Raw genomic sequence first — 261123 nt, forward strand, 5'->3', positions numbered from 1 at the left:
TTTTTTTCAAAGAGAAAATAACCATGAAATTAAGTGAGAACACTAACCATTGCAAATAATTAATACAAGCTCAGTAAGACCATGTACAAAACTATTGTTTTCTTGTACACAGTGTAGTGAGGGGTTCTTTGATATGGTAATAAAGACAGCAACAAAATCAAGTGTCAAAATAATACGTGCAATAAAATGTTTTCCAGAAAATGTAAAATAAAATATACTTTTCAACTATCTGATGAATATATATAAGACAAATTATAAGACAAATTTTCTAGAACATGATTATTACCATGAAAATTAGAAGATTCTGCCCCCACATCCCTTTGCAGTAGGACAAATAACTAACATGCCGAAACTCCTATTCAGGGATCAAATGTGTGCAGAAAAGTAGTGTTTGGATTTATTTATATGGGTTGCTCTGCCTCCTATTTATTTCCATGGAAACTACAACAGATAGAAAGAGTACAGTAACACCTGTTGATAGAGTAAATTCACAGCTACAAAATGCTGTTTTTCAGCCACCATTAGCTATCCATTTTTGACAGCAGTGAACAAAAGCCTGCATGCCTCACTTGTAAAAATCGGCACAGCAGAGGTAACCCACTGTTTCACAGCTGCTATGACAGTATCATTCAGAAGGCACCAAATCTGGAGTATAAAGTAGATGCAGTAGGATAGTCCAGCCAAGATTGACAATGTGTTCCATGGCCTTCAAACTGGATGGGACCTGATGTTATTGTGCTGTGAGAGAAAGGCTGTCTTCTACTCCTGCCTGACTCAGAAGGCTCAACTCTTCAGCTTAGTCAGCACTGTGATATAGTGCTCAGAGTTGATGATTTTTCCAGGTTCCAGGAAGCATGTGATTAAAAACCTCATGCCAGCTTCAATTCTCACATGCAGGTGCTTCAAGCTCAAAGCTCCTTTCCTGTTAAATGCGAGGGTTTTTCACCTGGCACATTATCCCAAATTCACTTATTCACTGCTTTCCTAAATCAAACTGTAGTGTCTGATCTGGAAATAGGTGCCTAATTCCCTAAGGAAGTTGTACTGTCCCTTCCTATGAAACACGCTATAGTAATGTTGTTTATACCACCACCAAACCTGGCAGAGGTCTCAGACCACTGCGTTTCTGCTAATATTGTCAATACACAAATTTAGGTTAAGGAGAGTGCTCCTGTAACATCTGTTAAACATTAGGGAAGCCATAAACAAAGCTTCAGCTCTACAGAAACCCATAAGGAAATAGGGTTAGTCCAGTGACTTCAAAGCTTATTCCCAAAGAACTTCAGTGTTAGTGAGTACAAACTTACTTGACAATAAAATGTCTTCCAGCTAACCTTAATCATAGAATCACGGAATGGCCCCCTTAACATTTAGAAGTAGAGCTGACCTAGCTGTGATTTGAATTCAAATTAAAATAATTGTGGAATGGTTAGGAATGAAAAACAGGTTGAAAAGAAAAAAATGGAAAAGATTAAAAAGCAATCAACATTTCCCAAATTATTCAATATTAAAAACAAAAATAAAAAGAAGAAAGAAAATTCTTTGGAGACTAAACTAAAATTGTTTGGCTCAGAATGAAGTGTTTCTGGCTGTGCATATGCTTTACTGTTTTATGGAAAGGAATAGGACAAAAATTTACTTTTTTTTTTAATTTATCCATATTTTGCTGGAAGATGCTATTTAAAAAGTAAACAAAAACCCGAGTTCAAAAGGATGAAAGTAAGGGTTTTCTTACTGAAGAAAAACATCAGCACTCTTGAAATGAAACATTTAGGTCATTTTTGTGCAGGGAAGTGAGAGGTTAACTTTGGTTTACTTTCATTCATCTGACCCTGGTCAAATGAATAACCATTCCCTCCAACTTCACCTCTAATTGCTAAAAAAAGTTCAGAAGTGTTATTCAACTCATTTTGGAGCGAAACCATTTTCTCTCTGTCTTTATGATTCTACAGAACAAGCCAACAATGCTGTAATGTAGCTGAACAAATCAAAGAAATCTTCTTAGGAGATTGAATTTTCACTTAATATCTCTTTTCTCTACCCACTGCATACTCACTAAGCAGTCGAGGTCAAAGAATATAATGTCTGTGTTTAGCTTCTTTTCCTCTGCTTTAAGCTTCACTTCCCTTGCTCCCTTGGCAGTACATCTGCCTTCTGTTTTCGTGAAGACATTACCATTTGGAAAGGACATAAGAAAGCCATTTGTCATCCCAGAGGGGGCTGTATCCAGTTTCTAGCACTGTTCTCTCACTGCTATTAGATCCTAGATCAAATGCAAGCTCCCAGCTGCCATGGATGGTTCTTCTTCACAGCCTGTGTCTTCCTGGAGCACTGCAAGAGGACAGGATTTCTTCCACAGTCCATTGGTCTCAGGAGCTGTACAAGGACTTGACATCAGGATGCTCAGAAGCCTTTGTGATTGGAGGCTTCTTCAGACCTGCAAAGCTGTACATGTTTTTACCCTCAGATTTTTACAGCATCTCCTTATTCCGTGCTTTTCTGTCAGTACTGCTCAGCTTGTTGTTCTCTGGGAAGAGGGGAATACAAACACTTTCTACTACTTTTCAAAGATTGCCTGCTGGGTGAAAGATCCTTTTGTCTTCCTGTGACGTTTCAATAGCATGAGTTGAGTCTGGAAAGCCGCTGAAAAATCAATTCATTACACTTAGTTGCCCAAAAGTTTGGACACTTTGAAGATTATGCCAAGCCACAAGTTCTAGCTTTTTCTCCTGTCCCTGAGATTTTTTCCCCTGAAACAAATCTTCCCTTCAACCTCATCTGTTTTCTTTCATCAGAGCTCTGCAGTGAAGACAAGCATCCAGCTTCCTCCATTCCTGTTTCATAACAAAATTTCACGTGTTCTACCTTGGAGAGATGAAATACTGGTAACATCTCAAAGTAGACATGATTCAATTTTCCAGCCACACCCAACAAAAGCCTGACCAAAACAATTACCAGTAGCAAGAATGCAAGTCAAAGAGGTTGAATTAAATGTTTACCTGCTGGGAAGGATTGCTGCCAGCAGATACCTGTATTAATACACGTGACCACAAAAGCAGCATCATAATATATTAGTTGTACTAACTCACAAGGAAGTAAAAGTCTTCTAGCTTGCATTTAACACCTTTGGAATGCTTTCTGTGGTGCCAACTGGGGATTTCTAAAAATCATAGAATGGCTTGGATTGGAAGGGACCTGGCCTAAATCATCTCTAGGGACAAGGCATCCACAGCTTCTCTGGTTAACCTATTCCAGCACCTCACCACTCTCTCAGTAAAAAAAAAAAAACAAAACCAAAAACAACCTCCCCCTGACATCTAATCTAAATGTTCCTTCCTTTTGGTTTAAAACCATTCCCCTTGTTCAGCACCTTGTCTGTGGATGGAGCTCACCAGAACAGGGATTACTTGGGTGAAGAGCTGGGTTTTTTCTGCTCAGCAGTGTTCTCCTAAATGGATCCTCTCAGATGCTCACAGCACCACAGGAAGACCTTGCGCACCATTCTGGTGGGCAAGGAAAGCTAATGTTATATAGCAAAACATTACTAATTTCTTTTACCTGTGTAGACGTCCACTGAAAGGCAAATCTACCCAATGGCTATTGATAATTTCTTTCAAAACAATTGGAAACAAACCTACATCATCATCCCCTTCAGTCTACAATAAAGAATGATTATCTTCTAACAATCCAAACGGTTCAAGGCCTAATTGAATTATCAATTTTCCTTAGCTGACCTTTATTTTAGAGTCCTGAAAGAGCTGCTAAAGGAAATACCTTGTCAGCCTGCCAGAAGGTCATACTGCTCAGCATGTCCTAATACAAATCTTTAATCAAGAGTGATGGCTGTTATGTCCTCTTTACAAGATAGTATTGGACTACCTCAGATCTGTGCCTTAGTCTCACCACAGTGTGATGCCAAATGTGGCCACATACAGTAAAAATAAAAAGGGGAATGAGGAGAAATAGATTAAATTTAAATCTAATACCTGCCCAGGGTTTTTGCCTTATTCACCCCACTGATCTCCAGAGGGGTGGGCACCACACAGAATAGGATGGAATTTGCTATGTAAAGACCACTCCTACACAATTTAAAAAGAGCTATGATCAGGTGTGATCCATGTTAAACTACAAAGTTTTATATTCTATTTCACATGCACATGGTTTAGCAGAATCTTTCTTTTGCACTCTTATCTACTACATGTTTACACTAGCAAAGAACAGGTAGGGCTAATGACCAAAAACAAAAAAGGTTTTCTATAAGTATTTCCAAGATTTTGAGCTGTACCAAGAACATGAACTTCCCCATAGTGTAAAGATTTCAAAAGCTTTCAATAATCTCTGTTTAAAAGGAAAAGAAGCAGAAGAGAGGAAGAACACGATCTGGAGATGTTATTCAGGGCAGAAACATAAATCTATTTTCCTCAGAGCTCAGTTTGAGTACCCCACGCTGTAAGTAATGAGTGGTCTGAGTTCTTCCTCCTGTTAGATGATAAGTTTCCATTTTTTTGGATGAATTTACCAAGGAGACTGTTCTGCTGAGAATACCCATCCCATGTTTGCATACATCTCCATGGTAATTCACATATTTCTAGTTTTCATGCTGGCTTTATTTTGTGTATCTACCACTGGTACCGACCACTACAGAAAAGATTCCATCCGATCCAGTTGCTATTGTCCCAACTTAACCATTTTTACTTCACAAGCTGGAGCTCTTCCTAGCAGAAGACTCTGACAAGATCTGACAGTTATCTCCCCTTTCAAGAGGACTGTTCTGAGGTTGTACTTGGTTGTGTTTTCCTGCTTGGATCTTTTACCGAAACACTCTGACATCTCTAGAAACTGAAAAGTGCGAATGGCCAATGAGTGGACTGAGGAGGCTGAATTATGAATCATGGAATGGGAAATAATATTATTTCACCACCTGAATGTCCATTCAAGACTGAAAACATAGCTCCAAGAAATAGGTAAAGCATATACACTGTCTAAAAAGGTTTCAAATGAAGTGAGAAAGTGCTAGAAAGTGTCTACAGAAACTGAACACAGCAAAGAGCACCAGGCTGTCCCTTCAGCTCTGAGTGCTGAGTTAAAAGTTCCCTTTCAGGCTAATTATATACTCTACACAAACTTGTATTTGGAAGTTTTGAAGTGGATATTAATCAACATGGCAGCTACCAATCTTGAATCACTGACTTCTAATAAAAAAAAAGTGCTGTCATCAGCACTTCCAAAGCATGTTTCCAAGAACCTTAGTGATAAAAAAAGCTGGAATAGTCTTAACTGTTGTTATATTTTTACTGTTGCAAACTAAACTCTCAAATTTTTGATGATATAGTAGGAAATTAAGATGATAAAGTTCAAGAAATAATAATAAAAAAAAAAAAAAAGTAACTGTCCAAAGTTTCTGTGAAGATAAACTACAAAGCCCCAAAATTCCACTAAGAAAGCTCCTTGCAACTAATGTAAGAAAATAACGTATCCACACATGAATTATCAATTTAATAGACAACAGGAGATTTTCTTCTCTAAACTTCATACCAGGCTGGGCAAAGTTTTGACATGACTGGCAAGAAGCTGCACTTTGCTTTCAGCAGCCTTCTCTCCCTCCCTCTAGATGTTCCTCTTCTAAGCAAGCTCAGACCACTTCTCACCGACAGAGCGCACATCACAGCAAGTCAACAGAAACTGCTTATTTTCCTTTGTTATTTTTCCTTCTACAAAGCACAGTGCAAGGCTGCTAAATCGGGTTATAAAAATAAATGCATCTCTTTTTAATGTGTGACTAAAGCATAAAGAAGTTTAATACCAGACACCAGCAAAAATATACAGTAGGGGTTTAGTCATGCACCTTGATACACATGAATCAAGGAGGTTCTTTCTACAGGCTATTAAAACAAGCTGTGTGGTTATCGCTTGTCAAGCCTTAAAACACAGAATCAAGGCCCTCAGAAAGAACACAGAGATTATATGAATGGAGAAAAAAGAGAAGATGTGAGATATATGCAGCAGGATCAAACATTAGTTGCACTGTGTTAGGAGCCTCTTTGCTTCACAACATTTTATGAAACAATACTCAAAGGAACAGAAAAAGAAAGGTCTGGATTTTCTCCAGGTCCTTTTATTTATTTATTTGTTATTGTCTTTCCCCTCTTCCCCTTCTAGAGAGTCAGTTACACAATTCACGTTAAGAGAGTTTTCTAATTTCCAGTATCCAAGTGAAGGTAAAGTGACAGATCTTTAGATTCTGGTACACACTAGTGAAAGACAAGAGACTATTTTGAGCCATCATGATGACAGCTGCTACACTAATACTCATCTCAATTTTTGACACACTAAAACCTTTCAAGGAGAGTATAAATGCTGTTCAGTACTACGCTGAAGGCATTCACTTATCTCTTTTTAATGTTTTTCTTTGCTTCTACCAGACAAAAATATCAATTTTGGGGGCACAACAGACTTGTATGTTCATAGCTGAGCAAAGATGCAGCATCATTTTTTCCCACTGGTTTTGGGAAGTGCAAACAAAGAATCTGTAAAGTGCTTATAGTGCTTCTCTTCACAGAGCTCCATGCATTGCCTGAACAGGAGCCAACAGAAAGGTGGACTGCATTCCCTTCACCCTCCTTTTGGTGCAAAGGATGAGTTACAACTGCGTTTAACCCTATGTTTTTGTAGGGTAAAGGATAGGACTCTCTAAATTTCATTCAGTCATTCTTTCCTTTGACTCTGGAATATATACCTCACATGTTAGACAATATTTTTTTTTTTTTTTTTGAGGGGGGGAGGGGTGGAAAACAACAAGAACTCCTGAATTCCCATGTCCCATCCATTTATAGTCCAGGTTTCTGCAAATCTAGACCAAATCTAGAGATGTCACTTGAATTTTGACTTTTGCATTCCAAAACTTTTTTGGAATCAGCACAGATTTTCCTCATCACATTGTGCTTCAGGCCTTAACTTCATTCTCAGCAATACTCACAGATTCTGTTAAACATCACAACGTGGCCATTCTGTAAAATAAACAAATCTCCAAACTTTTATGATATCTATTCTGGCTAAGCCCAACATTAGTGGTAGGACTACTTTGAGCTAATGAGCAACCTACAAACTGAAGCACTATTGCTTTTAATACAGAGAAGTGTACCTGAGGGGATACAAGCTGCTAGGTTAAATAACGAAATGGCATTCCCCTTCTCTAGCTTACAGTGTAGTGATGACTAGATGCCGCATTTTTTATTTAAATTATATACAACTTGCGTCTGTAAGCGATTTTGAAAGTAGGCCAGTTACAAACATTAAAGCATTAGGCTTACTTTATTATACTGATAGCTGAACTGTCAGTAAGCAGTACAGATGATTAAAGGCATACATGTTACAGGAGCATCGGGGAGATACTGAGATCACATTCCAGTTTTATTAAAACTTTGCAAACATCAGCTTTATCAATGGGACCAATTGTATGCTTTTCTTATAGTATATGTCTGCACCAGATAAGGAGGCAAACACTATAACCAGAGCAAATCCAGTGTAGATTTTGTGAGATGTCCTGAAAATACATGGTCTTCCAAACGGCATAGAGAAATAGATAGCAGTTCTCATTTGCAGCCTGAAGAGAGATGCAGGTGTCAGCAAAGTCATGGGACAGCAAAAGCACCTGTGTGTGTAGGCAGCCACATCCCTTCACGGCCATCAGCAATATATAGAGGTAAGATACGCTTATTCTCTACATGCTTAGAAATACAAGCAGTCCTAATGAAATATTTTCATCTCTCTGTCCTTTCCAAAAGCATGTAACTGTTGGCCATTATAAATAGCAGCAAGCTTTTCATCTCTACGTGCCTGCTAACTGAAAGACTCAAGGCAGAAATGCAGTGTTCAGGGCAACAGCAAGGCACCAAGGCACTGGGGTGCCTGACATGTTAATTCAGCAAGCTCACTATTTCTACTGAACACACAAAAATCCATCAGAGGGAAAATAACTGTTCAAACGAAGATGACACAGAACTGCTCATGTCCCACTGAGCTAATAAAAATCAGGTTAGTGGTTCTGGGGCCGTATTTACTTCATTCTACCTATTCCACACCCTGTGGCAAAATGCTGTAACAAAAAAAAAAAAAAAAAAAAAAAAAAAAAGGCAGTGATAAGAAATTAAGTGACACACTCAAAACTCCATAAAGCACCAACTACCAGAAGCCAATAAAGAATGCATAATACTTACTTCATATAGTCCCACGCACTGCCTATCCCCCTTACCCTACACTCCTCACTTCAAAGAAGCCTAAAATACCTCCTGACTGAAAATAATTTCCAGACTTTGCACAGAAATTATTTCATCCATCAGTAAAAGGCAGTCACTTCTGAAGTAGCATTTAACAGAGCACGGCAGCCTGGAACAAAAGGTGAAGAATAACTTATTTAAATGAAATGTAGGAGGAGATCTAGAATAGCAGAACTTTCCCTTCAAAATTAGCTCAGGATATTGGGTTAAAAAAAATTCAGCACGTTGTGAAAATTACAACAAGCTGCTGAAAGAACACCTCAGCTGTTTCACTAGTTGATCAGTTCATCTTCCCCCACCATCCTGATATAGTCACTGCACATTAACTCCACCGCAGAGAGGCTTTAGCTGGAAAGTCACCAACTGCTGCTCAGAAGCGTTCCTTGGTGCTCCCTCATCCAACACTAAGCTGATCCAAATAGCCAGGGGAAATCAGGCAACAGGCAACACAGAGAATAACAAGGCTGTCCTTTTGCTGGAAGTTCTTTCTACTGACAGATTAAATGCTCATCTAACAGATTTCCCCATCCAGCCACGATTTTGATGACCTGAAGCAAAATCCCAGTTTCTTTTTGAGAAGCTATTTATCATGCTGAAATGCGCTCTGGATTCATTCTAACATGTCCCTCTCAGTGTAGGTGTGGGAGCGTGCTGTGGACAGCTGTCTGGCCTGGGAATCCTTCCATTAATAAACACACTTAGGGCACACAAGCAGTACTTCAGCAGCCTAGAGTCATTCCCATCTGTCTGGATGGCAGTTTTCCCTGCACCCTTATTAACGGATTTTTGCTAAGAGATGCAGCTACTGTGGTATTGAAGGGCTCTGTTAGCATTTTCATTGCATGCAAAATAAGACATTTCTGTTAATGGCAGCCCCTCCACCAGCATCCCAGCGTTGGCATCACATCTTTGGAGACATTCTCACACCTGTTATCTAACACTAAAAACACAATAACCCAGCAGAGAACAGGAAGGTACAGAGTTCATGGCCACATGAGCTGCCAAGAAGACAGCTTGCATTGCCTCACATGACCAGGAAAGCAGTGAAATTTACAGCATCCAACTGCTTGAAGACCAGTGAGAGGAAGGGACACGACAGAAAAGGTTCTAATATAAAATTTAATCTCATAGCATCATAAAAAACACACAAGTTTAGGACATTAGAGATAACTGAATAGATCTGATCCCACACAGAAAGAAAACAAAAGTTGCATCAAAAGGACAATCAAAATGATGCACTATTCCCCAACTCCCCTAACAAATCTTGTTTTTTAAAAGGTAAAGCCAAAGAGAGGAATGCTTTTCCTTACAATGGTAGTTTCTATGGTACCCAGAGAATTGTCCACACTTATTTTAGGAATTCTCTGCTGGTTTTGTTGCAATAGAATTTTGTGAAGTGCTCTCAAGCAATTGGGAGTTGTGGGGTGCAAAGCTTCCAATGGGAGCTGTTCAGCACTCCCCCAAACTTCAGGGCTATGTGCACGTGGCCTGTTAATGATTTCAGCTTCCACAGCTTCACTCAGCTTGCAGGGGATCGCTGGGATTTGTGCCACGAAAGCTGGAGCTGCTGCAGGGGCAAGTCTAGGGCAAAGAGAATGACAGATGAAGTTATCGCCCTGTATTAACAAGGACAGGTGTCTATTGTAAAGACACTCACAGCCATCTAATGCTAGAAATCTGTTTACGTTAAAAAAAAAAACAACAAAAAACAAGCCCACCACCATGAAAAAACACTCAATTGTTTACTCAATAATTCTTTGCTTACCCTGGATATTCTCAAAGATAACTATTCTTGGGAAAGCAAAAGTATTTTATTGATTTTTTTTTTCCTTCCCAGCTAAGTTATCCTGACTACTCTGGCTATTAAAGTATTTAAAGTAATCTATTGCCTGAAACTCACTACCAGAAATCTACACGATAATTTTGCATGGAGTAAAGAGTAGTAGATAGACAGAGAAGTCTCTGGGATACAATTATCTTTCATAGCTAAAGAAACCCCATGATGCAAGAAATCACATAATATAAATGGTTAAACATTGTAACATTAAAAATCAGCTTTAAAAAAAAAAAAAAAACAAAAAAAAAAAACAACCCACAATTGAATGGAGCATACCAGGCAGCACATGGCTCACCCTACACATCCAACCTGCTGGGAACATGCAGTGTGGAGACTTCAGTGCATTGAGCACTGCTCACACCAGCAGCTACAGCCATAGCAACTTTGGAGCTGTCAAGGAGGGAACGTGCTGGTCCTGCTAGAGTTATGGTCATAGATGCTCAAAAATGGCTTAGGTCTACAGAGTAATTTCTACAGTAAAGGATTTCCCTGCCCCTGAGGTGGAAGAGATCCCCTGGAAAGCCCTGAGCTCCCCAAAGCATATAGAGTTTGGTGCTGAGAAGCTTTACCAAATGGAAGTTCACCTGATATTTTTCTCAGATGTGCTCTATTTGGCCACATTCATCATGCACCTCTGTAGTGAACCAATCATATGGCTGTTATATCACAGCAACTACATATATTCCTTCGGTTAACTGTGTTTGTACATATGTCCATACAGACAGAAAGCTGGGGAGGGACTTTTCATAAGGGCACGTAGGGACAGGTCAAGGGGAAATAGTTTTCAACTGTAAGAGAACAGATTTAGACTAGATATCAGGAAGAAATTCTTTACGGTGAGGCTGATAAGACACTGGAACAGGTTGCCCAGTGAGGTTGTGGATGCCCCTTCCTTGGAAGCATTCAAGGCCAGGCTGGATGAAACTGTGAGATAGTTGTAAGTGGATGACCTTAAAGGTCCCTTCCAACTAAAACCATTCTATGATTCCATGATATGGGTTGATGAGGGTTGGTATAGGCCAAAGGAAACAAGTAAAGTAGAGAAGGTGGGAAAACTTTCCATTTTGGACCAGGACAAAATAGGAGTAGTGGTAGTGATGATGAGATCAATAGGGGAGTGGAAAGTACTGATAAGAGTACAAGACACTGGTGGGAAGAGAAGCATGTATTGGTGCAGAGAAAGGGAGAAGAGCAAGTAGAGCTAGAAATAACTAAGGAAATCATACTGCAGAAGGAGTAATTTCCTTTGAAGTCTCTCCAAGGGTGGAAGCAGGATGTCTTCCTGTGCTTTCACCTTATTAATCTTTCTTTTAAGATCTACAGCTACTCCCAGAGGGTAGAAACTCAGGTCCCACAGATTTATAAAATCAAAAAATATTTGCTCTGCTTTGACAAACTGCACTCTGAAAGCTGCTTGCTGAACCAAAAAGCAGTCTCAGCATGCTTTGAAACTGTGTCAATGATAATCAGGAATCCTGCATTTCAAGAGCTGAAAGATTTGTTGTATTACACAATGCAATTGAACTTTCTGAAAACATTATAGAACTTCACAGTTAAAAACACTGCAAGTCAAATAACATGAGAAAAACTTACTGAATGTTTACCTTATTCTTCTACAAAATCATACCGAAGATGGCATGTAGCAAGGGAAAGCATATTTTAAATTGTTGTTATTCACTTCTTTTCTTGCAGTGAAGGAAAAAAAAAAATCTTTTATTTAGCAGCAGACACGTGCAGAAGTTTAAGATGATTCCTTCACTGTTACTGGGGAGTTCAAGACAGTTTTGAAAATGAAGCCTCTGCATCCATTTAAGTTGAAATATACCATCAGAAGTGGTTCAATACCGAAATTGTAAAAACCCATTTGAGAACTGATGAAGTGAAAATAATTGCAGTCACAACATTTAGAATGTGCAAATTGGCTTATTAAAGCCTCAGAGAAGTGTGTGGCAATTCAGAGAACATGAATCTTCTCAGAGAGAGACAGAAAAATAAAACATAGCCTTACATTAAAAGCACCAGGTGGAAAGTCCAGAACTGTGGTTCTTGATGCTTGCAAAGTAAAAGAAAGGTAGAAAACAGACAATAGAGCTGCAAATTTTAATGAAAAAAAATCAAGTTGATTTTAAGTTCAGATTTAAAAACCCACAAGATTAGTGTTATAAAACATTATCTTCATTCACATTAAAACAATATCTGGTAGAGAAACTGTTGACAGAAAACAGTACCGCGTTAAAGCAGGTATCTCATACCCATAGGTATGCAGAGATGATGAATAATGAAGCATGTCTAGGTTTTTGGATATTTCTTTAGCGCATGAGAAAATGTATACATTAAATCACAGAATTGTAGGGGTTGGAAGGGACCTCCAGAGATCATTGAGTCCAACTCCCCTGCCAAAGCAGGTTCCCTACAGCAGGTCACACAGGCCGGCATCCAGGCAGGTCTTGAACATCTCCAGAGAAGGAGACTCCACCACTTCCCTGGGCAGCCTGTTCCAGTGCTCCGTCACCTCCCTGTAAAGAAGTTCTTGCACATGTTTGTGCAGAACTTCCTATGCTGCAGATATTCAAATGCAAATATTCACTCATAGCAAGTGCAAATAGGTTTTGTTTGCTTACTTGAAAGACTCATATTTCTCTTTCAGACTGAAAAGGTGTTACATAAACTGTAAGGAGATCATGAGCATCTTTCGGAGCTTCATGGAAGCCAGTTAGTTTTGTTATATGTTAGTATAGGAACTGTCTCAGTGAAGTTGGTACCAACTTTAGCTCTAGCTTCAACAGTGCGCATCTGCAGATACTCTGCATTGCTCTGCACTGTCCTCTGCTTTCAGAAGCATTTTTTTTTCCTAAGCCATTAAGGCAATTATTTCCTCATATCCAGAAGCATTTAAATGTCTATGCTGTGTGTGGTTTTATTTCTTTAATGTAACAGTAGGTGCATCTACTGAAACGTTCTCAAGTAGTGCAGTGACATCGGGTAATGGTTTTAAAGTAAAGGAAAAAAAAAAGGTAGATTTAGATTCTACATAAGGAAGAAATTCTTCACTGCGACAGTGGTTGAGGTGCTGGCACAGGCTGCCCAGAGAAGCTGTGGATGCCCCAACATCATCATAATTCAGGATTTACATATCTCTCTGCTTTAGGTGTTAACTGTTCTAAGTGAAGCTGAAAACATGTCTGTCTCAGAGTGATGACAAGAAGACAGATCACACCATTTGCAGCCTCAGGAAAAAAATACACATTTGAATCGTCATTTCACAAATCTCATGGCTTCCATGGATGAAATATAACAATATTATTTAAAGGTTTTTTTCCTCACCATGGTGAAAAACAGTGATATTTAATTCCAGCTGTCAAAATATAATAAACCACAAACACAGCCAAATTGTTCTAACATCCTTACTTCAAATGAGAAGAAAAAAATGAAAAATCATAATTCCGTTTTTTAAAATAATTACCTGTGTTCAAAATTAACCCTCAATAATAGGTCTTCCCTGTCCTTATCTTTGTCTAGATAATTCTCTTGCTCTCTGACAGAGAATCTTTTTACTTAGTTTTAATATGTCATAAGAAAGCTCAAAAAGTAGGTATTAAACAGTGATTCACATGAGTAGATTTACTGCATGTTTTATGTTGACATCAACCAGCATCTTCACATAACCCAACCTACACAGTTACAGTATTAGTACAAATGACATTAATATCACAATTTCAGAATCACAGAGAAAATAAGTTTGAAAGAATTTCTTGAGGTCTACAGTCCTTGCAGAAAAAGATCTATCAGACTGGGATGGGGAAATCCCATGTGTTAGAACTCACCAAGTTCTGTTCTGGTCAGCTGGGAAAGAAGAATCCATTGGGACCAAAAGCCCAACAAATTCAGACATCTCTAACATTGACAAAACCAGGAAAAAAGAAAAATTAAGAGATGCTTCTACTACAGAAATTCATCTACAAGCAGGGATCTTACTAAAAATCACAGTGGCTATGATTCAGGTGTAGTTAGTTTACTGTAGTACTCAAGGCACACCGCTGGCTTCTCCAAAGGGAACACGGGTCTTCCTATCTCCTGTTTCATGTGTCCCAGCTCCACCTGGATGAATTGGCTATTATACAAAATTTAAGATGCCACTTCTGTATTCATTCCTCTGCCTCACTAAATCTTGAATACACATAATCTTTGGATAGCAACTTGCTTCCTGCTTGAACTTACGAGACAAGCTCATCTAGTGACCCACTCTGAATATTTAGAGTTTACATTCACTTCAAAATGTGAATTTCTGCCAAAATATATGCGTTTCATGGGCTGACAGTGTTTTAATTAATAGTAATTAGGCAACAAAATATTAAGTACATCTTGTGTGTAGGCTTCATGATCCAATGTTTTACAGATATTTACTGCAGAGTACCCTGTCAGTATCTCTTGCAGTCTACATACTCACTACTGAAGACGCTGAAGAAGTAGGCACTGAAGAGCCTTCAGTTCTTTATTCCCTCAGTTTTTTTAAATATTTGTTTACAAGAGGCAAGTAGTAGATCCTTCTCTAAAAATGCTTCTTAAAATAATATTTCTAAAATCACCTTTGGTAGACTGCTGAGGTTAGGAGAGAAATAAATTTGGCAACGTGAAAACTCAAGTAAATAGTAGTAAAATCACTTCTATGTCTTTCTGTCATGGTTCAGCCTGGTTCCTGTGACCTTAAATGCAGACCTGCTCAAAGTAATACTGCACTGTACTGTTTGTACATAAGTAAAAAAAAAAAACAAGCAGCAATGAGCTTGAGCCTGTCTCCACCAGCTGCACAGAGCCCTTAGCATTTTCACTTGATTTTTATTTCCACTGCATATTCTGGCCCTCAGCTCATTATGCATCTAATCCTCCAATTCCTCAGCAGCTCTCTCACCCTTCTTCCATCTTCTTGGGGCTTCGCTCAAAGGCATGTGCAACCATCAGCCAGGGTTTCATAGTTACATGAACCAGATGGAACCTCTTGTTATGTTCATGCTAGTGTCACGCATGATTCAACTCAAAGCCCAGTAATTAGACAGTCTCCAGCTTCTGCTCACATTTCTCACTGTTAGAGATACACAGGCATCTTACATAACATTCAGGCAACCTCCCTAGAGGATGTCCCTGGAGGAAAACAGAGCATCCAGCGTGTACACATATAAAGATAGTATCTTAATGTTCAGCACAACAGTGCAAATTTATACTAGCAAAGGAATTGGTGCAATGACTTAAATCAGATCATCTCTGCTTTAAATGCAGAAGTGAATTTAGTAACAAATTAACCCTATGAACTTCCTTAGCCTTTGGCCCCTTCTAGCTATCACTCACTTCTTTGCAAGAGCACTTACTGCGATGATTGCTTAGCGTGGATTAATATTACTTGAAGACTGAAAATAATCTTGAAAAACCTTACTTCAAAAATAATTTCTCTTCTCCTGGTAAAAATACTGCTAAATATAAGCAATGCTGTGTTTGAAAACCTACAGCAAGCTAGGAAATGAGACACGATTCTTTAAATATAGCTTCTTATTTCTGAAGCGTACCTTTACCTAATATGTCCATAATGGCTAGAAAAGAATAGGATTGTGTAGGCACTTGAGTGGTGCTAGAAATGGGGAGGAGGAGGTGGTGTTGGTTGCCTAGATTATTTCTAATAACGAAAAGGGTTTCGTAAAGCCTTTAACCAACTAGAAATTGTATAATATGTATTAAATCTCCTTTTTTCCTTTTTTTCCCCCCCTTTTCAGATTATCATAATCCATCTAATAACAGTGATTTTATTACCAGCTTTCACTGGAAAGTTATGATGAATGCTATGATTTCTTGAATATTTTTTAAAACATTCATCATGAGGGTGATCATTACTTCCTTCCAACACCATTTCTATTAATTTCTCCTTTAATCTGTAGAGCTGTCACGTGTGTAGAGTTTAGTTCTGCTGGCCATGCCCTACAATCTCAGAAATCCATCTCACTGAATTTAGATTAACACAGGAATTAGCTAAAAACAGTTCCACAGAAAAAAACAAAATGCTTTCTATAAGCAAATGGTTTTTTTTGTTTGTTTGTTTGTTTTAAGATTCCTGTTTGGAAATATTTTCATAATAGATCCCTACAGGCAGTGTTTTAATTTAGGTTAATTCTATCTAAATCGTGCTTTGCTATTTTGCTGTATTGCCTCACGGTAAGTTTAGTTTGCTTAATGCTTCACTGCTGAGATTTAACGTGCCTGCAAAAACATACCTTCCATACATAATCCACTCTAAGCAAATGTGAGATATACCACATGAAACGTCACACAGCCAGCAAATATCACAGTACGAGATTTCAAGCTAGTTGGCCTCAGTGTAGAAGGGCAATGCTAGCTCCATAAGAAAGCTAGCATGGGTTAGTTTAATGCCAATCAGGATTGAAAGAAAATATTTCACCTTCCTTGCATTAATTCTATGTTGCTACTCTATGAAAATAAAGTAATGGATGTGCTATTTTCTCAGCTTGGGAAGCAAATGGTGAACAACTGAAATTTCTTTCAAGACAGAAATTCTTATCAGCTACAGCAGCTCTTGGTACACACAGGCACCAGTAGAAACTCCCTGATCTTTGGTCTGTTACTTAATGGGCAGCTTCAGCTCTCTGCATCCCCAGGATAACATCTTTGAAGGTAACTCTTGTCTGCTTCTCATCTTCTCCCAAGAAAGAAAATATATATTTCCTTAATAAAATATTTTCTTAAGAAAATATATTTTCTTAAGAAAGCTATGAACTACTTAATAATATATCCTGAGAACTTGCCAGGACAATTTCTTGCACTGGATGAAACAATGAAACAAAATGAGTGTTTAATCATTAGTACTGAATGCAGAATTAGAATTATTTCTGCTGATTTCATTGTTCGATCAGCAGGTTTGGTATTAGAAAGTTGGGAGTCTAAAAGAGCTTATAATGGTCACTATTAGCTGAATAAATATTTCAGGCTATAAAATAGAAGCAAAAATGTTTTCTAATGACTGCTTCTGTCTCAATGATTTTTTTTTTTTCCTGAACAGATGGGAAACAAAAACATTAAGCATGGGAATTAAAGCATTAAATACAAGAATAGAAGAGCTGTGTTTTCCACCCTTTTACACTGTTATTTGATCATTTTCTTGAGGATGGAGTTCCGTTTACTCTGAAAAGCTTTAGAGACTGGCTGTTATCAAGACCTTACTGATTAGATGGGTACATATTTACCCCCAGCCAGGCTTTAGTACCTTACCAATTGTTTTTACCATCACAAATGTCCAATTCACCACCACTATCTACTACAGTTCACAGCAGACAGACTTCACAAATAGTTTTTCAAGACCACGGATGTCATTTGTACACAGAGCACAAACAGCAGCTTCTGTTTCAGACAGCCTGTGTCAGCTCATGTCCACCAGGAATAAGGAGGGGGAAGGAGCAAGGTGATGACACAGGGAACCTACTCTAAGCACACAAAACTTTAAGAAATAAATAGTTGCCAGTTCCAAAAAGTCAGAAATTTCATTTTGCTTTTGTATGTGTTGGCTACATCTGGACTATAAAAATAGCAATCCTGATCTAAGGATCCTTGTCAATATGCTAATCCAAAAAAGTTTATGACAAATAAATGAATAGTAACCTGGGAATGCTGTCCAGCTTGCTTAATTCAACACAAAGAGACTAAGTGCAGCAGAGTAAAATGGCAAGCACATTTTAATGCAAATATATAGATTCCTTTTCTGCTATTTCAAGTAATACCAAATTTACTATTCAATATTTCCCAGTAATGAGGTTAAATAAAAACTTATTTTCTGCATAGAAATTATATATCTGACAGTGGAAAACATGCAGTATAGTGCTTCCATCAATGGACATGAGAAACAGAAGCACAGCATGGGAATTTGTTATTTCCCAAAGCAAATCATTTTGATGCTGTGCTATGCTGACCATGTCTTCGGTCATCACTTGGCATTATTCATTCCAACAATTAAACAGATAAAGAGTAAAATCTGATGTGACCACAACCTACAAGAGAAAATTAACAGAGAAGAGAGAAAGTGTGCTGCTGCTCACAAAGGATATTCTAAATAACCAGTATAAAACAGGATTGCACTGCTGGAAGTAAAAACTGGGGAAAATACCAGAAGAGGAAGATACACTGTCAGCTGCTTACTGATTGATATAGAAGGTGGCCCATTTCTGGAAGCTTTTCACTTGAGAGCAGATATCTTTTCAGGAGAGACACTAATTTTGGTAAGAATGACCAGGTGGAACTCCACAGACTGTGCAGTGCAGAGTTGTCTGGGATGATCACAAGGGTTCCTTCTGTCATTCACATCTGACTCACCATTGGTTTATCACCGTATCCCATTTGTGTAATAAACTGCCTGCACCTTGAAGACAGCTTGACTCATCACATCCAAAGTCACCTGTCAGCTCCTGCCTGCATTTCTCTATTCAAAAGGGCATGGCAGAGATGAGTATTTCCCTAAAGCAAAGGCTCTTATCGCTCGCTCTACCCTTCCCTCCTGATCTTAAATCTTGTTGCCTTCAGCACAGTGATATTTACCTGAATTGCTATCACATACTATTATTTATCTTTTTCCAGTTCTCTTTTTTCAGTACCTTTTTTTTTTTTTTTTTAATCTCTCCTCATCTGGCCTTGCAGCAGAGGACAAATAGGAGACATGACAAGCACTGCCACACATCTACAACTATAACAACTTCATGGGAAAGTGACAGACAGTATTTTATACTTTTTAGCAGCTTTCACCTAAAAATTACAAGCATGCAAAATTTGACTGCAGCCTGAGTTCCACAAGTGAATTCTGCAGATTGTGCTAAAGCTTTTCCTCTCCTGCCCAAGTCAAACATCTAAGGCTTTTGAAACGTCACTGTGATTGCTTACAAATGTCTTATTAGCATATACTGAAGTGCATTTCATTGTCTATGTAGTGTGTATTCCACATACGCGTATGTAAAGCATATAAAAAAAAAAGCAGCCATTGTCTCCTCTCTTTAGATATACAGGCAAATTCATGTGCTGTTCCCTATTACCAATGAAGTTTGTAGCAATAAAGAAAGAAAAAAGCTATGTCTCATTACCATGGAGATAATGTGGTTAACATGATTAGAATCTCAGCCTCTACAGACATCCCATGGCTTTTGGAGAAGGAAGAAAATTAATAGAAATTGAACAGCCTAACCACAACCAGCAACAAGTACCAGATGAAAAACAGTAAGTAGGGTTTCTCTTCCTTTCAGTGAATGATACAACAGTGAAGCTTGCTGCACTGCTCTATGATGTTTTACCACAGGCAATATACTCAGGCCAGCAGGTGACTTCTGCACAGAAAAGTCACCCCAGACTCACAGACTTCTGGTTTGAGGATTACACAGGATTGACAAGTGTTTGACTGTGACTTTTTGCAGTGCCAGCCCCAGAGGCCAGACTCCACCTGAGCAGGAGAACCCAGACTCCAGGATGCATTTGGTTAGCACACACCACACACCTCTTCTGTTTTTAAGGGGATTTTTTCCCTCTTCAATTAACAGTCAATGAATGCAGTATCTCTAAGGAAACAGGAAGCTGAATTTGCATTCTGTACCCAGGAGAACACAGTGCAAAGGGTGAAAATATAGATCAATACATCTGAACTGAAATACAACGTTCTATAGGCCCTTCCAGTCAGAGCTAACCTACAATTCCAAAATCACAAACTAAATGCAAAAATCCACAGGAGGAAAAAGCTTCCTTGATTTTAACTCACAGGTACTTCTCCTGGGAACGGTACAGAAATGGCACTGACTCCAGGACTGCCACTGAGTTGCTTTCCACAGCTGCCGCACAAAGGCAGTTCAGTCATACATATTCCACAGCACAAAGCTTCAAGCCTCTCCATTTTGCTCTGACACTCTTGTATATGAAAAGCAGGAGTACATCAATCACACATAGGTAAGTTTTAAACCATTCAGTAAAGCACCTTGGTACTAGACCCTGCTCCACCTGCATGATAAACTGTCTAACAGGGACAATGTTTCTAAAAGCTATTTTGTTTTTATGTGTTTCCTCAGTTTCTTTATGTGTTTTCATAGATCCTTCCTGATGAAAGATGAGTAGCACATATATTTTTCCCATTTTGTTATAAAAAAATTTATTAATATGGGTGTGTATATAACAATAATATAGGTATATAATAGAAGTTGTCTGATTTACTTATTAGCATTTGCCAAGGCTTTAAGAATCCATTTTCAGAATGTGATTACAGGTGGATTGTTTTCCTCATCATCTGCAATAAGATTGACTCCATATCCCAGTTAACTCTGATTTACGGTGTATCAGTTTATAGAAGAGCACTTCATGCAGTTAAAAATGCCCCCAAAACAAAAATTGGTTGTGGGCAGAAAATCACAAGAGAAACAGCATCAAAAAAAGGCAAAAAACAGGCAAAGGGGGAAAAATAATCCTAATCAGCATTCCCATATTGATTCATAGTCTATTATAATGATTGTTTCCTTCTGTTTTGTAGTAGTAACTAGTATGTAGGCTTCTCCTTTGAAGACGACTTATCTCACCCTGGACATGAAGAATGGTCTGAACATGAATCCACATTTCTGAAGAGCTCCATCCTAGATGCTCACATTGAAATCCCTGACATCCATATTTCTATCCAAGTATTCAATTCAGAAAATGAATGCTGGACTTCAGACATTAACAACGTGACACAAAGATTCCACTATATTCTATGGGACTTGGGAACATGCATTGATCCACACTCCTTCCAATCAAGCCCTATTTTAACAGTGACAAAGAAAACACAGGTCTTCATATGTCACATCTAGATTCCAATAGCCTCTTTTCTTTCCCCTCCTCATTTTTCACTTTTTTATTCTGCCCATGGTTAGACTTTGAGGTAATTTTATTTCCTCCATCTCTGAAACAGAGAGGGTACTCTTTACTGAGTTTTCACAGTAATTATTTTACAGCACCTGGGAGGAAAAAAAAAAAATAAAGTCATGTTCTTGTGATAATATTAGCTCAATTTCTTGATGTTGGTACGTGACTGAAAGTTCACCCACATTACATTGAACAAAAAATCACCACTAATGTTCCCCCTTGTAAAATAAAGAGCCCAAGTTTCTTCCAGTTGACATAGTTTTGTCAAAATCAATATGAAATTCCTGAACAAAAGAAATCATATACATCATACAATATTTTATAAATTTCATTTCAGCAAGACAAAAGAGATTGATAACAGATCCATAAATCAGAATTTACACATGGCCAAGCAATTTTGATAGCTTTTGAGTTGCAGTTCCAATTGAGTATTTGAAACTGTGTTGACTTTACATATCCAGGCCAATCCTTATTGACAAGTTAATGATTGTATTGTGCCAGAAACATCCCAAACTAGTGCATGCATAGTCAATATCAGCCTGTGTAATGAAAAAGCCACTGCACGGTTTTCAGATAACATTCATAAACATACTTAAATATTTCAGAAGTATAGAGCTTATAGTCTTACTACCTTTGTCTTCCTTGGTCTAGGTTTGCCCCTGAAAAGCCAAGAGATGAGGATTGTGGTTGTTTTTTTTTTTTTTTTTTTTTTTTTAAATACATTATACAAACATATACTATATGATCTGCTACAAATTTTTTCTTCATTTCCTCCATTAAAGTCAGGATTACTCTCTACTTTTTCATGAGCCTACCTCAGCTAGCAATTTTTTATTTCTCTATTTTTAAATAAGGGCATGTTAACACTGCTGAGACCACACTGCTGCCACAAAAATATTCAACAAGAAAAATGAATCATAAATCAATTTTAAATGATTCAGCCACACTTGCTAGAAAGAAAACAATTATAAGGGCTGCACTGAAAGTAATGCCTATTTTATTATTGTTAACAGATAGCAGCAGAGAGGCAGTCTGACAAAGTGACGTCTGACACAGCAATGTGGATGAAGCAAAGTTGTTTAACTGACTTCTTCCATGCGGAAAAAAAACAGCACCCATTAACACTCATTGCTACTTCCTGAACATTTCTGGAGGTGAAACAGTGGATGTGAGCACAGCGAGGTTGTGAGTGATGCATTTCAGCTGTGGCAAAAACAATGTGAAAGTCAAGTCAAATTCTGGACAGCCATGCTGCCACAAAACAAAGTGCATCTCAGCTCATCCACATGAATCAGCACACTACGGCCCAGGAACTGTGTAAAAAGCTGAGTAACTGCTTAATGTGCTGGGAGCGATGGTGGCAACACTGGAATATCGCAAATTCTATGCCAAGTGTGTCCCATGAATGCTCATACAGGAATAGAAGAAACACCAAATGCAAGTTTATCCGGACTTACTGAACCAATACAAGGGTTAAGGTAACAGTTTTCTAGATTATATCATTACCAGTGGCAAGATGTGCAGTCACCACTATGAGCTGGGCTTATTTCCATGGAAACTACAACAGATACATAAGATGCGTTACTTTCAGAGCAACCTACATGTTTCCTAAAACAATGAAATATTGACATGTATTTGTGTTATCAGAGTTCACTTTCTTACTGTTGTGAGCCAAACATAAACAGAAGAATTTAGTTATAAAAGCCCATTTCTTCCGCTGTTTTGTCCTTCTTAGGAGCTTGTTGACAATATAACACAAAGCAATTCCTCTGAAGAACATAATTTTGCAAGATGAAAACTGCTGAGTACATATGGTCTTATTCAAATCCTTCCTTTATTTAAATACTAAAGCACTATTCTCCACTGATCCATGCAACTGTTCACAGGATCTGAACAGCAAATACTCAAATAAGAGTGATTTACTTAATAATATCCATTAAATCTATTAAGTGAAATTGGTTTGCCGTCAAATCAGTGTGATTAATGAATGTGCCAAAGTTTATCAGCAGGCAGTTTGGGTGCAAAGTCATAAAAACTGTTAATGGCAAGTAATGTGCTCCATTTCTCCACTCTAGAAATTCTATCATGTTAATAGCAGAAATTAAACAGCTACTGAGATTCTCTCACAAGGATTAGCTGCTATAGCCATTTTAAAACACAAAGGTCAAATCTCCCTTAGAGCCAAACCTTTAGAAACTAATTGGAGGCTTTTTTTCCCCTCCAACTATAGCAAATTAACATAAGCTACCTCTATTTTTCCCCTGTCTGTCAGAGGTACAGTTCTTGGATTTTTGCTTCTAGTTAATGTTATGAATTGTAATGATGATTTTTCTTAATTTTTTTTTTTTTTTTTTTTTTTAGGGAATGGAAAATGGAAGCTGTGCTAGCTGAGAAGCAGACAATAGCAAAAAAAAAAAAAAAAGTGCTATAGAGTAACAGACTAGAGATTTTTTTTTTTTTTTTTTTAAATATCCAGGAGGTATAATTTCATGATGTTGCATTATCAGGTGAAGACCTAGCTTTGCTAAAAGAAAGCTCAGCTGCTTCCTGGCAGTGTTGAACTACTCCACCTCAGGATGGCTATAGCCCAACGCACACAAGTTTTAGCATGAAACACCTGGCCTTCCATCATCCTACCAGCCAGCAGGTAGGGAATGAAAACACCACACACAACACCTGCTCACCTTGAGGCTACGGGTATTTTTAGCATAGAAAGTTAACAGCTACAGATTAAAAACCAATGCATAAAACAATAAGCAGAGCTGTGCTCCTGTAAAATAGTGGATCTTTGTGCTAAATCTGAACCACGGATCTAGAACTGGGGGACAGAGGAGTGTCCAGGTAAGATCTTCAAAACAAAAGAGCACATACACATTTCTTACATGCCAAGTAGCAGATACTCTTGAAAGCACCCAATACAACACTAGATTTTCTGACAACATAGGAATACCTGAGCAGGTATTCTCTACTCTGGAATTCCACACACTCTAGATAATTGTTCACTCTAAAAAAGGGTATATATATGATTCATCTTGACACATTAATCCATTATTGGCAATGCAGCTTCAGTGGCATGGACAAATAACCCACATAAAGTAATGTATTTTTGCAATGGCATGAGCAATTTTCACAAACTAATTTCATCAAGAGATACAGAAAATGCATGCAGGCATCTCTGAACATTCAGGACACTTTATGAACAGACTTCCACATATTAATGTCCATGTATCATCTCATTACTTCTTTTCAGAAGCACTACTGTTCTCTTGACATGGACAAATATTGTTCCTTCAACAGATGTAAACAAAGATTTGACCAAGAACAAGTAGGCTACTGCGGCTAGCTGAGAAAATCCTATTCTGACTTACCACCCATTGTTAATTATACCTTACATATTAAATTCTGCTGACCTTTAAAAAAAGAAAAAGACCAGAATCTTACTGTTATGTTAGTAATTATGTTTCCTTCTCCATTAAAGGCTCACACAGGATGGCAGAAGAGCTACAAGGGCTACAAACAAAGCAGAGATGATCTCTTGAGATGCATCAGAATAGCCTTCTGAGATTTGCAGCTACATCACAAGTCCTGTAGCCATCTTGTCATCTTTATGACTGACATCCTTTCCTGGAGAAATCCTTGAAGAGCTTAAACTATTGATTCCTAAAATGTCTACTAGGGTAGTGATAGCTTCAAATTTCATGATATTGCATTATTTTATTCAGTCACAAAAAAAAAAAAAAAAACACAAAAAAAACCCACAAACATACAGAACTTTCTTGATTTCCAGTATTTCTTAAAAGGTTCTTACTTTTATTTGCCCTTCCTTGGTTACAGGAAAAAGCAGAAAATAATTCAAAAGCGGCTCAAGGGAGAAGATTAGGAAATTAAGAATCATTAAAGAGATTTTGGGTTTCTTGTTAATAACCTTAATCCTTGCCATGCTGATTGAGTTCTTCCCACATTCTTATTGAAAAGAGAAGTTTTGCATCAGCTTTTCCACATCTACTTGCAGTAATGCTCAAGTTCTCTGGTGCCTTGAGAAGGTAGCAGGAGCTAGGAAATGCTTCCCCAGAATGTGGAATCAAATTAGAGCCAGGAAGTTGGGGCAAGGCTCTTCAGTATGAGAAGCTGTTAGGTAAACAGTGCTCATTCTTCAACCCCAGATCACATTTAAGGACAGAAGTCGCACACCTCTGCAGGGAGGGAAACTACCTCTTTCATTAGAAGTGACAGCCTACTGTAGGCCTTCTTCAGGCATTGCTGCAATAGTTTGGAAACAGAAAATTGTGTGAAGTTTCTTAAATGTGCCAATATTGGCCCCAATGCAGTGTCAAAGGCTACAGAAGGACACTACATAGAAATGAAAAGATTCTATTAAAATGCAGTTCTGTAGATGCTGTTTCTGCCACCAGCATCGCTACACAATGCAGAGAAGTCATGAAACGCACGTACCGTGCCTCTACTTCAACTTAATGCCTTACAACTTATACTGATATTGCCTTGCACAAGAGATACAGGTGCACACAACAGCCTTATTTAATAGTTCATGCCTTCATCTACTACAGAAAAAAAATCTTTGCATTTCTGCTGGTATTTGTCCTGCTACCAGAACTATGTCAAAAACTTCAATAAAACTATGAATAATACTAATAAAAAATAAATACCTGTTTAACTGCATGTTGTACATATTCTCTACCTTAGATTTCTCAAAGACTTGAGTTAGTTCTCATGAACATGGCTTGGAAAAGATTAGAAGAGAGTATACTAATGAGTCTTCCTTTCTAGAGACAAAAATAGAGAACCTGAAAGAACCGAGAATAAAAAATTCTGAATATGTAATGGACAAAATATTTTATGCCAAGGCCAAGGTTCATTCATTTTCATTTGAATTTATTTATGCAGCATCACTTTGGGGTATGGTGCAACAGTCTTCTGAAATTGTCAAATTTGTCATGTCAACAGATGGGCTGTAAGAACAGAAGCACTGAACTGGGATTACGATGATTTGGTGTTGAACGAATCCACCTAACTGCTAGTTACAGCTAGAAGAGCTAGATACAAACTTAGATCATTATCCATCTATTATGAGTCATGCTGTTCATGCTGTTGCTTGTTCAGAAACATTACATCTCTGTGAGCTTTCCCTCACTGTTGTGATTTCTTGACAAAATTATGCTGGACATTAGGTAGGAAAATTAATACTGGCTGACCAGAAAAATAGATGCTCTCCCCTTTCGACATTTCAGCTATCACATTGAGTTACATTGCTTAAACCTAATCACAGCATGCTACCTTGTACCATGCTGTTACATCTGATGCAATAAATCACTAAATCATGTTAGATCAATCTACACACAGTAGCAGTAGTGCGACCTTCCTCCACTGGTTTGTGTTGCATTTAATTGATCCAGCATCAAACTAAGGCTGTAGCAGACTCCTCCAGTTCAAGTGTGCTGGAATTGTATTAATTTAGGGACATGGATCCATATCATCAAGACTTCATTAATTTGCCTTGGAACCAAGATTCTTAATCACTCCAGGAAAAGTAGGATGTAATTAGGTGTAATGGGCAACCTTGGGACTCTTTCTGGCTCTCATGTTAATTACATCTGTATTAGGTTTGGCTTGAAGCTAAACTTAGCAAATGTATTCATATACATGCATTCATCCAAATACCAGCTCACCCATAGAAAAGCATTCTTTTGCTGTGTGAACCCATTCATGGCTTCTTGCAGATAGACACGAATAGAAAGTTTTCCATACACCATGTTGTTAATCTGTACTGCCAGCTCCTTCATCCACACAAACCCTAGTTCCCATACTTATATGAAGCATATGCTCATGCCCACAAAGCACTTCATTAGCTACTCTTTCCCTGTAAGGTTTGGGGAGGGTTTATGTTAGATGTAAAATGGTCACATTTATGTTTAAGTCTAGAAATCACCAATTATTAAGTGATCTAGAAAAGTGGTTACTTCACAGCAGGCTTAACCACTTATCACCTCACTACTTTGGACTGAAGCATCAACAAAAACCCCAACAACTCCATCAGACTGTGACAACAGCTTGCATAAGTAAACCTACAAAAACAGACAAAGTAATAAAATCATTATAGATGGCATTTAGGATTACTAATAAGGAAAATGACTCAAATGCTAATCTGTTACAGTAGTTCATTAATTAGATCTTCATCTTGTAGAGCACATTTTGCAAAAAATTCTGTACAGTTACATACAGTAATTTACACAAAGACTGCCTGTCACAACCCATTTGTTTGGCTCATAATTTTCTTCTCTGCTCTATCTTATTCACCTGTTAACTGTTGTAATAATTTCCAAGACAGAATCTCCTGCAGCTTTCACACATATATGCCTTGAGGTACACAGGAACTTCAAACTCTGGTCAATACAAATCTACTTCATTATATACAAAGCAAGGCAGTAAAATCTAATTACAGTCTTCCTGAAATCTGCTATTGTAAATCCCCCCTCCCAAATTACAAGCTAAATAAAAACCACGGTGCTCTCCATCCTGTTTAAGAGATAAGACAGATTCTAAGCTTTGGCTTCCTTGAAGAGCATGCCTGCCCTCAAACAGGAATAGGACAATTCAAACTGTCACATATCAATAGAATTCCTTACACTCACTTTCCCAGAGCTAACTTGAATTGTTATTTTTATTTTTTCTTAACTCTCATAAGGTAAGGAACATGCTAGCCTCATCCACCACCAAGTTAGCATATCCATATCTCTGAACAGCCTTAAACCCAATTTTTGATCACACTCATCGATCTATGAGCTGAAGCTATCAGTCAGGCATGCACTGTATCCACTTCCATCCTTCAGTTGTCTTCTGTGCCCAAAGATGTAAAAAAAATAATAAATATACAGCTTCCTCCTCCAGCAATTGCCAGTGGCAACAAACAATACTTGTTATTTTAGACTGTGTTTCTGTCTAAAAATGCAAGCTGTAACTATTCTTTGACAGTATTGGGAACTAACTTCAGACACTTTTAAGAAACTTTTGGTGAAAAAAAGTAATTTAATAACTGTATAGTTTTCAGAGCACTTTCGTGGCAGGTCTAGTAGTAAAATTTGAAATACATTTTAAACATGAGTGAGACTACTGGTAACTGTTCAAACTTCACTGGAAGAATGCCTCCATGGTTTGCACAACGCTGTGCTCTACTGCTTCCTTTTCAAGAGTTACTTAATTGCAGACTGAAGAAGGATTTTGGTTCTCATTTGAGTTTGCCCAGTTCTGAATCCTACAAAGAAGGGAGAACCAAGTGGTAGGATTCAAATACTCCTTCTCCCTAAAGCACAGGTGCAGCCAACTTAAAGCATTCCTCTGTCACATTTACACCAAAAATGCTGCACCTTACATTTGCACAGTAGAATGTCTGCAATGTATGCAACCATTCTTCTCTAAAATTATTTCTTAATCACATGCAGGTGGCAGGATCAGGAGGGGCAAGGGGAGGTAGTACTGCAGAAGTGACCTGTTACTCCAGTAACTCTGATTTTTCAAAGTACGACCATCTGCTTGTCTCCTCAGTCCTAACAAATCTATAACAATCTTGCAATTAAAATAATTCACAGTAAAAGTTGCAGTTTTATAATTGTTACTGAGAAAATTCAATTGGTTTTAATTCTATAGTCTCGAATAAAATACAGTTTTTCTCATCTCACCACTGAAGCACACTCATGTAAAATTGAGCACAGTTTAAGCATACTAATACATACATAAACATTTTGGACCAAGACAACTCAAATTCATTTGCTGTGCTAGATTATATGAGACTGAGTCATGCAGTCCAGCATCCAGTTTCCTGCAAGGTCCAGCACCAGATGCTTCAGAGAAGATGGAGAAAGCCTCATAGCCATATGGGTAAGAGAATAAGCCAAACACAGGACTGAAGCAAAAGATTCAATTAGTTCTATCATTCTCCATCTTACATAACTGAAGTTTTCATTAGCAAAAGCAACTCCTGACCAGCATTCACAGGCTGGGTCTTCGTTGGTTGCACATCTAGCTGGATATGCTGGAAACTTAAATCATGTTGTCTGGCTGTTCACCAGACTGTATTCCTCTTTCATAAACAATGACTCAAGTGGCTTTCCCAGAAGAGTGCTTTGCCTACACACACCACTTTTCCAACTCACAATGTTATCATCCATGTAATGTCACTGACATCTACAATTCTCATTTTGATGGCACAGGAACCCCCAAACGGTATTACAAGTGTCACTAGAGAGAGTTGAGTGTATTCCCAATTAAATCTTAAGATTGACAAAGATGCATGCACTACTTGTTACAAAAATACATTAATCATCTAAATCTGTCATAGAATGATTCACGAGCAACTCATTTGCAGGCTATGCAAAAAGTGTCCCCATTCAGAGTTCCCTTCTAAATTTAGATTCCACAGTAGTTAAATTTAAAAGAAATATTAAGTTGGAGATAGGATGTGGTACATTATTCTTTTAGATAAAAATGAAAGGTTGTCTGGGGATTCTAATTAGTTCAATAAGCTATGAATGACTATTGCCAACTTTAAATACCAAGAATAATTTTGTGTCTCTGTTCCACTAATTAAGAAATACTTTCAGTTGTAGATTAGCTGAAGAGTCCTGTTAGCTGTAACTAATAAGCCTAAGCTAGTTTTGATGACAATTGGGTCTAGATAAACACATTAGAATTCAATTTCTGCCTTGGAAATGGTAAAGATTTGGCTTCACAGTCTTGCCTCCAGCAATGCTTTACATAACTGTTTTATGAAATGTCATCAGCTCATTCAGTGCCTGGGGTCCTACAGTGAGGGAAAGCCACAGTTCTATATATGTCACACATATTCTGACTATCTACCAAAATAATAGGAACATCATTAATTTGATTGACTGGATATGGATCAAGAAGTGTTAAAATGTTCTTCGTTTCAGGACTTGACCCTAACAAAAAAGTTTAAAGAACAACCTCAGAGTAAAGTTTTCAGATGGACTTCCATTTTGCCATTGGACTGTGCTGCAATTTTTGCATAATCTTGCATTTACAACTGAATGCCAAAGAATTTGATAGCCCCTACAAAATCAGTGTATAGGGAAACTTTTTTCCCCTCTTGCATACATGGACAAATTAAACATACCCATTCAACAAGGAAATTGCTTATAAAAGCAAAATTTTACTTAGAAATGGGTTGAGTGTGTGTGAGGGGGAAAATAGGTAATGATTAATTAACTGCATTCTGATAACACCGTGAAGCTACATAGAAATGTCCTGATTACATATTGCCAACAGAGCACAGAATAAAAAAGAATAGGGAAATTGTATCTGAGGACAGAGCCAGAGAAGCCTGGCCTTTCATCTTCAGCAGAAAACTCTGTGATCTGAGAGTTCACCTTAGCAATCTTATTATCAGCTTACAGGCTAAAATGCACAGTGAAGTGGGGAGTGAGGGGAAGGAAAACAAGAACAAGAATGCATAAACCCTGCAGAACAAAACACCTTGTTCCACTAAGTTCTGTGGTATTACAGGACAGTGACATTAAAAAAAACAAATAGCAAGATGACCAGCAGCAGTCCCTGCAGCAATTTGGTTGTGACAGCTTGAAGGCATGTGAGCAGTAAAGAAATTCTGCAAGTCACATCTGTTCCTTTGATTTTATATTAGGCATTTTCTAGTAGTAAGTGAAGTGAATATGAAAGCCAATGCAAGTCGTATCAATCCCACGTTTGTTGTCTTGGAAAAATAAACTTTATACCAGGTCAGATGTCTCCATCAATTGGGAACAGAATTGAGAACTATATCATGGAATGAAAAAAATAACTTCTCTGAATAGTCCTTTCCAAATGCAGTTAATAAAACACAGTGGATAAAGCACATCTACACTCTCCTATCCAAACCATTTTTGAAGGCAAGGTGCCTCATCAATCCAACAGAAAAATGCATGCAAACATCTGCTTATTTTCACTTTTTTTCCTTCCCTTTTCCACCATGAGGTAGTAGAAATAAGCATATCGGTACAAAGGAGGAAGGGGCAAACATTAATTTCTTCAAACTTCCTATCTGTGAAGCCACGTAACTCATAAATCCAAGTGCTAAAAACACCAACTCTTACATTTTTCCTCCACTACTCTAACTGTGTGCTGCTACCACCACTCAGGAGTTTAAGCCAGAGTTCAACTTCTTCCCATCTCACAGCATGCAGGTCAAATCCTTTCCTGCTTCATGCTTTACCGAGCACTACCCCACCTGGACAGAAGGCCACACAAGACCCAATACACTGGAAAATCATGTACTGGTGGCACAGTAATTAAATACTATAAGCTATTCTTAAGACCAGAAAGAAGAAAAGCTGATCAGTGAGTATGCTATTATTATGCCTTTCCCAAGGTTGAAAGACATGGAAGATGATTAGAGAGAAGAATCAGTGGTGGAAACTGCATGGTATCAACAAGGCAGAGGTTTACAGAAGCACTAAATGGCCTTCAGCCCCCAGTTCAGCTGCACACTCCTGCCTATATCATCTGGTTTCAAAATGATAGAACTATATTTTAATATATGTACGTAAGATTTTAAAGGAGTGAACAGAAAACCCAGCTTCACAGGCAAACTGCCAGACTCCTATGCAATTAAGCTGCAACAAATATGAAAAACAAAGTAAAATAAAAATTAAACTAAGTGAGCTAAATTAACTAAAATTAGCACTGGGTCAGAGAAAAGTATCTCCATTGCCTAAGAGAATTGATGGATGATGCAATTACAGGAGCCAAAAGAGAAATCTGTATTCCCCACTCCAAATCTTGCTAACAAATAAATCACTCATGTTATCAAAAGCAGAGATACCTGTGCTTCCTTATTGGCTGATTTACAGGAGTGAGAGCAGATGGTGTTACATGGAACTGAGCAGGATTCAAAATGTCACGTCATGTAGAATCATCAGGAAACTGAAGCGCTACTATTTCTGCCCCCACAGTACTTTTAGTGCTGTAAAACTCTCAGCATTCACTATTATTGCCTCCTGTCTGTTTTTGCAATGAGTCCCGAGCAATTTTCAGTCCTGAACTATGCATTCAATATTCTCCTTTTAAATATCTCTTTTGCTAGTCTGAGTGTCACAAGACAGGACTAAAACCTTCTCAAATTTGTCTCCTTTCTAGATCCTATATGCTAAACATAGCTACTCAACAATCACTAGATGAAACTTTAGGCTATTGCTTAAAGTTCTAGCCTCTTCTACAGAAATACACTCCTCAAAAGTAGCTCAGCTGCCTTTAAATTGCAGCCTTTTTCATGTAAATCTGGGATTATACATTTCTAGTACTGGATTGCCCTTCTTGATGCCAAGAGGTCTGCAACCAAGCTTGGTACATGTAAAAGCCCAAAGGCAAAGATTAATTAATTGGAAGCTGGTATCAAAATCTCCATTAATTTAAGGAAAGAAGCCCTCCAGCTGACTTGCTCAATTCATCCTTCAATGCCCACCTCATTCCAGTGTTCTTTGCTTGCAGGAGATCTTTGCAGGTTGGCTACTCCGTCACTTTCAATAATGTAGTGGAACGTGTGATATACTGTCTTATCCAACAGGAAGATTTGCTTAATCTGAAATTTATTCCTCCACACAACATTATCCAAAGGAAAGCTTATTATCTTAATTGAAAAAAGATAAAAGAACATAGGTGCTATTCTAATGTCTTCTATGCACCCCAAAAGTGGTGTTCAGTGGGTTATAGCGTCGAGCCTCCATTTATCTAATGCACTATTGAAGATAATTCCCAGTTATGTGAATTGTTTTGCAGGAATATAAATCCAGTTCTCATGAAAATTCACTCTGAATGCTAAAGCCATTCAAACCCACTCTAATATCAATACTGCTGAACACATTTCCTGTGCATGTCCCCTCTTCGCTTTTCTTCTTAAAACCCTGAGGTGCTTCTATATCAATATTAAATGAATTTGTTTGCTGCCTAGAGACCAAATTAAATGTATTTTTATACTCAGCACTCACATAACAGAGAAATAAGAATAAATGAGAACCATTAATTAAATCTCAGAGGGAATTACATTGCTGCAAACAGAAGAGTCATTTTTCCCCTTAACTCGTATTTTATGCTAAATGCATCATACTTGCTATTCAAGACCAGGTTTGTTTTTCCAGCTCACACTTAATTTGTGATCAGACTGCACACTAAGTCTGACTCTCTCCATTCAAATCTAAATACGAGTTCTTTGAGTCATGTGTATGCCCATACTGTGTGTTCACAGCCTGTGCTTTAGGGCATGTGGCTTCATAAAGGTCAATAGTTCCAACATTGAAGTCATCTTCAGGTCTCATCCTAAAAAGACCATTTCCTTGCTAGCTTGCCTTCACATTTCAAGGTGGCTGTAATGAGCAAGGCTTCCCAAGTTTAAGATGTTAGGAAGGTGAATTTTGCTGAAATATAAAAAAAAATTTTGCTTTTTGTCTCCATTTAGGTATCTCTCCCTACCTAGTTTCCCCACCCACTCACTCCAAAAGCAGATCAGAGAGAGCATCCTAAACCTGTAAAAACTACATCTTGTATGAAACAGTCTTTTTTTCCACCCCCAAATAGAGATACATCCATGAAATCTTCCAAGCACATCTACTCCCCTTATTTTATTACGTTATACATATGATAGCCTTTCTAATCATGCAACACTTCTACAACTAATGAATTAGGACAGGCTATTTGAAACCAGAAATCAGATACCCTGAAAAGCACAGAAAAAAGCCAACACAAATTCTGAAGCTTCCCTTGCCAGTTAACCCTTTATAATCAACCCTCTCCTCACCCCAGAAGCTTGGCATTGCTGTGACCTCTCCAACCATCTGAGAGAATTACAGCTCTCTACAATCTTTGCATCCTCGCTTTGCATCATGCAGGGATTACTCATAGACAGCAGTTAAAGACAATCATTCCCCCATGGGCATACTCAGCCCGTTTAATACTCCTAATCCCTGAAAGTCTCAAGTCTGGCTCAAATCAAATAAGAAAGGATCTTTAATAAAGAGAGGATCCAAGATCTCTATACTCAAATTTAAGTGCAAGAAACCAGCAGAGAGAATACAATCCTCGCATGTTTTTAATCCCAAAGAAGGCCTGGCAGTTCTTGTGAGTGCCCCAACAGCTGCACAGATGTTATTTCTGGGTTGTACTTCCATCCAGGCAAGTAGTTAAACAGTACAATTCTATCCTCCAAAGCAAAGAAGTTTCAAAGCCAAGATCCAACAGCTGACAGCCCAAACAGGATGAAAGAAAATCTTACATGAATACACAGCAGAAAGAGACTTCATAGTTTTACAGAGTCAAGAACTGACAGTTATAAAACAGTCTCTATCCACTGGAAAATAGTAAGCTGAACGTGTGACCAGCAAAACAAAGAAACTAAATGCATGTATGCTCCCAGCTAAACCTAGAGATAGAGCTCTTTCTGTATACACACACACCAAAGTTAGAAAATTCTATTGTCTGGTGTAACATTTTATGTATGTGTGTACATACATGTATGTTATGGCTAATCTCAGAAGCTTAGTTTGTCATCTTGCAAGCATAAATCTTTTTCTGCTTTCTACTGCTTCAGGAACTCCAATATGTGAATTTACACATTTGTCTTCACCACTCCTTACACCGAGCAGTTCTGTAATTCGCACTTCAATTTGCATGAAAAAAATACTTCCTTAGCTTTAAGCATTTTGCTACCTGGTTCTTAAGTTCTAGTTACCATCTGCGCTTTCAGAGGCAACTATAGCTTATACACATGCAATCCATAACTCCAGTAGGAATACCTTTAATCACGTATGGAAGACACTCCTCTTTTCCATCTCAGATGTTCCTTTCCTCTTTTCTAGCTTTGTCTTGAGAAGCAGAACAAGGTGCTGTATGTTGCACTTGAACGTATGTGTATCAGATGAGTGATTCATGAAGAGGCTTTTTTGTTATTCATGTTTTCCTAATGAATGTATAAGACTGAATTTAGTTTTGACTACCAAGAAAATAAAGAATGAAGTTTTCAGAGAATTACCAGGAATTCAAATCTTTCACCCTGTGTATAAATTTCATCATTACATGGGGATTAATGGGGCTTTTTTCCCCCCTGCAGTGCATTAGGTCTACATTTACCCCTAGGTTCTACAGTGAAGTCATTCAATACTGTGAGATCTGCCTTGCAAATGATTTCTATAACTTGTATTTCAGTGGAGGACAAAGGGCCATTGATTGTCGTAAATAAGCTTTTCTTCTTACAATTACTCTACTGTAATGAAAGAATAAGTCATAGCACACAAGGACAAATAACCTTCCATAGTAGTGTCCATATCACAACCTTTGAAGTCTGATGAAAACATTATTTCACACAATGACATCAGTTCTGTCAATACTTCATTGGACAAAAAGAAAATGATGTTTGCCAATCACAGCTTGAAAAAAAATAAATATATTCCCTGAGTCCTCTTTCAGTAGATTATACCAATAATACATACTGTCTATTGTTGACACTTGAAGGGCTGTACAATTTAAGAAAAAAAGAGCAGCCAATAAATAGGCTGATCTATTAATTTCTAATAACACAAAGAGGGAATACCATCTCCACCAAGTAACCACGTAGAATGGTCACTTACTTTTTCAAGAGTACAGAAAGCACACAGTTACACAAAAGTCAAATTAATTCCTAGTAACTTATTTACTTCAAAGTTATTCCTGTAGACTCCGGTTGGTTTTATACTTACTAACGTGATTCCACAGGATTTTTCAACATGGATGCTGTTTTACATCAGCTCCAATAACAGTGCACAAGAATTGCCTTTGTCAGACAGCAATCCACACTTTCTCACTAAGAGATCATAGAAAACGGTATTGAAATCTTTTGGTGAGATTGCACTGCAGGCAGCAGTTATACTTTCAGTTGCAGTGCAGCCTGTCAGTCAGTGGCATTATCAGTTACTGCGCCATAGATCAAAGGTGGGTTTTCAAGAGTTCACCCCTGCCCTAAGCCCAAAGCAGTTTTACAGTCATTGTAAATGGAACTTGGCATTACTTCACTGTCGGTTTGAATGAGAGTAGCATTAGGCCAGTGGTAAAAATATGAGCTGGCTGCAATTGAGCACAGTACAGAAAAAAGTAGATACAGAGGCACGGAGTCTAATTAAAGACTAGAGTACTTAAGTCTCATTTGCTTTCCTACAATTATTTCATTCTCTTAGAAGTCACTGTATTTTTTATTTTTATTGCATTTATTTAAATTTCAGATATTTTTTCCAAGCCAAGAAAGCTGCCACTTGCATGTTGAAAACGTTGAAATGAGATGCAGTTGAAATCTGTTTCTTAAAGCTTCTTTCAGAGAAAAAAAATGGATCAAGTCAGCCCTTTCCCACACAGTTCCAGTTTTGACAAATTGGCACTTATAGCTGAAGTATGTTCTCCCAAAACATCCTGTTCAGCTCTATTTAAATACACAGCAAATGTGAACAGTGAAGCTATGTGCTGCAGCATATTTCATCTGGGGCCCAAATCACCAAATACTGAACATGGTTACAGGAACCCTATTCAATAAAGACCCCAAAGAAAAGCAGAGAGCAAATTCTTTTTCAGACTTGAAGAAAGTACCTGTGTTGCAAACAGAATCATTTTCACATCATTACTTCTCACACAGAGGTGTTTAGAATACCCCAGTGCTATTTCAAGTAGAAGTAGAGAGAAAAATGATGTGTTTTAAAACTTGATAGTGTGAAGCTCTCTGGAGCCCAAATGCAGTCAGTTTAGAATGGTGCTACACAGCAGATGGGACAACAATTACGTTCACTTTTTACAGCCAATCTAGACGTCACTACATGTTGCACAAAATACTCATTTTTAACACAGGACTGGCTACTATAACTTAAATTTTTGGATGCAAGTTCTTTTCCAGCATCCAATATGGCAGATTGTTACAAACTAATTATATCCAGAAGACTTCACTAGCCTAATTAATGAATATTGAATAGACTGGAATTTTAATAATAATAATAATGTTAATGCTTGAAAATTAAAAAAGTATTAGAGAACCTCATTCAGTTTTGTACATCTTCACTAGTTTGCTACACATCATTTAGTTTAATAATCATTTTATAAAGGAGATCATTCATTTTATAAATCTATTTAATCGCTATACCAAATGATATGATCAAAGTACTGTAACAGGCATTTTGCATTGATGAAAAGATCTAGAATTAAATCAAGGAGACAATAAGAAATGCAGAGCTTAAGTGTACAATTTAAACATTAATTTTTTTTAATATTACAGGTGACCAATTATGTGGCTAACAATGGGAAATAGTTACCTGTTCTTCATTTGTTGCTAAAACTTTTATCTAAGATTCTCAGACACACCTCAGAATTAAAAAAAACAATAGGCAGCCCTCATCACAGTCATTACAGTAATCAATTACAAAGAAAGGCCAGGTAAAATCTAAGCTGTAGATGTAGCTGACCACGGACAGGTTTGCACCACTTTAAAATCTGGCATTTTTTTTTGTTTTTTCCTTAGAGAAACAGGAAAAAGCAATCAACAGAAAAATTCAAGTCACACACTTCAGCCACAGAGATATGATGTCAGGCTATAATCAACTGAACAAATATGCAAATTGAGAAGATGGCCTTCTTTTATATTAATACTGAATAACAAGCTTCACTGAACATGTATGCTAATTGCTCAGCTCCTGTACAATGGTTAGGTGTCAAATCAATACATGTTCAAGTCAGATCTTTATGTCCAACTGAGATCAATTCAGAGACCCCATCTTTATGTCTAGAATTTAGATTGCCCAGAAAGAAGGAGGAATAGGAAATCAACAATGTAAGAAGAATGGGCACAGAAATAGCCTCAGAGAAATTGTAAAACATCATTGCAGTAAGACTTAAACAGTCACTTTACTTCTTATTCACCTCTAGACTGCTTCTCAGAGCCCTCCCACTGCTCTGCCCTGCTCTCTCTCAGATTACCATTTCCCCATTTTTCTTAGAGTTTAAACAACAGGATGACAACCCAGACACGTGCAGAACTTCTCCATATCTGAAAAGCACTATTAATCTACAACTGCAAGCAATTGATTCATGACTTATCACAAAGGCCAAAGAAAGAAAATGAGATGAGAAGCAACGATATACTGTGCTGACCTCTAGTTCAAAGGATGAGTTCACAATTCAGATACTATCAGGTGATTGTGTTGATAGAACTCAAGTAACCTAGTCGGCTGGTAACAATGACAGCAATGAGAATGTATGACAGTACTTGTGGAGAGAAAGAGAAAGTTATCCGACTTCATAATTATTATGAAAATCCCCCCCCCCCCAAAACACTTTTTCACCAGGTTTAGGGTCTATAATCACTATGAGATTTCCCAGAAACTCAACCACGTGAGCCAAGATACACTACTGCCATGTCTTCCTTTGGGTATCTTTCCAGGGCAGCCAATTACAGGCCTGCCAAGTCTCAATTTCCAGAAGACACATGCCTTGTTTTGTGATTGTTATGATCCCAGAACCAACTCAAGAAGGATTTTGGAAAATGGCACACTAACAGAAGTACAGTACTGCCACCAGTGAAACCCAGTGGCATAACTCACTGATAAGAACAGACTAGACAAAACACTACTAGATACAGTATAGGGAAAAGTAAAATGTTTTTAAAACATATTTAGCAACTGGACAAATGTTTTGGGAGGAAGAGCAAAAGCACTGGTAGCTGGTACTTCCAACTAGCTGGCCGAGTCATTTATTTGTCAATGCCTCTGCTATCACTTCAGAAATAAAACTTAGTTCAGCTATGCTAGAACTCAAAAACACCAATGGACTGCTGGCATACTTGTGTCTGCACAGAGTTATTTAAAGCATTGTGATCCAGTAAGGGCAGATCAGACAAACCAGAGTTTCTCAGTTCCAACAGTCAATGTCAGCACCTTATTAGATCCCTTCATGCCCTGGCATAACTTCCATAAGTGCAGGTGCTCTCTTCACCCCTGTGTACAATTGTATTATTCCAGCATGTGCAAAGCAGGACCCAGGCGAAAAGGAGCCAAACAGATAGTGTCTCCAATAATCTGAATGTTGGGAAGCAATCTGCATTGCCATTTAACCTGACACAAAGCTCATGACACTCATTTTCATATTTGCTGTTCTTTGCACATGTTTGCCAATTTTGAATAGTGCAATGAATTCTTCACTTTAGTGTTGTCTGCATGATTGGTCAGGCAAGCTGCATAACATCCTTTCAATCCACTGCAGCACTGAATTGTTCTCCTGATTCACAGGTGCTAGGAATTCAGACACAATTATTAGTAGGAATGATAATACATGCAGTGTTGAAATTAACATTTAAATTATTTATACCACAACTGGTTGGGAAATTTACCAGATAGACTATTCATTATTATTATGTTGGCTCTAATTTTTTATTTTTTTTTCTGTGACTTATGTACACCTGAGAACAGCTTGTATGTCACTGGGACAGAGAACACCAAACCAGCACTATATATATTTCATGTGTCAAGATACTGCAAGAGAGGTTTACACCATTTCTTCCATGATATAGGAGCGTATACCTAAAAAACAGTCTGGGTTTAATATCACCATTAATAAATGCTTTTTTACATAGCTTACAAACCAGAATGAATTAATGCACATTGCAGACTCTCTTTCAATAGAGTCAAAGGTACCAAAGAGGCTATAAAACATAACAATGTAAACAGTGATATTCATGAGAGGAAATATCTGCCTGAATGTGTAATTCACCCATTTTATTAGTTTCCATATGCCTGTAAAGTAAGTTTGACCTTGTTTTAGCCCTCACATTATGGTAAGCTTGTATTTGATCAATCATCCCTTTTATATGAATAATTTAGTTCCAGTAATAGCACATTACTCTGAAAAATATGACAGTAGGGATGTCTCTCTATACTTTAGTATCACAATAATGTTATAAGAGTGAGGTTATTTCCACCTGACAACATTTTCAGAAGTAGCAAAAGAAAGCAATATATCAAAATTCTTTTTTGTTCCTCCCCCCAAAATGCATTCATTTTGAAGAAAAAAATATACAAGCTTTAAGAATTTCTCTTCCCCTTCCCCCTCTCCACCCCCCCCCCCCCTTAATGAACAGAAGAAATGGGTGAACCAGCAGTATTCTAGTTTCCTGGACAACTAGAAAACAATGAAACAAGAAGAAATAGTTTTGGATCTACCTGACTCAAACAGCACTCAATCCAGATTAAAATACTACAAATCCCTTCTCATCAATTTGGACTGGATGACCTTTAAAGGTCCCTTTCAACTCAAACAATTACATTTTAAAATAAGCCAAGATATTTAGAAGATACTTTTCATTAAAAGGAAAATGAATAAGGCAAGGGATATGATCTTCTTGTTATGATTCTCTAAAGAATAAAATTTTTCAGTTCACTCGCACGTCCACTCAACACTCATGAATACTGCCCAAGATCAGCAAACAGGATGACATTTCAGTGGCCATTACATTAATTTCTTTTTCACCCACAGGGTTTCCATTCCAAACAAACTGCCTCATCAATTGCTTTGAAAAAGTCATGCTGTCATTCAGCAAGCTCATTTGGCCTCACTTCATCCAGTCTGTACTAGAATTCACAAAGGTGCCTGGAAGATGTAGCTCTGGCTCAGCATCAACAAAGCATCCTGCCCTTCACAGCTTTGGTGCAACAGTATACAGCACTATTTAGCATAGCACACAAAGATTCATATCTACCTATGGCACATCCCCTTAAATTGCAGACACAGAAACGTCAATATAACTTAGACTTAGTTGAGGATGCTTAGTAACTTCAAAGCATAGTTTAGAATCATTTCTTGAGCTCAGATTGCAACAGCAGATAGGAAAGTTGAAAAAGAATATGAATATGTGTTTCAAGAAAAGCAAGACAAGAAAAATGGAATTAAACAAATAGCAGTATAGTAAACACATAAAGCCTGAAGTAGTTAACCTAGCCTTCGGAAATAACAGGCTCTTCCAGTGAATAATTGTATTTCATCAAGGACAGGAAGCAGGTACTGCAGGAACACACAAAAAAAAACTTCTAAATACATTCACCACTGATCACACTAGGGAAAAAAATATGAGAATCAGCCAAGCAAGGTGTTCATACACAGATCTGTTCTTCCACAATAAATGCCTAGACTACCTAATGTATTGCTAGCACTGCATTACCAATAATCTCACATAAAAACCGGAGGATTCCTTTTACCTGTGACTCTAGAAGCACAAACACAGAACTGCCTGGAGACTAAACTGACAATCCACAAGGCTTCTTTTTCAGTGCTGCCAGACAGGCCTTCTACCAGCCTGGCACAGCTGGTGTACCTTCCAGATGCCCCTTCACATCTCCTCCACCCACCTCCCCTGCCTGCTTTTCCTTAAGACTTTATACTCATGCACTGCAGCACTCCAGGTGCATGAATAGGCCCAATAACTCCGCTATTCCAGTGATGCAAGTTCATCACTTGCTTGGTTTTGTACAGTCATGTATGCACGCTTAAGCCAAGCTGTTTTCCACCCAGTTTTATTTTTTCTGGGGTCTTTCCCATTCCCATAAACCCCTGCACCATTCATTTTCTATTTCTGTCCACTAACTACTTTAGCAGTGATGCAACACAATGGAAAGTGCAACAAGACAACTGAGCAGCAAGATCACAGAATGCAGCAAATAAGGACCTGCAGCAGATAACACAGCAATGGACATAAAAATAAGAGAAAGAAGCTACTTACCTTTGGAAGGCTCATAAAGTTCACAGGTTGGCAGAAATCTCTAGAAGAAAAACCCCCACGTCCTCTGCCAACTCTTAAATGGGGTCTGGGAAGGGGTTGATCCTGGCTCCACACCCTTCATTACTCCGATGCATTGCTTGCACCTGAGCTCGCCTGGTTGGCCCCGCCTTCCTACCAGGTGTTCAATTACTGTTCCAAGCTGTGACTCAGTATTTCCACCACAGGTGGTCTTCAATCTCCCTATCATCCCTCCTAGTTGCAAGCTCCCTTCACTAGGCTGGCAGTCAGCTAACATAGGTGTTCTTGTTTCTCCTTTTCCAAGTAGATCCCATCTGTCCTTAGCAGCCTTTGGTTCTCAGGGAAGGCTGTAAAACAGCTGTAAAAGCCAAATCCCAATCAGCAACACAGCCAGCACAGCTCAGTACTGAGCAGTGTAACCCACCAGCTCCTCTCCAAGCCTTTCTCCCTCATGAAGAAATCAAAGATCGCCCTCACAGCTCCAGGCTTACCAGGCCCTTCTGCTGACTGACAGGGATAAATGGAAGGGGTTAGAGCCCCAGATCTGGGCAAATCCCAGCAATATCTTTACAGCACTCTGGCCTTGGGCTCCAGCAAGCACCTGGGGAGTAGGCTGGGACTTCTGTGCCTTATGGTGGACTGCCCTCCCTTCTCTGTGCCCAGCCAATGCAGATGTGCTGGGGCAACTCCCTCTGCTGCCTTCCAGATAGCTTTCACCCCTCAGCAGCTACCAGGCAGACCTGGCTCTCATCTGCAGCTCTGCAAGAAAACGAGCCGTGTCTCACAAGGCCTGTCACAAGCCTGCAGCCTCCTCCATCTTGGGCGTCTCCGTCCCAAACACACACATCAGCTGAATGCTCAGGCACCTGCCTCCAGAAAAATCCTCCCTCAGTGTCCCTCTGCCTCCCACAGCCACGCAGTCAGGTCACTGACATCTTACCCAGGGCATGGAAGTCATGGCCTCAACCTGCCCCAACCCAGGGCAGAGTGCCCGCATCCTGACCTAGGTTAGATGGTTAGATATTTACATTTAAATTTAGATATTTACTACATTCAGTTAGATATTTATTGAGTTTTGCAAAACCAACACTGAACTGGTCCAGACATTTATATTGATACAGATATTTCTCATTTATCTAGATCAAACCTTGCTATGTCGATTTGTAAACTTAATTAACTGTAGTCTCAATAAGAGCCAAGATTAGGAGCATCATGATTAATTAGATCCTTTTAGGTAATGCAATGGTTGAATTAGCTAAATAAAAATATGGTGGGGAAGCTGGCAAGATAATGCTTCACTGATGGATGTAGGTTCATCCTGCAAAAGCAGATGCAAGAAGCATTATGCATTAGCACAATAGAAATAGCCACAGCATTTGTCATTGCAAGTATTTAAGGTATATGCAACTCTTTTCTACAGAAAGGCATAATTAGTCTAATGATACCTCATTCTAGAAAAAAAGGAAGCTCCATATTATGTCAGAATTTTAAAGTAATCTTTAACCTCAGATAAGGGTTCAGGGACCAGTCCTATTAGCCTATATTTGTGAGATGAGTTATTACACAGGTGAAGAGAATTCACTATCTTTTGCTCTTGTGTTTTTGAATTATGCCTTTCATTATAGTGTTTAACCAGTATTGCCCAGTAATTATTGTTATGTGATTGAAGGTTTTTACCATTTTGATCACTGGAAAGAACTCTGGGAGTAACACAGTAACCATAACAGCAGAAGCCCTACCAGATCCCTCCTTTCAGTTCAGAAATGTACCAGTGCAGATTTATGTGACATGATGACTGATATGCCAGGTTCTACAATGTGTCTTTTCAAGTTAAAGTCTCCATCTTTTGCAAGCTTTTACTGTAATAGAATTTGACTCTGCTTGGAAGGCATTTTAAAAGCACAGAATATTACATGTTTACAAGAAATGTTGCAACACAAAGATCCAAATTGTTTTGACGTTTTAGAACTCTGGTTTACCCAAGTCAAGAATAAACTTCTAAAGCTGAAGTAGTTCAGAAGGATTTAATCAAGCTATTGTACATGTTAACATTTAGGAACAATATTTTATTGGCAAATTGGATGGAGAAAATTTCTTTAGGTCAGCAAGTAATTGATAAGAGCCTAATAGATTTAACATTGCTCTCAGTCTATCCTAGTTCCACAAAGACCTTGCAGGCATCATCTTTCATTTGTCCACATTTTCCTTTCCACTCTTTCTTTTCCAATAGTTAACCGGGGCCAAAAGTCTGTTTGATATGGGCACAATTAAACTGTTTATCTTCTAAGAAAATAAGCCTTCCATCTAACTCAAGTTTTTGGGATAGTAAATATAATATAAAGCAAAAAGTTGATTGCTTTCCAGAAAAATAAGGTAAGTTTTATCTCCTGCATTATTTCCCTGGTTTCCATCACAGCTCTTTAGATAAGACAATTGTGCAGATGGATATTTCTCATCAGGTTCATTCACTACGGTAACTTGTCACTTCATTAAAGAAAATCATAGCACACATTTTTGCTCTTATTCAATAACATTATCATATGAGTTACACGATGATAAGATGATGAGATGACAAGATCCAGATGCTGGGGCTCCTCCTTGTCCCAGGCATTGTTCTTTTTACTAAGAAGAAGTGAAAGTTTCTGACATTGTTGATGTAGCATGACTAATCCTGGTAATTTAGCAGTGTTTATTTGTTCCCTACAAGCATTTAAATCTGTAATAAATGCTAACAACATCTGCAACATGACTGTATAGGTATATTCTAAAATTAGTGGGCTTAAAAACTAGCAAAATGGATAGGGAAAAAAATGAAGACAATTTCAAACTTTTAAGTATTCAAAGTTGCATGGCTTTTCTAGGAAAAAAAAATAAAAATAAAAACATATATATGCTGCCTATTTTATTCTTACTACAAAAACACAACTGCAACTGAGGAATTGAAAAGCTCAGTCATTTGCAATAAGTCACAGCTAAATGAAGGCTGCCAGATTCAATTAACATATCTGTTTAGTGCAGACATTGCTCTGTCAAACTGCAGGGAGAACACTTTTTTGTTTTTAATTTATTTCTTGAACAGGTCCTGTGAATATATTGTTTCTGACTTGTGAAAAAGGTAAAATAACTAAGATTTGTGATGCATTTCCAGAAGCCTCAAAATTATAGCTGATTAGAAATTAAAAAAAACATTGAGTTGGCGTATTTTGCACAGGCACACAAGTGTTTTATTATTCCAGCTTTGGTAAATGTGTTTTATTTTATTTTATAAAGTTGTTACTTTCGATCTAAGGGTGGTGGGGAAGAGTGGGGAAAGGGTTTAAAAAAAAAATAAAGAAAGAAAAATGCGTCTGTGGTTAAAAAAAAAATAATTATGGTGTCTTGAAATACAAGACTAGCTCTTAAAGGTGACCATTTGAGTCATCCAAAATCTGCTGTTCTCATATACCAACTTAATATCTACAGGCAGTTTGAACATACGGGGTGGGGGGAGAGGAATGAGGAAGGAAACACCCAGACACTCACTTTCCTAGCCCTTTTTGTATTAAGTTTTACAGAACCTTAAGAATACCACATAAAGAGAATAGAAATTGCCAAACAAGCCCCAGCTTACTGAAAAAGACAGCGTGCACACAGCTCACTCCATCAAGCATTTGGTTCTATATTCAGTTATGCATCAACAAGATAAAAATGAGTAAGAGAACAATAAATCCTCCTTCACAAAGGAATGTGGAAGAACTCTAAAGCGACAACAAACCCAGCAGCTCCTCATACTTTTATTTCTTTCAATGGAGGCTGAACTCCTAAGGCAGGCACACACCTATCCTAATGAGAATAGCTGATAGTCATTGAGCACAATTTCAGAAAACTTGGCACAACCCCTGTTCCTGAAGCACAACCTCCCTCACCAAATGGCTACAGTCTCTATTTGTTGTTCTTTGTTTATTTGCAACTGAAGGCATAGTAAGAGCTGTACCTGACAGCATTATTCTGTTTCCACCCTTTAGCAAGGAAGATGATAGCATTTCAGTAACACTCTGTCACATCCCCTTCCCCACAGATTCCACTGCTTTCTACTTGCCCTGCAAATAAGCATTCTGACTCACCGTAAATAAGCATTGTGTCTCCCAGCTAATGGTCAGACTCCAAAGCTGACAGCCAATTAACCATTTTTGGCTGCTCATGGAGAACGTGTCTTCTGCCAACATCTGAGCCCAGTCCATGAAAATCAGTTCTAGCTAAGCACAGATGTTTTCCTGATTGCTTTCTGCAATGAACATAGTTGCCTCTGTGCATTTCCCAAATGTGACCTGGCGTTTCTATGTGAAAATGCATTTCATAAGAAGGGAACCACCATGAGTTGCAAAACTTCAATGTGTATGTATTGACTATCCAAAGAGAATATGGAAAAAAAAATCATCAAGAAATAAAAATTTTTAAAAACTTTAAGATCATCCTACAATGCTGGTTGATAATTTGTTAAACATTACAAACTTTTGGTACATGGACCTCAAATACATTAGCCCTAAGGAATCTGTTAATATTTATAATACCCTTTCTCATTAAGAAACATAAACAATTCTGAACATTCCGATATTACCCTGTCACAGTTGGGAAGATATTTTCACATTAACTATTCAAATTTTACGGCACTATCTGCACTATTTTCTGCTTTGCAACAACAGAATTAAAGGACCAAAGGAAAAATTATTCTCTCCCATAGAGCTGAATTCCTGACTTAACTTAAGGGCTCTGGTGTTACACATTCATGGAAGAATGATAAAAATCTTTAATAAGTCCATGGAAGTACGCCCTGAAGGAATGAAACTTAGAAGACATGAATAGGTCATCTGAGGGAATTTGCATTTGAAATTGAAGAAATGTTGATAGCTGCAAAGGATTAGTGACTACACATATTATCCAGTGATGTATTCACACAAAATACTTGGCCTTGGGAACCAAGCAGCCTCAGGAAGCACTTTATTATTTTCCAAATCTTTCTTTAGCAATTTAACCACACAGTCTTAGCTGTGTGGACTGAAATGTCCCCCCCCCAATCCCCCATCCCACTCACCTTTCACATGGGGCTAGCAGACTGCTCTCAGAAAAAGGTATAGTACTGGGTTTTAGTTTCCAAGTTCAACCTAAGCTGTATAATATTTTCAAAAAAATTAGATGCTGGTTGCATCTGGCTCAGATAATATGCCTATACTGATATACGCTCACATGCATTTTTTAACGTTCAGTTTATTTTCTGTTGTCTGAGAAAACACCACCAGTAATTTCACCATTTTTGGAAAAACGTTTAGAAAATGAGAAAGCAAAATTTCTCCTATTAAAAAAAAAAAAAAAGAAAACTTAGTATTAACTATTAGTAAAGGATGGTGCTAAGACCCTGAATTCACTATCTTCACACAACATATGAATATATAAGTGGGTACACATGAAGGCGTGACAAAAATGACTGGAAATTTGAACAGTCCTTCATTTTTTAATCCTGCTGTGCCTAGTCACATGCAGTGATGCACTGCTGTGTTATTACATAATGACTAACCAAAATCAATAAGCTTTCCACTTTTTATTTTAATCTGTAACCGCTGGGATAACCACGAGGCAACACCACCACTAACCAAACACGCTACACGTGCTTCACACACATTAGAGCCATTTTCAGGCTTACAGATATCTAGCAAATGGCTCCACATGATGCTACCAACTTCCTGATGAACAGCAAGCTATTTAGGTACATTGTGCATTCAGAAAGTAAGAGGCATGTAAGGATGTGGCACTCACCTCTGTCATGAGCCCATTTAGCTCCACCTCTGGTCTGCTCCAGTGGCTGTATACACATATATTGATTCACTTGCAGCATCAAGTGCTTCATTCACAGTGTCTGGTATATATTGAAGTAAATCTATGACAAACTCGTCAGTTTATAAGAATTCAGCCTGTTTTCTGAGCCTGACCACAGCATGGAGGATGCTTCATATAAACTGAATGTGCAGCTGTTGGTAGGAGATCCATCAACTTCCATCATATTTGATCTCTCCTTGGCCTTGGCATGTATACAGGAGCCATAAATATCTCATATGCAGCTCAGGTGTAGTATAGGAAATTCCTTCTCTTATTGCAGGTTTCAGCAATCAGAAGCGCTGGTGCCAAAGAAACCCACTCCATTTAATTTAATTTGCGAGAAACAAATGCTATTTATGAGAAATGTCTCTTCCTAGAATAAAGTAAATTTATGACAGGAATGGAGGCCAAGTCTACTAAGGCCTTGCTATCCAGATCTGCCATCATAGTTCAGTGTACCATGGAGTAGTCAGAAGCATTTCCATTTTGCAGGATTTTATATTTGAGCTGATTAAAGGTTTTACTTCATGCCAGACAGCAAAAATACATATCAGTATGAGAAATTATTCAAAGAAAATTTAAACTTTAAACGATATCTGTTTTATCACTGAGTCTTTTGTTGGGGAATGTTGATAGATATAAGTAATTGTCACACAGAGAATTCAAAATCAAGTTTATAGTTGGTAATTATATTGCCTGGCACTTACAAGTAACAGAGAATTCAACAGAAATCTAGTTAAAACATAATTAAAGTAATACTCACATTTAAACACCATTACTGTTAGTTTTTAATGCAAATATCAGCAGATATCAGTGAATGACTGACTGCTGCAGAGAAGTTAATAGTGCAACATGAAGAACATAAAGAACAGGTGCAGTGACCAAAAATTATTTTCACAGTGCAAAAAACAAAAGCTTCAACTGAGAAAAAAAAAAGAAAAGCACATTTTGACATGCAGAACACTACTGTAGGAGCCAAGTGAACAGATACAACTCATGGGATCAAGGGAGTTCATTAGTGAAATTGTCAGAGTGTATTCTCATATACTATTCAAAGGTATTTGTGAATGTATTCAACATAGCAAAAAGTTATTTGTGTTTGCTCTGATTTTCAGATTTGTCTTGCCACATTTGACAAACAATGACATTCAAACCATGATCTGTCTTTGACTAACATACTCATCCACGTTCCCCTTTTGCTGGAGTGACAAAAATCTCCTGAGCATTTAGAATGATCATCAATTTATCATTATATATATTTCAATTTTAATTTGAAACTTGTTCTATTCTTCAGTAGCAAACTGCATTTTTGTGTATGTGTTTAATTGGAAGCACTTCAAAGTAATTTTTTTTTCTAATATATTAGCATAGCACATAACCACATCTGTATTCTTATTCAGTTCAGAACAGGATATTTCAGAACATTTGGGTTCAATAGTTAGTTTTGGGGTCAAAGGTATGACCACCATTTGTGAAATGATAAAAGCCTGGCTTAGATGTAAGAAAATGAGTGCCAAGCCTTACTGAGATGTGGATCCATGCTTTCTACAATGTATGATAAAAAACAGCCCCTCTTTGAGCCAGTAGATTGATCAAAGTTACAAAGGAAAAATTTAGATTCAGGGAGAAAAGTACACTAGAGATATGGTATACTTGGTAAACTGCTGATTTGTGCAGCTAGTACCCAGGGAAGCCAGAGAATGTGAATGGATGCAACAAGTTTGGAAAGGAAAAGGCATAGACCAATGTAGGTAGAGACTCTATGAAAGCATTAGACGTGCAGGAGTCAATAGTTTAAAAGTATTTCTGCAATAAATAAATCCGAATTTACATGCAAGATTCGTTTTTGTAAATAAACTGTAATAGTAAAATTAGATATTTCCCTTGAATGTCTTCTTTTTTTCTGTTTCTTCCCAGCATCTGTATAGTCACCTATCAGATAAAGTCACTTTTCCCCTAATCTCTTCTACATGGCCACATCAAAGAGTATGAACACTTAAAGACATTTGCATGGTATTAATTCACACACAATTCACACTATCTTTTGATCAGGATTACTTTGATTATTTCAAACAGGATTGGCTATATTACATTTTTCACACCCCCGACATCATATTAATTGTTTGCTCACCACTGCCATGAAAAATCACATAAGCTGGAAATAATAGCACTGGCATAAACATCTTGAGTCTGATTATTAAATGTAAATATTTTAATCTGATTTTTAAAAATCTCTCTTTTTACAGATTAAAAATAAACAGATAAATGAAATATATTCATAAATAATTCCAGCGATCACACTGAGGAGGCAAATTACTGCGGGCTTCTCTGGGCATGTGCCAAGCCATTAGATCACAGTGAATGTTCTAGAACTCTACAACTTCCTATAACACTATTCTTATAACCTAGTGCTTTACCATATTTTTAGGATATCAGCCGTGCTTTGTGTGCAGGTGAAGTGCTGTAGCCTTGCAAGCACATCATAGGACCAGGTATTAAAATAAGAGGTCTCATTTATGATCTTTCATGTACTTGATAGGTGGCTCTAAGAAAAGTCTTTATAATCAATTGCAGTGTTGGGATTGCCCACGTTGTAATTGCAGTTGCAGTAATACTGCCTCTATTATAAGTGACTTTGAGATCAGCTGACTGGGAAATGAAAAAGGCGAGGGGTTTGGTGGGGTTGTCCAGAACAACTGCAAAATCTTTACAAGTTGAACCTCTGTGTTGCAAGTCAGCCTCATGGATTTCAAGCCTAACTTCAATAGGAAGCATCTGGGCAACTGCTCAGCTGTACAATCACAAATCCATTTTCACATGCCCACATTAAAAGCACCCAGCAGCCTCACAAGATACAGTTCATCAAGGAATGGAAAACATGCAGCTGATGGTCCACCTCTAGGTCTTGCTCAGAATCAGAGATACTGAGCACATACTGACACTGTATAATCAAGAACTGACTTGTTTTGCAGTGACAAGAACACCACTACAGAACAACCCAAACAATTGTATTTAAATTACCAACAAACAATCCCATTAGAACAGATTGAGAAATGCTCATGCACATCTCTCAGAGAATGGAGAGTTGGAGCACACAGCATTCCATAACAAAGGGAACCCCTGTCCTGTCGCTTCCCAGCTCCACAAATAAAGCAGACAAATAAAACTCCTGTCTCAGGAGTCTGACATAGCCTGTGGAAGATCCCCAGAGGCAGAAAGGATGCGCTGTTGTCACTAAACAAATTGAGGAACAGCAGTGTTGAAGATTCTTTTCAACATTTTCCTCTAAAAAAAACATAGTAAACTAGCAAAAGATTAAGATTTTGTGATTAGCAGCTGAATAAAAACAAGTAATTATTTTTGAGCCAAACAAGAATGGAGTATCCTGAGTAATTTACACTGAGTAATTAAAGTAATGAATACTTGAGACTCTATCAAATAAAAAGTCCCTAGAAGCATCATTTTAAGTGAGGCATGATTATAGACAGAACAAAAGATGTACAGCATACCTGTTTCAAACACATAATTAAAAAAAGGCACAAATCTCAACAGCTGAGCCTCTAAATTCCTCACTGAATATGATCTGTTCCTCAAACATTGTTTACATGGGCGAATCTCCCATCAATTAACTGGTACAACTGTACAGGTATCACTACCTACATGAACACAATTACTTTAGATTCCTTCAACTCTGAGCTGTGAGGCCTGCACCCCACCCTAGGCATCACTCAGTTGCCACAGTTGCCAACCTTTATCCGAGTGTCAAACTGCTTATCTCCAATCTGCCAGATGGTAAAGTGACATGAAAAGACTGCGAGGGTTAATGTTTTCAATACAACACCTCAGCACGGTAATAAAACAGATAAAGGCTGCTTTCATAAAACAGGGAAAAGTGTGTTCTGCCATATAGCTGTCGTGTATTAAACTTGGCACTAAATCAACACAATTGTACTTTCTTTGTCCTCCAGATTAGAAGAACTGCCTAAGTAGCACTTTTGCAATGTTGTAATAGCCAGTGTGGTGAGACACTCTTCTGAATCCATTTGGGTGCCTTCACCAGAGAAATGAAGCTCCAAAAGTGAAGAGTTGTTGCTGATTATCTCAGCAAGCTCCAACCTTCATCTGTTTTATACCTCTCATCACAAAAATTATGGCTACTTCTTAGAAAACCTTGAAAAGTATTTCACTCTTAACACAGAATGGAGAGAGAATACTGCTACAGAAGACTGAAGAGTTGATTTGCATGGCCTGCAACCATTCTTGCATTGGGTCAAAGGTAAGCATGTCCCCAAGTCATTTTGGCCTGGGTAGAGCATAGATTACATCACCTACTTCAGTGAAATAATACTCAGCAATTTGGGCTTTGCAAAGATTCAGGATGTTTGGATGTCTCCTGTGGTATGACTGCATTTATAAGTTTGAGAGGGGATAATATTTGGGGGTGGCAAGTTCAATTTCATATGTTCCTCCTGGCAAAGTATAATATATAGTTGAAAGAACAGACTACTCTGAAATTTCCTTAATGAAAAGCTAATTGCTCATAATGTGACCTGTTTCACCAAGAGATTCTTATGTTCTGATTAAGAAGAAATCTCAGGTGGTTTTCACAAGATGAATCTTTTATATATAACGAAATATCTAACAAACATTGGAAAAAACTTCCAGGAGGCCATAGAACAGCCTTTTTCAGTTCTGACTGATGTTAGCTATAGACCAGCTCATCAGCTTGTATCGGCTGCCCCTTGCTAGAAGCAGCTTCACTGAACGGGAGGAAAATAATTTACATGAAGCCAAACTTTGGGTTAACTATTATTATTAACTATTGCATTAGCACCCCTTAGCATTCATAGATGCTTATGAACATTTATGGAGACCCACCAGTGAATGTCAGTGCAATGAGGCAGTTGCATTTCAGCAGAGGTGACAGCAACTCTGCTTGCGTAGATTATTACAAGTACAGCATTACAAGCACAGCTCTTGTTCATCACTGGTGAAAATGCACCAGTGACTAACTAGCTAATGATGGTGAATGTGTTGAAAAAGAGTGTTTTGTAGCTGAGAATTTGATCAAACAGTGTTATTGTTCTCTTTCTAGCTAGTAGTTGTAGTTTCCATGGAAATAAATAGGAGGCATTACTTCCAGAGCAGCCAGATGTTTGATGATTTGGTAACATGACTGTAATTTTGGGAAGAAAAAAAAAAAAAGATAAACTGAACAATAGTTGAGAGCTCCACATAACTTAAATGACTTGAATTCAATAGGAGTAATTAAAAACAAACAATTTGGATTTGGAAAAAAAAGCATGAGGATTCATTTGTGATATTTTGTAGTGATATTTCAACAGCTTAACCATGAATTTTCCCAGTGTTAAATATTGGCTGTTCTGCAGAATTTTTTTTTAATGTTTGTTTCTTTGTTTAATAATAAATCAGGAGAAAGGCTTTGTTTTTTATCAGCACAACAATTTAGATCACTGTTTTAATGGAAGTAAGAGCAGTAGGCATTTTCTTCACGCCAGCACCAGCATGTGTGAGCTGAATTGTCTCTGAACTACAAGCAATAACAAGATACTCCTGGTGCCAGAAAGCAATTAATTATTGTGCAGCAGCCAGGTTAGTCTCGGGGGTGGAAGCCCCTATGGCACAGCCACATGGCAGCCTCAGCTTCTGTACGAAGCAAATCCATTTCTTGGGTAATTGCTAAGTCTTTTTAAGACCCGTCTTGGACTCTTGGAAATACACCACAGAATTTTATTAAAAAAAAACATCTTTCTAAAAGGTTTTAGAATCTTCTCCGCTGTGTGGGAAAAAAAAAAAAAAAACCTGGTTAAAAAAAAAAAAAAAAAAGGGTGTAGTCAAAATATTGTAGGTTGTCCTGAAATTCAAAAGGGCTATGGAGACTTACCACTGCATACAAATGACCTTTTGTCAGCTTTTCCCATCTGTTATAGACTCCATCATCCAACATCTGCTGTGAATTGGGATTTACAAGACAGACAGCAAAGAAACCACTCATGCTGACGAGGCAGGGAACTCCCAGGTCTCAGTCCCAGGGGAAAAAGTGCTCTGAGGGTGCAGCATGCCCAGTGAGCCTTAGAAAAACATTCTTGCTTGCCCAGAACCAAAAAGAATACCAAATGCTGATAAACTATCTGATTAACTATGAGGATGAAAGGTTTTTTTCTGAAGCCTGCTAAGTTCTCTATAACTGCACCCAGATGGACAACCGTCATCTACTGCTTCCTCTGTAGCATTGTAACTCCAGTTACATAAGCATGCAGTGTACACTGAATTTCACATCACTGATGCTGCTTGAAGTATGCCGTAACATTTTCCAGCCAAATATATATGTTGCTCCAACTAATATACATATATCTCCAGAATGCAGCTAATGAGATGCAATTATTCACAACTGATAAGACTCTTGTTCTAAAATCCTCTACATGAAAGAAAGAAAAAATTGAGTTGCAGAGAGACTTCTCCCTTTCATCACTACTGTCAATTATAATTCCAACATTATGTAAGAAACAAGAGAAATTGGCTCTGATCTGGCTAAAGGTTAACAAATGCAGCAGTTCAGGGAACTAGAGCAGAAGAATACTAATGGCTCCTGCACCTGGAACACTGTTTCCCTTTTTAATTACCTTCTCCTACATCAGTGCATTTATAATGCATTCAAGCCCAATACATTTGTGAAACAGCACAGATCTTCAGCTTCAGAAAGTCAAGTTCAAGTCAAACAGAGAAAATAAGAAGTTAACAAAACACTCACACTGTTATCGCTAATTAGGTAACATAAAATAATAGTTGACAGTCCTGCTCCTCCATCCCCACTAAAGTAAAACAAAATAAAACACAAAGCCTTTTTCTCTGGATTAGTTCACAAATATGTTTGTCCATTCTCCTATGTTAATATTTTTAGATTTCTCTATAAATATTCTAACTTCTTCGCGCATACTGACAGGTGACAAAAGTTTTGCAGCAATGATGTATTTGTTGTGAAACTGTGTTCACAACAAGACGTAAAAATTTCAGCAAGAATGCTATAGCAAGAGATTTTCTGGCATGGAAGTGGTCAGGATTATGCGCCAGATGTTAAATTAAATGTCTGAGGACAAACACAAGGGAGGGACTTGAGGAGTGATGAACCGCTCATCTCTCGGTGCCATCAGGAAGTGCAACAATTTGCATGCAAGACACGGACAGGATGAAAATGTGTCTCCTTCTCCCCAACCAACTGTCCCACCCTGCAGAGGCCAAGGGTCACTGTGACACAGTATCATGGAGCTGACAGTTGACCCTTGCACACCTTACCGCCAAGAGATGCATGATCTCTCCCAGACGCTGCTCACCCACAGCCTGCTTTTTGTCAGCTTAGTACCACTGGAGAAGGAGGTGAGGTGAACTGGTCAGAGCTGTTCAGACAACATTTTTGCATGAGATGAGTCACTTCATTTCTGAATTCTCAGTGTCTGTAGGTCTATAGTCTGTGGGACTGGTAGGCAGAAGCCCTCCCTGCTCAGTGGGACTGCACACTGACTATGGCAGGACTATGACCAGTGCCAGCTCTCTGTCCCCCTGCACCCGTCACAGAAACATCTGCACTGCAGGCAGGATGACTGTTCTCTGATCTGCTTTCTTTTTTCAGGACGAGGAAGCCATTGAATCCAGCAAGAGGAACAGGAATTGTCTGTAGATAAGAGGCAGGGAGCATCAACTGCTTCCAGAAGGGAATCATGTGGAGAAGACGCCCAGCACCTAGTGCAGCCACCAGCATCATTCTGCTGCTCGCCTCTTGGACCAGTGTCTCTCTCCAGGACTGAGGAGATGCCTTTTTTTTTTTTTTTTTTTTTTTTTTTTTGTGAAGATTGCTTCTGCTAATGCAGCAAGCTGATTTCAGAGGCAGAAGTACATCCTTGTTTAATACCAAGGAAAGATTAGTTACATGTTGTGAAACTATGGCTACAGTTATTCATTAGGGACTTGTTTTCTTCTTTTTATTTAATTTTTCATTAGCTCACAGGTTGTAGTTGCTTTCCCATTCTTGCACTCAGCAGATGCTTGTAGGAGCGTAAACAATGTATGGTAATTAGCCCCACTAACACTTACTCCTTGCAGGAATGACTTTTTCCATGGTGTATATCCTGCCAAAGGAAACCAGGAGACCTGTGAGCTCTGAGTAAGAGGCCCAGGCTATTAAATGCCACTTGGAGACTCATATGCTCTCAACAGAGGCTATACAAAACAACCCCTTGGGTGAGAATCCTGCTTCTTTTGTTCTGGGAGGTGTGAAAAATTAAGTGTAGTACAATTTAAACGTAGTGAAAGCCACAACATTGAAGCCATTTTTCATGAAGCTGAGTGCAATCATTGGTGTGTGGGTTCTGCATAACCCACTGCTTTGCCCAAGAATTTTTCTAGTCTGACCCAGCTACTCCAGCTATGAGCTATCAAGCAGTAGCTGCAGCTGAGAAATAGCTGACAAAAGTTTAACATAAAGAAGTATCTCCTTTTCAGCCCATGAACAACCTTTCTGATTCATGCCAGAGTGCTTCTGCACATGGATAGGTCAAACAGAAAATCTGGTCAGTCAAAACACAGCAGAAATACAACTGCTCAGTCATGAGTGTGACAGACCTGTTAGCTGCTCTTACAAACCTTACTGCATGTCTAGCAATCCTTTGGGCTTTTCTCACAGCTTTAGGTCTTGATGGCAAATGTTACCCATCTGACGGCCTAGCCTGCAAGCCACAGGCCCTTTACATAGACAGTTGTCCATCTTGTAAGTGCAGAGTGAAACAGGGATGGGGAAATCATGGGTAAAATAAATAGGTGGTTTTATTTAGTTGATACTTTCTTTGTGAAAACCATTTCCTGTGCAAGTGTTTGTGCCAGAAAAGCAGGAGCTGAATGTCCCCCAGTTGACATGGGTGACTCTACTTCTACTGCTGCTCCACATTAGGGTCATCTGACCCCACCATGCAGCTTCCCAGGGTCCAACTACACAATTTCTATGTTAGTTTCTTCCCTTTCTCTAAGTGCTACTCTTAACATTTTCTCCTCTGTCTTCCATTTTGAACATGATGTTCTATTATGGTCTTTTAAGTCTCCTTACCTTTTCGTACTCCATTGGTCTCTTCCCATGCAGTCTATTCAGCCTCCTCATGGAGGTCCCATCAGCAACTCATTACTGCCAAGTGAGCAACTTCAGAGGTCCAAAGTCCCAGCTGTGGCTGGAAGATTCTTCAGCTAAGCAGTCCTGGCCACAGGGCAGGAGTTGGAAAGAACAATCAAAATGAGTGCTCTGGTTAAGCAGGAATGTCTATCAATCTACATTTGAGTGGGTAGGTTTTTGCTACCTAAAGTAACTTCAGCAGACATATTTCAATGTCCACCAAACCTGCCTTGAGATATGCAGAGAGCACAGAGGAAGGAGAGCAAGAAGTCTGTAATGCCACAGACAATGAAGGACTGTGGTTCCAGTACAGAATGTTAACGGAGAGTTGCTGTGACAAATTAGTAAAAGTCGGTCGAAAATACAGGCTGTGCAATAATGATGTTATCCAGTTCGATTTCATTTTATTCATTCAAAGTACTGAATCAGAATTATTATAGTCACCAGTCAGTGGTCTTGATAATTTTCCCTGCCTGCATGTTTATTATCAGGTTTTTCAGATTAAAGCAAGAATAGTGAGCAGCTCGTGTTAAAATACAAGGCTGTGAGCACATTCTGCAGTTTATAAAAATTGCATTTGTCAAGCTTCGAGTTGGCACATGGATTGGGAAGGAAATTAGAGAGTGCAAATCCATTTGCAAATGCACTTCATTTCATAAGTAATCATGTGGGGAAACGCAAGGATGTTAAAACATCTAATGTATGGTATACTCAACAGATAAGACATCTACACTGGGAAAACAGATTTTTCGAAGTATTGCAGTCAGAAATAGAAGTCAGTGGAGTCAGCCATATTCTCTGTGCCTGTGCAATACACACACACGCACATTGGCTTTTTTCTTGTACTGCACACACCAGGTGAACATGAGATCTGACAAGGCCTTTCATATTCACCACTTGCAACCTACCCTCGCACTCTCTGAACTGAAAGGTTTTGTTCCCTGTGCAACCTGTCCTACATATATTTTTTAAGGTTCTGAATTCACTGTTCGAAGAAAGAAAAGAAAGTAGTTCATTGTTCACAGCTTAACTGATGTATTTCTGCACTGGCACCTGCATAGACAGTTTCTCTCACAGGTATGAAAGGACAAGATATCAAGGATGGCTGAACAGAAGTGGATCCCTGTGACACTTCCCTACAACTAGGACAGACCTGATGCCAAACAGACCAGCACACAAGAGCTTATGGCTTCTTGCACCGAAGGCCGAAATTCAGCATCACATCACCTGCAGACAATTCCCAAGGTGGTCCTGCACTCCTCCACACTGGAGTTTCACCAGTTCTTTGTTTCATTAAGAGCTGTTGGAGATTTAATGTAGAACACATACTTCTGAGATGTGTGCCAACAATTTCAAATTGTTTGAGAGGTCACAGCGTACCTGAAGAATACACTGCCAGAGTCCATGGCATTCATAAGGCCCCTGAAAGGTGATAGTACTGTTTGTCTGCCAGCGTACATCTATCAGTGCACGCCGCCAGGACAGGGTAAGGTATCGTGGGAGAAAGGAGAGTGGGGAAAATGAACAAAGAAAAAAAGAAACAAGAAAAATTAAGATTTCTTTATTCTAAAACTTGATTATTCTAAAGAAAAAAATGATTGATTTTGCTCTTGCTAAGAAATTTGCCACATTTATCTCTTTCTTCCCCTCTGTACACCTAAGAAGAGTGGTGTGTTGTGTGTGGAAATAGCTCAATCAAGCTTCATTGTATGTTACTTGAAATTATCTTTTATGGAGCTCAGCATCTTGAAGAGAATTTCCAAAATGAGCCAGGCTGCACTAAACTAGCTTCGTTAACGTAATAAAACTTCAAAGTAAAGGATTTATTCCATCTGTAGCAATCAAAATGTAAATAAATACAAGAACTCAAATCATTCATCTAAATATTTGGGTGATTATATCACTTTTGGGAAGCGTAACACTTACACCAGCACATCAGGGAATGGAAAACAGGAGATTCACTCTCAGGAGATTCATCTACATTTGATGGCACAATACTGGGTTAGACAGCACGTACTTGGGCTGCACGACACCTCTCAGAATGCAGGCCCTAAATCAATACTGCTGTTGTATGACATGTTGTGTAACATCTCTTATTCATAATACAGTATTTTTAGTTAGCAATTGCAAAGATTTACCAGTGTAAGGAGTGCTTTCTTCTGCTAGCTGTATGGGCTGGTTGCCTGTTATTTTCCACATTTAACTGAGAAATTTGAGCAGGGCAGTGCCATATTAGGTGCTGTACTGACAGCCTCTGTGTACTGCTCTATTCCGTCCCAGCACTGTCATGCTCCAAATGCTCCTTTATCCTCACCAGGAAAGAGAAAACAGTAGCAAATACAACTTCTTACCTTTCTCCTCATGGCTTCAGTACTGCTGAAGCAGCATTTCTGCTGGGAATTTTCATTATTACTTTTTGAAACATTCATTAGATATTTTATTTCATGCTGTGGGACAGCTTGAGTCAACAAGTTTAAGAAGCATCTGGACAACAAACTCTTGGACACATGGCCTGATTTTTGGTCTGTACAGAGCTAGGAGTTGAACTTAATGATCCTACCTGTGCAATGTATTGTAGGGAATCTGCTTTAGCAGTCCCAACCAGGGGATTGGACTTGATGATCTCGTGAAGTCCCTTCCAAACCCTGCAATTCTGTGATCCTTGTAAGTCCTTTCCAGCTGACTTTATGAAGTTACCCAGCAACGCCAATTCTTCTTGCTCTTCTCTTCCCTGCCTGGTCAAATAGGACTCTGTGAAACACTGTGAAGGTTTTTTGGCACACTCTGTGCACTGAAAGCAATGAAAAGACATCATAATGTTAAAATAGGACTGTCACCATCTTACAACAATGAAAAGATCTTTAGTTTGATTGGTGGACCATTAAAATGCAGCCCCTTAATGAAGATGTAGCTCTTGCACAGGGATCATTTCTGGAATATGAACCAAGATTTCTGATTAAATCTCCAAAGGCATTAGGACAGGACTTTTCTTTTTATAACCTATCTCATTAAAAAAATATTTGGATCCCTCTTGTTACAGTTAGCTCAAATTCTCATTAAGTCCTCTTTTATGATCATTTTTCTAAAGCTGACGCTCGTAAAGAGAAACAAAGCTACTTCCTCCAAAGGGCTTTTCCTTTGTGCCTGCTGTAAGGAGGACAGCGCGGTAACGCTCAGGACAGCTGCTCTGCACCGCACACAACCAACAAGACAGCAAAAACAGTGAAAACAAAATTAAGCCAGAAAAGGAAACACTCATATTCATGGGTCCTGAGGACACTTCAACAAGTTCACAAGGGTCTAAAGCACAGCAAATATCATGAGCATGATCCACTGAAAATATCCTGCACAAATCTTAAAAGAAATTATTTAAGAACATGATTTATGTGAGGTTAACGGTAAGTTAGTTTTGCTTGTAAGATCAAGCCAAACAAGCTAAGAGAGGGTAAACTGATTAATGCTTCCCATGCTATGCCATCAGTTTGGGGTCTGCAACTTTAAAAATAATGCTTCCTCCATGTGCTCCCAGCACAGACCCGTCCTCAGTAGCAGAGTGACGTGGTGTCAGGGCTTCGAGGTTTACCTTGCAGGTAGATGTAGACAGAGACCTGTTTGAGGCTTACCTTTACTGTCATATTTCACCCCCAATGCTGGTGGCTCAGAGGTGAGCTCAGCTTCATTGTATGCCTCTGTGCATTGGGCTTCTGCTGGTAAATAGTTATATGTTGTGAAATTATCCTAATAGCTTCCAAGTAGAGGGAAATGCAGCATTTGTATATTTTTCACTGTTTTATTGTTGTAAATCCTGTTGGCTTCTGCCACAAGTGGGAGATTCTTTCAGTGCTTGATCCATGAGAAAGTGGCAAGGGATGTATGCCAGCAAAGACTTTACTGTCAAATGGAAGGAGTGAGATCATAGAGGTGAGGTGCATGACAGGTTCCCATGGCATGGTGATGTGGGAACCAGTGTTAAAAACCAGGCTGCAGAAACCAGGACCCTGCTTTGCTTCCAACCAAAAATAAAGCAAGACTCATAAGTTCCACACTCCTGACCAAACAATGCAAGGTTTTACATCCTAATCCAGGATAAACCGTTAGCATGCAAACTGGCCAACCACCCACAGCACCGCATTATCAAGGTCTTTTTGACACGCATAGGCAGTGTTCCTCCAACCTCAAAGACAGCTGTCTCCTTAAATATCTCTCCTATGATTGCTGCTGAAGTCAGCAAAAAGGCTTTGGTATTGGGAGTGTTTCATTCACTTTAGAGAGGATTTAGAGTGGAAGATGATTTTTTAAAATGTATATCCACACACATAAACAGTCACGCTCACACACACACACACACAGAAGCAGTTCCCTAAAATAATAGCCCTCACCAATCCCCAGTAACAGGCACATTTCTGGACTGCTAAAGCCCTGTGGTGTCTGGGACTCTTTAGCTTTTGGTGAAGCCAGTGGGAGCACTTTGCAGTTAGTACTGAAGTGTTCTCAGGTCCTAATTAGTCTCTACGCGTAGGATGTTGAGCAAAGGGACCCTGCATCCTCACTGGGGTAACAGGAAGCAGTTTGCTTGGAGGTAATTTGTATTTAGTTCACTGCAGGTTACCCATGTGTAAATAACTACATGTCACCTACTTATGCAAAATCATAGGATTTTGTTGATACAGCATTGAGGCAAATATGGCACAGGATTGCAGTCTTAAGCAGTAGTGCACAGACAGGAAGAGGGCACAAATATCACACTGCAGATAACCTTGCATCTTACTTTTCTCAAAAAGCAAAAATGCTTCTGCAAGAAGCATGGAGGGTCAGCTGGGGAATACACTGATGTGAGCAACCAGGTGGCAAGTCTGGTTCATATACTCTTCAGTCTCCCCACTTGCTGTTCTAAGCCCCAAGGAATACAGAAAGGCATCATCATCAAATAGGGCTGGTTTCACCAGTGACTCGATTTCTCCTTGTTAGGCTTGTTCTGCTGCCTGTGTACAGCTTCTCACAGAAGTAAACTGATTTTTTTTTTGTAAGAACTGAAGACAAGTGTGTCATTTTTCTCAAAACATCAATATTTAACATGTTTCTTGATAAACTAAGCTTTAGTTTTCTTATTCTCTGACTTCAAAGCATTTAGTGGCCTAACCCAGCATACCACATTACATAATGAAGCTTTTTTTTGATGCTGAATATTAATTGAAAAAGTCCTCAGCACATGGAACGCAACAGCAGCACACGTAGGCATCCAGGTCATAGAAGTATGCACATGGACCCAACAAAACCCATACAGAACTGCAAGCTGTAGCCTTGGCCTCAGCCCACAGAGGACCTATTCTTTCTCTGCTATTCAAAACTAAACTGAGTTGAACGATATCTAAAATGACCTATCAGACTCAAATACTAAGAAAAAAAAAAGTTTAGAAATGCCAGGAAATAAATATACACTAGGGAAATGATTTAAGCTATCCAAATGTTTTGAGTGCAAAAATAACATCTGAAAAAAAAAAGGTTATAGATGTCATTATGCTCTGAATACTGAAATCATTGCAGAGTGGCAGTGCAGAAATAAATGCAATGTTAGTTTTTGTAGAGACAGAAATAGAAAAGAACACAGAGATTACAATGCACTTAGAACTAACACATGGAAATATGCTGACCCTGCAGCTCTTGTTCAAGGTGGAGCTCACACTTCCATCATGTTCTAGCAGGGACAGAAACAGAAAACTGTTAGGAGTAGACAGAGAGAATGAGAAACTAGAAGGAAAGTTCCAAGAGTAGAGCTGTTTTGTTCAGAGAAGAGATATGTGAAAGCAAGCAGAAGTACAAATATAGCGAAGGTCACATTGGGTGCTCCATTTGCTAAGATAATACTGCATCCATGGAAGGGAGCAGCAGTGGTTTAATGCTGAGCAATACATGACCTGATTTTCTTTCAGAAATCAATCCAGCCTTTCTGATAAGGGTCAAAATCTGAATAACATAACAATCTGATGTTTGATTTTTCTTAAAAGAATATATTGAATAGTTTCCTTACTTGGTAAAGACTGAGAATGAGCTGTTCTTTACAGGTGAGAGGCACATTCAAAGAGATTTGCACTATCCTTTGTAGGAATCCTGACAGCTGTCTTTCCTATTCCAAAGTTTCTCCCATAGCAAAAACCCTCCAAATCATCTCCACCCCTACTTTTAGTCATAAGCTCTTCACGTGTATTTAAATAAAATTGGTGACAGTGATTAATATACTCTGCAGATTTCAAAGTCCATACAAGGAAATCTTCACTGTGGTCAGTTGAGTGCAACAGCATTTCTGTTCTCAGAGGAAAATAGGAAAATCAGTTATTCTCTGCTTTTATTTTCTCCAAGGTACACAAATGTCTCTTCTTAGCAACTGCAGTAAAGAAGCTCAGAGGCATTTCAGCTGCCACAAGAATTACACATTTGATATTTTTTCTCTTGCTGGGAAAGAGGAGGGTAAAACCAGCATTGTGATATTGTGGCACAAATGGAGAAGCTTTTACTTCATTTGGGAAACTTCTCAACTGGTTGAAACAATACCATCTTGGAATGTGGAAGTAAAACCTGTCCAAAATCTGTGCCTCCCTTGTGCACAGAGAAATCTCCGTTAGGTTCCCTGTTTGCTTTTCCCTATGCAGGGTGAAAGGAGAGAGCTGATCACAGCCAACCTGCTGAAGTGCCAAACATCATCAGTGCCCAAATTAGTGGAACTATATAATTCTATAAAGAGAGGGACTTAGACTCAAACATGGTTGATGGTGTATTTTTCTCTCTGAAGACTCAAGTTCAGATTTTCAGCTTTTTTGTAACTTCCATGATTATTTAAATGATGTGTGAGATGTTACCGGCCTAAACATTCGAAGCATGAAAATGCTCAGTTATCTCACTGAATGTGTCCAAAGGTCTGCTCTACAGGGAGGAAGAAAACAACAGACCTTGTACTTTTGCAACACAAATTGGATTTCAAGGCTCCTAGAATACAGCCTGGAATACCTGGAGCTGCATGGAGATAGCTGGAAAATGTCTTTGACCTTGCAGTAACGTTGTGTAAACTACATTAATCACAAGAAACTTCTGTATGACTGTCCCCTGTTGCCCATGCAGTGTTAAGAAACATCAGTGCATTATAATTGTTACTGCCATACTTAAGGAACTATCATCAGTTGTGCCATAGATTACCTTTAATAAGTACATTTTGAGCATACTGATTTTAAAATAGTACAGTCAACTTCTGAAATGATCAATCATCCTATGTAAGCTGGACAGAAAACAAATCATCAATAAATTAGACCACAAGTTGGAGGAGAACAGCAGTAGTACAAGATAAACCACAGGACAGATTTCATGCAGTTGGTGGGAACCATGATTTGATTTTTCATACTGCAACAAGGCCACAAAGGGAAGTTGAAGCTGTCTGTGAACTGTTGGGGGAAGCAGAGAGACAAGTGGCACATGTGATCAATGGGAAAAAAGCACCACAATTTGGAGTTTTGGTGTTCCTGTGTGTAGAGACGAGTTGACTTCAGCTGTTGGTCTCAAGACTAGGGTTTTGGCCCAAATAAGAGGAAGATACTTGTGTTCATAGCTACTGAATTGCTCAGTTTGCTAGGAACGCTGCTGGCATTATTATACACAAGATATCTGATTTTAAAAGTGTTAATTTTCCAGTCACCCCTTACATTTCTGGTTTTTGTTTTTTTTTTAATATGCAAAGTTGTGCAGGACTGACAGTTGCCATAGGCACATCAATAAAGGTTCAAAAGAAGTACCTGGGAGAATACGATTGCCTTTGAATCAGATTCCAAAGGGAATCAAAGCTGAAACTGAGTTGACTCATACACACACAGATAGATATAAACTACTGTGGCAGGTGAGGCAGGAGAAGCAGTCTGGGTACACGAAGCAGCCCAGCTCCCCAGCCACACAGCAGTGCTTCAGGACTGGAAGCATGCCGGCAGTTTCCTGCCATCACCCATTTCCTTTATCGACTCCAGCTGCTTTTAAATGACCGGAGGACTTGAACTGGGCCTTCGAGAGACAGCACAGAAGGTGAACAAAGCCATACAGACCACTGTTTGTTACTCTGCTTCACAAAATGGGAATGTTTATATAGAAATAGAGAGGAATCCCTTTACAACTGTCTTCTAGCAGATGAGAGAAAGCTCAGCAGTCTTTACCTCATTAAAAAGAGAGTTTCAGTTTCATATCTCTCGTATTATCTGTGCAGTCATGTTTACCACGGGAACAAGCAGGACTGCTCTGCTGAGATCTGTGAGCAACCTTCACCTCTTGTCCATTACTTTTATATTCCACTACATAAAGCATGCATATCAAAATGACGCTTTGAATTTAGATAATGGCTTTCATCCCACTGCCTCGAAGAACATTATTCTAACCATTGAATGATTGCTTAGGCTCATTTTATTTAATAAAGGAAGACTTTCATTAACTGATTTGAAATTCTTGAAAACGGGTCATACTGAACCACCTAGGAACTTCATGTGAACCTCGCTCCTTCAGCCTCACTGGCCTGGCAAAAGGACAACTCTTCAAAAAGATTTGGATTGCTTCACTAAATCTCCTGTTTTAAATGAAGTCTTGATTAACTGAAACATCAAACAAGTTTGCTGATATCAAGGACAGATACATCTCTGCCATTTTCAGCCTGATCTAGTGCTTAATGTAGCAGTTGGCAGCCCTGCCTGCAGGAGGAGCGTTGGAATTAGATTATCTTTGAGATCCCTTCCAACTCAAGCCATCCTGTGATACTATAACTACTACTTCCCCCTCAGGTTTGCTCTCCCCAGCTTTCACCTGCTCAAGTGCTGCCATGGCCAGGGCTCACCATATTCCAGCTCTTTGGAGCACAGCAGCCTCCCAGCAATGCATCCTCCTGGGGTTGGGTGCTGCCTCTGCCATCACCCAAAGAGCTCCTGCATTTCTGCAGCCAAGAGCATCTCTTTCACGCAGGGCCCCCATGTATGTGGTGCCATGCATTAACGGACCACCCTCGCCCTATAGCTTCTCTGCTCCCTCTGTTCAGGAGCATCATTTAAACAACATGACTCACACTGAATGTATTCCTTGTAAGTTAATTGTCTTTGTCCTTTTCATTAATTAAATTAAACTGGGAACATCAAGTCTATACTGTCAGCCTTAGCTTCAGGCGTCTTCACCTTTAGATAATTCCTAACAACAAAGGATGACTCAAAACACGTGGCTGTTAACACCTTTCAAATCAAATACAAAAAAAACACAGATAAGCCTTATGCACAAGTGACGCTTATCTTCTACCATTTAGCAAGGAATACAGACAAGAATGATTCCATTGTTCATTTTCATATCAACTGGCAGAAATTATCTTTATTAGAAAAATGAATATTTCATATATTTACATTTTTTACATCATGTTATACTTGGCACGTGTGTTTTCTCCAAATAGTTATATACATTTCGGTACACACAGACATTCGAGTCTCCCATTCCCTTAATGTTTTTCTACATATTTAACAAAAATGAAGAACACAATACAATTCTGTATGACAACCATAATCATTATATATTTCTCTATCATAAAAAGTTTGAAGCAAACATCTGTTTTAGATATGTTTCAAAATATTTATACAGTATTAGCACTCAGTCATGCACTGGGTTAAAAGGTGGGTGGGGAGAACTGCTGTGAGATGGTACGCGTAACGCAGGAGAGGTGCACGACTCCCAGCCCCTTTGGGGAGCACTGTGTGCTGTTGGGGAGATCCTACTACAACCAGGGCTTTAAAGGCATGGACAGATGGGTGCAGGGGTAGCTGGGTGTATGCATGTGTCCATAGCGTGGCATTTTAAATTGTCTGCACAGACACCTGCGTATTAAAATTAATTTCATTTTGCTAACCCTATCTAATGAAACAGGCAGTAATTGGAATGCCAAAACTAGTTTTTAATTCTTCTTTTTTTTTTTTTTCCCCAAAAAACCTTTCCTTTTGAACAATCCATTGCGCTATGAGTTTTATCGTGAAATTCTGGATCCTGTGAAAAATGAATTATTTCATCCTTTATTCCACTTTCAAGATAATTTTTTTTCTACTCTAATGTCCCGATTAATTTCCCCGGGTGCACAGAGGTCTTCAAACCTCTGCTATTCTTTTGCTAGCAATAGGAAATTTATGAAATTTACTTTGCAATACTACGCTCTTGAGGATGTTACGGTAAATGGCACTAAGTAGCAGCAGTGATGGGCTTTTTAATTTACTGTGTATGGAACCAAATGGTTCCAAGATTTCTGGTAAGATGCTGTTTACGGAATGTGAACTTCTTTAGCTGCAGTGTAGGTTACAGCTCTGTGCAACAAGATTGGTACACGTAGAGCCTTTTCCCCATCAGAATAAGAATACACTTCCAAGTGTACCAAATAATTTCTTTCTGAGAAGAAAACAGAGCTAATATTGTCAATTCTTTTCAAGATACACATGAAACTAACCCGACGCCAAAGGATCAAAGGTTCAATATTAATTTTTGCTACATTTAATTTTCTTTTCAGAGTACAACTGCAAATAACTTCCTGTCAAACTCAAAATAGCATATTACTGGAAAATGTTAATAAATGTTTGTAGAACCTTTGTCACAATGCTGAATTTTTCTCCTGCCCTTCATTCCTAAAAAATAACCCCAAACCTTTATACACATACATTTATATAAAGCTTACATACAGCTTTCAAATATATACATGTATGTATATAAGGAATAATCAGAACAACACATTACATTTACAATATTCAAGTAAATAGGTAAACATATTTTTTTAACTGCAAGCTAAACTTTTAAAGTTCTTCTGGTGATTTTTGTTTAGCAGCACACAGAAATATTTGTGTTTCATCTTAGTCAGCAAAACATCTTTATAGAGACTGAAACAAAGCATGAAATGCCCAGTTTAGTGTAAATTCAACTCTCATGAGTTAAAGTTAACAGTATTAGCTCACAGGTGAAATGCTTCTAAAGAACCTAGAATGTATGGATGCAAATTTTGCATAAAAGTAGCATACTTAGATAAAAATCAGGTAGGAGTCTGCCTAATGGTAATGAATTCTGTTTGTACCTTCTGGTTTGTTCAGGGAAGACACAAAATACACTGTGCACGTGGGCGTGAGGTGTGAAGACAGAGAGATCAAGCTGTTCTTCATCAGAGCAAAATGGACGCTCTGAAATAAATAAGACTATTTTAAAATAGTATAGCTGATATAAATTGTAAACAGTTCTTCATAAAAATTGCACAAGTTTCCTTTCTAGCTGCACGCAATTTTACATGATGCAACTTCCCTACCTTTGCAACATGAGGTTTGGTTTTGGTATTTTAACTCCGAGCACAACCCACACTAAGAATGTGCTCTTCCATCAAGCACTCGCACATCTCTAAGTCAAATAGTGTTTTGCTTATAGTAGAAATCCAGATCTAGGCTGGATAAAGACAAGATAACAAAAATTGTTCTTACTGCAGAGAAAGGAGTTGGAACAAAGTCCTTCTCCAAGACACACTTGCAATGAGTCATAGAGAAGTGTTGACCATACCAAATTTTCTGCTTCCCTGTGTAAGTATGGGAAAAAATGACTAATTATGCAATGCTCCCTTTGGAAAAAAAGCTCAGGAGTAACTTCAAATAAATGAATCCATAGCAATTTTTTATCATAAGTTTTGGTTAGAGCATTCTGAATTTAGAAAAGAAGCCAAATATCACCATCTCTATGTCAAGACTTTCACATAGTAATAAAATGGCCAAAAGCCCATGCACCAAGAAGTTACTAACAAGCATCACTGCTAAATACTGCCTCTGTACAAAATACATTTTGAAAACTGCAGTCTGCATGGATGAATAGAATGGCCTCCACTGATCCTTCCTGGAAATTTTGGGTTTTAACTATTCTTCCTCAGCTATTGTAAATAATGTTTTTAATGACCACGTTTGGATCACATAAATTGACACAATTTAACATCTGGACCACTGGGCCAATAGACTGTCTCTGGTCATTAATCCTCAAAATAGCACAAGAAGACATGCCTGCATATATGGAAATGCCAGCAAGTACCATTTCCAGCTCTTTCAGAGAGAAACTCTCATTTATTTTCGCATCCTAGCATTCCTGATCCCCAGCAAGTCCCTCAGCCTCTTCAGCAATAGGCATCAAACACTATAGTAAATGCTGCTAGGGAATTGGTGGCTTTAGGAGGTTTGGAAAGGAGAGTAGAGAATCATTTACAATAAAGCACTGCTGGAATGTGCCCCACATCTGGGAGATTACTCATATATGACTGGGTGGGAAAGGGTATGCACGCACATGTGTTTATACTGTATACATATTTAGGTTAAAAACTATTAATAAACAGCTTTCTTCTGGTATTTGGTAATTAAAATATCAGGCTTGTATCATTCAAAATAGTGCAACCTACATAGCAATATACAGGAAAATTACACGCATTGTTCCTGTTACCATTGATATGCTCTGGCACATCAAGATGACAGGATATCCATTTCCATAGGATTAACCTTTTGCATATTTAATTGTATTCTTTGGCCCATTTTCCTGTGAAACCTCGTATGACAATATAAAGACTTTGGCTTAAAAAACAAAAAGAAATAAGAAACTCTCGTTTTTATTTCAGTGATTTATAATCTCCAGCAGGATTCAAATCACCTTCATTAAAAATTAGCTTCTAGAAACCACATTTTGCTGCCCATCACAGACCATTCCCTAGTGTGGATAACTGTGAACCTCCAATTTCCCTCCTTTTTCTCATTTTGAACATAATTTACTCTTCAAATATTGACCAACACATAGTCCAAATTCTTTTTTTGACTCCTCTAATGTTGTTCCATCAATGAACAAGAGAAGTCTCCTTCCCCAAAGCAAAGGGCACAGGAACCTTGTGAGGGCCTTCAATTGCAGAACTATGAGTCCAAATACACTGAGAAACAGAATCCAAAATATATTTCCAAACTGTGTTTTGCCATTAGATTCCATTATAAAACAGGCTTAATGAATGATTCTGAGTCTAAAGAATCCTGTAGTGACGATTAACACAAAGCTCTTCAAAAGGGATATTCTTATGTACGGCAATGTACAAAACTTCAATTAAAAATGTATGATCATAATTCAGTTGTTCAGAAAAACACACCATTTCTTCTAATAGTTCTAGAAGTGCAAAACAAGAACTTTCTCCATTAAAATTTCATGTAACTATAAATATTACCATTTGCCCACATTAAAGCTCAGGACCATTTGTGAGAAGTGAGGAAACCTTCATTAATTCACAGGCAAATTATCATCTCACTTGGAACTTTACAGTGCACTGAATAAGTATCATAATATTTACTGGTATTTACTTTCACAGTTTAGAACGCGCACACAGAAATATAATTTTTGAAATATCAGTGAAAACAAATGCTAATTACAAAAGGGAAAGGATGAAACATCTAACAGTATAACTGCTGATCACCACTACTTCTGAAGAGCTGGAGAGTCAAAAATCATCTCTTTTAAATATGTAGTACTCAATTCAGTGTGGTTATCTGCTAATAATGATATTGCATGACTACAGCATAGTTATATTCTCTACTAATTTAATACAGGTAAAGAATTGAGGAAAATGAATAAAATACTTAAGTGCAAAACAACAAAATCCTGCTAAATATTGAGGTAACTTAATGTTACTTCTGTTATTTCTGGTTCTTAAATGATAGATATGACAAGATCATCACATAATCAGCAGTGGATTCTTACAGCTGTTTAGACTGGTATTCATTTTAAGAACACTTTTAACCAGGGTAGATGCATCCTGCAGGATGTAATCAAAAAGCTCCCAAACCTGCATAGACAACAGTGCATTCTCGCTGCATTGCAGGGAGATGCATGCTTGTCATCATGACGTCCAAAGAGAGCAAATTCTTCAACAAAGTACTCTCTATGCAGGTCTAGTGAAGAAGGGCAAAAAATTAAATTAAATGAAAAGCTGGATTTGATTGAGGGACTTATTTACAAGCAGTGCAGTAACCCTCCTCCAGCAGAGCAGAGAGAAGCAAGGCAGAATTTCTGCTCCCGCTGAACAGAGGAGCAGACACCAGTGAACGCAAACAACCACCTCTACACCCCACAGACATTGCTGCTACACTGCAATGAAGGCGAACAGGTGGAAATGGGATTAATTTCACAATGACAGCTGAGTGTCAACAAGAATTTTACACTATGTACAATATGTGCACATGAGACAGAGAAGTCGGCACGATCAGAACGATGGAAGAGACAGGATGGTCTTGAGGCTACTCTTGTGTAACTTAACCAGAGCTTTGCAGGAGACTTCAGCTAGAACAGGTGGAGTCTTTTCTATACCATAACCTTTGCCTGTCTGCATTTGCATTTACGTCCACAAATAAGTACACAACAGGGATTAAATTGTGCTCCCTCCTATTGAGAATCACTACTAGCATTTTGCTAATATGTTTAAGCAAGGTGGTACAGGTTCCACTGAGCAGGGAAATGGATCATACCATAGAGTCATACTTTGAAAGACCTTTACACTCTTTCAGAAGATCCTTCAGCACTAATTCGAAGGTTCCATTCTCAATAGGAAAAAAGGTTTTGATTAAAAAAATTAACATCAGTAAAACAAGTGAATTAAGCATGTCACCAGAAAACTGTTTTTATGTTGTAAACCAGACTGCCCTATGCAGGAAATACACCTACTTCAGAAGGATATTTGAGCTAAAATTAGAGCCAGATATTTGAGCTAAAAAAAAGCTAGAGCTGGGAAAGGCAAAATTTAGCAAGTGGATTCACAACACTCCATTTTGACAGAAGCACAGAATGTGATGATTAACACTTAACACAAACTACCCAAGTCACACAATGGATGCTGTTCTCTTTTAACTAAGAGGACTTCATAATAAAATATCTGTTTTCACTAGGTTTCATACATAACACATTAAATTCAAAGTAAAACAACAAAAACATTCACTCTTTAATTCTTCCTACATCCAGCCTGACTCTAAGACCTGTATCATAATTCCTGTTCTGTTTTTTGTTGGTGAACTCAACAAGGGAAGGAGTGGTACTAAAGTCTTCCCCATCACTGTATCTTAAGATGCATATGCTACACAGAAGGAATATAAAAATAGCAAGTTATTCTACAGGGAAGAGATGCTAACACTTTTATTTCATGCTGGTTAGTCACAGGGTATAAAGAAAATGGCGATACTGTTTAGGTTGGAAGTACTGCAGAATCCACAACAGACAGCTGCAACTTTAGCAGATATTGAATAAGCACAGGAATATATATGATCTGCAAGGTGTAGACTGGCACTCACAGACTCAACTGAGCAGATTTTGAGGCTGGGATAAATAGTCCACTACTCTAGTAAGCACGCCTGAGATCTCTGATTAGTGCCCATGCTTCCTAAAATATCTGCAGAGAGATATAAATGCTTTCAAGACACATCAACACAACTGCTTCCAAGCCTCCAGTGCTCTGACTGCCATCAGGAGGGAGCTTTCTCTCTTTCTCTCCTTACACTGGCAACACAAAGAGCTTAGCCTTCCAGCAGAGAAACCCAAACGCTACATACCTCTAGCTTTTGCTACCTTAGGAACTATGTAAAAAAATTCGTTTTCATCAGGAAAAAAAAACCAACAAAAAATAACTACTAATTTGCCTTAGCTTTATTGTGACTGTTAATTTAACTAAGTGTTCCTGAATGACCACAGAGAGAGAGACATGTTCATGAGATGCTGCCAAAACATGGTGGGCTGGCGGTGATTTGGATTCAGTGTGTCCACAGCACTCTGTTTCCTAACTGAGCTTCTAAAGTAGCAAAATAAAGAATTCTGAGCGAAAGCTGCCAAAACATTAAATGAAAATTTCCAGAAATACAAAGAACTCTTAATTTCCTTAATTTTATCTTATATATTAAAGTATCTTATTTCCATGCTTTTAAGTTAGTGGGTGGCTACACTGCTCTACAAAACACAAGCAGAAAACAAACTTCATTTGAAAGGAAAAGGAAAATGCACTGTGGTGAAAAGGGGAAGACAAAAACATGAAGAAATTCTACAACGTCTTTAAAAGAGGAAAAAAGCAAGAGGCAGGAATGTCTACATAGCTGTTTTTACCTCCATGTACCTACTTCATTCCTCAGCAATTCAATATCCTGCCTCCATAAAAGTTGTCGTCCAGGAGCAGTGTAACACTATGGGACATGCTACCAAGAACGGCCCATATCATTTACAGCCTGATTCAGTTCCAGCTGGAGTCACGGGAAATCTTGGTGATAGGAATGACCAACAATCTGCTAGAGCTGTAATCAGGAAAATGTAACAAGTCACCAGCACCATCCAGAAAGGTACAGAAAGGATGGCCACTTATGCAGGAAGATTCTTTTCTCCTCTTCAAGTATAGCAGCAGCTGGAGTGAGAGAGAGGGAAATACAGAAAGTCTTGATCTCAATTTAATTGAAAGTCAGTGCAAATATATCAACAAAGCTCAGGCAATATTCAGAGTTCCATATGCCCTACAGCTGAGCCTCACAAGCTGTGGCTTGTGGCTCTACTGTTGGAGCTTTTCCTTCAACTTCTCAGCTTCTTCTTCTTTACATGTATACATCAGCAACCACACTAGTTATTCTAGCTACAACCCTGCACTTCAGCCTTTCCTTCCCCCTTCATTCAGACATATTACATGCCAAGATCAAAACCGCAAACACATGCATGATTCTTATCCCTCTACTTTCAGTATCCTTTTTTTTTTTTTAAATCTCTTTCTTTTTCTTTTAAGGCAGCATAGTTTATTCCCATGTGAACAACTGCTGTGCAACATTATCAAGTCTCCCCTCTGTCTCTTTAATTTGGTTTGGTGTGGGATTGTATTTTGTAGATAACCAATCTCTACAGTCACCAGAAATCTCAAATCAGAAAAAGCAAACACTGCAGTGTACTTCTTTTTAGCTAATTTGCCTTAACATTTCACAGAAGGATAAATTCACCTGGGTTTAGCATGTTTGCATTTGGATCTCAACAGTTTATTTAGAAAATGTCGTAAATGGGAACTTTTCTTTCCCAGAGTTTTATAGACAGTACTTGTCTATATATTGAAGCATGGGTGTCTAGTTGCAGATAAAGATGAAGTTACAAAAGACTTGGAGTGAGCAGACAGTATTCTGAGTGCTTTCAGATGACGTGAAAGACAAGAGCCACCATGGAGTTTCATGATTCACTTGGTAAAATTCCCAGCAACTTGCACAGTAGTTTTTGGTGTAATATCAGCAAACAGACAATTTGCTGAAAAACACAGGTGGTTCCAAACACTTAAGATCTTGTTTAATCTACTATGATTTAGAAATTAAATATAATTTAGAAATTAAAATTTGCCTCAAATGTTTTAATTATATTCGTTACAACAATACTTATGTCTTTAGTGCATTTTCCTTCCTATGGACCTAAGATGAATAGGGTACACGTGTATGCACATGGGAAAGGGGGTTTGATTGTGAATAGTAGTGCTCCATCCCATCCATAAACATCCTATCTCTGCTCGGTTCATACAGCTATTCCTGAGATAGAATCCCTGTAAGGGCAGTCAAGGATCTTTATATAACAACCAGAGCCAGTGAGAAGCCAGAAAGCATATCATGTGAACCAGGGCCAATAATTGCGACCAAATGTCGAACAAGAAATACTCAAAAGATATTTGCTCTGGACAGAGTGCAGATGCCCATAAATATGCTTTCTGAACACAAATATAACAAAGTATGCTGAGATTTTTGGAAGCTAGGAAGGGATTTGGAAAACCCAAATCCCATTGCATTTCATTCCTTCCAAAATATCATCCTTCACCATTATGACGAAAGTACAAATGCATTTGTAAATATCAAGAATTCATTGTGGACCGTTTAGTAATTAGTCAGCTCAAATCTGTTTAATAAAAAAATTGTAAATAAAAATTCAATAGGCCATATTCTATCTATCACTATATGTCATTTATATTACCTCCCATTTGCAGCGCTCGTCTGAAGGATGCTAATACTAAATACTAAACAACTTGCATACTGTAACTCTGACTTGCAGATATACAATTACAGCTGATGTAAGGATGATTCTATTGAAAATAACTTTTGTTTAGGGAAAAGTCAGGGTAATATTTACATTTTCCAATTCACAGTGGTAATGGTTTCCTCGTTCACTGATTTTCAGTGAAATCTAAGGAATAATTTAATAATCTAATCATCTAAACTTCCCATACATGGACAAATAAATAAAAAAAATCAGAGTGATTCTTAGACTACCAGGACAATGGGAGAGAACTACCTGTTGATACTTTAAATATATTAGCAATTTACTTCTTTAATTTAACTACAATTTACAACTGTACACTCTACTCAAGAAAGTCTTCCCCTTTTCCCTTTTACACTCCCTTATGGCTATGGGATGAGGAAGGATCTTCACTAGAAATAAAAGTCATATAAGAATACAGCCTTGTAACGTGAATATTTTTTGCATACCGGTGAGTGGTGATGTGTGCATATATTCCATTTATAGGACAGATTTGATTAGAGAGGTTAAAAAAAAAAAAAAAAAAAGGTCTGACGTTCAACAAATATGCATGATATTCCAGAAAGAAGAAGGCCCACAAAGGGCATTAATCCTTCACGGTATATGCAAATAAATGGCATTGTATTCCTTACTGATTACACTGAACATATGGCTGTTCGTGTTTGATACCATATTAACAGCTTTAGTAATACTAACATACAGTTAATTAGATGTCACTAACATCCTATGAACAAAGAACTGTGGTGGGTTGGGATTTGGTTTGGGAACTGAAGGAATAAAATAAATACTATACAGCCCTGAGTAATCACCAGTAAGGGGCAAATGCAAACTTGCATACTTATTAGGTCTCAAGGTTACTAATGAACTCCACAATAAGTGACATATATTGATAGCTAAAAATATATACTCTGGATTAGGCAGCTGTGAATTTTTTGACAAGATGACTGCAGACTTTTCAATGAACTTAGTTTCTAATGGCAAGTGCATGTCAAATATAAGAAAAGCATTTGTAAATTAACATTAACCAAAATCCACAGGGCTTCCTTTTGGTACACAGCAGTTCACATGTTTGGGTCTACAGTCTTCCCATTTATTTTCTGTCAGTCTACTGTGAACATACTAATTTTGTGCTAACACACTGTATTTTGTTAATTAAGGTCCTGGGGTTTGGGTTGGATTCTTTTTTTTTTTTTTTTTAAAGGTTTTTCTTCTTTGAAAATGATTATGAAGCTAAAATATATTTTTGAAAGCTTAGCTCTCTGGTCTCTTTTAAAGAGTCTTATTTTTGTAACTTAGCAAATGCATTCCTAATTCTTTTTGTCTGTGTCATACTACATGCATACCATATTGCTTATCCGGTACTAGAAAATCATTAAACATTTCTAAGGACAAAAGTACACTGAATGATACTTAGCAACAGAAATTAGAATAACCAAAATTATAAAATAATCAGATACAAAATAGCATAGTTGCCAACATATATTGGGGCTATTTCAGTACAGCTTGCCATTTATATAAAGCATACATAAATGGCTATTTTTTCTCCTTTTCAACAAGACATAGTTTAAAAAGATGGTTGAGAGCATACTAAGTTCACCTATTCGTGTACAAAAGTACATTGAGAAAGGGAGAGGTTTACATATCATTTACTACAGCAGGATATTGTTAAAGGAAATATTCTCCCTCTAAGATGGTGGCAACTATTTTTCCCTATAGATAAGTGTTCATGGAAAATTTAAACATCTGATTCAATGCTAGGCATTTTCTTATACACACGTCTATTGCTACAGGAATTTAAAACCCTTGGAGTTGAATACACACTATTCCTATTTGCAACATAAGGCAAAACATGCTCTGAAATGTACATGTCATTATGGATCCGACCATCCCTGGAACAGTATGATGCTGTAGACTTTATGGATGACCTGAAATAATTATCATTTCTTCCTCTGGTTGGTAACGAATATTTATAAAGATCAGCTGGATTTCGCCTAAGAGATAAGTGCTGGTCATCACGATACGAGTGCAGAAAGGGATTATCTTCTGAGTGAATGGGATACAGGGACTTGCTCCTCTTACTGTCCTCTAGAGCATGGGTTAAAAGTGAGGCTTTGTTGCTCAACAGTTTGCTTGAGGGAACACTAAACATGCTTGCATATGGACTACTTTGGAGAAACTTCTCTTTATCTTTCAAGCTTATACTACGAGAAGGTCTTCCAAGATCAATTTCCCTGGACTTATCAGCAATATTATCAAATGAATGTTGCCTGCTAATCCTCAACTTGTTTTTTTTATGATATTGCAGAGCATTATTCTGTGACCAACTATGGTCATATATTTCTTCAGGAAGTGATAAGTTCGTTGTGTCCTGCAGCATCTGATCTTCCTCAATATCATAGAGGTTCCCCATCCGCAAGCATGCATCACATTTATAGGGAGATCTGCCTGAATAATGTCCCGCATAAGTGGGCAAATTGGAAAGACAGCTCCTACAGTGGGTAGAATTCTGTCTGTATCTATCATTCATGTCAACTAGGGAAGCATTTTTATCTTTTAAACTGTAGTGCTTTGCATAAAGTTTATATTGATCATTATTTGGAAGACTGTCTTCATTATGCATGGGAGTCCTGTTAGCATGTTCTGCTTTCCTGTAGTTGTCATTGTGATCTTGATAAACACCAGGATACTCTATAGTTTCTGGAAGGACAATGTTTTCGATATATTGGGGTGTGTCCAAGTGGAATCCTGGCTCCTTATCAGCATCAATTGTGTAGATTTTATCTCGTGGAGAGCTCTGCTTGGTTTTCAGATATGTCAGTTCCACTTCACTACAGTCCTTTGGGTATTTTGATGCTACTGTTCTTTTTTTAAAATTGTCCTTGGTTTTGTGGTGCTTATTGTTGTTATCAGGTTCCATATGGCAAGTAGCCCGGCTTGATGTCTCTGATACATCTGAATGGACAATCTCTTCAGGAAGATATCTTTGGCTTTTCACTGAAAGTTGCCGGTTTTCATCTGACCCGTTTTCCCTCTGGGAACCTTGACTCTGACGTACAGATTCCTGACGTAAAGATTCAACAGATTTCCTCCAAAGTTGCCTGGGTCTGGAGTTTACTTTTGCTTCTGTTGTTACTGCAACCTCTACTGTATTTGGGTTGGATTCATTCAGTGTGAGAGGATGCTGACCTTGGAAAACATAGTTGTTAAGATTGTCCTTGTGTCGATTGCCAGGAAGTGTCTGCAATTCACTCATGTTTTCACCAAAAAAGTTGTCCTTTGTCTGAAAGGATCTGTTATCAGAAAAGATCAAGTTTCCCTTATCCATGACCATGTCCATAATCAAGGAACCCCTCTGAATAAAATCAGCTGTTCTTTTGGGGGAGTTAATTCTTGAAGGATTTATATTGGTCATATTTTTCGCTGTTCGTAGTAGTTTTAACATGTTGGTTTGGGAATTGGTCAAAGTAAAGTCAGGGGACTTCTTTTTTTCTTCAATGTGTACTCCATGAATGCAGCTATAAATACCCTGTAATAAGAATTATATAAAACAAATTAAATTACTATATGTAAATTTTAAATATTTTCAATCCAATTTCATTGGCAATAAAACATTGCTTATTTAATTAGTAAAAGACATACACCTATTCTTGTAGTATTTGTTTAGATCTATATGGAAGAATAGTTTCTGCCATAATCCACTGGCAATGTAAAGGACGATTGCCAGTATTTTACGAACCAGTGGTCTGTGTTGGCCTCCCATACTTTATTCCAGACAACAGGATTACAGGGGACCTCAAAAGGTTCCCTAATGCCATCATAAAATATAGCTAACCTTCATTAATGGAAATTCTATTTTTCCAAAGCAGTGATTAAATTACCGCTCTAAAAGAGGCATGCAGTAAGGCTACTAGAAGTTATGGCGCTCTTCAGTTCTTTCTAAGCCTGAAATTGAGTTCATCTGGGACAAATGGCTCAAGTCCATCCTGTATGTAACTCTTACCTGTTTAGTGGCTTTTGTGAGTTTGAACGATATCCTGGATCCTGTGAAATTTTCCTTTTAAATAAGTATTTTTTACCAGAGAAGATTGAGTTTCACACTGAAACCCAAAGTATAAACTTCAAATACAAAACATAAAGATGTAAGCATTTATGCTTTACTAGGCAATCTCCAACAGGCTAGAGCAGAGTATTTGAGTGCAGTTCCAATACAATCAAATTTACTATAAAAGGTAATGTTAGCACATTTTTTTAAGAAATTAGGCTTTTCTTTTTAATCATTTTCTGCTCTCCTCAGCTATATACAAACACCTGCAAAGTCCATTACCTAATGAAGCAATGAAGCACTCACTTAAAAATTTAAATAAGAAATATAGATTTGTCAAAAGGTTTGAGAACAAGCACCTACTGCCTTTATCTTACTGCTCACATTAATTATTGGGATATGTAAATCTGCTTTGGATTTGGTATTATTAAAAATAGTCTTACTGTCTAACCAAACACAAATGATACTTGTGTTCGACTCTTTCTCTTATATGTTAGCTATCAAGAAAAGCCTACTTAAAAACTAGTCTAGTACTTTTATCACTTAAAATGTTTATGAAGTACACAAACCTGAGAGTTAATATCTGTCACTAATTTAGTGCTTATTTTGTTGGTTGTGGGGTTGGTTTTGTGTTTTTTTTTTTTTTGTTCTTTTTTGGGGGGGGTCGAGGAAGGGTGAGTATTCTTGAATATAAGCAGCTCTGCCTTTCCTACATCAAAATCTCCCTTAAATATATTACATTTCTAGCATTTGATTAACAATTATCCTGACATGATAATTAATCTGGTAGAATAATCCATTGGAGATAAGACTTCCCCTGGAGTGCCAGAACATAATAAAGTCATTGATCACTTTGTCAGTATTGTAAACAAGTATTTCAAATGTCCAGGTGGGAATACAAAGAAAAGTGTATTAGGGAGGCAGTGCTCATACTGTCAATTGCCTGAAGGGGTGAAATGCAAAGAATACTAACCCTGCTGATTGAGAACAATAATCCTGGTCTATCAGAGCAGATTCCAGTGAAGCAGAATCTAAGCTTCCAGTAAAATAAGTGCTCCCAGACAAAAGTAATTAAACTGAGCGCCATGGCTGCTGCAAGCATGTAAAAGACTCCTGCCATGTTGTCAATATCCAGCTGGCTGCTCATGACTTCATTCTTCTCATTGTGGCAAATACCAGTCAGCCACAGGGTTTCTAACTCTTCCATTTCACCTAGGGAGAGCAAGGAGTCAAAACTGTTAGAATGCAAAAAATTAATTGTCACAACACTAGAAAGTCTTTGCAAACTGAAAAATACAGCACCTTTTAATGCCTCATTTGTGAAGCCTCATTTCTGAACCTTCTTAAAGACCTTACATTCCACGTGCCTACGTGTGCATATACTTTTCATTCACGCATCCCTTATGTATTTTTGCACACCAGTCTCTTAACTCAGTCAGATGGTCTTGGGTGTTAAAACACAGAAAATCCAATCAAAAAAGATTAAATGACAAATTATGAAAATCAGCATAAGTGATAACAGCAAGGTTCAGCATTGGGCTGCTCTGGATGCCTCACCGGGCCATTGCTACTGCAGTTATCAATCACATTTCCTCTTGTAGCTGGCTGCATTTCACTAATACCTAAACTGATCCAGAGATGATGTCTTCAGTCACTTCCTTATCTACAAGATACTTTTAAAGATCGATTTGAGAAAGAGAAGATGCAATTTGTCAAAACTTTGTGGGTTTTCCACCAAATAGCTTCATGGCAAAGCAATGGCAATCACCAACACTGGATGGAAAATTACACAAAGCACAATATTTACAGGTCACACTGATGTAAAACTGGGAATGTGAAGCAGGAGATTGTAACCCAGCCCGTACATACAGGGAGCGAGGAAATACAAGTGTCACTCTAAAAAAATTCTACCGGGTTTCATAAACTGCCTGCTTTCGTAGAAAACAACATGCTGACATGAATGCTTAAATGCATGCAGTATGTATTTTCCTATTTACATTTCTTTATTTTTGTCTCTCTCAAATGCAGTCCTTCTTCATGCTTTCTGTTTTCCCTGCTTCCAGCCAGAAAGCTGGGTGATGCAGGGTCTGCAAACACTCTCCCTGCCCCATGCTCCCTTCCAGCTTCCCTCTGGCTGAGTCCTGCACACCTTTCTCTGCTCCCCACCTCACCACTCTCCCACTGCAGTCTCCTTTGGCCTTTTGTTGCTGCCTTTTGAGCAGTAGCAGGAAAATAACATCACAGAGCAGTCTTGTTTTCTGGTTCTGGCTATGCAGCATCTTATTGTAATTAAACCATTTACTTTACTTAAAACTAAACAAGCAGATCAACTCCCTGTTAGTCTTAGCATCTGTATTTCCCATAAGAGATTTGGCCTTCGATGAAGGACACTATCATTTAGCAGCAGCTGCCAACTTGGACAGAGATATGCGAGAATCACATTTGTTACTGCAAAGACTGTTTTTTTATATTGTATAGTATGATATTTTTACACACTACTGCTGTTCTACTTACTGTAGCATTGCAAATGCATACATATGTCTTTTTACTCTCTTGGGAATATAGTCAGATGAGTAAATCTATTATTATTTTTAATAATGGCATAAATTTCTGTCTAGATAATAGAGAGGGCCAAAACAGTTCAGGATATGGCTTCAATTTGGGGGATGAATTCACACGCTTCTGATGCCTAATCCTTACCGAGGAATTAGGAAATGCATCTTCTGTATTGTAATCCAGCGAGCATTGTAGTAAAGATCAGGAAAAAATGGCTAAAAGCTGTACTGACTTTTCAGCTACCTTCAAGCCAGACGAAAAGATCAATGATTTGCTGTGCAAGAAAATTTTAAAAGGATAGAGTGCCTGGGCCATAGGAAAGCTGCAGCCCACAGATAATTTGGATATGTGAGTTGGAAGAGGAAAGCAAGATGCAATGGAGAAATGGATTCTCAGGGAATGTGAAGGAAATACTGAAGCAGAAAAGACAAGCACTGGGGCATTTTAGGAAAGGCATTTCACAAATTTGCAAGAGATTATTCAGTTTTGAGTTAATTCTGAGTTTAGTTTTGTGCTTGAAGCATGAATTGAACCTCTACACCTGAAAAAGGCCCTGTGACTTCTCCCAAATTACAGTGCTCAATCTTCAAAACACCTCAGCACATCCCCTAAGAAGAAAGTCAATTTCATGAATACTTAAAAGGCTTCTAATCCAGGAAATAAGCACAATAAATTATTAATTGTAACCATATGGATATTGCACAATCAGTACACAGCTATCTGGGGGTCGTTGTGCACTGCTACGTCTTGGAACGTTTGGATTTGTTTGGTATATATGCACACGTGCTAAACCTCATTGGACTACTTGCCTCGTCCATCTTTCAAGCCCTCCCCAGGGTCTATGAATAAAACTCACAGGCTACGGAACAGAAAAAAATTTGAGTCCAAAGACAGTGATATTTCTGGTTTGGGCGTTAGTAGCTGAAGCTCTGACAATCAGTCCTCGTTATTTCCCACAAGAAAATGCACACCTCCCAGGATTGTCAAACATCAATTTGAGTTGACTGCTGTGCCCTTTTACAAAATTCAGAGAAGACTTTAAACCTCTTTTTCATTAGTTTCCCATGTGTTCCTTCCCTTTGGCTTGTACATCTGAAGTGACTATTGATAATCCACTAACCTTTCCAAAAACATCACTACGGAAACAAACTGGGCTTGTTTGAGTTGAGACAAGTAGCAGCACCCTGGTAAGCTATGAAGAACAAAGCATCCCTAGGTCTCACAGATCCTGCTGTTGTAACAGCCCAGCCCTTTCATTATATCTCATAGTGACAGAAATGTCTGTTAATTAGTAGCTAAAAGTAATGCAGTACAATTTTATAGATCATAAAGTGCTGTGAATCATTGGACTGTCATATTTGTTACATGATATTATCTAGGAATGGACAGATTAGGCTGGCATTCTAGTGTATGAATCATTTCCAGTGTGTGTGTATGTACATACACGTACACATATGTATGTATGACACAGACACACAAAAGTTACTCCTTTAGCTGTAATAACTCTTTGGCCCAGCTGATCTACAAAACTAGGAGAAAAAAAAAAAAAAAGCCTGATCTTTTGGTTGCCCCTCTTGTCCATTTTTTGTTTTATATCCAAGATATTGATAGAATTGTTCCAGATTTCAGTAGCAAAGTAGCATGACACTACTATGTAGATTATAGCATGTTAGCACTATATGATAGAATAGCACAATATGATAATGCTATATAAGACATATATATAACAATGCTATATAACATAGCATTATGGCACAAGATTACAAAATGAATGGTTCCAATATATTTGATAAAATAAAATAAAATAAAATAAAATAAAATAAAATAAAATAAAATAAAATAAAAAACTAGTGTTAGTTTCTGTTTAACATGGTCACAGTACAGCTCATCTGCAAAATTCATAGATAACTGGTGCCTACAGTAAGATATGTATCAATATTTTAATTTACATAGTCATATTTATATAAGGTCTGCTTCATTTACAATTTAAGATTCAGTTTAAGCAACTATTACATTATTATTTTTTTATCTCAGTGGTGCTGAGGGGCTGCATTATTCACTTACAGTGCAGTATGGCCCTCTCAAACAAACTGCAGAATTCTAGCTCTCAGTGGTAGTTTAAGACTATTTACAAAGTTTTTGCAAACAATAAAAAGGTCCCTGTAAATTTCTCTTGGGTTGGTTTCTATGTGGTGTGCTTTGCTTTAGCTCTGTTTACACAGTTGTTTGGCTGTGCTGACTCTGAACTTCCCAGAAGTGCTTTTCTGTCTACATTTAGTGCAACACTTCTAGCTTATCTGACAAGAAAAACATTATCCAGACACAGACAAGATACAGATCAAAGGGTAGAATTACACTTTTCCTCATCACAGCCTTTAGCCTTTTTTGCATGCTCTGAGAAATATCTGACCCTTCTGCTATCCTGAGCTGAAAAACATGCTCCCATTCTGCAGCTCTTATCACTGCCCCTTTCCCTAGACAAGTGTCAGCTCTCAGAGGTGCTCATTGGGGCTGCCAGAATCTCCATTCCTAGCTCAACCTCTTGCAAGGCCCTGCCATCATTTCTTGGTTCTCAGCTTTGTTCATCAAACACCTTCCCAAAACAGAGCCAGCACCTTCCCAAATGATGGTTTGGCGCAATATGCTTAAAGCTGTTTGCCTTATGGAATGTTTCACTGATGCTATTTTCTTTTCTGAGTGTTTCATCCCCCACATCTATACCTGCAACCAGGAAGAAGCACACGTACTGATAATCACATTATTTATCAAAAGCAAACAAACAAACAAAAAGCCCCTGTCATGGTTTTATGATTTTTGGTTTGGCCCCACAAACCCAAGCCTACATAAGCCATCATTCTCCACATTCACTTACAGAAAAGTAGTTTGGGAGTAACTTTTTTTTTTTTTTTTTTTTTTTTAGGGGAAAGAACAGCTTTTCAACATTTGTCTGATGTGTTCCTCCTACTTGGTTAAAAGAAAAAATGCTTCATTATCACTCAATAGCTCCCTAGTTAAAAACCTACCAGAAATAAACAAGCACAAAGCTTTATAATTACATCCAAAAAGAGAACAAAAAATGATGATAACCTTTTTTGCTGCTTACTTAAAAAGAAAGTTACAAAATTAACTTGCTGCTCCACTTCAGTGAAGGAAACAGGACTTCTGAAACCTGAGCATCCTCTCCCCCTTCTTCCTGAGGATCCGAGCATGGAGAAAAGGGACAGAGTGCAGAATCTAACCCTGTATCCTCCTGATGCCAAAACCAATTCTGTTCTTCCATAGTTCAATAAATAGCAGACACCAGAAGTACTGCAGCCCTGGTAGTGCCCCCATCTGTATGCCCACAGACACAGAGCTTTCCCCTCCTCCCCAGAACTGCTGAGCAGCACCAAAAAGCACCACCTCAGCTAGCGCAGCTGTGGAGAGAGCTTCAGCCTGGTAGAATCACCCCAAAATTGTAGCATGGTTTCCTTTCTTTGATTTTCACTCTTGGGAAGCAAGCCAAACCTGGGCTGGATTTCAGTGTGACTTAGGAACACAGCCAGACTAACCACAGACTCAGTGGCAGTCCAAAATATCACACACAAGTCCCAGACACTGCATGCTTTTAGAAGCTGTGCTGCATTCAGCAGCTCCCAGCGGGGAGCAGGCACTAGCAGAAGTTTGGACAGGGTGTTTGATGGAGGGAAATGGAGGAAATAATAACTACAGAGATACGACTTCGGAATTGACTCTACACATGAGAAAAGCCTGTTAAGAAGTTGTTAAATCAAAGTTAGGGGAGGGAAAAATAAGCAGCTATTTACAAACAGTGATGACAATCAAAGCCCTGACTAAGTGGAAAAGAAAACAGGAATGCTCCTTGTGAAAAAACACAATTTGGTTATTTCACTTTGCTACCTTCTCTGCAAAAACCTGTCCATCAGATAAGCAATGTACAATAGTTTTACAGCACTTATAAGTGAAAAATCTACTGTTTTATCCTGATTCTCTTTTTATGCTCAAATCATCGAAATGTTAAAAATTGTGTTTTAATTTTTTATATGCATTGAAGTCTATATAGCTCACTGAGCTATTAATTTTTTCCTCGGGAGTCAGGTGTTCTTTTGCACTGCTTTAACCCCATAGGCTTCTACTCATCCTCCCTGGGATGCTGGAGATAATCACTGATGATTCAAAGGCTGCCTCAGCTACTTGCTTAGCTACTCTGGGGGAATTTTTCATCAAGTCCTTACCTTAATTTTAATCTATTTAATTATTTTACACAAAGAGAGAAGAAATCTATTTCATATCCCGTCTGGATTGCAAAAAAAAGATGGAATTTTGCTTTGTTCCATTGGTGATTTACAGCAGCCCTCTGGTTTCAGCACACCCCAGGCTGCACAAGGTGCAGTGCAGGAGGAGGTCACTGTGGCATAGGTCACAATGCATGTGACAGCATGCAAAGCCACAGGCTGCTACTGATATTCTGATGGGTGCTAACTTGCACATAGTTCTAACCTGAGTTTTTCCTCCTCAGCCCGAGGAGCAAAAATGCAAAGAATAAAGAAAATCAACATATACGAATGGGAGATCTTGAATAAAGGGGTTAAATACACACGTTCAAATTGGGCAAATGTAGGGCATCATGTTCAAAAGTCTGTGGCTATGCTCGCAGAATCATCTGCAGTTCATGCTGGACAAATGAGACAGTTTTCAATTTGGAAACAGACACTCTGGTGTTAGGTCCCACCAGCACCAGAGGAGGAAGGCAGCACTCCATCATCTCCAAACCCCAGTGTAAGAGGCTCTTTGCCCTGAACAGTGGAGTCAGAAGCCAAATGGGTTGATGTGTGTTTGGTTCAATAAGCTCATCAGTTTCAATCTGACCTAGTTATGTGAACCATACAGTGCACTGCATGTAAGATATTATATAAAAGCACTATGACCTCTTGAATTCAGCCTGGAACCCCCAAAACAATCTCTTACCATGGGAATTTTCTGAGTTATTTCCATTTGTAAATGTAGTAAGAGGAACACAGATGACTGATAGTGATAAACTTATGGTGAGCTAATGACTGTGCTCTGCATGCCCCTATTAGTGACAGATGAATTAACAAAACCGTTAAGCACGACTTTCAATATTACAATCCCTCTCACTCCTGTTCAGCTACACAAACAGCCTCCTCTTATACACTCACACTCTCCAGTCACATTTGTTCCACCCACTGCTTAAGGAGGACACTAAATATATAAACAGAAAATCACTGGGATTGTGGGTGTATTCTGCCTAGGCAGCACGCACTGAAAATATGTCCTCACATACGTATTTCCTTCTTGGTTTTTAATGGCCAGCATGAGTCATTCTGCTACACTTCCTTATTGCTGAGATTTGGAAGGCTTATGCTAAAACGTGAAGAAAAGTAGCAAGGCATTTTCCTCTTCCAGATGTAAGGGGGCAAATCTTATTTTCACAGTTGCCTATTGCCACTAAGGTGTGGGAAGCAATTGTCCACCCAGGAAAATGATTCTTAGCACATTAAGCTATTGAAAAAAGCACATAAAGATTAACCAGAATTTAAAGGTATTAGGAAGGGGATAACAGACTCTCTGAAGAAATTCAAACCAAAACCAGTTTTCTTCTTTACATCTTTGTATCTCTAATTGCTCTAAAGGCCACTGCTTTGTGGGTCGGGCTTAATACAGCTATACAATCTGTCCCTCTTTTCCTGGGGATCTCTTCCCAGATCTCTGGTTGAACTGAGCTCATGGCCTGCAGGTAGCAAACAGGTTACAAATCCCTCACATGCACTCGGAGCTCCATCTTGCCAGCTGGCTGATATTCTCCCACTCCTCTCCATACTTGCCCTCTTTACGCAGCATTTTTCTGTCTCCCATTTCCAGCTATTTCTGCATGTACGTGTCTTTTATCCAAACAGCTAAAGGTTCCCTGCTATCTTTCACTCAATCCTATCTGCCCTCTGAAGCCCTTTTACTCTCTTAATCCCAAAGCAACTTTGTCTTTTGCAGTGCAATAGTCTCATTTACTCAAAAACACCAAAGAGAGAAATAAAAGTGATTCTCCTTCAAACCACAAATTCATGACACTACAGAATATTTCAGAAGCAACACCTTGCAAGGCACTCTGCAATATACATTTCGAAGTATAGCTCTGCTTTACATCACACCGTGCAGCCCAAGCTAGAGCAGCTGGCTGAAAGTTTGTAATGTTGAAGGCTGGAGGAACGTGTGTGCCATGCAGCAGTTCAGCAGCTATAGACTTGTTGAATTACTCAGCCTGTGTGTTTGAGCATATATGGAACTTATCAAACTGCAAGCTAACACACTAAAAAAGCAGTTGACAGCTTCTGGGGGTAATGTGCGAGATATTGGGCATGTCAGACTTCCCAGCTGTTCCTTACAGAGGTTTATAAGAGAAATCAAAGCACGTATCATGCAACTCTTCAGTATTCAACATCTCTGTTCTGACACATCGCTGTCGTTGTGGGCGAAAGATCCAAACAAAATGATGGTGCTGTTTCTCAGCAGCTGTATCATTTTGTTGTTTTGGAATTTTTAGGTGCTTCTATTTCTCAGCAGAAGACTGAGAAATAGTCCTCTGTGTGTCAGTACAAACATTTTTATTTCTCAGTTAAAAAAATGAAAGTTTCCTCTTATGGCTATAGCAAGCAAAACTTCAGTAAATAAAAAAGCACAACCAGTACTTTAGAAAATTACCTTGATGATCCACTATTTCAAATGAAATCACAGATTCTAATTGCCAACTGCAATTCTGCTCAGATAATGAGATGTGATTTACAGGTAGTCAGAACTACAAAACTGGAAATTCACTGAGTAGTTTGCTTCACCTGTATCCACTGTACAAGAAAATCCTAACTCAGTATATTAAAAGGGCTCAGTGATCCCAAGTAATTAACATTATTAATAACAAATGCATACTTATCTCAACTTCCAACGAAGTGGGCAATGTATATGAACTTGCACAGACCAAGTGAGCAAACAATTCTGGGGATAGCTGTGTTTGCAGGTATTCTCTGTTCTTCAAGTTTGTGAGCAACTCCTTCCCATGTTCCTTCCCCATCTCTCTTTTTCTCTTGATTAGAATAATAAATGTGGCATCCTGTAGCCTGATTCCTTCCCACTTTACCACTGCAATTGTCATTTGGCAGTATTAATCTGCCCACCCAGCAAAACTGTCTTTAGGATCAGAACTCAACTCACGTAGATACAAATAAGTCACTCAGTCTAAGGTTAAAGCTATTTCTAACACAAATCTATGTTTCTTTGTATTTACCTTAATTTTCACCAGTGGCAACAAAATACAAATGACAGTTCAAAGCTATTAACTTCAGTGCAGAAAAAACACTGTCATGTGGGATGAAAAGTTTACTAAAGGTCAGTAAGACTTGAGTTTGATGTTTTACATCAGTGAGGGAGAGCAAAAAGGTTCCTATCAACCATGCAAAAAAATTTCACCTGAATGCGTATATGAATTGGATACGATAATATCCATTATGGAAGAGGCAAAAAAAAAAAATCAGAAAAAAAATCACAGTGGAAAGACCTACGTAGGACACAGAAGATTCTAAAAAATACATTTCAAGATCTCAGAATGAGGTAAATATAAAAAAGGAATGAAATCATTTTTTAAATCACAGTAAACTTTTAAAGAAATCTTTTAAAGAAATTACATGGTCTTATCCAAATATCTAGCAAGTATCATCCAAAAGGTTCTCTTTCACTCCTTAACGTAGCAATCATATCAATAAATGGCATCTTTTCTATTAGTTAGGATTTTTCGTACATTTAGGAAACTCATTAGATTTACAGTCATTCACTGAAACTATTCTGTAGAGATGAATATTCTGTTACATATACCAAATAATGATTCAATACTGCCAGTCACTTTGTTGTTTTATAGGCATAATAAAATCAGCAGAGACAACACATGCGAAAGAAGTCTTTCTATTTTCATTTTGTATGCTTATTTACTTAACCGACCTCATTCAGACTTCAGTGTGGATTTCCCAGGAGTTTCATCCTAAGATGAAACTTTCCACTCAGACATGTTTGCTTTTAGTCTGGAAAACTTCAAAGAGATTTTTAGTGATACAGCAAAATGACGTTGGCCTGAACTCTGGATTCATCCCTTCTAATTCATCAAAAGAGACTTACATAAGTTCATGGCAAAAAAAGATTATTCATCAAACTACAGAAATTAGACCTTGCTTACAAATATCAGGTCATGAGAGTTCTAGGCAATAATTCTTTACATTTAATTTCCTGGTGTTTTGTTTCAGCTCACAACATACTTTACAAAGCAGTAGAAGAAATTTCAATCTCAACATTATTCTTTGTTTTCACATATATATATAAAATCCTGAAAATTATCATCCAGATCTATGATGCAATAAAGTGAGATGAGGCAGCAAACAATTACAGGACTAAAAGAAACACACCTATTCCTTCCCATCATATACGACCAACTGCTGTCCTCTTATATACTGCCCAAACAATTTTCCAAACGAGATTAGACATTTGTTAAAAGAGAAAGTGATCACGTTAGCATTCATGGGTTGTTCAGAATTCTGTCTAAACGTACTGAAAAGTACCACTTTTGCTTATCTTCTGAAGTAATCTAAACATTGATGAACGTGGGAGCAGTACTTTCATGACAAGCTTTCATTCATGACAGGCTATATGTATCAAATGCTATTCTGTACATTATTTCTGTGGAAGCTCTAATATCAAGTTTTGTAGACAACCCAATTGTTTTATTTTAAGCTACTAAAAATGATTTAGGGAGATAAACATTCATATGCTATGTAAGTTCAAAGGCAAAGCATAAGTACAATTATAAGGTTTTTTCCCTCTTCTTTTCCACCCATTTTGTTTTCTCCCTGATACCAGGAGAGAAAGTGACATGTATAAATGCATTACCTGTGGTATTTTTAGGATTTTTTTTTCTTCTTTTTTTTGTAACAATGGAACAGCTTCAAATAATTTCTATTTTGTTTATTTTCTTTCCCTGGCATTTCATTTCTTTTTGCTGGATGAGGAAGTTATCAAAAATAATGAGAGTAAGCAGGAAGAAAATGCAAGGTGGAAAGAATGATAGTCACAGTGATGCTCTGGCACATCTAGAGGGGTTTGCCCATAACTGAGAAAGACCTCAGATCCTCTTTCAGGCTGTGACAGCTTTTTCCCTTTTAGTTTGGGACAAATATTTTCAATTCTCTGATTCTGTCTTCCTATTACAAAGGATCAGAATTACAGCACCTAACACTTCTTAATACTATTACATAAGTAGAAAAAATATTATATTCACAAAATACTCAGAAATAAGAAAGCAAAAACTTTAGCCAGTTAATTCCTACTGCATAAAAGAATACTTAATTGCTTGAAACCTAGTCAGTGTGGGTGATATATTCATTTCTTAGCAGAAGCAAGCAATGTTTATTCCCTAAGCCTCTCTAAATTCAGCAGATCAATAATGGTGACACTAGTATTTCTCCTTACAAACCAGACCAAATCCATCAGTAATGATGACTACGCCTCTTTCAGAGATTTATTATTACAATAGAAATAAAATCCATGTGCTTGAAGACTAACACACTCACTGTCTCCAGTTTGAAAATTACTGTCTAAAGGATTTTTGTTGTTTTTAATTGAACAGGAGGCCACAAAGCTAAGGTCCTGCACTTGACAATTCAAACTGCTATGACACGTTTTAAGAGTTCTTTTCCTATGAAACCCTCTATTTCACTGTCAAAGAAATGTAAAGTGAACATATGTATCTATGTAAAAGACTCAGAGTCATAACGTAACACGTACCACACTGATCTGAGCGAGGCTTTTAGACAGTTATAGTCTAAGGATTTTAAGACAAGTTAAAGTCAGTCGCAGTTTCAGTCAATGTTTCTCTCTTCTTGCCATAAGGAAGAGCTCAAAGAACTCGCCAATGAGAATAATCATATTAATTCCTCTACCTACAAGACAGGTATAGAAGAGCTAACTTGGCCATGCTGAAAGACAACTTGTCTACAAGGTAAAAAATCCTCAGGAATTTCTCACAGGCAAAAAAGAAAAGAAAATAAGTAAATTTAGAAATGCTTTTTAACATTGAGGCCAACATTATTTTGTGATGCATATGGAAACTCTTTCTGAAAATAGATGCAAGTGTCCTAGGCAGCGAGGTGAATTAAAAAACAGAGTAGAAGAGAATTCCTGTCTAAGAACACGGAGAAATATTTTACTCATTTGTTTACACTGTGTTTTTTTCCATAAAGACTGTAAGAGAAGATCAGTAAAATCCTCAGAGCTATTAAAACTGAATTAACATCGCATATGCAGAAAAAGGAAAGGAAAGAATAAAGATTGGTCCCTACCATCTCCAACAAATTGAAGAAGGGCGAGATCAATTTGTCTCTTCCACGGTGACCCTTTCTGAAGTGCTATTCCATAGCCTGTAGTGGCAAAGATGTATCCACTGCCTATTGTGACAAGTTTGCAGCCTTCATCTCTTCCAGCCTTGTAATTCAGCACTGCTGCATCATAGATGAAAGCATCCAACTTCCTGAAATAAAAGAAAACATTTTACAAACCAAATCATTAGGGACAGCTGTTGTCAGACTTCTTTTGTCCTTGATGTTAGGACCCTGTTGAATATCGTATGGGTTCTTTGATATCATTAATTACATATCCTGCCCTTCTGTATCTAAAATTAACAAAAGGCATCTATTTCAGTAAGGGGAAAGTAGGACACATAGTTTTGCATTTCTATTTTAAGGGATGCGGTTAAAAAATACTGAGATCAGGAGAAAACAAGCTGCAAAATGTCTTGCCCTGTTATCTTTGTATCTTTGCATCCCAACATGGATAATAAAGATACTGAAATGCAAAATGATATCCAAATACAACAGAAATGATGACAGAGAATTTAGAATGAAACTTACAAGAACTATTTTTTTTTTTTTTTATTTAATGAATTGACTGAAATTGTGGCTTAACCAGTTTTCCCTACACACTCTTTATTTTTCTTTCCAAAAATAAATGGTGAGGTGGAAATGAAGTCCTTGCTAAAACAGAGGAAGGTACTGAAGCACATCTGACAGAGCTACTAAATTTACTTTAAAATTATCAGAAATATTTATTTATCATTTGAAGTTCCAAATATACTATTTGTGTACCTGAAACACAGCAGGAATAAAGGAACGTGTGGAAAAATTCAGGTCTTTCATCTTATCTACCTACAGTGTAAGAATGGAACGATCTGATTCTTTAAGATATACAGCTAACATAGCAAAACAGAGGGAAACAGAAAATCGATAAGGAAAGGAAAAGAAAGGTATCTTTCAGGGATCATTTTTAAGAAGCACTACCAAGCAAGACTTAGGTAAAACTGGGCATGGCTGTTTCACAGATGAAGCCAATAAAAGCGTGCATATATGCAGAGGAAGCCATTTTGAAAGGCAGTCACTTGCCAGCAGAAAACTCAATCAAAGGCCTACAGAAAGTCATAAGCAATATTTAACAGAAAAAAAGAAGAAACATAAGTATGTTTTGTATTACTACCCTAGATCCATAACCAAAATATTTAAGATGTGTAACACAAAAAAATCTAGCAGAATACAGAGGCAACAAGAAAAACAAACAGCGTATTTGCTCAAAACCCACCTAAATTTTGCACTAAATAAATTATTACTTCTTTTAAACATCCCTTAAGAGTCAGGGGAGTGGGGAGGACACCGCACACAGCTGGCTGCACAGCTGTGGGAGGAAGGCTCACCACACATCTGCCCTCCTGGCATTGCAGCTCCAGGTACTGCCCACTGTCCTCTGCCTCCAAAGAGCTGCAATACATTGCTATGGTGCACTGCTGAAATGTTCTGAAGGGATGCAAATGACAGAGGCTGGCAGAATGCTGTTTATAAACAGTTGGGACCTGTCTTCACAGAAAGAGAATTGTAAAAATAAATTCACTGTGGCACAAACACATACAAAGGTATCAACTGCAGTTATGTTATATCTATACGCAGTCTGTACCAGTTGTGAATTCTGCGGCTGTTCAGGTTTTGAAGTCACACTTGTCGCTTACCTTCGGCTGTTTTTCATTGATAAAGCTTTTCATTTATATTCCCAGATTAGAGCAAGATGGAGGCATATCAGACTTTGGCTACTGACAGAGAAGAAACACTTCTATACACCACATAATTCAATGTTTGTTCTTAAATATTTAATCAACAGAGCGATGCAGTAGCCTAACTTTTACAGATCAAATAGCAGTACTTTGACACTGGAGAAACAAACATATCTGTCTCCTGTTATATCAGAGAAGAATGAGGTTTCTGGGAGCGATGAAAAAGTGAAGAGCAAAGTTTCTCTCACTTCTTTTTGCACTTTATTTCTCCCCTGCGAGGATATCCACTCACGGTCACCATCCAAGTCATCAAATCAAATTTAGTGAGGTAGTTAATTTGGAGAAACAACAGGTGGCTCATGCCACTAGAAGAAATAGCTGGGCCATCATTTCCTTTGTTTTTCCATTCTTCTCTAAAACTGAGTAGACTTAATACTCAGCACAAGCCCATTAATGTTAAAAATCTGATTGCTCCTTCTTTAAAATGGGTAACAATATGGAGAGAACAATTCTTAAGCATCTGGAAGATCTTGTGTCACAATCTCAGCCTATAAATGAGACACAGCAGCCTAGTGCCAGGGCAACAGAAGTGGGCTGGCTGAAGTGGGGAGGAGGTGCCGGCACAGACCCCTCCCAGCTTCCCCATGCAGCATGGCATCAGTTGCAGTGGGTGCACAGTGAGGAAGGAGGGAGGCTTTGAATGCACAGACAGCTTTACCTTGGGGAACTTTCTCTCTGCTATGTCTAGAAGGTCACAAAAAATACCATTATGTAAACAGATTTAAAAACATGAGGTACTTTTCTGACAGAGGCTGAGGGCTGAAGGCTTCTGCATTGCTGCCCAATGCCTGAGCTGTAAATCAAAAAATTGATCGCCCTGAAAAAGTCTTGCTTTCTACAAATACAAGCTCATATTCAGAATATATTTTCCAGATTTCCACCATAAATCTTATAACCTCTCAAGGCTTAATTATCTCTTCAGCATGTGCTGATTACAGAAGCACTTTTCCTTGCAAAGCACAGCTTCAGAATACGATGTGCCCCTGGAGTGTGGGCAAGGAGTAAGCCACAAATGAAACCCTCAAAGTAAGGGCAAATGGCCTCTTCCATCATGAGAAGGTAGACTTCCTGACACTCTGAGTTTGGATTTTCTTTAAATGTTTCTCAAGAAGAGCTTATGAAAACTGAGGCAGCAAAATCTAGACAAGTCAAAAAATGCGATTCTTTCCCAGTTGTTTGCAGAGGTGGCAGTGAGCCATAAGCTCCAGGATAAGACAGAAAGCCCGAAAGGCTCAGAGCCTTGCACAAACCTCAGTCAGGTAAAGATGAATCAATTAACTTGTAATTTCAGTGCAGCCGCTTCAGGGGGTGAAAAGCTTTGTCACATTGTGTAGGTTTAAATAAACTGCTAAGAATTAAAAGAGAGAACAATAGAAACTAGAATGCAGCAAGAACAAAGATTTATAGCTGCCATGGACTAGCCAAGCATGCCAGGCTTCTTTAATGAACGTGGAGGAACAGGATTACAGTCTTATGACTCATCAGAGCAACTGGCAGGTTGGTAGAGTTCCTCTGAACTACTGCAATAATCCTGAATAAGAGAGAAAATAAACAGTTTGGAATATTTATGTAAGAAAGTCTACAAAGGCAAGCGTCCTTCATTACTCAACAAATACAGAGAAGACTGGGAGGGGGGGGAGAAATTTAGCTCATACAGCATAAGAGAATAGCAGGTGTTAGAAAATTATGAATTGGAATAGTTCTAAAATAACCCAAAACATTACTGAATGCAATAATTTGAAGTGTGAGATCTGTGAAAAAGAAATGCAAACGGTCTTGTACCTATACATTTACAAGTCACCAAGAAGCATAAGAGTTGAAAAATCAGAATAGCTACTGCAAAAGCTCTTTCTCTAGAGTGCTGCTGTGCGCATTCAAAAAATGCCTGTGCAAGAAAAATTCAACTTAGAAGAAAAGGTACAGAAGAATAATTTCCGTAAAGCCGAAAACTGCTTTCCACTGTAAGTCATTTTCCATTTGCACACACTTTCCACCAAATTCATGGGATGGAAATTGAAAAGCAGGATTAGGAAAATGCCTCTTTATTAGTTACGGCTTCTTCCTCAAGAATAAATGTATCATTCATTTGGAAAATGTTATTTGCTTCCTTAGCCAACTACACGATCCTTCAGGGATTTTGTTTTTCTGATGGAAAGAAAATGGAATAATCTAAAATGACAATCTGTTCAGTAGTTCTGCAGACGCAGAGCTGTAATCAAGCGCACCAGAAATCAACCTCTTTCAATTACTTTGTGTCCTACTACGACCTGTGTTGCAGTATTCAGAAAATGAGATGGATGCTTTCATGCAGTCCTGTTTTTTTCTTTATTGTTCTTTACTGTCATTCACGGAAGTCTATGGAACAAATAATACTGTGTTTGCATTGAGAGTCAGTGGAATTGAAGCAAGACTGAAGTCACTTTCCAGCTTTCAAATAATGCAAAAAATAGCGAATCCAAACATACAATATCTTCAGCAAAATTAATTTCCTGCTAAAACAGGAGGCTTCACTTGTCAGATTCAGGTTTGGAATATTCAGGACATTAACTTTAGAATCGATTTTTTTTTAACTCTCATTTCCTTATGTTTTTTAACACCCCAAATATGTTCTTTTCATGGCCACGGAAAATCTGTGTATAGTTACTAACACAGGTTTGACTTACATAAAAACAGAATGCATAGAAGATACGAATCACAGAAATCAGTGTGCGCTGCATTTTGCTGCAGACAGCTGTTTGTGATTTTTTTACATTTTTGATGAAGTGTCTTTGAAACCTAAATGTGCACCTTCTGGTTTATTCTGGTTATTCTGAAAAGTTTGTTACAAAGAGAGTGTGATACCTGCTCACTAAGGCTCCATTCCTGTCCTTTCAAAGGACAATATTTAGAATTATTTTCTTGTTACAAGAATCAGACTTACAAGTCAGTGAATTCTCAAAACAATAGTTTTAACATCATCTGTACTCTCCCCTTTCATCCTCCTCATCCCCAAGAACACTTATTTAAGCTTTGTCTAATAATGATTTTCTATATAGAGCTCTTTTCCAAAGCATTCTGCAAAAAAAAACAAAAAACAAACAACATACCACTTTCTAGCTTTTTGCTTTTAAGAATAAATCACATCATCTGCAAAATAGATTCATTTATAAGCACTTAGCATTTGATTTTAGGAAAAAAAACAAAACAACTCGTAGCAGGATTAAACATGAGCATATATTTTAGAGATCATAAATACCACTGTTGGGAAGGCAGCAAGTGCATTTTGCAACTGCAAAAACAGTGGTTGCAATATGTGATAGATTTACAGATATTTTTTATTTTTAAATCCAGTGAAGGGATAAAAGAAAGCATGTCAAGAATCCAGAGTGAGAGACACAGCCTCATTTGTGCATCTCTAAAACTGTGTCCAGGAGTCTAATGCCCAAAGGTCACCACGTAGTGGCACGGCAATCAGGGAAAGGAATGCTGCTCTGAAGAGGAGGCTTCAATAAAAGTGCTCTAACGTGACATTTTGGCATTATCGGAGCAAGAGAAGCAGATATTTAACCTTTAGCATGAAGAACGGATGATTTCCTCTACCCAGTTTTGACAAAAAAAGCATTTCAGGCTATCTGATGGCACTTCATCACCCGCAGAGACTTTGTCCTACAGCATACATTCGGCAGCTCTGTGCAGATCTTAAATTCACATACGCTGGATGGATTCTGTGACACTTTGACATTACCAATTCAACAGGAGCTAATTTAACAGCCACCTCCCACCACAATGCAGGTTAGCAAAGTTTTATCCACTTAAATGATGAACTCATTAGCAGGGAATGGATCTCACTGTCCTCACTTCAATCTTCACACAGAAAACACAGGCACAAAACCCAGAAGAGCAGCCTCTTGAAGACATTAACACCACGCTGCACAACCTGAGATTGTGAGGGCTGTTCCTCACCTGTCAGGGAATCTCAGGCTGTGAACCTGCCAGCACAACATGCCTGTAGTCACCTGAGCAGGCATTTTGTCCCCACGCTCACAGCAGTTCGTGTTCCCCATCCTCTGCCCACCTGCTTTCCTTGTCCCTGTAGCATTTTCCTCAGTAACAAAATAATGGAAAATGATGCATGCCTGTATGAGTACTTAAAGCAGTGGAATATTGTGCCCATTTCAGGTCACAGTAGCCAAGCAATGAAATGCTTGCAAAGCATCGGTTATAAAAACACAAAATTTGAAAAGTCAAGTAGGGGGAATATATTTTTAGATTAAAGGTTTTGTCCTAGTTACAATAGCATAATGAAGGATGAATTCAGCACATTTCACCAAGCACCTGGTCTCATCCCCAAATCAAGAGAGTATTAAAACTTAGAATAGCTTCCTCTCAAAAGAAGAGGGGTTAGGTGGAATGTAGTTCCTTTCACCTGTTCATTCATTTCCAGGTTCTTTTAAATATTAAAGACATTAGGTAGATAATTGCGTTACCTAAGAAAAATAATAATACAGACACAGAGGGTAATCTTTTTAAAATAAAAAAATAAATCAAAAAAGCATTCAGGTACTGAGTAGTGGAACTAGAAATAAATGACTACAAACCACTTTTCCAGAACAACAAGGCAAGTTGTTCTGGATAAGCTGTTGGGAATCAACATTTATCTTACAGCCATGAAGAAGATCCTGATGATGTGACCCAGCTTTAGAGGACATTATGTTTTCAGATTCTGTTTATAGATAACATGAAAACACTGGGGTATGAGTTTCCACAGACATTTTAGTGAGTGCTTTCTCAGATCCTAATAACCATCTAAATTCCAATGTTATTGCTTCCTCCCCATCCAAACCTGTTACAACCAACCTCAACCCCTGGAGTCCTCTGGAGCAGCACATTAAGTCTGTTGCAGTATGCATAAGTCCTACCAGACTACTATATATTTTGACTTTTCAACAACTGACCTTTCCTTTTTTTCCTCCAACTCAACCACTTCTAGTAATTTTTCCAAAATTATCTAAAAGAATTGCTATATCTGTAGTAATTTTAAAAGTCAAAGAAAAGTGTGAAGAGTCTCAATTGCGAATACTGTAAGGAGTTGTCAATCAGATCCAGTCAGAAAATATTCAGCCACTAGATTAAAAGTTTAAAAATTTATGTCTGCTGAGCATTTCTTTGAGTTCTGGTTGCAAGCAGTTATTATCTGCCCACAAGAATGATGAAGAACTTGTGCTTTTTATCAAAAATTCACAGATACAACTTTTCTCTCAAATCGGTAATTTCTCTCATTGCTTTACTCCTCTTTTCAGGTGAAAAGGAACAGAGAGAATAAAAGCTATAAAGTTTTTCCTTTGATGAAAAATTGATAACAATTTTTTCTGCAAAACAAATTGAAAACAATGGGAAAAAAAGCTTGGGCTTGCATCCAAGAGAAGATGTCAGCTGGCTACCCAAAATACAAGGGTTTTTTTTTATTTTTATTTTAGGTACACCACCACTTTAATTGGCAGATGCAATTAAGAGAAAGACCTGCTGGGCACAATCTGAACTGTGTTCCAGCTGACAGAAATGGAGATGTTTGCCTCCTGGTTGTGCCTGCAACACACTGTGGAAGCTGCCAGCACAGCCTCTGACCAGCCTGTATCTGTTTAGTGAAGAACAGTGTGCAGAGCTGTGAACTGGACACAATTTATAAGCATTATAAACACAACAAAAATCCAATTCAGGCCAATAAGCTTAGGGACTGAGGGCTAAAAGGACATCAGAGCCTTCCGGGGGTTTTCTCTTGCACTTTCTCTGCTTAGAAAAACTGCATGCTTAAAAAATTTTGTTTTAAATTGCTGTTTCAGATGAGAATGTTTGTAGGAGTTAGGGGAAGAACTTCTCGTGCCACTCACACTGTTGGATTAGCTGCTTTCAGGTGTTTCTTCTAGCATCATAATAACAATGTCATTAAAAACGTTGAGGAAAGGAACAGACAACTCACCTGTTCCTATCAAAGCAGCTAACAGCTCAGGGCACATCTGTAGGTCAGAAATATCTTCTTTGGACTGTTCAAGTTTGATAATCCTCTGTATGTAAGGCCATACCTGCCAAGAACCCTGCAGAATTGCTGTCACCATGGCATTCTTTATGGAAAGCTTTGTGTTACTGCCAGTATGCCACAGACAATGAGAGAATAAGGCACTAACCTTGATTATATAAATCAGCAAACATTGCAGTCATTAACAGGAAGGCAGATGGAAACCTAAGGAAACTTTAGCATCAAATCCTTGAGTATATAGTCACAGCTGTGGCCACAAATAAAAACTGGAAAACATTAACGACAGCGAAGGGGTCTGCAGCTGTATAGCAAGAGACTGCCTGCCCGTGGAACACAAGGGATTCATTACTGCAATTTTCCTGAAACGAGTTATACTGACAGCTTTTTGCAGTGAAGCTGAAAGAAAGTCCTCACATCGATACGCTCTCAGAACACAGCACCAGTTAGAGAGGCCATCACTTCGCTTGAAACAAGATATACGCTGCAGTCTAATTTCCAGGAGAATTAAGGAAATAAAGAAAAAATTAGATGGATTCATCAGTGTTGGCAAACAGATAATGAAAGCTTCCCATTTTATCTCTACCACAGCAAAATAATCTACCAATGAAATTTTGTCATTTCAGCCATTAGCAGCTAAATTCTAGTCAGTGCACCAGTGTCAATGTGCCAAGGCAAGGGTGAGAACACTGAAATCACTTTGAGTGTATGGCCATTGCACTTCCCTTGAGAGTTTTACTGCAGCAGAACATTCATACATGGGGAAGTACTACATGCAAACTCAACAACTCTGAGTAGATACAACCCACAGCAAAGGATTACAACAGATACAGAATTCTTCCAGAGGAACACCGGCACTGTTTATTTTGACTTGCAGCAGACAACATCAAGCAAACAATCTTTGCAAGTCCTTACCAGGTCTGTGGTCTATGACTCTATAATTACCAAATAGTTCATCTTCAATAAGCTGTGCAGAAGCAGCAGGCTGCATGATATGGAAGAAAAATTGCTTTTTGTATGCTACCAGTGATGCTGACGAGAAGAGAAAAACAGATAAAAGGATAGCTCTGACAAGAGATAAAGATGAAAACAAATGAAATAGCAGTAATCAGAACTCATACATACTGAAGAAGAAAACAGAAAAGGTGTATTTGCTGGGAAAAAGAAGCAGTTTGTGAAAGGAGAGATGTCATCCTCAGAAGAGCAGTGGTGACATGGCTCCTTGGGGCACAAAGTATTCACACTCATAGGCTTAAGTGAAGTAGGGAAAAAGTCAGCTTGATCTAATGTAGAGAAGGGATGAAGGCAAACTTCACATGAAAGCGTGAAACAATCTGCAATCTGGTTAAAAAAAATCATGATGGGGAAAGGCAGAAGTTGGGGAAATGTCAAAAATGAGGAAACAGCTATGTATACTGAGAAAGAAAAGGGAAAAATGCTGTTTTTGAAGAACATAAGCCTGGACAAAGAGAAGAGGCAGGCAGTAGTGATATTCTGACACATGTCTCTTCATGTCTTTTCTTGAACAAGGAATGCAAACTAATACAGTCTACTATTAGACAGGCTCATTGTTTTCACCTAGGACACTTTTAGCTCCGCAGAGCTGAGGTGCCAGCCATAGGAACTGCCATCACATCCTCACCAAATTTCTTGGCAAAATGGAAAAGCCAAGTGGGGCAAAGGTGCAAGTGACAGGATGATCACACAGGCAGATTGGTTTGGTCACCAAAAGGCAAAAAAAATATAAAGTCATGCTGTCTGATCTGTATCTGAGCTTATTGCCCACAGTTAGCACATTCACTGGGGGTTTCTACAGTTTTTGCGTGGCAGAAACTGCAGTGGGGAAATATGTAAGCCTATTTGACACCACTCTCCTGCTGAAATGTCCAAAATTGTGGTATAAGCTCAGCCAAAGAGACACTTCCCAGCATCTGTCAATGTGCTGTTTAATCCTCCTGTAGGTTCTATCAGAAAAAATACAAAGGAGTGCAGCAATTATCTAAGAGTTGCTTACAATGATCCAGAAAACTTATCCCTAGAGGTGTTCAGTGCCAGATTGGATGGAGCCCTGGGCAGCCTGGTCTAGTATTAAATGTGGAGGTTGGTGGCCCTGCATGTGGCAGGGAGGTTGGAGCTTCATGATCCTTGAGGTCCATTCCAACCCTGGCCATTCTGTGATACTGTGAAAACATCACACATGGCAGCTTATTGGAACCACTTGCTAGAGAAATGTCAGCCAGAGGGAGCAAGGTAGGCACCTTGGGGTGCCTGCTCTAAGAAGTTACTTAGAAGAGGGAAGAGACTCCAGTTGAAATAAAATCTATTAAATAGAAATGTATGGATAGTTTATACTGTCATAAACACTAAAGAATTTGAGGAAGAGCAGCAGCTGGCAGAGGAGCAGCCAGCCCCAGTTTTAGTGAATGTCCTGAACTCCCTGTAGCCAGGCAGCTCCCTCTTTTCTTGCTTCAGTGTCTGTCAGGTGGCCTTATTTTAAAGCTAAAAGTGACTTTTCAAGGTTTCCAGTACCACAAATGACAGATGAAAAGTACAAGGAACATATATCCCATAAATAAACCATCCCTTCTAAATGAGCTCAAGAAATGGTTGAATTTAGGGAGAGCTGCCTATTCAAAAACTGACAGCAGGAACAGTAGCATTCAGCTCAGTATATGCAGTGCACAATGCAGATGTCTCCTAGGAAATAAAATTTGCATGGGCTTGACTCTGTCCCCAGTTTGCAGTATCTTGGGTGAGGTCAAGTGCACCTTAAGTTATGTGTTTATTTTAGAACAAACTGTGCTTGAGAAATGCCATTTGAGAACACCTATAGAAATGGTAATATAAGGAGTCCAGTTGGTTACATGGAGACTGTGGAAAAGAAATCCATGGAAAGGATAACTTTTTAAGGAAGAAAACCTCAGAAAGGTTTAATGAGTTCAATTTTTTTTTTTTTTCTCCCCACAGAAGAAATATATTACAATCTACAACATGTTTGGGGGAAGGAGAGTAGAAATTAAAAGGACAGTTCTCACAATAAGGACCAAAAGTAACAGCTAATTTAGTACAGGAAGAAATGTTTCCTGTGCTACTGTAAATAATAGTTGAGACACCAAGCAGTCACGGGAGCAGATATACTTATCTGCTGTTGGCAACTTAGTCTTGTCATTTAAAAAAAAAAACAATATAAATGTATCTAGATAAATTCTTTAATCCAGTATCATTAAAAGAAATACGCAGGCTATTATCAAGCCTGTATGTTTAGAAAAGATTACCTAAGCTAGCATACTGCTCTCATCCAGACACAAGTAGTGAGTTGCATTCAAACCTTTTCAGAATTAAAATGAAAATTCAGTCTTCTTGACCAGCCAAGTAGAGTGGGCTAGTTTGCCAACATTATCGGAACCAAGATTAGATTACATATGGGACTATATTATCTGGTCTCCATCATGTGGAGATCAAAGCCAAGACCTCAGATCTGACAGCAAATATATAGGGCCAAAGAATGACAGAAAGGATGGAAAGATGAAAAGAAATCTCAGGTTGTTGCACACTCAGCAGACTAACAAGCTCAGTCAGAAATGTGCCCTCTGAAAACACATTCCTATGGATCAGTCCTGAAAAGATACACCAGGGCTATACAAATAGTCATCTGTTTTGAGCACATCCCAAATGCAGGTGTTGCTGTAGCTCCTCTATTTAAATTTGAATAATACTTTTTTTGCACTTTGAATCTATAGTATATTGGCATCAAAGCATACACACAATTTAAAAGTAGTCATACAAATCATGGGTACTCATTTTCTTTTCTGAAATCAGTACACTGTGGTTGGGAGAAAAAAAAAGCCATGAATTACACACATGCCTGAGATCACTGTTCAGTATCACTGTAAGTACAGATCAATATTTTTCAGCTTTTGTAGTCTGCAAATTCCTTAAAACCCATGGAAGAAGCTTACCCAGTTTTCAAGCTGACCAAGGCATCTTCAACTCCTTTTTGATTATATTTTGTCATGTAGAGGTGCATATCAGGGTAGTTGTTTCTGATATTCCTTTCTGTGCTGCCATTTGGGACAGTTCCAAATCGAAAAGGAGGTGAATAATCATGTGGCCTTTGAAACTACAGAGAAAAAAGGAAAATCAGGATCTTTCAGGCACTCAAAATAGGTACCTCTGGTAACTTTAGCAAGAAATAACTACCAGGGTAATTTCAGGTAGAAAATAAAAATCTTGCATAGGATGTCTCAAATTTATTCTAGGCAAATGCATGGGGTTCACACTCAGCTCTATTATATCAGAAACTGTCTTCACACTGGGTGAACTACACAGAAACATCTACGTGCCAATTAAAAACAGCTCAGATGTGCCACTTTGATAAGACTTTCTTCCGTGCATTGAGATATGGAAGAACCACAGAAACTGGAACAGAGAGATTCTGGAAGATGTTCCCCATCTGCCAATGTGTCCTCAGAGAACCCAAACTCCAGGCAGACACTCTGGTATATAACAGTTGTAGTTGATAGTCATTTCACACCTTCATCTCAGCGGAGACATAGTGGGTTGCCAAGGGAAAAGGATCATTTTCACATCCCAAACAGAGCCTAACACTCTGTTCCAGAGGTGATGCGGTGCGCAGGGAAGGAAAGTGTGAGGGATGACTTCCCTCTTACCCCTGTGATTCAGGGGGAAGAACAGTTCTTGCATCTTCCCCAAGGCTTCAGCAGCTACATCACTTGATAGGCAAAGTGTCTCTGGAGCTTTCACACCTATAATCCTAGATGCAGTTTATTCCTACATACCATTTGCTCAAGGGTAAATAGATGTTATTCTACAGTTTTACCCTCTGTTATCACTATTGCATCAACACAGACAGGCAAGCCAGGGACTACTCAACAGGATTAACAATAGCTCAGGGCACACACAAGTGTAAAATAATCTCACTCCAACACTTGCTACGAGACCTGAAAATTATGTACATATACATCTTTCAATATCTCCCATTAAGCACCACGTGACACTTTAGAATTGTTAAAATGTTTCTCTAAGAAAGAAATTTTGAAATGCCATTCAAATTAGAGGAACTATTGGCTAGTAAGGGAATTCAATTAAGCACTGATAAAAGCAGTCACCCATAAATTCCATGGTAAAATGCACTCTGTTTTTGCTGCAGAAGTTAAAGAGCAATCTACAAATCCTGTGCTGCAAGAGAAGCTAATATTTATACAGCTGCGGCTTCCTTTGGGCTACGTATGTAATGCTCCTCTTTTTGAAGTTTGGTCTCAGGGCGTTAAGAATTTTCAGTATCCAGTGCCAATTTGGAAAGAAAATACAGAGTTATACAAAAAGTGGGAGTATTTTCCATTCCATCAAACCCTGACTGTGAAATTATGGCTGCAACAATATTTTCTTGTTAAAGAACTACAATTAAATGCTTCATTTTAATTAAGCATATTTTGACAAAGCATAAAGAAAGGAACTTTATTTTTCTCTATTCATCTAGCTAACGAATGTCTTACTTTTCTCATTTTCCCATTTCACAGCTATACTGTTTAAATTATTACTTTGCTACTACCTTGCACATACTAATTGACCTATGCACTAAAATTACACTATGTACCAGTCATGGTTCTTAGACTGTATTTGCTTTCTCCTTTTTGTGTTCACTATGTGGCACTGAGGCAAATCCTGCTTTTAAATTTATGTCTAGAGATTCTACTGATACATCTGTAGTCTGCTATTATCTTTATTTAAATGTTCATATAATTAATTAAATCCCTGAAACAGTGAGATGCCTTCCAATAACTCCTAATATCTGATTCAAATTTTCAAATTAATAAAACTGGATGAGAAAAAAAAATATCAAAAATCGACATCAATTTCAAGACCTGTAAAAATTGCTGCTGTTGACACGATTGGTATTTATGGAAATTCAACGGTAGCGAGCATTTTGCAAGCTTGGTTCCTAATCCTGGGGTATAACATGAGGGATTTGGGAACAGGAAGATCATAGTGGAACACCTTGATGATTTACAAATGGAGTTTTGGTTTGAATAGTCCCACTTTTCAAGAACATTCAGGTGGGTTAAAGTTGTTGGCCAGTTTCCTCCCACAGGAATGGTTGCAGTTTTCCATCCCAAACTGAACATTCACATAACAATATTTCTGCAGGAAAGCACAGATTAATAAAAAGTGCTAGTTCATTTTAACATCATAAGGATAACAAGTAATTCAACTGATTAAATAATTTGTATATGGAATTTGCATATAGAAAAGTCAGAAATGAATAGTTCCAAACATCCTCCACTGACTGGAATTTCTTGCCACAAGGCACTTAACCAAAAACATTGAATGGTAACGAGATATTTCTGTGGAAGTGATTGTGTGGCACTGCTGCCTGATTACGTGTAAATGGGAAAACAGAGTTTAAAACATTTTTACTAATGCTGTACTCTTATCTAAGGTGCATAGATTTCTAATCAGTAATTTTAAACATGTATTTAGAGAACTGACGTGTCCTAGGCTCTATGATTCAGCAGAGATCTGCGTGGTGTGGTAGGCATAAAAGAAAGAAAAAAGCACTGAATCTACAGATGTACTCATTTTCCCTAAAACCCCATAGTGGGAATTAAAATGTATCATGTCTGTTAGGAAGCAATTTTCTTCCTAGACATTTTCTGAAATGTTAATTTTTTTCTTTTTAAAGTTGGTAATAAAATCCTTAAATTTAATGCACAAGCCCCCTGCTTGAATCATAACAGCAGAGGTATCAACTATTATTCAGAAGACAAAACAATTCATTCTCCGTGCTCTGCTTGCTGCTCGATCTGTAGCACATGGTAACCAAACCCCAATCCTACTGCTCTGGGAACCTCCAAAAGGATGCCCAAGCTTAGGAAAAACAGTGCTTTTAGTTTGTTTTTCCTATATGCCTACGGAAAACTGACAATTTCATTAGGCAGTAAAGTGATCTTTCACAAATGTTTAATATGGACTTAATTTGATGATATGCACGTCTGTCTGAAAACGTTGCTATTTGGAGCAGTTGTTAGCTTTGTTTTTTTCAGGACTATTTTAAGGAACAGCAGAAAACTTATTAAAATAGTAGAAAATAGTAAATATTCTCCCTCTGCTAACAGGGATTTTAGTGGAAGTCATAGATGGAGATAGGAAAAAAATAACCCACATTTGAATTCTGATTTATTCTAACAATTTGCTTTCTGGTCTTTGAAAAATGTAGCTGCTATGTTTAGTAACTCCAAATTATTATAATCACCATTCAATATCTACCTCCAACAAGTCTCAAAAGGCACTGAAGGGTATAACATCAAAGAGGAGAGATGGGCTGGGGTAAAATGGTTGCCCTACTATTTCATCAGCCATACTGCCTTTTGATCTCACCCTGCTCTGTTATGACACAAGGATCTCTCTAAGTAACTAGAGAGCTTGTGCTGTCTTACCTCGCAAAAAAAGTAAAGGTAATATTCCAAGAACATTGTGAATCCTAAAAATTAAGGAATCTGTAAATGGCATCATGAAGGCTCCTTATTAAGGTGGAAGAGAATCCCCATGACCACATGCATATGGGGCATTTTGGAGGAACCACAGCAGATAAAGGCTTTGCAAGACAATTCTGTCCAATGCTTCCTACTTTCTCTTAATGATTTTATCTCTCTTCAGATGAAAAGGTATAAATGGCCTCAAAAGTAGCAAGTGCTATGAGAGCCAAGCTTCAATGGATACTTTTGGACTCGTTTTCTATACCTTTTTATGAACACAAAGCTTTTAGAAATCTTTTACATATACAAAAATGTCAAAACATAATTTTCCTCTCATCTTCTAAATCATTTGAGTTTATGAACACCCACTCCCAGTAACTCCAGTACATGCTGTGCCATGTATTTCTGGGTGACACGCAGATGACACAGCACTCAGAAGTTTATTAGCGACATTATGAAGGATGACAGTTTAATCAAGAGGTCTTAAAGCCAAGAAAGGTAAGCAGCATGTTGCTGTGTTCAGCAAAACCAGGGGTTGGATGCTGGTGTAAACGCATTCCTGGGGTGGAAGTTACTTAATGCTGACTGTCGGAGTGACTGCTCAGAGATACTTATTCTCCTGACTTCTCTATTATCTGTCAGTTATGAAGTATTGAGAAACTCCTGAAGCTCTGATTGGGAATGATTTATTGCTTGACAGCACTGACAAAGGAGCATGACTTTTCAGTTATGGAAGTAAGAAAAAGAGGAAAGTGGAAGAATAACGAAACCAATTTCCCAACCACTCACAAGTTAATGAAGGCGAATTCAAATAACACAGATAGGAAAGGAATCTTTAGGTTTAAGGATTAAAATTATGCTCAGCCAGTACAATTACTCAGGTCTCTGGCTATTTTTCTATATTGAAATTTGCCAACTTAACCAGAATTTGGTGAACTTCTAGATGTTACTAATTAATTTTACTCATATGCAATCCTGTCTCTTCACACCAGCGTTTGCCTGGGACAGCTCGGTTTGCAGCAAGGGTCAGAGTTTTCCTGAACTGTTCCACTGCTAATGATATTACAAAAACAATGCAAAGACAAGAGTAAAATATTATATATTTTCAGTTATGGAAGTAAGTATATTATATACCCATTAATTACTCCTAATTATTCAAATTTTGAAAATTTGACAAAGCTCAAGCTTGTAGAGAAGCAAAACTTGTGCGTGAGAAGAACATTTTAAATAGGTTTTTTCTTTAGTGGGTTTCTCGCTTGTTTAACTAATTTAATCAGAAAAGGTAAAGCACCCCCTGATATATCTCTGTATGTTTCAGGCAGGATTTGAAGAACTGTAAAATAAAATTTAATCTTAAATAACAAATAAATAATCTGCACATGAGTCGATGTTATTTTCTGATTCAAGTGTTTTTTCTTTGCTTTTTCTTTTTTTTTTTTTTGGTAGAAATAAGATCTCATTTAGTAGAGAGAACAGAAAAAATGACACCAATAAAGATTATTTAACATCTAAAAATAAATTGTTAGTCAATGGCTACAGAACAAATACAGAGACTTTCCCAGCCCACAGGTAAGAGGGCGCTCAGCACAAGTTGGGGCAGAGGGAAGACAGCAGTGTGTTGGTAGACCTGAACACCAGCATGGTGCCAGGTGGAAGCTAAATCCTGCCCAAATAGAACTTCCCAGGAAAACACTATTTCATCAGAAACAGGACAAAGGATGTTTTAAATCTGTGTTTTTAATCTGCGAGAGGAGAAAATCTTTTAGCTATCGCTTGCTAAATATATTATCTTTAAATAGAGGTGCTTCTATTCATACTCTTTCAAGGGTTCTGCTTGTTTTTCCACAGTTGTTTTTTCTGTTGTTTCCTTTTATCCGTTTTCTCCCTAGCCATGCTTGCAAGTCCCACTTTGATAATTCAGATCACTCAAAGGCCAGTCATTGAGAACCATTAAATCAGTAAACAGGTGTGAGTCATCTGAACTGTTTCTTTTTAATAACAATTTCTTTTATTTTCTGTCCTTTGATATAAATCCCTTGTGAAGTTCTCCCTTCTGGTAGACTCTGCTGAAATATTACTTCTCAATGTCAATATTTAGTTTCATTTTAAAACAACTGGGCAGAGACTTGACAACGGTGTGCCCTTTATGTGCTTTGTGCATATCCTTCACAGCAATACTTTTGTAAATGGACTTCAACCCCTTGTGCAGTTGTACTACAAAACAGTCACTCAAATTAAACAACAAATAAATAATTGCTCTGGTTTATGAGACAATTGATGAAAAATTCAAGTTCAAAGAGCTTGTATATACTTTCTGTGGAAGAAAACTCAGTCAAGCTAGAAAAATGTGAAAAATAAGTATGTTTATTATTTGTCAATTTGTGTGAAACTTTAGGAGAGCTTAAATGAGCTGTCATTTATCTACAACTTATCTGCAATTCTCCAGTGCAGAATCAAAGTCTCACAAGAAATTCTTGAATCCAGGAAAGCCACTTCCACATTCAATATCATGTTGCTTATTCCAGGTAATATCTCAACTTCACTCTATCCATTTTATACCAGAAATATATTCAAATGTCTACAGCGAACTTATATGGATTGCTAATGTTTCTCTTTGCCTATGCTGGTGTCACTCTAAATCTGGACTTTCATTCATGCTATATGAAAATCAAAAAGACTTTTTTTCCAAGAGCACTGACTCTTTTCAGATAATAACTGAATAGTTACTGGTTTTATGAATATTTTGTCAATGAATAAACTATTAACATTCTACACAGAGATGTTTAAATCATTTCAAATGTCTTCCATGCGTTCAAGCTGATTTATCTGCTTTTTTTTCAAGCTTTTATAGGGTGGTGAGGCATCACATTTAATCTAACAAGAATTGATTTCCATCAAAAAATAAATGTACTTTTAATTAATGCAGTTACTTTGGAAAAGGCAATACAAAGACTTTGAAATCAGTCAGATATTTTCATGCTTTGAGTTTTTAACTCAGAAAGAAGTAATACAGTTCCAACTGATTATCTTGCTCAGTTTTTTTAGTACAAAGTACAAATTTGTAGATGGATTATGAAGAATAGACATTAATGCCTTTTAAGGCAGAAGACCTACCTTTTTATCGCTCAGTCCTGTCACTTGGTCAACAAACTCCTCTTGAATCATAAATGCAGCTAAGTTGGCAGTATAACTAGCCAGGAAAATGACAGCAAAGAAGGCCCAAACTGACACCATAATTTTACTGGTTGTCCCTTTGGGGTTTTGCACAGGCACGGAGTTGTTGAATACCAAGCCCCAGAGTAACCATACTGCCTTTCCAATGGTGAAGGATGGTCCATGGGGATCTATAATTGCAAAGAGTAATAGTTTTAGTTGCAATTATATTATGTTGTGGTAAGATACCCTGCATAACAAAATGTACTAATCAAGACATGGTTAAAATATTTAAATACATATTTATAGTCCTCCCAATGGAATCACAGGATTTATCATCGGTATTCTACATTGTAATTACACATATGTCTATAAATGTTAGAAAAATATTTGACCACTTTTCTATCCTCATATCCAGCTTTAGATTAGTACAATGCAGACACCTCCAATAATTTAATTATTATTAAACAAATAAAGCCCAAAGTGGGTATACTCAGTGCATGTCATCATTTCAGTAGAAATGTATTTTAGAGCAATTTTCACAATACAATTAAGCACTTCTTAGATTATCCTCTTTTTGCTGCATTGCTAAGTTAGACTGCAGTAAAATGAATGTAATGGAGCCAGCCATTGGTTTGTAAAACTACCTTATAGGGCCATTTAAAATTGAGCTGTTTAACAGATGTATTTTCTGAGCAGCAATGGTAAGGAAAGTATATGGGAAGAAAACAGTCTAAAGTTCTTTTTATGTTACTTAAGAGTGTAGTGCCATTGAGCTTCTGCTTGATGAAAACAGGTAGGAAAGGGAGTAATATACTTAAAGACTCCCATTGATTTTAAGCTCTCCATATTTCAAATGAATGGCAACTGGATTTGTGGCAAGCCTCTAGGAGCTGCTAGAATGGTGCAGTGCTACACTATGAATTTCTGGCCACTATATTTAATTCTGGCAGATGAGGTGACAAAGAACAACCCTGCCTGCAGATCCCCAGTATCTCTACAAACCTTTAATTTCCCCTTCCTAAACATAGTGTTTATTTTGGACATAGGTTACAAACGTACCATCTTATCGAAACTATAACATCATCTGAATATTACAGCAAACTCCTTGTTCAAGAAGCAAACCAATCACAAACTGGAAGAAGCCATTGGCTAGTCACAGTCTCTAGGATTACATTCACCAAGCTGGGAGATTACTTGCTATAAAGTGAGGTGACAATGATTTAGAAATTAAAAACAGCTCACATTCTGAACTGAAAGTGAAGGGGAGGATGAGGCTACCACAGTACATGAAATCCTCATTCTCAGGCCAGTGCTGATATTATACAACTTCATCAAGAAAATCATGTTCTGTATCTCATTTATTTTGCCAGTATATTTTGAAAACTAACTTTCTCTAGCCAAGGATGCATCACAGTAAGAAATTATGCTCTCTTGCCACTGGCTCATTTCAAGGCTGAGTTCACAAGAGAACTATACCTTTTTATAGGGACTATATAAAACTATATACAAGCTAACAGCTACTTTTCCAGCTTGCGCAACAAATTACATCATTTTAGATCATTATCTCTGAACTAGCTATGAATTCATAAGTCAGGAGTCCATAGAGTTTATTCCAAGTTCTTTTAAGCTGACAGTTCAGCTGTTACAGTATACTAACCAAACATTGCCTGAATATAACTGCTTTTAATAACACTGTTCCGTGTCTTTATTGCAATGAATTAGAATGTAACCCCACCACAAAATCACATTTTAAATGAAAAGCTTCACGACTGCTTTTACTGCTTTATGTTATGTTTATTTTAAAAGATGGAGGGCAACGGATGGTAAATACATGAATACTCTTCTGATGGCTCTAGGGTTGTGTAAAATGCAAAGCTTACCTCTCCCTTGTGCTAAATTCCTGTTATATCCTACAGGACTGAAGTACTCAAATATAAATACAGCCATGGCAGACACAATGAGAAGCATCACAAACATCATCACCCAGACAGAAGCACTAAAAGGCTCTGCAGCAAAAGAGACAAGAGAAACAGAAACAGTTCATTAAACCAGTCACATCACAAGAATTCCAATGTCTTAGGGCTAGGCAAGCCCACTGGCTTTCTTTAAATTAGCTGTTTCAACCAAAATGCTAGCAGATAAACAAGCAGCAATATAAAAGGAACTGCTATTGCTCACGTATTCTAAATCACAAATGTAAGTTGCAACTCAAATGCAAAATCTGTGTATTTCACTTTTCAACAAAGCCTTCACTGACACAGAGGCAAATTCTTGGCTTGACTCGCTGCTCATCCCGTGTACAACTCATTTCTGTTTATCCTATGGTGTATGCTTTTATCGACAGAATGGTCCCATCATTATGACCGTATTGCTGCAGAGCAAGAGCAATTAAGCGTACACATAAGACGTTTGGCGTTTCAGAGAAGTACACCTCTCTCATTTTCTATCCAACAGAAAGCAGTAGGGAAAAGAGCCAAATGTTTCCATCCAAAGCAAATTGTATGTTTCTTTTTTTTTTTTTTCTTCTGTTCACCTTTATCTACCTCTAATGAAGATGTTGTTTCCACCGATAGCAAACCCATCCTTTAGCAAGTCTCGCTCTCATCTGGGAGCAAATTTCTGAAATCAAAAGCTTTCTATGGAAAACTGAACATCAGAAAAAGTGAAAAAACTAACAAATATGATTAAGTTAAAGTAGTTTAGAACAGAAAACTAAAAGCAGTTTCAAGTACAGAATAAGCACCAACTATCTGAAGGGACTGTTACTGCCATGTGATAACACAGTGTTCTTAAATATCATCAATAACACCTTTGCTTAATCAAAAATTCTCTGTCATTTAAGAAGTTCCTGTTTTAGTCAATATAGTATAATAATGCAGGCAGTAAAGGTTTTCTAAGTCAAAGTAATCTCTTTATTCGGTCAATTTATTTGGGGGTATATATGCTAATTTTAGTAGATACTGGAAGTGTGAATGAGCTCTGAAGTGTGAGAAAGAAATCTTCAGACTAGAACAGAACCAAGAAGCACAGGATGTGACAACAAGAGAATCTGCACCCATGCTTTGCTTTTTTTGGAAGCTCAAGGCGTTCTTCCATCCAAACTTCTTCATTCAATGAATTTAACATTTGAAAATGTTTTGGATGTGAACTAACAAGACAAAACAGGGAATTATTAAACCATACTGTTCTCTTTCCAATTTTAAGAAATGTATTTCATTTATTATATTGTAAATACAGATTATGAAATTCTTTCAATTATTACAGAAATTTGTTTGGAAGAGAATACCGAGCAAAATAACAATGTTTAAAAGGACTAGAGCAATCCTTTCAGAAACAAATAGGTAGACCCAAATACATTTACTAAGAAATATTCTATGAGTTCATGTATTAATTGGAATTAATTGGAATTCACATGAAATTATCATTCAATATTGACATCATCTTCAAAGAAGTAAGCAAGCCTAATGAAACTCTTATCAAAAGCAACACTGTGGAAACACCAATGGTAATTTGTCAAAATTTAACTAAGGCAAAGAGCAAAGCAAGTTGATTTGAAACAGCAAGCTATAAACAACAGTTTAGGCAGAATGCTCTTTAATAATTTAAGCAGATTGGTAATGAGACGGAGGATTAAAAGAAGCAACAGCAAAATAAAAAGCTATTTATAATAACAAGTAGTAAGTTTGAACAAGTACAAAATCAATTGAATAATAAAGTTGATCTTCCTGTGACATTACAGATCGAATTATGCATTCAGCATTTTCATTTGATTCTCAAAGGCAGAAAGAACATCCCCCAGTAAGAATCTAGTTTCATGTTTCAATAGAGTGAAAAAAACAAAACAGTAGTATATGTCTTGTTAGTGTACAGTTCAGAAGATTGGCTATGGAGAACACTGAGCAGTAAAAAGGTTGGATTACTCCACTAACTTCAAGTTTTACCCTCACACACCAAAAAAGAAAAGAAATACACACACAATACATTAAAAAAAAAAAAACAAAAAAAAACCAGATTCACAGATTTCCTGTTCTACCAGTTTTTCCAAAATGGACACATGGCCTCAACTATAATAAACTCACTCTCTTAAACATATAGAAATCTGGATTTAGGTTTTTCCTTACTTTGCCTGAATAAAATTTGAATAACATCTCTACAGGAAGTAGTATATATTAACTGTAGAAATAAATGAAGATGTTTTAACATTGATAAAATTCTTATATGCAGGGAACACCCACATCAGAAATAACAGATATGAGGAAATCTGTCAGAACACAGTAGCAGTATGGCTTTCAGAAGTCAGACACATCTGTTACCAGTTTAGCTGTCAGATCTATTCCAGTCATAACAAAGTCTTCTCTTTTACGCTTTTCTACAAGGGGTTTTAAAATAATTTCATAAATATGACTGTTAAAAAAAAAACCACCAACAATTTATTATGGGCTAAACAAGAATATGCTAGTGTGTAATGCAGCTTTTCTTAAGGAAATCATTGTCATTTGGTTTCCCATTATTGCATCTGAATCCAGCAGCATTCATGTGCCAATAGTCACATTAATCAAGTTTGTCAATACCATGCAAACTTCTTAACACATAATTCAAAAATTGATGGGGTGAAACCTACCCCACTCTACAGAAATGCAATTAAATGATCTGGAGGGGTTAGAGAATCATACCTAGAAAAGCAGATGGTGAAACTGTGCCATTGCTCCGTGACACCATGACACTGATCCCAGTCTCAACAAATGGCACTGAAAAGTCAACCACTTCAGAGCGCTCTTCGTTAATAGTGAGAGACCCCACAGCCATAACTGCACGATGATAAACCACCTGATCCACAAAGAGAAGATACCACCAACATTACTCAGTAGAGAATACCTTGTTTCCCCAAATGAATTAAAAACAAACGTTGCTAAGTTCTCACTTAAGAGCTCTTTTACCTAACAGAACTTACTTCACCAATCATTCCATTCCACACATTATTGACTTTTTTGCCATGCTTCCCATTAGTCACCAAGTACAGGTCATATGTGAATTTGACAGTTTTAGACAACTTCTTCAAGATATCAATGCAGAATCCTTTGCAGCACTTCTTTACATTAGTTCCCTCATTAGTTGAGTTGCTGTCAAAAAGAGAGACACATAAAATTTTCTTCTGGGAGAAAAAGAACCACCAGAAAAGCAAGATTCAGCACACTGTAAAACAACACTTTTTCCTATTTCTGAGTGACCATGTTTTTCTGAAGTATTGGATAAATAAACAATAGAATGCTTTATACAGTGGTTGCAGCTCATCCTAATCACACTGGAGTGGCTTGACAAGAGCTAAGAAGATATTGACATGCTTCCTGCTGCAGTGTCTGACCTGCTGGACTTCATCACAGACCCCACTTAGGGATGTCTCCTCAATTTAGGTTAAGTCTTTTTTTTACTCTCAAGACACATAAGATCACATGGAATTTAGTAATTACAGAACTGCCCATCTTGTAAGCTGAATAAAGGTGCAGCAGTTTTCAGTACTGAAAGTGGATGCTGCACATTTTGCTGCAGTTTAAGAAAGTGACTTTCAGCTACCTTGGGATGCCAAGACCACTGAGGAAGGTCAGACAAGCCTTACCAACAGGTAAACTAGAGTCTCAAACTGAGATCAGCCATGTAGATCTTAGATAAGGTTTTTCCTTCTATTTTTTCTAAAAAGCTCTATGGCCTCTAGCACTTTTCAGTCTGAGTTTCCTCAGAGATCAAGGCAATACTTTACTGGCTTTGAAGAAATTCAGATGTTTTATGTAATATTATTATTACATATGTAATTGTAATTATGTAAATAAAATTATGTAAATAAAAATATTTTTCTGGACCTCAGGAACCACTGAGCAATTTCTAGAAATCTTCAAAATATTGACTAGATCTCCTCGCACCTATTCAATGAAAAAGTGTTATTATATTAATTCCAGAAATACAAAGACTGAAGCACAGATGGGGTGAAGAAGCACTGGTAATTACTCAGTGACAGATGTTTCACCAATTTTTAAGAATTGCTCCAAAATTGGAGCAATGAAAGCAGAGGACTTTTCTCTGTCATAGCAGTATTTTATTCCTGAGTAGTTTCTCCTGTACCAAACTTAAGCATAAAGATGCTGTTTTCAATAAAAGGAATTTCTGAGCTGTAAACTAATTAAAGTTATTCAAGTGGGCACATTTCAATATGACAGGAAACAATTCAAACAGGACTCATTAAATCAGTCCAATTTTAGATACGCTCTCTTCTTTCATGAGACTGAGAAGGGCTAGTTCCAGTTCAATTCAAATTTGCTGTAAACTGATTATCTTGTAATTAATTCAATGTTACTTACAAGCTTATAACTAGAACCTTCCAGCTTATTAAAAAGGAAGCACACTGTATGTGAAAGGGAGAAAGAGGAAGAGAAATATGGAATGAAAAGCAAGAGAAAAAATAGCAAATTATAAAAAAATATATACAACAAAAGAAATAAGGGAAAATAAATAAAGAAAATGGGGGTGCATCTTTTGCACTTAAAAAAAATGGAATGATTTACTTACTTAATTTTGACAAATTTACGACATGGCACAGTGTTTTTTTGGCAGCTTTCCATCAAAGGATCCACATCTTCAACGATGACAAAGGGAGCCTCCTCCAGGGTGACAATACTCAGGTGGTTATCATCTGGGTCACTGTCTGCAAAAGAACTGTACCTTGGCCAGACAGAGTACTTCAGGCTCAGTGAGTTGTTCTCCCATTTCCCCACCTGAAAAACCCAAGATACACAGGCTGCTCACATCTGCCTCTTGTTTTTCACAAATGAGTTCTCATATTAAGTGCACTGGGATATAGGTACAGGAAATGACATTGCAAAGACACTTGTCTTAGTTTTTTTTTTTTATCAAAACCACTTTAGAAATCTTCAGCAGTTGCATAAAGTGAGAAACTACATTGTGGTAATGACAAATAAGATAATGCTATTTCAAGAGAGAAAAGCTTTACAAAGCCTTGATAATACCAGCTAATGGTAGCTATCACTTGGCTACAGGCGTACAGAAATATGGCAGGTATCATATGCATTTGAACCAGAACAGCAAACATGCCTGTAATCAATCTGTTAAGTAGTAAGAAAACAGGCATCAAAAATAAAAAGAAAACTAATGGCTTTGCCGGGCCGATGACCAAAGAATCACAACAGTTCTATGTCTTCTCTACAGAAATTACTTCATGTGTTAGAGGAGGCTTCACATTTGAGAAGGCATTGCTAAAGCATTTTGCCGAGTCCTGGGGTTTCTGAGCTGGGCCAAACTAAGCAGAACAGAAGCATAATCGACATGACATGTTTCTTAGTAGAAATAATACATTCTGCCTTAATTACTGCCAAATAATTCAAAAAGTTTAGCAACTAATCAAACAAGCCTTTGCTGTTAGAGTAAATATGTGGTTTTAGGACTACTGGGGAGCATGTCCAGTTTTACTTTTAAATTATATATTTATTATTATAAATTATCTTATTTACTATTATAAATTACCCAGCCCTAATGAACCTGTATTTTTTTCCACTGCTAGAACACCAGCAGTGGGCATATGATTAAAAAATGATTTAAGTGTTTTGAAAGCTCTAGCATTTTTAACTACTTTGTATCTGTAAATCTAATTGCAGTTTACCAGAGCAGTAATGACAGATTATATAAATGAGCTACCAGTCCACATAATTTATAAACCAATACATTTTAATAATCCTTCAGTTACTTAAGCTAAACAAATTACAAATAATCATGAGACTAGTGAAATACTTGTTTTGCAAGGAAAATAGTGGGAATTAACGATGCTCAGATGCTAAAAAAAAAAGACTGTATGAAATTTTTTCTTCCCTTTGGTCTTCTAAAGACTTTAAAATGAATTGCAAAAGTGCCCAAAGAACATAATTTGTATCTCTTCCCATTTAGAGAAGTAGACAAATATGTGCCCTTTGCAGTTTCCTTTCTGTCCTGTTTCTAACGCAAGATATTTTGCTGAACTTTAAAGTAAGAGGTGGAAATGCCAAATCTTTATACACTTAAATTAGGAAATTCAAAATATCCCAAGAGAATGAGGAATTCTAAACCAGCAGGAACCAGGCACGGAAATTATATTACTTACAGTTCTAGTAAGTAATTTAATCAGAACACAATAGATGTAGATGTAGCCTTTGAGAAAAACAATTCTATGCACAGGAAAACAAATGTACTTAACTCTACAAGACAGTTATATTGCAAAAAACTGTTTGATTGCCAAGTTCTGGTACATAATCTCATTCACAGCAGTGTCTGCGCTGCTTTATGTCAGCTTAGACAGCATCATTGATGGCTACACCGTAAGTACGCCAGGAGGCTCCAGCCAGAGCCTTCCACCAAACAAATACACTGAGTACAACAGTGGAAAATGTGCCTGCCTATTCCAAACAGCAGTAAGAAAAGTAAGGTGACTGGGGCTCAATTGCCATTGGGTGTCCAGGAACATGGCAAGAGCAGTGCATGCTGTTCTGCATGTCCTGGTAAAGGCTCTGGAAGCACCTCCAGTGTGCATCACTGTCACACAGACCAAAGGAACACAAACAGCCCTCTGTGATATGCACTTATCTGATCTTATCAAAAATACAGTGGCTGCTTTGTTGTTAAAACAGCAATCATGACATATTTCAATACTTTACTTAAAACAATTGCCCTTTTATTGTTCTGAGGAGGATGCAATCAGTGATGTTTTTAAGGAGCTGAACATGGGGAAACGCTCATTTTTTAGGTAGCTGCATATCTAAAGAAATGTTATATTGATTAAGTCTCTAAAATCCAAACATCTGCTTTTTCCACAGATCTACCTCCATAGTCTCTTATTATATGAGTGGCAAAAAGTAATTAAGACCTTCCCTCAGGCCTCAGGAGCATCACCACTTCTCTCTGAAGAATTCTGCTGCTGCATTGCCAGCACACTGAATTCACTTGGGCTTCAAAGAGGCATTGCAGGTCATCCCACAGTGCAGTGAGGGACACACAGAGTCAGAAAGCACAGTGGCAAAAAAGAACAGGATGAAGATTTCAATGTAATGAACAATGGCAGAATATTCCTGAGAAGCCTTGCTGATGGGAAAATGGCAAATAAGAAAGAGTAATTAGTAATGCCTCTATGTCACTCCTTTTGTTTGGGTAGTATTTGTGTTGGATTTGCTTGTCCTGATTTAAATAGTTAGAATGAACATTGGATGTGCTCTGTCACTGATGCTGGACTCACAGGTGAACAGCTTTCATCTTTATTTGGTAATGGTGCTGAAGAACACATGTTGCACTTCTTTCTACCATTCAGCTACAGTTCTGAATGATCAAAACACTTTTTTTCTTTATTTATTTTAAATGCAGGGTAAGAACTTAGCTTTCTGCAATTAAAGCACGTGGTCAAAATACATTAAGGTTTTTATAGTTACATTAGAAGCCTTCCAGCCTCAACAGAACTAATAGTAGTACTGCTAATAAGAATCTGAATGGTATTAATTATTTACACAGTGTTTTGTAACCTCATATATTATTCAGTTCTTTCAACATCCTTGTGCAATTGATGGTATCAATTTTTAAAAGGTGAAGAGTTGAAATGACAGAGAAAAGCTGCAGACTAAGTAAAACTGAAACATTAATATGTTCCTACTGAAATTCAGAGAATTTATGAAATTGAATCCATATTTTGCTGTCTTGCAAGATCAGCATTTGTGTCACTTACGTAAAATTCAGATCTAGGACTATATCCAATCAGTATCTCTTTTGAATGCATGAAAAAGTTTCACATGCTTAGATGGGAAAAACTGGTCATAACACATTTCCATTTTATTTCTGAACTTTATAAAGAGATTTGCTTGAAAATGGAAGAATTTCTGTGCAAACTCAAATGTTAAGTTCTTATTCAAAACTCTTTAATGACTTATCTGTGACAGCAAAGAAAAACAACTGAGACACCAAAGGCACGCAAGACCTGACTTCACCTCCAAAGGCAGTAGAATAAGTTCATCTATAAGATATAAAAACTAAAATATGAAAAGTTCAGCTGCTATTTTCAGTGGGAGGCAAGAACTACATTTGAATAAACCATGTTACGGTGAAATAGCTGACCAACCTGGACAGCTCCAGCATTTGCCTCCAGTGCCTTGCAGCACACTTTTTGCAGAACATGCTACTTTGAGATCATCATAGCTACTGATGAAATGAACTGAAAATGTCATCCTCTGACCAAGTTCAAGTCTCTAGATTGGAGGCTCAAGGGGTTCCTTTTTCAACTAGTATGCTTACCTTGTGATACTGATATCCCTTATACAAATATTCATGAAACAGCCAAGAAATCACTGCAATGCAGGCTATGGTAAACCATTAATCATCTGAAGGTAAAACTGACACCATTGGTAAAACTGATACCATTGTTACACACCAATCAAGTGTAACCTGAGGTTACAAGTTTTTCTCTGAAGATGTTAATGTTATCAAATCGTGACTCATACAGTTTATCATCAAAGAATTCAGAATAAAATCTCATTGATTGGAATTAGACAACAAAGCAGGAGGAAACAACTGGAAAAAAAAAAGGGCAGGTGATTGTGACAGTATAAAGGCTCAATATCTACATTGTTTCTTGTTAGCTACCACATAATGTAAAAGGTACAGAAAAGCTGAATTGCTTACTAGTTACTTTATTTTTTAAAAGCAAATGTCAGCAGAATACACATTCTCATGTCAAGAAGAAGAAGCAAGAAGTGGAATGTAGTTATTGGTTGCTCAAATCTGTTAAATCTTTTGGTTCAAACAGCTGTTATGTAAAGGAATACAGTGCACAACACAATGAAAGGAAATCTGCATGTTTTGAAGCACTGTTGACAATATACCACAGAATCATAGAATGGCTTGGGTTAGAAGGGACACCAAGAAGTTCCAACCCCCCTGCCACAGGCAGGGCTGACAACCTCCAGATCTGGTACTAGACCATATACCCATAAACCCTACCTGTATTCTAACAGAAAATGATTTATATGCCCAAGCCACTCTCTGATCAGTGCTGGCAGCCACAGCCCCAGAAGCCTTTACACCAAACCAGCAAATGAACTTATGTGTAGACTGGACAAAGTTGTGACTGGATAATCCTGGCTGGACTTGCTGCATGAAGAATTTGGAAATAAATGTTCTTTCTCATGTTTCACAAAACAGGAATCTAAAGGAGTAAGCAGTAAATCCATGTATTCATAACAGATATCTGACATAATTTGCATAGCTAAGCAAAGACTGGGAGATATAAAATAAATAAATAAATAAATGTAGTAAAGTCACAGATAACATTGAAACACAGTTTCTACTGTGGAAATCCTTCTACTACAATGATGAATCTTATTCTTTATGTCTGCGGCCTAGAAATCCCAACTTCTACATAACCAATCTCAAGTGAACTCTGCCATTCAGAAGTCTTCACTTATCTCACAGTCTTCAAGCCATCACTGCTTGGAAAAAAGTTAGCCAGAGGCAAGAGGTCAGTGAGAGTAAAAACACTACAAAGGCCAGGCTGCCAAAACTCTATGTCGATAAGTTATGAGATGGGTAGAAGAGAATTTTCCTGAAGATAATTTTTTCTCCTCCTTTTCCTGAAAGAATTTTTTTCCACTTAAAGAAAGAAAAAAGTGAAAGAAATATGAATTGAATTTGAATTGAAAGTAATTTGGATTTGAAAGAAAGTTGAAGCAAATTTGAAAGAATTATTCCTCTGGGCCTGAAGTGGTCAGGCAGTTGAACTCGATAAAATGTCAATGTCCTTTCCACTTCAGCTATTCTACTCTACTCTTTAAGAGAACAGATCAGAAAGTAGGCATTTTTTTTGCTGTTCAAAAGATAAAAAGGAAAGAAAGAAAGGTGTTTTAATGAAGACATTGCATATTTAGTTCTGGATTTGCTGTTTATCAGAATACATAGAGATAAATTTAACAAATTTCACCTGCCTTAATTAGTTGAGGTTTTTGTTTTGATTTTTTTTTTGTTGGGTTTTCATCCATTGAACTTGAAATTGTAATTTTTTTTCCCTCTGAAACATAATAGAAATATTCTTTTAAGATTTCAAAACTTAGTGTGGGGCAGAGAATCACTTCTGCTAGTCAGAGAGTCAGCTGAAAGCACAGCTTGTTAATGTTAGGCAGCCAGTTTCATATTCTACCTGCATCAAGGTGAATCTCAAGTATTTGGGTTGGTGTGGCAGGCACAATGAAATCAAAACAAAATGCAACTTCTATACTTGGTGCAGCCACTCCCTAATGGCAGGAACTGTAGATAAATCGGTATAGTTTGATCAGTTTTCCTCCCTCTCCTCTTCCTAGAAGATTAAAAATATCTTAAATCAATCTTCATTTAAGTGTAACACACGATCATCTTCACCTTCAACCGCGAGCTGTTACAAAATCTCATCTGATGACGAGTCACTTCCTCAGCCCAAGTAGGCAGCTGTCGAATACATGAAAAATACAGCTATTTTTAAAAAACGTGTTCTTTAAAATCTCTTTTCCATTTAGACAGTTGGTAGTATGAGTTCTGTTAGAATGACAGGCATTTAATTGAGCATTAAATAAAGCAGAGCAGGAGTATTTGGACTTCTGGATTATGCAATATGGAAGGTGGAACTACTGAATGGTTCAAAGACAAGTCTAAAATTCTGATTTATGTTCCAAACTTAAACTCAATTAACTACATATAGTTACAGTCTCTAGCAAACTGAGCTATAGAGAAAAAAATAAAAAACTTGGAGTGAAAAGACCATAGAAGCATGTCTAGGAAAGTTCTCATTCTGCCTAGACCTCCTAAGAATTCAATTAACATTACTGGAGTAATTAAATGGAAAATGAGCTTAATATCAGCAGATGCTATGGTATTTCTCTGTTGGTAGACTCAAAAACAGAGGAAGAATGTGAAAATGTACTGAGATGAAGTTAAAAGTAATAAACACAGCATTGTTTTCAAACCAGAACATTCAACCTGAGGAAAATGTTTAAAAAAAAAAAAAAAAAAAATACAGACATTCTCTGCCCATGGAACTGTCATAATCTGAACCCAAATAAACTTTACCCTGCTTTGTGGAAAAGCCATGAAATACCTAAGTGTTTATGATAAATTTCTGTCATTCCTAGTTAGATTGCTAACACAGTAATATGTGTCTCAAAGAAATATTGAAGATGACCTCCTTTTGAAAAGAAAGCAATAGAATTGGTTTTGGGAAAGATCCTGTCCCAAATTATAAAACCTCTTATATATGCCCAGAGGAACATAACTCTTACAATATATAAACAGATACATATATACAGTCAGTTCTTTCACATATAAAGGTAAAGAGTTTATTTCACTATTGTAGATGCAAGAATTAGTGCTCCCATTATTAAAAAAATATGTATTCATCTATCACTGTATTTCTTTTAAACATCTACATTCTTCTTTATTTCCTCTTTTTATGCAGACTATAATTTTCTCTTTTGCTTAACAGAGAAGGAAAAACAAAAAATAGCAGAGAGCACGGAAGAGTTCATTTAACATCAACCTGAATTAGCAACCACAGGATCCTTGTCTCATTCACTCTTGTCTAAAGTACCTTGCAAATACCATGTATTAACTATGCACTTTGGCCACCTTGTTCATGCCTATTCATTTTCTGAAGAGCCCAGTAATTAACTATTTGGTGTGGTTATCAGAAAAGCAACAGAAATACAGCTAAGAAGGAAAAGCAGCAAAACTACTCATTGCTGTACACTGCAGGGTCCCCTCTCCTGCTGCACCCTAAGCAGTCTCTAAATAACACATAGATGGTTGGTATAATCCTAACCACACACCCTCATGGAATGAGAGAAACAAAGAAAGGCCAGATCCTGAGTAGAGAGAGAAAAGAGCAGAGCATTCTCTTTTGCATGCCAGCATTGGCACAAAAAGAAAGTCTGTCACACCAGCACATCTCAGAGAAAACAAACAAATAACTCGGTCCTATCACCCTCTTCCCAGCAGATGGGAGCTGTACGCAATACGCAGCCGTCATCCTTTTGTAAGGGAAAATGTTGCATGACAACACAGATGCTAAATGCACTCACAGGATTACCCCAATAAACCTTTAAAAAGGAAAAAAAAATAAAATCACAGATTCTTTTTCTACGCTGAACACACATATATTGCAAACATACTTTTTGATCTGTCACACTTTCATGAGGAAAATAATGCTGAGCAAATACAAAATCTAACTCATCTTGATCTACAGAAAAACTATTTGTTGATTTTATTTGAACACCCATTTCCACGTACAAGGCAAGTCTTACATCAATAACTAAGGAGCATAAATCAACTTTGTCAGAATAGTAATAACAAATAGCAGCAGAACAAAGAACACAAGAAAAATCCTTTCTCCAGAACCAGCATCTGTTGTGGACCTTCTGTTGCAAAACCTTTGTGTTGCTTCATGCTGGTCAAGGTTTGCATTTCATATTGACGTTCTTAATTTAAATGACAAAATATGACGTGGGCATTTTCATATCTTATTAATAAGGAATGGTTTACAGCCTTATATCTTAGATGAAGATGGCCATTTGAAGACTTTGAAGTTTTCAAAAATTAGTGCAAAATCTCACATGGGGTATGCAAATGTACTGTTCATCCCTTATGGCTGCTCCTTACACTGACAGGAAAGCACCAAGACCACAGCCATCAAGGCTCATAGGAAAATTAATTACCCACAGAGATTATAAACAAACAGAAAGGAAGAAAAGTAGAAATAAGAAAGGAATAATCATTCTTTGGAATACAGGACATTAAGAAATGGTGGATAATAATTGCTGTAATTCAAAAAATCCAGCACAGGAAAAGCTGAAAGGCCTTTCCTTTGACCAAGTTGAAGCTCCCTGACACAGAAACAACATACAAAGAACCTTCACTCAGCAGTACCAATATAGGGATGTTACAGTAAGACTAAATACCCTAAATGACAAGAATGAAGCAAGGAAAAAGATAACCTGACATGTTAAGGGCATGCTGCATCTGCTATGGGCATCAGCTTAGGCACAAAGCTACTGACAAATGGTACAGCATTAGATCATGCATAGTAGTTCATATAGACATATTATAAATTTTAGCAAATTTTAGCCCCATCATCATCATAGGATTATAGAACAGTTTGAGTTAAAGGGACCTTAAAGATGGTCTAGCTCCAAGCACCTCCATAATACCTGCCAGGTACACCTCCAGCTGGACCAGGCTGCTCAGGGCCTCCCCCAGCCTGGCACTGAGCAATTCCAGGGATGGGGCTTCCGTAGCTTCTCTGGGCAGCCCGTGCCAGTGCCTTACCCACCCTCTGAGTCTTGCTAATTTCTGATCTAAATGTACTTTCTTTTAGTTTCAAATCATTGCTCCTCCTTCTATCACCACACTCCCTGCCAGAGTCCCTCCTCATCCTTCCTTTAGGCCCCTTCGTGTACTGGAAGGCCATCACAAGGTCTCCCTGGAATGATCCTTCAGCTGTCATGAACTTCGCTTCGCACACAAGTTCCCAAAAAACACTCTGATGGTTTATTATCACAGTATTATCACAGACAAAAAACTTTGTCAGAAATCTGACCAAGTGTCAGGCTTTCCAGTTTTTGTCCAGTGAAGTTTCATCTATGCCATTTCATCTGACAGTTGTCTCTCCTTAGCCACACGAAAGTAGATGTCAGTAGACAGATAGAACTCTCTGTGAAGACCTTGGTCCATTTATTCCCGGCAGGAATCGTGCACTCTCTGCCTACTCATTTCTTCCTAGATACAAATACGTACAACCTCATACAGGGTTTGCACATCTGGCATATGTTAGTTTATCAGAGCAAATTCAAGTTCTACACTAATTCCTGCATTAATAAGAAAGCTTAAAATCTTTGGTTACATTTAGAATAAACTTGGAGATAAATAATGGTTCATCCATTACTGTAACTTGCCTACTGCACTCATGCTCACCAAAGCAAAGAATAAATCACAGATCTACAACTTAGTCAGTGTTGGTCCACAATTTAGTTCTCAGAAGAGAGAAGAAAATATTGACATCCTCAAGCTAACTTCACCTCTATTAATTGGAGAGCACCAACAAAATTTCTTTTATTCTGGAACTCATCTTTACACACAGAATATGATTATCTGTAAATGCAACATAGTCCTCCCAACCTTATTTAACATACAGCATACACACAGCTAATTAAAGTTAACCTGATTCTGCTACTGCTATTTATATTCCAGTATATCATTTTAATATTGGGTTGATTGGTTTTATGTCAATTAATTTTCCCAATTTAAGGAGGAAAAAAAAAACAGAATGAAACGAAAACTAATAGCCTGTGAAGTTTGGAACTCAGTGAGCAGGCAAGGTGAAACATAAAGGTCACTTTGCACTGAGATGAGCTTAATGGGGAACGTGCAGCTGGTACTGATGGATCTTGAGATTTTCTTCAGTTTAAGTCAGTGTTGCTGCAGAGCGTTGGTGATCACTGGGCAGCACTGGCAAATATATTAAGTTTCATTGAAACATTAAGCTTGTCTTCTTAAAAATCTCTTGTCTGAGAACAGCAACCCTGTTGCCTGTCAAGATTAGAAGGGAGAATATGAATGTTGATGACAGAAGTTCGAGCAGCTGCTCAATGATCTGTCAAAATATCTTGCTGGATGCCTGCAGAACATGCCCAAAAGTGATTTTCAGTCTTCAAACAATTATCATCCAACCAGCTTTTTTCAGAATCAGATATGGGACAAATTCCTCAGTCAATCCCATTTATATGTAAAGTTTCTATTTCAAAGTTTTGATACTGAGTCATCTGCAGTGGAAAAATGAGCTTATTTTCCTAGGGGTAAGATGAATGCTCTTCAACTATGCTTGAGTGAATTTTCTATAACCTCAAGCCTTGAATCAAGTATATCAATTTTGAGACCAAGGAAAACTGTGCTTAAATAAAAGCAGATTATTACCTAAACAGAAGAAAATTGAGTTTTCATATTAAATCTTATACTTTCAAGAGGATATTGGACAAAAAAAATCCTCACATAAAACACTATTACTCTTTCTTACATAAAATATAGAGCAAGTACTCAAATTTCTGTGTACATTAGTTATATTACAAGGATTAGCAGACTGTTGCATTGGCAGTTTTTCACATGAGCAAATCATTTAATTAGATTCTAGGATTTGATGTTTTCCATCTACGACTGAGAATATTTAATAAGACTTCAGTAAAACAATTCTGTGATGCTAACTGAAATACTGCAATCAGAAGTAAATGCATGCACTTGTCAGGAAACTCAAAGCAGGAAATGTTGGACCACAGATGTCAGTTTTGAAACTGAGCAAAACAGTGCAGTGAGAAAGCCAATTTCTTTCTCCTTTCTCCTACGAGATAAGAAGTGAGGAAAGAAACTTGGAAAGAACATCAGTACGGCACTACAGAGATGTTCAAATAAACCTGGGGTGGGCAAGAACCTCCTTGTGTGTCTAATCAGAGGAACGTTTCTGTTATTTCTGAAGAGCAGAGTGAAATTCTGCTATAAATGTGGGGTGCTCCAATACGGCTGAAAGTTGCCTCCAGCTTGCCAGGATAATTGATTAGTCAGTTTATTTGTCTTCATCCATGGAGGCAGGGATCAGCTTGTGGTCAGAGGGATAATTCTGGTGGTGACAGCCCGTTCTTGGCTGCCTTTCACTTCTCTGCTCTGACATAATTAAACCTGGCTGCTTTCCCATAGTCCTACGATAGAGAAGCAGACAAAACTGCAGCTAGGGGCAGGCTCTCTCTACCAAAATATCTCATCTGGCCTCTACCAAAAGGGCTCTAAATCTAGGTAGAATCTAGGAGTAGATGCAGAACATTTTCTGGGCAGCAATGTCCTCTCAGTCACTCTTTTCCCTTCTAAAAACACCTCATACACACCAGATGAAAACTGTAGGTCTCATCCTACAGAGAGCCTTGTAGCCCAGTGCAGTAGGTGGAGTGTACACTTCTGCCATACAATATGCTCAACTAACTACAGCAGAAGCTGGACTGAAACATCCATGCTCTCATAAAGGAGACACTCAAAGGTTAAAAGTGGCTCAACTTATTTCTTGCACATATTGTTGGTGCATATATTGAGCATTTCTTCACTCATTTTTCAAGAGCATTTAACCTATTTCCCCATGTCGGGTGAGTGCTCTCTTTAGAGAAGTATCAAGATCCAAAATAAATTTATGACACCATGAGCACTGTTGTCTACCAATATGCCCATTTTCTGCCCTCAGTGCCACACTAATATTCCCCAACTAGGATAACACTTTTCCAGAACATTATATGTGATATGAAGACTGTTGCAGAATTTTAAAATTAGGTAAGTAATTGGCATAATAGATACTAAGCAAGAGATTCTCCAATGATTCCAACTGACAGATTCGGGTAGAATTAAATTTATCCAGAGAATTAAATCAAATGAATGTCAAGAAGCACACAGCATAATCTAGGACTACTCTCTCTGTTTTGCATGACTAGCATATTTACAGAGATGTCCTACGTCAAATAATTCTTATTTTGTCATTATTATTCAACATCATGAAGAACCTGACAGCCTTACAAAAAAGAATTGGATTTATGAGATCCTAAAAGTATCAGACAAAAGAGTTCAAAGATTTCAGCAGCAATTTAGATAATGCACAGTCATGCTTTATGAATTTAAAATAGATCAGGGGGTATGATACATCTGTATTTTTTCCCATAGTGCAAACAAACACTAAGGTGTTGGTTTTTGACACATGGTATCACAACTATCCTGCAAAACATCAGAGCCAAAATTGAGAATAAAATCTGCTTAAATTCTGTTGAAAAATCCCATCAACCAAATAAAAGGACTTTTCTGTATAGCTCCTGAATTATGTTGAGATACACAAATCCATGCACTCAGACACTTAAGGTCCAAGTTTCAGGAAATTTTTCAGTCACCCATTCTAGCTGGCTAAATTGTGCTAGAGAAACAAAAGGTGCATTTCATAAAAACATGAAATCCATGTGATCTCTTCACTGATACATTGCCTTCCTCATTAAAATTCCTTAGACCTACCCAAAATAAAGCAAAATTACCTTCTCTGAACTGTTGTGACAAACCTGCTACAGCAGAATATCATCATTGATGTGTGTGATATTAATCTGTCTGCTCATCTTTAATATGGTTCTGCCAAGTCTCTCCTATCTCCTCCCAAGTTCTTTACCTACGGATGATGCTCACCTTCTCCCACACACGATCTTTGTTCAGTACGATCACCACCAGCCTGGGGTGTGCCTGATAACCGTCGGCAGTGAAGGACAAATCTTTACCTTCCCAAGTCACATTCATCATAAACCTGGAAGGGAAAAATAAATAAATAAATCAGTGAAAAATTAATCAGCTGTCCAGTGGTTAATGAGCAAGCTAATTCAGTCATCGGAAGCACGATGAAGTCCACGCACTAAATCCTGTTAATGCTGTAAAAAAGCATGAAGTCCGTAAAGTTTAGTAAAGCCTCAGTTTGCAAAAGTGGAGATGCTGAACATTTTTGGGAGCCTTAATAGAGGAGAAAGAAAAACATTATTTGTTAAAAATAATACAATTCATGACACAGACATCATTTTTAAAGTAGTTTCAACATCATGGATGACTTGTCCACTCCATGAATCATCTTTTTAGCATTTTGCACAACTTCACCAGCTTTTCAGCACCACTGTAAATACATCCACATCAGACCTGCATGTAATATCACACTTTGGTCTCACTGCAATAATACTCAGGTCAGTGGCCCAAGACTTGCTCACCTGGTCAGACTTCAACATATGAGCTGACACTGCAGCTTTCAAACTGTCTTTGTGACACATGGATAATTTCCACTAATGCCTTCAGCCAAATAGCAGTAATTAAGGGGTAGATAATATTTCATTTCAATATTTTTAAAAAGAAAAAAATGTATATTTTTTAGTTTTGATTGATTTTCAGTGTTTTTCAAAACATCAACTAGTTAGCACTAGGGGGGGAAAAAAAGACATTTTAGAGGGATTCTAAAACATACAGGGAAAGGGAAGATTTCTTTTTGCTCTTGTTGAAAACTGTTGGTTTAATCCCAAATTTCCTGCCTTTGGATTTGAGCATTGAATCAAAAACTGCTTACCACAAATCTCCATGTAACAGCTATGAAACTGAAAATCTATGCAACTGAGTTTTTTATTGTTATTTTATTTTTTTAAAAGAAATTTATGTCAATAGAAGGCTATTACTCAGAGTGCTACTACACATGCCACCTCTCCTAAGATGGACCATAGCACTGTTGTTTGCTTTCCCTATCCTCCTCCTCTACTGCATCGTTAAGCTGCATGTTCTAAAAACAGAAAACCACTTACAAGTAACCCAGTCATTAACAATGACTACACCAACTATATCAAGTCATTGTCCCTGAAGGTTTGAAATTCCTTAGCTAGTTTTTACTAATTCTAGTATAATCTACCTAGCTTAGTAAATACTGTTTTTATTTCCCAATTATTGCTTTCCATCTGTCATTGAAACATGTAGCCTCTTCTCTAAAGTGCTGCCCTTTTGGTGATTCAGAAACATTGGCATTCTGGACATTCAAAAAATTCTTTCAGACTTGCCTCAAAAAACATTCTTTTTCTCAAAATTTTCCACAGAATTGTAACAGAAATCCATCTCTACATTTGTTCCAGTTCTACACAGCTTCAGTGTTTCTCAGTGAGAACAGATTGCTTCTACTGCTCCAGGGCCAGAAAGAGTGAAGAGAAACTGCACTTTTTATTTAAAGCACAAATATGGGGATCTTGCTGCCAAGAGGCTCAACTACAGGAGCACCTGGGCCACGCTCCCTGGACTGAGATATTGCAAAAATCTATCATTTTGCACATTACCCAAACTCCCACACTTAGGAAAATCAGGATGAAAGGGAAGCGAGTAAAATGATGGTAGTGGCATTGGTGTACTTCGGCCACACTGAAAAAAAAAATAATAATAATCCAAACTCATAGTTATCAATGTGAGCCTGACCAAGCTATCCTGTGGGTGAGAGGAAAAACTGCATCCATCCATCCTACTGGGAGACCCACTGGTACTTCCAGAAGATAGCATACTCTCCACCCTATGTCTGTGGTCTGAAATAACCTGGTTCCCAGGATATGCTGTGAGATGAAATTCAGTCCAGGTTTTCAGCTACAAGTTCTTCTTGAACTCCTCACTTAACACCTCTATTATCCCAGCCCTCAGAGAGATGTGCTTTGGAAGGCTTAAAAGTTACTCCAGAAACTCCTCGCTCATTGCACCGTGCTTTTATACCCACAAGAAACAGATGCAATTTTACACAGTGTATTTGTTTCTACAGTAGCAGCATGGCCTCCTGGTCAATCTGACGCAGAAATAATTCTTCAGTGTCAGTGTGTAGACTTAGCTGCTTGAAAATCCCAGCAGCAGAAAGCACACTAAATGAGAGAAGATAGATCCAAGAGAAATAATGATATTATATCATAACAGTTAATAATTAAATGAGCACTGCCCTAAACAACCATATTAACACCATTCAGCACCGGTTTGACAGCAATTTATAAATTCACCCATCACAGCAACTCATATTTTATGACAGACTTCCAGCGTGAAAATTTTCCCCTCGGCAGAACTTTGCTTTTCAGTTGAACTAATTTCCCATACACTACATTTTTCATCCAGCACTGAAAGAGCTTGCTCAGGAATAAAAAGCTTGTTTGCCACCTCGAGAATAAGCGGCAAACCAGCAGGCAGAACTTGCTGGCAGGTATGTGTAAGAAGCCAGCACAACGCTCACTCACTGCTGAAAATTAAATGTGTTGTGACCCAAGGAATAGCATACCAAGGGAACCACCACCAAGGAAAACTAAGGACATGATGTGAAAGCAGGCACTGCTTGTATTCACATTTCCCACCATCCTTTATAGGAGGTCTACCCCTTCTGATTCATAAATATGAAACAACTCTCTCCCAACGAGCACAGATTCTTATGGGGTCAGGCACAAATGCCCCTATTTCCACAAAACTGGGAGCCAGGAACGTTGTGTCCTCCTAAGGACTGGAGCAGACATACCCACCATACTACATAAGGCTTTGGTGTCCAGTCAGCATTTTTGTTACATAGTCACTGGTGATCAGACTTGAGTTGAACCCTCCTCAAGCAAATTTTAGTTGGATTGTTACCCTTGATTTCAAACACCACTCATCATATTTTTGAGATTTATGTGCAAATCCTCTAGAGTAGAAGCCATTCAAGCACCATCACAAGAGTCAGAGCTGTAGCTGCAGTTATGCTCAAGCACTCAGCATAAAAAAGATTAAATCTAAAATGAAAAACATACATTTTAAACTGTGTGATTTTATGAGCCATTTAGCAGTGAAATACATCTTGCAAGTTTAAAAAAAAGGTCCTCTAATCTGTAAAAGTCTCTTAAAATTTTATTGTCATCCACAAAGGTATCAGTGAGTGACGCAGTCTGAGCTACTCCAGTTTCTCAAATTGCAGTAATAAAAAGGAGCTTCAAAGAGATTCTTGTTTTCCTGAGAAGATTCTTCTGTACAAAATTCAACTGCCTGTGTTTTTCAGAACTAAAAATCTACATTCACATCTGAGTTGTCGTTTTTCCTCCACAAAGGACAGATGTCCTGCTCTGCTTCTGCTGGCCAGGATCCTACGCTGCCTGTCTCTTAAGAAAACAACTGCATGATGGTTAGGAGGAGTGAAGAAAAAAAGTATTTAAATTATACGCTATTCTTACAGAGTTTTAAATTCACCCAAGATTAGTTTCTGTGCAAGACATCTTTCATTTCTGAATTGTCAATATATATTATCATTATTCATATTATTTATAATATTTTAATATTATTATTTATGTTTTATGTATATTTGAAGTAGCTTTCGAATTGCATGTGACTGTGGTACTTGATTATTTGCAGTCCTTATTTCAAGGAAGTAATGCAGCATACACCTTGGATTAGTCGTTAATCTGCTTTCATACCTCATTAATGCAACAACCTTTGCAATGACATGATAGCAGGAGGCCCTGTGGTGGTGTTATGACACTGAAGTCTTAATTGACTTTTGCTAACCGAAGTTCATGACTAAGATTCCCCAGGTGATATGTGCATGAAAGATGGGAATCTGAGGCAGAAGCTAAGCTGTTCTCCATACTAAATTCAAAATAGGTTTTTATCATGCAATGAGCAAAGCCTGTACTATATCTCAAAATACTTTTAAACATTTATACAATTCTTTTCACTTTCCTTAAGAAAACTGAAAAGAGAAACGCTGAAACATTCCAACAGAAAACTGTTCACATTGAATTTGCAGCAACTCTTCGAAGCACCAAGGTTAAAAAGTGCTCTTGAGATTTCCAACTTAATGTTTATAGATCTGGAAAGATCAAGAACTTTGTCATTGGACCTGTGAAATCCAGCACGTGGCCACACGACCCACAACTCCTGCAGCTCACACCAGCTCAGCAAATCCGATAACTCCCTCCGGTGCCATCATAACAGACTATCATTTCTTATTTAGCCAATTCCTCACCATGGGGCAGTGTTTTGAGTTTGTGACAACCCCATGCAAAGGAGAGAAACAGCTGAGACTGAGGGAAATACCAGCTTCATTAAAAAAACAAAAACAAAAAAAAAAAACCTCTCCTCTTCCTTTCCCAAATAAGGGACTTCCAAAATGAGATTTAAAGGAGATGAAATATCTCACAACCAACATCAGCTGATGCTATTTCACTTTCCTCTAAACAGTATGAACCAATCATTTTAATAATCTTGACTGTTTGGGCCTATACCTAAAAAAGCAGGAAGGAATCCAAGCTTTTTCTTTTTTCTTTTTCTTTTTTTTTTAAGCTATGAATTTTTTTTCCTGCATCTTTTTGGGGCTAAGCTTCCTTATTCTGTGAAATCTGGAAAATATCAATAGAAACCTGATGAAAAGTGATTTATCATTAAGAAATAGCCTTTCTGAAAAACATTTGTGAAATTAGTATTTAAAAGTCTGTGTGTAAAGGATTTAATGTGTTGTATAAAGTATGTGAAGAAACAGCTCTCAAACAGACCACTATTAAACAAGATAATCATGCATTTTTTCAAACAGATAAGCATATTTTTCAAGACCATTTTTCATCATAGGCGATGTAAGATATTTTTTTCCTTCTTAAGCTCCTTCCCGATAATGCAAAGAAAGAGCCTCCTCTTCATGCCTCTTCCTCCTCCTCCACATCCCCAGCCCTCAGTCTCCTGAATATAACTCCTGCTCCTAGAGCTGCATCTCCCTAGGCCTTGAGCCAGCATGGATGAATCAAGTTTTAGGAACAATATGCTCAGTGACTGTGAAAAAGGAATGGCACGCCAACTACTTGTACCTTGTGCCAGCTGTTCCTTAAAGCACTAGATGACAGCAGATCTGGAAATGTCATTTTGCCCCAGTTCTGCCAGACCAGCAACTAAACTCTTGGGGAACCCTTTTAAAAAAGAGGCATGTGGGAGCAAAATTAGGAAGAGTCCAGCTGGCTGGCTGGGTGCTGCAGGCTAGCATAACCTATCAAAAACCACAAAGTTTAGTGAGCTGATGTTATTATTAGTAAACATATTAGCACTTTTTTTTACAAGATGTTGTAATATTTTGCTTCACTGTCTCAGCAGCACCTCAAACTCATCCCTGCAAAGCTTGCTTGGTTCTCTGCAGCAACACCATCTCCAATATCCTTTATATTTCTACTTGGAATTCCAATACTTGCTAATAGCCCCAAAGCTGACTGTGCTCAACTAAACAGGCCATGCTTGTTCTTTTGTTGTTTTGTTTTGGGTTTTGCTGTTCTTTTTATTTGCTGGGAAAACGTTCCAGAAGCCTCATAAGCGGGTGACTGACTTGATCCTTCTGCTTCTTAAACAGACCTAACCAGGGAAAAACACCTGATACAAATTTTCTATAATTTCAGAATCACTTTGTTAGTTTGCCAGCATCATTTCAGGAAGCTGGTGAAGCTCAGTTTTATTTTGAGGGAAACAATGACAAGTTTCATCAACTCAGTTCCTGTTGCTTAATGCAGCTACAAAGAACAAAACCATGCAGAAAAGTTTTAAATTATTGAACAGGGCACTTACAGCACGTGAATTAAGAGTAAAATAAAACACGTTAGTGTTTAAAATATGCTCACTGGCACTGTTAGATTTAGCATATCCCTGCATACCAAAGTCCTAATCAGAAAGTATACCCAAATTAGCTATCTCCCCACAAACCAAGTGAGCAGCCTATGTGATTATGGAAGCTTGGGTGACAGTCTCAGATCATCCCTTTATGCACAGGGCACTGCTGTGAACACACACTGACTGCTGGCTCATGGGCAACCTGCTGTCCAGAACACTCAGGTCCTTCTCTGCAGAGCTCCTCATCACCACGTCAACCAACCCCTAACCTGTGCTGATGCATGCAGTTATTCCTCCCCAGGTGTAGGACTGTACGCGTGCATATTGAACTGCATGATGTTCCTTCATCTCTGCTCAACTCCCTGATCTGTCCAGGTCTCACTGAATTGCAGCACAGCCTTGTGGTATGTCAGCAAACTTGCTAAGGATGCATTTGATCCCTGGATTTAAACTGAAAAAGGGGAGGTTTAGGTTAGATATTAGGAAAAAATTCTTCATTCAGAGTGGTAAGGCACTGGCACAGGCTGCCCAGAGAAGCTGTGGATGCCCATCCCTTAAGCCGTTCAAGGCTAGGCTGGATGAGTTCCTGGACAGCCTGATCTAGTGGTTGGCAACCCTGCCCATGACAGAGGGATTGGAACTGGACGATCATTGAGGTCTTTCCAGCCCAAGCTATTCTGTGATTCTATGATTCTATAATTTAAGGTCCCTTCCAACCCAAAACAGTCTCTGATTCTATGAAATTACACTTAGTTTTTCTGCAGAGCATCTCTACTAGTAAAAAAGCATTTTGCTCCCTATATAATTAAATAACAACACATCTTCGAACAGACTATAAGGCAGATGATACTTTCCCTCCCTCCCACCCCCCCCCCAAGTCTTTTGACAGAACTTAATGAAATGAACAAATCTCCGAAAATTGGAAAGCATTAAACAGATATGCTGGATTATCCATCAAACCATTGTGTCCAAGTAATACTTGATTTCACTTGAAAGAAAAAGAGGAAAATGCATCTGTCACTGCTAAAAGCTGGCATCGAAATATTGAACTTGATAAATGAACACCAGGACTTCAGGGACAGCACATTCTCATCATCTGGAGCAGACGTTTCATAGGCAACTTGCAACAGCAGCACAACAGCATGGATAAGAAAATGAAATGTTATCATAGGCCATCATCTAAACCTCTTTGGACTTCGGACTGCTGCTGCTCTCTGGCTAAAGCGACAATGAATAATGGAAACAATGTGTGGGCAGAGCACGAAACCAAAGCCTGCCCAGAGCAGATTTTTAGCCCTACAACTTCCCTACAAAAAGTAAATGAGCCTCCAAAATCCTGCATATTTTTGGTTGTATTTGGAAACTGGATGTAACTAAACACAGCATCAACAACTGACTGCTGGACAGGCATATCAAGTTTTTTTTCAGACATAGCCCACCATAACCCAACATGGTTATGACTTTTAAACACAAGTACTCTACTAAGCCATGCAGAAGTAATTTTATTCATACAGCAGTAGAATTTTCCATGACAACTAATAGGGTTATTTTGTTTTGCTGTTTGTTTAGATGTTTCCTTTTTTGTAAGAGAGCGAGCATTTGTTCAACTGACACTGCTGTAATGAACTGCTAATTCTAGATATCCTGCAGTGCTGCTGCCAGTATTTTGCACAACAGTATTTTTCTGTATTGGAAGATTGTAGGTCTTACAAGAATGACAAAAGACCTGAATACATAGAAACATTTTAAGTGTGTAGAAAAAAATTCCCTATTTTATTTTAAATCCTTTACTCATAAAGAAACACTGATTTTTGCATGTGTATCAGAAATGAACAATGATCAGACCGTTCCAAAAACTGAAGCAAACCAGATTTTTTCTGGATCTAGAAAGCTAATATAAGCATTTTAGAATTGCCATGACAGGGAAAGGTGTCATGTTTGTGTGCTTCAAAACATATATATCTTCAAGCCAATTTAATACACAAAGGATTTGAAAAAGAGGGAGGAGGAGCTTTCACTTCATAGCTTTCTTTACGAAGAATTTCTTTATAAGCGGAGATGAACCTCACTAGATGTGGGAAGCAGCACATAAAGCATTACCTATCTCCATTTACACGCAAATTAGCTATTATGGCATCGCCCTAGAATACAATACTGGGTTTAAAGCTGAATTAGACTGTCATTATAACAGATGGAATTTAAAATCCTATTTTCTGCTCTCCTCTTGAGCTTGGTTTTGCTTAGGCAACACCTTATAGAGTCACTTTTCTGCTCTCTACTGACTGGTCTTTCCCTGAGCTGGGAAGTGGTGCCCCTTTGTGCAGCCCCATTTCTATACCAACAAAGCCCAGCACAAACAGCAACTCAATACAGCAGGCCCCAGGTCCATCAGCTGTTTACAGTATTTCAGCTCTTTACCATTGTAGTGTATTCCAAAATCCTTTGTTCACGTTTGTTCCTTAGTACAGTGTTTTACGCACTTATCTTTTAGTAGAAAATACAAAACTGCACTATTTGTGGCCTGAAACTATGAAGGTTACGTTTCAGAATAAAATCCCAATTTAGGGGATTCCTTTCAGCTAGGAAAAAAAACTTAACATTTAGAGATGAGAAATATAAGGTACAGAGAATTTGTGTAATTCACCTTGGCATGACTAGTGAGCTCCTGGAGAATACTTTGCAGTGCTAAATGATTCTGTAAACTTACTTTTCTTATCAATTGTATGTGACAAAAACAATTCTTACATAAGGAGGGAGTTATTACATAAGGAGGACTATTAAAACTTTATTTATTTTACTGTAATACTAGTATTTATAAATTAAAAACAACCTGTTTCCTGTTGCTGTGGTGTTGGAAAAGGTCAAAGCGTCATCTGTACAGAAAACACATTTTCACTTTACAACTCAGTGTTCTGCAGCATAAAAAGACTTTACTAAACAAAATGCACTGTGTTAAAACACCACTGAATGTGCATCGTTCAATGCACACTGCAAAATCTCCTGGTGAAGTCTAATCTCACTGCCCAATCAGTCACAAGCCCTATTCACACAGTCATAAATTTTTCATCAGAAAAAGAATGATACCTTGAAGAAGGACAACTTGCACTGAATGCTGAATGCCTAAATCCATTCCACAGCTGTGAATTGCCAGACCTGTGGAGTTCAAGTTCTTATGGCCTGTCCAACTGAGCCACTGTATTTTAAACACCAACACACAGAATGCCACTTCATTTTTTTGTGCAGAAAAGAACTTAAAACAGTGGGCTTCTTTCTTTGCACAGATCACATTGTTAAAGCACAGAACACAGTTAAGGGGATACCATTTGCTTTAAATTTTATCTATTTCAGCCAGTGCATGATTTGAGGGTTGCATACATGGCATGGGTAGGACAGTCCTCCCAGCAGTGCCTCCTGCCATGGGTGTCCAGCTACAGTTCTATACAGGAGCCATGCCAGAATGGCGAGCCAACACAAAACTGCTTACTGGCATTCTCCTGGGGAACAAGTGGTAGCAAAGAAAGAGTTGCAGATTTTCTGCAATCCCTTCAGTGAATTTGGACAGTTTTAGAAGCAGAGGCTTAGAGATAAGTAAGCTGCGACACAGAAAAAAAAAGTGGAAGTGTCATACCTAAAGAGGCTATGTCATACTTAAATTATGACTTCCACCTACCTAGTGGGAGTTATACCTAAAGAGGGCTGTACCCATTTCCTAAGTTTGGCCCTACTGTTTATGCACTATATGTATGAAGTGATAAAATCCATTTACTCAGCACTATTTGGCCTACAAGGGAAGTTTCTGAAGCATGTTGTATATTAAAGATGTCATTTTCTAAGAAAAAAACTAACCACTCCTGGACACCATACAGCAATCAACTCCCAAACTAAATATACACATACATCTCAGAAGATTAAAAACATCCCATAAACTCCCATATGAAGCTGTCACTGATTTTTCTTTTTCTGGCAATTCCAACCTCCTTTCCTATAAAGAGCTGCATCTGCAATATTCAGTCAAAACAAATTTCATAAATGCTGCTTAGTAATATCCCTAGGAGAGATTGTGAAGAGCTATAAAAATATGCAAGATTCCTTTTACTTCCTCTCAAAAATCAGCTGAAAAAAAATTGTTTCTGTGTGGCAAATATTATGCAACATTTGGGATACAAGTAATGAAGAGTACCACATCCAAAGGGGATAAATAAAAGGACAAAATTAATAAATAAATAACAAAGAATCCTGATTTAAACCTTACCAGTTCCCATATGACAAACTCCTCTGAGAAAACATCCATACCAACTTGAACTATGCAGATGAAGTTTTACAGTTATTCTAGAGGAAGTGACAAAAATGAAATGCTCACAAGGAGAAATGAGAGATTTCAGTTATTAGGTAGTAAAAGCTGGATAACTAATCTAATACTTCTACAATATCCAGGATCACCTACTTAACCTTACACATCTCTTTTCTTCTGAAACATTAGCATCTTCCTGCTGATGCAAATGAGAGTCCTGGTAACAAAGGCAATGCCTTCAATAGATTTTGGTAATGTGCCTCACAGTTCAGGTACCTAATGGCACTATTTTATTAACTTCATTTCATACCACCTAAAATCAATTTCTACTGCCTTTGACATCAGACTCAGTGCCTATTCTCAACAGCACATATCATTTCCACGTGTACAGTTAGCAGTGTAGCAGTTCTTACTGCACATTCCCTTGGAACATCTGAAATTCATTATTCAAAAGGGGTGTGATGGCATTATCAAAAACTATTTTTTCTCCTTCAAGAGACATATAATACTACTATAATGGAACATTACCAAGGTTATGTAGAAAAGAAAAAAAAAAAAAGAAGACAATAAACCTTACTGGTGCAAAGTGTGAGATGGCCGGTCGTTTTTCTCCAGTTGACCATAGCAGCTAGTTTTTGCTTCAGGAATGAAGGAGTACTTTTCCAGCATGGCTGATGCAGCAGTGGCAATAATCCCAAGGCCATCCCGCACTCGAGCTTCTAAACTGTAGTCCCATTCATCATAAGATGCTGAAATGAGTCCCGAAGGAAATTCCTTGGGAGTAATTTCTGTGTTACCACTAACCAGGCTTGGAACTATCCAAAAGAAATCATACCCGGTAAGGCCCAGTGAGCGAGCCTCATCTAGTATGTAGACAGCTTCATCCTTGGAACAATAGAGAAGGATGACAGATGAATGAATTTTCTTCAGCTGAATTTGTGTCTTGGCATCTCCAAAGGCAGTATCAAGAATGATGATGTTCTGCATGTCCCATCCAACAAAACTATTTTCCACTGTGGTCTTAATGACATTGATGAAGTCTCGATATCCAGGAAAGGTGGTGGTTACCAGAGAAAACACGTGCCAGTCATAATCCTGCATGATCTTAAGCATGACGATGGCTTCCTGCTGGATAGAAGCCCCAAATTGGAAGAATGTTGACATCACATCCTAGAATACAAAATACATTGAAAGATTACAACTTCTGGACAAACCTAAAAAGAAGTGCATCTCTACTTCTAATTCTTAACTCTACCACAGCGACCAAACTTCTGTTGAGTTTAAAGAACTTACTGTGCTCTACCACATTCAGATCATTAATAAGTAAGGCTGATTGTGAGTTCCACAGCTAATTAAAATACTTACCAAAGAGTGACAATTCATGGAAGATATTTCTAATAGGTTTGTCACATGAAGACAACGAATTCAATACTTACTGAGGAAGCATAGGCTCCTCAGAGGTAGCCATTATATGTGTTAAACTTCTCATCTTCAGCTTTAGATTCATCAGACTTTGACCCAAAAAATTCATAGCAAGTTTTAGTCACAGTGGAACTAAATTCCAATACACATGCTGTACAGAAATGAAGCAGCTCTGTTACTTCTAAACCCACTGAGAGGTGCTTTATCTCCATGCGCTCACCCAACTTGGTTGAATTTGATAAAACTCCACAGAACTACATTCATTATCCCTATGTACTGAGTTCACTACTGCTCATAAGCTCACTAATGTTCATGGTCCACTCAAGTCACAAGGTCCATTGATGCCCGATGAAGAATTAACAGGATGTCACTCCAGAGAAAACCAGCAAGCTGCCAGCATCCACATTAAAAGGCTGAAATGGAATTAAATTCAAACAATGACTCCTAGGAGTCAGACAAAACAAGTGAAATACTAAAAATGGAGCTTTTCCTTTCACAAACTCTTTGCTAGCAAAGTAGTTTACAAAAGGAGTTTTGACCAAACATTTTGGTAAAGTTCACACCCATATTGCATGAATCTTTTTCATATAATTGTGAATGTGAATGTTAGTGAAAGATCAAGCAACTAACATCAAACTGTGATCAAAATGATGAAAAGATTGAAATTATATGGTGAAAACAATTCTGAAGTCAGGAAAAGTTAGAACAAATTTAGTTAGAAGTAGTTGTGGAAAAGATTAAATAATTCTTTATTCCAAGTGACTTGATTTTCCTGCCCCAAATTAGGTGGATTCAAACAAAGAAACAATAAAAAAGAAAGAAAAGACCAAATGAAAACTTCATGTTTCCTTCTCTTGCACATGAATGTACATTTCACAGCCAAACACCTCCCAGCGTGTACCACACAAGAAATAAGTAATCTTCCAAATGCTTTTCACTTAACATCATTTTTGAATATTGCATATGATGTAAAATTGTCACTACAGGTCAGCACTTCAACATTCCTATGCCTATGCATAGAACAGACTCTAGTTTAGAACAGTTCTCTTTAGTTGTGTTATTTCACTGATGAATATATTACGCTACACTGATTTTAATTAACACAATCCATGTCTATAACTCCGTCACCATCATAAGAATTGCATATTTCACTTCCCTAATTCCAACCACGTGAATATTTCTCTCAAAAGCACACCCTCAGCTGTTATTACAATATCTTATGTTTCCTTGCTCTACCTTTTCCATGAGATGAACAGGACAGATTCACAGCTGCTGTCACAGCAGAGGTTAGCCCTGTCAACAGACTGTGACTGCGTGCTCCTGAAGGAGCAGCAATTGTTGGTTAGTTAAAAAAAACCACTTATCTAAAATACCACACTACTTTGCTATATGAAAATACAATGCTAAATCAGAACAAAATAGGGGTCAACATAAGACAAAAATCAATTTTCCACTTGAGGGATTTTTCAAATTTATGTTTAGCAATATTAGGACAAGAAGCAAGAAATAACATGGAATGCAATTTAAAAAGCAATCTACAGAATGATTATATTCAGTTAGAAATATTTTTATTACAGAGACTACAGGTAGGACTTTAAAGGTATGTCAATTGCTTCATTCTCTTTTTGTATCCTTCAAAGAGATCCAGAAAAATAATGGTTGTTCTCTTATTTTATGGCTCTGTAACTCAGATATTCTATTTGATATTACTTTTAAGGCATATGGTAATAAGTCTAAATATACAGAAGAAGCTGTTTCCTGTTTAATGACTTATCGTATCTATTTGGCATGTTTATGGAGACTGAAAAAACTGAAAACAGGCGATCAGTCACGAGTTTAAGCTGAATCAAATAATATCACATCTAAAATATAGAGAAGGAAATTATTTTTACCAGTATCAAATGCAGGTGAAAAATGTATCTCCCAGTGCGCTACCTTGGTACTATTTTTCCTGGACTGTTTGAAATGATGCAATGATCCCAATGTAATGAAAAATGAGTTGTGTTTAGCTGTGATTGATAACCAGATTTCACATCTATGCATTCCATATGAACCCTTGCAAAATTTTCAGTAAATGCAAACACTGAAGGGAGCTGAAAATAAAAGCTTCCCTTCCAAGAAACCCCACGCACTTTTAAACTCTTATGTTATTAAATTCCTGCCTCTGTTCATTAAGAGAGTATAGAACATGCAATTCCCAATACAAACATCACAGAGGTGCCTAGGGAGAAAACTCCTCCATTATCACCATGGGAGCAATCTGGGGGGAAATTAAACAAAACTATGTACTTTTAGGAGAAGCAGAGCAAGATGAAACTGTGGAATTTAAAAATTATTACAAAGAGAAGAAAAGATTTCCTTCCTTAGGATCTTTCACTTCTTTAACATGTAGCGAAACATTCAGCAGAGCAGAGGCTCTACAGACAAGGATGGATTTTATTTTCTCCAGATCTGCCTTTGTATACCTGTAAAGATTTTGTGTTCTACCACTGGTTACTGAGAAGATGGAGGCCCTCTGACAGAGCTAAAAAAGGATGGAAAATTTCTTACCATGTCATTTAACTGTGCAAATGGACAGCCACTACAAGATAAAGGTCAACAAAAAATAAAGTAAGCCCTCCATTCATTCTTTATGTTTGCTCTATGAGAAGAATGCTCAAGTTAGAAAAGAACAGCAGCAAGCAATGGAGTACACTATGGCTTTCCCATAGCTGACGTCCCTTTTTATTATTTCAAGGAATAAATATCAGAGAAGCGTGATTGTGAAAGGTTAGTACCAGCTTAATCAAGCATGTTCTCCTTCATATCCCAAGGGAGCCTCTGCAGGAATATATTTTGTAGAGGTCTCTGTACTTTCAGGTCATGGTTTTATCCCAAGAATTTTGCTAGTTAACAGTTATTTTTTTTCTTTATTGTATCTATTTCATTTAATACTGCCTTTTTGGCACATCTGGGCTAGCTGTGAGATTCAACACTCCCATTAGTTTTAGCTGCATCAGAACAGCAAATAAACAAATAGTAAGAACATGAAAATTTGGGTTTCTAAAGATCATCACAGAGTCCACTGATTTTCAATTCTTCACATTCTTCAAACAATACAATGTCACATCTAATGAAGTGAAAGTAACTCAACATGCCATCACACTGTGAACGTGTAACTTAATTACAGAAGATGACTAGTTTTGCACAGAGATCAGTGCTCCAGTTCTCCGGGCTGGAGCACACCATCTGGGCTCTCATTCACAGATTGTGCAAACATTACAAACTGGAGGTTCTGCCTCAGCTCCCATTCCACCATGACAGGTAAGGGAAAAATGTTTTCAAAGACTGAAATGACATCAACAAAGTTGTAACTGTGCCTAATTAAAAAAACAACATGAACCAACAGGGATTTTCATGCAATTTGATAAAGATTTACCCACAAGATGTTAAGCATATAAATTATTTGGCAATGTTGGACATATTTTATGCTGTAGATTATAGCTGAGTATTAGTTCTCTTCTCTCCCTTATAACAAATGCAGATAAATGTTTTGCCATTTATCTAATTTAGATCTGATTTTCTCGCGGTTGGTACAACAGTATCCTCCTGCCTTATTTGTGCAATTAGTCAGCACTAAACTGATACTCTCCTGAACAGTCTAGAAAGACCTGGTTTTCATGGGGAAATGACTTAAAATTAGGCATGCCATACATTTTCCACCTCAAGGAACACCAGATTTCATTTCAAGAGCTGATGGGTGAACATCCTTCAAACAGTTGTTATGAATTATTTGAAAGCAATCAAGAAAGTTAATGACTTTTCAAAGACAGAGAAGACAATTGTGAAGATTCTCCAGTAACGTTGGTGAAAGCTTTTTGCTGGATGGAAACATTCATTTGCCAACAATACTCATTCAAGGCATGACAAGAAATTTGTGGTGGCAGAGCAAGAAGTAAATGTGGTCCTGTCTCTTATCATGTCGCTCTGCAGATAAAAAGCTTAGAATAAACTGATGATCTGGTTGTGTGCAGGTTACCTAGCTGGATGAAGAAAATTATTCATAAAAAAATGATGCTATAAAATGAGGTAGAAAGAGACACCAAAGCGAAACCAGAAAGTCTTGAAGTGTTTTCAGCTACCACAATTTTACCCCAAGTCTTTCAAAGTGCACTTGATGGAGGGAGAAGGGGAGCCAGAGGGCCATCTTTGGGGTCAGGTGATTACCAAAAAAAAAATTGAAATTCATAAGAATAGTGGTTTGTTTAAGGAGCCTGGTGAAAGTGCAGGAAATCCAGCAGGGATAAAGGCAGATGACTGTGGGAAAAGTCTGAATAACTTTCCTTTCATAGCATCAGTGGTTCATAACTCCTCTAGAAATAAAACCATAAAGACAAAGGATAAGTGAAAGATACTAGGCAAATGAGCCACACAGATAAATTAAAAAAATAAATAAATTAAAAATATGTGTATTGGATATAGACAGTCCAAGCCCAACATCTCTACTCTCATACTCACACTAGTGCATTATTTTCCAATATTCACATTGTTTCTTATTGGTATTCAGATACTACATACTTTGTGAACAAAAGAACATGCTAGGCTATGTGGAAATCCAATCTGTAGCCTATGAGAGTTATCTATCAAACCAATTAATTCATATAGTTAGAACTACATCTTCTCCCACAAGGCCATCAGAGATGAGCTTCTCTTGATTTGTGGGCAATCTGGGGAACTTCAATGGATGTAGAAGTACAGCATTTAGTTTAAATTGACTTATATTATTTCTTGGAGGAGACAGCTTTTTCTAATTATAAGTGCTGAGAATAATCTCACTGTTAATGACCATGCTTACTGATAGCAACTTTGTACACGGTTTAACCAGCTGATTGTAAACAAGAAACTGGCAGCCCAGTTTCAGTGCAGGCAGATGGATCTGACACGTATGATGACTTCAGAATTTCAAAGGAACCCTCAGCTCTCCCTCAAAAAAAAAAAAAACAAAAACAACCAAACAACCCTTTTTCAACATGCTAGTTTATATTTTTAAATTTTTCAGCAGGTAAGATTCCATTTTAAGAGTTTAGTCTTACAAATCTTCTAGCCCACACAGAATCACACAGAAAGCCCCAAAGGGTCTTATCATGTCTTTAAGAAGTGTAGTGCCTAAATGTTGTCTCGTTAACAGCTTTTTATGGCATCAGACTAATTTGGCTTTTTTTTCCCCCAAATCAGCCACCCTAATTGATATCATCCTAATGCGGCCAAATATTTAAAGATGCAACAATTTACTGTGTGCTATCCATAGGATATGCTGAGATAGAACCCGGTTTACTTATGTTTTTGGTACCTTGCCTGAATGATTTATAGAAATTTAGAAGAATCAAAGTTATGCAGTAATTCATCCATAGGACAAACTTCCATTCCAGCTCTTTGATATCTTACACAGAAACCATTTCATTTCACTGTAAGGTAATATCACAGAGTAATTTAGATATGTACCTTATACATGCAGCAGATAAGAAAACTGGTTCAGAATGAGAGGCTTATAGTGCTTAAGGACAAGTAGGCAAAGTTTTGTATCTTACCTGGTATAAGTACTGCACAGGAAAATTCTGCATATCCATTTGCTTAAAGCTCATGCAACAATTAATTTCACAGAAAGATTTTTCATTCCATTTCTACTATTAGGAACATTAAAACCTATACCATCCAAACTTAATAATCCTGTAAGCAGAATCAAGACTTCACTTAAGCATGATTCCATTGGTTCTATCCAAGAATTCTGACTTAAATCCAGAATCAGTAACAATTTGTCATTTTTTGGCAGCTAAATAGTCTGATTATTTATTGTATGTATTGCATAATTGTGCAGAAAAGCCTTACATTACATAGAAATATATGCATAACTAAATATCAATACAAATGTCTAAAGACACCATCTCTTTATCTGAAAACATTTGGTCTCAATGGAATGCTAATATAATTCTCACTTGTATTGGGATGAGATGCCAGAAAACCATTAACTAAGTCATTTCCACACATCTACACTTAAAAAGTAAAAATGAAGGCAACAAACAACTTCCCCCACCACCCCCTTTCACCAAATGGCGAGTATGAAATATTAAGTTAAGCCAGTTTAATTTTTACCATGTGCTTTTCCCCTATAAGCCAGGACTGTAGGACTGGCCAACCCCACACCAACTCAGCCTCATTGAACTGAAGACTGAAATCCAACAGCATGAGGCTAGCTGAGAGGACAAACAGACAGATGGGAAGGAAACCTTGTAAAAGAAAGGAAAAAGGAGTTCAAGGAGCCACTCAGAGCAGCTTTCCATGGCAACAAAGATTTGTAGGAGATATCCAAGCAACGGAGGAAGATGAGGATAAGACGTGAGATTCAAGATTCTTCTTGATCTCTTCAGGATGACAGATGCATTTTGGTTTCCCAGGTGGTTTGTGTGCTAAACAAGAAGTGTGAACTTGATTCACATGCCTTTGGGAAGCAAAGTCACAAAAATCACCTACTTATCCAAAACATGCATGCTGCTTTTTAATTCACCTAGGGAGAAGTGCTTCAAAATACTCAGTGTGCTCCTCTGCTCTAACGTAAAATCAGCAGATCAGCAGAGGGTACTCCAGGGAAATGCCATTTATGCTTATCCTCTTTATATTTTCCTCTTTAGGCACCTTTGACCTCTCGGGCAAAGCAACAGCTGCTTGTGTATTATGCTAATAGGAATTGCATGCTTTCTCAGAGCCGTCAGCCCATCAGGCTCACAGTGATTATCGTTTTCCATTGTACATTTAATAGCAGCAGGTCAGAAGCAATTTCAGTTACAACATTTCTGAGATGAACGGTCTACACCAATATGTTCATACCAACGTAGCTTGAGCTGAGAGGGTGGCTGACTATCTTGGAATGAAACTCACTGGTCAGAACATAGCCCAAGTACCAACATAGGATGGTGTTTCACTGATACTCATTTCAGATCCTTTGAATAATCATAGTTCAGATCACCTATGCGTAAAGAACACCATCCATATGAAAAGGAACACAAGGTGGTGAGGAAGGGTGTGGAATTCAGACGTAAGCAGACCAGTTTTACAATAGCAACGTGCTACCCAGGTGAGGACATGAACATTTACAGTTGCACATTACGATGGAGGGTAGGTAAGGTAAGGTAACATATACAGACAAAAAACTGCACTGCCTATACTTCTTCTGACACCACCCACACTGTTCCACGTCTTTGAGGTAAATCTACATTTTCTTTTTGGCACTCTGCTTAAGGAGGAATCAATTTATTTAGCTGCAAGAATGTCACACATCAAGACATTTGCCAAGCGCTGTTTCCAAGTGCAAATAATAAACTGGGCAGAAAAGCTTTACCTACATATATTCAAATTACTGAGATTTTTGTACAGGCAGTAAAACTATTTTTTTGTGTGTGTGAAATAATGTAGTTCAAATTACCACTCCTTAGTTAGGTGGAGGCAAAATACTTTTATGCATGGTTCTGACTTACAATGAACATCTAAAGGAAAATAACTTAAAGAAAGGAAATGTTCAAATTGCTAAGCTAAGGTCCCTGCAGGCAGAGTAATTCTTTCTATAAATGCTTCCATATTTGACTGTCATACTATGTACAGAAAATACTGCGCTGTTGTAGTATATTGAGTATCTAATTTCCAGCTATTAAAAAAATAAATAAATAAATAAAAATAAAAATCAAACTTCTGCTCAATATTCAATACAAGAAGATTGCATTTTTGTGAAGAGGATTGAAGCTCTCTTCCTTTACCTGCACAATATTGCTATACTTTGAAGAGAGAGCTGCTGAAACCTCATCCTGAATAGCAATAAGTGACAAAACATTATTTAGATTGATGCTTCTAATGCCAGTAATTTGTTATTAGTTGCATTTTACAACACCAAGCATATAGCACTTTCCTAAAAAGGCACAACACCACACAAATCAATGACTTCTATAGATTCGTATTAAACATATCAATATAAACAACAGAGTTGATCTAACACTGGTAGGAACATGAAAGATTTTTAATGTCTCCATACAGACAGCAACAGATCTCTTTCAAGATCCATAATGCAACTCAGTAATAAGTTCCCTCACAGCCAGTGGGAGTTCAGGATGCCAAGCAGCCTACAAAGGTGAGGATGCCCACACAGAATGGAGCAAGCACACAAATAGGAGTGTTTGGCTGTGCTCTTTCTACCCACACAACTGTATGAGTCCTGAAGGAAAGGCGTTGAGTACTCAGTTAACTAACATAGATTGCCTTCCAATACGAAGCTCATATTCCTTAACAGAACAGTGCAAAGTTGTTTAGATGCCAATCTTCTTAGTTCCTTTGAGAATAAGTCTTACACATAGAATGGCTAACAACAGAACTCCTGTCCTCACCAGTTAAGTGCCTTCAGCTCCACGCATAAAAGATGAGTGCTCATTACATTTCAGGGGCCTTGTATAGCAAAGCTTGTTAAGAAAGTTGCAGCTGCAGCTTAGATTTCAATATACAAGGCACAAGGGACTGTGGTTTGCCTTACAAGCATGTCTTGATTTGTCTCCATTTGTGCCCCCAGTGTCACATCCTAGAATTACAGAGTTAAATTTAAGAGTACAGAATCGTCTGTGCTCTGCAGGTCCTTTAGAAATAATCCGTAAATCTTCAGCTACCCAAAATTCAGCCTGAAATACTGACACTGGAAAGCAGCATCCCAGCCTTCTCCATCTGATACTTGCTATCCATAGCATGTGTAACCTTTCACCATCATTAAACAGCTTACTGAAATACAGGACTGATTCTCAGCTGGGCCATGGCTTACTGTCACACGATGAACAACCAAAAGGAAGAGAAAAAGCAGTGACACGACCCTTTGCAATATACTCCTCCAGGAGAACTCCTGGAGCATGGGTGTAAAGTGGAAGAACTGAGCCAGACTTCACGGCACCACTCTCACTAGGCTGTCCTGGCACTCCTCTCCACGAATCCTAATTCTCTCTTTAAAAGCAATGCAACCCAGCGTTCATCAGATGATGATATTTCATGTTACGTTAGCAGATAATTAAAAGATGATGAACAGTGAGTCTAAAACAGATCTCCCCTTTTGTGCAAGGAAACTGTGGTGCACGCAGAGGCTGTGATGTGCTCAGGAGCAGACGCTGCTCCTTCATGAAAGGACCACAGGAGGGGAGGATCGGGGTGCAGGTTCCTTGTCCCAAAAGTTCCTTGCTGGGCACTCCACACGTAACAATTTCCCCTACAGCACTGCTTCCAAAGGGCATTTCTGATGGCACTCAGCTATTCCTAACACCTACAGCACAACTGCTGTCAGGAGCTGACACAGGTCCAGAGGCAAACATTCAGCACACTAGAGGCACCATTAGAAACAGATGAATAGCGCAGAACAAATTAACTCCTTCATTGGTAGCAGCAGATATTTTCTTTCATTGTGTGTAGATCGCATACTACTAATAAGTATTTGGACTCTCACTAGTTCCTGATAAAAAAAATACATTATGTATGAATTTATTTACCTTTTAACCAGCAAAACACCTTCATTTGAAAATACAGTCTTGAAATCTCATCACTGAACTCATATGAAGAAACAAAAAGGAAAAAAAAGCAGAGGTGAGGGCAGAAACAATACATTGTGATGGATGACCTCATGCCAAACATAATCAGTTAAGAAAAGCCATTTACCAAGTCCATTCTTTTAAAGTTAATCATCATTCCTATTAAGAAAATACTGAGAGTAATGTTATTTCAGATTAAATGAGTGAGGGTCAGTAAAAGTTTAGCCCAGCAAATTAGAGCAGCAATTAATTGTTATACTCAGTAATGCAGCTTAGCCAGCAATTATCTCTCTATCTCGTCAGACTGTATTTGCACAATGACAGTTTCATAAAAAGGCACTTACACAAAAGCTGCAGTTCAACAGCTATCACTTTTCAAAGATGTAATAATTTCCTTAGTAATAAACAGTACAGCCTTAGAATAAGTGAGCATATTTAATTTCCTTGTAAACCTTTCTTTCCATAAGATTCATTTATCCCAAAGGATACGCAGAATAACTGAGTACATGCTACAATGCTACATCTCATGAACATGCCTTGAAACCACCTGTACAGAAATAGGTTCTGGTCTCCCTTTCCATGTTGTAAGTGCGGTCCAAAGGTGGTTTTGCTCCTATACTGGATGATAACATGTCACTACATGTGATAGGATGTGACTGTACTCACCTCATCTCAGTCTATCAAATGATAAAATACAATTTGACTGTATAATGATTTATGCCTGTGAGATATAAAATGTATAGAATTATGCACACTGGAAGACTTCTGCACACCAAATGCTTCATTTCCATGCCTGGAGATGAAGAACACTTCTATTTTATTTTTTTCCAACAAACCTCATAGAGAAGTTAGATATATTGTCATACAGTCATTCCCCAGAAACAAAGCACTAACATTTTCTTGCTATGAAAATATCAAATCACTTGTGGTGATCAGGTAAAACACACCATTTTTTTTTTCCTCTGAAAAATTGCTTTTCTTATAGCTTCACACAAACCTCCAAGATTTTATATGGCGTATTTATAAGCAAAGTTCAACACAAAGTATAAAGTGAGGTATAAATAAAAATGAAATCATTAAGACAATATAGAAATGATTGGTGCTATGGCAGGAATAAGCACAGAGAGAAAAGCAGTCCCTGCTCCTGAGAAAGGGCTGAAATTATTACTTGAAAATGAAACAAGTGCATCAAAATGAGAGCTCAGCTGAGCAATTATACATACACTGCTGCACTTGGAAATTAAATGGATGCATAAGAGGAATTCTCATTAACTCATTCATTTAAATTAATATACAATGAGCAAAAGAATTTGAGTAGACAGAATAATGAAATGATGTTTGCTCCAGCAGACAAGGAGGAAAAATAGAAAAGAGATCTGATTGTCAACTCTGCTACACGGGAAGACTTGTCCTCCTCTTTGGTCTCTCAGATGCACTCAAGAGCATCATGAAGCCTGGAATCAGGTGCCTATTCCTACTCATGGATATAATGTAATTTTTCCAGCTATTTAAACATTTTTGCACTTTCTCAATATCTTTAACACAGACCTTTTCCCACCCCATCAAGCAGCAGCTGAACAGTAGATTATTTGAGAACAAGAGCAACTTTGTTTATCGCAAAGCCTAGGGCCAATTCCTGCCCTGTACAGAAAGATGGGGTGTATCACTCTTCCCAGTCTCCATGCAGGCTCAGGGAAGTTGAAGGCTTAGTGGAAGAGGAGCAGATTAATCAGAGAATGTGATTCAATTGGCGATATATTCATAAACGAGTTCCACCTATTCCCTCCACAACACAGATTGGAGAATTCAATCTCTTTCATGCTCCTCACCTGATTTCCAGAGCTGTCTATACACAGAGAGCAATACATGGCCTTCAAATGACTGTGTTGACCAATTTCTGTATACTCGAATACTTCATAAAATTTGATTAGAGGGAAAAAAAGATTCAAGCAATTAACACATAAGCCACGATATTTAAATAACCACTGAGGTGCATAGCAGTCATCCCGTTACCAATTTACAGCTAACTGTAGGATGTCTCATTTTAACAACTTTTTACAAACTATTTTAGAATTTACATTGCTGCTTGAAGTGACTCTACTGTCTTGTCAAATAATGTGATCCAGCCCATAGCCCTTCAAACAATGACTTCAGCTGCTGATCAGCCTCTGGAAGCACTGCCCCAAAGCCTCTCCTTAACAGCTTTTACCTCTGTGAAAGTTCTATCCTCCAAGATCCGCAGACTGAGAAAACTTGCAAGTCAGAAGAACAGATAGCCTGGCAGATGTTACTCAGGTTTTTCAGGCCAATGAATGATGATCAGTGTTTTAACCAGCTGTATTTAACCTTATCTAACTGATTTGCCCCATTCTCCCCCTCTCCTTATTTTCTAATTTGTTACCTTTGATTGGCAGCTGTCACCCTGGTGGTGCAGCTGGAAGAAGGACTTGCATGAATGCTCCTCAGCTGCTCCAGTGAAAAATCAGTCATTCTGTTTTAAACAGGGTTTTGTGCCTCTCTCATCTTAACTGGCCAGCTCTGCTCAAAAGATGAAGAAGAGCGTTCAGCAATTTTCAGTTCTGCAAGGCTGTAACCCCTAAAGGATAGGGATAGCACTGAGCACTGCAGGGCATGGATGCAGCCTGGAGTGGAAACTTAGTCTCCTGTTAGTGGAATCTCTTAAAGTAGTCTACACCTCTGAAAATATAGGTTAGATTCAGAGGTCAGGTAGCCATAAAAGAAAATGCACTGGTGATTAGAATTTCACTGACATTCATAGCAATTTAAAGTACTAACTGCAAAGCAAAGCAAAAATCACACCTCATTCCAATTCAAAAAGCCAAATCAGAAAGATTACCTCAAAAGTCGTGGCCTCCTATTTAAACTTACATTAACGATTTATATTTTCCATCTCTGAATGTAGAATTAAGGCACTATTCGGAAATATGAAACACTTCAATGCAAGCTTTGCATTTATTTAATGCAGTTTTTGCAGGTAAGGAATTACACCTTATCTATTCAGCTTCCTTCGAGTTTGTACTCTTGTTGAGCAACTCCTTGACATCAGCCAACAATAACTTCAGTTTTTCCTGATCAGGATATAGATATAGCATGATATGGCATCCTTCCTTTTTTTTTTTTTTTTTTTTTGGTATTTAGAATGTATATTTCCAGTTACACTGCTGAACTAAAAAACAACACAAGTTTTTCTTGCCTTCCTTTGATACTTCTAGCTTTGGCTGTGCAGGCCTGCATAATAAGTGCCATTTATTTATAATATCTTTGCAGAGAGATATGAAAATCTTGAATGTTGAGAAAAAATCCTAATGGTGCAACTAATACACCGATGCAACTAACTGAACATGCTGGTAAACTACATCAGAAGACTAAGCTAAAATAATAACAAATGTCATCTCTGTCAAAGGAAATCACAAAATGTACACCATCTTCCAAGGAGTGCTGGTGATGGCTGTGGCGTAAGCTCATGACTGCTCATTAGGCATGATTAACTAACTTTCCTCTTGCATAACAGAATGCTCATTGGTCTCCAATTAATTTGGGTTATGAAGAAATATCATTCTCTGACTGGAGTTGTAGGATTAAAGGAGATGACTACAGTCACAGTAACTTCTGGAATAATCTGTTCATGAACCAAGTCCTACACTCTAAATGGTCATAAAGTTATTCTGTTCCCTGCTGGATACTCACTCTTTTCCAAGTCACATTATTATATGTGTTCGGGAACATCCAACATCTGGAGGCCATACAATAAAAATCTGTTTCAGAACAATTTTATGGGCTTTGTTGCATAGCTGAATATAAAAATGAAAGCAATAAAATGCATCTTACAATGCACACACACAGCAATAGCAATGTTTTAACACATAATCCACATACAGCATACTCAATCCACATACGTGCTTTCTGTCACACTCACTCCATCACAGCAAGTGATACCTGCACAGCTAATGCACTTTTAAAAACCACGGAAGAATCACAGAACCAAAGACATTTGCCTCCTTGGTGATTAAAAGCTTAAATATCAGACTATTTTAATTGAGTTTCATATTGCCACAATTATTTCATTTATTTTCCACTAGAAAACAGTAATAGTGATTTCTAGTTTGCTTCTCACCTTAGCAACATTACCCCTAATTTACCCCTCAGCCACATTAAACACTTGAATAGCAACCCTAAAACTGGATGTTTTGAAGACTTGTGATGAAGGTAAGCGTGACACAGCATTTTGAGTGTTTGTTGTTGCTTCCTTTTGTTTTCCAGGTTCCAGATCAAGTTCTGAGCTCTGCAGCTATCTCCTGTCCAGCATGGACCACAACCGCTTTCAGATCCCAGCTACCTTTCCACAGTCCTGCTCCTTCCAAGTTGATTTGCAGACTGCACCTCAGACTTGCAGAGGCTGTGTAAAGTTAATGAAGGTGGACTGGCTGGAATTTTCTTTAGGCTATAATTCTTCCAGTGCTTTCATTCCGTCTCTCACGTCAGTAATACTCTGTGTACTGAGAGAAATTTAACTAAGCTTTTACAGCACTTGGGCATAGGCAGACTGATGAAATAGTACAGAAATGAGTAGCAAATTTCATAGCACATCACGCACATCAAGCAAACAAATCCACACATCTGATTGTGAGGAAATTCTTTCCTTTAGGAAAGTAAACACTTCCTCAATTTCCAGAAAAGCATTTCTAAGCAGATCTGTAGAACCTAGAACTCCTGAACCCAAATCCCAAACAATTCTACACCTGATCAACATTAATGGCTGCAAACTTGCATTTTCAGCAATAAAAGAAAAGCAAACACCCATCTGCAAGCATTGTCTAGAAGGTTTTAACCTAAATTATTTTTAAATTTCTAGATCGATCACAGTAGAGCCATTCCCATATTATTACTATAAGGTTATATATTTGGACTATTAATATAGTACTAAATAATACTGAGTAAAAAGTAACAGTGTGTTTTTATTAGAAACACAGTACTATTAATAGAATCAATTAGTGTGATTTTCCATTTCTGCCAAATGAAGGCCTTTTTCTTGTTATCTATAAATCAAATTCACCACCACTCACAGCCTCCAGAGGTTCACCTATTCAGATTTGCCCCTGGACAAATCTGAGTGGCAGTGGAACATGTTACTGGGTTACCTCAGAACATTCGTAGCAACTTCCAAATGGAAGCCAAATACGTTCTAAATTCTTGACCAGGAAACACCACATCGTGGTGATGGCAGTTTGATGTTTACGGTCAGCTGGTTTTATTTTATAAAATCTTGCAAATTGGTATGAGAACTAATAGGAGAAAAAAATACATTTTTTATACATCTGTGCAGATCTTACATATCCTATTTTCATCATGACAAATCCTAACTTATTACAAACTCTGAGATGCCAAATTTAAATTTAAAACCTCACAATACCTTTAGCTGTTGACAACTAGGACTGGAAAGCATTTAATTCTGCTAAAGGAAAGCAATTATCTACCTATTCTTTCTGACAAAAAAAAAAGGCACAAATAGCTTCTGTAAAACATTAAAAGAAAAGGAGTCAGTTTCCACATCTGTGAGAGACCCCACTGAAATCTCCTGCCACGATGTTTCTTGTGTGAGGAACCTTGATGGCTCGTGGAAGGCATTTTCTTCTGTCATTAAAAGGCTATAATAGAAATCACTTTTGGTCTTTCTACAAATAATGAAAAGAAAATTAAATACACAGTCTTTTAAATGAGTTGTTTTAATTACAAGTGGAAGAGAGACATAGCTCCCAAGTGACCCATAGCGCATGGATCCATCTCTCGCCTGAGACAAGCAAAAACATCATTTCCAGCAAGAGAAATCTGCTTGTGGGTGTTGCACCCCCACGAGCACTGAGCCATAATGATGATTTTTGGAGTGCTCAAAGCTAATTTGCAGGCCTTCCATGAGCACAGCATCACAGGGTTTGAATGCTTCCTAAACACAGAGGAGTTTATCCCAACATGCCTGTAATTATCTTGTTGAAGGAAAGCAGAGTAATCACAGCTTCAAAAAATGATTCATGGGAAAATGGTGTACAAACCTTTCCTATTTATGTTGTCTCTTCGAGAGCCTTTTGAAGCTTTTGTTTCTTAATACACTTTTAAAACTTCCTTCTACTTAACATAGTGAAGCCTTGCTGGGAGTTCACTGTCATGCATGTTTTTGAGCGGGAAGCTCACTGCATAAGGAATGTCTAGCTTGGCTCATCCACCCTAAGGTGTCTCACACAGCAGCTTGCACTGCCACTCTTGCCAGGCCCAAAAATGGCACTTGAGTTATCTGGTTTTTTGCACGTTAAGACAAAGGGTCTGACTGGAAATGCTAATTTTTCATCAAACATTTCATCAAGCCTTCATTTTCTCTCTAGTAAAGTAATACTGCTTATATTGCAGCGATTATGGAGTGGTTCATCCTAACAGACAATGTTTGTTACACGTAGATCAGCTCAGAAATTACTGCCCTGGGCTGTACAGATCAGCTTGCTCCCAGGCTTGCCAGGCTAATGGATCAAGAAAAAAAAACAAGTTCTCAATCGAAGATGAAATGGTCCTGTATTTTTCTCATCTTCCTCCTCACTAAGCAAATAATGACACCCAGAATGGATTCATTTCACTTAAAACATAAATCAAAGCAGAAAAGAAATTTAGATACTCTCTGCTCTTTATGGTTTACCATCAATTCTTCTTATTTTCAATTCATAAAAAGAAACATTGGCAAATCTAAATCATACACCGAAAAACTCTACACTCTGCTTTTAGAAGAGCTAAATAGAAGCTGGTCGGGTTTCAACTTAGGTCCTCCTTACAATGAAAAAGTTTGCAGTAACTTCATTAGTCAGATTTACCACTGTCACCAGGAAAAATTAATACCTTTTTTAGGAATCTGCAGTTTGTAAATTTATCTTCTTTTAAGTTAGTTATTACTGTCTACTGTTTATATTTGTACTATGACAGAGTATTAAAAGATTTTAAATAAAAATAATGAAGTATTATTTATTTTAGACTTACTGTTATTAATAGAATCAATTATTATGCTTTATCATCTTTGCTATAAACTGAATGTTAACTTTCATATTACTGTATTACCAGAAAGAACCAAAGTCCAAGATGACACATCAAGCCCAAAGAAATATGTACTCAACACAGAAGAGGTTCTCAGACCTGCAGGGGGGATGGAAGGAATCCCTTGCTAGGGAAAGCTTGCAACTTTGCCCTCTTGCTAGCATCCTACACCCTGGTCATTGCCCTCATTAACTTCCTGCTGCTTTTCATTAGAAGGGAAAACATACAAGTAGAAAAAAATGTAAATTTTCAAGATTTACCAATTAATTTTCTTTAAATTTTTCATATATTTGTTCACAGTTGTCCAAATAAGTAAGCAAATGTTGCCACTTAGCAAAGTATATTCACCAAAAAACACACAACTAAGAATATACCTGTCTCTTCAATACTATGAATAGCAATGTGATCTCTCCATGTAACATCTGAGATTCAGTATATCAGGAAATAAGGTGGAAACATGCACACAAAAACAATTAGATTGCATCAAGCATTCATTATAAGCAGAGGCTTTGTTCTTTGTTGCACCTTTGTTCAACAAATCTATTTAAAGTCCAACTGCAGAGTTACCAGTCTGATAAGTTGTCACATTGTTCCACAATACTCATTCAAAGTCCCAATCAAGGTATGCAAACATGAAGTTTTCTAAGATTCCATCAGCAAAAATTTCCTACAGCAAAAATACATTCCATGTTTACATACATCATCCTTTCCTTTATATGCACATTCTTTGAGAAAAAAATTCTGATGACAGAGGACAGATTTTAAAATCAGGCAGTAGTTTCCTTCTGCAACTCTACAAGTTAAGGAACAGTGCCTCTGCAGACACATTTTATGGCTGCATAAATTAATTTGGCAAGGTCTGTAAAATGGTCTAAAAATCGATGTCAGAACTTCAGAAGACACCAACATGTTTATCTGTGCTTTTGCAAAACACGACACGAATGCTGAACAGTGCAAGAATTTAATGTGATATTAGTTTAACCTATCACTGCTCCAATCAATCAATAAAATTGGAATAATTTACTCTCCTGTGACTGAATGCTGAATTTAGCAGTTTTTCCAGATACAGAGCGAGATGAGACCAAAGATTTAATTTCATTAGGAGTCATTTTTGCTGTGCTTCTCTAAAAAGAAATCTGACTGTTCCACGAACGAAAGCAGCCATTAAAACAGCTTTATAGTTTTAGAGCCAAATTGCACATCAGAATCAGGTTAAAAATAGATCATATGCACTTCCTGTCTCAACAAACACCATTCAAAATAATAAATATAAAAGAAAAAAATATCCCAAGTATTCATGTTAAAAAGTTAAGGTAAATGTCACATTGGCACCTGAATGAACCCTATCATCCAACCTGTTTTAAGTTGCCATCGACATGAAGTATCACGAGGATCAGCTGCAGTTTGGATCAGGCCAAATGAAGGAATTTCTATGCTACCACTTTCAGAGTAGAAAGCTTGCCTTTAAAATAAGATGTTGACTGTCACTTGGCATAGCAGGGAGACAAAACTGTCAAAGCCTCCTATGCTCATCTTTTCCCTTTGTTACTTCAAAATCCATGCTTTGCACTGTTAAGGCTTTAAATTCTCTCTCTTGTAGGAAAAAGTGTGTCTTACAAGAATAAAACATTATTCAGTTTAATTCACTCTTCAGGAGAATTGTTCCTTTGAAAATGCTAAATGCTCTTCCCAAGGTGTCTTGCACTGCATGTAAAACATTCTAAGGGTTCAACACTCAAATTCTTGAAGATGTTAAGCTAGATGCCCAGTTTCATTAAGGTCAAAGGGAGATGGAAGCCTGAATTTCTCCATGACCCAGGCCTAAGAACATTCTTACAGCATTTTCAAAACTTGCTCTGTGTTTAATCACCATCAGTATTCCTCTGAGACAAATTCTACACTTTTCACATCATCAGCATATGTAATTCTAATAGAACCTACAAAATACAATAAATGGGAGGTCTTGTACACCACACCCTATGGGTGGCGTTTCATCATCCAGGGAATTAAGAATATAAAGGCTACGGGTTTGAGGAGGACCCTGCAGCTAGCTTTTGCTGAGAAGAGAGCATCTCTGAAAGCTGCCAAATGGCAGCTGCAGAGCGTTACAGCCCTTTATAAACTTCAGAGGACTGGAATAAACAAAACCACTGTTTTAGGATTTGCTTTGGAAAGCTGCCCCTGTCCTTTGCCCTCACCTGCCAAGCATAGCTGCACAGCTTATGATTTCCCTGTAAGTGTGAGCTGACCCCTCTGTTGCCATTCGTCTTGTACCAGACACACATTTTATGCTCAACACAACTAATTATAGGTGGCTTTGTACTGCCGTAGGGAGCCTCTCAAACTAGTTTTAAATATAAAGTGGCCAGAGAAAAAAGTACAAGGTTCAGAACTACAAAAATCATAAGCTGACAATTGATCAGTGCATATAGGAAGCCAACAACATTCCTGTGCTGTGCCTGTATCTCCAAGGGTCACAAAACTGGGATGGCCTGAGTTCATCATCACCAACAAGAAAGTCAGGTGCCTCCAGAGAGGAACAATTAGTAGCTACCATGCAACTTTTAATAGGCAATCACAGAAATTGTACAGAGAAATAATCACAAATACATGCAACAGACACTTGGAAATGTTGCCACGAGCACAGAATCACAAACTTCTAAATCTCAACAGCAATTCATGCTTTCAGAATACAGCTGATTGGCCTCCTCAGCCACCACTGTCACAAAGCTGTATCTTGAGCACATGTTGAGGTCTGTCTCTCAAGCCAGCCCATCGATGAGTCCTTAACACCTGTATTTATAGCCCTGTCCTCCTTCTCCCACCATCTGCACTAAGCCCTAGGGAAATCCTGGAATAAACCTAAGAAACATTTCTTTTGCAAGCTCAAAAGTGCTAACTCAGGAACTACAACACCTTACTGCAGAGGTCTCTACGCTTCCTGGGAGTTACATTTGAATTATGCATAGATGTATTCCTTACCCTCAGCAAAATCCAGGGCTGCTGCTGCTGCCTTTAAAGCCACACCGTTGCTCTCACTAAAGGCACAAATTCCAATCAGTGCAATGCACAATCTGTTCACTGATGCAATAAAATAGACTTGGAATTAAAGACATCATTGTCTTTACAGTGACAAGGAAAATGAGTGGTAAAATATTACAGAATTAATTCTATTAATAATCTTATTAAAAATAATTTCTTATAGCAGTAACTTCTTTCACAAGAAGGTAAAAAGTTTTTTCCTTGTAAAATATTAATTGAAAGCTTAATTTTAAGAGGGAAAATCTATAGTGTTCCTTGAAAAAAAAATTCAAATGCCTCACCTGAAGAGACTGAAGTAAGGTGCAGGAAGTCTGTTTTAATACAAATTGTTATTTTCAGTGAAAAAAGAAACATAAAAAAGAATTTCAGTTTATTGTGGATCAGTCTCTATCTATGCAGTGCCATGAACTAATTTCATTGCCAGGTTACCTTTCAGTCTAATATGAATCAAATCACTGGATACATGAACTTCCGAGTATGTGGAAAGACTCATTAGAAGACACACAAAATTCACATTATTGGTTAAATGGTCCAGACCACGAAGTAGGCCCTAATAGAACACTGTTCACAGGCAAAAGCAACTCAGATGGAAGCAGTACAAACAGCTTGAAGCTTTTATTATGTCATTCCAGTTCCCCAGGGTCTTAACGATGGAAGCGATATCAAGCAGAACATCATCTGTGTGTCCTGCTTCCTGAACTTCCTGGTTCTCTTTGTTAAGCAATTTGTGAAACAGTAACACACAAAAATAATGCATTTTCTAACACTGTCGCAGAGGCGTATTTCCTCACTCCCACTCAGCACCATTATAAAGTAGCATATGGTTGAGAGGTAAATGACTTTGAACCTGCCACTTAAGGACTCCTGCCCTAAGCAGGAGATGATACATGTCTAAGAGCAGTCTGACACAGGAGTGGAAGAGCATTACCTGAACAAAGAGTCATCACTGTCACCTCATCCCCATCTGCTTGTTAACTCTCATTACTGCTGACTTTTAGCAGGTTCTGAGGTTATATGCTTACATTAATCTAGTTAATTTGTATTTTCACAAGGTGGCACATGGAGCAGTTCATATTTCATCATACTTATGTGATATCAGCACTTAGTTCTCTCCAACTTTTAGACTGTTGTGGTTGCAGCATGTAAACCAGAGAGAAGATTCTGCCCCCTCAGCAGAAATTGAAAAACCTATATCAAACAGCACAAGTTCAAATGCACTGCCAAATGTTATTTCTCTTCCCTGGCAAGAGCTGAATAACCCAAGCAGTACATAACCAGCTACCTAGGTCTAAAAGGCTGTACCAGCTGCCAGCACTTCTTGACCTGTTTCTTCATGGCTTGCCAGAAAAGGAGAAACAGTATGATACATCTGATTTACTATCACACAGGGCCCAAATGTTTGCTGATTGCACAAGTTATAAATTTCCCCTCTGTTCTTAATATACTAGCTGTTACATTGAATTATCCTCAGTAAAATAAATTCTGCATAAATAGAGCATTTGCAATTATAAATGGTCTTAAATAGACCATTTTGCACTGGAATACAAAGTTGATATCAGAAGTTGCACAAAAGCAATCTTATTTGCTCAACATCCATTATCCTAACACTGGAAAAGGTTGCCCAGTGAGGTTGGGATGCCTCCTCCCTTGAAGCATTCAAGGCCAGGGGAATGTGAGCAACCTGTCTACAGCAGAGGAGTTGGAATTAGATGATCTTAAAGCTCCCTTCCAAACCAAACCCCTCTGTGATTCTATGATTCTAAGAACTGGATGCCTACAGCACAAGTGTTCATCCTGCTTTTCCTGCTGAACTCAGTGAACAACATAAACTATGACATTCTGGCTTATGAAAGAAGGAAGAATATCCCAGTACTGAGACTAAGTAAGGCTGCAAGTCAACTGATCTCCAAAGCCAGCACAGCTTTGAGCAGCTGGAACCAGACAGTTCCAAAGGTTCTTTCAAATCTGAAATCTCAATAGTAGACTAATGAACTCTTCTCATTCACAGAACATGGTCAGGAATATAGAGGCCTGTATTGAACTATCTTGAGCCACTGCCTCGGAATTTTAAATTATATTAACATCAGTAGATGTGTATATCAATACAAAGTAGTGCATCACCCATAACCCCTGTTACTCAAGCTAGTTGTAAACTTAAATTCATGGCAAAATCCCTGCAGAAAGTGCCTGTCATGGGGTGACACAGCAGCTGCCAAAACCCTGAGCGGGCAGTGGTCCTGTCCCATTTTGCAATGGTACAAGCAGTCATCTGTCACGTCAACACAAACTGAAGTCAAAAGTGATTAGTCCATGCAGAATGGAGCTATAATCTCTGGCTGAAGAACACTAGATTTCCTCATTAATTTTTCATAGCTATGTGCTTTCATGGCTTCTGGAGCTCTTTGTTGTTCCAAACTTGGTCTCACTTAGTTTCAAAGTGTAAGTATTACTTTAAAAGTCTAGCAATATTAATATAAAGGGTTGCTGAACAAGATAGGAATGAAAAGCAGAGGATACTTCCTTATCAGGATGCTACTGAGCCCATGGTATTCCCCCCATCCACAGGTGACAGAAATGGCTTAACACTCTACAAAAATTCAATGAAAGCAGAAATTCAACGGCATCTGAGATGGGCTCCACAAGACAAAGCAAAAAAATAAATTCTTAGCTGAGAACACAATGGAACAAAGTACTAGTCTGACATCTGCAAAGACAGCTGATTAGCGCTGAATACACTGTACCTATAGAAAAAAATCCTTTTCAAAAAACATCTATTTTTTGAAACTTTTCCTACAAATTCAGAGATACAGACACAGATCAAAGCAGACAAAAACCTCATGAACTTGCAATGCTTTCCTGTAGGACTTTACCCACATGAGTGAGCAAGGTTTCAGTGACAGATCCTTGCACTCAGCCTTGCCCCTTCCAGCTCAGCACGTTCAGCTGTTTTGGTCCAGTGAACCTGGGTAGCACAGCAGTTGGCCAAAGGCTGTTCCTTGGATGGCTGTGAATTGAAAATAAGCATCTGAAAACAGAAATCTGCAGCTGCTGCTTTTAGCCTCCTTTCAGGGTGTACTGAGAGCTGTGGTAGACACCAAGAAGCAAGTATTACTCTTGATGAACTGTAAAGGTTTTCGGGGCACCGAACAAAGTTTCTAGCAAAAAGTTGCAGAACAATGGTATTATCTGCATTAAGGAGAGGTACTGGTAGAGAAAAAAGTGGTATGAAAATAGTATTTTTAAACTAATTAAAATGTGGACTGGATCAAGCACACAGTAGATTTGACTTATAATGGTATCTTTGCCTAAGACTGTTGCGTCCTACCCAGCACGGTAAAGACAAAATTACTGGTAGCAATATAACATCATTTTTAATTGACCCAAAAAGCAAGCTGTCAGGGTATTTTTAATCTGCCAAGCAAGTTTTAGGTGTGTGGGAGGACACCTAAGGACTTACAAAGAAAATATCTATTATAGTGGAAAACTGAGTGAAAATAATCAAACCGAGGAGAAAGTTAGGAAAAGACTCCAGCATATTCTGATAAATTAAGGGCTATATTCCCAAGAGCATTACATGGTGTCTATGATCAATTCTCAGATCATCTACACATTGAGAAACTTCCATTATCTGCCATACCCCATTCAAAGTTACTCAAGCCAAGAACCTTCAACAATTATTTTCTCTGCCTTCAGCTATGAATCTTAGGGTGGTTTTAGGGAGGCTGAAGTCGGCTCCAGTTCAGAAAGGTCTAACATTAAACCACTTCCTGCACAAACATAGTTTAGGAACTGGCATTACCTTTTGATGTCAGTGGGATTTGGCAGCATTACAGAGGTTTGCGAACATCGTTTTTTGCAAGCATGAAATGTTCCAATACATTTTTCAGAATGACGGAGCTCATCCTCGCTGTTCACTTAGCCTTTTCTTATTAAAAGGACTGGATGAATTCATCGACAATTGTATCCTCATCCATTGTTCCAATATTTCTACCAGCAGGGGAAGGCAGAGGTTTTATTTTTACTACTCAAAGATGAGAAATCTTGCTTTCATTTTCATCACGAACCAAGTTTATGCCATATCCAGGAAAAACCTATATGGACACATTTGAAGTTCATTCACATTCTGGAAAGAGGCCAAATGTTATACAGTCCTCACAAGGTTGCTTTAAAAGCCTGACCAGTTCCTCACTCTGATCCGCAGCCCAGCCATACAAACATTGTGCTGACACAACAGATGTCTGGGGGAAGGTGAGGAAACAGGCAGGCTTTATGTCATATTGCTATCAGATACAACCCACTGTGAAGCCATAGCCCCTGAGTACAGACAGCATATAAATACATCCAAGATGAGGTCATCTGAAAATAAAAATTTACAACACCCTACAGACACAAAGACGCAAATCACAATTTCTCTAATATCTCGTATTTTCTGTACTCTTTATTGTTCAACAATAGCAGTCTGACAACAGTCGATTCCAAATATTCACTTAAGTGAAAAAAACTACACATCACACACACACAAAAAAAATAATCCAAATGCTATATTATCATTATAACAAAAAGAAAAAGCACTGCTCTAGGCACAATACCAAAAAAACCATCAACACTGCATGTCAGAAGTGATATAATTATTAATCTACTACCTAAGTCTGATACTAAGCAGGGTTACTTCCAGTCTCAGAATGGACCAAAGAATGTGCTATTTTTGTAAAAGGCATGTCTATCTGAAGCCCAGAAAAGGCCACTGCTACCTAGCAGGCTTTCTCTGGCACAGATAGTCCTGCCTTGAATTTATTCCTACTGGGACTACAGCACATATTTTGGAAGGAGACCAACCTAGATTTTCACATTTTTAGCCAAAGAATATCCAACTCAGTTCATCCACAACATTAGTAAAATCTGCCAAGTAAAATCTGATTAATTAATCACTTCTCAGAGTTAAAACCTGTCCATCTTTTGTGAATTTAAGTGTAAGTGTCTTTTCTTCAAAACTGTTGCTACTCAGTTGAAAAGAAAGGTTTGTTGTCCATTTAATTACTTACTCTGGTTGAGATACAGGTTCATTTTATCTTGGCAAAGAAATTCATAGCTTTGAATTCTTGCTCAATTCTCCCATGGTTCTTGCAGGAGAAAAACAAGTTGGTATATTTTGTCTCCTACAGATTTCCTTACAATCACCAGAACTGGACAGTTAATTTCTGTAGCAGTTTGATTATTCTTGGGCTAAAACAGCAGCAAATCTCACAAAGATCTCTTATATTCAGAAGTGACTGTCAGTGTCCAATCGACAGCTTGTAAGAAAAAACTGAGAAGGATTTTCACCAATAAAGCTAAATATGCATTATGTACAGTACCAGCACTCTTAGTAATAAGTCTTATCTCCCATGTGAACTAACTGACTGTAGGACAGTATCAGGATCTAGTATTCAGGGGAGCATTACACAGTATTTTTTGGCATGTCATTTGGCATGACATATTCATTGCTCTTCTTTGCTTCATGGGCTAGTTACATATAATAGGACCTTTATCAGATTTGGACAGTGACAGCATTTTTCACTTATTAATCTTCATGTTCTCCTTTAATTATTCTGCACCTTTGAGCATAAAATCCAGTGAATATCCACATTGTGATTTTTTATTCTCTATCAATAATTTCCAGATTGTACTGACTGACTACAGCTTCTGCTTTAAAATTCTCATCTAATGCAGGCAAAACAGATGCAAGTTACAAGTAGCCACTAAGGGAATAAGCATCTCTTGAAAACAGTGTGTCGATTCCTAATGATAAATGACAAAAAATACTCCACATCTCCTCCTTAACTGCAGCAATTGTAAAAGTCAAAATCAGTCACTAATGGCAAGGGGAAAAGACATGAGTTGCTAAGTGGAAGATCTAATCAAGGAGAAGCTGGAAAGTTTTAGATGTAGTTTTATTCATCTGACACATCTCTTTGTGGTACAGCATTGCTGTAGGCAGACATGCCCAAAGAATAATTGAGTTTGTGATAAATAAGGGATGCTGAAAGCATCTTCTACAGAGAGTAGGAAGCTCTTTTCCAATCCAATAAAAAACTTGATGGGGAAAAAAAATCCTAATTGGGATGAAAAAAAATAATCTCTACCTAAAAATCAGTGCTTGCAAACAGAAGTGTTGCAGTTTCATAAATGTAACACGTTCAGTTTTTTACATTTTCATGGAAATCAACTCATATTTATAAAAGCTATTTAAACTGAAAAATAAATATTAAACAGAGAGTCCATGAATTATCTGTCCAGATGTCTGACATTTCCATAATTGCCTCAAGAAATCTGCACAAACAAAGCATTGTCGTTATCATCGCTTACAGCATCTCCACACCAGCTGTGCAGATCAGCCACTTCCCCATTTTCTGTCCAGTTCTTGAAGAATGAAGGTGGGACAGAACTGCCATCACCTTCCTCCTTTACCTGGTTTTTCATAGTCTCTACCTACGCCTGCCAAACTTCCTCGGCTGATTCAACTTTATGCTCTTTAAAGGAGATATTTTCCTCAAACCAAGAGCAGAAAGTCAGCAACCTCTTCAGAAAATGTCCTGGATCTCCAACTCATGTTTTTCTTTCTACTGTCTTTTCAGCATCTTTGCCCATTAATAAAATTCTTGTACTGTATGTGAAGTGTTAAATCTTGTCTGATTTCAGGCATTGCAAGAGTGGTTTCTTCTGGCCTGAACAGAGAATGAACAGAAGCTCCTTGTTCTTGTACCGTGAAGCACCAGGGACACAAACTCATTGCTGTGCTGTTTGGATTTTCCATTCTAATAAAGATATGTCAAAGCCCCTTACCTTGAGTCATTTTGGTGTGCAGTACTGCAGTCCTTGTATGGCAGCCTAGAAGCCAAGATCTGCTAATTACACACCTGACATTGTAGTCAGATTTCTTTTCACCCTCCCTGCTTCAACACCTCACAGAATCAAATGATAAAGAAGACAATAAAGAAGAGCAACAGGACACAGCAATGGCATCCCAGCTCATCCTCAGCAGGGTGCAGGACAGCAGCAGGACTGTTCCTCTCAGAGAAGGCCATTAAGGCAGATCTTCTTCCTTGCCACTCAGCATCTTCCGTCAGCAAATATTGTTCACTTCATTTAAATTTGATAAGAATATTTCCGGGCATTCACTAACTTTATTTATTTCTTGTCTCTCCCTACCAGCAAATGTCAGCTTATTTATACCAAGACTACGATGAAATCTGCACAACACCTGTCAATCTTCCCCAACTTTGGCTGAGCAAGAGCCCGATGTGACTTGATATTATACAAATCTCACTTTCTGCACGGCTGTTAAAAACTGCCATGCTGCCTAGAAAATTGCCTAGCCAAATACAAAGACCACTCACAGAGCTGTGGCTCCCTAAAAAGCCAAACTTTTTTAACAATTTTGCATCCATGTGGCTTATAGCAGCCAATCCCAATCTGATGGCAACAGAATTAGCCAGCATGCCCTGTCTCACAGGCTTCCTTTTGGTGAGGGCTGAGTTTGACAGCCCATCCTACCACAGGGGTACAAGGCCTGCCATACGCAGAGTTGCTGCTGCACCACCACATTTATTTACAGTGTCTGTAGCGTATAGTATCTATTTATTACAGTATTTCAGCAAACCTTCAAATATTCATCAATCTTAGAGGAAAGTTTTCTCCCTTAGACTGTTTTAATAACGTGACTCTATTGCCTTTTTCAGCACAAAATAAAATAAAGGAAGCGGAGAAGTGAATTTAATAAAATTCCTTCCAGTGTTGGACAGAAAACCACAAATGAAGACAAATCAGGAAGGAGACAACACAGAATCATAGAACTGCATGAGTTGGAAGGGACCTTAAAGACCATCCAGTCAAACTCCCCTGCAATGACCAGGGGCTCCTACAGCTTGATCAGGCTGCTCAGAGCCCTGTCCAGCCTGACCTTGAGTGTCTCCAGACTGGATCAGGAGCACAGAGGGTTAAAATAAACACCTACAACAGCCGCATAGAACTCTACAGTCACACTGCACCAGCATCCCTGTGCTGCTCATCCTTACACGCTGCCCTGGCTCCTTCAGAAAACATCCACTGAGTAACATTTAAATTATTTGCAAAAACTTTGGATTTCTTTTTCTAATGCTCATGAGCTTCTGCCCAGCCTGCAGCGTGCTGCTTCCTCACACCCTGAGCAGTGCAGGAAACTGCCATTCTGTACTGACATAGCAGAAGGATTTCCAGGAAGGTTCCAACATCCCACTCAGGTGCTTTCAGAAGCATGGGATAAAAAGTTCAAAATGAAGAGTGGCACCACAATGACTGACAATTACGGCCACTTCTCTTTCAAGACTCCTGCAACTTTAGATTTTGATCACCAGCAACAAAGATTATAATCAATTATAGCTGTCAAATATTAAGGTGCACTTCTCTAATACTTTCAGTGTTTTATTTCTTTTCTTAAGGGGAGAAAATGCTAAGATATTGGGTTAGTTGTAGCCACAGTTATCAGTGTAGCCAAGAGAAATATCGATTCTCATTTTAACCAGGAAGCCCTGTAGCAGGCCAGTCTGCTCTAAGGGACATGTCAATCCAAACAAGATTACCTGAGGATGCATGGACCAGATTACTTTGTTCTCTTGCTCTATTCCTGTGTATTTAATAAAGCTTCTCCAGAAGATAGGCACCCTAGGACCAATGAATTTTCATTCAAAATTCATAAGCTCTATTAATCTATCAAATAAGTATTTTTATTGGATCTCACATAGCTCCCTCCAGGCAAGGACATTTTAGAGCTAATTAAATAGAAACCACTGCACTCACTACAGTCAGTGCTCAGCTGAGGATGCTGCTTCCATGTTCTCCTGCTGATCCTCTCCCATTAACTTGCCATCAAATGTTCTCAAACTACACGTAAATATACAAACTGATATGAATTAACAAATCAGCAGTAACTGCTTGGTTTTTAAACATCTGCCTATAAAAACTATTCATTTCACTGGCCAGAAACAATTTTCCAATATTTAAACCACATTTCCTCTGGAAAACAGGCCATTAAAAATATACATATAAAAACGTTATTCCAGGGCTTACAATTCACATGAAGTTTCTGCTCTGTGTGGAAGTTTATCTGAAATTCTGAGCAAAACTCCAACATCATTTCAAGCGGCTCAGAAGGCAGTACTGAGGAACACTTCCCCAGAAAGATGAAAGAATGGGTGAACTACTGAAGCTGCCTTATTAGTAATATCTGTAAAACAACTTAAAAAGCACTTGTTGCATATTAAAGATCTGGAACAGCTTTTGGCCATTACACACAGAGAATATCACAACAGATAATCATTATTCCACAGATGAGGATGAGTGAGCGTCAGGTTCTTAATATGCACATGTTGAAATTGAAGTTCATTTCTTTTCTTCATCTGGGGAATCTCCTGTTATTATTATGTCTCAATGAATCAGCCTTATTTCAGGTCCAATGCTTGCAGCATACACATTATTTTCCTAGATTTGTTCCTTAAAAGTAACCACAAACAGCAGGAACAGACGATTCATTAACTACAATCTTCTGGGACAGAAGACTTACCTACCTGGTCTATCCTATGAAGTGATACATATACCAGTGGTAACACTACGTACTGTGCTGGTGATCTCTGCATCACTAACAGTGAGCGTACCAAAGCAATGAAGGAACTAGATATTAAAATCCAACCAAGCTGCCGGGCACCTGCAGAGGAATCTCACAGGCACGACTAGGCTAGGCAGTATCTAGCAACCAAAACACTAAAATGCAAAACAGGATACAGCAAATCTCCCAAGCAGACAGTGATGTATCTGGCAGGGAGATGAGGTAAATGCACAGAAGGGCAGAGGATGAGCCCATGTGTGCAGTGTCAGCAGGACAGGGAGCACCCACTGCGTTAATGGGGACGTGGGCAGTTGGCAGAGCTCAGCTCTGAGCTCCAGGCTCACTGGCTCTGCTGCAGGATGCCACAGAACAGAGAATTCAACCGACTCACCTTTCCCAAAATCTGTAAAGAGAAATTGTTTCACAGATGATGTGAAAAGCGTTAAGATATATCTTTCAAGTAGGTTACAGCAGCTTACCAAATCACTAGGAGTCCAGCTTGCATTATTAGGATAAGCACACAACAACATAAGACCTGGGTGGGAAATTTCTGAATTTATTCCAAGTTTGCAGAACCCTTCTTTTCTGATAATGATTCTATGACAGAACAGCACTTTCTCATGATGCAGAGATTTCTGAGAATTTTTTGTAAGATGACACATAGAGCTGATGCCACCTCTAAGGAAATTTTCAGTGTTGCTTTAACTGGGCTCACTTAATTTACAAATAACATTTTGCTGTGGGTCCAGGAGATATACAAGCAAAGTGATCCAAAGAGAAACATTCCCTGCATAAGATTGGTCCTCACCCAATCAGATTTCATGGCAGTCCTGCTTCCAGAAACTCCTAGCACTCACAAAAAAAGTCACAACTCCTTTGCATTTATTATAGGTGGGACAAAAGTGCTAAACAGCTTACCAAGCAGCACAGGGCTAATTAACATCATATCAGCTCTAATTGGAAGTGATTCAGCAGTCTCAGCCTTGTAGTAGAAGTCTTTTCAGGACTCACTGATGTGAAAGGCTAATACTGACATCAAGAAGTGTGCAGTTATCAAGCTCTCAGATCCCAAAAGGAAGCTGTACAGTAATTGTTCACTGGAGAGCAGTCTGCAGCACCAGCAGGAGATAAGCCAGGCACTGTGCTGCACTCTCCTCCATGTTACATTATTCAGATGCGCTGCTAGCAAGCACACAGCACTGCATGCAGTGGCTAAAGAGATCTTTCTTGTTAGGGGGTTTCCATAACAGGTCAAGCTCTGAGCCTCAGCTCTCAGTGCATGGAGGCACACTGTTCTTTCCAAGGCATTTCACACAGTCTAAGACCTTCACATGTTACTTCACCTACCCAGGCCACTCAGAGAAATAGCAAATCAAATATCCCAAAAATATCAAAATCCAAAAACAGGCAAAGAATGTGACACTTTTATAACCAAATGAACTTCAGCAACCTCTTACTGCTCTTCTCTCTTACTGATTACTGATGTACAGCTAAATAGAAAGGAGGAAGAAAACTAACAGTCCAAAATGCCCATTATTATAAATGTATTTTGTCACATTAAATCATCATTTCCTTGCTAGGAGACAAAACTTTTAAAGGATTTGTTCCAAAACCTGAGACCTCCATATAAAACTATACAAAATCCAATGTAATGGGCTGTGGCATAAATACAGTTTTGTCTGTGTTCCTAAATTAGTGGTTTAAACAGATGTGCAAATTCTCCAGTCATTTTCCAGGGGTGAAAACTAGCAGTGCACAGGAAAATTGCTCAGCAGGACATAAAACAACAACACGAACCCAAAACAGATTCTAAACCTAAAAGTCAGCGTGCTGAGGCATGTATTTGAGTGCAAAGGTATTCCACACCACTTTTATCTCAGAAAAGGAATGCTTAATACATAAATATTGCTCCAGAAGAGAAGGTTCAGAAGCACTAAAGGGATCCTGAGCTATTTGTAAGGTGCTCCCTTGGTTTTAGCAATTACTTTTACAAAAGTCTAGCTTAAACAGAAAGAGTATAGCGCTATAAAAATGAGCTCCAAGGACACATTTCACATTTAAGCATAGTCTATTACCAAGATATAACATTTTTGTGCATCATTTTCTATTGAAGAAAGCTCTGTAGTCTCGGAAATGATTGGATCTAACTCTTTTTGACATGCAAGTTCTCCTCTGTGCTGTGAAAGAAGAGCAATATGAGTCACAGATACTTCTCTTATACCTTTTTTTTTTTCCTAACAAGTGTAGAAAATTCCACAATTTTATTACTTGTTTTAGAGACAGCAACAGATGGACAAAACCTTTGCTTCTCTCATGTTCGTATGCCCTGTGAAAGTCAGGCCCCCATAAGGTTTCAGTGTCCCTGCAGCCACAACAAGTGGGGAGTGACACAGTCACAGCCCTGACTTCTTTCCCCAGCTCCATCATTCTACAGAGGCCTTAAGTATCTACATCAACTGCCTTCTTCCCTGCTTGATAGCTGTTGTAAGCTGTATTTCAAGATGAAGCACTAACTTAACAGACTGACTATTGAGCTAAATATCTAGATCTGAATTCTAATGCTGTGTCAGACAGAGTAATTCTTCTTGGTCCTAGTCTCCACTGCAGCCCATTAAATCACTGCAATGGCAAAGTACCTAAAGCAGTAAGAAAGCATATGATGTAAAACACGGGCAGAGTGAAAAGGCTAGAAGCAAACTACAACAACTACTACAACTTCTGCCATGGGCAGGATTGCCACCCACCAGATCAGGCTGTCAGGGCCCTACCTAGTAAGGGCAGCTTGGATTCACAGCACCTTCCCTATACCACAGCAGGAAGCACCATGTCAGTGAAAAGCTTTTGCTAATAATGCATAATATTCGCATAGCATTGAGGAAATAATGGCAGAAATCTACCAGTGTCCACATGACATATTACTAATCACACAAATTCATCATTTTAGGAAATCTCACCATGACTGATTACATTAAGTAGCTCTGCTGGTTCTTCTTTTCCCTTAAAATTATGCAAGGCAAGTAGAGGGAGCATTACACAGCCAGTGCTATTCTACAGTCATCCCAAAATTCTCTTCTTCTCTCCCGCTGTTTCTCTCCTGTGACCTTACCAGCCCACTAGACAAATAACAAAACTTAATCAATGATGGACAGTTAAATCAGAACTTTCCACTGGAAAGACCTGCAAGTCTCAATGCACTTCCAAGCACCAAAACCTTCTACTGAATTCCCCTTGGACAAGGAGACACAAGGTCCAAAACAAAATGAGCCCAAAAGTACTATTTTCTGAAAAATTTTAGAGCAGTGCCCTGCAAGTCAGATGTCACAAGCGTACACAAGGCTAGATAACACAATATAGGCTGCTACTGCCTATTTTTCATCTGTTTCATACACTGTGAGGACCTTCAGCAGGCAGACTGACAAATCCAGTACCTAACATACATTATAAAACTTACTTGGGGTATCACGGAGCCTCAGAGAAAAAGGCCAGGAGTGTCACACACAAGCAATCAGCCACAAAACCCTTGCTCTACAAGCCAATGAGGTTTATGCAAACTAAATGGACACAACAGGCTAACAAACAAACAAACAAAAAGACTTACTATAATGAATAAAACATTTCAGATTTTAGCATGTAAAGATTAAAAAGTTAACATGACAATAAGCAAGTGAAGTTCATTTATTTTTGGACTGTGTATTTGTGTCACTTCAGCTGTGCACAATAGGTTCTTCCCTAATTCATATGGCTTTTTAGTAGTTTGCATAATGCAGAAATTAACAGCAGAAACTAAGCAGGATCTGTAATATGACTTCATTGCGGTTGATAGAAATGGAACAACAAATGAGGTATCCATCCAATATCTGCTCCGAACAGGAAGATATTCTGACTTACCAAATTATGTTAGATCTAATTCGGGGAAAAAAAAAAAAAAAAAAAAAAGTCACTATAAGTTAAATCTTTCCTCAAAATTACTGTCAGAGTGTCCATGTAGGCATCAAACAAGTACTAGGATGAAATACTAAGTCCTGTTTTACTACTAATACAATTCATTGTCATCTTCTGCAGCAGTGATTTCTGCATATCTGAAGAACAGGCTTTTCATTTTTAATCTCTGTACATCACTGAATCCCAGTGAATTCTGCAGTGCTGCGGCAGAGCAAGCTGCTGCCATACTGCTTTTACCTTCATATTTTGTCTCACTGATTGAAAAGTCAACAAAACAGTTTTATACTTATTTGACACTAATAACTAGGCTGCCTCACTTGCAAATGAAGTTATAAACAGACTGTTTAGCATGTTAATGTGCTAGTAAGCTAAGAACATCTCTACTTTGCTCTCAAGGAGTCTCATGCTATGAGCATTTTCATCAGCGATTAAAGTATTAAAGCTTATATTGTAACAACAATTAATACTTTTCAGTTTTCTGACAATATTCTAACTCTTTCATCTAGGTTTCAAAGCAATTTACTGATATGAATAAATAAATTCTCAATAGCCACACTGTAAGCTGTATCTTTGTTTTCCCAGAGAGGAAAGTGATGCCCTGAGCAATGTGCAGTCATGTTCACAACTGATTCTAGCCTGCACAGCTGGAGAACTGACAAAGTGCTTCACTCATCCAGCTAGGGTTCAGGCTTTGATTCCAGTCTGCATCTGTGAGGACGAAGACCTACATTTCTCAATGTACAAACTGAAGATCAGAAAGAACTGAAGAAAACGTAATAACAAAAGGTATTACACACATAGGTTTATGTGTATTTCATTTTTCAATACATATTTAAGAATAAATATTTTGGCAGCTATAGACATAAAAGAAGAGAATCATCTATCTTCTTCATACCCCTACAACGTTCAGAAATAATGCAACGGTGAGGCTGAATAAGGCCCTGGACAACTTGCTCTAACTGTGGTGTCCCTGTTCACTGCAGGCAAGGTGGACTAGATGGCCTTCAGAGATCTTCCAACTCTGAGGATTCTAAAATCCTATAATAACACAGGGATGATCCAAAAGACATCAAGCATTTTATCACCATGGTTCCCTACCCCATAGACAGAAACAGAGGACTTCAAGCAAGAAGAGTATGACTGTTTCTTGCAAAAAAGAATAGGAGGAAAATGGACTATCTTCGGTCTGCTCCTCATCAGGCATTGCTACGCGGCAGCTGTCTCTCTGACCTTATAGCTGAGAGCAATCCTAAACTCAGATTTCCAGACAAATGGGAAGGGCAGTGTGGCTGATCTAAAGACAACTCCGAGTGCCTTGCAGTGCCACACAGTTTAAACACGTAATTAGTGAACATATTTTAAGTACCTGTTATCACTTCCCCTAAAACCTCCTTTTTCCTATTCCCTTGGACAGCCCATGGCTGCCTGTTGTAACACCAGCGCAGATGGAAGCTAAGGTTCAGTGCAGACAGACAAGGAGAGAGAGAACTTGAAACTTCCACAGACCTATAACTTCAGCATACACAACCTGTGGCTTCTGAGTTACTGCGATGTCTTACTACATATGAGTATTCTCTCATTCCCTGATAAAGCTTATTTCACCCTTGGCAACAAAAATGTCACAAGGTAGGGAGGTAAAGGAAGAGCAATCCGAAAGATTGTAGAACAGCTTTCACTACTGCTTAACAGAAAGTGGGATGTACAAATGCCTAAAAACTCAAGGTAAAAGAGTACAAGAGTAAACAGGACTACAATGGGATCTGCAGTTAAAGTATGTAGAGTTACTTGTGAGCCATAACAGGTTCCACTAAATACATAACCAAATAAGAGGGCCAATAACTGATCCTGTTAATTCCCGCTTCTGCAAATACATAAGTGTCTTACTGCTACAATAATATCACGTAGTACAAAAAAAGATGCACCCTCCTAAAAGGGCAAGTCGTAAATTACACAAAAAATAGGCAACCTACACTGAGTCTCAAGCCACTGGACTACGAAACAACTTCAATTTATTATCTAAGCAAAATGTCGAGTGCTGCTACTTCTATATTTGTATAGAAAGCTACCAGGAAAATGCCGTCAGTTAACCACTCCTTCACTGCTTTTTGTTTGAGAGTGAAGGCAAGTAAGGCCTCATCAATGCTGCCATCTACAGAGCACTTCTCCTTCCTAAAAGATTTTTTTCTTTTTTTTTTAATGAAGACCTTGAGATTTTGCATCACCTGATAGTAAGCTGTTCGGTATCACCTCAGGTTTCCAGTTGGTGCACAAATAGAGCAATATACCAGGAACTTTTTCCAGGAGAGAAAGGGAAAAAGTCAAGCCGTAACTGTGATTTCCAAACAAATCCAGAGGCAGTCCCATCCACTCACACTATTATGGCTCATGTAATCTGCAGTACAAATGCATCACAGACTTCAGCAGAGGGGAATAAAAAAAAAAAGTCAAGGAAGAACAGTGAACAGTTATCACATAAACAGCTGAATTAAAAGAAGAAAAAGCATTTGGTGAATCCAACAGCATTTTTAACTTTTCAGCTTCTCTAAAGAAAAGACAAGTGAATATATATGCAAGTAAAATAAATAATTCCTTCTGATAAATACATTCTAACTCTAAATATAACCTTTTATATGTTCGCTACCAATACAGCTGCTTCACGAGTTCACAACTTTCAGAAGGCACAAACAAATCTCAACGTAGTAAAGAAGTACAAAAAATACAAAAAAAAAAATACATAAATACAAATGAACAGACAAAATGATCACTACAGCAACATTTTGCCTTGGTTTACAGTTGAGAAAATAAACTACGTTATTTGAAAGAGTGTTTTGAATTACAAAAACACACTTGTACAAACCTAGGCAGCTTCCTTTAATACTGATAAATCTCACACTGGGAGGTACTGTTACGGGGCAAACTTCACTTTGTCTTGCCTTCAGTCAGTGCTCTGCTAACAGCAGGTTTCCCTGTTAAAACCATGTTTTAGCCACATTCAATGCATTCTCTTCTGTAATCACAAAATGCATTCCCATTAGGAAATTAAGTCATAACTGTTTGTGCTAAATCCCTTCTAAACGCACCATACCAGTTAGCCCTGCAGCCTCAGAGATGCTGTTTGCTCTGCAGAGAGCTGGCCCCACTCCAGCACCTCACCTGGCCACTGCAGGCAGGGAAACGACATGCAGACAGGGCCAGTTGTCTTTTGCATGTGATTTCTAGTGAAACATGTTTGGCTATTCCAGCTGCACTCCGTCACTGCCAGGACAGGATGGGAATCAGAAAAGGAAACCAAGCTTTTGCTGTGGAGCATCTCCGAAGATACACACTTCCAGCAAGTGACAAGAAATCTGCAGTCTGGTTGCTATGAGTGAGCACTGTTAATGAGCACACCTACAGGAACCATTGCAACCATGTTCCATGAAGGGTACCAGTCTGTTCTGGGAGGGGAGCTGACAGGCTGTTGTCATGAGCACACAGACCGAAGAAACTAAAAAAGTTTATGAAAATGTTCACGGACATCAGCAGTGTACAGTGAGCTCATAAGTGCAGGCGTGTGACCTCAGTGGCTTTTATAGGAACACACATCCTGCCCCAGTGGTCAGGATTTCCAGTAAAACACATTTAAAAGCAGAACTTGTCAATAAAAGGGGAGGCGTTATCGGATGCATACATTCAAAGCTGATGCTCATTGATTTGCAGAATTCAGTCACAGCAATGTTCCAGTCACTTCTGTGCAGCAGTGAGATATCAGCATAGATCAGAGACCTAAGCTACACACAGCCATGAAAACACGATGCTACCCTCACACACACTGAGCCAGCAGTATCTTCATGCTGCTCCTACAGCAAACAAAGCCCTCAGTGTGCACCAGGTATTTTCTTTCCACCCTGCCTGCAGCTGCACATACCTGGGGCTCTACAGATGACTCTGCAGAGCACCATGCAGGTGCAGATAAACAACACCCAGCTCACACACAGGGGTGTATTTCAACTTTGGTGCAATACTGTTCAGGGTTCAGGGTCAGGAAGAGAAATCAACAGCACATTTTACAGACAACTTACAGAAAGAAATCAGGGATACTGGAAAGATTACGAAGGGCTATCAAGACATTTGTAGCTCCTGTTTGTGCATTCACAACATACCATGGCATGGAAAGGTGCAAGAACACAACTGTGGTGGAACAACTCCCACCACACCACCACATAGCAGGCACACACAGAAAACATGGCAGCAAGCCTAAAGGCACAACACTGCGTTTAATTTCATATATAAAGTTTTGCACAAGTCATACTTTGGAGAGGAGCTGTTTCTATTCAAGTTCATATGAATTTCAAATACTTCATTTTATTTTTAAGATGATGGATAACTAGAAGCCAAAGATTTAGGCTGCACATCTGAGGCTTGAAAATACAAAATCTGTTGAAAGCAAAACCAGCTAGGCCAACTCTGAAATCATCAGCAGAGAGAATAAACTTTAATTAGACATCTTCACCAGCAGGTTCTTGTAGACAGCATGGATCTGCCTGAAAAAATATATGATGTAAGGAAAAGCTGTCAAAAATTTTCAGCAGACATGCAGGCATCACATGGATGAAAGGGACGTGTATATTTTTTGTAAAAGGTCACTGCCAATAATAAGTTTGGTTTCAGAACTACCAACAAATCACAAGTACATACAAAATAGATGCTTCCAGAAGAAAGCCGTATGTAAAAATTCCTTCAGTTTGTGGCATTCATAACGGTTGAACTAGATGATCTTTAAAAGATCTCTTCCCGTCCAGACCATTCTATGACTGATTCATTCAGCTTTCCCTTGTACCTCTATCTGCCTCTCTGCACAAACATTCAGAATTAGAATGCTGAAGGAAACCCATTCAGGTACTACTTGACACCTCCAGCCCAATAACCTGCAACTTTTCCCTTGTCTTATGTTCTCAATCTGCAATGGAGCAACAAAGTGATAAATCTAATAACACAAACCACTAGTAAAAGTATGTCAGCCCTTATCATATCCATTTGTTCAATCCAACTGCTAAGGATGCCCTTTGGCAGTACATCCCTCAGAGGGAACACCAACTCCATCATGCGAATACATGTGCAACCTTTCTTAACCTTTAACAGGCTTTGACCACAAGAATTTAAATGGCTACTGGAAGCTTTACAACACAAAGTCAAATTATTTTGCACTACCTACATGCCAGACAGTAATTGCAAAGGAAGATACAAAAAAGATACAAAAGGAAGATACAAAGGAAGATACAAAAGATACAGATTCTGGAACAGAAGGAAAACCCAACAGGAAGGGATACCTACGTCTGGAGCACACATTACTTCTGATCTGCACGCTGAGCATTAGCTTTATTTCTGATAACATTTGGATGCATTAGTCAATGCATGATCCTGATACAGAAGATCTTACAGAATATCATTGAAATATATTATTAAAGCTTTCAAGAAAGCTATATGGAATATGCATAATGTCAAACAACCCACATCTCAATCAGGTAGCAAAAAGCTGCATGTAGTAATTCATTTTGAAAACTTTAAATGCTCTTTTTCCCAGGAAACTTGATATCAACGGCAAGGAATGAGATACCACCAACCTACAGAGATGAAGTCTTCACTGCAGTGGCAACAGATCAGTGCCCAACAGGGTGAGCATCCAGAAGCACGATGTACTCTGCACCACAGCCCTTTAGGTTTTTTTGATAGATGGTATTTGTAACTTTTCTGATCACAAAATAATTTGAGGGGCCATTTGAAATTCCTTAAACAATAGTGAGAATTCAGTTTAAGGGATGAAGGAAATTATCAATTCAAACACAGTGTCTTCTATAAGCAATCACTTCATTTTTCACCTTACAAAGCCATCCCTGTATTCTCAGAACTAACACAAGCAAAGACCTATGCTAATGACCAGTCTTGGCCTGCTTTCATTTGCCAGAGTTATGAAACTCAGCTACCTTAATAATTGTATACATTTCCATCTTCGTGCTCTAATAAAGCACATTTGATTTTGTGCAGTGTTTATAGGCTTTGGCAAGTTCAGAAGAAAATCACAGTTTTCATCTAGGCTAATGTTTAAGTACTTCAGCATGAAGCTGCACCTCTGGAAGACTCAGAGGCTTTCAAGTTTGGGATATGCCTTGCCTCTGCCTCTCGGGTGTCTTTACTTCCACAAGGCTGCACTTCATTGCAGGGCTGACTGAGCAAAGGCTTGTGAAGTTGTCCCTTGGGTGCTTCCCCTTCTCTGATCATGCCTGTCTAATCATTTCTTTTTTCTGAGATAACCATCTTCTCTTTCTGTCATAACGGAGAGAAAAAAAAAAAACGTCAAGGTTGTTAGAAGTGCTTTTTAAATTAATAACTGTGGGTCTGCTCCCCAACATTTGCTTACTTAATAAAAAGTGCACTGACTATCAAGAAATTTCCAGTATTTCACCTTTGTGTGAATTTGTTGAAAATAAAAGATTTAACAATCTCTTCCTTTACATAACGGTGATACACCATACAGTTATAGCACATTAATTTTGTGTAATAGCTCTCTGGCATTTTTATCTGCACAGCTGTTTAAACACACCTTTAATGTATCTCAGAAAACAAAATAATCTGAGAGCAGGCAGCAAAAACAACTCCTATACAACATGAGCTTTGAAATGAGAAACATCATTATCTTCCAGCTCAGCAAAAAGGGGACAGTAATATCCAGTGCCCTTTACACAGTCTTTTTTGAACACAGAGATCATATTGGTTTCCAGAATTTCCCAAATTCTTCTTATACCTACTATACTACTGTTCTACTACTTTTGTTAATTTTTTTTTCCTGGATACTTTTTGATTTTTTGGCAACAGTATTTTTGTTTGGTATCAGATTCATATTTCCAATTTCAAGCTAATAATCCACAAACCTATGTCCAGCATTTGTGGCTCCATGAGGCATTTCTACAGCCAAAACAGGAGTGCTTTCTGGTAGAAGCTGTGCTGTGCCAGCTGGACCGGGCTGGTTGCTGCAAAGAGGCTCCTGACCACAGTATTGATCTTGAAGTAGGCACTGAACGAAGCAGCCTCTTCCGCCTGCTTGCCTCCAAGGACTGCTGAACAGCAGATCAGCAAGCATCTACCTGGTGCAGGGGCTGGAAGCAACTGGACACTGACAACTGGAGTCATATGCAACTGCTGAACATCTTGTTAGTCCCACTCAGCAAAGCTGTGGTTTCAGAGTGAATGAACGCTCTTGTCCGCTTCCATCCTCTTTGTTTTCCTTTGAGCACACAGACTGATACCTCAGTGAGAAAGCCTGAGTCGCTTCTGCCAAGTCACAAAATTCAGCACAAAGATACAAAGACACTGTGATATTAGAGATCTAGATTTACAATGCAAAACACAAGCACAATTCTACATATAATAGCAACCCATTTCTTCTAAGTAAGAAATCATACAGTTACAACTATTTCACTACATTCGCAGTGAATCAAATAGTGCAGCAAGTTTAGGTCTTCTAACAGCTCTCACCACAGCAGATTACACGTAGCAGCAGCTCCACTGCTGGTGTGTCCTATCACTCATGACCTTACACAGGAAGATTTTGCTGCCGCCCTACAAGGACGTCTACATTTCAGAACAAAAATTCTTTCCAAGGGAAAAACAATGATATACACGATCAGCTACTTATAGAATTATTTATTGAACCAATTCTTTAAGCTCTGGTTGGCCACAGGTGGATTCTGATCAAACTACAATGGGCCCAAGGAGAAGGATAACCACGTGTTTAAAGAGAATGAACTTTCTGCAGTGGTTACAGCAAAACCATAGGACCTGGCACAGTAGGTGGTAACGCTGAAAACTATCTCACGCTGTCATTAAATACCTATTTTTAAACTGCTTCTACCAGACTTTTGACATGAAAAAAAAAATCCTACTTGCTTAGCACCATCCGAATCTTTTATAATACATACAACTTAGCTCCTGATAATAAGATGTGAAACTCCTGATAACAAGAAGTGAAATAATAACTAAGATGACTCGGGAGCAGGAGCCTTTTGAAAATCACCCTTTTTGTAGATTCTATGTCAGACCAGCAGATTAATTGCCATATTTTAGTGAAGTACTTAGAGGTTTATCCAGAGGAAGGAGAGTCCAGAGAATTTATCCTTGTTCCATCTCTCGTGGCTGCAAGCAACTTCAGCACTGCTCTCAACAGTTCCCTTCTCCTTTTCTTCCCCCATAAAGAAATCAAGGTCTCAAACAGTACATAATAATCAGCGACTGCTGAAAATTTAGTAATAAAATCACAAGTATCCTGCATTTCCTTTTCAATATTTTGCTTTTATCTGAAACTATAAGATCTGTATGATCCCCACTGTCATCAAATAAATGCTCTGTGCCTGCAGCACATTCCAGTAAGCAGCATGGGATATACCCTCCTGTCCTGGGATCAGATCCATTTCAAAGCATCTACTAAGGTTTCAAATTCGCCAGTGTGTGTTCAAATATAAACTGTTCTTCAATTGCTCTTCATTAAGCATTCTTACACTCAAATAATTTACTTGTGTTTTCCTTTATGTACCACTTATCCCATCGTTGCTTCTGTGATGAAGACCTACTGCAACGTCATCAAATTCTACTTCCCTTCTCAAGACTGTCAATAGGATAAGCTCTCTGGCATCTCTCCCAAACAACCCTGAAAACTGTAGGAGACATCTTGGTGGCATAGAATTTACAGTTGCAGAAGCCTACTCATCCCAAATGGAAACAGCAGCACTCTTGTATGCTGGGCGGCACATTTTATGCGCACCCATGAGTTCATCCTCCCACAGTACTGCTGCTTTCAGATTCAGTGCCTTGCTGTGACTCTCCCAGAGGTTCCTGGTCACCCCACTCTTCTCTGCACTCCCAAACTGGGTAGCAAGTTATCCCTTTTATTAAAAAACTTGATCATATAGAGCCATAACTAAACAACTGGTACAAGCCATATACAAAACTCCAGAGAGGTTTTTTGCTTAAGGTCTCTTATGCTCTGTTTTTCCTGAGAGTAAATGTTGGTACCTGAAGGAGTCTATCACATTCATAACCCTACTGGCATTATATGTGCAACACTTCGTGCAGCAGTGTTATCATTTATTTGTGTAAGTCAACTGTTAGCAGAATTCAGAGAGACAGAACCTGAAGAGGTCACCACAGCTCGCACTGGAGAAGCATCTGCCTGTGGTCAAGCTTACTGATGAAAAGGTTGCACGTACCCCTCAGACCTATTCATCATGACAGCATAAGAACAATTCTTATCCCAGGTCAAGAACCTGGAGAAACAATCCAGAGGTGAACAAGGCTACAACTAACACAGAATGAGTGGCCCAGACAATTGAGAAAGGCCACTTCTCTGCAGATCAGTCAGGACTACTGTTTGAATGTGTTGACCAAAGTTACACAACCAAAAGCAAAATTGGCATGGCATGGCCACTGCAACACTCCACAGGGCTGTGCTACACACATGTATGTGAGCCTAGTAATACAAAAGAATAGTATTCCCTATGTTTTTCCTAACTAAAAATGGAATCACATCACGCGTACAGGATTATTTAAGGGACTTTTATAGCACTTAATTTTATTAGAATCAGATCCCTTATTTGCATGATTTATGGTGTACTGGGTAAACTGAGTTGGTTATTGATAAGTGTTATTTGGCATTTTAGAGGCTGCAAAAAATTGTTCACAGCACTTCATACATTTTGCATGGAATAAACTATATACACTTTGTACACATGATAGAACCAGTTTGGCACAGCATGATTTTCTACTGAAGCATCCACTTAACCAAGTTATCTATTTTATAAATGTAAAAAATTCCATTTTTGGTGACCATAACAATCACAGATGACATTTAACTTTCTTCTCTTCCTGGTTGTGGTGAAGGGTAGAAGAGATGAGGGACGGCTATAAAAATACTTTGGCCAATTACGCACCCAAGTAAATATCCTCAATTGCCTATGGCACATGGATGTAATTAGACAACATATTTTTTCTAAGGCTGTTTAGAGACGTGGTTGAATAAACACATCAAAATATGGTGTCTTTCAAGAGCTGAACTGGAAAGGTCAGGAAAAAAAAATTAAAATCTTTTTTCTCTATGCAAGTCATGGAGAAGGGGCAAGACGGAAAAGACAACGGTTATTACTGAAGAATGCATTTAATCGTAAAACCAAGGTTCAGGCCTGCGCTTTTGAGGAAGATGAAGCCGTCCACAGAACTACAGAGCAAGCACTCCGCTTCAGAAAATCTTGTTCCACATTCACTAATTCTAATCTTAACTATCCCACAAACCCAACATTTGATTCAGTCAACATCAGATTCACACAATTTGGTGTCTGCACTGATGGAGCGCAGGCAACTTTTTTTCCTAATGGAGCATTCTGGATACAGGCAGCAGCTTCCATTTTCTGTTTAATATTCTTTCCCAGTTCTTTTGAGTTACAAAAAAGCTCCCATAGAAAAGTTGCATGCTTGTGTCCAATAGCATATTTCAAAGCAGCAAGGTGTCACAGTGCCATTCCGTCTGCCAGCACCAAACCAAGCAAATCTCTGCATCTCCAGAGAACCACACATTTGTTAGTATTGCTTCAGGCATCCATTACTGACAAACCAATACCAGGTCAATGCACAGGCCAGCCCACTGCCTGGCAGGACGCAGGCGTTTCTGGGAGTACTAAACACACTAACAAAACCATACAGCATTAAGACTATTTAGAGAATGAGTATAAGCAAATATTGTTAAAAAGAAAGAAGAAAAAAAGTAAAAAGAGAGAAAAACAACATGAAAAATAAACATTCCACCTAAACCTAACAGAGGAATCATGTAGATGGTTTGATGGTTAGGCAGGTAAATATGTATCACAGAATGTTATGTATTCTGCTAAGATGCCTGAGTCCCTTTAGATATTTCTCTGTACTAGTCACTTCTATTTCAGATCACCAGCCTATAAAAAGAAAGAACTAATATAAACTGCCATACGTGCAGCAACAGAGCTAGCATCGATATTAATACCCCTGGGAAGATAATTGCCTGCTCCCTATCATCTCATGAGGAGACATACTGAGAAAGTTTGCAAGAAATCTGTTTCAGTACAAATTCTGCTTGAAATCTTTTCGAAATAAGTGGGAGGACAGAGATGCAAATATAAGAGAAAATCACTTTTCCCTCCTGTTCATCCCCTGGCAGCACAGTTTTTCCTCCCTATCTGTATTCAGTTTCACTTTAACCTCAGCAATGCTTTCAAAAATTTGGATTACCCAAGGCATAGCACCTCTTCGAAAGGCCACCACAATACCCACAGCAAAAGATTTGGTTTGAAAGAGGTAAGAACCAGATAAATCAAGTCATTGTGGAGGCAACGCTGAAAATAACACAAATGCCTTGAGCTGAACTTATATGTGACTGCATTTTTGGTGTTTCTCTGTTTTCTCTGTAATGCTAGACAGACTTTTCCTGGGGCACAGAATGGTCTTTTCCCTTTTCATGCTTCACCAAGCCAGCCCTCAGTTGTGCTGAACTCTGACACAGCCACATACATTGCCAGCTCAGTCAACAGCAAGGAGGATACCACTGTGCTATGGAACCAGTAACACAAAAAATACATTTGCTTTAAAAATCCCAATTCCTTACAAAATGTAAACTTCAATGGGATGTATGTTTTATTCATTTTAACAACAAAATGAAATTAAGTACAACCCAAAATTTTAAAAATAAAGTTAAAAATAACAACTGTTAGATTCCAGGCCACAAAGTAGCTACAGAAGTAATCACATCAGTGAATGAAGCTGCCTTCCAGCAGGATATTGTCTGTCACATCCTGAATCAATAGCCATTCTGAATTCTCCTTCTATAGAAATCAAAGAGTACTCTGCAAAGAGGCAGCTCTCAAAACTGTTGAAGAGTTCACTCTTCTAAAGTTGAGAATTCCACAAACCAGCATTGGTAAGCAAAGTTCTTTTCTCTTTCCAAGGTTCTGTTTTACTGCATGCAATAAAGCTTTCCTGGTCACATCAAGAGATTTCTTAAATGGCTGGTTTGCCTGTCTAGTTGCTAACTACTGTGGGCTTCTTACCTAACTTGCCTGAGAAAAGTGTTTTTTGGAGAGTGCTGAAGAGAGAAGGAGCTTTGCTAATAGCTATAATTACATGCTCGGTGTAATTTAGTTGAAAATGAGCTGCACAGTGTTTCCATGTGGCTCTAATATTGCTATGTCTCACAGTTAGGAAAGAAGCAGGAAATCACAGGGAACCTACAAATTAGATAAATAGGATCAAAGCTAAGAAAACCATCTGCAGACTTACCTGCAACAACCCGTTTGCCCAACAACACAGGCAGAGATGAAGCAAACAAGCAAAGCACAAGCATATGTTGCTCAAGAGACAGCAGTAAACCACAGTGGAAAACAAATTTTATTGCTCTGTCTTGCTCTTAAGTATCATCAAAATGTTTTCATATTTCATCACTGAGAGCATGCACTGTGTGTTAACACCGAGTGGCAGAGCCACAAGTCAGCACTGCAGCTGAGGCTCCATCACCCACTGCTACTGCCCAGCAAGGCAGCAGGTTCAGGAAACATGAGAACACCTCCCTTGCTACTGTTTGCTCTTGAAAGATGGAAGTAATATCACTGAATTCCAGAACCAGGCAAAAGATTCACAAAATCATTCAGTCTGTATATAAATTGGCATGGCTTGCCCAGGTACCATAAAATGGACAGCGCTTTGAAAACCAGGATCAATGAGTACGTTTGGAAGAAAGAAGTCTTTTCTACCAGAATCGTCTTTGGAAAGGACAAAAGGTCTCAAAAGAGAAAATGCAGGAAAAGTGAGGAGTGGAAAGGGTGGCAAGGAAACTGTATTGTAGATTGTATTTTTTTTTCCCATATCATTAAAAGGCATAGTTAAACATAAAACTAACATTCATGAACAATTAGATAAATCTCCACTGAGATTGCTCCATATGAAAACAGCTTTAGAGGTTAAATGCTTTAAATCCAAGAGAAGGCTTAAAGACTAAGCAAAATTGAACTGAAAGTGCTTTGTAATGGCATCTTGATAAACACAGATCACACTTACTTTGGCTGTATGCACACATATGTGTGCCTGAGGCAGTGCAAAAGCTATTCTTTTCATCATCACAAAATCATCACATCTGCACATCCTGAATTTTCTCCCAAGCCTTAATATAAATATCAGTAGATGTTACCTCTGTTGCAAAGGGCTCAGTCTCTGGTAGATTGAAGACAGGCAAGTTAAATGAGAACACTGCATAATCATGGGAATACCAGCACTAGGAAACTAGGCTTACATAAATTCTCTAAAATGAACTGCAAACTTTGAAAGACTAGATTTGGAGCTTTTGACAGGTGATTATGGAGTCCTCACGTTGGACAATGTCCTGGAAGACCACTTAGAAATCTGGCTTCTGCCAGTTTTGCTCTTACATCAGCCAGTATTTTTGCAGTTGGTGTCAAAAGCAAATCCTACGCTGCATCCAAAGTGATCATTCCAAAAACATTTCTCTAGTGCTAGAAAAAGCCCTTCATACTTGCCTTAAAAAAAGACATTTACAGTGAGTTTTGCCAGGAATCTCAGCATTTACTTACATATCTTAAGGGCTATAAGAGAAACTATAGAGAAGGAAGCTTTTTTCCAGATTCACCACAGACCCAAGGACTCTGATTCACTTCCAGTGACAAAAGTTTCAACATAGCTGTTCAGCTAAAAGGTCACTGAAATAGTTTTTTAAGTTCTTCATTGTATTTTTTTGTCAATAATGCACAGACAAATCTACAGAACAGACAATGGGATGGGTAAAGAGGTCCACAGAGAAAGAATAGATGTGCTTAAGTTCCAGGAGTGAAAGATCCATATAGTTATTATTCAAACAGCTGTGCATTTGAACCATCTGTTTTCTCAGTGCTATGTAAAGACTAAAGAACTGGCATTTGAGTACAGGAATACTTCTGAAGCCATTTAATATTAGACCCAGAGTCAAGAACATCATTTCAAAGCTTGCCTTTACGAGTCAGGGTGTCCTGTAGATCCAACATTCAAAGGCAGCCATAGTGTCAGCGATGGCAGTGAGATTAGAACACAAAACTTGGAGTAATTGAGTGCATGACAGAACACAAGATGTCAAACCTGCATTGTCATAACAAGTAACTGTAAGCCATTTTGAATGGGGACCATCAGCAAATTATACAGATTGTATCAAAAATGAATTATCTGAATATCAATGACAGTCAGAGAGAGGTTCTCACTTAAGCTTCTTTATATTTTTCAACCAGCTATAGGAGAATGAATTAAGGCAGAAGAAAGCCATTATCATTTTCCTCCATGTTTATAGACACAGCACAAATCAAAAAAACCTGAGGGACACTGCTAGGATTTCACCTATAAAACTGTCTGCCATTTCAAAACTCAGCAGTAGAATTGTCAGACAAAAGAAGGACACTTAGAGAACAGCAAATTACTTAAGTGGCTAAAGAAATTGAATTACGAGGATTTGGTTGAAGAGACATCTATAGTGCTGTAGTTAATAAAAAGGCTAAGGGGGAACTAAAATTTGATTAACTGCTTTTCATATCTCAGTATGCTTCATGTACTACATTAGAGAACTGAACGAAGCTGCTGTGAATATGCTTCGATCATTATCAATGCTGCTAAAACACATCCTAATTCAAAAAAAAAACAAAAAACAAAAAAAAAACACCAATCCTGGCTAGACAGAGAAAAAAAGATTTCAGGCTGTGTATCCAGCAATGAAAAGAAGAAAAAGGTTTATCTGATAAACAGAGAAATGAAAATAATACAAATTCACCACTATTTGTTTAATTAAAATGATATTAAATCTAGCAGATAATAACACATTGGAACACTGAATTAGACTCTGGTAGGTTATGAGATTCTCTTTGTGCTTTCATAATCTTCAGAGGTACATAATTCAGCCACTGAGTTCTGACTGTATCATGCACATTTCAAACATTTAAGTCTTCTGTTTGTAATGTGGATTATCTCTTCATTTACCTCTTTCTATACTACAAAATTAAAACCTTTCCAGTTAGATTCAGAGCCCCTGGGCTTTTACAGCATAAGAAACTTTTACATCACTCTGTATTTAAGAGTAGAGAGAAAGCAGAAAAGTTCAGAAACTATGTTGCAGCAGTTACTTACCACAATAAAAAGGCTTTGTAAGGTCTGCATGGAATCAAGTAAAGGAAATGGCATATTATGCAATATTTCTTTTAACAAATACTCACATAGGCAGACCATGTTATACTTCAAAAATCATTCAGAGCCTGATGGAGTACTGAGTTCACCTGAGAGGAATCTGATGATCCAAGTTACTTTCAGAGAACTGTTATTTTTTATTTATTTTTATTTCAGAGATGATGCCATCTTCACCCACACCTTTTATTTCTTCGCACTTTTAAGATTACCACTTAAAATACACTTGGATTGCAATACCAGTAAAGTACCGAGTTTTGCACATAGTCTTTCTCTTTTTTTTTTTTTTCCTCAATCTTTTCAATTTCATGCTCTACAGCCTAAACACTTAAATTATGAGTTCATCTCCTGTAGCACTGCAGTTCTCTACTTCTTGTCACACAGCATGCAAATGAGATCACAGTACATAATGTCATCAGTATGTATCAGTCAGGACCAACTTTCTGCCTTGGACACAAAGCTTAAGAAAAGTTTTCCAACCACTGTATGGTTCCCCACAACTCTAGTGGGAAAAATAAAAGGTATAATAAGACCCTCAAAAATAACTACGTAATCAAATATCCCCAAGACTCATACAATTCTTATTCTAAGCCACCTGCCATTCATCGTATTTTCATCCCTGCTCTATATAAAGCCATTTTCAAAGAAAACTTCTGTTTGATAGACAAAAGACTTCAGGCAACAACAGCAAATGAATGCAGATGCCTTATTCCATGCATAGGGGCTTCATACCTTGGCTGATGTTTCATTCAGTTAAGTGAATTTCTTTCTGTCATAGATTTGCTGCACTCACCATATTACAGCCCTTGCTTTGTTTTGCTTTCTCTCCTTGAAAGCACATCATCCTTGAAAACACCCAGTGACTAAGCCAGACAAGAAAACAAGGACAACTGTAGCACTTTATCATTTGTACCTTGTAATCTCAATATAAACAAAACAGTGAAAACAGAAAAAAATACATTCACTTCATATGTTGAAGTCTAAGGAAGGTGTTGCAACCTGTGTATATCAAATGCCTAATACCAGCATAAAGCCAGACTAAGCCCTTAAGACAGGTAACATTTATATCACTTAAAATGCTGAAAACTTTCCCTGCACCCATGACAGCAAGATCAAGCTTCCTCTGCTCTTCCATGTCTGTATCACTGATCCAGCAAATCCTTCAAATGCTCACACACATCGCTCTGAACGCTCCTTCGTTAATGCAGCGGTATCGGAATAATGAAACTGATTGATGGAAGATATGTAAAGAGAAGGGGGAATCATCAGCCATTTATACAGCAATCTCAGCCCATAGGCTACTTTTTATTAGGGCAAATTAGGCCAACAGCTGAACTGCAGGACATGCTGATTTATATAGGGCTGCTAGCCTGTCAATAAAATGGTTAAATATATTTGTTCAGAGGTGTATATGTCAGAGGCTATTTCCTCAAAGTCCCTAATGAATAAAAGTGTAGGACAGTGCTGTCATTTCAACTTGGATCAAAACTCACATTTTATATACCTTACAGGATTCTTTATAAATGTAAGTGACAACAGTATTTTGTTATCTAATTAATTAGATATCCTCATTAATTTAACTGAACAGTAGGGTAGTCTTAAAAAAAAAAAAAAAAAAAAAAAAAAAGCTGGTATATTCATAAGTGGAATAATCTTGTCCAAAAATATTTTGTGTGTGTTGAAGGTCAGGCTCCCGTTAAGATATAAAACTATGCAAACGTACATGCTCTAAACCTAAATCTCTTATTTGACATCTAAGTTAGCTTCAAATACATCAACAAATTATTTTTGTCATAAAAGACACCTCAGAATAAACACAACCACTGAGAAACTGGTTCCATAAGCAAGATGCAGCCATGAGACCAAAATAATGTACCCAGAGCACTCTTCATTTACACACCTGAATTATAAGAAAATGTTCTACATTTCCCCTTGGGGAAGAGGTGAAATATGCTCCACTGAGCTGGAAATTCACTGCTCTTCATTTTTCTGCCTCCGGTTCACTTGGATATTCTCTCTGTAAAGCTGGTGGATTGATAGCAGGGAGTTCCAGAGGAAATGGACACACATTTTTTGATATTACATCATAAAGCTTTGCTTTTGTACATCTGTGTAGGGATTTATTCAGTCGTATAGACTCTCCAGCAATCAGCCAGCATCCCAGTTTCCTTATAAGCAGATTCAGCATCAGGTTGCAGACTCCATCGCACCTACCACTTGGTAGGTGGCTCAGAGCCATCTGTCCATCTGTCTGCCCACCCGCCCTGGCAGCAGGGGACAAGTTCCTCTCAGCCACCTCCCTCCCATAGCACACAGCAGCACTGGCACTGCTAGTTCGTCGCAGTTCTAGTTGCTGATCCTCAAAAACAGCTTTGCTTATGGCCTTTTAGAGACCATTTTTTCACTCTTTTATTCTTGGATCTCTCTGACACTTGAGTAATGCTGATTTAGGTGCAGACTTGCACAACACATCTATCAAAGGCAAGAAGCAGAATATTCCAGGACTTGCTCCAGGTTGCACCAAAGTCTTTAAACGGTTTGGACTCATTCAGTACTTCCCACTTTTCTTTCACACATATGCCAGACTTCAAAAAGTCATCACTAGTCAGCACGTCCGTACAAACAGATGTAACCTGCATTGTCACCAGGACTGTCTGCAGGAAAGAACAAATGGTGCCAGGCCCTTCTACTACCTCAAGACATTCGTCAACTTGTGAACATGAGCTCATCAAAAGAGCGCACAGCTCTGAGGTGCAGAACTGGTGAATTCTTTCTCCAGCAAATTCTTGTATACCCAGGACATGGTTTTCCTTGCGATTTCAGTTTTTATTGTTGCTAGATTAGAGTACATCTGTGTTAACAAGACAACTGCAGAGTACTCATAACTAAAGAATCAAACTCAGTACAGTAGAACATTCTATCATGTAAAGCCTTGGGAAGTTGCAGAATTAACAGTATTGCATACCAGAACAAAAGAAGAATCCATGAAAACTGCTGTTCTTCTCAATAGCTGTTTTACATATAGGGAATTTAGGCAGAAATTTTTACAAATATCCAAGACCAAGCCAACATGGCATTAGTTTTGCAGTAGCAATGCATGTAACCTGCTCTTCTCATGCAGCTGTAAAATGCATCCTTTAAACACATTACATCTTATTCTACTAAGAAACCCCATTCTTTTGTCCTTCTGCTGATAAGAGGAAAAAAAAGGGAAAAAAAAATAAAAATCAATCTTGCATTTCCAAGCTTGAAAGTTACAGCACAGCTCCTCCCCCCAGGGTCCTGCTATTCTCTATAAATTACTTTGTATTCTAGACAGTCTGGCTACATTGCCAACACATCAATTATACTTCACATGGTTTGATTGCTAGATTTATTAAACTTAATATAATTAAGCGTGAACCTTTTAGCCTGAAACCCATATGCTGTAAGTACTTGAACAAATACATCTGAAACTTTTAAAAGTTAATTAGTAAAACAAATGTATTATTTTAGATCTAGAAAATAGTTACACAAAATAGACTACATTTAATCTTACAGGTGCACAATGGGCCATGAAGTACAAAGCACAGATCAGTCTTCCGTGAAGTGATAAATGAGGCTAAAATACAGACAGACAGACTGACTTCTGGAAGATCCAAATTTAGCCCATACGAATTGTGAGTAGACTGGAATAGTAACTGATTTTTTCTCCTCAAAATAGCTCATTACAGATACAGAACAAACTTCAGCAACCTGTGCAATTACCAGAGTACAGACAAATTGAACGACAGGTATAATTTCAATTGTTATGCAACCAGCAGAATGCAGGAAAGATCAAGGAAAGCTGGCCTTGGCAACTGCAAAACTGTTCTTAGGTAGCCACATTTTTGGTAAACAGCCTTTAGTTTGTGAGTGCCAAAAAAGAAAAAGAATTGAAGAAAACCAACTCTTAGTAAATAGCATTTATTGCAGAAATAAGTATCGTATATGTTTGTCTCTGTAGGTAAGTAGTTAAGATAACTTTCATAGACTGAAATAGCATGCTATTCATTCCTGAAGTGCAAAGCCAAGCATGAATTACATTGTCACTGATCATGATGTAACGTGGACCTGAAAAAGAAAAAAGTTATCCCAGCATGCGTTGGTTATAGTTCCCATGGCACAGCTGCTGAAATTTCACTGACAGTCTACAAAGCACTGGTGAACAATAATCACCTGAAGTACTTTGCACAATTCTAGTGATTCTTATTCAGGAAAGATACCTGAAACTACCTAAAGAGTTGAGAAATGTTATAAGAATAATAGGAAGAGTTGAGAAATGTTATAAGAATAATAGGAAGAAAACAAGAACCCACCACGTATGAAAAAGCTTAGCTGGTTTAGCTCAGCAAACTGAAGACCAAGGAATAGAGACTCACCCATTGTGAATGGGATAGAATATGACCTTCAGAAAGGAGCAAAAGCTGTCTGAATTAAAGAATGCTGCTCACACAGCCACAGTGTATATGAAGTAACCCTGAATAAATTTGGGCTCCAAAATAAAGTAGGGTGTCTAATCATGAAGATAAAGAGGGTAACAAACATCATCTTTCTAAAAGACATATAACCAAGCAAGTTTTAATGTGATTTTCTCACAGTTTATGGAAGAGATTTTATTTCACAGTTCTTTAGATGGAAGCTGGGTGAAGTTTATGAATAGGACGTGAAATATCCTGATAAAAACCAGTAAGGTTGAAATATAAATGGATAACTTTGTGGATACATCTAAGTCACAGCTCCTTTGGAAACAAACTCATATAGCTGGTCATGACTGCATGGTCTTAGTACAAACCAGACCAACCAAAATATTCCTTTCCCATCAAAAAGGATGATGCTTTCTCAGAGGAAAACGACAAAGATGCTGTCAGCCTCACTGAACATAGGGCAGGAAGCAGAATTAGAGGACAGCTAGTCTAGCACTACCCAGTGCAATTATTACATATGTTATATTATAAATTTAGATTTCAAACCAGATGGACACTAATAATTCAATATTAGAATTTTCTGCTTGAATTTTAAGTAGATCACATTTTAGTTGTGACTCAGTCTCAGACAAGTGGTGGTAGTGACACTAGAATTTACAGAAAAGTAAAACCAAAGTGAATTACAAGTTCCATGAGAGTCAAGACTGAAAACTGAACTTGACTGAAGTCAAGACTGAAAATTGAAAAACTTGGCACAATAACAAAAACACAAGTAAAAGCTTTCAACCAAAGGCAGTATTTTCAAGGCAGCAAGACTATGGTTAGGAAAGTTCTTGTCAAAGCCAAATTTGAGTTATAAGCTGGGCAGAAGCAGGTGATGAAATAAGATCTTATTCTGTTCTGCTCCATTAGAAGACAGCAGTAATTTGCAGATAGAGCTGCAGAGAAAAAAAAAATCAAGGCACAGACCTTTTGCTTGCATCCTATGTCCTTCAAATTTGATTCTTTCCCTCTCAAGTAAATTGCTCTTTAACTGAAATTATGGACAGATATACTGGCAGAGATTCATAGTCATATACAGTTTCTCAAGTCCAAGGCTAGATTTGCAAAAGCCCGATGATTCCTGTCTCTAAAAATTCATATTTTACAAATAGCCTTCAGTTTAAGCAGTGAAGGCATCTGTTTGTACAAAATGACTCAACCAGCATACTTCTGTAAGCATCCCTTCTTAGTAATACTGGTGTTCTTTACATTATCATCATATTAAGAAACATTAGAACTTCTCTAAATTTGTTAAGCAGATATGAAGGAATATAAGATATCTTCCTAAGCTGACAATGATGTCACCCAGTTTCCACAGTAATTTCTGACACACTAGGAACTATAGGCAGTGTCAGTAGCTAAGTACTGTACAACCAGTGGTGTGCAAAGCCACAGCTTTGACATCCAATATGTATCCCAGCAGAAATGAAAGGGCGAGGGAGAAGGGAGCAGTAATCAAAGACACCTTGCCAAGCTTGCTTACAAAAATCAAAATCATTCCTTAACATAATGCATTGTCTCATGTGAATTGTAGCTATACATGCAAAAAGCCTTATTTTTAACAAAAATGCCAAAATCAGTAGCTAAACAAGACCATCAACAAACACAAGCTGCCTATTCTCCCGCTGGTAGGAAATACAATACTGACATGTCTTTTAACACAGGTTTCTATGACCTAGGTCATCGCTGTGGCAAAAGGTAGAGATAACAAACATCAGACATTGCAGGAAAGTCATTTAACATTTACAAAGGAAATTTTAAAATTAACCAAATCTGTTCAGCCTCTCCTCAAATGATTATGCAACACTCTATAAATTTGAACAGTACCATCTGGAAGGAAGATGTACAATGCACATGCATCCATTATTCGCACATTTTCACACTGTACCAAGCCTCTGGGAGAATGTACTTTACTGTGTTATTTGAATTGGAAAAACATCATGTAAGGACTCAAGATTGAAATGAAAAGGCTTTCATTTAAATTGAGTCGCAGAATTAAAAGCTAAACTCAAAATACAAAGTAGAAATTGTATGCACATTTTCTAGCGTTAGGGTAGTAAGAAATGCACGCTGCTATCTTGAACACCTAGTTCAGGTAGCTACATTTCCCACATGGACACTGCAGGAAGTCTGAGTTAGGTCCACTAAATCATCTACCCTTTAATATCTGCTGGGGGAGCACCAATTCTTAGCTTAAGCACAGGCAGAATGACTAAAGGAATTGAAAATCGTGTATATTAGTTAGATCTTCATTTCATAGTACTGAAGGCTTCTTAGATTTCAAGATCTCTGTCCTTCATGTTGCAGACATAGGAAGGGAAGAGTACAAAGCCAGTCTAGGGAATGAAGACCAGGAGAGATCATAAGCATGTATTGCAGAACAGAAGTAAAACAAAGGCTTCTGGGAAAATTGAAAAGTTCTTTTCTTCATTAATAATTTATCAACAATAGGCTGGTACTGCAAATAGCAAAATGCAATTGTATTTCTCTGAATACAACTAGGTTCCCTGGAATATACACTTACTTGAGACACGTATGATTTATTCGCCACAACCCAAATACAGCTGTATCTACACATCAACACATCTCTGAATGCAGCATTTCTACTTAGCAGATTAACCTATGTTCTACAGATGCATTTGAGATTCAAAGGGGTTTGTGGATAGGAGTAAGATCTTCACGTGCATCAGCTGAATTGACTTACTAAAGCAAACTGCCTTTGGAAGATCTAATAGGAGGAAAAACATCTTTCCTTTTGCTACTCATAAATTATCCCCTGCTCTTTTATTTCCAAAGAAGCAGAAATGGATTCATGTTTGACCCCTGTCTCATTCAAAAGTGCAGAGAAAAAAAATAAGTAAAGTTTCGTTGCAAAAATCCAGTTCCTTTTTACAGACAAGATCCAAACTAATTTACTAGATAAACTTCATAAGACCCTTTGCTTCCAAAATACAGGCCTTTGTCCTCAGTCACTGCATTAGCTGGCCAACACTCTATTCCAAGGATCATTCTGAAATTCTGCATCAAAAACCAAAACACGGGGAATTTCAGTCTATATAAAATCTGCTTTTCCCAACTATTTTTAGGCAGTAATTCAGGGGAAAAAGAAAGTCTATTCAGGGAATTCAGTCAAAAAAAATTAGATGTGGAATATATTTACAGCTATTATCTGTCCAGCTCATTGTTGCAAGTTAGAATTAATAGGGAAATGGATACAGTCTTTCCTCCCTGAACATTTATGCATCAATTAATAAGTGGCTTATAATGCACAATTCTAGAAACAACTGTAGACTTAAGCAACAAATAATCAGAACAGCCATTGGCTGGAGGCCTCTTGTAGCAGCCTGGAGGCTAGCAGTGGCTAGGTATGCCTTTTTTCCTATCCACAGGAATAAGCCAAGCAGAACACCAGGTGGTAATTTGGCTGAATGTTTAAGTAACACTTCACTATATTTAAGAAGTTGCTTGGTTTCTTGCAGTTGAAATACACATTACTTAAAATGTGTATCTTGTATTTATTAAAACAGGCATCAGATGGGAGTTCTTATAGAGTCAGGAAAATTTAGAAAAGGATGAAAAGTGTCAAAAAACCCTCCAGTGACTACAGCCTATTTCTCTACAGAAGGCTGCTTCACACTTCTCCATAGGGTAAAGAAAATACCACGAGAAAGCTCTAAACTCATCTGCTCCAGAAGGTGTAAAATACATGATGGAAGTGTGAGAGGAACCAGTAAGAGAACTGTTGGGATTTTCTCACTGAGTCCATGTATTTGAATGTCAGCAATTTTAATCTAGATCACTCATTACACAACAGAACTCACCTCTCTCAGTGTGATACCAGGAGACTCCTCAGCCTGTTATGTTGCTTCTCTTAGCTCTCAGCAAAGCTCAGCAGGCCAACCATCTTTATGAAACCTAGGGCTAACTCCAACACATCAATTAATTTAATCAATAAATACCCTTCAAAAAGATCCCTCAAGCTCACTGTTATTACATGAGACGTTTCTCTGCAATGCAATTTTTGGTTTGCAAACTGGGCAGGTAAACACTCAAGAGTGCAGTGAGCTTCCTTGAACCAGCTCAGGCTTTATTTTTTCCACTCTCTCTTTTCCTGTTAACGCTTTTCAGTAAACACACTGCATGTTAATTTTCACTGCTTATTCCCGCTTGCAAAATAGGCCATTATTTCTCAGTCCCAGCAAGTTTTCTAAATGAACCAGTTTCTAGAAAGCTGGCAAGCAAAACCAAGCTTTCTGTTCAGATGGGCACAGGTGTTTGCAGTATGACATTTGGGATATTACCTGACTGTAGCTGATGCATTCACAGGTTTGTCAAGCACAGCTGATGGCAGAGGAGTAAGCAAAGCAAGCTGGCATTACTTGACAAAACACTACCTACTGTTGTTAAAATTAACACAGAAAATACCTTTCCATAGAGTAGGCTTTTCTTTTTTAGCCATCCGAGTGGAACAGAATTTGAAGAACATCAGTGCATAATCACTCAGTGATAGGGATGCCATACCTGATTGCAGAAGTAGCACAGTGAAACATTCTATGAGAAAAGGCAATTTATCAAAGCCTTCTCTTGCTCTTTTTAAAACCCAGCCTTTTCAAGGCTTTTGCTCCCCAGGAAAGCTCCATCTTTCTGGTCAGTGAGCATTTACCTACACAACGCAGATTAGCACTAGAAAAAGCTCTACAAGCCCACATGCCCCCAACCCAGCCTGGAGACTCTGCATGATATGAATCACAGAGCCACTCCCCAGTCCACCACCTCTCAGTCCACCTTCCTCGCCAGATGAGCATCACAGTTCCCTGGTTACCAACCAGAAGTCACAGACATTGAACAGCATACTGGAGAGTCTCTTAGGAAACTGTGGTGAAGCTTTTCAGAGGAGAAAACCAAAGAGAGGTAAGTGAGTGTGGATAGTGATTTTTTTTTTTTTTTTTTTTTTTTAATGTAAGACAAAGGCAATTCTGATTCCTGACCATCCCATTTCCTTTAATATTTTCTGATCAGAATGCGGGCAAAAATACTTACTAGTGGAAAAAGGGCTCTTGTTAGTGAAACAGTAGCCTCATGACACATGTTTGCAAAACTTGAAGATGTCACAAGAAACAGCATAATTAGCAAATCCTTTGCACTCCCTTCACGCATATACACATCTAACTCCACTATTTGGCCTATCTCAAACAGCTCTCCTCACACACACGGCAACCTTGTTAATCACCCTCTGTTACCCACTCCAAAATGAATCTCAGCTCCAATTTCTGGAGGTACCTCCTTCACCCATTCCATTGCCTAGGCTGCTGCAACTACCCCAAAACTTTGCCAGGATCTCTCTTCTCCAGTTCCTGCAGCTTTCCTTCAGGCTGTCTTGTCTGCCACCTTCGCAAAGCAAAGTGCCTGCTCTACTCCTTGCACAGCTGCCAAAGAACTTTAAGCCAGTGCTGTACAGCCAAGCATGCATGGCAGGAAGCATTACTGAAATAATGCTGGAGCATCCCATGTTTGGCAGCTTACTGAGAGAGCCCCGCTTGGACCCCTGCTATCAGTGATTTACAGGGCATGTACACAGCTGACTTTTTCTTTTGTTTAGACCCATGGTCAGGGCTGGCAAAACATCCCAAACACTGAACAGTAATTAGCATACTCAGCTAATTAACCCCTTCTCAACAACAGTCCTGCACCTTCAGGCACCATTCAGTAACACTGCTGTTCAGTATCCCCATGAATGGGACACTGACACGTGCTCTGCATGCTGCAGTAGTCTACTCATGATCTTAATTAAGAGAAAAGAATATTCCTCAGAAACAAATCATAAGCAGAAACATTTGATAGTTGTGTGACAATGTCAAGGAAGGTTGATTTCAATGGTGAGGCACAAGGTTGCATCTGCTGAACTTCTGCCTTCTGGGCATTCCAAGTCCATAGCACCTCTAAAAATTCTAAAGTTTACTCAACTAGAAAAACTAAAAATAAAGCCAAACATTAATGATGTGGCAGACTGACACTCACAGATGCTGCAATCCAATGCACGTCAATGCTGACCTAGAACAACTGATAACACAAAGGAGTACATCATCACACAGCCCATACACAGCTGTATATAACACAGGGGCACTTTACTGGCCATAGCTTGCAAAACAAAACAGCTGCTGTAAGCGCTAGCACAATTAAAATTCTCTTCTCTTTCTGCAGCTCTCATAACAGACAGAAATGAGAAACCTCTGTCATTCCTCCCAAGGTTATTTGTGCACTCCCACACAAGAAAATACCAAACAGTGTATGAACCTGATGAAAGTTATGAGTCAGAAAAGACCAGGAGCATTTTCTAAAGGAGCAAACACAGCTGGTACAGGCACTGGTCCTGCTCCAACTCACACTTGTAGGATAACATTAAGTCTGGAGGGACTGATGCATTTCTCAAAGCCTGGTGTCCATGCCCAGTACCAGCCCAGGCCCCACACCTGCAGATGACTTCTGGTGTTTTCTACACACGTCAGCACCAGATGCACTGATCAGATCAGCTGTGTGAGAAGCAGCACACAGCAAGTCTTCTAAGACTGCAGAGCAGCTACTGCTGCAGCAGCAACAGCTTCACACAGACAGACTGTGTCAGATGTTCCTTTGGGATAGCACTTCCATGTTTTCCTGTGAGGCAAGCGGTTCTGGCAGCCCCTGAAGCTGCAGCCTCATACAGGCAACAGCTGAAGCTTCAGGAGAGAAATGATGGCTGCCTAGTTATCATCTTTAGAAGCAGGAACCACAGATGTAGTACATCCACTGCTGGATACCATGCTCAGATGCCTGCAAGCTCTCAAGCAATTCATGAAGGAATTAACTGTAAGATCTGTAAAGCAGGTCCTCGTTGGAATAAACCAGATTTCTTTTGTTCACACCAGTGTACAAAAGAATTAAAAACAGTCCATGCTAAGGTAATTCTTCTGTATGAAAAATCCATTTTCTCCCACAAAAATACTGAACCCAGAACCCAAATTCCAATATCTGTAAAGAGTTTTATGGCTAGCATCATAGCAATTAAGCCATCCTTAAATATATCAAGCAGTTGTAAGATGAAGTAGTAACATCTTCCTGAATATTCAGAAGATCAGTTAATCAAAACTGCTCATCTCAGAGGGATCTGCACTCAGGAAGTGCAGTTCTCATTCTAAACTGTAACATCCAATCATAATGATCATTCTACAAATATACTCAACTCCTGTGCTTATCCCACAGCTTACTTCATTTCCCAGATGACTGATGCAGTCTCCAGCTTCACTCATTTCCTCAGTTCTGAGTTATGCATGAACATAAATGATTATGGCACACTGAAAACCAAAGTTATAAGGAACATCAAAAAGATGAGATTTATTCATACCAACAAGGTTTATATAAGGTAAAGGGTGAAATTCTATTATAAAGGTGCACCCATTTTTTACATCCACTTTCAATACAAAAGCTCTATTTTAAAATAAACCAAAAATTGATCTGTAATATTTAAGCTTTTAGTTTCTCATCGTCTCTATTTCTATTTCAATTGCTTAAATGTACAGGATAGGATCTAACTAAATCAAAATCAAAAATATTTTCTAAATCAAAAATATTTCCTCCAAACTAAAGCATCATAAATAGAAATTCATTAGGTCCAAATAAATTTACTCATTAAAAATCAGGCAAAATACATAGCTTCAAGTGAGCTTTTAAATGAACATTGAGTTTGCCAACTTCAGCTTTTGTCATCAGTGTGAAGAAGAAAAAAAATGGAGGCAATGGTTACAGCTCTCCATGCTTAAGGGCAATCAGCAACACATGATTTTGTCTCAGTCTGGACTTATTTCACTCTGAAGAGGCTAGAGACATATTTCCAAAGAATCCTCTCACTATTCCAGTGGCACATCAGTTCTACAATGCAGATTTTAGCTTCATGTCATCCCTGTGCTCAGCACATGAAATTGAGCACAGTAATTTATGAGTACACATAAAAATGCAGAAAGTTGCTTGATTTCTGAAATCTGCTCTGTCCCCTTAGTACACCTCGATGTACTGCCCAAAACCCTGAACATTCCTGTAAAGGTACATTATAAAAAGTCTCCTTCTGTCCAAGCAGCCTTGACTGCATGCAATAGCATGCTAATTTAAATCAGGCACTTAACCATGTGCTGGAAGCAGGGTAGATAGTGGTGGGAGCATTGACTTGCTACCATAAAAATACAGCCAGGGAAATCTGCAGAGTAGACAAAGAAAGAAAATCTGTACCTGAGCTCTTAATTCACATTAAAATTAAAAGAAACACTACACCTGCCACAGAACAAATACAACTTATCTCCAGGATAGCTGCATATGAGAAAAAGTAAAACTCATTTACATGTCTTAACAGCAAAACATGGCCTGGAGAAATTCAGCTCCATATACTTTAGACAAGTCGCTCCAAAAGTGAGAAAAAGCTACAATCAAAAATTCCCCTTTCCCAGAGCTATTGCATCTAAAAGATACACAACCTCTTTAATAAAATCTGGCTTTCACCAGCAGCTACATTTTCTACAAGCGACGGGTAAATGGAACCGTGTGTTATCTTACAGATTGGTGATCTGAAGCTTAAACCAAATATTTACATTGTCGTGATGATCAGCTTTAATTCTGGAAGTGCTGCTGCAGATCTCCACCTGAGAGTGCTGTCACTGCAAACTCCTGGCAGGAGGTTCGAGAGTGAAAACATCACATTGAGTTTACTCACAGGAGAGTAGGAAGAGATAATGAACTTGCACAAACAGCCCTCTCAGGTGCAGCCTCACAGACTCACTTGGAGGTGGGGCACAACCCAGACCGACAGCACATGAAAATTCTGGAGTCAGAGACGAAGGCAGAATCTAACTGCCAAAGAAGCAAGAGCTGGATTCTCAGCACTTTGAAGCACCTTTTGGCAGAGAGCTCCAATAGAGTGCAAAGCCCTGAGGCTTTCCGTATTGCAGGGAAAATGAAAACTTCTAACGCTGCAACAAGAAATGTAAAAGAAGTATTTTAAGAAAAGTAACTCTAACATGAAAAGTAGAAACAATCATCCCACACTTCCATGCCTTGTTCTATACATCCTATCTGAAAAGCTATCTCCCACGCACAAAATAGGAGGAGGATGGTCTCACATATACTTTCCAAGTTAAATTAGGAGCGGTTATCATCTTCAGTTTTTGTTACATATGTCAAGTAATTAAAGCAGCAGAAGTTGCTGGATTTCAAGAAACACACCCCAAGTATAAAGCAGCAGCTTGTGCACAGCTGTACCCTGCGAGGCTAGCACCAAACAGACAACTCCTGCCTATTTTCTTTGTTAAAATAAGGCAATCACCCTGAAGGAACTGTCACAATAAATGTAGCTGTAACTTGCACTTTTGACATCTCACAGATTTGAATCACCTGAAATGAATGTTAATAAAAAAGAAAATGTTGCTGTGTTTGCAACGAAATACCAAGAGTGCTCTACTATGAAAGCACAATAACCACTGGCCATTGTTTTTGTTTCTAGCCATGTGCACTCAAGGAAGCATTCAAGTATCTGTTTATCATTTTAACATTTGTTAGGTTCCCTACAGTGAACCAGGGACCTGCAGACAAATGTCAAGTGCCTCCGTTACCTTCAGCTTACACAAAGCATATGAATCATCATGCCATCACACACACACAAAAACCCAAAGCCTGATGCAAGTTCTGTTTCAGATCTCTCCCTAAAACTTATCTTTCATAAGTCACCTGAGAAGTGTTCCCCCAGATTCAGCCACAGCCCAGCTCGTCACAAGCCACAAACAATGCACTGACATACTGCCTCATCTTAAAGATTGCAGTTTGTCTAGTTTTCAAGAGTGTTCAATCTCACTTGTCAATACACAAGGTATAAATCCAAAAATACCAGGATAAGCGTCATGTATCACCTATGCTAGCTGGCAAAGGTTTGAAACTGCTGCCCAGAGGCTCCCAAGGCTGGATGGTTGGTTCTCACCCTCTGCTTGTGTTTTGACTGACAGCCCTGCCAAGGGGGAATCCTTTGCATTAAACCTAATTGTTTCACTGACATGCTGCCAAACAGACACCTCCATTACACCCCTGATGCACCAGGGAGAATTACAGCTTTTATTTGGACTTCCTGAAAACTACACAGTAGTGCATGCCAAGATGGGGTCCTGACATTATTCACAATTTAAAGGAGGCAAGCTAGCAGTTATCTTTAAACAGAGTGCTGTTCCTTTCTTTAAGAAGATTCCTGATTCCCAGAGAGCAGCAGCAAACTGTACCTAGTCCTTCAGTGGTGTCCTGGACAAGAAGAATCTTTTGTAGCCCTGTACTACCTGTCACAGCACACAGACAGGACAGGTCAGTTTAGCACTGTTCTTAGATACTTCCCTGGTACATAGTGGTCTATTGGTCCTTTATGTAAATACAGTCCATTTTTATCTTCTTTTAACACGAGACTGAGGAAAATATATTTACAATGGCAAACAGTGCTTATTTTGCATTACAGCCTGTGCAGCTAAGTTCAATGGATTTAAACACACAAACTATGTAAAGGGCATTTATCTTAGTAATTATAGCACTTACTAATCACGTGATTAGCAGAAAATGCATTTGTGCAGGTGATTATGTCAGTGTTTTTCTCTATTTATGATGGTACCTCATACACCGACTTTTCCTGCATAATCAAACACTGTCCATAGCCTTGCCAATATTATCAATTCAGATTCTGATTTTATAGTTTGAACTACTACCATTATCACTAATTAAGATTAGCAAGTTTAGAGGAAAAACATAACAGAAAGAAGCAACAAGCTTTCTGTTCCTGGATTAACACCACTTCATTCAATAGCATAACTTATTTTGCACACTGCCTCATTAGACAAAACACTCATTTTGTCTGTCTTCCACAGACACGCTCTGGTAGCATTCAAATACTGGATACAAATTGTCTCCTTCAGAGACATGGCCATGGCACAAACCGCTGTGGTCGCTTTTTAATTTTGCAAGCATTCACCACCAATCGCTTAACTTCAGTTTGTTAAGCCTTTTTCCTCAGAGCGTGTTTTGCACTGCAGGCTCTCCTGTGCTGTGCCCACCCTCCTCAAAAAGCACAGAATAAGAACTGAGAGCAGTACACTGTCGCAGTCAGTAGGGAATTAACATGTAAAGTTTTCTGATTAATGATGATTAGCATCACACACGATGTTCTGAACTTTTCCAACACAAGTAAATTATGCCATTATGCAGTAATATCCCAAGATCAGTAAAGAGGTTTTCCTTTCTTTCAGTATTTCACAGGCCAGTGGTACACAAAGAAGCATGAATTGAGAGGAATACATACTTTGAATGGAAAAAACATCATTCAAGACTCCATATGTTATTCTCCTTTGTCTATATGCCCCCATATCTGCAATCCACTGCAACTTGCAGTGGATTCACAATGGTACAGGAGTATTTGCAGAGAAAAACATTCTAGCACTTGCTTATAACATCAGTATCAGCATAACATTTCAACATGTTTCACACACACCTCCAACAAGATTGATCTACCCTAGGAAGACGTGTCTCAGTGGAAAAAAAAGCAAACATGTTCTAGGCTTCTTCCCAACGCCACGCAACCTCACAAATCCTAAAATAAGCTACGGAGAAATAAACAGCAGTTTGGTTTATTCCCTGTTTTGTCTTTTTCAGTGTCATGGTTCTATGTTTTTGTTTTTGTTTTTTGTTTTTGGATTTCAGTAACAGGGGCCTGCCACCCCTGTCACGGACATAGATTGATCTGGTCAACTCCGTGACATCCAGCAATCAGAAACTACTGCTTACAAAGAAAGGCCCAATCCAATGTTACAGAAGAGAATTCATCGCCTATACATTATCTCTTCGATATGCACTGCCACGATGAATTACTCCAACATGAAAGTCAGGTTACCTGACAAGAGCCATGACTATGAGCAGCTAATAGATTAAGTGTCTATTGGAAATACCTAGTAATGCAAAATTAGTGTTCATACCCAGTGTCGTATTGGGGCAGTTGTTCTCAGTTGGGGTTTCCAGCTGATTTACTTGACGCTCTATCTGCAGCAGTAGGCAGCTTCATTACTCAATACTTCAAGTGAGACAGCTTCCAAACATAAACAGATCAGCAGAAATTAATCAACGTGGCAGATGTTATATACCCCAGAGGAAAAATAAAAATAAAAATAGGTTTTCATAAACCTGGTAAAGTCAATAAGAGGCTGTGCTCACTAAATCAGCCTGGATAACATGGGTAAGGTTACAACAGTGCCAGAGTGGAACAGTATGTTGGGTTAGTGATTCTATTATTTTTTTTTTCCCTTATGAAGAATTTTTCTTTCAATTGGCAGGAACAATCTTTCTGACAGTATGAGTAATAGGGTCCTGCAAGTCACTGTCATAATGCTTAGGTTAATCACTTCTTCCAAATCTGCATGGTACTACTGTCTGCTGCTTCAACCCTAAAATTTTACGAAAGTATCAGAATTATGAGCAAAGAGTACACAGAATAAGCTAACACTATAGCATGGTCCAACAGCCTGCCTGAAACTTTAGCTGGTTTTCTTAAATCAGATGTGAAGTTTAGGAAATCAGATTCTGACTGCGTGGACAAAGTGCCAGTAGGAGATCTTGGCACCATAGGGAGTCATGGCTGCAACCTTCCAAATTCCTCCCACATCACAGATTTCATCACAGAAATCTTTCTTCATTAGCAGCAACACTTTTTGAGCAAATTTGTGAGTTACAAGAACTAACTGATCACATCTTACATACAAACTAAAATAAATCAGCAGAAGACAACATCAGAGGGTAACTCATTTACTGCTTGTTCTTATGTGAGCAACATACTGATTATTTACACACTAATATCTGCATTTCTATTGCACTTGAGTCTTTTGAGGAGTAAAGGTTTTCCTGTATGTGTGTGCAAGTATTTAAATATCAACCTAAATGGTTGTTTGAAAATCTGGGTGCCATTTTGTGTCTTTTATTTTGACTAAAATTAGAAATTAGCAATACCTCAGGTTTTTGTATTGTCTTTCAAAACTGCCACTGAACAAGACAGACTAGACCATTCATCTGCTGACTTGCTAAATGCTTCTTAAAGTTCTGCTCTCACGGTATCATTTCAGACTTCACTTCGGAAAGAGTTTGTGGTGACTCCTTTAACTTTGCTACCCTGAGTACAGCACAAAGCACAGCTGCCATTCAGAAACATTTCCAATGAAACTGAGGCAGGAGGCCAACTCTCAGTTTTAGTTCAGGCTGACCACAGGCAACTCAACTGAGGCCCTCAGGGCTTCTGTGTACCAGTCAGATTAGATCAGAAGCAGCAAAGGAGAGAGAGAACGTAAAAGACGACAAACTCAAAATCCTTTTCCAAACCTCCCCTCTGTCAGCAGCAGGCATCAATCTAAAGAAGAAACAGTACAGGGGAGAAGGGAGAATCAAAGCTGAAGACTTAATTGAAGAAAATAAAGCTGAATGCAGATGGGCATCACTTTAAAAACAAATAAATAAATAAATAAATACCCCTAACCCTCAATTGATAAATGAAAAAAAGTCAATAAAGTGATGAAAATATTCTTATAAACATGAAAGCATGTTTATAAGAATCAGAGAAACTACAACATGTAATTGCTACCATGCCATCAGAGCTACACTTAAGAAGAAAACGACATGTGGGCATGACTCACAAAAGTAGCTGGGGAGCAGGAAGTGCTGTAAGAAAAGTGCTGCCGTGCATAACTGTCCTGTAGCTGGAAGACAGCCCCCCATGTTCAGAGGAAGAGTTTCCTTGGTGCATACAGAAATGATTCACAGTTTTGCCTGCACTGGCAAGGCAGCTTTATTTATTATCTGTGCTAATTGTCTTCCATTAAGTCAGTGAAAATAAATGCTAAACAATACCGGCTTTGCTAATTCAAAGATTAAGCCATCTCCTTCAAAAAGAAATCCATGAACTTGTGCCTGAAAAAGGAATCCACCAAATTACAACATTTTCCAGCTCTTCACATTGCCTTATTCTAACAATGAGAGTACAAATAGAGCACGCTTCTAATTTCTTGTTCAAAATGAGGTACATCCTATATTTTATACCTTCAAATCCACTCCTCTTACCTCCACTGCAAGGATGCAAGCATCTTCGCACAAACAGCAAAACTTCTAAGAAGATACTTTAAAAATTATATTTTTCTTTTCTCCCAAAAGCACACATAGGAGTGCCTTAAAAAACTTTCCAAAGCACTTTCCCACCTGCCTGGGCCTTTTCTTTCCACTTGGCCACATATTCTCCTTAATAAGCACTTTATCACAAAATAATTGGCTGCTGCAGGTCCCTGAAAATGAAACAGCTGTAACAGGCAAACAGATTATGATAATTCTGGTATTAATGAAGTCTGGAAGAAGCCTAAATTGCTTCGGGGAAGAAGCAAGCTTGGTCACTTTGAAACAGAATTTTATCCAATTTGCTGTTCAGTCATTTCTAGAGCAAAAACTTATTTATAAACAGTACTACCCATGTGTTGCAGACCATATGTAACATTCATTAGCACATCATTTCAGCCTTGCTCTCTGGCACTAAATTATCAGTAAGGATTTAGAATGTTTCTTAGAAGTATTTTAGGAAGAAAATTCCATTCCTGCAAGGACACCATTTCAGTCCTTTAAGCATTGCTGCACAGAATAGCATACAAATAGTGCAGCATAACTAATGCCTTTATAGTCTTCCCTCACTAATGTTCTGCTGTGTATGTATTGTCATGCTCTGTATTTGCAGCAGATGCAAAAAATACATTTTGACCCCACTTGAGTCTGCACAGAATTTACAGATTATGAAATGCACTTCCTTCTCCAGCCTTATATAGGATCTGTTCAATAATAAAATCAAACTCTCAGCGATAGAAACACTCATTTGCAGTTGCTCAAGACTGAAGGCCAAGCACAGTGTCTCTGAGGAACCCCTCTCAGCTGATAGCGGTGCAAGCTGCAAGGAAGCACCTGCAATCCTCAGTTCCTCAGGCAGCTGTGAGGGCAAGCACTAGCCTGGGGGAAACAGCCAGGAGAGATTTTCAAAGTTTAAAGCTACATTGTTAACATCTCACTGAGCCTTTCAAAGTCTCTTAGTTCCAGACAGCCCCGAACAGCAGCAGGAATTCCTGCGTTGCCCTGTCCTGCAGGGCAAATGGCAGCCCTCAGGCCCAGCACACCATGCTTGCCCTGCAGTAACCCATCCTATGCCTCAGGGTCAGGTGTCCACGTGGAGGAATCTTGTTTGCCCCAGGTACGCTCAGGAGTGAGCTAATGCTTACTTATCACAGCAATTTCTGCTTTCTTGATATGGTTACATGCAACAATCTTGCTATCATCACCTCTCTTTGTCAAGTCACTACACAGGTATTAGCTCCTGGCACATTACATTTTCCCTTTCTGTGATGGCACTTACTAGAAACTCTTTCTCCAGAGCACAAGCAAGAATTAATGGGATTTTGCTTAGTAAACCCAACTTTTGAGTAAGCCAACATTTTCAGCAAGTCATTTCTCAGTGCCCGAGGCAGCTGCTGCTTGGCCTGGAACTCCTTATTATTTAGAGACAGAAACACTACCACAAACTTGAATTTTAAAGTATATATTGGAACATAGAGAGATTTTTAGATGTTCTTTTCTCATATTTGGAGATTATGGAATAGAGACTTCTGAAAGAAATGATCACAGTAACTGGTACAAGGCAGCAGCAATTAGATAGGAGTGGGAACTTGTAAAGCCTGAAATCTGCAGAGCTTGAAGAGACATGGCAGTTTGTAATTAGCTTCTACATGCCTACATAACACAGAATTAAAGTTAAAATCATCCTGTGGAAGATATTCATGCAAGCAAGGTGCTACTGGTTTGGTTCTCCAAAGCAAAAACAAGGCCACTGCAATCAAGCAAACCTCCAGGTATATTTCATGCTTACTCATTTCCATCTTCAGTCCACAGAAAAGACATGAATTTCTGGCACAGCTATTAGATGACACTGTTCAGGTGACCAGCTACAACTGCACCCCAGGCTGTCCACAAATTCATGTAATATAAACCACAGCATACCTAGCTTTACATTTCTGACATGCAGACAAATTCATCCTTAGATTAAAGAGAGAGTAGACCACACAACTCCAACTTTTCACCTCCATGAATGTTGCAGCCTTCTACCCATGCTCCTCCATGGCTGTTAACAGGTTTGTTTTTTCTCTAATAAGACAGGATGACATGCAGGAAACAGTTTTGTTATCTCGAGTTGAGAGTATATCTTCATGACTTCTCCCATGAGAATTCCATGCCTGCCTGAGGCACAAGAAAAGAATGAAGCACAAAAAGCAGAAATATTCAAGCAAAAGTAAAAAATCCTCCTACTTTAAAAAAGTCAAATTAACATTTCCTCAGGAAAGAATAAGTCTATCAGTTTCTAGGAGCTAAGATTTTAGAAATTTTGCAACACTCTCTTGTATTCTTGCATGGATCCCAATGCCTATCTCTCTTTCCAAAGAGAATCTGCACAGCCCAGGAACAGTTAAACATTAGAATTCTACTCAGCACACTTTATCTTCACCATATCTGGCATTTATATATGCCTGGCCAGATTTGGAGAGAATCCTGTAATTCTACTGTATAGTTATCTCTGTCTTTCTATAAAAGTGAATAAATATGTAGGATTGGAAAGAACTTCATGCCACAGGTCCTCTTCCTTCTTTGTTCATTTACCAGTTTCCATCATAACAGTAGCTGGTTCCTTATTATTCCCTGACTGTCTTTCTTTCCCTTCCAAACACTGTTTAATACCTTCAATCTCCCACCTAAATCATGCCCGCCTTAGTTTTAGTCCTCACGTCCATTTGATGTTGTTCAAACAGCTTTTCCTCATCCTGCCTCCAGCTATCATATTCCTCCTTCAGGCTCATTTTTACTAGAGTCATGTGCCCTTACAGCCCAGAAAACCAACTATATCCTGGGCTGCACCCAAAGAGTCGAGGCCAGCAGGACAAGGGAGGTGATCCTGCCCCGCTGCTCTGCAGTGGTGAGTACTGCATCCAGATGTGGTGTCAGTACAGGAGAGACATCAACCAATTGGAGCACATCCAGAAGTGGGCCACAAAAATGATCCAAGGGATGGAATACCTCCCTATGAGAACAGACTCAGAGCTGGGGCTGTTTGGCATGCAGAAGAGAAGGCTCCAGGTAGACCTGAGAGTGGCCTTTCAGTATCAAAAAGGAGAGCTACAAGAAAGAAGGAGGGCAGACTCTTTAGCAGGGTCTGTTGTGATAGGACAAGGGAAATTGGTTTAAACTAAAGGAGGGAGATTTAGGCTGGATATAGGGAAGAAGTTTTCTATAGTAATGGTGGTGAGGCACTGGCACAGGTTGCCCAGAGAGATGGTGGACGCCCCTTTCTACAAGGGCTTAGGAGGATTCAAGGTCACAGTGGACCAGACTGTGAGCAACCTGATCAAGCTGCAGGTGTCCCTATTCATTGCAGAGGGGTTGGACTAGATGACCTTTATTCTGGTCTTCATCAGCACAGAAAAGTTTGCTGCATACAAGTGCTTCAGCAAGATGTTCCAATTTGGCCATATTAAATCTAATCTCTTTCTTCTTTTACTTCTCTCTACTCTCATGTATCCATTTTTACAATGCCTCCAGGTTGATAAATTTACTATAAACTGTAAAATCTGCAATCTGAGAAACCATACGTTGCATTACTGTAAACAGGCTGACCATGTTTGGTGGGTTTTTTTTTTGTTTGTTTGTTTTCTAAATTGAAACACAGTGACATCCAGCAAATTCAGCATGCTGTCCTTTAGCCATGCTCTTACTCTCAGAAGTTTTCCATAATTTCCAGTCATGGTCAAAAGACAGAAGTCTAATGCTTAAAAACTGAAATAAACATCCACAATGAGCAGCACAGAGATTTTAATCCTATCCACCCGGTCATGGAGAGACCTGCTAAAATCTGGGTTAATCCTTCCAATCCTTAGTCAGAAATGAAAGTCTGTGTGATTGAAATAGCATGCCAGAATTAGATTTGCTTGTGGCAAGGATTCGATTAAGCCAAAAATTAAGATCTTGGCCATAGTTAGAAATAGTTTCAGTTAAAATCAAAGCAGTGCATTTCTACTAACAGATACTATAATCCACAAGAGTCATTATACTGAGAACAAACTCATAGCCCTTCTCTCCACAGGAAATTAATTTGGGGCAAATCTCATACATGCTGACAAGATGGGATTTTGACAGGAGCTCTGTCAAAAATTAAAAAAATAAAATAAAAATATCAACAGCTCTCCAAAATGAAGATGATAGCCATTGAGTGGAGTGCCACACGTAAGGCACAGACTCCAGAGCACAGAAATAAGGACAACTACTTACACTGCAGCTTTAGGATGCAGATCCTCCCAAACACACCAATGACAATTTTAACTGCTGTATATTTGTTACTGTACTCAAAAACATGACATACACATTAGACATAAAATATTTATCTCAATCTATTCCTCTGTAGTGGCCAGGGGGTTGTTGTTATTTTTAGTAGATTATAAATATCAGCACAGAAAATTTTAAAAGGAACTATTCTCCCAGGAGCCAGTGTGCTTGAGGTTTGTTTGATTAAAGATTGCACAGATCAGGCTGGATTAAGTGTAAAATATAACAAACATTCTGAATGTGCTTCTGCAGGTACGTTATGGACAACTCATGCCAAGCCTGGGTTTTGTGGAGCTGCTGCTCCCCCAGGGCCTCTGGCTGCCACGTTTTGTGCCTACAGCATCACACTGCACACGGTTACTGCAACACAATTTTCAGTTATAAACCTTTAGGGGTTATAGTAACAGAATAAAAGAAGCATACATTCAGCTCTAACCTCCATACCAAGATAGCCAGAGGTTTCAAAGTATTGCATAAGCACATTTCTGTAATCTTTGCTGCCCCAAAGCTGGAAGCTTTTACTGAGGCAGGGCTCTTTGAAGTTACTTTGGGAATGGACTCTCCGCAGATGGAAAGACAAATGATTAAGCCAGCTCAAGGGGGATTCAGTCTTACTGTACATACTTGATTTTAAAAGAAGCTAAGGGAGGGAGAACACGGGTTTTTTTTAATACAACCCCAGAAAGCTTGTTAAGAAGGAAAACATACCATCATCTGAGCTGAACCAGAAAAGCTGTTTAATGACATAGCGACTTTAACATGCAAATGAAACCTTTAAGTGACCTGAGAAAGCTAGACTCCATTTCAAATGTGAAATGTTAAGTATGAGGTCTGCTCCACAAGTAATGCCTCCTACTGTGTTATGTTGGCCTGTGAGGTCAGAGGCAAATGTTGGGATGGCAGTGGTGGTTGAACCTTCCCACCAATATCCCACTACATTTGGTTAGTGCATGACAGATGGCAGCAGAGGGGCACACTGATACAATGACTGTTGAAAAACAGTGTTTCGTAGCTTAGAGTTTGCTCTATCAAATAAAGTTATAGTGCTTTCTGCACCTGTTGTAGTATTCATGGAAATAAATAGGAGGCATTACTTTTGCAGCAACTTACATGGACCATCAGGTTTAATTTAAGTAAAACAAGGTTCAAAATATTTAACCAGAAATCCGGCAACTAATTTGGAAGAAAGCACTGTAAGTAGCAACAACAGCTCCTGACACACCAAATCACACCTTTAACCAGTGACTGCTCTTTCTAGCAGAGCGTGCCTTCAGTCCAATGTACAACTTTGAGGTTCAACTAGGTTGGATATAAGGAAAAAATTTTTACAGTAAGGGTGGTGAGGCACTGGCACAGGTTGCCCAGGGAAGGGTGGATGCCCCATCCCTGGAGACATTCAAGGTCAGGGTGGGCCAGGCTGTGAGCAACCTGATTGAGCTCTAGTGTCTCTGCTCACTGCAGGGCAATTGGACTAGATGGCTTTCAGAGGTCCCTTCCAACTCAAACTCTATAACTATATATTAAGAGGCAAACTATATAACTATATATTAAGAGGCTGTAATTGTATCTTTACGCCTTTTAAGTAATGAACGTACTGAGCGACTTCTTAGGATTGCAAAAACTCCTTCATCTCCTAACTTTGCAGCACTAAAATCTTTCGAAAAACATTTAAGCAGGCATTAAAGGATATTTTAAATATTCACTTGCTTTGCATGCCTTTACTTTTCAATGAATTCAGTTATGCTGCAGGGACTTTATCTTCCACACAGGGCTCACACATGGCCTGTATGCTGTATGTGCAGATGCTCCCTTTTTCTCCATGTGTCACCCTCCTTGGCATTTGGATATGCCTTTGCTGACCTGAAGAATTGTTTTCAGCATGAACTGTTAGCTTCTGCATGTCTATAAATTACTGCACACAGTAAAAAAGCAGTAAAAGTTGGGAAATTAGTGAAGTTCATTTCTATTTTGCCCTATATTTTCCATGGCTTTCAGGCAGTGCCCACTGAAGTGCCCATTGCAGCTTAACAAATCAATAGGACTTACATTGGAATAAGGATTACTGAGCTGGACCGTTACATTTTATTATTGGATAACTCACTATTTTAAGATCTCAAGCTCTTACTGTGAACAGGGTAAATCACAGAGCAGCTCTTCTCAAGCCAGCAGTCACCTAACACAAGGAAACAGAGAACCAGTGCACACTTAAGGAAAACAACTTATGCAAGCACACAAATAACATCGTAAGGCTTTCAAAGACCATTAAAGGAAAGTATGAAGTATCCACATATTCATTTAAATTTTAACTTCGAGACTGTAAGATGCACTTTTAGGACAAACTGGGAATCTGAAAGTATTTTGTATAGCAAGAAGCCATTTAACAACTGCTCAGGATATTCTAAATATGAAGATTATTTACTAATTACTCCTATCCCAATTCATTCATATCAGTCCTAGTGTCATTTCATTGGAAATATTCCAGTTATTCTTATGCTACAAAATGATGATAGAAGAAGAACAGAGATTGTAGCCAGATGCCTCCATCCTGATGTGAAAAAGGTTTGAAAAAGGAAAATGTGACAACCTAGAAAAATTTATGAGAAGTGTCAGTATGAGCATATCTAGAAGATGCAGTGAGGATATTTGTTTACTTTAGCCAATTTAAGGAAAAGAAACCAAGCAAACTTGTATTTTTCCTTCTGCAAGAGAGCTTACCCTGACAGCAGCCAAAATATCCTCATGTGACACTTCCTTATGCTCAGAAGCCATTGCTTCTTTTCAACCTCATACAGTCAGCTGTTCGGATGTCATCAGCATTTATATAATTAATGATCCATAAATCTGTACCGTGCACATAACTGCAATTTAAGTTTACAAGTGCCAGTAAATGTAAGTCTTCACAATATTTTAAAGCCGCAGCAAAACACATTCTCAAACAGCATGAAGGGGAAACTGCAGAATCAGCAAGCCGCCATACACTGTGGAAAGCAATTTGTTTTCATATATTTTAAGTGTCAGTTCACCCTGCTCCCAAGTATTGTGATGCCCCCAGAGGGAGATCTGAAAATCAGATTAATTTAATTGAAAATGAGTTGCGAAAGAAGAGATTCATCAATGTATTTTCAAATGCCAGTTCCTCAAGTCCAAGGCAGTCGGCGCCCCCTTAAAGCACATGCACACAACAGAAATGCATTAAAAAAGTACATTTATTGCCACAAATCAGAGAATTATTCCAAAAATAATTCTGTTTTCCATAGAAATTGATGTTTACCTAGAAGGACGTGGGTGCTGGACAAACTGGTACAGCAATAAAAAGAAAAGTAGTGAGACTGTACACTTAGGAAGCCTCTAGGCTGACCATCTGCAAAGGTTGTAGAAAGGAGAGAATGTAAATTAAAAAAAAAAAAAAAAAAAAAAAAAACAAAAACCAGGAGAAAGTCAAATGTCATTAGGAAATAAACGTGCAGTTTCTGATACAGAAACTCTGAGATGTTTACCTACAGCTCAGACTGCCTACATTGCACTGCAGAAAGCACTTTAAGAACAGTTCACCAACAGGAGAATGCAATGTGCTGGGTGAAGAAATCACTCAGCAGAGCAGCAGAGCTTTCCAAACTTCCAAGGCCGGGAGTCCTGAAGAGATACCAAATTGGAAACGATGGCTGGAGTTTTGAATTCTCTTGGATTTCTCATATTTCATTCCTCACAAGTAGTAATAAACAAACCACTTTCATCAGCACCTTCTCTTGCTGGTTTCTCACCATCACAGCTCTGCACCTCCATTACCCTGGCTCAGTTTCTCACCCTTTCTGTGTTTTCTACTATTAAATATAAACGGGCTTGGCTTAAAGTCATAACAGTTTTGACCTTTTTTCTTGGGATTTCAGACAATTCTTATTTGTTCCAGTAATCATATTTTAGCATAACTATCTTCTCTATATACCCTGAAAGAGTCCTAGTACTCCTGACATTAAGGGACCCGATTTTAGGTGGAGAGGTGTATTTCCTCCTAACCAACCTTTCTTCTACCAGAAGTGAATTAATGCAATAAAGAAATAAAACTGAATGCTAGCGTGACAGCCCAGCACAGATAGGAATAGCAAGCAGATGGGCTGAAGAGGAAGGCAGCATAAGAGAAGAGTGCTTGGAGAGACACAGGTGTTTGGGGGAAGGAGATTGTATTCAGAAGAGACTGGGTATGAAAAACTCAGTCTGAGCAAGAAAAGAAAACAAATGCTTCTTTTTACATCTTCTGTACCAGTTCAGTTTTGTCTTACACTGTTAAGCTACAGAGTTTAAGGTTTTGCATCTGAAGCACCAGAGTCATCTTTGGCTAGAATCCAGACTCCACAGTGGGAAATTTCAGCCTTTTTGCATATAACAGCTGAAATGCAGATCAAGAAGGAAGGGAAGAAACAGCAAATGGATTGAACCAAACCAAAGAGGACAGAGTTACTTTACTGACTACAAAAGTGACGTGACTATCTAAAATAAAGCAGACCATCCAAGCAGTACTTGACTGGAATACAGACAGCCTCCATAATTTTTGCATCTGTTTTGTTATGATGAATTCACAAAACTTATCTTGTCCCAATTAGGTACTTCATATAACTCTGATGCTTTTGCCAGCACAATTTACCCAGAACACTAAATTAGCCTCACACACACAAAAAAAATAACATGTAATTTGTCTGGTAATTATATGTTTCTGTAACTCCTAAAAGCAACTCATTACAGAAATGTTGCGCGTTTAGAACAGATTACCTTAATTCTATTTTCTGTTTATCCAATTATAACTGTCGTTCCTAATTGTATTGTAAATTGTGTTGAGCTGGAAGGTGGCTATAAAATCCTCGCTCTTCCCTCTTTCATAGTGGCTTTACATATGCAATGTGTTTCCACCAGGCACAAAATCAATGTAGTGAAAACAAAGCAATCCTATTGTGAATTCTGGTCATGGAGAGAGGCAAATTGGTAAACACAAATGGTCAAAAGTTGGTGCTGACAGAATTACAGGCACAGAGTCCTGAACCAAAAGCTGGGACGCTGAGAAATAAACGCTGTGAGGGAAGGGATACTAAACAAAAAGATGAGCATCTTCCCACCCCACAATCCCTCGAATGAAACATTTATAGAAGCATCCCGCTCTGAGATGCACAAAAGCAGGCTATAAATAAATAGCTGAGCACAGCACAGCACCGTGCCAACAGCAGGGCCAGCGCTCCCAGCCGCTCTGCAGCAGGTGACCAGCCTGCATCAAGGGAACAGCCAGCTATCCTCTGTGCAGGCCCAGGATGAAATCATGTGCTCAACATTGCAGTGGGGATAGAAAGCCCAAACCACTGACCAATGAGTCAGCTGGTGGTGAAGAAACTCCCTAAGAGAGCATACTCCAAGCCTGGCATTAAGGTATGCAGCATTTTAAAGATGAAAGTGCGTGGCCTCCTAGACAGCTTTCCCTTTTCAAATCAGATCTTCAACCAGGCTGCTTAAAGACGAGTGATGTGATACTGCTAGGAGAACACACTGCCTTCAGCCAGCCCCATGCTCCAACCACTGCTCCTTGTAGGCTCCATCCTGACAGGAGGAAATCAGTGTGCTTCCACACAAAATACAGGCCTCTCTGGCAGCACTGTACTTCACACAGGTCTCTGGAGAAGCCAGAGAGCTCAGGGCTGGAGCAAAGCTGCAGCCCTGAGGCTGCAGAACCAACTTTTGGGTATTCTGTATAGACAGACTGTCCAGCTTACATACCTCAAGTGCAAGCACGGGGCTTTTCTCCTGAGAACACTGAGTGTGAATCAAATATAAATAGCCAATGATGCTGCTACAGTTTTATTAATTTCAGGAGAGAAGAAAATATTTCAGGGATTTAAACAAACAATATGGTGACAGATGGCATGGAGACAATCCAGGCTGGGCTCCCTCAGTAAAATGCACACGACTTCATAGCTCCAGGAGAGGGGAGGCAGAAGAGGCAGAATGGGGCTGGGAAGAGGGCAAGGCTGGCCCAGATGACCCCCAGTTTCTGACAAACAAAACCAGTGCTGGAATGCAGAGACTCTTCACATTCAACTGTTAGCTCAAATGAGTGGCAAATATAAAGGGCTATTAAACTACTTATTCAAATAATCTAAGCGAGCTCTCAAAAACAATTAATAGAAAAGATGTTAAAAACATTTTTGACATGATACCAATGCCCTTCTGTTCTTTCACTGCATAATTTTATTAGGATGAATATTTTCAGGCAGAATCAGATACATTCTGATTACCAGAAGTGCCTTATGAGAGTTATAATAGTCCCATTATTATTTTGTAGCTTAAAGGAAATCATTTTAGGTTTTATGTTTGAGAAGGCTTCTGGAAAAAAAAAATAATTCTAAAGATGCCACCAAGAATTTCTGCAAGCAGAAAATTATGCTGAAGGCCTGGTGTCCTGCTTTTCCCTGCTTGGGAGCTGGCTGTGTTTTAATTTCCCATAGGTAGGCAATAGCTTGGACGGATGCATGAATGATCTGGACACTGACTTACTGGCAGTTTTAAGATGTTCTCAAAACACATGGAGGCATTTATGGATTCCTGTTTTCAAGAACTGTAAGAACAGACAGCATGAAGAGAAAGAGAATGATACCTTTGAGATGAAAATACATTACACTTACTGCAAATAAGATTAAGTCCCAGTGAAGCCCATCACCGCACTCTGCTACATGGGAGCGGTTTATAGGATCCCATCCTGCAGCCTGGGCTCAGCTACAAAACTGCAAACTGCAGCAAGCTGAAAACAAGACCTTGCCCACACCTCAGCCACCTCAAACACCAGGTAAACTCGAAGATATGGTGCTGAGCAAAAGACTTCTACTTCCTTCAATCTGCTTACTAGTTTTTGAAGACATTAGGAATTTCTGTCACTGTCCTCTTCCTTGGATAAATTACTCCAAGTTTGTCTCCCAGAGACACAGTTCAAAGCTCACTCTCACAGTATTACAGGAAATCCACCACACTTTCCTTCATCAAACTAAGGGGGAAGAATGAGGAAAATACAAAATAGGCAGGAAAATCCTCTAGAAAAGTAAGAGAGAACAGGAGAGAAACAGCAAGAAAGCAAGAAAACAAAGCACATCCTGGTATAATGCTCCCTCAAGCTTTGAGGCATAGCTCAAAGTAGCAAACACTGCAGCAAACACCGTTAAACTTCACTTTTCCATAGCCATGACAGCACAAGCATAGCGATGCAAAGCAGCACGCTGCATCCTGACCATCTCGTGCTCGCTGAGAGTTGGCTCCAGGTAAAAAAAAGCACAAGAAATTGAATCCAGTCCATATGCCTCAGTGAGACAGATTTCAGGCATTTTTAACCATTTAATTACAAACAGTTATAGCACATGCGTGTAAAGGATACAACTGTGGATTACATGCTCAGTTATAAAAATCTTTAGCATATGCAAGATTTTATTTTTAAATAAATATCTATACATATGCAGAGGGAGATCAATACTACATTTTTGTGGCAGTTAAAAGCGCAATAAGAATTTCTGAAAGTTATGCTTCCTGTAGCAGCATTAGTACAGCAAGAAAGGAAAATCACTGGAAAGGAAACACTGAAACACTCCTTTACAAGAGGCAGAAGCTAGAAGTATTGCTTGCATGCAATGGAACAGTATAATGTAACCACACATGAAAGATTAAATAAATACTGGTATTTTCAGACTGAGGCATTTAGCTGTAGTTTCATCTTCCTACCTTCTGCAGTGCTAACCAAAGCCAAAATCATTACCTTGCTCAGAAGTACGCTGCCACGTACGTGCTAATATCAGTTAACAGCAAAGGCAAGAATGAGAAGTTAGCAAATTTAAATGAAAGGTTTTCTGTAAGAATGTAGGACTGTTTCAACATGAGCTAGGGGGAAAAAAATAACACACATAGACATACAAATCAATAAACAGCTCCAGGAATCATTATATCCAGAAGTGATCTACAATAAAAAAAGAAAGGTGTCTAAACAGAGTTAGTCTCACAGCAAAACAAGAGATGTTCAGAGCCAGACTGGAGAAGTTCCTGAACGACCTGACTCAACACTGTAGCTCACTTGCTGACAAATGGGGCTTGGGTTGGGCAACCTCCAGAGATCCCTCTGATTTCTGTTATTCTACCATTCTGTATTCACAGCTAGGAGCAAGGCAGATAAAAGGAAAGCAGAAGATGGTGGTAGGTGCAGAATGGATTTTATCCCAAACAATTAATGAAAGTGTTAATTATCAGTGTTAATTCATCAGCTCAGAGAATAACAAAGAATTATAATATCATCACAGTATTTCCTGGGATAGTAAAGATTTATTTTAACAATTCTAAGGCTATTTCAAGAAGTGCCACTTTTTAATGGCCCTAAAGGAAAACTGCCTTCACCTTTAGTGCTGCTCAGCTACACGCATGCTTTCATCACACTAAAATGCTTCCCGTTTTTGTGTCTTTCAGAGAGATTTCTAACAAGAAGTTAGGCTCAGTTTTGAAATATACAGAAGTAGCATAGTTCAGAGATGCTCAGTTCTCACAGGTGCTTTTATAACACAGGCGGCTTCTTTTCACTTCTGAAGGAAACAAATCCTTCTTTATCGTAGCAGAACTAACCATAATGTTCTTAGAAAGGAATCTTAATTACAATCATTATAACGATAGCATGTGGTGATACAAACCTAACTAATCAAATGCAGAAGTCAGGAAACAGATCCTAAGCAGTGTTTGGTTTAAGATTTCAAACCTCTACAGACAGGGGGGTTAATAAACAGCCAACCTGTTAGCAGCATCCTCCCAGGGCTGCCGACGCACAGCAGGTTGGCACACATGTCTCACACACAGTTCTCATCTTGTTGCAGTGGACTGTCTCAAATATGAACATTCTTTGAGCCCACGGAAGAACTGAGGACCAAAGTCCACAGGAGCAGCTCACTGGCAGCAGGATTGCTGCCAGCAGCAGGTGACAGTGCTGATGACAAGCAAAGCACGCGCTGCCGTCCAGGGCACCTCTATGGTGCAGCTGGGGCATGCTGCACAGCCACAGGCACCTCGGAGCTTTATTGGTTGGGCTTTAACAGGAGGTACCAGGTGAGGGAAAGCATGGAAAGCATTTCAGTACTGTTGGCTTTACACACCTGCCATCAATTTTATAATCCATATGAAGCAATGCATTCCCTTGGCTGTGCAGCCAAATTTTAACAAGGTTGCAGTAAGGTCCTACTGGTGGCCATGGCAGCACCCAGAGCACAGCCAGTGCTCACACTGGGACATCATAGCCCAAGAGCAGTATTAATTAACAGCGCAGAAAATGGAAAGCTCATCCACTCATAGCATTCCAGGGAAGCCTGTAGGAATACAGATTTCAGGAATAAAGATACTTCACTTTCACATCCACGGCTCAGCTCACGTTTAGGACAGTTAAGCATCATATAAGCACTGGCACAGAATTCACTGAATTGTTGTGCTGCCTGTGTGCCAGCCTTGCTTGTAGACCACAAGTGAGCAGGTACAACACATGCACACTCATTTCCATCTAAAAGTCATCTAAAACACAGTGCTGGCATGAATCCACACAGAAGGAAGGAAACTACCAGAGCCATACAGTAAGGACAAATGAAATGGCCATGGAGTACCAGAGGTGGGAATTCCATCCACAGGCAGGAGTGAGACTGAGCACCTTTTACGTATGCTAGCAGTCTCTGTACGGGAGACAAAACAGAAGACTCAACACCGATCAACTTTCTAACGTAAGGCAGCAGCCGTGAGTTTCGGCTGAAATCCTGACACCGCCTTGGAAGGAAGATTTTATATTTGCAGCTCTTCTCCCTGCTTCATCCCCTCTGCTTTTCTGACAGCACTGCGAATTTCACCTCCGGCTCCCAGGAATTCGTTCCCAAATGATGAGTTAATTGAGTGACACACGCAAGTCTTATTTCTGCGCTGTTCCAAAGGCAGTGCCAAGATATACTGCACACTGGAACAGCCAAGATAAAAATGGAGGCAATTTCAGTTACACGATCATAAAAGTCCCTCAGCCAATTCAAGCTACTAAAGACAGCTCTGTTCGATTGCCTTAACACACAAGTGAACAGTTTTGATTTCCCAAATGGAAATCTTAGAAGCCAATATTCAGCACAGTGTTGTATTATCACACGGCGATAACCCCCAACACCAAAGAGGGTGACGTAACACTGACAGTATCAGCATACAAGAGGAACATAGTATTAACTTCCTGAGGCAGGAAAAATGCAATCTGTTTCATGAATAAAAGTATTTCATAAATAATCATCTGTATCAGGAACATCCTGCATTCAGCTACTGAGCATTGATACTGTACAGATTTCTGCCAGTTTCATCACTCAGCTCTCCCTGGGTTCTTCAGTCTCAAATGTTTTTGTACTGGTATAGAAAGTTGAGTGACACACATCAAATAGCTTCATACGTATCTAGGAACTCTAACTTCAGTAAGATAAGGAAGTCTGTACAGTAATTTAAAAGCACAAGAAATAACCATCTGTATTACTTGGCAGCATTTACATTTACATTTAAGATAGCAGTACTGGCTGTAAAGATCTCTGTACAAATCAAGATGTCCAGCCCATTGTTATAGAATCTCTACTATAATTCAGCAGTTATTACTCTCACCGTTGTATCACAAGTTTTAAAGGTCATTCATGATACTGAGAGATGAAGATCTCTTTAATAGCAGCGGAATACGTTTTTTGTGAGAGAAAAGGTGCAAAAGATGCAACAGATCATTGCATCTTCCCTACTTCGGCTCCCCCAAGTTATGATACCACTTCATATTCAGATGGATACAGAGAGATCCCGAAGGACTATTCAACAGTCATAAGGAAGAACAGTCTTTAGGGAATGAGAAAACCTAAAGGGTACAAGTAACAGGAAATAAGTTGCAATTAACATCGTGTGGGATGCTTGCAGTGCAAGCTGTGTGCTGGAAAACCAGCGACTGCCTGCCCACACAAACTCCCTTCCACACAGCACGTGCTCTTCAGCATCAGCAGGAGCTTCTCACAGACCCTCAGGCCAAGCAGCTGTCCGCACCAGAACGCCTTGCCCAGGAGGTGCCACACACCTACTGCTTCCCAGGCAGCACCGATCGCTCCACAAGATCAAACCTACCTGCAGTGCCAGTAAATATATTTTTAAGTGTTGCAGTGTTAAAGCAAATGAGCTGCATACGTGAGTCACTTCTGTTTGCCGTTCCACAATCTCACGATGGATTATGTAAAGAAATGTTTTCCAACAAAGCAGTTTGTCATTACCTCCGGGGTTCTGACAACGCTTTGTGGATTTTCATGAGCTATAGTAGGAAGTTAGAAGTATCTGGTTAGTGAAAAAATAATTTAATTAATACAGCGACTACAAGCTTGCAAGTCTATTTAAATTATAGACCATAGCAGATCACAAGAGTTCAGTCTAATACAAATGCCCTGTTACAACTACTGTCCTTAAGCACATTCACGGCTATCACTTGCTACTATTCTGCCATGCTCATAAATAGTATCTGCTTATAATTTTGTATTTTGTCCCTACAATTAGTTGATTGAATTCTTTGTTGCTTTTACAGCCAAACATTGTATTTGCTAATAATTTTTTTGAGGTGATCAGCATTAGATTTGGTGGAGAGTAAAGTTTAATTAGGATCACTTTTACAGTGGAAAGAAAATTGAGTTTCAGGTATGAACCCCAAAACATTTTAAAATACTTGGTGAGTAGCCAATGAGGACACTGCTCTGTATATTCTTTTCTTTCTTAAAGTAAAAAGAGATAATTAGAAGTATTCTTACACTGAAGTATTAGAGTAATGAAGGCTTTGAATAATCTTCCTACCTTATCTGCCATTATCATGGAGGCCCCGCCATGAATTCCAAGAATTGGAATAGAAGTCTGAGATGAAATAAAATCCAAAATCTGAGCTACTGCCTCCTGATCAGAGTCGTCTCCAAAAACCACTCCATGGATCTTGGTACCTGACATCAAGTCGCAAACGTGTGTTATGATGCTTTTAGGGTCAGTCTGGTTCACCAGAAGGGTCACTACATTAACATCAACAGTCAGGTCTGCTGACATCTCCCTGGTCCAGAGAGATCTGATATCTCTCTCTGTGATATCCTTGGTCCTTCCCAGAATGACTGCAATGTTCAGGACAGGATAATTCTTCTCTGCTCCATGAACAAGATCCAAAGGTGCAAGAAGAGCTTGGAGAACCAGGAGAGCACAGCCAATTTTCCTCATCTTTGCCAGCTTTATCCCCTGTAAAAGTGATCACATTGTATGAGAAAAGGAACAGAGAGGAAAAAAATATGTACTGCGTATCTCCAGTGGAGGTTCTAAACAGAAAGCTTCTGGACACCAGACAAAGTTTAGCAGCTTTTTATAACACATTCTTCACGTAGTTTCGTTTCAAGCTTACATCCCTCAAAAACTTGAGTTGGCAGTGATAGATGGTACTGCAGTTGGTCTCCCACGAGCAAGGCAACAGGAAAAAAAAAAGCACAAGTTCGGAAGAAATAGCCATTAACATTTTTTCTGGGTGGCTAACAAAATTGAAATGACTGAAACGATTCAAAAAAGGCGCCATCATCCTTCTCTTTAACCTTGCCTTCCTAAAGCAGGTGAGGAACAGAAGTCTGTTTTCCTTTGGTGTGTCTATTTAAGATTTAGTCACAGTCTGGTAGAAAGAGGTGCGTTAGCTTAAAATGAGAGAAGCAAGCCCAGGGTCTGCTGGAAAGCCCAGTCCTTGTACTCTGTGCATTGCGCAGCATCCCAGAAACATGCTGCTTTAGTTCCGAAGATCTCTCCTCGCCAGCTGCTGCTCAGGCACAGTCTACTGCATCTCTGGAACAGATTCAGCAGCACAATATTCTATCTTAATTCTTCTCCCTTCTCTTACACAGCATTCACTGGAGCATCTCAGAACTGCTGATCTCAGACACAAAGTTGTCTCTGGTGTTGGAGGGAAGGGTGATCCAGAAATGAGCATCACTGCATTGGGTTACTTCAGAATCAGCTGGATCTCTGCACGGGGCTGAATACAGAGAGATGAGCCAGAGAAGAAGTGATCTAAACTATCTGAAAGGAAAGGAGCTCTGACTCCGCAAGGTCTCCCTCTGTTTCTTTGCCCCCGAGGGATTTCCACCCCCACGACTGACTGCTAACTAACTGCAAGAGGGGAGTCCCTGTGCCACACTGAGCCAACCTTGTTGCAAAGCGTCATGCAGAAAGCACCAGCAGGGCTGGCCAATCAGGAGTGGCAGTTTTCAGATCTCTTTCAACATGCCAACCGTATCTCCATCATCAATCAGAATCATCTGCTGCTGAAACGCACACCAAGACAAGGGCTTGCTATATCATCACCTCTTGTCGGGGCAGACTAGGAGATGAGCTTGTTGAGACCATTTAATTGCAAATCAGTCCCAACGTGCTTCCTAAATCAAAGCGGTGCGGGCCACGTTCCCACCGCTGCAGCACCAAAGACGGCGCAGTCAGCGGCGGGCAAAGCCACAGCGCGGCCTCTCACGCCCCTGCACAACCCGGAGATTCGAACCCGCGCTCCCGACACCTCCCGCCCGCACCCAGCGCCGAGAGCGCCCCGCTCCCCGCCGAACCGCGCCGAGCGCCCACGAAGCCCGGTCGCGGCGGCACGATGGCGCCCCCTCGCGTCCGCGCGGCGCCGTCCCACGTACCCAGCGCCTCAGGAGACGGAGCGGTGGCGGCAGCCGCGGGTGCCGGTGGTGCCGGTGCTGGCGGGGCCGCTGCCGCGGGCATGTCGCGCCCCTCGGTGCCCGGGCTCACAGGCGGCCTCCGCGTCGCCGGCCGCAAGCGTGATCCCCGCCACAGAGCGCGAGGCCCATCGCATCCCGGGAGGGCAGCTAGGCGGCCAGAGAGATGGGCGCAGGGGGGCTGCAGACGGGAGAGAACGGAGGGAAGGAAGAGGAGAGGAGAAAAGCCGTCAGTAGGGCTGGATGTTCAACGGGGAAAAAAAAATAAAATCAAATGTGATCTCACGTGGCACGCGAACCGAAATACCGCGACTGGAAGCGACTCCGAGTGACCGGACTCAAAAGTTTCCCCCCACCCGCCCGCGTTTAGGAACGAATCCGGGCTCTCCCTACCGGAGATGGCCCTGGAACCCACAGCCCGCCCGGCAGCGTCCCCAGCCCGGCCGGCAGCTCCCGCCTCTCCGGGAACGCACGAGCCGAGCCCACACGAGCGCATCCCGCCCGGAGGCAGCGCCAGCGGCCAACTCATCCGCACGGGCAGGAGGGGGGCGGCTCGTGGCCCGCAGGGAGCGGGGAGCAGCACGGCGCGTGGCGCGAGGCTCTGCATCTTGGAAGGCACAGATTCGTTCCCAATTTTCCGTAAATCGACCCAGGGAGACACACAGGCTAGGGTTGCTTCGGTTTTTCATTCGCTATCCTCAGTAAATATGCACGGAGACACTTCTTAAAGCGACCCCAGGACCCAAAGGCTCCCACCGCTGCTCAGCGCCGCACTCACCGCGTTCGCTCCCCACATCGCTCTGGGCTCGCGCTCCTCCGACTCATCTCAGCGGGTTCCTCTGCAAACAACGGGGCGGGAAATAGGTCCTCTAATGCCGGGATTTCATCCCGCGACTTGCGCCCACCGCGGTACGTGCGAGCCTGGCAGCTCTTTATCTCCTGAAATCCCGCAGGATCAAGTTTTAGCAGAGCCATCACAACTGGGATTTGCTCTTTACTTTTGGCAGGAGGCGTTTCAACGTCTTCATGGCTTTTCTTTTCTTTCCTTCTTTCTTTATTTTTTTTTCCGGCTGTTGGAAGGGCAGTTGCAACGCTACTGCGGCAGCTCCCGGTCCGATGCTCCCCGGTCCTCCACCTCCGGCGGGGCTGACAGCGGCGCGGCCCCGAGGCTCGGCGGGAGCCACCGACGGGAGCCACCCGGCGGCCGCTGCCGGCCCCCTCCGCTCCGCCGTCCCCAGCCCCGCCGCCTTTGCCGGGGCGAAGCTCACGGACGCCTCGTCAAAGCGAGACAAATCGCGGCTACTTTGAAGGCTCCCCCTCCCCGTTCTGCCTCTCCCAGAACCAGCGAATGAGTCAGACCCTGGCAATCGGGGGAGGTGTCACATCGGGAATGGTGAGAGCGCCGGGGCTGGGGCAGAAGAGAGGCAAACTTGAGCGCTGGTCTCACGTTAACAGTCCCAGCGAGAGGCTGGTAGCCCGGGAAACCCCCAGAGCGTTTTCCTTTCTCTCGAAGCAGAGGCTGTCGAAGCGAAATCCTTGCCGTGGCTCAGAAGAGCGAACGTGGAGCGGCGGCCTCCGCGCTAAAAGCAGCCCGAAAAGCTCCAAACCGCCGGCAGGATGCACACAGGCGCCGTGCAGCAGCCGGCTCCGTCGGGGCGCTCCCGCTGCTCCGTGCAGCGCGACGCTCCCATTCCAGGCGCTGTGCCCACGGCTCGCGCCCGCCCCGGCCAATCCCGCTCCTGCTGCACCTACGCCATGGCTCTGCTGCTTTCCCCGTTCCGGCACTTCGCTCCAGCTGCCACAACTTATTTGCTTCTGCCGGAATAATACACCAGCTCGCTACCACAGGCAGGTGACGCCTTCTTGCAACGACACTCATTTCTAATCTAAATAGCTAGGAGTAAGACCGACCTGCATCGGGACAGACCCCCTCCAGTAGCATCTGCAAACTTTGGGCTCGAACAGGTTGAACCCAGGCTGCCACTCCCCTATGGCACACAAAACACAGAACTCGGTCCCCAAGACACTTAAGCACTCGTCAGTTTTTCTGCTCCTGACAGTCTGTTTGTAAGAGTCCTCAGCAGATCTATGCCTTTTCTTTCTCGAGAAACCTTATCTCCTGACTTATTTAGATACGACTTCCTCAGATGTCACATTAGTCTTTCGCAGCAAAGCAATTAAGCAGCTACAACTGTGCAAGTTTTTAAAGTTTGATGTTTAAGTGCATCTTTGCATGTCACCCCGATGCATGCTGTCCTCCTGTAGCGACTCCAACAGTGATGCTGCAGTTCCACAGGTTTGTCACAGCAGCAGCAAAACGGATTGGAGACCTTCAGCATCCCCGAGTGCAAATTAAATTCACAGTGGGGAACCGTGACTCTAACGTTAGTACTTGAAATACGTGTAAGAGTAACTTTTAGCATTTGAAATACTAAAAAATGATGCAGTGTCTTTAGAACATACCTCGTATGTAACACACTGTGCATCACTGGGGCTGAATTTGGTGGTTTAGAGACCAACAAAACCAATAGTCACATTTTCAAGCCTTACCAAAGCTGCGTGATTTTCACAAGTTGAAAATTAAATATACTTCAGCATCATCTCAAATATTTTCCTCAATTATTCTTATAAAACCTCTATAATGGGAGTACCAAATAAGAACTAAGTCCAAATTAAGTGCTCGAAGTTACACTTGTAATCTGTGTGTAAAAAGGGAACAGTTACACTAAAAGCAGCATGACAAACTCCGACTTCCCTGCGCTTGGCAGGTTACAGGTGCAGAGTTAATATTGTCTTGGAGAGGAAAAGCCAGGATTGGTGCCTAAGCAAATGCAGCAGTGCAGCTCCAACATCACTTCTTGAAGCTGGGGATCCTGCTCTCCAAGAATGCTTTCCAGGCAGTGTGTCCCTACCTCCTACCCACTATATAAACCCATATATAATGGTCCATCTTTTCCTCTACAGCAAAACTGCACTGGAAAGAGGTTTCCCACTGCCTTAAAGTTACCTATTGCAGAGTACTTTTGTCTACAGAAACAAGCAGCTAAGTTGTCAGGTACAAGAAATATTTCCAAAGGAGTTGAGAGGCGATGGGGTCCCCCAGCACAAGGGGCTTTCCCCACTAATAGCATCGAATTTGTTACCTTCTCACCATTTGCTGTTCTTCACCATCTGCAATGCTTACCTCAGAGACCAACTAAAATTCAAGTTTAAGGCCCAGGTTCAAGAAAACCCCATTTTCCTCTCTCTTTTTGGTAGGGGAAACATTAAACAAAATAATTAAATCCATCCTTTCAAAAGTGTGGTGAATGCCCTGTCCTTGGAGACATTCAAGGTCAGGCTGAATGGGACTCCAAGCAACCCGACTGAGCTGTAGGTGTCCCAGTTCACTGCAGGGGAGTGGGACCAGATGACCCTTTAAAGTCTCTTCCAACTCAAACAATGCTATGATTCTCTGAAAAAGGGATTTGTTCTCGTGTCAGATGTGATTCAAGATTTCTCTGGAGCAAACTGCAGGTCCTAGCAGTGATTCTCATTGCTGGGAAGCACTGCTGCATCGGTCTCCATGTTGTGAAGCAAGATGGGAAGTAAAGACTGCTAGAACTGTTTAAGGGGAGACTGCCTTTGAATTTATTCCGACTTTAAAAACATCTCTATTTCCATAACTCTTTTTACATTTTGAGGATATCTCTGTAATTAATAAGTCTATATTTACCTGTGTCCTATCTGCCTTAAATACTTCAAGCCTCTCCGCCCTGAGAAAGTTTCCACAGCAGGAACTGAAGAGACATGGACATGAGATCATTTCTCGGTGCACACGGGATCAAGTCCGAAATGAAATGATTTGACTCTGCAAAACCTTAACACATTGCAAATAAGCAATAGCAGGCTTACTTTCAGGTTGGCTGCAAAGTTACAAACATAAACAAACTGCACAAGTAAAAACAGGAAAAAAATTCAACTGCTTTCAGATTTACTAAGACATTTGGTTACAGATGGCCCTCTTATTGAAAACTGGCTTAGCTCCTCATTTGGCAGTGTCCTTTCTTGTACAATTTACCAAGTCATGCATGAAATGATGGCCTTGAGCTACTCTCAGTTCTGCAAAGGACACAAGCTGGCTGCCACGGAAAAACAGCAGCGGCCTCACTGAGAGGACCTGGGGGTACAGCATCCATCTCCTGCAAACAGCCCAGAGAGAACAGCCCAGCAGTTATTGCCCACCCATCACCCCATCATCAGGTATCTGACTTTCCCCAGGATTGTGGCCAGAAGCTGTTCCATGCTCACCAGGGTTGTGTCTTTGCCTCTTCCATCATTATTTTTCCCCTCTCAAATCACTCTTCCGCTTTATTTCCAAACTCCGCTGTGCAAATCTCAAGAATACTGTTTCTCTGGGAACTGGCTAAATTAGTCAGATCTCACTGAGGGTCAAACCAGCATTCCGTTGTGATTTCCATGCTTTTTAATTAAAGCTGTGCTCTTAACAGATCTGTGTCACAGCAGTGCTGTTCTATGAAGGCTGTCAGAAGCAATCCCATAGTACATCCAGCTGCTTGCACGAGGACTGGACTTTGCAGATCTGAATGAGCTGAGAATGCCTAGCTTAAGGCTTCTTCTCTTCTTACCCAGCAGAAGTTATGAAACACTCATCTATTTCTAATAAAACTTTCTAGGAAGCACCCAAGAAAACACCTCACCCTTGTATATCCAGCACAACTTGTTCATTCATGTCCAGGAGCAAGCAAGAAGTTGTTGACTGTTTAGGGCCAAAATACAACCTCCTCATCTTCAATGCATACAGTAAAAGTGACAAAGCTTTGTGAATCAGATTTGTTTTTAAATACTATTTCTAGTCTTCCTTACCTCTTAGCTTTTTACCTTCCTTAGCCTCTTGCCCATCTATTTCTGGGCAACGCAATGGGCCCCAGCTTATATCAGTCTGCCTATAGGATGCTCAGATACTGCAAGCGTTTGAAGAAGTGGTTTTGCTTCTGCCTCACATGGAGCATTCTGTGTCTCTATGTTTGAGACAGTCTACATTTATACAGACAGATTGTTTGCCCAAAAAAGCTCCTATATGTAGCTGATGCATATTTTTAGAACTTCTACTAAAAACGTGTTTCAAGCTGGAGATTGCCTCTTCGAAAAATTAGAATGACAATCACATAGTCCCAAAACCCAGCCCTTTGGATAAATACATATGCATTATGCATTCAAAGGGCTGGACAAACTGATGAGGTTTGAAAACATTTATCAGAAGACTACTACATATATCTTGAAGACAGGTGAACTCCTACAGTCTTAACAGCGTTAGTATTGCCTGCAAACCAAGCTTTGGTGGAACATTATGAAGTTATTTCACTCCAGATTTGATTTGACACAAAGAAAAAGACTTCTTCGGACTGACACCAGACAGCAGCGACCTCTCACACTCCATTCCTCAGCAGTTCCTGCTGCCAAAGCTGCACTGAGGGGGAAGCTCTGCAGTGCCTACACTGCAGCTGCTCCCCGGGGCTTCGCTAAGTATATTTCTGCTTAGGGAGCTGAGACTTTGCTAAATCCAGAAAATCAAATTTAGTAAAGGTCGATGATAGCTCCTCAACACAGAGTTGCCTCAGCTCTAGCTGGAGGATATTTTTAAGATGAGTAGTATTTTACTTCTCAGATCCAACTCATTTCTCAATTGTAGGCACCGGCTCTATTAAAACTAGGTGCTAAAGGCTTATGAGACATCTGAGCCAGTAGGAATAGATCCAAGATAGAAAAATGCCTCTTGGTCTTAAATTACAGTTCCACATGATGAGTCAGAGCCTTCTGTTGCCCATTTCTGCAACACGTTCCATGGCTTTTGTTCACATACTGGAATGCTCTTGAGCCACTTGACTGTCGGTTTCCTTCAAAGTGCAGTGGTCACAGTTCTCCAGGGTTCTGCACTGACTTGGCTCTTGCTCCTGCCCAAGTCCACCCATTCTTCTCTTCTCTCAGAGAGGAAGCCTCTTGTTTTTCCCTGCCTGGGGAGGACTGAGACTCCAGTGCTCTCTACATCAACTGTGATTATTAGATTTAATTAGTTTCATTCTATTGCATTTTCAAACCTTGCATGGCTTAATCTCACTGATGGGAACAAAGAATAAGACAAAGGGGTTTAAAATAAAATAACATTAAAAACACATTCATCTACCTAAAAAGATACAGGCTAGCTTATCCAGATGATCCCATTTCTAATAACCAATACTCAAATCTATCTTCACTGTAGCTCTGGAGGCTCCAACTCAGGAAAGTAAAAGCTGTCTCCCTTTCCTCTGAAGCGTTTGCTGCCTGACAACAGCTCCCAAGGCCTGAAAGAACTGGCTTCTGCTTCCCAGGCAGGGAAAGTCAGGAAGGAAGGAGGGAGGATTCAAGGAATCTCTCAAGTTGCTGGGCATGCAGGAACTGTCTGCTCTCCTTCTCCAAGATAATTCTTATGGAATGAACCCTCACTATACATGGCTTTTGCTTTTGTTTGTAGTGGTTTCTGAATATTTTTAAAACCAAAACTTTGGATGGTATTACAAAGGCCCTTTCCCAGAAAAAAGTTACTGTTGAGAATCATACTATTTCCTCCTCTCCTGCCCTAAGGGGAAAAAAGAAAATACTATATGGACTTTACAAAGAGAAGTCATGGACTATACAGGCTCATTTCTAGCTTTCATTCATTGTTACTTCTGAAGCTCAAATGTCACACCACTGCTATAAACACTTGACTGGAGAGGAGATGCTTCTGGTTCTACAGGTGTCACACAATAATACAGCTGTGTGCTGCTTGGAAAGCAAAGTTGAGTTCAGAGGCTGAGATTGACAGAAGTCAATCCTGTGCTTGGGAGGATACTGCTGACTTTGCTTGCAGTGCCACTATAACCCAGTCTTCCCAAGCTGGTTCAACATTCAATATACAGGTATATTTTGTATTTAAATACACATATGTGAATATTCTCTAATGAAATGTATCGTGATAGCTGTTCAGAAATTCATAAACTGAAAGCAAAACAAGCAACTTTTCAAATAGAGCCTTCTGATTTCCTGGAATGACATGATCACAACCTCATTATAGCAACTTAAAAAGATATCAATGAAATCCTTGTTGACTGCTGACATTCTTTAAATCGAGCTCAGCTGTTATTTGAAGCAGCACCTGCTAAATAACAGCACTGATATCTCTAAACCATCTTCATTCACAAGATGAACACATACGTGTGTCTAAGTACATACTTTAAACTGCAGATAACCTCAGATTTGTTTTATCTGCTCATCCACGTACATTCAGTAACACAAACACTTGTAGGGTTAGCAGTTTCTTTAAGTGACAATTATACCTGCAAAGTCATTAGATAAATATAAGCTTCTGACAGTTTTTCACCAATCTATTGAACAACAATGGACCCACACCCAATTTCTAAAATTAGTATGCAATTGTTAATTTTTTATGAGTCAATTAAGTGGAATCTCTCTTGGCAGACAGTTCTATACTAACAGTTTTCACACAACTATTTATGTTCCTACCAGTTCTTTCTACAACAGATTCCAAAATAACTGTGATATATGTCGGAACAAGAATATTTTTGGTTAAGCCTGCCAGATCTTATCTTTCACCTGTAAAAAAAAAAAAAAAAGTCAGATATCTTGCTTCCTTGGTGTTAGCCAAAAAGCCAGAATGCTGCAAGATGACAAGAAAGAGGACAAAGCTTTGTGTTTAGGCCTTCTTGCTGGTGGGGAGCCATGCACCTCTCCGAGGAGCCGAACACAGGAGGAGGGGCTCAGGAGGAATTCTACCTGCCCTTACCTTGCACAGTGTTTACAGCTTCCAACCTTACATACTTGAGTATGCTCTCATTTCAAGATTCAAAAATGTGTATTTGCAGAAAAAGCAGCACGTGGAAGAGTTGCTCCAGAGAACCACTTGAAAGTTCAAAAGCAAAGTGAGAAATGAGTTTTGTATTTAACCTTCAGATTATCCAGCCTTCATTTTTATTCTAGCTGATCAAAATGAACTTTTAAATAATAACTTTAAAATAATTTCTTACGCTGGCCATTTACACCAGGAGTGAATTAGAAAATTTGTGGGGTAGAGAAATTCCTCATCAGACAAGATTGCTAATAGTAACTGTAGCAGGCCATGAAGGTTTAGTACTTTTAATGCACACTAGGATTTTAGAGTATTCTTTCCTTATAAGCCTTAAGATCATCCGCTTCTTACATTGATTTGATCACATTTCATCTGTGAATTGCTAGTACAGTGGAGCAGTGGCAGGCCTGGTGTTTTCACAGGAAGAATTGCATGTTTGTAAACAAAAGTGTGTTTTGCTTCTTGAAGTTCAATTAACTGTTAAGCTAAACCTCATCTCAGGATGATTAATTAAGGCACTTAGATCACTGAGGGAGAGGAGCAGGAATAAAGCTCAGTTTCTAAGGATGAGCAAATAGCATTTTTTCATTCAAATTGTTTTCCAGTGAGTTAATTTTATAAGCATGAAAAATACAAACACAAGAATCAGCACAGAACCAGAAGCTTTGTTGTTACATATGGATCCATAAAAATACCACCACATGATAAGAAGGAACATTAAGCCAAAATTCTACCTGGACTTATAAACTTATGAAGCACTGTGTTTCTAAAAAGAAATTAAAAGGTAAATAAATAGTTATAATTGTTTCTCTTTATCTTTTTTTTTTTTTTTTTTTTTTTGTGTGTGTGTGTGTGTGTTCCTGTAAGAGACAGAGATGGAACTTAACCTGAAGAACCATTTAAAATAAGATCAGATCTGACAGTTGTTCACTTATCTCAAGATGCAGACTCAACCAATACAACCATGTCTCAACAAACGTGCCCTGTTCCAGCTGAACACACTAGTTAGCATCATACACAAAGATGCATTCCTAGCAACTATGGAGAACGATGAGAGGCTTTTGAAACAGATTGTGTACATATCATCTTTGGAGCATGATATTGTTAATCTAAGCACATAATATTAAAAATAAATGTTCTGAAGTACATTACTGTATGAAATGCTCCTCTTGAAGTGTCATATGCTCAGAATAATTGGCTTCACTCACAAGGCTTTTGAATAGTTAAAGCTCCAGCTAAATCTCCAGATTCCACTATGACTGCTCTTATCTGGTAGAACAGCATCCCATGTTTGATCTCCCTCCAAGAAAAGAAGATGGAACAGTATGAATGGAAAGCCGGTCTAGAAGTTAAAGGACATTAGAATTAGTCAGGGGGACAAAAAAATCAATTTTATGCACTGCCTTAAATGGTAATTACCTAAAAAATGCTGCATGCCACTAGAGTACAGCAGTCTTGTATAAGCACAAAGCAACCACATGCTGTACATTCTTCTATAGGAAAGGTAAACTTAGAACATGAAAACAGCTATTTCAGCAGTTACCATGCCTTCTAACTGCAGCAGAAGAATGACTAAGCTTGCTAAAGCTGTGCACTGTACAAGCTGCTTCGAGTCATTGGTACCAATCCCACCCAGTGAGAACTCCTCTCTTCCTAAGTGGTGTGAACACCAGTATGCAAGCTTCTCACACTTTTATACTCAGAAGCAAAATGATGTGTTGAAAGCTTGCTTTGTGCTAATACTAAGAGCTTAACATCATTTCGTACAAGGCTTAAAATCCAGGTCTGCATTCGTACTGCAGTTGGATCTGGAAGGCTCTAGCCAAGAGAGATTCCTGGCTGAACATTTCTTTATAGCTCCTGGTGCCTGAGCTACAGAAAGATTTCTTTGTGTTTTTGTCCAACTGTTCAAAAAGTCAAGTCCAGAATGATATCAAAACACGCAATTCAAGTATATTTGCTGTGTGAAAAATAAAATAAAATAAAATAAAAATCAAACTCCTGCATAGGAGAACTCCCCTGGATTGCACTAACCTTTCCAGAGATCAGCTGGATAGGCAACATGTGATATAGTTGGATTTGAGTCCCTGGCATTATTCTGCAAAACAAGATATGTCCCACATGAAACAGCCTAAAGTTAGTGTTGAGCATAAGCAAGTTATTTTAGTTTGTTTCTGCATGGAAGCTACGTTCAAAACTAGGTTGAAGATTTCCAGTACACAGCTATATTTATATTGTTTACACTGAAGCTGTTTCAGAAGCTATCCACATACTGTCCACATCAAATTATCTGTCAAGGTGTGATCTGTAACTACTCTTGGAGATGTTAGCACACAGCTTTGATTGCTCAGTAAGCATTTAACAAGAGGAAAGGAAAACAACACAGCCTCATTGATTCAAAAATTGTTATGGTGTAATCTGATGTAAACTGACAGTGCAGTGTAGTTGCAGCACTGCATTGCATCAGAGGTGAGCCAAGCAAAGAACCAGAGCTAAGAAGAGTGCATTTAACTCTTGAGAGACCATCAGAACAAAGAGCAAAAACAAATAAATCAGTCGGAGCATATCTAGGATTGAAAAAATCCCATTAATCAGGTCTTCACAAGGTTTGACTGCTTGGAGCACAGGAACATTTACCAGATATAACAAGCATACAGACAAAGCTTGTGTGCACATGAAGTGCCTTCAAGAACTCTGGAGAATATACACAAGCAAAACAAATTACAGATGATGTCTGCCTTCTTTCCTGACCCTGGTGAAAACTGACAGACGAAACCTTCCTGAATTCAGATCATCTCCACTGCCTGGAGAGTTGAGGTTCTTTGTTTTGTTGAGTGCAGAGCTAGGATTTTCCTTTATTTCTTGTGATGCTCTTCTAATCACCCCATGAAAGCTGCAGGCATATACTCCAACCCTGCACATCTATTTAAGAACGTGCCAAGTTCCGAGGTGGAACTGCAGTTTCTTTTCCTTTTGTAGTTTACAGTTACTCCCACAGCTGCCTGCAGGGGAAAGCTAAAGAACACAGAGCAGATACTCCTTCCTGTATACCTGTCCCCTCCTTCTCTACAAAGATACAGAGATCAAGTTATTCACTTCTTGGCTGCCACTCCTAGGTCATCTCTGAGTTTGTGTTTTCATCCCATATTTTAATTCAGGTGTTTTTTGCTTCCTTACAAGGTTTTGAAGACAGACTTGTCAGGGAGCCATGGGTACAGCCAAAGCAAGCATCATCTCATTGAAGCACAGGCTTCAACTATTTCACAGTTTTTTGTGAAGGCTACCACTATCTCTTGTAAACTACCAACTCTGCTCTGTTTGTATGCCAGACTGATCAGATTTTACCCTAGTGTTCCTTCTGCTGCTCCAGCACCTGAAAAACAGATTCACTTCAGCAGGACTGTGGTCAGAGCTACCATGTTCACTTGCAGTAAAGGCATGACACAAAGGAGAAATAGTGCAGCATATCTAGGAGCCTACAGCCTGCCTGTAGATTTTAACTCTTCCACATTACATTTTTTTTAATCAGCATACTATAGCTTTTCCTGTACATGAAGTCACTTAACCAGAAGTGTATTGCATTTACAAAAACTTTAAGAAATTATGGCTGAACAGTTAAGTGTTCTGTACAGGTCAAGACAGAAGAGAGAACAGAGGGTGGGATTTGCTCTAACTAGAGAAGCATTCCCTGCTTGCATTCCAGCATTTCAGAGAACATGGGCAAATGTTTTGCCAGCAGCTTCCTTGGTGATGACTCACCTAGCCTCTTTTTTCCTCAGCTTCTTTACTTTTACATAATATTACAGAAATGCTCTGTTTCCCATCAAGGAGCATCTCGCATGTTTTTTAAACACATTAAAGAAGATTTACTTTGAAGCTTTGAATTGTCTGTAGCTTCCTCCAGTAGAAGCATCACAAATACTGCCATCTGAATGAATGAAGGATATTTTCAGTTCAATGGTTAATCCAAAATAGGAAAACAAACTTCTGATTTAAAGAGAGCAATGTTGTTTTGAAGGAAGTGTGGCACATTAACTTTTTTTTTTTTTTTTTTTTTTTTCCTGAGAAAGATAACATTGTTTCAAGAATATTTGACTAAAATTACTACTTTAACAACTGGACAAACTCAGTAGGACTGGATAGCAACACCATACTTCCAGATGACCCAAATCCATATTTTCTACTGAATAAAAGGCCAGGGAAAAAAAAAAATACAGCCCAGTTCTGTTCAGAAGTAGAATGCATTAGCAGCCTTTTACCTTGCGTGCCCCTTTCTGTCTGCCTTCACTCCTCTAAACAACCTCTGGTCCAGCAGGATCCTAACACATCCGCGCAAGTTTATGCACTGCTCTGCCTTTCTCATGAAGTATTTTGAGATCAGAGAGGATTAATTGCTGCCAACCCCCAGAAGTATATAGGTAGATACTACAGTATACTTCACACTTTGTTATGCAATGAGTCTTTCTCCACCAGGTCATTTTTGGGAAGGTTAACCCAAAACACATTCTGTGAGCACTGCCTCCAATAATCCCTCAGAAGATAAACAGAATGGCACACATTTTATTTGTAGAAAGAATAAACACTAACATAACAAAGATATTCCCCAATAGATTTCGCTTCAGTTAACACAATAGATCCCACGTCCACAGGAGAAGAACAGGATGTGTCATTCATACAGAATTTCAGTAGAAGACAAGCCCTACATTATAACTCAAGCGACAGAAGCTACATCACAATTAAAGTATGAATTTAAAACAAGCATACAAAAATGAAACTGTTTTCAATATTGTATTTCAACAGGAATTGCTGCACTTTAAATTCAAATGCGATATTATCAAATTAAAGATGTAATAATCTTATCAAGAGGGGCACAGGACTGAGTTAATTATAAAATTATCAAGCATAATGGCAACACATTTAAAAATATTTAACTACTTAATGAATAGATTTCCAGGTTATACTGTTGATCAGTGTGCATTAAGACAAATAGCTTTCTCTTTGCTAAATCCATTTCTGCTCCTTGCAAGCTACAGTAGTCATAGATGCCACCATTCTACACAAGCAGAAAGGGAAAGACTAAGCAAGAAGGAACTGAACAGTGGTTACTAAAGAAATCTGCTTGAGTGTGTCTGTACAGCTTAACTTGGTAAAGGGCAGTAATTTGTTCTCTCAACTCATGATGTGCTTGCTATTTGCGTGTAGTGAATTATTCTTCTCTCCATACTTGAAAAGTTGCATTTATTGTTGTTGTTTCTTTTTTTTTTTTTTTTTGCCCTAGTTTCATTATTATAAATTATTATGCTTGCATCAGCTTCTGACCTAAATCTTAAGAAACTGGATATTTCTAAGCTAGAATTCAGAGCTTACGTATTCTCAGTGACAGCCACAGTTCTGGGACACAAGCTCAGATTAATGAACTGTTGAGGAGAAGTATTGGAAAGTGGGTCTTGAAAACTCAGCTAGGAGTCTGAAACCAAAAAGGGACAACAAAAAACACAGAAACCATTTCATATGGAAAAAGTGAGATAAATCATCTAGGAGCCAGTTCTACAAAATACTGCAATCTTGCATTTGAGACCAAGGGAGGAATGACCTGGTATGGAGGGCAAGAGGGCCTGACTGCAGAGCAGGTTGAACTGGCAGAAAGCAGGAATGCCAGAAACAGAACAAGTCCATTCCAGCTGCTTTTTCTGGTAAGTGCCACAACAAAGGTGGAATGCCAGAGGACATCTCTAGTGATCAGAGTTCATAGAACGGCCTGGGTTGGAAGAGACCTTAAAGATCAGCCAGTTCCAATCCCTCTGCCATGGACAACAGTGCCACCCATGATGGCTCATGTTTCTCAGGGTCCCATCCAAACACCATGCCAGAGCTCACAGAATGACTGCTTGTTCCAGTGTATGTAGGGAATCAACTTGCTCTTCAACCTTGAAGACCCTTCATAGACCCACTTACGCAATTGGACAGCCTAATGCATTGCTCACTGGATCTTTTTACACTTAAATATGCACACAATTCAGCTCAAGCAGTACAACAAAGATCCCCCAGGAGCCAAATGGAAGTCTCTATGCTCAGCAAGAGTGATGTCCACAACAGGAGCCTGTTTGGTTTTCAAAACTCAATGTGACTCATTTCCAGGCTTATCAAAATAAAACAAAATAAAATAATCACAGAAACAAAAAGCCATATAACAATTTGTCCAGAACTACCATTTTCAAGTGCTGAAAAAAAAGTTGATTTCCACACAATTCCAATACCCAACAGATTAAAAAAGGACTGGTGGCTGGCCATTAACAGTCCATTTCCATCACATTTCACCTGTTCTTAGAAAAGTTTCTTAGGAACACCTTCTTGGTGATGCAGTATGCCTCAATTCACTTCTACTTTTCATCCTCTTAATTAGGATCGGATTAAATTGAGATAAAATGTGGAAAAGTACAAAAATTTTTCCTTGCCAAGACGATGCACATCCTGCCACTGAAGCCTCAGCATAATGGGCACACAGCAGGTGCCATCCATTCACTTCACTGAAAAGTGCTCATCTCCCAAACTAAACATATACCAAAATTTATGTTTTTCTCTTTTTCTTTTGCAGACTCTCAGTTTGACATTTGCACTACAATCACTACTAAATTGCTACCTACATTTCAATATGCACAAGTTTCTCCAACTAGAATGTAATTGGCTTTTTTTTTTTTTAATTTATTTTAAATTTCTTCAAGTAAGAAAGCATCATACTGCAAAATATTGGAGAGTGGCTTTAGCCAACTCACTCACTCCTCCTCAATAAGACCCCACAGGAGACTTCCTCAAGGGTAGAAGATGGATAATTTCAAGTGGACCTGCCAAACTGTGGCCTTCTGTTGTGGACACAAGCAATCTGGTAAGCAACCTGCTTTCAGGAGTCATCAAGACTCCATCATTCATTCTGTTCCAACTCACTCATGCCTTTATGAAATTTATGAACATTAAATAAAAGAGCACCTAAAAATCCATTGAGCAATGAGAGTAAAGGAAGAGATTTCTGTCACTGAGCACAGACAATTAAACAAGAGATTGTTTCAGCTATGCAGGTTCCACAGTTCAGTTGTCCAAAAACAAAAGCCAAGAGGCAATATTTTTTCACAATGCAGAAAACCAGCCAGCACTGTCTGCCAAGAGAGCTTCCTTTGGTTTTGTGTTTCTTTTACACCAACTATTTCCATCTTCTTTGTAACAGATCTGAATGATACAACACCTCTCTTTCAATATTTGCAACATCAATATGCCAGTCCCACTTTCCTAAATACCTCTTCTGCCTTTTGAACGTCATTTTTATACTATTTTCCTCTGACGCATTTCTTTCAGACTGCCTAACACCCTTTCCTCTATTTATTTTCATTATGAGCTGTTAATTACATTTCTTCTCCACTCCCAGTAGTTCCTCTCACATCTGAACAGAGGGAATGTATCAAGTTTCTCAACAGGACTCTCTTCTAGGAGGTGTTTCCATAGGTAGCATCAACCCCCCCCCCCCCCCCAAAAAAAAAAAAAGAAAATCTGGATTATAAAAAAAAACCTTGAAATCTATTCAGCACTACATAAATGAGATTAGTTCCCTGTTCAAGAGCTTTGGGAGAAGTTGGTTTATCTCAGTGCAGAACAGGAAAACAAATCGAAGTCTGAAAGCAAATTTGCGGAATGAGAAAAGCTCTCCATCTCACTACATCAACAGTTAACTACCACTCAGAGAGAGAAGCAAAAAGGAGGCCAGCAAAACAAGAAATATCAGAATTCATGGTCCTCATGACCAGTATGGCCAGGAAGAATTTCATTCTCACTGTTGAGAATGATTTCTGATTTCCTGTAATCCCAGCCTTGCCTGCTTAGTTCTCCCTTTCCTCTATTTGTTGTGCATAGTTTCGAGTAGAAAGGTACTTTCTAACACACCTGTATAGATAATATAAAAATAAATATAAGCATGGTAACATATCAAATTGCGAGCTGCAATTCTTACACTGTTTTCCCAGCTCCAGCATTTCTCATCAGAAGCTGCTTTGGAACAAATCTGTTTCTCTCCTAGAACCAAAGTCATTACTGTGATCACTTGGGCTGTCAGCCCAACCCTATGCAAAATTAAATGACACACAAATGAAACCCCTTAAAACGAAGTTTAAAAATAGCCAGCATGCATTCATTCACACAACCAAAAGTGGTGTTAGACCAATAAACTCAGCCACATCGTAATGTCCGTCAATAAGCCAGGAATTCTGGCTTAATCTTGATTAGGGATCAATACTCATATTGCAAACACATGAGTTTTATTTTCTTCTTAATTCCTTGAACAAAGAATAGAGGGTTTTACCTTCAGCAGTTTCCTACAAGAAACAAAAACAAACTGCTCTATTACAAAAAAAAAAAAAAAAAAAACCTTGATCTTATCTCCAATATTGAGAAGTTAAATCTTCAGATCTGCAGAACAAAGTTGACTGTTAGAAGCCAGTTCAGATAACCATGATTGTTTTCAATGTTCCCTATCAAGCACTGTCTCAACAGCAGTAGAAGATGCTTATTTATGACTAAAGTAGTTGTGAAACACATACACAGTGAGACATTTTAATTAACAATTACTCATTGCTACTGAAGTGATTTCAAATATTTATTTCTCAGTTGTGTACTAGGCAAATTGTAATGGTTTCTTTAGCTTTTCTATTTTCATTCAGAAGGTAATTTCCAGTCTATGTTCAACAACCTGTCCTCTCAGTCATAGCTGACATAATATTTTCAAATGAAAGATGGATAATGGCCTTTAATGAACGATGGTGCTGAGCTCTGCAGCTGTGCATGATTCACATCACAAACTCCGCTCCAGTTAAATTTACATTATTTCCTTGAGATGCTAGAGACCCATGAAGTAAACTGCTACTAATGGGCAGTGTCTATATTTTATTGGCAGCGCAGGTAATAAAGCAAAGGAAATGAATTTGCACTGCAGAAGGATTTTGCTCCCTTGCCAGCACTCTTCTCTCACTTGAATAGAGCTACCTGTGTGGAGAGGTACCAACACAAAGAAATCATTGAACACTAATGAATTTAGAGCTTCCACAGTCAAGCTGGCCTGCTATAACTGACAAAGCAAGAGCCACCTGAGCGAGCAATTTGGCCCCCCCTCTTTGCAGACAACAATATATTAGGAACTGTACTTAAAAGAGCATTTATATTTTCTTCCACTGTGAACTACTCAAGGTACAAGAGCAACATTTCAAATCAAAGCATCTTCTCAATATCAATTTCACCTGAAGAGGTTGCCACTAAAATGTGACACTGTTATTTCTATAAAACCCTTTAACAACAACAACAAAAAAGTATCTAAAAGTATCTTCTATGTAAGGTTGTGTGCATTTTTCAACTCACACCTCATCTGGCTCATGATTTTATTTTTATTTTTGTCAAGGATGAGGTTTGGCCATGTTTTAGTTCATACTTTTGACCTTCATCTATTCCAATAAAGGGAAGATTGAAGACTTTCACTACTGCATTAACAAAAGTTGGACTCATAACTGGTTAAGAAATTTTGACATGCAAGAGAACATGGTTATATACCCACATAATTACATTAGGTAATAATTCATATTTGTGGCTAAGCTCTCGAATTAGAAAGCTAAGCTAAATTTAGTAATTTGCCTCATACTAGTGTGTATTCCTTTTATTTCATATGCCTCATTCTATTTCCAGTTATGGCTTAGAAACTTTCAACATTTAGTATTAATTATAAATTGACATTATTCCAAAGGCTGTATGCAGAGACCTTTAAGAAGCATGTCAAAAATGAGTGCCTCATCCAAAGCATTTATGAGATGAGATTTAAACAAGATATAAATCCAAAGGATTTCTGTACATCAGTTAATCAGATACTTTACCTAAGCATGAAAGAGGACATAATTTATCTTTTAATGTATCTTTACTGTTCCAAAACCCATCTGTCTTCACTACAGGGTCAAAATTAGCATCCCCTTGAAAATCCCTTTCTCTTGCTCATGCACCCACAAAACCAGAATTTCAAGGAACCTCTTGGAGTCCCATAAATACCACAAATACTGTCTTACCTGGGTAAAAAGGTGTACTGCAAGATTTGAGGGATTAGATTTCCTTTGCTTGAGTAGGTTAAAATTCCCTGGCACTTCACAATTTATAAAAAGTGAAAAAATAGCTAGAAAACAGATGCTTATAGTGAGTTTCCAACAGCTAATGCTGCAAAGCATAGCCAGAGTTGGAAAGCATCAGCAGCATCCACGTGACACTACACAAGTTCAGGAACCAAGTGTACAGAATCCTTAAAAAGCCATCACAAGCTCTATGCAACATTAAAGTCTTAATGCTTATTTCAGCTCAAAAGCACTTCACCGAAATGTCCAACTCCACAGCTACTGTCAGTCACATTTACACCTTCACAGCAAAATCAGAACTCAGCCAAAGGACCTAGCAGTAGGAAAAAAAAAAAAAGGCCAAAAATCGAACCCTCAGTGTTTTTAACAATTCATATGGAATATGGTTACATGCTTTGAATTCCTCTGCCCAGAAAATAAAGTGGATGGAAGCAAACTGCTGAGGAAACTTCACTGATAAAAACCAAAACTCCTGTAAAAAAACAAGCTTCCTAAGAAAAACCAAGTCTCCTGCACTTCAAAGTTCATTACAGCCACCCATTCCACCTGACATACACTTAAGTCCTTGCAGCCTGAAGGGTCAACTGTATCTTGGGCTTCATCAGAAGATGAATGGCCAGAAGGGTGAGGGAGGCGAGCTCTGCTCTCATGATGCCCCACCTGGAGTAGTGGTGCCAGGTCTGGGGTCCTGAGCTCAAGTGGGTCCATAAGAGGCTGTGAAGATGATCAGAGGGCTGGAGCATCTCTACCACAAAGAAAGGCAGGGCTGTTGAGCACAGAGAAGGATCTGAGGAGTTCTCACTGCAGCCTTCCTTAAGGGGGAGTACTTAAGTACTTAAGGGGGCTTATAAACAAGATAGAGATTGACTTTTCATTCTAGAACTATGGAAGGATGAACTTGTTATTCCTGATAAATGGCAACCTCCCATTTAAACCACAAAACTACCCTCTGATCTCCCATCAGTCATCTCATCCTTAGCCTCAAATCTTTGAGTGGCAAGTCAATCCGTAAATGAACTGCTTTATGCTAATTGGGGCATTAAGATGAGTCAAGGAGATTGGCAGTCAATCAGTTTCTCACTGACCCATAAGCACAACAGGAATTTTAATACCCACTTTACTAATTTAGCTGACCCAATCCTCTGCAGCACATTTACTAATTACAGCTTTAAATCCTATAAAGAAGTTTATCTTTTATTATAATAGCCCATTACCAACACCAGGCAGTGGTATTGAACAGCTTTGGAAAACTGCCTCACTAGTAGTTTTTCAGAGAGTATCTCCATTTCTTCCATAAACATTAAGGCATTGTTTGCCTCTCACAGTGTATTAACAAGGCATAATTAACTTTGTATCAGAAGCTCAGCCAAGAGCATCAGAACTGCTTAGCATTTGTAATGAGATAAGAAAAATAAAATACTCAGAATTTCTGTAAAATAGAGATCCTTTTTAGTGCATCTCCAAACAAGCTCCTGAAGAGTGAAAACACTGAAGAATCACAAGTTGCTTTCCAGAAAGCTCCTAGCATGTCCAAAGTCATGGAACAGTAAGGAGAAATCAGAACAGAGAGGTCAAGTAAATCAAAGGATGAAGAAAAGATTGCAAAAATCCTTTGTGAACTGTTGATTCCCAGCAGAATTAGAGGGAAAAGATACTTTTACTGTCTCCTATATTTCACATTCAAGAACACAACAATCTTGGCAGAATCAACACTGGGTTTAGTTTCCTGTTATGGACATGTGTTACCAACCTTTGTATTGCTAGATGCTTGCTTTTCAGTCACGATCAGACACGTGGTGAACATCACTCCAGCATAGCACTCAACCAGCAGGCAGGACTGGTGAGGTTGCAGCCCAATCTCCTTCCTTCTGAAGGAACACCTCTCTACCAGACTGCAGTTGGGTCTGAACTCAAAAGAATATTCAGTAAGCCCATAGCAAAAGCAGCACCCTATTGCTAGTTATGGGTCACAGGTTCTGTATTAACTCACCCTTGCAAACCCTGGGAAAAAACATCTTTTTCTGGACTTGTCTCAGTCTCTCTGTATAATGAACAGGATGTGGCTATTCATCTGGTTTCAGTTTTAGCTTGCTTCATGCAACTGTATGGTGTAAGGCCTATTGTTGCAGTAACTATGAGATATTTATGATTAATATAAAGTAGTAAGTAGTTATTCTGTATAAAATAATTTTGACCCAAGTAACAATGTCATGCAGAGTAGTTCAAACACAGGATGACAAACGTTTTGAATAATTGTCCCTAGTTTTACCTAGCTCCAAAATTTGCTTGCACTTGAGGATTATAAGTCAAAGAAAACAGAGAATATGCATCCAATATACACGTATATATTCTTTATATCTTACACAAGAAATTTAGCTATAATGTGGCATTCCAGAGGTACAAAGAAAATAAGAGGCAAGCACACATTAGAAAATGAGAACAGCCTCAGGTGGACTCTAAATTAGAAAAGAGCACAATCAACATCAGAGTCCTTCTTGCAAAAGATTCACTAGCTGTAACTCCCCATTCCCCACTGAGGAAGGCTGCCTCTGCTGACCTTCAGACTCAGAAGGTTACCAAACGGGTGAACATAGCAGCAGGGACAAAAGAAATAGGCACCAGGATGCATTTGAATAACAATTTTTACCGTATTATGGACTAAGATCTTTCCTACATTACTTTCTTTATCTGCAGTAATTATTCCTGGACTAATAACTCCTCGATTAGACTGCTAAGACATTAATTAAGGCAACAAACTCCTGTGTTAGCCCCTGCATTAAGTATTTCTTTAGCCCACAAGCTACACGAGGCCAGAGGGAGAGTGCACCTGAAAAATGATTTCAGATGGGGAAATTATGAGTGCCTGCTCAGATTTTAATTCAGGCAATTAAATAAAACCAGACAACTTGGAAAACACTGCACTGCTGAAAACAAATGCTTGAATTTCAAGGCTTCATTTGAATTAGGTATCTAAAATTAGTTGAAATCAAGTATAAGACAGTATATTATTGCTTAAGAATAAGAAAACAAACTTGTAATCAACAAAGTTAAACTGACTTTTAGCACTTACCTCTAAATGATAGAAAATCTGACACCAACAGTGCAGTGAAGACATCAGCTAAAAAAAAACAAAAACAAGCTCCTTCACTTACCTAACCATTATCCTTTAAAGTATTCATTTTGGAGACTCAACTATTTCTTGATTTTCTTACCCTCCTAAAAAGTTCTTAGAGAACCAGTTATTTGCTGATACCTGAAAACTAGATGACTAGAAACATCATCCTTAAACTATTAGACAGGGCTTCTGCATAAATGCCTGGCAGATTGTTCTGTCTTCTGCCTTTGAGTAGGTGTTCCTACTGTTTGAGATATAATAGTTAAGTGATTAGCATACATATGAGTTTGTGCTGACATGAACATTCATACTACCAAGTACAAAAATGAAATACAAGAATGATAAGCAACATTTTAATATTTACTTTAGGCTGTACAAATATCACCAGCAGCCAACAGCATATCGCTCAAAACAGTTTTCAGCTTGGTTTTTTTTTGCACGCCGGCAGAGATAATAAGGATCCCCTTTTACAGGCACTGCATTTTTCCACGCTTTGTTCAGGAGCCTCAGAGATTCTGAGGCCTGCAGGCCGTGGGTTGGACACACCTGCTTTAAGATACGTAGAGAGCACGCATGGTACAACGCAGACAAGAATAGCACGACTTTCAGCAGCTCCACCGCTATACAGACATGACTCAAAAGCAGCATACACACAACTATGCAGTGATTATGTACTGCAGTAAAGAAGCTGTACTTTAAAATAAAGCAATCATGGATTTACGGAGAGCAACATAGGAAACATTTGGAGAACTTAGAACTGTGATGCTAGAAACTGTATGTGCCATTAAATGCTTTTTCACATGCATGCACACCTATGGTAAACTCCTGTTCTCCTACCATCTTAAGAGCATTCCTCATATACAGCAGGATCTTGTAGAACACCAGGATTTATGTCCTGGCTAGCAAAAGGTTGGAACCCACTTAATTAAAAGCATAATAAATTTTTCAGTTGTCTTGTAATTCACGTCTTGTAATTCAATACATTTGCTTTGAAATTCAGGTGTTTTAAAACACATTATCCAACCACCTTGATTTATTATCAGTTCACGTGAAAGAATGAAGGCACAGTTTGTGGTTTCACTGCTACAAAGGTGAACTCACTGCTTATCTGATATTTGGCTTTGGGACTCCTACTGTCCCAAAGTTGAAGCTTCACATGCATCACAGGTCATCCTGTGTGCATTATGGTCTTCCAAATGTTCCAGAAAAACAAGTTCAACTCTCATTTTAGAGACCAGTAAGACCACAGGGGAGAAACAAGAAAAGTATATAGATTTAAATAAAACTATAACCACTGGCAAACACAGGGAGGATTCAATCCATGAGAACAACTGGCAGAGTTCAGTTAATCCCAAAGTTACAGAGATTTAAAAATGTAAATAGTAGATTCTACTCGTCAGTGTCCACGATGCTTCCTTATCTTACAGATGAAAAAGTACATTTATTTCTGTTTTCTGAGTTCTTTGCTTACTTCTGACAAGCCTGGCTCACCGCATGGATTTCTGTATAACATTGCCTGAGGAAGCTACTGAGCTCAAATAAAGCTCAAGTAATCTTATTCCTTATACTTCTTAATTCCAGAAAGATCACCTGAACAGTAGATAACAGTATCAGTAGATGGTACACATGCAGAAGGATACATTTTTTGGTACAAGTGCTGTAGCAAACAGAAACACCTGAGGTACAGTGACTGCAGGTAGTGTAGTATCATTACATGTATTTGAATGAACAGTTAAAGCATTCACTTTATCACGATGCCATGAGCTAATCTGACGAGAAACTGGAGAAATAAATCACTTTGTTTAAAGATCATTATGATACATCCAATAACTTGACAAGCGTTCCATATAGAAAATCTTTTTTTGAGCCTAGCACAAGAAGAATACGCAACAAAGGAACCAGAACAAAGGTGAGGAGGTAATCAGCTTTAATTTCTCATGACACAGATTAACAGCAAAGTTCACCCTTTTGAAAAAGCTCCGCAAACAAATGGAAATGCAGCCCCAACATGAATGACAGACTGCACAGTGCTGTCTCAATACAGGAGCTGCCACACATGCTGAAAAACTGTCCTTCCCCACAGTCATTAAAACCATTTTTAGGACAGGCTGAATTATTTTGACTGAAAAAGTGCCATGACAATGTTATATGCTGTACATTACAGAAGCACACAAACCTTTGCTCCAGACAACTGCATTATTTATATAAAGCACCAGAATACTCTATGCTGCCCTGTACTCAGAGAAAGAAGGGCTGTAACATATCCATGCTAACTGAATTTTATTAACCCCTTTTATTTAAACTCCCATCATAAAGGAAGTCCACCTGACTCAGAGCCAAAACCATCTTCACTGTCTGCAAAAGCATGTTTCATTTACTGAACTAAATGTGATAGATTTATTAACTGTCTGGTAAGCTTCATTGTAATTAACAGTTAATAGAATAAATGCCCAGTGTCAGTTGACTGTCTACAAACCAGTACACATTCTACAGAAGACAAAGCCCTTCAGCAGGAGGGGCAAAATGTATTCTTAGTAAAGAAAACTTCTACACTATGTTCTTTGGCAACTAAAAGAGCTCCAAGAGTAGAAATAAGCAAAAAGGGGAGATCTGCTATGCAGGCTCAGTTTAGATCTGCAAAGGTATTAAGCAACTGGTTTCACACAACAGGTAAGCTGTCCTAAAGATCAATACTTAACTTCAATTGGAGGACATGGATTCAAGAAACACCTACTGACCTGCAAGCATCTGCTTTCATGGTCCTCCAGCCATTAGGGCAGCACACAGAGACATGCACACTACTGTTAGAATCACCTCATCTTAGCAGAACTGTAAACCTAGAAAGGATCTTTATTTTAAATGAATGAAAGTACTTGACAAAATCACCACATAGTAATATCTTTTCTTATTGTTCAAGTAATTCTTGGAGAGTTAAAAGTCTGTTAAAGCGCTTCACAAGTAGAAGTGCACAGAGTCCCCTCTGCCAATCTAATACATTGAACAAATAAATAAAATGGTAATCAGCAGTTTTCCCTGAGCCTACCATACTGCAGCCAACTAAGCAGCCACTAAGGCACAGCAGAGGCAGGTTACTGCCTGCAGGACAAGGAGCCAAGAACTGTGACACAGCCAGCAGGACAAGGGCTGTGCCAGCCACAGCCCAGGCCAACATTACCTAAGCAGAGGAGTAGGGCAGGCTAGATACAGCAGCTAGGATTGGCCAAGAGCCCAGATCATCAAACAAATCCACAGTGACAACACAGCTCAGGCCAACAAGTCAGTCCACACTTCAGGCTCCAGCCTGATGACAGCACTTAGGTTCAGGAACAGCCCAGTGGCAGCCAGACAGGTTCACCATGACAGAGGCAGTGGAAGAGCAGGAAATCAGCCCATGGGGCAGGGCCCACACTCAGTGAGATCCATGGCACTACAAAGCCACTGCCACACCAGAAGAAAGCCCAACCAACAGAGCAGGGCTGAAGGCTGAGATTAAACCAGCCCTGTGGTGTGCTTGGAGGCTCCAGGAAAGGCTGACCAGGGCAATTAAGACCTATCAGTGCCCTCAGGGCCTGGACAGCAACTGAATCAGAGCACTTGTTCTAAGACCTACACTTTCCTCTTTACTGCTTTACTTGTTTCTCTTTACAGACTGCTTGACTGCCTAAAATAAGGCAAAGACAGGAATTTCATCTTGCCTTTGATATTGCAGCTATGGCATACTATGGTGTGTCAGCTTGCTCTGACTCATCTGCATTGAAGTTTGTCCTGGATACGGTTTGCTTGCTCCATTTTGCACTTTATTTGTCTATAATCTACTCATCTTCATCTATCAAAATCTGTTAACCTTCTGCAGTCCTCCACTTCCAGCTTCTGCTATGCGTATTTTTTCATTGCTGTTGTTGCTTATAGCTGCGCTCAACCACTTTCTGCCCTACATATTGACTATCATGGTCTGTCTTTCTCTTTTCACCCTTAATCTCTAAAAATATACTGATGAATAGGAATACATATCTCTTAATGTACAGGTGAAATAGATTTAAAACCAGCATTTTCCAGGGACACTCCTAATAATACCCCTAAAAGGATCCTGCACCACCAGTTCTTAGTTCTGAATACCAATTCAGATGCTAACTCATGCAGTAGGTGGATTTTTTTCACACTATTTAAAATAACCAATTGTTAACACAAGTTAGTTTCTCCCACTTACAAGTCTGAGATACATTATACCATATTTCAAGAAATTAAAGACATTGCTAAATAGTAACTCAGTGACTTCACATTCTCTCTTTTCTCAAACTTACAGCTCAAGAAGTTTTGAAAGCCCTAATGCTATTTCAGTCTATATAATTCAACAGACATAATTTGGCAACTACCTCATATAATAGCATTCTAATTTGAATGGGTTGAATACCTGAGGCAGACTCCAGAGCTCTCCTAAGAACAGAGTTTTCCTAACATTCCTAACATCTTCTTTACAAATGTATAAATAGTAGCCCTTGCATTTTCTTTCTCTTCTAGGTGATCAAATCCTAAATACTGGATGCAGAAAGCATTAGCATTGAACTGAATTGTACTGCACAGTGTAATGATCAGTTTCACAGCATTAAGTAACACCCTCCCATGCTGCAGTATCTCACTATGCTCAGTAATGAAGAACAGAAATTCTGATCAATGAACAGTATTTCTTCCAATTTCCTATCAGAGCTCTTGTAGCTAGGCAGTGCAGTTTTATGTTAAAATACAACATTTTTGTCTAGTCCTAAGACTGAAGATTTTTCAAAGTACTTTCCTTAAATACAAGATCACCAGCTATATGAAAGGAAAAAAAATAGCTGGTGCAAGAAATCAAGTAAGTTCACCATACCTACCACACTGCATAACACTATACTAATCACAGGGACAAAAATGATCACTTAAGAGACCTGAATCATTACTGAATTTTGCATTCAGTTTCCTGCCTCTTTACTTGACTTATCCCTGGAAGTTTTACATTTAAAATCTACATTGTGAAAACTTCCTTGTTATTACTAACAGGAACATAGAAAGTACACAAGAGTTACTAAGCATAACATACTCTATGAGATATGATTCCACTTTGCTAATGAAGTCTACACAAGGTGAAACAAATTGGCATCTCCATACCCTTCAAATTCTAAGATGAATGGCTCTGCAAATGGAAAACATGCAGAGTAAAATATATGAAAAATGGGAAACCAGTGTGGGATAGCCTAGCAGAAAATACTGCTGGACCCATTTGGGTTCACAGCATAAAGTGCCACATTAATTATTCTAGAATCATACGTAGACTTTTCTCCATCAGGCAAGGCCCAGTTTTCAGATGCCAAAAATTTATTAGCTACTAAATTGCACAAGTTTAAATTAAATAAAGCAAGCAGGGAAAAGTATAGGCAGATTTTGTCTGCTGAGGATCAGGAGAACTGTTGCTACTCTTTCCTTTCCTCCAGTAACAGCAAGTTATTAGATCAGCTCAGCCATTCATGCATTTCCTAACAGCTGTAATAACATAAGCCAGCATTACACAGCCCATATTAACAGTATGCCATCACATGGGTGCTGGCACCACGCTGACACAGCAGTGGTTTTCTGAAGGAAAAAAAAGCAGATCTACACCTTGTTAGTCAGCTCTCTGACCTGGCTCTACTCGGATGATACAGGTGTCCCACAAACGGAATGTGAGACTGCGTCATATGGAAAGAAGGGGAAAGGTAGGATGCAGCAGTGCTGATCTGAATTAGTTTAAGCTGCTGTGTAATGACATGTACAGCTACTTATTTAGTAGCTTAAAGTGATTAGAAAATAAAGACTTGAATGAGTCAGGTTCTGTCAGACTATATGCATATGCAGAAATTGCACAGACGATCTCAATATGCACTTATTGATGTTTCATGTTACTTAACTTACAGTATTAAGGGCAAGCTACACTGTGCTTTCTACATGATACACAAGTCTTTCAGTTCAGGCCTTTTAAATAAAAGTGTGTCATCCACCTCTATTTTCCTAGCCAAAACTCCCAAGTTTGAAGTGGCTGTTAGATATTATTAACAAAAGAAGTAAGTTAATAGCAGAAAGATTTGATGAGGCAGTGGAAACAGCTACAGTACATCAAAGATACAAAAACCTCAGAAAGCAAATGGAGGATCAGGTGAGTAAGTTCCTCAGCCTTCAGTACACAGATTAGTGCTGGGTTTCCCCAGGAAAGGCAGCCATAAAAACCCAAGACAGAAAGACACCATAATTCTCAATTTCTCTTGGTGACCATTGGATTTTGAGGAACAACGCCAACAACTCCTCTACAAAATTGCCACATCCCAGTGATTATTTCTCAAAATTACTCCATAAGCATAGTAGACCTGTTCTCCAATAGAAAGTGGCCAAAAAAATGGCAAACTTCAGAATTCAAAAGATTTTTATAAATTTTACACTGATACAAAGAGTTATCATTCTTTTGAATGTATGCACTTGAGTAGCATATGTCTTTATCACAGCTTACTGCTACTTGCAAAATGAAGGCAAACAGGCCCTCATTTGCTTCTGTCACAACACTAACAGATGTTGGAAAAGACAAAACAAGTGAACAAGACATATAGGGAAGGCTTGGAAGATGGTCCCTAGAAGAATGACAAATCTGTAGAGACAAGTTTGCTCTGGAGCATGCCAATATCCACCGCTGGTGTAACAACAGCTCTCAGGTTATTTCTTCCATTTATGAAAACATAAACAAAGTGAAATGTTCTTTATATATTCACAGAACAACTCTCCATATTATATGCCTGGAATGCCCAAACAAAACTCAAATATATCAGATTTATATAGAGAGAATATAACTTCTTTTTTTTTTTTAAGTTGATGCAATGGCATCTTGAGGCCCTCATATGTTTTGAGTCCTGACATTTGAAACAAACACAGGTTTTTACTGGGGTAGATCAGAAAAGGCATTTTTGTTTATCTCTAATAAAAGTACAAGGGAATGAAAGTCTGACAGCAGTATGTTTTAATGCAGAAACCTTGTATAAAGGTTTGTTCAGGAGAATGTGGCCAATTAATTTGATTATAGATGTCACAGTGATGTTTCTGTCTTCATAAGAATACATTAGCTTTTAAAGACAACATAAATTTTGTGTGACGTTTGACAAGCTTACATTTACATGTTAGTATAAGCTAGGATGAATAGTTACAAGTTGTATTAAATTTTGCTGAACTTGGTTCCTTCCTCATATGTATACTTGAGCTATAAATTTTCAAAGCTGGGAGTCCCAGAATGAAGTTTGGGGAGTATTTTCCGTACAGATAAAAGTGATTGACAAATATCCTGTATTATGCTAAATCAATGAGCTAGTTTTTGACTGGAAATGATGTTGAAAGCAATGAAATTATGGAAAGCAACTAATAAACAAACTAAAAAAGCATAATCAATGCTACCCAGCACAATTTCAAGGAAATTTACTTCACGTGATCACAAACTTTCTCAGGCAGAGAGTTTTCCAAAGTTTTGAAATGCAGATGTTTATCTGCAGCCTACAAATTTGCGTATGGCGTTTAATTCCTAAATAAATAAATAACAAATTGACTTTCTATCTGAGTAATCAATACCAGGGGTCTCCCTTAGATCTATTATAGATCTATTACTGCTATTCCAGATCCATGTTAAGATTTAAACAAAAAAATTAGAGTTGGTACATAACAAAATCTGTTAAATTACTTACTGTCTTGCCACCACCTCACCTTATTTCCTTTCATTTTTTTTCTCCTAGCTTACTGTGACACTCACTGATTGATAAAACTAACAGCACTAATTCTAAGTGAGATGCTTGGTAGGCAAAAGTGTTGTGTGAAGATATGTATTGGTCTTCTGTATGAACCCATCTCCACTTTTCTACTTACCATTTAAAGTTTATGTTTTTCTTCCTCCTCTTCTCCCCAAGTAGTGAGGAAAGAAAATTAAAGGCATCATCTTATGAAAGATTCACACTGCTCTGAAATAGACTTGTCTGTTGGCACGATTTGTTACAGTTAAGGAAAACAGCTGGATATTTTCTTTTTACTAATATGTCAAATGCCTCCTTATTTTAGAACAAGATTATATTATTAAATCTTCATATTTTTCTCTTATATCTGCCAGATTTTTATCTACAGAATAGATTGTTACAGTTTGGGTAGATTCACAACCTTTAAGGATCCTCATTCCACTGCCATAGAGATTCTGGCAGCCATATGGATTCTTCCCACAGACACTACATGTAAAGGTTCATTTGAGCTATTCTGTTTCTTTCTGCTGAATGCTGTCTTCAATACTAACACAGAGTACTTTGTGATACCTTCAATCTGTGGGCAATTCTGCTACTTTGTTCTTGACTGTTATTTGCTGTCCATAATATCGTTTCAGAACTAGTGATCCCTCTTTCATTTTCACATTTCATTTACTTGCTGCAGAGTGGCTCTGCTTTTGAGCTGTTTTTCAATATATTTAGAAGAAGACTCCAATTACTCCCTGCTCCAAGCCTTTCAAGATAGATCTTGTATCCAGCCCATGCAGCAATTGCACCACCCAATGGAGCCCGGTGTGGAATCCCCATTTTTTCTCAATAACACATCAGAATTTACCTCCTATTAGCCTGACTAACCACAGCTTCAGAAAAAAATTGTGCTGAATTCAGTTTATGAATCAAATGTATGAAACAGACATAGCGGATTTGGCTTATATGCTTGGTGCCCCGCTTCTCACTGGATTTTGAAAGTCAGCACGTGTTCTGCCACATGAAAAGATACAGTATGGAATCTGTAAATGAGAGGAGAGGTCAACTAGACATTCTAATCCTGTTTAATGTTACTTCTTCCATCTCTCCTCTAGAAGATGGAGCATCATGCTAAAATATTACAAACCAAAGAAACAGAAAGTAGATAGGGCTATAATCGCTCCAAAGGAGAAATGCTCCAGAGGAGAACAGTTCCAGCTACTTCTATCTCTTCTGCAGAGCTTCTCTGGGCAGATTCAGAACCTAATGGTCTTACCAGGCTCTAAAAATCATTTGGTGCAGAGCTTTTGGCTTCCTTTCCTTTGAGAGGAAACTAATTTATGCATGCAGGAACGACATTAAGAACTGAACCAGCAGAAACTAAACGGAAGTAATCAGGGAACTCCCTTCAAAACTTCACTGTTGCTCTGGCCTTAATTGCTATTGCAAACAGGAGCCAAAGCCTGAGTAAAGGAGTTCACTGAGGAGACACAAGTCCTTATACCTCCCTCCATAGGACAGAGCACAGGAAATGACCATACAGCAGAGTAAGGTGAGGAGCCCGTTCAACTGCTACTAACATGTCCTTATAAAGCTTCTGTTTCATTATTTAAAATATTTAAAGCAGCCACTCAAATAATGTAATCAGTGACTGCACAAGCTTATCAAGCATCAGGTTACACAAGCATCAAGCAACACAAATACAATTCAGTATATAACATTCCTGGTACATACTCTTGTATGTTCAGAAACAAACAAGTTCTGAAAGAAGCAGCATGAAAATTTCTCCCTGTTCTATTTCAATTTGTAAATCAAATCAGTAAGTAAAAGGCTGTAGTTGTTCAATCCAGGAGGGAAAAAAAAAAAAAAGCAATCTAGACTATGCATTGCAAAACAAATTTTTGCAAGACAAACTTTATTTTGCAAGGTTAGTAATAATACTGAAAATTGGCAGGTGTTCAAAGAATAGCCTGTTTGTTCAAGGTTTCAATTCCCTCATCAGTCTATCGTACATCAGACTTGACCAGAATCAGGTACAGGCTCTTCTGCTTAACAAGCTGTTACTCTTCTGCTGCTTATAAACACTTTCTTAAGACATCTTCTTCTTAAAAAGAAAACACCTCTGCCTGGTCTGTTGCAGTGATCATTCCTTGTTTGCTAAGAAAGCCAGCCTCCCTGCTTCCCTTAGAGAAGAGCCGTAAATCATGTTAGGAATTATGAGGTTGAATTGGTTTAAATTTCACTGAGATGACTTTTTCTCTCTTTATTCACACATTTCCAGCAATGCTAGCCACATAGCAAGATAGCTTCTGAGCAAGTTTCTCATGAACAGATTTGCTTCTATCAAGAGTCATACACTGAGAAAAATCAAGCAGATCTGGATTACTTTGGTGCACAGAAACATTTCTGCACATGAGCCAGACAAGGCTTAAGACCATGACGTTAACTGTTTGCTATAGAATCCAGTAAGAAGCAGCCACTGAAAGAAAAGAACAGACCTGTTTAAGTGGCTGATTGATTTTATAGTGTCTAAATTCGAACGCTTGAAGATGGTGATTACAGGAATAGAAAGGAAATGTGGGGTAAGGACTGGATGTATTTTCAGCTAAAATCCAGGCAGCCTGATAATTTTTTCTTATATTATCTGAGAGATGTCAGGCCATCCCAAATGTAAGCAGTTCCCTACCCATTTGCTTATACATTCCACCAATAACATGTTCATCCAGATTTATCTAAAAATTTCTAGGCCTCAATTATATCTAATAGAGCAGAAGCAATGTCCTTCTGTGCTGTTATTTTTATTTTGTGGTTATTTCCCACAGAGGAATAGCCACGATGAAAACACAGAGGTTTTTTGGTATGCAAAAGTTTTGCTTAACGGTCACTAAGAAAAAATACATGACATTTTATGCTCTAAATACATTCCCTGGGAAATGAGAATTGCAATTTAAGTCTGTTGTCTGAGCAATGATGTAGCTACTGGAAAAGCTAGAAACCTAATAAATCATTTTGATTAATGAAAATCCTTTATGTTATAAACCTTTCAGAGAAAAATTAAAATAAACCCCAAGCTCCCCTGTATTTCTAACCATGAGTTTGCCACTAAACCCAGCAAGACAGAAGACTGCAACTTCACAAATGTCCTCCATCATCCCTTTGTCCTTATAACTTTCACCAAAGGATAACGCGATGAAAAAACTCCAAGTGCAAAATGATACATTTTCCAGTGTCCAAACAGCCTTTATCCCAAGTTGCATTCATTAACACTACTGGGAGTGGACTGCATTTGAGAATCTCCTATTACCACTATTTCAATAAAACCTCACAAGCTGCTTGTGAGCTAACAAATTGCTCTGCAGTTACAGCAGAGCAAAACACATCCTCAGGCTTACATAGTCTCTACATTGCAATTCTAATGTTGATTAATAGCTATTCTAATGCTAATTAATAGATATATATGTATAGAAAGGTTTGTTATATTACTGTTGCTATTAAAAATGAACGGCATCATTTTAGGAAATTAACCATATGTACAATTTCCAAACAGCAAGTCTTAAATCTTGGCCTTCAAAAGGCAGAAGCAATTGGCAGTGTCCTCTGCTGCACCTGATCAGCTCTTCTCCTTCCTGAAAAAGAAAAAAAAGAGAAAAACAAATAAACAAAACAGAACAAAACAAAAACAACCCACAACTTGACACTGAAGCTTGGCATGTAAGAATCTCTTCCCTCAAACCTCCAGCTGCACTCTTGCTAACACAGCATGTGATAACCAACCCTTCTTTGCCACAGGGGAGCACTACAGACTCAGGGTGCCCACCAGGACCCCCAGCCCCTTCCCTGCACAGCCGCTCGCTGGGCACTATTTGTTGCATCCCTGCTGCAGGGCTCTTTATACCTGCACTTCTCCAACCTGCTCACTATCCCTGCACAGATCCCTCCCTGCCTCATTCCTTTCTGCCCACAGGAGGTCAGATGAGTTGAAGGAACAAAGCAGCATGCCTCTCTCTTCCTCCCTCTGCCAGAACCCTGAATCTGCCAGACCCCATTGATAAATCACCCTTCATTCCCTGCAGCACCTCTGCTTGCTGTTTGCTTTGAATTTTACCACACAAAGCTTGGCGATCACAGTAAGAAGCCTCGAGGCAGCCTTGCTGCAACAAACTGTGGAAGAGAGCTTCATGACTGACATGGTGCAAAGCAAGAGCAGGAGGAGAGCAGCCGACTGGGGCCTGCACGGCTGCCCTTGGTGTGTGCCACACACAGGCTGTGAGCACAGAAAGCATAAGTGAGCTGAATACTCCTGCTGGGATGGCAACCCCTGCCTAGGCCTGGCGGGCCCAACAGGTCACCTCAGCGTGTCTGCAAACTGCCAGGAGCTTTCAGCAAGCTGTGGGCACGTGTAACAGCAGAGCCCTGCACCTCCTGTGGGCAGCTGTGCCAACAGGGGACCCTGCACTCATAGAAGAGAGAGGTGCTTGCAGCCCTCTGACCACGGCGGGAAGCAAGCAATTTGCAATGATTGACAATTTAGAAGTGTGTAGCATTTGGTTTACATGCTAAATGGCAGATATTGATCTTGCTCACAGAGCTCCCTGGTTGCTGGCTGGTAATTTAATGCACTGCCTCAGTCCTGGACTGATTTGAAGCAGACAAGTTGAGCAGTTTGCCTTTGTACAACTGCCCTTTGCTCTTGTCCAGATGCAATACATGCTGATTAAAAATAACTGTCTGTAGGGCATTGCTTTTCCATTATGCTGTGCATATTTGAAAATATAAATTAAAATATTAAGTGTGGTAATGCTTTCTCACTACAGCAGATTCCTGTTCACAAAGGGAGACCAAATTATTCAGATTTTTATTTTTAAGATCCCTGCATTCATTCAAAAGCAGGGAACTGCAATGTTCTGAACCAGCTCTGGCCACTGAAGTTTCACTTCTGAATGCAAGCATAATTTGTAATGAGGCTTCTACACTTCATTGTAGAAAGATGAATCGCTGTGCCTCGGAAGCCATCTCATCTTCTTATGACTCTTCTTCATGGTGATAAACATACAAAACACTACTTGAAAGCCAAACCTTGAAAGCTAACGCTACAGCCATGCAAAAGAACAGCAGATAAATCAAAACTGACATGAAATGACTGAATCCAAGGGCAAGGCTGAAGCAACGAGAAGATTGGGCAACCTTGATTTTTCAGGTAAGCGGAAGGGAGGAGAGTGCCCACGTAGATACCTCTGCTCACAGAATGCAGTGAGCCTCACAGCACAAGCACTACGCCTGCATTTGCTATAGGGGTTCATGGGGTAGAATTTGCCAATTTGCTTGTTTAGTATAAAGAGATGCCCAGCCTGAACTGAAAACAAGCGTGCAACATATTTATGTCCAAGGAGAAAAAAAAAATACATTATTTTAGTAAGAAAATAGAGGAATGATAGGCAAAAAAATGTATTCTGACTTGTCATGCATAGTGAGAAAAACACCACCTCCATTTCAACATTTTAGTAATACTCATTTCTAATAGGACAATTAGTGAAGAAGAAAGTAATTCCTACTGCTGGGAATGGTCATAAGCAAGTCAGACTACCCTAATTCCTCCTTGAGTGCATAAAAAGCACCTCCAAA

The 261123-nt window shown here is 38.7% G+C and overlaps 1 protein-coding gene across 5 annotated transcripts; it reads right to left on the bottom strand.

Annotated features, from left to right (window-relative positions):
- Positions 1-66202: 66202 nt before the first annotated feature.
- On the bottom strand, positions 66203-227634 carry GRIN2A (glutamate ionotropic receptor NMDA type subunit 2A). 5 transcript variants are annotated; one of them, XM_052680127.1, is made up of 15 exons: positions 227381-227634; positions 226567-226783; positions 224711-225908; positions 140512-141104; positions 129692-129806; positions 116972-117177; positions 115365-115533; positions 115087-115240; positions 112294-112419; positions 110372-110601; positions 103721-103881; positions 91941-92128; positions 79970-80208; positions 76880-78480; positions 66203-73311 (listed from the first exon to the last, which is right to left on the bottom strand). In XM_052680127.1, the coding sequence occupies exons 3-15, from the start codon at positions 225113-225115 to the stop codon at positions 73296-73298; spliced, it is 4203 nt and encodes a 1400-aa protein (XP_052536087.1). In that variant the 5' UTR covers positions 225116-225908; positions 226567-226783; positions 227381-227634; the 3' UTR covers positions 66203-73295. The 5 variants fall into 5 exon arrangements, with proteins under 5 accessions (XP_052536087.1, XP_052536086.1, XP_052536085.1 ...); XM_052680126.1 differs by having other exon boundaries at positions 76820-78480; XM_052680125.1 differs by lacking the exon at positions 66203-73311 and having other exon boundaries at positions 76098-78480; positions 224711-225133.
- Positions 227635-261123: the final 33489 nt, after the last annotated feature.

The sequence above is a fragment of the Tympanuchus pallidicinctus genome, unplaced genomic scaffold (genome assembly GCF_026119805.1).
Source record: "Tympanuchus pallidicinctus isolate F22 unplaced genomic scaffold, pur_lepc_1.0 scaffold18, whole genome shotgun sequence".
In the NCBI taxonomy this organism is placed as follows: Eukaryota; Metazoa; Chordata; class Aves; order Galliformes; family Phasianidae; genus Tympanuchus; species Tympanuchus pallidicinctus.

Bases quoted from the DNA above. Each gene is read 5' to 3' on its own strand.
- GRIN2A (XM_052680125.1), bottom strand. From the start codon at position 225,115: ATGAGGAAAATTGGCTGTGCTCTCCTGGTTCTCCAAGCTCTTCTTGCA. The intron at 110,602-112,293 runs GTAAGCTTTGCA...TTGCAATTATAG, and splicing joins GAATTTAGCACAAGGGAGAG to ATCCCCATGGACCATCCTTC. The intron at 103,882-110,371 runs GTAGGTCTTCTG...TTTTCTCTGTAG, and splicing joins CAGGACTGAGCGATAAAAAG to TTTCAAAGGCCACATGATTA.